At 46.1% G+C, this 288358-nt stretch overlaps 3 protein-coding genes and 3 non-coding genes across 7 annotated transcripts; 4 read left to right on the top strand and 2 right to left on the bottom strand.

Moving 5' to 3' along the window:
- Positions 1–55454: 55454 nt before the first annotated feature.
- CROT (Carnitine O-octanoyltransferase) lies at positions 55455–145580 on the bottom strand. Its single transcript, XM_037429424.2, has 16 exons — positions 145439–145580; positions 144253–144403; positions 114648–114772; positions 111635–111813; positions 96279–96403; positions 92510–92727; positions 90831–90944; positions 84983–85084; positions 80186–80266; positions 79244–79354; positions 75392–75522; positions 71965–72088; positions 66540–66618; positions 65526–65619; positions 57754–57873; positions 55455–55934 (listed from the first exon to the last, which is right to left on the bottom strand). Exons 2-16 carry the CDS (start codon positions 144398–144400, stop codon positions 55814–55816), a joined length of 1872 nt encoding a protein of 623 aa, XP_037285321.2. The 5' UTR covers positions 144401–144403; positions 145439–145580; the 3' UTR covers positions 55455–55813.
- A 395-nt stretch (positions 145581–145975) lies between these two features.
- Positions 145976–189758, top strand: LOC119178250 (GTP-binding protein 10). 2 transcript variants are annotated; one of them, XM_037429445.2, is made up of 9 exons: positions 145976–146132; positions 149762–149985; positions 151977–152068; positions 156431–156575; positions 161686–161759; positions 172682–172734; positions 174883–175068; positions 185776–185899; positions 189521–189758. In XM_037429445.2, the coding sequence occupies exons 1-9, from the start codon at positions 146094–146096 to the stop codon at positions 189718–189720; spliced, it is 1137 nt and encodes a 378-aa protein (XP_037285342.2). In that variant the 5' UTR covers positions 145976–146093; the 3' UTR covers positions 189721–189758. The 2 variants fall into 2 exon arrangements, with proteins under 2 accessions (XP_037285342.2, XP_075743409.1); XM_075887294.1 differs by lacking the exon at positions 145976–146132 and adding an exon at positions 148177–148200.
- Positions 189759–192057: 2299 nt separating this feature from the next.
- Positions 192058–192221, bottom strand: LOC119178826 (U1 spliceosomal RNA). The gene has a single exon (XR_012885965.1). It is a non-coding gene; the product is annotated as a U1 spliceosomal RNA (small nuclear RNA).
- A 44375-nt stretch (positions 192222–236596) lies between these two features.
- Positions 236597–236669, top strand: TRNAT-CGU (transfer RNA threonine (anticodon CGU)). The gene has a single exon. It is a non-coding gene; the product is annotated as a tRNA-Thr (tRNA).
- Positions 236670–237960: 1291 nt separating this feature from the next.
- Positions 237961–238033, top strand: TRNAA-CGC (transfer RNA alanine (anticodon CGC)). The gene has a single exon. It is a non-coding gene; the product is annotated as a tRNA-Ala (tRNA).
- Positions 238034–277583: 39550 nt separating this feature from the next.
- On the top strand, positions 277584–278469 carry LOC142765642 (uncharacterized). The gene has a single exon (XM_075866977.1). The coding sequence runs from the start codon at positions 277600–277602 to the stop codon at positions 278467–278469; it is 870 nt and encodes a 289-aa protein (XP_075723092.1). The 5' UTR covers positions 277584–277599.
- The last annotated feature ends 9889 nt before the right edge of the window (positions 278470–288358 follow it).

Raw genomic sequence — 288358 nt, 5'->3', positions numbered from 1 at the left:
CATTCATCGTTCATTCACGTTACGTAATACCAAATTTGGTATATGTGAAGCTAGTGAAACCACCGCGAGCATGCTATGAGTGTAGCACTTAGTCATGTTTTACATGAAGTGCACTTCATGATTATCATGCTTGGACGTGTCATTTACCATCGTCGTCCATCCACGTAACCTAATATCAAATTTGGTATATGTGAAGCTAGCGAAACTACCGCGAGCGCATCATGATCGTGGCTAGTAATCATGTTGTTACATGACACGCATGTCATTTCCATATTTGGGTCTGTCGCTTGTGTTCGCCATGCAGTCATGTCATACCATACCAGTTTTTCAACATGGCATGTGAACAAAACCACCACACAGCAGCAAAACCATGAAATGTACATCATGACATTCATGACACAAATGTCATGATTTTCATTTCATGGTTTTGCTGCTGTGCACCTCACGTACATAAACACTATCTGGCTTGGTGGGACAACCCTCCCAATCGAATGGAAGACTGCCCTGGTTGCTTTCATTCCAAAAGCCAGCAAATCCATAAACACAGATAACCCTCGCCCCATCTCTCTCACGTCTTGTGCGGGAAAGCTGATGGAGACTACGGTGCGAGATCGACTATCCGAGTTTTTGGAGAACGAACACGTATTTGCTGACACCATGCTCGGGTTCCGCCCGCCCTGGTCCGCACAGGATGTCTTGCTTCAGTTAGACCGCGAAATTCTTAATCCCATCGACTACCCCCTCAATGACAAAGCAGTACTCGCCCTCGGCTTGAAGGGAGCTTTCGACAGCGTCACACATGACATCATTCTCACGCACTTTTCCCATACCAACTGTGGACACAACACGTTTCGATATATTAGACAATTCCTCTCTGACCAACATTCATATATCCGGATAAAAAATGCAGAACACGGCCCCTACCAATTAGGAACGAGAGGTACCCCACAGGGCGCGGTCCTCTGATCCCTACTGTTAAATCTGGCTATGATGAACCTACCAGCTCAACTGGACAATGTTGAAGCCATACTACACGCACTTTATGCCGACGACGTTACCATATGGGCTAAACACGGATCGGTAGGAGACATAGAAGCCAACTTGCCGCAAATGGTGGAGATCATGTACGCCTACGCCCGCCGCTGCGGCCTTCAATGCTCCCCGACCAAATCAGAATTCGTGCTCATTCACTCCTCGCCAAAGTGAACTACCAAAATCGAACTGTCGTTGCAAAGTGAACCCATCCCAGAACACCATGAGACCAGAGTTCTGGGTCTTTTTATTCACAAACATCACCGAGTCGATACATTGACGAAACTGCGTAAGGTGGGGGACCAGGTGGGCCGTATGGTCCGCCGAGTTTCCAACAAGCGCGGGGGGTTACGTTGCAGAGACGCCTTGCGGCTGGCGCATGCATTCGTAACCAGTCGAGTCCTCTACTTGGCTCCTTACTTCCACCTGCGCAAGTTCGATGAGAACGCCCTTGAAGCGATTCTCATGAAGATGTACAAGCGTGCCCTCGATCTCCCAATAACTACGTCCAACCAGTGCCTTATGGGCCTGGGGATGGTAAACACTTTTGCAGAGCTCTGGGAGGCACACTTGACCAATCAATGCATGAGACTTTCAGACTCCGTCGGGTCGCCGTCTATTAGCCCGACTACACATCCACCATCCAACAGAGACGAAGGAGCGCGTACGCATTCCAGAAGTCTGGAGATACGCCCTGCATGTGCACCCCCTTCCGGCCAACATGACACGTGACGATCACAGTGGCAGTCGCCTCGCACGGGCGGAGGCACTAGGTCACCACTATGGGAACAAACACGGCATATTTTACGCGGATGCCTCCGGCCCTCACCATGGGGGGTGGTACACGGCTGCAGTCGTCCACCAAAATGTCGTGGTGAATGGCCTCACATTCAAAGCACAGGACATAACATATGCGGAGGAAGTCGCCATCGCACAAGCTGTCCCACACTTAGACTCGCGTGTCATCGTTACAGACTCGAGAGGGGCCTGCCGAAATATTTAACGCGGGTATGTCCCACACCTGGCGTACCGCATCTTACAAAACAGCAATTACGTCGGGGCCTCCACGTCCCGAAGGTTCATATGGGCTCCAGCTCACATGGGCCTCGAAGGCAATGAAACGGCTGACGCCGCCGCCCGCGCGCTCACTCTTCGAGTAACGCCTTCAGACCCTTCCGAAATGGATCTCGAACCCAATCCGGCCTTAACATTTCGAGAAGTCACTGAATTCCATCTATTCGACCATTCAATTTATCCTAAACCCCGTAAGGGCCTTACAAAGGCGGAGGAGCGTTTACTCCTCCACCTTTACACCGAAACACTGCTGTGTCCGGCAGTTTAAAGGCTGGTGCACACCAGCGACTAGCAGCGCTCGCGCGACCAAAAAACAACTGATGCTCACACTGGCAGAGGCTGCATGTGAGTGACTGGAAGTCGAAAAGCGGAAAGTCACGTCCGGATCTCGTTATCAGGGAGAACTCTGGAGACAGGCGCCGATTAGCTGATCGTGGCCGCCTGAGTGAACGGAGCAAACCGAGCACGCCACATTTCTTGTTTTAATTCGTTCTTGCTAGCGCAATGAAAAACAAACAGCAAAAATTGAGCATTGCTGATTTGTTCCAGCAGCTTTGCGACCGCAGTCGCGCGACTGAAAAATCAGTCAGGAAGCGACTAGCGAAACCAGTCGCTTTGCGACCGTTTGCGACCATTCGCGACTGTTTGCGATCAGTCGCAAATGGTCGTGCGACCGCTGCTAGTCGCTGGTGTGCACCAGCCTTTAGGGGCGAAGCTCCTTATATTGGCACCCGTTCGTCCCTCGTAGCCATTGTAGTGTGTAACAAGTATAACATTTTGACCTCCAAGGTGCTGCCAGTGAGAGATTGCTTCTGTGCGTTGTTGAACAATAAAAGATAGTGCTCAATGTACATGCCAATGGCTAAGGGGGAATGAGAGACAGGAACATTCGGCTTTTAGTTAACGCGCACGCTGTGATCCCCATTAGCAGCCATTGGCATGTACATTGAGCACTATCTGACAAGCAAGGGTTGCTACGTTATACTCGCTGGGTGTAACCTCCTTAGTTTTAGAAAGGTTTAGCGAGCGTTGAGCCGCAGTGCCTTGAATACAATGAACTAGTATATACCATGAACTCGGGGTGGTTAAAGGTGGGAAGTAGATACGAAGCGCGAGCCGTAAGAAAGTAAAAGCCGAATTCTCCTGTCTCTCATTTCCCATTAGCAGTCATTGGCATGTACATTGAGCACTATCTGAATGGAAAAGATTGCTACGTTATGCTCGCTGAATGTAACCTCCTTGGTTTAGCGAGCGTTGGGCCGCAGTTCTATGAATACAGTGAACTAGTATATAACATGAACTCGAGGTGGTTAAAGGTGGGAAGTAGAACTGAAGCGCAAGCCGTAAGAAAGTGTGCGTGTGCCACCTCTCGTTTAGTCCTTGGAATGTCCGCTGGATCGCGGTGCTTCTATATTGGGAATATATGATGAAAAGATGCGCGATGGTGGTTCTTGGAGTGTTGAATAGATGGACGAACGGACACACAAACAGATGCATGGATGGATGGATGGACGAACGCAGGGATGGACGCACGAACAGACGCATCACGGACGGGCGGATGGACGCATGGAGAGTCACACAGACGGACGCATGGATGGATGGAAGCAAGAACGAATGGACGTACGAATGCTTCGCCCCACTCTCCATCATTCACTCCGTGGATATGCTACAATTTTTTTTAAATATCTCGATCCAGCCTGTACAGGAAAATGCCCGCACTGTGCGGAGAAGTCCTCGGATATCTCCCGCATGGTGTGGGAATGCCAGTAAACCCCTCGCTTCACCCCAAAACCAAACTATCCCAGGATATCTGGGAGGCGGCCCTGCTCGGCTGCTCCGACCTGGTGAGCTAGGAGGCCCTGGCAGAGTGGCTAGAATCGAGATGTGTGAAAACCGACCGCTCCAAAGTTGCTCCCACTCGCGAGCTTGCAGCGGTGGTGCTGTAGTCGAAGGCGCTGCCAGCTTTCTCCTTTGAAATGAATCCGCGATGGTCGTTTCGAGTTTTTCGCCAGTACAAGAGTTTTGTCAAAGTAGATATCAAACAGCAATTTCACATAATTTGAATATACGCATCATTCGCTGAACGAACATTTGATTAGAGCGAAGTTTTTGACGGAGCATCATTTCGACAGCACCACTCTTTATATGCTTAGTGAAACCAAAACGATTTTATTTTCTATAACATTGAACTGCGTCTTAACGGAGTCAAAAAAAAGCTTGCTCTCGCGGAGCGGGGTATCTCTGACGACGTTAGTTTGCCAACATTACCTTGTGCTAACCCGCGATAGATTGTGACGTTTGCTGCTAAATCTGCCTCGACAGTGCGACTTTCCGAGTGCAGTTACGCATTGCTATTTTCTCAATGCTGGAATCGTATTTTTATTTCCTGTATATTGGTTAGCGGAAAATAAACTTCCCTTTGTTGTATTACACTTGAGGCAGTATTCTAACATGTGTAGAAACAGAGACAACACTTAATTTTATAGCTACAACAAAATTTATTAAAGTCAGTCGCTAACGGACATTTTTCTTACGTGACACAGGGCTTCAATCGCTTGACTGTTTTCTCGTTTTTCGCTTGGTTCAGACCCTTAAAAAAAAACCTCTCGTCACGCAAAATCATCTGACCACTGCTTTGTTAAACTATTTGCAATGTTCAACGCAGCCGATTTCTTGAAGCTGTCTAGAGATCGTAGAAGATTGGCTACTAAATTCGAATGCAGGCGCACTGTGCTAAACACGTGTGTCAACTTGGTTTCCATAGTCCCTACCAGGTTCCAGAGAGACACTGACTGATACAGAAGACCCCTTAGATCCCAATCTCTAGTCGCCTGCCTTGGCAGATCGTCGAGTCATTTGGGCAATCGTCCAACGTGCTAAGGTTATCGGATCATTTGTTTGTTTGTTTGTTTCCCTAGAGTAATTGCTCATACCCACTCAGGGGGATTGGCCAAGAACGTAGTCCGATGAAGCAGCATTTGGTTTTTTTTTGTTCTTTAGACAAACTCTTGGATATAAATTTGGGCAGGCTTGGAAATAAGGTGGGTACAGCATCATCTCCTAAACTAGTTTTGTCACGCTGCATTCTTCCTGTCCTTCCACAATATGCACGAATTCTCGCGCGCTGAATCTAAAAAGCCAGTGAGATGACAAAATTTTCAGGTAAATAAATGTATTTATCGAAAAGCAATGACCAAAGTTTTAAGAGTGGCACAAAGTGTTCAATATCTTCACTTGCCGATGCCTTCCACACATGCACACAAGTCTTTTCTGCCCTTAAATGAGTTGAAAACATTTATCATGCGTCGAAATGTTTTTAGCTGACGGCGGTATTTTCCTGGAGTGCTTTGTCCGCCCTTGCGATGGTGCGCTCCCTTTTTGCTAACCTGCCTTTGCATGCCAGAGCGCACAAAAAAAGAGAAAAATTTTCAGCGCACCATATGTATTCCGCGTTGCACCCAGGCAAAAAAAAAAAAAACAAGTCCGCAGCGTTTGTTTTTTTTTCTTCTTTGTAGGAGCCCTTTAGTCTTTTAAGGGCAAACACAACAAAGTCGTCGCACCTCGTGGAACACAAACAATGCCGAGAAGCACTTACCGCGAGTGACCAGCAGTCTCCCCCGGCATACACTGCGCCTGCAGCCGTCTCCGCCGTGCTAATGGCCACGCTAGCAGCGGCGCCTCCGATCGCCGCGCTAAACCACGACCTAGCGGAGCTCTCACGCACCACGGCGCCACTCGGCAAGGGAAACACGGCTCGCTTTTCACACCTCCCCATACTAGCCACCCTAGCCCTGGTAAACCGAGCCCGAGTCGCGTTGGACGCCAATGAACTTCTGCAATGAGCCCACCTAGTGTTTGTGAGGGGTAGCTCGCACCAGGCCACCTCCACATATATCCTGCATATAAATAGAATAAAGTTTTGTTCTCTTTCTCACGCCATTCGACGACGCAGCGGTTCTGAAAAGTGCTGCTCGAGTCCGGGGCCTTTTCCTTCAGCACATGCCAGAGATACGCCGGCATCGCTGCCATCCGGGGCGCTGCGAGCGCTCGATGGTGACGGACGCACTCCACATCGCCTCCGTAGATTTTCTGCTATTTCTGCGGACATCCACCTTGGTACCCCTGAAACTTGGATTTATCGTCACCGCCAAGTTCTCCGCTTCGCCTAGACAACACCTTCGTCCAGGTGGGTCCAGTTTTGACAACTTGAGGGACGTCCTTCACTCCCGGCTACAACGGCGCCTCGCTAAGGGCTCTCAGCCCGGCGATGGCGGCCGCTAACGTGGTTACGGGCTATGATCCTACCTCAAGCCAAATGCTGTCCATGGAGCTTTCATCCTCCGAAAACACTATGCCATCAGAAGATGAATACCTCGACGACATGGTGAAACTGTGGCAACGCAAGCAAGCGAAATCGAAGTATGCGTCTCAACAACAACGAGACGCCACGGCGGGCCACCATTCCCCAGCCTTGCAAGGAACGCCGGCGCGCCATCCCTCCGGCGTTGTGCCAACCTCTGCTCCGTCCTCGCAGCCAGCGAAGCAACGCAAGTGGCGTCCGCGTCAAACTCCTCGCCTCTCTCGCGACGACTACATCGTAGTGCTGAAACCTCGCGTTCCCTGCGAGCTACGCACATTTGTCCCGGCCGATCGCGCGGGCGACGCCATCCGCAGCTACCTCGGCGACCGGACTACCACGCAAATTCAAGTGTGGCCAATCTGGGAACAGAACATCTTGGTCTGTAGCACCACCATTTTGCCTATGGCACAGCGACTCCTCGGGGACTTTCAGCTGCAAGTGGGGGATCAGCAGCTGCCCGTTCGAGGCCACGCCAAGGCACCAGGGGATACATGCAAGGGCGTCATCAATGTAAACCCTGCTGAAAGCCCGGAAAAGATAAAGTCTGAACTGTATTGGCCTCAAGGTACTATCCTTGCGGTCCGCAAACTCGGAGATTCCGCGGCGGCGGTGGTAACTTTCGAGGGCACGAAGTTACCCCGCTTCCTCTTCTACCACTGCGTGGCGACGTATATCCGCGCCTATAAAAAAACGGTCCCTGTATGCACCAAGTGCGGTACCATCGGTCATCGACCACCTCAGTGCCCTCACGCCGCTCCAACCCAGTGTGCCAAATGTGGAACCCCCGCACCTGCAGGTCTAGATGCCCACGACTGCCACCCCAATGCCTCCTCTGCCATGGCGCCCATGAGACTGGGACCAGTGGCTGCACGGCAAAATACCGAAAATATCGGAAACGCAAGCAGCCCTCAACATCTCCTCGAGGGACCACCTCAAGTTCGTCACAGCCAGACAGCAGCACAAACCTGCATCATTCGGCTCCACCACTCCACGCCGACTCTCAAGCATTCCCACCAGTGGCGTAACTAGGGGGGGGCAAGGGGGTACAAGTGCCCCGGGCGCCACTAGGGAGGGGGCGCCAAGCCGAGTCCTCGGGTTGGCGCCCCCTGGAAAGGTTGTCAATGTTTTTTTCCGTAAAACCGCCTGGAAGGGGGGAGGGGCGAGGTTGTAATGTACGACTGGAAGTGGGGATGGTGGTGAAGGAAAGGGTTGCCGCAATGGCTTTTGCATCGGGAAAAGGATCCTCTATTTTCATTTTGCTGCGCTACCTCCGTGCCTTCCCATGACCCTCGGCTAAGCTTTGTTTTGTGCTCCGCAGCACTGGGTTAGATGAGTTTCAGCGAACCCCACCAGCCTCCCAAACCACTTACTGAAAGCTTCCCTGAAACCAACCACGTACGTAAACAAAATAAAATAAAAAAGTTCGAATGCACCTTTTTTGAGTAAGAACAGAAAACTCCAACGAAATAGCCGATCGTCCAACGACTAATCGTCCACGCAGCGGCGGAAGGAAGGGCGAATATAATCCGTGACCTCGGCACCAAAGGCTAAACAAAGGCGTTTATTCGCAGAGTTCTCTGGAGGAAAGACGGAGAAAGCGTGACACGACGGCGACGTTTGTTGATTCCCTGCATCGCGGGCGCCAGCAAAGCAATAGAAGGGCGGGGGTCAACGTTTCCCACATGCCATCCACCGCCATGGGCAGGTTCATCCTTTGGCCCAAAGAACACGCACCTGCGAAAAAAGCGCAGAGCGTAGTGTACCCGACAGCATGTGCCGACTGCCCCGCTTCGTACGTTGGAGAAACCAAGAACTTCCCTGAAAGAATGCGGCCGCACAAGGATGACCTCCATCAATGGAACAGCGAACGGAGCGAAACGGCAGAACACTCCGACCAGTTTAACCCCCATACCAGACCCGAGGGCGCGGTGTCTAGCTGGTTGCTTTGTTTTGTACTCACCCTGCATTCCTTGGGATGCACAAATAGCGCGAAAGCTTAGGTACGAGAAACTTGGGCCTGGGAAGCGCCCGTGCCGTCAAGATTTTTGCAGTGTGGACTGGAAGAGAACAATGACGGGTAAGGGACTTCCGGAAGTTTGAATAAAAAAAGAAAAATACTATACAAAAACGCGGGCGTAGCTCATCGAAATCAGAACTGGTGGCCCTTGGCCTCCGAAATGGCCCGCCGCGCGCCAGTAGGCAATCGCGGAAGCCTACATTAGCGCTTTTAATGGGGGGGGGGGGGCTGTAGTAATAATTATTATTAATAATAATATTATTATTATTAATAATAATAATATTATTATTAATAGGAGCTGTAGTAATAATTATTATTAATAATAATATTATTATTATTAATAATAATAATAATAATAATAATATTATTATTATTATTATTATTAATAATAATAATAATAACAAACATTATCACGGGCATAATGAGGGGCGCGGAAATATATTTGCCCTGGGCGCCGTCCTATCTAGTTACGCCACTGATTCCCACCGCTCGAAGCACCAGCGGCGGTACCTCAGGTGAGCAGTTGGGCAGGGAAAGCTGCTTCTAAGCCTCTCTCACCCCCTTCTGTCGATCCTCCTTCTCCCGAACTTGCGGCCCTTAGCCAGCAAGTTGCGGCACTTCAAAAGCAAAATTCTCTTTTAACTAAACAACTCGAACTTATAAATAAGCGACTTCAACCCCAACAACAGTGTACTGCAAAGCCATCCGGTATTGCCTCCTCTGTCCAGGCGGCTACGCCAGCTATGTCCAAGCTTAGTCCTCGCGCTAAGTCCACTCCCATTAAACCGCCGGTTCAAGCAGCCATGTGTACTCCAGCACTCGGAACCGGTACTACATCTACTCCAGAAGCTCTTGAGGCTCCTGGGGCACCTCAGGTTCTCTTGCCCGCTAACCAAACTCTCCCTAGCGAAGAGCACACCCCGCGCGTAGAGGAACGCCTCACGCGCGTCGAAGCTTCGATTAATCACCTCCTCACCAGCTTCTCGGTCCAACGCATAGTAGTAGAGGTTACCCAGGCTATTCAAGCCTGGGCAATCACCCAGTTTCAACCCAAGGCATCGCGTTCCCGCTCCTGCTCGGTGAGCAGTGAGGGTACAGCTCCACGGCGTCGTCGTAAGGTGGCTACCACCACCCCGCCGTCGGACAATCCGGCCTCCGTGCCCCTCCCTGCCTCTGAGGATTCCGAGCGGGACATGGAGGACCAAATATAAAACCTAGGGCAGTCACGATGGCTACCAATCGTACGTCCCGTTCAAACATTGCGTCTAAATTCGAGATCATACAGTGGAACCCTGGAGGCTTCGGGAACAGGCGAAAGCGTTCACATCTTTCCCTTTTCCTCAGCTCACTTGGCTCTCAGCCGGCCGTCTTGGCGCTCCAAGAATCTGGCCCTGCTCCATCTTTTTCTGGATACTGCTCCTATGTAGGCGGCACCACCACATGCCTCCTCGTGCATAAAGCTTACACGGCGATACAGATCGACCTCGATCTGGATCTTCCTTACGACTACTGCATGATATCAGTGCTGTCTCAGCGGAGGGGCCAACCATCAATACATATCTTAAACGTGTACTGTCCCCCTCGCCTTGCGAGGGCTTCGTTTGCGCATCTCTTCCATCGGGCACTGCGTATAGCGGCCCGACAACCACTGGTGATTGTCGGGGACTTTAATGCCCCCAGCCCTCACTGGGGTTACCACTACGAGAAGGCCCGGGGCAGAGAGCTCAAGGAGCTCATTTCCTCGCTGAGCCTGACGCTTCTTACCGATCCGGCACAACCCACACGTTCCGGCAACTCGGTCACGCGAGACACATGCCCCGACCTCTCCCTCACCCGTCACATCCGCGATGCTACATGGGAAAATTTAGGCGAAAACCTAGGCAGCGATCACTTTTTACTCCGCATTTCGTTCACACCGCGGCAGAAAATGCGCCAACACTGGGGCCAAGCCCGTCTCACCGATTGGACTCAGTTCAGAATGCAACCATTCCCCGCCGGCCTCTCCTCGACCGAATATGCAGCGTGGGCATCATACGCTCTTCATATGAAACAAGCGAACACTCGCACCCTTGCAACCTCTAATTTGACTCCTGCAATCGATCCACACCTCCTACATCTTTGGCACGCTCGCCGCGGGCTCATAAGGCGCTGGAAACGTAACAAACTTAATCGGAAACTTCGCGCTCGCATTGAGGCGCTCACTGCAGAGGCGGCCGCATACTCCGCACAACTTTCCGATGCTAACTGGGCAGACACCTGTTCGAAGGCTGCAAACCAGATGAGCTCTAAGAGTGCGTGGCGACTCTTTAGAAGCCTTCTCGATCCCTCCACCACCAGGGGAGAAACGCAACGCCAGCTCCACCGTGTTCTGCATGCATTTCAGGGCACTACGGATGAACTCGCGCGAGAACTTTGTGACCGCTACATCTGCCGCACAATTGATCCCGCAGGCCCAGCATATACGTATTCCGGCGCCCCTAACACCGACCTCGACGCCCCATACACGCTTTCTGATTTACGATTTGCACTCACGAAAATGCGACGGGGCACGGCCCCTGGACACGACGGAATCACAGTATCGCTCCTGGCAAATCTTCCCGACCAAGCACACCTCTCGCTACTCCAGCTTATAAATTCGATATGGGACGGTTCTCCGCTTCCAACGGAATGGACCACATCGGTCGTGACATTCATTCCCAAATCGGCAAAGTCCGTTAGTATTGAGGCACTGAGACCCATCTCACTTACGTCTTGCACAGGCAAACTCATGGAAACCATGGTTCGCGAACGCCTTTCAGCCTACTTGGAGGCCAGGAGCACCTTTGCCGACACGATGTTTGGCTTTCGCCCGCATCTGTCGGCGCAGGACGTCCTGCTCCAGCTTCAACACGATATCATAGAGCCGACTACTATGCGCCATAACGATAAAGCCGTGCTCGCTCTCGATCTCCGCGGGGCGTTCGACAACGTCAAACACAGCACTATACTCACTAACCTGTCTACCACAAACTGCGGGCAGAAGACTTTCAACTACATTCGCGCCTTTCTATCACATCGCACCGCCTTCATTCGCCTTAATTCTACCGAACACGGCCCGTACTTATTAGGCACGCGGGGTACACCTCAAGGGGCAGTTCTGTCTCCTCTGCTTTTTAACCTGGCGATGATGAACCTCCCCTCTCTTCTAAGCGAGGTCGAGGGAATACAACACGCACTATATGCGGACGATATCACAATCTGGACCAACACCGGCTCCTTAGCGCAAATCGAAGAACGCCTGCAAAAGGCTGCCCTTCTGGTGGACCCCTACGCAGGTTCATGCGGCCTGGAGTGCTCTCCAGCTAAATCGGCTCTTTTTTCAGTCTCTCCGCTACCGCCGCCTCAAATTTTTCTTCCGTCCGGGCCCATCCCGTCAGTGCAAAATATTCGGGTTCTTGGCCTTCACCTCACATCGTCCTTGGATCCAAAGGGCACAATAGCAGGCCTCAGACGCACCAGCGAACAGGTGAGCCGCATGATACGGCGAGTTTCTACCAAGCGCGGCGGCCTCCGCGGGTCTCAGTCCCTCCGATTGGCCCACGCGTTTGTGACCAGTCGCGTCCTCTACGCCTTGCCTTACCTTCGCCTGCGTCGTCGACACGAGCACCAGCTGGACGTCCTTCTTCGTTCAGTATACAAACGCGCTCTGGACCTACCTATTGCAACTTCCAACAGCCGATTCACGGCTCTGGGGGTACACAACACCTTTGCAGAGATGCGCGAAGCTCATCGCGTTAACCAAATCAATCGACTGTCGCAGACGCCTTCAGGGCGCCGTCTTCTACACAGACTTGGCCTTAACCCGATATCTGACCAAGACCCTCTGCAGCCGGTACCAGAGCTCTGGCGTCAAAAGCTATGGGTGGAACCTCTACCCCGTAATATGAACCCTGACCTCCATCCTGGCCGTAGACTAGCACGCGCCGCGGCCCTTCATACGCGACACTCCGATCGTCCTGGTGTTTTCTACGTGGACGTCTCGGGTCCCTCCCCCTCGGGTCACTTCACGGCTGCCGTGATTACAGAGGGCAAACACGTAGATGGCCTCTCCTTTCGAGCAGACACAGTAACGCACGCTGAAGAGGTTGCCATAGCTTTGGCCGCCTCTCACCCTGCCTCACGCACCATCCTGACGGACTCGCGCTCGGCCTGTTCTCAGTACCTTCAGGGTTCCATTGCTCCGCTGGCGGCTAGCCTACTACAGGCAGCCTCTTGGCGCTTTAACCCTCATCCCATTCGTATAGTGTGGACCCCAGGCCACTCTGGCCTGCCCGGCAACGAGGCGGCAAATGCCGCTGCCCGCGCTTCTCATGTCCGGGCCGTTGCCCCTCCATGTCCCGAGACGGAATCTGGCAATACCAACCTGACGCGCTTTCGCGAAATTTTGGCTTATTACCGGGCTTCGCGCCGCCTCTACCCGGACCCCGCACGCGGTTTGGAGAAAGCGGACGAACGACTGCTACGCCGCCTGCAGACGAACACCTTTATAAGTCCGGCGGTCGCCAGGCACTTTTTGCCGGAAATCAATGGCACCTGCTCGACCTGTCATGTGCTCGCCGACACATATCACGTCGTAGCATCGTGCCCAGTTAATCCCGTCCCTTTCTCATCCCCTTTTCCTATCCCAACTAGAGAGGCTTGGGAGGAGCACCTGCTCGGCTGCTCTACCTTGGCTGCACAACGCTCCTTGGTGGAGCGCGCACGGGCAGCTTCCAGCTCCACTGGCGTCCCGGAATAGGGTATTGCCACTCTAGCACGCCGATGGGTCACGTCGGCACTCTCTAGTAAACTTTTTCTGAAATAAATGTTTTTTACCACCACCACCACGCTGCCATCCATGTACACCTTGCACTCGTCCCATCAGCCCGTCGCTGTTAAACGCACTTACCCACCGCCGCGTCTGCAGCACTTTGAAGATCGCAGTGTGCATGGCAAAGCCATTTTACTGGCAGGGCATTCCGGTGACTATCGGCCTGCGTGCACATGCCCGCACCGCACGCAGGAAGCGTCGACTTCTCACCGAAATTTGAGCCTTTGTCAATCACTCGCCACTTTCGACGCCTGCCCACACGAGTCATCCCCGAACTCCACACCATCCCCACTGAGCTTTTTACTGCATGGCGGCCGCTTGTGTCGCCGATGCCAGTGGCCACAAATGCCTTGGTGGGTTGCGTCACTGCTGCCTACAACATCTGTTCAGCGTGCACCTCGCCCCATCCGTGGCTCCCAGTGTCGTCTGCTGGTACTTTTGGATGTCCAACGTTTTTCCACGATGACGACTCGGACTTCCCCACGGACCATCCACGGACTGTCGCTCAGGTACATAGATCTGTCCCTCTTTTTTTTGTGCATATGTTTTCGATGGCGCAAAGCACTGAGGGGGGAGCCTATGTAGCGCCACGGTAGATTAAGCCAGCTGGCCGCGCAAAAAAAAATTGAGCAGTGTGAGCCTCGAGGAATTAGGGAACGGCTGAGCTCCTGGCCTGGCTGGACGCTGCAGTCGCGACTCCACCTACTCCTGCGTCCCGAATAAAAGCTGTGACCTCGGCACGGGCTCGTCGCCGCCGTCTCGCCTCTCCTTCCTCAACACATATGGGAACGTGACAAACGCTAAAATAGTGTCCTAGTTTTTATGATCCGGACAGAGAGTGTTCGGTGAAAGCACTCAGTAAGGGCGTTCGTCTTTGGGTGGTACGTAGAAGCGGCTTTATGCGTCGTTCTAAAGGCCCGCAGGACTTCCTCGAGGTCGTACATGTGAAATAAATACTTTTCCCCGGTCGCTCAGAAGAACGTGAGGAGCTCCATGGTGCAAGACGATGTACTGCAAAATGTCGGTGACTTCTGTAGCCGTAGCGGACTGAAGGGACGCAGTCTCGGCGTATGTTGTCAAATGATCGAATGCAGTGACGATCCAACGGTGGCAATTACACGTCAATGGTAAGGGACCATACAAGTCAATTCGGACAAATTCAAAAGGTGTTGTCAGACAGGGAAGAGGCTGCCGAAAACCGGCAAGTAAAGACGTGGATCGCTTACGGTGCTGACATGACGCGAACGAGCCGACGTATCTGGCTACCGACGTGGACAAGCCAGGTCAGAAACAGCGGGTTCGGGTGTGATCGTAGGTCTTGCGAAAACCTAGATGACCAGCAGCAATGTCATCGTGAAATCCTTCTCAAACGCGAAGACAAAGACAGCGGGGAAGGACCAGCACCCACTTGTTACCCGTGGGATGATAAATATAGCGTTCGAACACATTGTCGTCGAGGGGAAATTGTCGAAGCTGGCGTCTGAAGTGGCTGTTGGGTGGTTTAGTGATGCCACGAATGTAGTCAATGAAAATTTGACAATAGGAATGTGCCCGCTGAAGTGAACGGAAACCGCACTGCGAAGGAGGTTGAATTTAGTCCAGTGAGGGGACCAACAGGTGTCGTGATGCAGGCGGGATGTCGGAGCTCCCAGGATGCGATGCGAAGGGCGTGTTCTTGAGAGAAAGTGAAAGTGGGCATCGGTACAGCGCGTTGGCATCATGATGACATTTGCCAGACTTATATGTGATGGTAAAGTCATACTCTTGTAAGCGAAGCACCCAGCGCGCTAGACGTCATGACATATTCTTCATTGAGGACAGCCAACACAGTGCGTGATGGTCTGTGATGATAGTGAAGTGCAGACCACAGAGGTACGGGCGGAATTTCTGTATCGACCAGACAATAGCCAGGTACTCTTGCTTCGTGATGGTGTAGTTCCTCTCCGCTGCTGACAGAGTCCGGCTGGCGTATGCCACAACCTGCTCTTTAAAGGCGGCAACACGCTGCAAAAGTACAGCTTCGATACCTTGCGCGCGTGCGTCAGTGTGGAGGATAGTAGGTGCTCTCTCGTCAAAGTGGCGAAGCACAAGTCTGGACTTCAGACGTTCTTTAATAACTTGAAATGCAAACTCGCAGTCGTCGGACCAAGCGAAAGGAGCACCACCGACTAACAGCTTATTTAGGGGAGCCGCTATTGTGGCGAAGTTGCGAATAAAGCGGCGAAAGTAGAACGCCAGGCCAAGAAAACTGCGCAACGTCTTTTGAGTGGAAAGCCGAGGAAACTGCAATTCAGCGGCTATCTTGTCGGGATCTGGCCAGACTCCGTCTTTGGAAACGACGTGACCGAGGACTTTATTACTTTTGCTGGAAAACATGCACTTTTTGCTATTTATCTGAAGGCCAGCGTTGGTAAAGGCACTGAAGTACTTCGTCTAACCGTTGAAGGTGTTGGGTAAAGGAAGATGAAAACACAATATTTTCTAAATAACAAAGACAGCTAGGTCTTCCACATTAGGTCACGAAGAACAGTATCTATCATGCGCTCACATGTTGCCAGAACGTTGCACAGGCCAAATGCTAATACGTTAAATTCGTATTGCCCATCCGGCGCAGCAAAGGCGGTTTTTCCTTTGCCAGCCTCATTCATAGAGATTTACCAATACCCTGGCCGTAGGTCAAGGCTGGTAAAATCATTCGCTCCTTGTAGTGTGTCCAAGGCGTCATCCATTTGAGGCATACGATATACATTCTTGCGTGTGATCCTATTTAACGCACGATAACAACGCAGGAACGAACGGAGCCATCTTTTTTCTTCACTAAAACCCGTGTTACACAGGCAAAGCAAGCGCGGTTACGACCAACCACGGTTGACCGCGTTGAACCACGGTTAGCCCCAACCACGGTTCGCCGATGTTGCACAGCGTGAAACCATCCTCGGTTAAGGTGGCTAACGCCATCTGGCGTAGAACAACCAACAGAGCCACTTCCTTGCGTACAAATGCTCCGAATACATTCAGCAACAACCAGGGAAAAATATCATATGGGCCCCTTAGTATATTCATATGCTTCCTGGTACTTCTTGTTCAGATTGTCTATCTTCTTCCGGACTTGCTTTGGCGTGAATCGCTCTGCGTCAGGTGGAAGTTCGGCGTTCAACTCGGCTGTAATTGCCGCGTACACATTTTCATTGCGTGACGTGCGCCACATATCACTCAAATGATTTCCCAGGTGCTTATCAGGCTTTCCGCGTGGTTCATGCCGTGCAGATCGTCCATTTTTCACGCGCGCTCACCGGCATGCACTCATCGGTGGTGAGCGCCGTCATTTTCTCGGTTATCTACCTAACCGAGGTTGCAGAGCTCAGTTTCTTATAACCGTGGTTAGCGGCATAACCGCGGTTTCGTGTGTCATGTAACATCAGTGAACCGCGGTTAACGTAACCATGGTTAGCGTAACCGTGGTTTAGGCTGCATGTGTAGCAAACGTATAAGACAACCGGAGAAGCCCAGGAACTGGAAGATGGTCGTATTATCTTGCGTGATAGCATATTGCCACGTTCCTTTCCTCAAGCTTTGTTATCGCCCCGTTACACTAAGTTCAGCGCAAACCAAGCCTATTGTGTTAGAGAAGCTTCGCGTCTGTAGCAGATCATTCTGTTAAGGTTACGCCTACTTCGTGAACATTTCAGATTATTTTGGAACTTACGTCGCCACTAGCGATAACACTAGAATGTTCGATGCCAAATATATAAGTGCCGACACGCTTCGCCGCTTGTCAGTTGATCGATGGCCGACGCCCCGTGGCCCCGTTCGCCGCTATCGGTGCCAGTGCCTTACTTTTAGGGGCGAAGCTCCTTATAGCGGCACCCGTTCGTCCCTCGTAGCCGTTATAGTGTGTAACAAGAATAACATTTTCACCTACATGGTGGTGCCAATGAAAGATTTCTTTTGTGCGTTGTTCAGCAATAAAAGATAGTGCTCCATGTGCATGCCAATGGCTTCTAAGGGGGAATGAGAGACAGGAACATTCAGCTTTTAGTTAACGCGCACGCTGCGATTCCCATTAGCAGCCATTGGCATGTACATTGAGCACTATCTGACAGGAAAAGGTTGCTATGTTGTACTCGCTGGGCGTAACCTCCTTGGTTTTAGAAAGGTTTAGCGAGCGTTGGGCCGCAGTGCTATGAATACAGTGAACTAGTATATACCATGAACTCGAGGTGGTTAAAGGTGGGAAGTCGACCCGAAGCGCAAGCCGTAAAAAGTGTGCATGTGCCACCTCTCGTTTATTTCTTGGAATGTCCGCTGGATGGCGATGCTTATATATGGGGAATATATGATGAAAAGATACGAGATGGTGGTACTTGGAGTGTTGAATAGATGGACGAACGGACACACAGACAGATGCATGGACGGAAGCATGAACAGACGCATGAACGGACGCACGCACTGACGGGCAGATGGACGCATGGACGGTCACACAGAAGGACACACGGACGGACGGAAGCAAGTACGAATGGACAGACGAATGTTTCGCCCCACTCTTCATCATTCGCTCTGTGGATATGCTGCCAATTTTTTTTTTTGCCTGGCCACAAGTTCGGCCCTAATAAACAGCTCTTCTTCGACGTGGAGTCTGCTCCCTTCGTTCACGTCACGACCCCGTAACATCTGATGGACGTGCTCGGTACATGGACGAAGCATCGTCGCTCGCAAAGAGAAGACCGCTGCGTTTCTGGAGACCCGGACGGAGCTGCCCAATGAAAATGTCACCATTTTCACGGCTGAAATGAAGCACTTTTAACCGCCGCCACGCTGATTATGAAATGTCCGAGGAGAAGAAGGTCCGTCTTTTCATGCGAGGATTCAAGCAAGAGCTCTTCGCTGCTTGATTAGGAACCCCCCAGAAAAGACGATCACCGTATTCATTTCGCAAACATCTACGGTAGAGAAGACGCTCGAGATGCGGACACGGCAATACTGTAGCGAAACTTCGGGGTTGTTTAAGCTGATAGACACATCTGATGACCATCCGGACGAAGAAGTGTAGGAGCGATTCCACACAGGCAAGCGATGACAAGTCGACATGATGATTTCGGGGAGAACTCTTTCGGGGTGCTCCCTTGAATTAAATGAACACAACCTAAATCTACACAATTTACTAAGTCACAAATACAAATCATGGAAAATGACAGCATACCCCTCGGCTTGCATGACTGGTCTCCGGTGGTGAGATGTGCTGTTGACCCCGAGTCCGCTCACCCCAAAAAGGGCCCGAGTCACTGCTTGAATAGGGTTTTTCGGCATCCACGGGTGCGCGGACCAATCAGGCAAACCGAGGATAACCAATCCCAACACGAGTTTTCATGGTCGCGTGAAGCCTGCCTCGCAACAGAACTGTAGCAGCTTTTTTAAACGGGTACATTATCTAAACCGGCCTTGACTCGCACACAAGTGCTCAAATGTCTGCCCCGACTGCCCCGGAAGACGCAAGCGGCGGCTCGCTCGTTTGGGGTGGTGGTGGTAGTGGTTAGAAGAGGAGAAAGACACCTAATTTAAGCAGCCCTGTCGGGAGCACGGCGCAGCGCCTGGTTTGGCGCGAAGCGCACAGTGACCGACCGGATGCAGCTTTTTCTGTTTATAGACTCTCATTCTTCCTCAAGGCGCCCTCCCCGAGACAAGTCGTTCAATAGCGCCGCCAACAAGGGCATCTGGCAAAGAACGAACTCCAGCTGTAGCCGAAAAAAAAAAAAAGCTCTCCGCTAGACATTGCCTTCGCGACCCCTCCCGCCTACGAAAAAGAGTGACCCACTCGTTTTATCTGCAAAACGCGAAACCGAATACACTAAAAACACAAAAAGGTTTTGCATTCAACAAGTGTTTGAGGTGCTTATTTAAAGATGCTTATACATGTGTCTAAAAGGTGAAAAGCTTAAAACAATTACATATTTAAAACCACAGATGAAAAACAAAAATAATCGCGAAACAAAAATCAATGCAAGATACTCGTCGGCACTGTAATACAACTCCGTGTCCGTGTCGTAAGCGCCGACATTTTGTTGTGCGGTGTTACCACTTGGAAATGTCTTCCAGTCCGTGTAAAATTCCGTGCCAGTGTCGGAGCCTTCGCACTGCCGTACTGGAACAGTGAACTCTGTCCCGCGCACACCATGTCGCAAATGGAGTTCTTGACCCACTCGCGAACCGCAGTCGCGCACAACTCTTGGATGCAATTCCTGTTCATCACTGCTCGCACTGCACCCGCGCACGTGAACACCTCGATGTTTTTCGCGGATATCACTCCTTGCACTGCACTCGCGCACATGACCACTTCGATCGCACACCTCCTGTTTATTACCACATTCATCGTCTGCGTCGTCGGCATCAGAAGAGGATCGAACGTGGGAGGGCTTTGGACACTTAACATTAATAACGTGACGTTTGTGCTCAGCTTGGGGTAACATCTTCCCGATGTTTTCGCCTACGTGGCGCAGTAGACGGTAAGGTCTGCTGTCGCTGCAATAAAGCGTTGCCTTTCTCTTTGTTCATGGTGGAGTCCACACGTACAGCAAGTCTCCCTGGCGATGGACATGACTGCGTCGTTTGGCTTCGTAGGCCTTCTCGTTTTAAAGTGTGAATACACTTTATAAGCGACCCCAAACCATCCACCGCCATCGGCGGCGTCCGCAGTCTTCTCTCTATCTTTAAAAGAAAGAGTACTTGGCGGGCCGCAGGGCGACGCTCTACCGAATAAGCCACGGACGCGACGCTGATATCGGTGTCAGTAACGCGCCTTATATCTTTAACGCCGCTGCGCACGTCCCCCTCCCCCTTTGCTCGCTCCTTCGCTCTCCTCGCTCGCTGCAGCTGCGCGCGCACCCCTCTCTCTCGCGCACCCACCTTCTCTCTCAGTCTCCCGTCGAGAGCGGGTCGTGCGATGGATGTCCCGGAGGAAACGCTACCATCAACAACGAATGCAGTACAACCGAATGCCAGCACTGCACCCGTCGTTGGAGGTGACGGTACCGCGGTGGTTTCGCCGACGTTGGAAGACAAGGCGGCGCTGCGAAGGGCTCGTGAGACCGAACGTAAGCGGGCGAAGCGTGCAGCGGATGCCGAACTGCGTGCTCGCGAGGCCGAGTGCAAGCGGGCGAAGCGTGCAGCGGATGCCAAACTGCGCGCTCGGGAGGCCGAGGACACTAGGAACTATGAAACCGCGCACGCAGACGCTTCAGCACACCCACACGTGCTACAAGCGCGGCCGCACCAAGTGTTGGTTCGGGATGCCCTTCATGCCCAGTGTTGAAACGAGGATCGTGGTACCGTTTCCACCTGCGCCGGAGGGAGACGATGCGGAGAGTGAGCGGGAACGCCAGCGTCTCGAGGCCCTCAAGAAGAAGTATGATGAAATGCACGAGGGCCTCGAGTCCGGCGACTTTGAGGATCTCGCCTCGTTCCTACGCGCTTTCGGCCTGCACTCCGAGAAGGAGTATATGGATGTCCTGCGCGCCGGCCTTTCGCGACCCTGCGTCCTCCATCGAAGGACCCCGGCGGAGAAGTTTGTGAATGCATTCAACGCGTGGATAGGCTGGGTCTTGGATTCGAATATGGATATGCAGATAATACTCGATCACTACGCGTGCGCTTCTTACGTGGTGGACTATGTCAATAAGTCCGACCGCGGAATGTCCAACCTCAAACGCACCGTTGCCGAGATCCTCAAAACGAATTCCAACGACGACATCGAAGCCGTGATCCGCAAGCTTCGTGTGGACATCCTTAAAGGAATTGAAATGTCGGCACAGGAGGCGGCCAGGTGATTGATGAGAGACATCATACTGACTTCGTCTATGATGACGCACTTGACCCTGCGGAAGGCACACCAGAAGGTGTTCTTCCGCATCTGTGTACAAACAGACATCTCCCAATGTCTCCCAAATAGTGCTCGATATAATAATAAACTCGATGTCATCCCAGCACATTATGGTGCCTTTATGGTGTAATGGTTCCTGGGAATCGCAATTTGATCACACGGGGGAGTTTCCGTTAACTCACTGGCGAATGCCAACGGATTTTAACTTTACTCCCCCTCATAGCATCACCCCGTGCATTCGCACTTAACCATGTTCGCCCTCGGGGAAATGCTTGGGAGTTTTTTGCTCGCTCTTTTCTTTTGCATTTATCTTTTCGGGCTTTGCTGAGCCGGTGCGGCACTGTCTCGTTCCCGCATTGAGAGTGGGGGCTCGCGTCATAGGGCAAAAGCGGTTCGCTGCCACGCAAAGAGGAAGACGGAGGGACGCCGGGTCTGGTTTTGGCGTCTGGAACTTCGGGCAGGACGCTACATAATTGCGTACATGCAGTTATTTAGCGCGCTGTATTAATGAACGATGCACGCTGTATTAATGAACGGGTTAGGGAGCATGAATTAAATTTATAGAAAGATGGCTTGGCGCATTCGCCTATGCGTTGTAAAGCCTGCGGGTGTGTACCACGTTTTAACGAGTTTAAGATTCTATGTAGAAGTAGGCATAAAACTGCGCGTGAGTTGATGGAAGCATATTACACTAAGAATAAATATGAAAGTTGTATCAGTGAACCTTCGGTGACGTTGTACTTATCGGAGAAGAGATTGTTCGATAGCTGGATAGCGTAAGGCTGGGTGAAGACTGCGTATGTCTGTATGTTGTTACTTAAGTCTGGATTTGCGCCCGGTCTTCTTTAGTTGGAAGTGCCGCTTTTGCTTGACGTTGAGTGTTTCTTTACTTTGTTTGTGTGTGTTATTTGCGGCCAAAGCAAGTCAGTAAATGATATGTGGGGTTTAACGTCCCAAAACCACCATTTGATCATGAGAGACGCCGTAGTGGAGGGCTCCAGAAATTTATACCACCTGGGGTTCTTTAACGTGAACCCAAATCTGAGCACACGGGCCTACAGCATTTCCGCCTATATCGAAGATGCAGCCACTGCAGCCGGTATTTGATCACGCGACCTGCAGGTCAGCAGCCGAGTACCTTAGCCACTAGATCACCGTGGTAGTGGGGGAAACAGGAGGTATTTTTGATGATCGACGGGACGCAGTTTTCCTTCCAAAAACTGCAATCTTTGGTTTTAAATGCGAAGCATTTCTTTGCGAACTTCGGCGGCTTTGCGCGTATCTATCTATCTATCTATCTATCTATCTATCTATCTATCTATCTATCTATCTATCTATCTATCTATCTATCTATCTATCTATCTATCTATCTATCTATCTATCTATCTATCTATCTATCTATCTATCTATCTTTAACCACCTACGGCTTTTAGCTCTCCTGGCCGTTTCGATAATGGTATCAATACCAAACTTGGTATGGCATAACATAGCTCTATAAAGAACATATTTGACTAGTCATAACATCAAAATCATGACATGTATGTCCTGAATGTCATGAATGTCATGATTTACATTTCATGGTCCTGCAGCTCTTGCGGTGATTTCGTTCGCTTGGCATGTTGCAAAACTGGTATAGTATATGACATGATTGCATGGCGAACACAAGCGACAGACCCTAACATGAAAATAATGACATGCGTGTCATGTAACAACATGACTACATGACACGCTCATGATGCACTGGCGGCTGTTTCGCTAGCTACACTTATACCAAACACGGTATTACGCTGCGCGAACGGACGACATAGGTAAATGACGCATCCAAACATGATAATAACGACATGCGTGTCATGTAACGGCATGACTACATGCCACACTAATAATGCGCTAGCTTCACATATGCCAAATTTGGTATTACGTGAAGCCAATGGATGGCGAGGGTATGTGACTGGTGCAAACATGATAATCATGAGATGCGTGTCATGACAACATGCCACAGTCAAGGCGCCAATACATTTCGAGGTGACATGGTGCGCGTGCTCGCCGGCGTTCATTTCGTCGCGTCACGCCGGCGTTGCCACGCCAGGCGCCAGTCCTGCTATATACTCGGAGGCGCACGCCGCACTGCGTTGCTTTGACATAAGCGCGTTTTAGCGCGTCTGGCGTCCCTCCGTCACGAAAAGAGGGAGAGACAGTGTTGTCTGGGTAACGCATCGGTGCGAAATGCGGCATGTCGCATTTCGCGCCGGTTGCCGTAGGGCCGCACCGACGGACGCTGGCCGCGCCTGGCGTCAGACTACAGAGTGCTCGCGTTTTGTCTAACGTAGCAGCGTCACTGCCTAGCGTGCGTGTGGTCAACGCTACATTGGAGAATATTGGGCCCTTCATGACGCACTCACGGCCGTTTTGCGAGCTCCACATATACCAAATTCGGTGTAACGGGACGTCAATGAATGACGAAATATATGACTGGTGCAAACGTGACAGTCCTGACGCGCGTGTCATGTATGAACATGACAACATACCACACTCATAGCGTGCTGGCGGCCGTTTCGCAAGCTCCACATATACTAAATTTGGTATCACGTGACGTGAATAGATGACGAAGGTAAACGACACATCCAAACATGATAATCATGACACTGAATTCATGTACGGCATCATTTACCTCCACCTCGTAACGTTGTGCTGATTTTAAAGTGACCTATATATATATTTCTTATTCGTGCTTCGCATATCATCGATTCCCACTGAACGTGGGATCTGCCAATTTTTCCGATTGCTGTTCAACAGTGCGGGAGATGGGAGGGGGAGCGGCGATGCCGAGCGTCGGTAGGGTTATGGAGAGCGTCATGGAGAGCGTCGTCTGGAGGAGCTGTAGTCCTATGTTGACACGGGGACGCTGGAGAAGACGGAGACTGGTACTGCCTGAACGGGTAGAAGTCGACCATAATAGTAGTCCTGATGTCGACGCGGGGACGCTGTAGGAGACGGAGCCCGGCACTGCGAATAAATACTACGAATAAATCGTGTTGACCACCGCAGGACGAAAGCTTCTTCCCCCAGAATGATTACCTGTTCTTTCAGATATGTTACCATCGAGTTTCTAAAGCAATGTAGCAGAAGAAACATGGCCCCCCGAGGGCGTTCCCGCAGGCAATGCACTCCCCTCGACTTTTACAATTCGAAAGCACAAATACACATTATAATCTGTTTAGAAAAGAAATGTTTGACGATTTTGAGTACTTGTTACTCAACTATGGGAGAGTAGTTAGCCGTCCCTAAACAAGAATCAATATTGATATGTCATGGGAACTAAAATTTCTCTTCAGAGCACGGTATCCCCATTCTGACCACGGTACATTTGCACGAGGTACATGTTGATTGCGACCCTCTATGTCACGCAAGTGAGGTGCCAACGTCGGTGGAAGATTACTCTTTGTTTCTCAATTAAATGCACAAGCTATTTAAAGGACTTTATCTAGTGCACATGCTTACACCACCCTGTTAAATCCAACTGATCTTTACTCTCTCTAATATAAAAAAATTGGCAGATCCCACATACAGTGGGAATCGATTATATGTGAAGCACGAATTATAGAAGTTGATATGTCGCTTTAAAATCAGCACAACATTACGAGGTGGAGGTAAGTGATGCCGTACATGACTTCCATGTCATGATCATCATGTTTGGATGTGTCGTTTACCTTCGTCATCTATTCACGTCACGTGATACCAAATTTAGTATATGTGGAGCTTGCGAAACGGCCGCGAGCATACTTTGAGCGCGGTAAATTGTCATGTTCTTACATGACACGCGTGTCAGGATTATCATGTTTGCACCAGTCATATATTTCGTCATCCATGGGCGTCACGCAACACCAAGTTTGGTATATGTGGAGCTAGCAAAACGGCCGCGAGCGCATCATGAAAGGCCCAATATACTCCAATGTAGCGTTGACGCACGCGCACGTTGAACACAGCGACGCTGCGTTAGCAAAACGCGAGCACTCTATAGTCTGACGCCAGGCACAACCGGCTCGACCAGAGTCCGTCGGCGCGGCCCGATGGCGACCGGCGCGAATTGCGACATGCTGCATTTCGCGCCGATGCATTACTCATACAACGCTGTGTCTCTCTCTTTTAGTGACGGATGGATGCCGGACGCGCTGAAACGCGCATGCGTCATAGCAACGCAGCGCGGCGCGCGCCGGCGAGTATGTGGCAGGACCGGTGCATGACGTGGCAAAGCCGGCGTGACAGGACTAAATGAACGCCGGTGAGCACGCGCATCACGTCACGTCGAAATGTAATGGCGCCTTGGCTGTTGTGTGTAGTCATGTTCTCACATGACACGCATCTCATAGTTATATCATGTTTGCACCTGTAACATACCTTCGTCATTCATTGAAATCATGTAATACCGAATCTGGCACATGTAAAGCTAGTGAAACGGCCGCGAAATGAGTGTGGCATGTAATCATGCTGTTACATGAAACGCATGCAGTGATTGTCATGTTTGAATGTGTCATTTACCTATGTCGTCTGTTCGCGTCGCGTAATACCGAGTTTGGTACATGTGAAGCCATCGAAACGGCCACGAGCGTATCATAAGCGAAGCATGTAGTCATGCTGTTACATGACACGCGTCTAATGATTATCATGTTTGCTGCAGTCACATACCTTCGTCCTTCATTCACGTCCCATAATACCAAATTTGATATAAGTGAAGCTAGCGAAACAGCCACGAGCGCATCATGAGCGTGCACATGGCATGTAGTCATATTGTGACATGACACGCATGTCATGATTTTCATGTTAGAGTCTGTCGCTTGTGTTCGCCATGCAATCATGCCATACCGCACCAGTTTTGCAACTTATCATGTGAACGAAAACACCGCACGAGCTGCAGGACCATGAAATGTAAATCATGACATTCATGACATACATGTAATAAATTTCAGGTTATAACTAGTCATATATGTTCATCATACAGCCATGTTATGCCATACCAAGTTTGGTAGTAATATCATTATCGAAACGGCCAGGAGAGCTAAATGTCGTAGACGGCTAGATAGATAGATAGATAGATAGATAGATAGATAGATAGATAGATAGATAGATAGATAGATAGATAGATAGATAGATAGATAGATAGATAGATAGATAGATAGATAGATAGATAGATAGATAGATAGATAGATAGATAGATAGATAGATAGATAGATACGCTCAAAGTCGCCGAAGTTCGCAAAGAAACGCTTCGCATTTAAAAAATGGCAGCATATCCACGGGGTGAATGATGGAGAGCGGGGCAAAGCATCCGTCTGTCTAATTCGTTCTTGCTTCCGTCCGTCCATTCGTCCGTCTGCGTGATCGTCCGTGCGTCCATCCGCCCATCCGTGCATGCGTCTGTTCGTGCGTCCGCATGTCCATCCGTGCGTCCATCACTGCGTCCATCACTGCGTCCGTCCATGCGTCCGTGCAGCCATCCGTGCGTCCGTCCTTGCATCTGTCTGTGTGTCCGTTCGTCCATCTAGTCAACACTCCAAGTACCACCATTTCGCATCTTTTCATCATATATTCCGCATATAGAAGCACCGCCATCCAGCGGACATTCCATGGACTAAACGAGAGGTGGCACACGCACACTTTCTTACGGCTGCAAACCACCTCGAGTTCATGGTATGTACTAGTTCACTGTATTCATGGTACTGCGGCCCAACGCTCGCTAAACCTTTCTAGAACCAAGGAGATCGCGCCCAGCGAGTATAACCTAGCAACCCTTTCTTTTCAGATAGTGCTCAATGCACATTCCTATGGCTGCTAATTGCGAATGAAAAACAGGTGAATTCGGCTTGTAGTTAACGCGCATGCTGCGAATTTTTCTTGTTCAACAACGCTCAGGAGAAATCTCCCACCGGCACCACCTTGCAGGTCAAAGCGTAAGATTGGTTACGCACTACGACTATGACGAGGGACGAATGGGTGCCGCTTTAAGGAACTTCGCCCCTAAAAGAAGCTCTAAACTGGAGCGAATATCATGCCAGCGTTGGTGTTAATTCTGCCGCTCGCCCTGGCGGGTAACTTTCTTCACGATTTAGCACTAAATCAGGCCATTGCTGTGTGTTGTGTGCGTGGTTAGCCTTGTCTCGCCTGCTACGCACTGCTGTAGCGTGACTAAACTACTTATTTACAACTTCGTCCTCTGCATACTACAAAATAGAGAAAGAAGAATCGTAGGAAGCCGGTATATCTGTATCTGTCCGATTAGTTCAGTACCACCGTTTGCACCTTATACGCATACTGTTTTTTTCTCTGATTCTGTTCACCATAAAATGTAGGACAGTCGATAGGTCTAGTCAGGAAAGCTTGGTGGCTAACGGCGCTTCGCGCTACACTATGTTTACCGCGTGTACGCGTGCACATGTTCTTGCACCGGTAAAAAATTTTATACAAGAGTTCAGTAGAAAGCTTTCATCTATGGATTACGTGCATGACAGTGCTACAACAATGGCCAGGTTAATGCGCGAAGCATGTTTTTTTTTTAGACGAAAAGTGACCACTGCCTTCCATCGGTCACTAACGATGCCACACAAACGCCTAAGACAATGTAAAAAAACAACATAAAATTTTCAGTGAATTTATACGACATCATGTGAAAGGCATGCCATATGAAGCAATTTTCACCGTCTGGTCTCTTTAAAGTGCCCTTAAATCTATTAGGCACACAGTTGCGCGCCGGTAACTATGTTCTTAATACAGTTTGAATGCCAATGTGTCACAACTTATGTGATAGTAATACTTCTATGTAGTGACGTACCACGGCCAGATAAACACAACTAAGGCTCCTCGTATGATTACTTGGAAGATAACAACATATATACACACAATATGGTTGGATTCAGGGCAGGGCTATCCACACAAGATGCATTGAAGCTTATCAAACACCAGGTCATTGACAATGAAACCAGAGACGTGAGAGCCATTCTGTGCCTAGATCTAGAAAAAGCGTTTGACAACATCCACCACTCATTCATACTCGAAGCAATTTCCAAGCTTGGTCTAGGGAAAGCCTTCTATGACTACGTATGGTCCTTTCTTACAGATCGGAAAGCCGTGATGAAGATTGCAGATATCGAGACCGCAGCAATCGAATTAGAAGCAAGGGGCACGCCACAAGGGGCAGTGATTTCACCAATGCTGTTCAACATTGCCATGATTGGACTGTCAAAGAAATTATCGAGCATTGAAGGATTGAACCACAGCATCTACGCAGATGACATTACCATCTGGTACACAGGTAGAAGCGAGGGGCAGATTGAGAGCGCTCTGCAAGAGGCGATTGACACCATAGAAGACTACCTTCGCCCTTCCGGGCTCAAGTGCTCCTCGAGTAAGTCAGAACTTTTGCTTTATCGGACTGCACGCCGGGGACCGAAGCCCAGGGGATGGAAGCCGTTAAACCAGATAGACATCCATCTCCGTACAAATCAAGGGGATGCCATCCAGACGGTCGACTCCATCAAACTCCTGGGAATGCTGATAGAGTCTACCGGCGCCAACAGCAAATATATAGCCAAGTTAACTCGGAAAACAGACAGTGCGGTGCACCTCATACGCAGAGTGGCCAACAAAAGAAATGGGATCAAGGAAGACAACCTCATCAGGTTGATGCATGCGTTTGTTCTAAGTCACTTCATATACGAGGCAGAAATGCACAACTGGTCAAGAGCAGAGTCCGAGACACTGAATGTGCTCCTCAGGAAAGTTATCAAGAAGGTCCTGGGCCTACCCATACATACCAGCACCGAGCATCTGCTTGAGCTTGGCATACACAACACGCTTGAAGAAATAGCAGAAGCCCAAGAGAGAGCACAGTTTGCAAGGTTATCTACTACAAGGTCGGGGAGAATGATCCTGCAGGAGCTGGGCCAACACCCAATAGCAATCAGACACAATTACAATGATATCCCTGACAACATTAGGGAGACTATCACGGTGTCTCCTATACCGAGAAACATGCATCCAGAACGCAACGCCGGAAGAAGAGTAGCGAGGGCCAGGACTATACTTCGTCAAGTCTCAAACGAGGAACGAGGGGTCGTATTTGTTGACGCGGCTTCCTACGCCAATGGGAAAGCGTTTGTGGCAGTGGTAGTCGATGGGGCTGGCCATGTCGTCAACTCAGCGACGGTCAGGACGAAAGACCCAATCATTGCGGAACAAGTGGCCATCGCCTTAGCACTCAAGATGGATAACATTGAAGTCGTCGACAGTGATTCCATGGCAGCACTACGGGCGTTCGCCAAGGGGACGGTCTGTGAACAAACGCTGAAAGTACTGCAAGGCAAGAACATAACACATCATCTTCTGAGTTGGTTCCCAGCTCACCTTGGACAAATCAACGATTCTCCTCCCAATCTCAACGAAGCAGCACACGAGGCGGCGCGAGAACTCTCCAACCGCGCCTCCCCGGGGATGCGTTCTACCGGTGAAGGGGATAACCGGGAAATTCTTACAACATATAACGAGCTCACTAAACATTTCTACCTGTCTAGAAGGATTTTCCCTCCACCTCACAAAAATCTAACCCGGCCCCAAGCACTTACATTAAGGCTTTTGCAAACGCAGATGTACCCTACTTTGAAAATGTTACACATCATGTACCCTGACCTATACTCAAGTAATCTTTGTCCACATTGTGGGGAAATAGCTTCATTAGAACACATGCTCTGGCAGTGCACCAAATTCGCTCATTTATCGCACATCACCTCTGCCAGATGGGAGGCGGCAATCCGCAGCTCGTCCTTGGCAGATCAGCTCTGGGCTGTCCACCAAGCCCGCGAGGCGGCTGAGGAGCTTGGCATCTCAGTCCCCCCGTGGGAGCTGCCCGCAACACAGTGATCTGTGTTTTGGAGGACCAAATAAAAGTTTATCCAATCCAATCCTCGTATGATTGATAAGCAACAGTGCCGTAGTTGTACATCCTACCAAGAGCGCGCAAGTGCATGGCTTAAACCCTGTTTTTTTTAAAACCAAGTCGCTATAATACGCTGCATTCACACAGCATTTAATGGTCCTCATGTTCGAGAGGATGCCAAGAGTGTTTTGTGATGTGCTTGAAATAGAAGGTGGCACCTACTCTGAAACTGTTCTGGCGAATGAATGGTACCACGACAATGAACAGAACTCTGGAATGCTGCACTCGCCGATATTATTACAAGCGAGACCAAACGCTTTCGTACATCGTGTCAGGCATACGTAGAAATAGTTACAATCGCGCTGACATGAACGGACAAACCACACTTTAAAAACGTGCATTACCTACGCGCACATATAAACGCAATGTGGCTAGCAGACGACGCAAGGAGCAATCCACACTTCATCGTTTCGGCCAGTTGCCGCTAGGTGGCGACTCTGCTCAATCTCGCGGCCAATAGAAAAGATATGGGGGCTAGTCTAGCCACCCTAGTAGAGACTATACTCTTTTTAATGCATCAATTGCAACGCTGTGAAGGCTAGTGAGACTTCTTGGAATGACTGCGTTCGCACTATGAAATAGTAGGATGATTTTAGGGGCGAAGCTCCTTAAGCCGTGGGTCATGCGTCACCGATTTATGTATTAGTAGTAGCAGTAATCATCGTCGTAGCAGGAGAAGGTAGCCACCTCTCGTTTAGTTCTTGGAATGTCCACTGGATGGCGGTGCCTATATAAAATGAATATAGGAAGTTAAGAGAGCCATAGCAAAACGTCAGGAAGCCTCTAGGGAACAGAGACATGCTAAGCAACGGGGTGAACTGACAGATGATGTTGAAAGAAAATGGGAAATCTTCCTAAGCTCTAGAAGGGAAGCATCTCTCCTGATTAATGAAAAGATTAGAAGAAAGGGTGCTCAGTGGCTGGCAGAAGTACATAAAAAGGACAGAAAGGCAGCTGAGAAATTTTGGAACCATCTAAACTCCCTAAGAAATGAAACAAACCTAGAGCAGAGGTTTATAACTACAGCTCAAGGTGCTAGGCTAGAAGGGGACGAAGCTATTGAATATATAAGAACTTAGGGTGGCAGAAAAATTTCATTAAAGAAGTGCCTTATGCACCACAATAGACAGGGATGGATCAAGTTGCACAATGGCTCCATTTTCACAACGAGAGTGGGAAAGGGCTGAGAAGAGGGTTCCTAGTAGTACATCGGCAGGCCCAGATGGAATTCCTATTATGCTGATAAAGACATTGGGTCCGAAGTCTAAACAGACTTTGAGAGAGGCAGTGAGCAAAACAATAATCGAAGGTGAAGTCCCCAATGGATGGAAACTTAGCAGGATGAGCATGATATATAATGGAAAGGGGGACAAAGCTGACATAAGCAACTACCGTCCTATAACAGTGACATCACTGGTCTACAGGCTGGCAATGCAGATTATAAAGGAAATACTGAAGGCATATATAGAGGATGAGGGGGTGCTTGGGGAACTGCAGAATGGGTTTCGAAAACACAGGAGGTTGGAAGACAATCTGTTCTCACTGACGCAGCGCATCGAATTAGCAGAAAAGGAACACAGGCTTCTGTGGCTAGCATTTTTGGATATCAAGGGAGCGTACGATAACGTGGTTGAAGACAACTTGTGGGGAATACTGGACACACTAGGTGTGGAAGATGGAGTCACTAATTTTTTAAAGGATATCTATAAAAGTAACAAGGTAGTTATAAAGTGGGAAAAACAGGTATCAAAGCCCACAGAGGTAAAACGGGGGCTTAGGCAGGGGTGTCCTCTGTCACCCTTGTTATTCATGATGTACCAACAAGGATTAGAGGCCAAATTAGAGGGAAGTGGACTTGGCTTCAACCTCTCTTTAGTCAAACAAGAAAAATCATTGATCAGGCACTACCAGCATTAATGTACGCAGATGATATAGTGCTAATGGCCGACAACATGGAAGATTTGCAGAGATTGATGGACATCTGCGGTAATGAGGGAGATAGATTAGATTTTAGATTCAGTAAGGAAAAATGAGCAGTCATGATGTTTAATGATAACGAAGGTAGTGAGTTTAGAATAGAGGAGGTCGCGCTAGGGATAACAGATAAATACAAATATCTGGACGTATGGATAAGCAATGGGACCGAGTACCTAAGGGAACACGAAATATGCGTGACGACTAAAGGTAACAGGAATGCAGCAGCGATGAAAAATAGGGCACTGTGGAATTACAATAGGTATGATGTTGTGAGAGGAATATGGAAAGGGGTCATTGTTCCTGGGCTGACGTTTGGGAATGCAGTCTTGTGCATGAGATCAGAAGTTCAAGCAAGATTAGAAATTAAGCAACGTGGAATAGGTAGGCTTGCTTTAGGAGCTCACGGGAACACACCAAATCAGGGAGTACAAGGTGATATGGGATGGACATCATTTGAGGGCAGGGATGCTAGCAGCAAGATAAAATTTGAGAAGGGATTGAGAGAAATGGGGGAGGAGCGTTGGGCTAGGAAGGTTTTCAGCTACTTGTACATGAAGAATGTCGATACAAAACGGAGGAAGCGAACCAGGAAATTGACTGGTAAATACTTAGAAAACAGCAGGTGGCCAAACCAAAGAGAACTATCGGTTAAAAAGAAAACGAAGGAAGCGGAGACTGACATGTGGACAATTGGCATGATTAAGAAGTCCGCACTAGAGATCTATCGAACATTTAAGCAGGAAATTGCCAAGGAAAGGATCTATGATAATATTCGGGGTAGTTCTCTACTGTTTGAGGCCAGGACGGGAGTATTGCGAACCAAGACATATCGGGCCAAATTTGAAGGGGTAGACACAGTATGCAGTGCGTGTGGAGAGGAAGAAGAAACTGCCGAACACTTGATAATGTTTTGTAAAGGGCTTCGGCCTATAGTTCTGGATGATAACGCAGAGTTTTTCTAAGCACTGGAGTTTGAGGACAAGGAGGGCAAAATAGACTTTAAGCGGGTAGACTTAACTAGAAGGAGGTTATCTGATGGGTGGCTAAAGTCAAGGCACGAGTGAAAATTAAACTCTTCACTACAAAGTACGAATCCTCAACCTCACTATTTGAAGGAAAAAATAAAAGATAAACCTAATGGTTAGTTCACTAAGTATTACGGCTAGGTCGCGATAGCCGCCTCCCGATCTCAAAGGTGCAGCCACATCCATCCATCCATTCATTCGAATATACGGCGAAAAGATGCGAGATGGCAGTACTTAGAGTGCTCACTCTAGAAGGATCATATATTCATGACATATAAGTACTGCCATCCAGCAGACAATCCAAGGAGTAAACGAGAGTATGTACCACATTTCTGCTGTCAGCGCTTTTTAACACCGAAAGCATGATAACAACGCCGTGCTACGTTTTTCGTAACATGTGGATACGGGGTATGTGCCCGAGGGCACGTACGTGCCACTGGTATGCGGGTATGTGCCACAGGTTACACACTACGACAATGGGGGACGCACAAGCCGCGCCATAAGGAGCTTCGCCCTGTTACGACCGGCCCCAGCATTGGGATTCTCCGAAAGTTTGCGAACCCCTCTGGGAGATCGTCGACGCATTCCCGGGATAGCCTGCACCTGAGACGGCCTTGCAGCCAAGCGAAACAAAGGTCAGCGCACTGCTTTTGCGCTAGGGAACCAAGCAAGAGGAGTTGCGGGGAGAACCGGTTCTTGACCGACTGTGTCGTCGACCCCCACCTCTCCATTCAGGCTCCTCCCTCTCGCCGGGAGAATTCCGGAGTCTGCTGTGCGTTCGTGACCATGTTTGGGCATTTTTAGGGCGCCGTGACCATATTTGGGCATCGTGTTAGGTTGTGCCACTCCATGTGTTGTGAGGTGTGTTTCCCCCTCCCTCGTGGCCGAGGTGCCGGGGCCACCGTATTGGCTGACGATGCGGACAATGCGCCCAGTGTTGGCAACGCGGGGCTATAAAATGCCGAAGAGGTTTTGTATCTCTCTCTCTCTTCTCTCTTTGGATCAGTTGATCACTTCTCAACATGTAAATAAATCTCTGTCGTTCGTTCGGGCGCTTCTTCTCGCTGAATTGTCAGACGATGGATCCTGCGACGGGGCCAGCTACGGAAAACGAGACCGGCAGGACCCGGAGTCCCAACAACTGGATGGCAGCGGCGGGATGCCGATAACCCCGAAAGCGACCACTGGACGGAGTGAGCCCGAAGTCCAACAACGGGACGACAGGAGAAGGATGACACGAGCTCATCGACTTCCAGAGGGAATCTAACGGCACTTCTGAGAGGCACGATGCCGGAGACATGAATGCGAACTGGGTGAGTGCCGGTTTTCTCTGTTAAATTTTACCAGGCATTTACTCTATGTGTTAAGTAAAAGCTGGTAGAGAGGGGCTGTCTTGGTCATTGGGTTAACAGGTAACTTGCGTCAGGCAGAAATTGTGTAATAGCTTGGTTAAGCTCTTTCTGTCAGTGGCGTCAAGGTTAACAGTGGCAGGGCAGGATTCCGTATAAGAGCTTTTTGAAGCTTTATTTGTAGACTAAGTGAACGGAAAACTTGAGGCAAGGCAGGAACCTAGAGCTGTCGTTGCCGTCAAGGTTAATCAGTTGCAGGACAGGAATCTTTGTGGAACAGAGACAGTGGTACTGGAGGCAGCCATGAATCTGAAATCCCTGCGAAAGTCCATGTTGTTGCTACTTGCAAGGGAGCTGAATCCGGAGGTGTCGGACTCTCAAAGAAAGCCAGAGCTGATAGAGGCGATTCTCGCATTGGGGGCGGAGGATGACCAGCTGTCAGAATGTGTCGAGGAGATTCAGGAGAGGCAAGCGGCAGAGGCCGAAAGAAAGGCGGCCGAGGCCGAAGGAAAGGCGGCTGAGGCCGAAAGGAAAGCGGCAGAAGCCGAGGCAGATAAGATGCGAAAGCACGAGCTTGAAATGAAGCGCCTCGAGCTAGAGATTAGCCATAATAGTAGAGCAGGAGGCGGCGAGGCATCCGGTACCGCAGAGCGGGTCAGGTTCGAAATGACGGACCTAATGAGATCGTAAAAGCTAGGGGAGGACATTGGGCTGTTCCTCGTCAACTTTGAGAGAACTTGCGAAAGGCAGGGTTTTGACCAGGAGACATGGCCCCAACGCTTGCTGTCCCTACTACCGGGGGAGGCATCTGAAGTAATCGCGCGCCTGACGAAAGAGGAGGCTGACGAGTACAGTGAGGTAAAGTCGAGCCTTCTCAAGAAATACAGGTTTTCAGCGGAAGGTTTCAGACAAAAATTTCGCAACGCCGTAAAAGAGAACAATGATTCATACCCGGAGTTTGCTTGCAAGTTAATGGCCAACATGAGGGAGTGGCTCAAAGAGGCAAAGGCGTATGGGAATCATGACAAGGTGCTCGAGTGTATCGGTCTGGAACAATTATATCAAAGGTTACCAGAAAAGGTGAGGTTCTGGGTGCAGGATAGACCAGACGTGAACACCGTAACAAAAGCCGCAGAGCTCGCTGAAGAATTCGTTACGCGCCGAGCCCTCGGGGCAAGCAGCGAGCCAAAAAGGGAAAAGTTCCTACGACCGAATAAGGCGCCATTTAGAAAACAACCGACAAGTCTCGCACAAAAGGGTGAGGAAAACAAGGCATCTAACCATGAGGCGTCGGCAGAGGCAAGCAAAAGGAAATTTGAGGCGAAAAAACCGGCGGCTTGTTTCAATTGCCACGAAACAGGGCACTTCGCGAAACATTGCCCGAAAGAAAAGGTGGCCTTTTTATCTATAAATGAAGCCGACGAGAACATGAAGTTGTTAGAGCCCTATATGTACGACCTTACCGTGAACGGCAAGCAGGGTCGGGTTCTTAGAGACTCCGCAGCCACTATGGACGTAGTTCATCCGTCCTTTGTTCAGTCCGGACAGTATTCAGGAGACTGTACCTGGATTAGACAAGCCGTAGAAGCAAACAGTCAGTGCCTTCGCGTAGCTGAAGTTGTTTAAAGGCGCATTTGGTACGTTGGAAACGGAAGCCGCGGTATCGCCATATCTACCCCCTCAGTATCCTTACTTATTTTCAAATAAGTCAGATCAAATGCTGAAGGAGAAAGGTCTAACGTTGGGAGAAGGCATAGTGCAGCCACTGACTAGATCGAAGGCACGTGCGCTGGCTGCGAGAGCAACATTCACTGAGGCAAACAAGCCTCAAATCGACAACGGGCCTGGTTGCGAGTTGGACACCACGGTAACAAATCGACTTGTGCGAGAACAGGCTGCAGAAGCCGTAGTCGCGGAGGCAACCATTCCTAAAGGCGACGACGAACCTCCTCCCGAATTGGAAGGGGTCAATTACGCCTCGTTGACCGAGCAAATAGAAAATGCCGTTGCCCCCAAGCCGATTCCTGGTAGTACAGAGGATAGCACAGAGGGTGACGCATTCCAGGTACTAGGAACTACAAAAGAGTTGTGTGTCATTCCAACTTCGAATAATTTCAGTCGGCTGCTGCAGGTGAGCCCCGCTTCATTAATAACCCAACAAAAGGGTGACCCGACGCTTAAGCAATTCCAGGACAGTTCGAAAGAGGGAATCGCCAAACGAAATGTGAGATTCCAAGAGAGGAGCGGCATACTCTATCGAAAATATCTAGATAGGCGAGGAGTAGAGTTTGACCAGGTAGTCGTACCTCAGGCGTATCGTCAGGATTTGCTTAGTTTGGTGCATGGAGAATCATGGTCAGGCCACTTAGGCGTAAAGAAGACGAAAAATCGTCTCTTACAGGAATACTACTGGCCTGGATGCTTTAAAGATGTAGAGAGGTTTGTAAAATCTTGCGATGTGTGTCAGCGAGTGGGTAAGCCGGGAGATAAGGCGAAATTTCCAATGAAGCTGGTACCCGTAATCACGGAGCCCTTTCGCGGTTGGTAATTGACACAGTAGGTCCTTTGCCCAAGACAACTTCAGGCTACCGTCACATCCTGACCTTAATCTGCCCAGCTACTAAATTTGTAGAGGCGGTCCCGCTAAAAGAACTAAGTTCCGTGGAAGTAGTGAACGCACTTTTGTCCGTGTTTGCCCGGGTAGGCTTTCCTGCCGAGATACAATCAGACCAGGGCACCATTTTCACGAGTGCCTTAACGACAACCTTTCTAGAGTGGTGTGGCGTGAAATTATTGCATAGTTCAGTCTGCCATCCGCAGTCGAACTCGATAGAGAAGCTTCACTCCGTGATGAAGCGAGTGTTAAGAGCTTTATGTTTTGAACGAAAAACTGACTGGGAAATGTGCTTGCCTGCAATGATGTTTGCACTAAGAACTGCACCACATGAGACAACAGGGTTTACGCCAGCGGAACTTGTTTACGGCCGCAGACTGCGGTCTCCTCTTCGTATGCTGAGAGAGTCGTGGGAAGGTCAGGGTGATGATCCTGTAGTAGTGGAATATGTCCTCACCTTGTTGGATCGTCTAACAAAAGCCCAAGAACTGACCGAGAGTGCGATGACCAAAGCACAGCAGAAGGCTAAGCTTTACTACGATCGAACAGCTAAAGTGCGACACTTTGCTGTAGGAGACAGGGTCATGTTGTTGAGGCCCTCCCAAAAGAATAAGCTTGAAGTGCAATGGGTCGGCCCGGCCGAGATTACTCGAAAATTGTCTGACACCAACTATGTGGTAAAATTACCAGGAAGTCGTAAGGTACACCAGGTGTATCATAGCAACTTACTCAAGCCCTATAAAGAGAGGGAAGCCATCGTGAACATGACTTTAAATGTTCCGGAAGAGGTTCCGGCAGAAATTCCTGAATTAGCTCCCGAATCGGACGAAGTCCCGATCGAGAAAAGAGTTGAGGATTTAGTATCAAAGTCACAGCTGACAATGAAGCAGAAGCAGGAATTGCGTGATCTTTTGACCGAGTTTCAGGACAGATTTGTAAGCGAGCCAGGCCGGACATCCGTCCTCACTCATGACATAGAGCTTACCTCGTCGGAACCGGTAAGATCTAAGACGTATCGGGTGTCACCTTGCCGGCTTGAGCTAATAAAAGCAGAGGTTAACAGGATGCTGGAATTGGGCGTGATTGAGCCGTGCGAAAGTGATTACATTTCCCCGTTAATTCTTGTGGAGGTACCCGGCAAAGATCCGCGTCCTTGCGTAGACTATCGTAAGTTAAACCTCATCACCAAGGATCAGACATACCCAATTCTCCACATTGAGGAACGCGTCGAGAGGGTAAGCAGCGCGGAATTTATCTCAACGCTAGACCTAGTGAGAGGTTACTGGCAGGTGCCACTCACCGTGAGGGCGAGCCGGTATGCTGCATTTATTTCACCATTGGGGACATTCCGCCCTAAAGTGTTGAGTTTCGGTCTAAAGAACGCGCCTTACTGTTTTTCAAACTTAATGGATAAGGTTTTGCGGGGTCAAGAGGACTTCGCATTGCCTTACGTGGACGGCGTCGCCGTGTTTTCCTCGTCCTGGCCAGAACACTTGGCGCATTTGAGAGCAGTACTGACACGCCCACGCGAAGCAGGTTTAACGGTAAAGGCGCCCAAGTGTCAGCTAGCACAAGCAGAGGTACTCTATCTCGGGCATGTTATCGGTCGAGGGCATCGCCGTCCCTCTGAAATGAAAGTGGCAGCTATCCGAGACTTTCCCCAGCCCCGAACGAAAACCGATATTCGGGCTTTTCATGGAATAGCTGGTTACTATCGTAAGTACATCCCTAGATATTCCGACATTGCCAGCACTCTTACTGACGCGTTGCGCAAGACCGAGCCCCAAATGGTCGACTGGGATGAGGAGAAAGAAAAGGCTTTCCGCGTTTTGAAAGCGGCCTTGTCGAGCCAACCTTTGCTTAGTTCACCGGTCTACTCGAGGCCTTTCATAGTCCAATGCGACGCTAGCGATAGAGGCATGGGGGCAGTTCTTAGTCAAAGGGATGAGGGGGATGAAGAGCATCCCGTCCTCTATGTTAGCCGAAAACTCACCCTTCGCGAGCAGGTTTACAGCGCTAGCGAAAAGGAATGTGCGTGCTTGGTTTGGGCAGTCCAGAAACTGGCTTGTTATATTGCCGGAAGCAAGTTCATTGTGGAAGTGGGCCATTGTCCTCTCACCTGGCTACAGACCATCTCCTCTAAGAACGGCCGCCTGCTGCGTTGGAGCCTCGTTTTGCAACAATATACGTTTGAAATACGCTACAAAAAGGGTGTACTCCATGGCAACGCTGATGGCTTAAGTTGATGCCCCTGACGCGAGAGGATGTCTCGAGAACTCTGGCATTTTTTTTCCTGACCTAGACAAGGGCTAGTGATTGTTTTTTTTTACTCTTTCAGGTGTACTTGTTTGAAAACGTTGAAGACATTGCTATCCAGGGTTTCGGATTCGGTGTGCCTCCAGTGTTGTTGTTTTGTGTCACCTTAACGTATGAGTAACATTTTGAATAAATTGTGTATTTCCTTTAATATCAGTTAAAGGGTAAAATTGCCTGGTGGAGTTTGGCGGAATTGTCCGGCGCTCACCGGCTGAGTAGTTGTGTTTTCATGTGCGTATATGTGATGTCTGTTGAGCCCACAATGAAGCAGGTGGTGCCCTCTACTTCATCAAAGACGGTCGTCACCAAACCGACTGCCGGCGCTGATCTCTCCGGACAGTGGCTGCAAACCTCAGCCCATCGAGATCTTTACCCCCCCCCCCCCCCCCCGCGCGAGAGACTGTTACGACTGGCCCCAGCATTGGGATTCTCCGAAAGTTTGCGAACCCCTCTGGGAGATCGTCGACGCATTCCCGGGATAGCCTGCACCTGAGACGGCCTTGCAGCCAAGCGAAAACAAAGGTCAACGCACTGGTTTTGCGCTAGGGAACCAAGCAAGAGGAGTTGCGGGGAGAACCGGTTCTTGACCGACTGTGTCGTCGACCCCCACCTTCCCATTCAGGCTCCTCCCTCTCGCCGGGAGAATTCCGGAATCTGCTGTGCGTTCGTGACCATGTTTGGGCATTTTTAGGGCGCCGTGACCATATTTGGGCATCGTGTTAGGTTGTGCCACTCCATGTGTTGTGAGGTGTGTTTCCCCCTCCCTCGTGGCCGAGGTGCCGGGGCCACCGTATTGGCTGACGATGCGGACAATGCGCCCAGTGTTGGCAACGCGGCGCTATAAAATGCCGAAGACGTTTTGTATCTCTCTCTCTTCTCTCTTTGGATCAGTTGATCACTTCTCAACATGTAAATAAATCTCTGTCGTTCGTTCGGGCGCTTCTTCTCGCTGAATTGTCGGACGATGGATCCTGCGACGGGGCCAGCTACCGAAAACGAGACCGGCAGGACCCGGAGTCCCAACAGCCCCTAAAAACGTCTTAATTTGGTGCAGAGTCTAACGGGCAGCGCAACGTTGCGGATTACATTCAACGCTGAGTGCTTTCATCCGTACCTGCGAAAACGATGTGCTGTGCAAAAGTACAGTAGCAACAAGCGTACTCCTGGTGACCCATGTCTTCCAGGTAATAAACAAGGGCAATGGTTTGAAAACAGTGCTCGCTGGTTTTTCACCCATCAATAATCCAGCCCAGTTTCCTTCTTGAGCATTCAGTGCCTACTATTCGCGTTATCAGTGAGCAGATCGCCAAGTTATTTATCACGCTACGATTCGCATGTGTGCATTGGCATACGTAGCGGTAATTTATCCGCGCATAATGCAAGAAAAAACAAACAGCGCAAGTGGAGTCTTCAACCTTTTAAAAGCATTTCTTAGCGAAATTCGGCGACTTTGGGCGTATCTATCTATCTATCTATCTATCTATCTATCTATCTATCTATCTATCTATCTATCTATCTATCTATCTATCTATCTATCTATCTATCTATCTATCTATCTATCTATCTATCTATCTATCTGCCTACGTCTTTTAGGTCTCCTGGTCGTCTCGGCAATGGTATCGGTACCAAAATCGATATGGCATAACATGACTGTATGGCAAACATAATGGACAAGTGATAACATAGAAATCATTGTATGTCATGAATGTCATGACTTACATTTCATGATCTTGCTGCTCTTGCAGTGGTTTAGTTCACATGAAATGTTGCAAAACTGATATGGTGTGACATGACTGCATGACGAACATGAATTACACACCCAAGCGTGGAAATCATGACATGCTCGCGGTCGTTTCTCTAGTTTCACATATACTAATTGCGTATTACGGTACGTCAAGAGATGATGAAAGTACATTACTGATGCAAACATGATAATCATGAGATGAGTGCCATGTAAGAACATGACTTCATGCCACGCACATGATGTGCTCACGGCCGTTTTACTAGCTTTAGATATACCAACTTTGGTATTACGTGACGTCAACAAATGCGAAAGGTACATCACTGGTGAAGACTTGATAATAATAATATGAGTGATATGCAAGAACATGACAACCTACTACGCTCGTGATGCGCTCGTGGCCCTTTCGCTAGCTTCACATATACCAAATTTGGTATTACATGACGTCAACGGACGACGAAGGTAAATCACACGTCCAAACGTAATAATCATGATATGCGTGTCACGTAAAACATGGCTACATGCTACGCTCAAAGCGCGCTCGCAGCCGTTTTGCTAGCTCCACTTATGCCGCATTTGGTATCAGGTGACGTGAATAGACGACTAAGGTAAATGGCACGTACAAACATGATAATCACGATATGCGTGTAATGTAAAACATGACTACATGCTAAGCTCATATCGTGCTCATGGCCGATTCGCTAGCTCCACATGTCACGTGATACTAAATTTGGTATCACGTGACGTAAATAGACGACGAAGGTAGATGGCACATCCAAACATGATAATCATGTCAGTATGGTAGATTGGGCGAGTTGGGGATACATAATTGTTTGAAATGAGAGTGTACTACGTCGAACCTGTTGTCCCTGTCTATCCTGTCCGCGTCTACGTAGTGCGCTCTCATTTCAAACAATTATGATAATGTTGCCATGAATTGATGTACGGCATTACAACAACTATGTTGCGAATGATCAACATTTGCAACATATATGTAAGTAGCATTGCGTACACAGCTTGTTGAGCTGCTAGATGTAATACAATTTAAAGTGACATGCACTGTGCACCGAAGCCAAGTCATGAAGGGCATTGTCATTGTACACTGCCCCTATTCCACCAAGAATAATATAAAAATTATCAGTCTGACTACTCATGAAGGCACTTTTTTTTTACAAAGCTGCTTAACTGGAAGTGAATGCAACTCGAGCCACAGAGCATGCGGTTTCTGATCTTTCAGCATAGGAGTAGATATGTGAATATAACATAATAATAGAATAAATCAGGGTGATTCCACGAGAGATAGACACGGGCCCAAAGGTTGATATTTTAGATTTCATTGAGTATGCGGTCACGTTTACTCGCGTTTGAAGCTTATTGCCGCTTTTCCGTTCCGATTTCTAGATTTCTCAACTTATCGGCGCATTCTCGAAAAGCTCTGATTTGTACCACGAATATTGTCGCTAAAAACAAAATAATGCAACATGTTTTTCTATATGACTGTATGATGGCCTTCGGTTGTCTACGAGATTATAGGAAAAATCGAAGATGGTTTTTTTTTATTATTCAAATTTCAGTGGAGTACACTTTTGCCAATATGAGAATTTTGAGGCGATATATAAAAATGTACATTTGCCCTACGGCGGCAATAATTTATGTACCAAATGAACACACTATATCCTTAAAACGTGTCAAGTTTGAAAACGCTGCTTGCATTACTTTTGGAGAAAAAAAAAAGAGGAATACGTAGCTTATTTTAAACTGTCGCAAAATTATACATTTCTAAAAGCTATTTTCCTAAGGTCTACAAACTTGCCAACTGTATGAATTCATTCTTCATTAGACATGCATTTCAGGTAAAAAAATATATTCCTTGAAACAAAAATATTCGTCTTTTTATAGCATCTGCAATTTTCGAAAAAAATGCCCCGCCACGGTGGTCTAGTGGCTAAGGTACTCGGCTGCTGACCCGCAGGTCGCGGGATCAAATCCCGGCTGAGGCGGCTGCATTTCCGATGGTGGCGGAAATGTTGTAGGCCCGTGTACTCAGATTTGGGTGCACGTTAAAGAACCCCAGGTGGTCGAAATTTCCGGAGCCCTCTACTACGGCGTCTCTCATAATCACATGGTGGTTTTGGGACGTTAAACCCCACAAATCAATCAATCAATTTTCGAAAATGACAGGTGACGAAATTGGTGCCTCCGTGTTGGTGAAGTTCGATATTTTTTTCGCGTAAGTTATGCCGTTAATCATAAAACGAAGTTGACTTTCGGGCTACCTGGTGAGAGGTGCATGAAATATAAAATACTCAATGAAATCTAAAATATCAACTTTTGGACCCGTGTCGATCTCTCGTGGAATCACCCATCAAATAATATTGCCTCAAGCCACTTTTTGGATTGAAACAACAACTTGAAAACAAGGCTGCACTTACACGAGTAGGTGGGGGGGGGGGGGTGACCTTTGGTGGGGGAAATTAAAACTGCTGATTCCCGCCCCCTTCGGTGCATCACTGACGTAGGTGACTCGGCGACAAGGACATTGGGGAATATAAGAGGTGGGTTAGGTCGGCCTCGGGGGGGGGGGGGGGGTACAATCCTTCCCCTCCCCCGTCAGTGTGCCAATGAAGCAACTACACTCTCTTCCACGCGTTGCTCGGGTCCCCTCCGCCAAACTGTCGTAGGCAGGCTGAAATCGCGAACGACGCGGGGCTGCGCAGTTCAGCTTGTAGCACTACACGTAGTAGTTCCGGGCGTTTTAAAAATCCGCCCAGACCGCGGCAGCCGCGGGTACGATTGAAGAGTACAGCTCCAAGCTGGAGAGTGGGGCACAGGAATTTTCTTGGAAGCATGCTTGTTTATTTTTGTTTTGAAGTAATATTCCTGTGCCACCTCCACGGATAGTTTCACTTACAATTGTTTTTCCTTCTAGGTTTTTGTAAGTATTACCATGGTTTTCATTTAAGCTATTAAGCCTTATGCGGAAGCAGTGACCCACATCAGTCAGCTGACTGCGTGCAATGAGTTTTTATTTTATACAAGAGCCCGTTAGTTCTGAATGAAGGTTTATTTGTGCGCCCGCTAATTTTGAAAGCGTGGTAACGTTTGTCGAGTGCAGCCGAAGTTTGTATGTTTTGTACCCTTTTCGGTGTAGCTCGACGTTGTACACTGTATTAAGAGAAGAATAAATGAGCATTTCAGGGAAGGTTTCAGAATAAATCGAAAAGCTATTTTCGAAATGCTCATGTTTGAGAATCATCTGATACAAGGTTTCGAGCACAAAACTTGCGCAAGTTTTGTTGGGTGCTCACGACGTGTGCGGCATCTAGCGTTATTTTCTTTGCGTGTTCTACTTTTTGAGCATTCGGGTTCAGACGCGTGTGTAGTTGATCTTAGTTGAGTTACAGGAAAATGGCCTATACGTAGGTGTGTGTTAGTAGCTAGTGTTCTATGAATGAGAGTATGATGTCGTGCTAGGGCGCATATATAGGCGAGTCCTATGCGTTCCTTAAAAACATAGGCTGACATGAGGCTACATTCAGCAAATGAGCGTGTTAGTACGCAAGGTTTATCCCCTCTTGTTATCTTAGTGAGAGCTTATAGGGGTCATGTGATTTCATGAGCTTAGCGTTACGCATTACTGAACGATGAGGTTAGAAATAGGTTTTAAGGTGTTAAAAGACGAAGTTCAATTTTGTGAGAGAGTTTGCGTTGGCGCCAGGGTGTCCCACAAGTAGGTATTAGCGGCTACGTTTTGAGAGTATGAAGAATGCGCACGTACACCTTATGTAGGTTCAGGCAGCATTCGTGTGAAAACCGTGAAGTTGGCTATGCTTCATGCAGCTAGCAGATGTTAGTTACAACTTAGTAGTGCGGATGACAGAAGCAAAGTAGTTTTCAATGAGATTGTTTATGGTTATCTGGGGCGAAATCGTATTTGCCTTTTGTGCTTTTCTCGCACGGTAAGTTGATCCGTCTTCAGTAAGCATCTCCACATCCATGATTGTTGTAACTTTGGCGGCGTGAAAATGTATAAAATTTTAGCGTGCAGGTTTTTCATTTGTTTGCGTTTCTTGAGAAGCGTGGAGGGCTTTAAGCGAGTCCAAGGTACTTGACTGCAGCATGGCATTGTGTTGTGCGATTCGTTTTGCTGTTGCCAGTCATTGAGGGTGGTTTGGGAGTTGGCTGCGAGTTCGCAGCTGTAGGTTCCAGGCCAGGCCATCGTTTTCGTCACCAACCATTCTCTTTGTGCCCAGCGGTTGGAGCACTGGCCAGACGAGATTTTCCGGCCGGCGGAGGAGCTGCTACGTTTCGCCTGGGAGTTTGTCTTAGCAGACGCCATTGTGCGTGAGCTGGTCTGCGAGAAGGCTTTCTCCCCAATATCGGCGCCCGGACGCTTACAGAAACACACCGTATAGATACTTGGAAGTGCCACCACAGATTCTGAATTTAACTTGGGAAGGATGCAACAGGTTCATACCCGAAAGGAAAGGTGGGGGTGGTGAAATGTTAACTGATAGCAAAGCCAAAGAGATAGAGTAAAGCAAACATGTTCAGAGCACCTCGAGTTTTGGGCACAGAAGGTGGAAAGTAAACGTGACTAGGTGCAGCTTACTTGTGGACGGGGAATAACTGCAACGAAAACAATTTGGAGATCGTGAATTGCAAACGCACCGATATCAGAGTTTGGGTAGGGGGCCTAAATAAACCAGAGAAAAGATAAAAGAAGAAAGAAAGCGCGTGTTGCAATTAGTTACCTTAACATGCTCGCCGTGCAGGATGTGGAAGTGGTTGGCATGGTACGATGCAGTGACCATAGAATGGTACGGAATCGAATTCGCCTAGACTTGAAGAAGTAACGACAGAAACTGATACGCAAGAAGCCAATCAATGAGCTAGCACTGAGAGGGAAAGTACAGGAATTCAGAGTTTCGCTTCAAAAAAGGTACTCGGCTCTTAGTGAGGAAACCAACCTCAGCGTAGATACAATGAATGACAATCTGACGAGTATTATTACGGAGTGTGCAGATGAAGTTGAAGACAAGGTAGTTAGACAGGACACTGGCAAGATTTCCCAGGAAACGAAGAATCTCATTATGAAGCGTCAACTCATGAAAGTGTCAAGTACAACAGACAAAATAGAACTGGCAGAGCTTTCGAACTTGATTAATAGGCGTAAGGTATGCGATGTAAGAAGGTATAACATGGAGAGAATTGAACACGCTCTGAAAAATGGAGGAAGCGTCAAGGCAATGAAGAGGAAACTTTGCATAGGAAAAAATCGGATGTATGCACTAAGAGACAAAGAAGGCAAAATAACTACCAATATGAATAGGATTGTTAAAATAGCGGAGGAGTTTTACAGAGATCTGTACAGTACCCGGGAAAACCACGACCTTAATACTATAATAACTAGCAGTAACCCATATGACACCCCATCTGTAATGATAGAAGAAGTCAGAAAAGCTCTGGAAAGCATGCAAAGAGGCAAAGCTGCTGGTTAGGATCAGGTAACATCAGATCCGCCGAAAGATTGAGGACAGATTGTGTTAGAAAAACTAGCCATCCTGTTTACGAGGTGTCTCCTGCCGGGAAGAGTACCAGAGTCTTGGAAGAATGCTAACATCATCTTAATACATAAGAAAGGAGATGACAAGAACTTGAAGAATTACAGGCCGATCAGCTTGCTCTCTTTAGTATACAAGCTATTTACAAAGGTAATTGCTAACACAGTAAAGAATTCTATCAATCAAAGGAACAAGCAGGATTTCGAACAGGCTACTCAACAATCGACCAGATTCATACTATCAATCAGGTAATAGAGAAACGCTCAGAATATAACCAACCACTATACATAGCCTTCATAGATTACGAGAAGGCGTTTGATTCAGGAGAAATATCAGCCGTCATGCAGACACTGCGGAATCAGGGCGTAGATGAAGTATATATAAACATTCTGGATGAAATCTACAGGGGATCAACTGCTACCATAGTACTTCATAAAGAAAGCAACAGAATACCAATCAAGAAGGGTGTAAGGCAGGGGGACACAATCTCCACAATGCTATTTACCGCGTGCTTACAGGAAGTTTTCAGAAGCCTAGAATGGGAACAGTTAGGGATAAGAGTTAATGGAGAATACCGTAGTAACCTGCGCTTCGCCGATGACATTACATTGCTGAGTAACTCAGGGGACGAATCGCAACTCATGATTACGGAGTTAGAAAAGGAGAGCAGAAAGGTGGGTCTTAAAATTAATCTGCAGAAAACGAAAGTAATGTACAACAACCTCGTAAAGGAGCAGCGCTTCGAGATAGGTAATAGTGCACTTGAAGTTGTAAAAGACTATGTCTACTTAGGGCAGGTAATAACCGCAGAGCCGAACCACGAGATTGAAGTAACTAGAAGAATAAGAATGGGGTGGAGCACATTCGGCAAGCACTCTCAAATTATGACAGGTAGATTGCCACTATCCCTCAAAAGGAAGGCATACAACAGCTGTATCTTGCCGGTACTTAGCTACGGAGCAGAAACCTGGAGACTTACAAAGAGGGTTCAGCTTAAATTGAGGACGACGCAGCGAGCAATGGAAAGAAAAATGGTAGGTGTAACCTTAAGAGACAAGAAGAGAGCAAAGTTGATTAGGGAACAAACAGGGGTCATGGATATCATGGTTGAAATCAAGAAGAGGAAATGGACATGGGCCGATCATGTAGCGCGTAGACAGGATAACCGCTGGTCATTAAGGGTAACTAACTGGACAGTGGCGTAACTAGGGGGGGGCAAGGGGGTACAAGTGCCCCGGGCGCCACTAGGGAGGGGGCGCCAAGCCGAGTCCTCGGGTTGGCGCCCCCTGGAAAGGTTGTCAATGTTTTTTTCCGTAAAACCGCCTGGAAGGGGGGAGGGGCGAGGTTGTAATGTACGACTGGAAGTGGGGATGGTGGTGAAGGAAAGGGTTGCCGCAATGGCTTTTGCATCGGGAAAAGGATCCTCTATTTTCATTTTGCTGCGCTACCTCCGTGCCTTCCCATGACCCTCGGCTAAGCTTTGTTTTGTGCTCCGCAGCACTGGGTTAGATGAGTTTCAGCGAACCCCACCAGCCTCCCAAACCACTTACTGAAAGCTTCCCTGAAACCAACCACGTACGTAAACAAAATAAAATAAAAAAGTTCGAATGCACCTTTTTTGAGTAAGAACAGAAAACTCCAACGAAATAGCCGATCGTCCAACGACTAATCGTCCACGCAGCGGCGGAAGGAAGGGCGAATATAATCCGTGACCTCGGCACCAAAGGCTAAACAAAGGCGTTTATTCGCAGAGTTCTCTGGAGGAAAGACGGAGAAAGCGTGACACGACGGCGACGTTTGTTGATTCCCTGCATCGCGGGCGCCAGCAAAGCAATAGAAGGGCGGGGGTCAACGTTTCCCACATGCCATCCACCGCCATGGGCAGGTTCATCCTTTGGCCCAAAGAACACGCACCTGCGAAAAAAGCGCAGAGCGTAGTGTACCCGACAGCATGTGCCGACTGCCCCGCTTCGTACGTTGGAGAAACCAAGAACTTCCCTGAAAGAATGCGGCCGCACAAGGATGACCTCCATCAATGGAACAGCGAACGGAGCGAAACGGCAGAACACTCCGACCAGTTTAACCCCCATACCAGACCCGAGGGCGCGGTGTCTAGCTGGTTGCTTTGTTTTGTACTCACCCTGCATTCCTTGGGATGCACAAATAGCGCGAAAGCTTAGGTACGAGAAACTTGGGCCTGGGAAGCGCCCGTGCCGTCAAGATTTTTGCAGTGTGGACTGGAAGAGAACAATGACGGGTAAGGGACTTCCGGAAGTTTGAATAAAAAAAGAAAAATACTATACAAAAACGCGGGCGTAGCTCATCGAAATCAGAACTGGTGGCCCTTGGCCTCCGAAATGGCCCGCCGCGCGCCAGTAGGCAATCGCGGAAGCCTACATTAGCGCTTTTAATGGGGGGGGGGGGGCTGTAGTAATAATTATTATTAATAATAATATTATTATTATTAATAATAATAATATTATTATTAATAGGAGCTGTAGTAATAATTATTATTAATAATAATATTATTATTATTAATAATAATAATAATAATAATAATATTATTATTATTATTAATAATAATAATAATAATAACAAACATTATCACGGGCATAATGAGGGGCGCGGAAATATATTTGCCCTGGGCGCCGTCCTATCTAGTTACGCCACTGTAACTGGATTCCCAGAGAAGGCAAGCGGGTTAGGAGGAGACAGAAGGTTAGGTGGGCAGATGACATTAAGAAGTTTACGGGTATAAATTGGCAGCAGCAAGCACAGGACCGGGTTAACTGGTGGTACATGGGAGAGGCCTTTGTCCTGCAGTGGACATAGTCAGGCTGATGATGATGATGATCTTAACATGCAGGGGGCCGAAAAAAGGCACAATGGTTAGAGATTGAGGAGCAGTTAAACAAGGAACATATACGTCCTGCAGTGGACATAGTCAGGCTAATGATGATGATGATAACCTTAACATGCAGGGTGGCCGAGCACAATGGTTAGATATTGAGGAGCAGTTAAACAAGGAACATGTACGTCTGTATGTGGTTGCAGAAACACACCTTGAAGACTTGGAAGAGCCACCACAGATTCTGAATTATACTTGGTAAGGATGCAACAAGATCATACAAGAAAGGAAAGATGGGGGTGTTGGAATACTAATTCATAACAAAGCCAAATGGGATAGAGTGAAGCAAACGTGTTCAGGGCACCTTTGGGTTTCGGGAACAGTAGGGGGAAAGAAAAGATGGCTAGGTGTTGCTTACTTGTAGATGTGGAATAACTGCAAGAAAAAGAATTTGGAGATCGTGAATCTTACACGCACCGATATCACAGAATTTGGGCACGGGGCCGAAATAATCCATCTAGGAGACATAAATGCTCATGTAGAGGACCTTGACGGATATTCAGACACCAATGGCAGATTATTGCTAGATCCCTGCGAGCAACATAGTCTTGAGATAGTTAATGCGGGGTCTAAGTGTGAGGGGCAGATTACGTGGGCAGTCGGACGCAGGCAATCGAGCATTGATTATTGTCTGATGACAGAGGGAATCCATGGCAAACTTAGAGAGATGAAAATAGACGAGGAAGGCATTGACAGCTTGTGTAGTGATCATAAATGCATAACATTACAAATGGGATATAAAACGGAAAATACAGTCGAAGTTTAGAAGCTCACATATAAATGACACGCTAATAACAAATATAGCCGCAAAAGACGAGGACAAAGTAGGAAAACAATGGGCAAGCCACTGGGAGTATAGTGAGCTGTTGAATGTAATGACGAGAGAGATGGAAAGAAAAAAAATGATTTGCTGGAAGGGAAAGCCTAAAAGATGGTGGAACAGAGAAATTGAGGAAGTAATCGAGAAGCAACGTGAGGCAAGACGGGAGCACAGGCAGGCAAAAAGGGAGAAGCGGCCACAGGGCGAAGTCAACGAAATATGGGAAATATATTCAGAGAAAAAAAAACCACTGTTCAAAAATTGGTCGAGGCAAAAATAAAGGTGAAATTGAACGCCAGATGACAGAGATTCGTGAAAAAAAGGCCACACCTGGAATATTTGGGAGCCACCTAAAAGCGCTAGATAGGAAGTCTGTCAGAATTCAACAACATATGGTAGATGAAGGAGGAAATCATTTGGAAGGGTATAAAGCACTAGGTTATATCCGAAAGGTAACAGCAGATTTGTTAAAAAGGTGACCCAGAAGACTTCCCTGGGGAGTAAAAGTAAGAAAAAGAGTGGAACCGAGGAAGAGGTAGTATTTGAGAATTTCAATTGAAAGAAAGCCAAAGTAAAAATTCCTGAGCGCACAACTTTGGGCTTAGACGGGGTTCCCGTCTGCCTTATTAACGAACAAGGACAAAGCACTAAAGAAGCACTGCTGAAATACGTATAAAAGTGCTTACAGGGGAAGGAAATACCAGACACTTGGCGAAAAAGTAGAACTTAACCTATAAAAGAAGGAGAGAAAAGGTTAACAATCGCTCGTATAAACCGCTAAACATTACATCTGTGCTATACAGGTTGATGATGCAGGTAACAAAATTAAAAATAAAAACGTGGGCAGAGCAAAAAATTTGGAAGAACTTCAGAATGGACTGCGAATTGACAGGCAGTTAGATGATAACTTGTTTATTCTTACTTAGTGTATAGAAATATTTAAAATAGCAAAGGCCTTAGATGAGCTTATCTGGATATCACTGGAGCGTATGGCAATGTTAATCAGGAAATTTTGTGGTACATATTAAAGGAAGTGGGCATAGGAGTCGACTGTATACAGCTTTTGAGAAAGATATACCGAGAAAATACAGTTTGCAGAGAATCAGAAGGAATAAGTAGCAATGACCGCATTGAAATTAACAAGGGGCCGAGACAGGGATGTCCTTTGTCCCAGCTGTTATTCATGCTGTGCATGATGAGGATAGAAAAAGCGGTAGAAAGTAGCAACATTGGGTTTAATATGTCACACAAACTGGCTGGCATGATGGTTGAGCTGATTCTTCCAGGTCTATTTTATGCCGATAATGTTGCCCTATTTGCAGACAGTCAAGACGACATTTAGTACAAGAAAATGTGGATTGATGGTATTCAATGATCAAGAAGATCAGGTGGTTTCAATACAGGGCCAAGAAACACCATGGATAAGCGAGTACAAGTACCTTGCAGTATGAATAAATAAGGGAGATAGATATATAGAGGTATAGGAAAAAACATCGGCAGCAAAGGAAAAGAGGAATGCTGAAATAATGAAGCACGGAAAGTTATGGGGATACAATAGGTATGAAGTGCTTCAAGGAAAGACAATGGTTCCAAGGCTTACATTTGGGAACTCAGTGGTGTGCATGAAGTAAGAGGTGCAATTAGAAAATATGTAAATAATAGGACTGTGGGACGCCTCAAGTTGGGCATTCACGGGAAGAAGACAAATGAGGCTGTAAAGAGGGGATGTGGGATGAACAGGCTTTGAATTAAGGGAAGCTCAGAGTAAAACGAGATTTGAAGGGAGCCTTAGGAAAAGGAAGGAGAGTCGACGGGCAGGGAAAGTGCTCAGGTATTTGTATAGGAAGAGCATGAACACCAAGTGGAAAAAAAAAAACTAGGAGGCTCACCAGTAAACATACCGCTGACAGTGTGGGCGACATGGCAACAAGGAGAATTGAGCGAAAAGTCAGAGAGGCGGAGAAGATTTATTGGATCACAGGAATAAAAAAGAAGCGAGCTCTCAGCAACTACCCGAAGGGCAAGAATGAAATAAGGCAAGAGAGGCTTTATGATAATTCACAAAGCAGCGCTCTACTGTTCGAAGCGAGGTCAGGTTGCCTTAGAATGCGCAGTAATTAAGCAAGATTCAGTAAAGAACATTGCACATGCTATGGGGGAGTTAAGGAAACGATTGAATGCGGCGATATCCACCTAGGTATTCGTGTGGGTACAAGCCTACATGAGACTTTGGGTTTTAGGGACAAACATGGAAAGCTGGACACGTCCACTCACAAGCAAGTAAAAGACGGTTAGAGTATTGGTAGCATAAAGTAGAGGTGGACAGAAATAGCGGCAAAATGAGGTCACTCTGTCTGAGAAGGCAGAGATAGAACAAATGTTTTTTTTGTTATAATAAGATCGCTTTATTCGAAGTTGATAAGACATGAGGCCAACATAAAAAGAAAGTTTTCTTTTCATTTTTTCTTGCAAGCATGGTGGCACACATGTCACTGATGTCACTGCTCCGTTATAAAAAGGGGGACGCTCATAGCATCCATTCATCCATATCAGAGCGCTTACTGGCACGGCGGATGGACGTGTTTTGCGAGGGCTCTGAATCGACCGTGCAGATAAGTGTTTTTGCATGTTTAAAGCTTGCTTCTTTGGATCAGTAAGGCAGCAGTATAAGCCTTTATTGAACCATTACATTGCGCAGTTGTTGGGGGGGGGGGGGGGGGGGTCAGTCAACTGATACTTACCAGATGCTTAAATATTACCTCGTACTTAAACTACCTAAGCACCACTCTTGAACTAACATTCCAGAGAAGCCACTTGCAGTGTTCTTGCTTCCTTTTATTACTGTATTCTAATATGATGTGTGTAATCTAACAATTAGCGTGGTAGCTCACTGAACACTGCTATCACTGCAGTTGATGTAACGATATAAGCACAGACCAGAATTCTCTCACTTAGCAGCGGGATAACTGATTGATTGATATGTGGGGTTTACCGTCCCAAAACCACCATATGACTATGAGAGACGCCGTAGTGGAGGGCTCCGAAAATTTCTACTACCTGAGGTTCTTTAACATGCACCCAAATCTGAGCACATGGGCCTACAACATTTTCGCCGCCATCGGAACTGCAGCCGCCGCAGCCGGTATTCGATCCCGCGACCTGTGGGTCAGCAGCTGAGTACCTTAGCCACTAGACCACCACAGCGGGGCAGCGGTATAACTGTCATCATACATTTACCTGGTGCTCGACACTTGCCCAGTAAAACCGGGCCTTCAATTAACACTACAAGAAAAGTACATGGGGGGATCCTTGTCGTGCGATTACAACTTGCACAAGACAGTGCGGTGTAGTATCTATCATAGACGATATGCAATATGAAAGCCGAACAGTAAGAAAAAAAAAAAAGTATTGTCGCTTTGCGTGTGCAACATTTTCTCACTACTTCAGGAAGACAATATTTTAGGTGGTGAAGAACAGTGTTCGGAAAGCCCTGCAATGATACGCAATACAATTCTCTTCTAAGCGATGAAACAAAAACCTCATGGTGAACTGCTAATTTTCGTGCTTGGCTTTGTGAACGGCAGCAATAATTTAGCAAGGACAATACAACTGGTACACAAAATTGTTAAAAAAGTAATTAAAACACGAATCTTTTCTGATGCCAATCATAGGTTCAAGCACAAGCGCACTTCGCACTTCATGTAGACAGCGACTTTGGTGTACATGCTTGTTTTCCTTTGAGTTTGCTGCTGCATGCTTCCTATTGGTAATAATATTGGTAATAATAAATATGGCTCATAGGGAGAACCAAGTAGGTCAAAAGGTTGTTCTGACACAAGTGGTGCAGTTGTTTTATTTTATTTAACTTTCCCAATTTATGCAATAGGCTTTTCATTTTCAACAGTCCACAATACACTCCTGACGTACAACAGCAACAGGAGGTTTCACAACGAGAAGTAATGTCTTTACATTTCCTGTTTTATTGAAGCCATTATAGTATCTTGCATTGGTAGACCATTGTCTTGGCAACATTAAATGCATTTGTTTGTAAACACTAACTGATCCATATAGAGTGCCCAAATTAAGACTCTTGAGCTAACTACAAATTTGGTTGAACTTCCACAATGAACCTAAGTTTTCTTCAACAGAAATACAACAGATCTGTACTGACACTCGAGCAAAGTTGAAATGTTGTATCAATAAAATTATTTACAACTCATATGTTAAGTAGAGAAAAAAAAATAACATTACTCCAACAGGAAGTATCTCATTGACATCCGAAAAATACGATATCTTCTCAAATCCCCACTCAAAACAACCAAGTGACAATTCAGACGCGAGAGTACCCCAGATGTTTATACAAAATTATCAGAAGCTTGGATCACAGAACACAAGCAAAGCATGACTTTGCGCAACATATAAAAAAAGGCAGAGAGGACAGAGCATCATGTGCATTGTCAATGCTTCAAAGTTCTTTACGTTATCTGCTTGTTGTTTGGACAGCTTTGACAAGCAAAAGCAGGCAAGTGACTTATTTGGACAGTTGAAAAATAGACAAGCATAAATTTTCAACTAGAAAAAACAACGACAGCAAATGTTTTTGGTACAGAAAAATAAAGTCTGAATAAACATTTATATTTGAATGACGGGAGTTCGATGCAAGCAGCTTCTGTATAGACTTACAACACCATAGGCATTTGAAACATTTTTAAATTAACTTAAATCAACGAAGAGCATGAAATATGAGTGGTTTACTTATTGTGAGTCTATTTATAACATGACTTCCACGTACATGGAACTTTTGCATCATACCGTGGAAAGCATAAATAACGCTTAACTAGCAGGGCTGTGAAAATACGACGTAGTTAAGGTTCCCGCTTGCAGTGAACTTATTAAAATGAACAGGTAGAGTTCGTTCAGCCTATTTGCCATGAAAAGACAGTTGAAATAAAAAAGTCAAATAAGAAGCTTGTGCTGGACATTTACTGTACACATCCTTACTTGTGAATACCTTGCGTATATAAACAGTATATCTGCGTACAATTGTCGTGCATTGTTTGTTGTTCGTAAAAAATAGGGTCTGAAAATATATATCATCATGGTAAAAAATAAAGTAATAGTACAAACAGCTACCTAATAAAATATGGCTAAATCAAAACATTCACAAAAATAAAATACGAGGTACAATCACAGTGTTAAAGAGAACGCCCTGACACAGCCCTTGGTCTTTGATTGATCTACATCGGGCCGTGCAGGCGACGTCTCCTCCCCGGCGAATAAAACGATTACGCGGAGACTCGGCCGTCCCGCGTCACAGCTTGGCCGAGAGCAGCAGACCTTGCAGATCAAACAGGGCATGCACAATGTTCTCGTACAAAGCTCGTGCATCGGTCTCGTCACTGTCCTTGAAGGCAGACATGGCAAAGATGATCCTGCGATGTAAGAAAAGAGAAGAAAATTAATTCAGCCAGTCTTAAGTTGCGATAACCATGGTGCAGCAAAGCTGTAATGATGATGAGGAGGATTGGTAAAAACATTTCAGCCATCATGACAATTTTATTTTGTTACTTTATTCAATGCCCCCTCAATTCACGTGATTTGCCTGAAACCTAATACTACTACTACCTGCTGCTGCTGCTGCTGCTGCTACTACTAACTACTACTACTAACTACTAACAACAACAACAACTACTCCTGCTACTACTACAATGAGAGTTGGCAGCAGAGTGAAAAAATTGAGGGACCGTCAAGCTTCGCCTTTAAGAGTTGAACGCGATAGTGAAATCCGGCCCCTAGTGTGCTTTTAAACCGCTAAGTGCATACTTATTAATATGTTTTGTTATATACACACATACGCACATGCCCACCGTATATTGTATTAGCGCGCACTATTATCGCCGAATGAGCTCGTTTTCATCGTGACACCTGTCGAGCAAAATGCATTAAAGGGGCCCTGAAACACTTTTTCAAGTAACCATGAAATGAATTCAGTAGAAGGGCTTATTGCTTGACGAATTCAACGCCATGAAAATTTCAAGAATTCATCCAGTGTGAGTGGAGTTACAAAGATTTGTCGCATGCTCTAATTGCATTATCTCTTCTCTCTTCCTGAAGAAAGCGCTGGAAGCTAGGTAGGAATGGGTGGCAGGCGCAAAGGAACTACCATGCCTCGTGACCTTGAGCACTTCTTTTTTTCTTTGAATGGGCAACTTTTTTAGTGTGATCATGCACGCATGCGTGGACAAGTAGTGGCCTCCTGCAGCGATCTCGGTAACTTAATTTTTTGATCACAGACGCACACATGACTTTTCGCTCACAAGCAATGAGGCTGACGCCCACAGCGGGTTTTATGCGAAATCAGCTCTTTAATGCTATCACATTAAAAGAGGCCCTCGCACCTATTAGCACTTGCACGTATTGCAATTGTATTGGCTCTATAAAAATGCTTGTTCCAACAAGATGAGGTAGATGTGGCAGAGGTGGGTGTTCAAGAGATGCTGTTTCAAACCTGATTTTGGGCAAAAAGTCAGAAAAAACTGTCGTCCTAGATTTTTTTAGCCTTCAAAATTTCAGATGTTCTTATACGCTGACGTCTACGAGGCCAACTTGGAACTCTTGTCTTGTCCGCCACATCAGTTGGGCTTCAAAAGAAGTCGAGAAAGGAGGAGAGGCTGAGGAAAGAGCCTCCTCGCCTTTCACGCGTAAAGTATTTTTGGCCACAGTTTGGTTGCACATAAATATGATTCAATCTCCGCCTTGATAAGATAACTATGAAACACCACCCCGCCAGCGCTTCATAAACTTACAAAAAAAAACATTTTTATGTTACTAGTATCTCATAAGAATATGCTTACGAATCCTCTTCCTTTGTTTTTTTCAATTTCACTTCGAAGTATTTGCAAAATACTCCAGAAATGTACGATTCAATTCATACTCTCACTTGAAATATTCGTATCCACTTTGCAACCAAAATTTTTATGTTTGCACAGCTTTAATAATTATAGAAAATTTGTGCTGTACACAAAAGCTATCAATTTATTCTGTTTAGACAGCTTTTCGTAGTAAAAAAAAAAGAAAGTGCTACTTGAAAACTGATGTCTGCATGAGAAAATTTTCGTACACTTTACCCGGTACAAACTTGATGCACTAAAGGTTTACTGAAGGTTTTGTGATTGAGTAAATGCAGATACATGGTGCTCTAATCCTAATTATTCTATAAACCTATAAAAAGTAAATGAAGTTGCTTCTCACCTGTTCTCTTCGATGCTGTAGAAAACACCATAGCCATCTTTACACATTGGTGCTACACAGCCAATCAGTGGCGTGTAGCCATTGCAGCTGGTCGACAGTATGAAGTTGCCGTTTCCACCACTGCAACAAGATATGGCATCATAGGACTGTAGCAAGAACTAAACAGTGCGCAAGCAAAACAGAATGGGTGCACTGACATATCAAATAAAAAGGGTTATTTTCAAGGAAAAGTGGTAACTACAGCCATAGTGCAAAGAGTTATATGAGCTCATAAAATAATGTGCTGGTCATCATATTAATCAATGAATCAAAAAGTGATTTAGATTTCACCAGAACAAATACAATGACATCAACTGTATGAACGCTTATATAAAACTCGCCAGAATCAATTAAGCATTCTTTGTACTGGCACACTCAGCATGACATAAAAATATATGCGCCAATCATGGGCACTGCATAGATGTCATTCAAATATAAAACAATGATATACAGCATATATATACCGTATCAATTTTTATGCCCCATTTTTCATTTTAATTCATTTTTATTCAAGTTGGGAGACCATACTGTGACGTATGACTAATCATGCATGCTTTTCTAATGCTTTTCACTCTAACTTGAGACCTGCAATACTTATAAGTTGAAGCTCTGCTTGTATGACATGCATCTATATGGCCTTACAACAATTTTCCAAGTACCGTATTTACACGATTGTAGGTCGGCCCATTTTTTCCAATTTGACGATTCAATGTAGAAGGGTCGACTTAGGATCGAAATGGAACCATGTACCGCTAGTAACGGCAAAAGAAGCGAGAAACCAGGGCTGCAACACCACGGTTACAACTTTGCACTTACGTTACCATGGTTACGGTAAAAGCAAAGCAAGTTAATTTACCATATCGCATATATTTTCAAGTCAATAAAGGTGTTGCCGACATTGAAAGAAGTTGGCCACTGTACTTGGAGCGATAACGCTCCCGTCATTGTGTCCGGAAATTTACTGAACAATGTCACAACGCGATATGATCGTAGCTCGCCGAATGGGGGATATTAGTAGCCGACAGAAGAGCTTCTCTTTGTGACAGCATTTTTAAGCAGCCATGTCCCTGTATGTTTATGTCACTTGTGCTGCTGTGTTTCGCTGAATTTACATGCTCGTAATCCCTGGTGGTTTGACGGGGCAGCCTCAGCCTGTCGAAGTTGGGGGTCAACAAGCCTTTTAAGGACCTCCTGCGCTGCAAATATAACCATTGGATATCGTTGAAAAACTGTGACCTTACGCCAAGTGGGCGCGTGAGGAAGGCCTCCCTAGCTACTGCATGCGAATGGGTGCTCTCCGCATGGGCCGCTCTACCGCGAGATGTCGTGTTACGGTCGTTTGCAAAGCGTGGACTCACACTTGATGACCACGTGCTGCTTGACCACAGCAGCTATGACGGCAGCAGCACCAGTGAGAACGACTCCAGCAACAATGAGTAGTCTTGTGAATAAACTTCCTTTGTGTGAACTGGGCTCACTTTTTTTTTTCCTTTTGGGGACACGTGATTTTGGGGGGGGTCGACGTACATTCGAATCGACCTAAAATTGTGTGAATACTGTAATAATCGAATGACCACGCAATCAGAGTTCCCTGCATTATGAATTGATTGCCGCAATACATAAGTGCGCACGATCAGTATACCACCTAATGCCTCCAAACAATAACACAGTGGTAAAAGAAAAAAAAAGCTACTCATTTGTTCTGCTGTGCAAAGCCTGCTACATCTGATAAAATCCCACATGATGCATGTACTCAAAACAGACAACCGTACCTGCCACAATCGTTCCACGACAATGGGTGCGCTTCGTTTTACAGAATACCGATTCGACCACTAAAGAGTTCAGTCTTTCCTGGCTTGAAGGTTGCATTTTTCACAACCGCAACCACGTGACAACATAGTCATGCACTAATAAAGCAGCATAGCTGTAGAACAGGAGAAGAACGTTACCAGCTGTGTTGTGTGGTCATAATCAATATGTATTAGTCCTCAATAAATCTGCCTATTTCACAAGTAATACATCCAAGACACAGATGCTCCGCTCGGTCTTTGTGAGTGAGGCATTGTTTTATTCTGCATATGTACTGAAGAAAACATTTTCGAAGAAAGTATACCGTATTTACACAACTGCAAGCCTACTTGAAATTAGATCGACTCCCCTAAAATGGCATGCAAAAATAAAAAAGAATCACTGCCATATCCATAAAGGGAGTAATGTTAGAGAAGCTTGCTCGGATGTGAATGGGACGCTTCTTGATGAGGCCATTTTTGTAGGAAGGCTTGTTCACGAGCTGGCGCATGACGTGTACGTCGAAGGCAGCGTCGCCAGGCGCGTTCTGCAGCCGGCACTGCACAGTGTTGGACACGTCGATTGGCATGTTAACCACCTTCCCCTGCATGCCATACTGGATGCTGCTGTGAGTCAAATGCCTAACTCTCACAAATGACAGACATGGAGCGATCAAGCGTTTGGGAGGATATAAGTTTGGGAGGTTTGGGAGGGGGCTTGGGAGGATATTGGTACCCGTGCGTAATACTCATCGTAGGGACTTGTCACATGCAGCCGTGCCTACGAAGTGACGAGAACGAAGTGGATGTAGACCACGAAGATAAAAGAGGAGCGCAGACTCCTCCGCTGGCCCACGCTTTTGCACGGGACACTTAGTGCAATGCACCCGCAGTGGTCTAACTCATTCCTTTGCTCGCCTCCTCCGCTCCTTTTCCTGCTTTCACACATGCTTTTTCTTCTCTCGGCACCTATCGCAACGCATAGCGCCACCTGTACAGCTGTGTTAATGAGCGCATGCACGAAATTGCAGAAATCAGCGGCGGCGGCAACAGGGAGCAGCGAGCGCGGTGCGTATCGTCTGCTAGAAAACCGTTTGCTGGACTGCCTCAGTATGCCAGCCCAATAAAACGAATATATGCATACTCATAATGAAATACGATATAAAAACATCATACCACTTTTTTTCCATGTATGCCAAACAATGTTAAAGATCTTGACACAAAGCATACGAAAAATTCTGCAGAAAAAGAACGGCAGAGCAAGACGTACGTATATTCCACGCCTGGACGCTAGAGCGGCCGTGTGTTGGCCGGACATTTTCGTCTCACACCCTTTGTTTAGCATGAATGTGCCTATTCATGCTAAAAGGGACAAGATATCTTCGTATTTGTGTGTGAAGACACGGTGCAACTGAACAGAGGGCAACAAAGTGTTTTGATCCCGGCTGCAAGTGTGGTTGTGGCAAAAAGTGGGAGAAGATTCTGCTCTTCGTGGCCCAATCTTATCCGCTGCTACAGGATCAGTGGCATCAAAAAGTACCCGTGAGAAAGTGACCCCTGAAATCGAAGGACAAAATATGTGCTCGACACTTTGAGAAGCACCTCATATTTGATAGGTGTTTCAGCGAACACAAAAAAAAGCTTCTGCTAGATGCAAAAAAAGTGCCTCGACTTCTAAAAGGCGTGATTATTTCCATCTTTGAGGAAAGGGTGGCTCAACTTAATGACGCTGAATATAAGGAATACCAGCAGACAACAGTGCCGAAGATTCAGAGGACATCATTTTGTCTACAACCGCATACAAAGTCGGCGCTTTTCTTCGCCCAGATAATGAAAATTCTCAGCGTTGCCTACGAGAGGACTCCTTCAGTTGGTTTCCTGGCAAGGATCTAAGCAAAGACAATAGCTTGAGTGCACCTTCGGAAAAACAATGTGCGGCAGAAAGCGGCGCAAGCAGGGCTACTGCTATAAGCGACAACAGAGACCCTCTGTGCCCAGATTGAAGTTCACTTTTTGCAATGTTACCTCCTGTATTGGGTTTGTGTATGTAAAATCTCGGTAGAACGAACCCCACATTAAAGAACTTTTCAGATTAACAAACTTTTAAAAAATCCCAGGCCAACTGCTAATAGTTTCAATGTAAAATTGTTTCCCTCCTTTGTACTTCAGAATACCGAACTTTTTAGAATAACGAGCACTAATTTAGTTCCGCATTATATTAACAATGCCTCAGTACAGTGAACTCATGTGAAATCCGTAGTGACCACCAGAGCGGTACGCAAGCAGAGACGATACAGTGAATAGACGCCTTGCTTCTCAAAACACGAGTGACGGTGTGTGCGGAGGGGAAAAAAAACGAAAGGACAACTTTCTTTTTGGTAAAACGCCGATGCTGCAGGTTTACAAGCGCCAAGGCGAGAGGCAAGGGCAACACGGGAGGGCAAGGTCGGCGGAACAGTGGGCGTTGCGAAGCAGGAAGCATGGGCGTGAAAAACCCGAGACTGTGAGGGAGCCGAAAATAAAACGCGAGAAATTTTCTTTTTAGCTCTTACTTTTCTTCGGAAGAGGCGATGACAGACATTTCTTCGGGTTTTTCTTATCTTTGTCACTTCTACATGTGCTCCAGGAGGCCTTGTCAGCCGTGTTCATCTCTTTTCCTTGATTACTCATCGCATCCGCAAAGCAAGTCGGCATTCGTGCTGCGGTGCTACTACAACGAGTTCATCTCTGCTTGCGACCTAAAAGCAGAAGCAGTTTTTGCTAAGTGAGAAACTGGATCGCACCACCGAATCGCACCACACGATTGTGGATGAGCTGGAGGTCTTCGCGCTGCAAAGTTTGTGCTGCATGCGTAAAAAATAAATAAATAAAAAATAACAGATTTCTCTAAGTAAACGTGCATTTAATAAAATCACTTGCACAATCGTTTTTTCTCGTGAAAAACGAGTTCAAGAACTCACTGTTTTAAAGGTATGTCGTTTTGGTTGGTGGAAAATAAGTATATTTGGTTACTTTATGGGCCCTCACTATAACGACTTTTCAAAATAAAGAATGAACTGCCACGGTCCTTTAAAGTTCGTTACACCGAGATTTCATTGTATTATGTTTATGTCGGTTGTAGTGGCTGTGTATAATTCTGTGTGGTCCCCGTTAAAGATGTCAGGCATTTGGCCTGTTTGGAATAAAAGAAAAAATACGATATATTCGGTTATTTCCTCTCGTGACATCGATCCGCAATCTGCAATAGTCACGATTTTTACCCGAAAAAGATGGGTAGCAGACGTAAGGGATGCGAGGAGCAGACGAAAAAATGAATAGGCGAGCAGACCCATGACTGGGGCCAAGCGCGTATCTGTGCCGTTGCTATAGCAATGACGAATGGAGCCCCAAACCCGCGGCTCTGCTCGAGGGCAGCACCTCCACTCTGCCGCTGGATGGATGGATGGATAGATACGGCTGTACCCTTTAGATCTGGCGGTGGCTAACGCCACCAAGCCGTAATACTTAGTAGACCAAGAGTTGGGTTTATCTTTTTTTTTTTACTTTAAATAGTGAGGCTGAGGACTGGTACTTTGCAGTGCCTGGTACTTTGTGCTTTTCTCCCTTTGTAGCGCCACATGGTGCTACAAAGGGAGAAAAGCACAAAGGGAGAAAAGCACATGGCGCTACAAGGGAGAAAAGCTCCTTGTGTCTACTCCATAACGTAGACACAGGAAGGCAAGCGCACGGGCCAACGAAAACTGACGCCTTGGGTGGCGCCGTGCCATCTAGTGAGCATTGTTGGAATCACCGGAGAGGTGGCCTTGAGTGGCGACCCGAGAACACTGGTGTACATGCTGGTGCCGCCAATCTGAGCTTTAGGAGCACGAGCACAATTCTTTAAAAACATTTATTTTGTTGACACACTGTCAAGCCAATCGTGTGCCGAAGTGGCTTCATGGCAGTGCTTGAAGGCGACGCAGAAAAGCTAGCTTTGTGAGAATAAGCGGGGATTATTTTTAGAAAGTTTACAACCGAAACTACAGGTTTTCCCGCTCACTTTAATCCAAATGCCAGCTTAAATAATATGAGCACCGAGCTGTTTATTTCATGTGCCAGACATTTCTTCCAAGTGCCAACATATTTAATCCAACCGCCAACTCAATGAGGCCGCATGCCAGTGAGTAATCCAAGTGCCACCGTGTTTAATCCAATTGCCAATGACTTTAATTCAGGTGACAGTCAGTTCAATCCATGCAACAGAAACACATAGTTTGCCACTTTATATAGTATAAATGTCAGAATAATGTTAACATGAAATCAAAGGAAGAACTTTTCTCTCGCCTACACATGCTAGCACTTATGAAATGAAGTGCACAGTGCTATTTCCCCCTGACGTTTTGGTGTCATAGCTTCAAAATTAAAAAGAAACAGTGTGTATTAATTGCATTTACGGGTACTAAATGTACTTGCTCTTGAGTCCATGTTAGTCTATGCTTCATTGCTACTGCAGTATTCCAGCTAACCATGCACGCCATCGCATATGCATAGATTCATTTTGTCTGCTGAGCAGACAGCATTTGTCAACTTATTCACTGAGGCATAAGCAGTCATCTGCCCAGCCCGTTAGAACAACGGTGAGCGACAGATAATATTCATTTGTTCTTGCAATGAGAAATAACCATTTAAAACTGAACTTGAATTTATTTGGGTTCATGTGCAATTAAGTTTTTTATAAAAGCATCAAAAAAGTTACTTTTTTTTTCATGTAAACTACACATGACGCCAGTGTTGTTGAAGTGTGTTTGCTTAAAACACGCGTTCATCGAATATACATACTTTTATTTGAATAAAAAGATAACAACTAATATAAATGAAAAATATCACTTCCGTTTCCCAAATCAGGATCATTAGTTCAAGGCTTATGTGCACTGCAGGACGAAAAGCTCTTGGAATTATCTCTAATTCGCTCTGCCCTGTGAGGGCCCCCTAATTTATTGAGCATATACCTGCTTTTAACTCATCACTGCCCATGGCCACGTTTTCCATATCTTAGTATACATTCCGACACTTCAATATTCATATCCTGTCTTTCGCATTACATGACCTGGCCCGGTCATGTAATGCTATACAAATCCAATTATGGGCTTTGGTAACAAACACAAAATATTTGTTATCATGTTCCTGCTTTTTTTTTCATTGCCATTAAAATTACTACACCCGGGCCAAACACTCATCTGCAACCTTGTACATAGCAAAGCATAATTATTCCGAACACGGCTCAAGCGAACCATGGCAGTAACTTTTTTTGTCACGAATACTAGCAGCGAATACCAATGATAATGATTTATTCTACCTTCCGACTATTGTCTTTTATATTGTAGGAACTAAATTTCAATCGCACTGCCATTTTTACGCCCCATATTCTGCTCTTTGAGCATGAATTAAACTGACTGGCACCTGAATTAAAGTCATTGGCAATTGGATTAAAACATGGTGGCACTTGGGTTAAATTCACTGGCATGCAGCCTATTTGAGTTGGCGCATGAATTAAATATGTTGGTGCTTGGATTGAATGTTTGGCACATGGGATAAATAGCTTGGCACTCAGATTATTTCAATGGTGTGGAGATTATTTAAGCTGGCATTCATATTAAAGTGAGTGGGAAAACCTGTAGTTCTCAATTCTAGGTGGACCCCCCAACTTCGGATTTCACATTAAGACAAAATGGGTCGATTTACAATCGTGTAAATACAGTATTACTGTAGCTTAGAGTTCCGACCTTTCCTGAGAACATATATTTCAACAGAGCAGAGCAATAACCAACGAAAAACAGGCAAAAACGAGAAAGACAATGATGTGGCATGTTTGCTTCTAAGTTGAAAAATGCATCTTCTCCATTTAAAATACTCATGCCTGTATTCATGAACGTACGTATAAAGTAAGAGAAAAGCAGAGAAGCTGACCTCTTGACAAATGCAGGGTCTAGGAAGAGGTCAGGCAAAGGCATGCTTTCTTCCAAGGCGGTGAGTGCAAGGCCCATCAAATGCCGGTCACAACCTGCAAGGGACAAACTAAAAAAATCAGCTCTGCAAGTGCAGCCCCATTTATTAACAAAAGTCAATTACTATGCGAGCTATGCATCCTACATCCAGAATGCATATTATGAGAGGAACACGCCCTGAAACAATCTAGCAACTACTTAAAAAATGGGATCCATTTAACCAAAGTTCAATCAGCAGAGATTGATGTATGTATCAATTCAGAACTCAAGTACAATGCAACCAAGATTATTAAAGGCAGTTCGTTCATTTATCGAGATTCAACTGTAGACACAACATATTTGTTTTCTATAAAAGTGCACAAGTACTTCTAACATGTTTGCGGTCCTTTTTTTTTTTTTTTTTTTCTAAGTTTGCATCCTGTCCTTTAACATGGCAAAAATATTCATCTTGTCCCTGACTTAGCCAGAATGTTTTTTTTAATGAAAGGGGAAGTCTTGACACAGAAGGGAGGCCTGTGTAGGCAGGTACTGTTTGATGTATGCCAGATAAATAAATATTTAGACCAAGAACGTTAGCAAAAAAGAAAAAAAAAAGACAGCAATTCTTGCTCTGCTGACATGCTCAGTGTTAAAGGGTACGTTAAGCACCCAGTCAATAGAACAGACCGTGAAAATGCTCAACTGAAACTCCCTGCTATGTTCAGCATAATACACTTGTCTGTTTTGGCCACAATGAATTGTTATGTACGGTACTATTTACAGCGGCACCAAAATGGAAATCTGCATTCGCACAGCAACCTCGCAGTTTTCACTGTTGAAGTATCGCATTTCACTAGAATACTGGGCAGTGTGGTAGGAAGTTATGACAGGAACTAAACAAGAGACATTCAATACTTCCAGCAGTTTTACGAAAAAAAAAAAAAAAACCCACACACACACTATCCCGAAGTGCTTTGATCAACAAAGTGTTACTGACCGTGGTTCTTGCAGCATTCGACCATCAGCTTTTCAAACTTCTGCACAGATTCTTTTAAGAGCGTGACGACTCTTGTAAGCTGCAAGATTGGGTACAAAGGCACTTGTAGAGACAAAACATGCACTTAAAAAAAAAGCTCGCGTTATGACCAAGCACAGCATGCTTTAGCTGACACTGCCATCAATGAGTGCAAACTTTGAACCACTACAAACACTTTCTCATTCCTCTAGAGTTCTGCAAGATGTTTATGAGACAGAATTTCGCTCATTAAAGCTGCTTGGCCAGGTTAGTGCACTAGCAAGGAATTAGATTAAACAAATAACACCAGTGGCTTGATGATGTGAGTGAGAAGATAAGGCTGCATGTAGAACCTGCACTTACTATACTGAGAGTACTTATGTCTTACTATAGTACTTGCACTTACTATAGTACTTATGTCTTGTGCCCACAGTAGTAAGTGCAAGACATACTGCCCACTGAATTTCTTTGTTATATTCCAGATACTCAGACTGTCAATACCGAACACAATCGTGAGTAATCATGCTGAGTGACAAAGAGCTATACAAGGGAGCTCCGCAGTTGTCCTAAAATCGGAGTTTCCGTGATGGAACACAGGACTGATCCACTTCTCTATCAGCCATGGCAACGTCTGCACCATCCACGGCAACGCCGGCATCAACCACAACCGTACCCAGCACCTCCACCAATTTGTCACGGGGATCACAAATACACGGAAGAGACAAGCATGTATATTTACAATACTGTTTACAAGTAGCTGTTACACGCAAAAGTAGCCAGCATCTCGCGCAGCGAGTCCGCTCCTTTTTTTCGATCCGTCTGCGACGGCAGTGTCATGCCCACTGCCGCGTAACAATATTTTCTCTCTTCTTCCTGGGGAAATATTTAGCTCAGCTTTGTGGTTGGATTGCCACAGTCACCATTGTTAACGAAAACATAGTGGATACCTTGGAGAGCCAACCCCCCATTGCCTGCTAGTAAAAATGACGTGCGCATTATTTTTGGTGATAGAGCGTTGTCTCTGCACCTTGTTCAGTTTCTTATATTTGTAGTTTACCAGGAATGTTCTAATGCAGCAATCTTTTCATGGCAAATGCAATCATGTTTCGACTAAGCTGAACTGCGTATGTGCTGCTCAACAGCATGCACAAACTGTGTACAGCTTTTGGACACATGGCTTGTAGAACAGAAAAAAAAAAACAATCTTTTTTACAAAGTAGAACTACAGTGAAGAACTAAGTAGCTTACAAATAAACTAATACAGTGTGTATGCTATTATGACAAATCTCGCCATCATATACAGATTTACAGAACAAAAATTAAGGTCCCGGATCTTTTCAATTTTTTTGCCCAAACTCAAATGCGGGAACACACACCATGATGCAAATCATGACTTTGAAACATTATTTCTTACTTTGACCTCATTACCTCAATAAGACTCCTTGAAAATTCTGTTAAATCTTAGAGCCAGATGAAATATTGAGCATTCGTCCACAGTCTGGCCATTGTACATGAAATTAAAATGTATGCCCACGGGCAAAAGTATATGGTGCGTAGAAGCGCAAGCTGAAATTTCTGTTTACGTCGTCTTGTCATTGCTCCTGTTGAAAGCATTGCAATGGGTTAGGTGTTGAGAGCATTATACTCTGACGGAATTCGACACAAGAATACACCCGACAGCAGAGGTGCACACAGCATACCGTACAAACTGGAATATAAGTTGAGATATTTTCAATAAAATAATAAGCTGAAGTTGCCCCTCGTCTTACATAGCGGTGTCTAGCTGAAAGTGCGACGCTGTCTGGCAACATGTGGTTTGCATGTGCTTGTGAAGTCGGACGCGGCTATATCCGCATCCAAATCCAATCGCAGTCTTCTTTTTTGTTTTGTTTTTCTCCATCTGTTTTCTTTGTGTTCGTGATTTGCTTCCGATCTGTTCCGAGTTTTCGCTCCGCTTGACATTGCACTGTATTTTTAGTGGCCTTTTTTTCGTTCTTTAAATATGTCTAGCGGTGCGAGGAGGCAGTACTCAGCTGCGTTTAAACTAGATGTTGTTGAGTTCGCAGAAGAGAACGGGAATATGGCTGCTCAGCGCCGCTTTGGTGTATCGGAAAAAAGCGTGCGCTATTGGAGGGCGCAGAAAGGGAAGCTGCAGATGTGCAATCCTCAAAAAATGTCGTTTCGTGGACGAAGTGCCGTTCATCCGCAGCTGGAGGATAAGCTAGCGGACTTTGTGCGGGAAGTTCATGCGCGTTCGCTGCCAATGACCTTGAATACCATTCGCAAGAAAGCCGTGGAACTCGCTCGAGAAGCTGGGCTCCCGAGAGAAGAGTTTCGTGCACCGAACTCTTGGGTGCGTCGATTTATGCGACGCAAAGGATTTTCTCTCCGGCGGCGCACATCCATCCGTCAAAAGTTGCTGGAGGAGTTCGAGGACAAGCTCATAAACTTTCAGCGCTTCATGAACCGGCTTCGGGAGCAGAACGACTACATGATGGGGCAGATTGGCAACGCCGATGAGAACCCCTTGTGGTTTGACATGCCTTCGTCGACCACGATCACGCAGCGTGGCGCCAAGGATGTGAATCTGTTGTCCACTGGCAACGAGCACTCGCGCTTCATCGTCATGCTGGCATGCACGGCAGATGGTAGAAAGCTTCCGCTTCCGCCCTTCGTCATTTTCAAATGCAAGACAATGCCAAAGGAAGTGTTCCCGCCCGATGTTGTCGTTCGTGTCAACAAAAAGGGATACATGGACGAGGCCATGATGCTCGAATGGATACGAGTGGTGTGGAACCGTCGGCCAGGTGCACTGCTGTGTCTTCGCAGCATGCTGGTGTTGGATGCGTTTCGTGGCCACTTAAGCGACGCAGTGAAACGCGCACTCGGCGACGGGAAAACGAACCTTGCCGTGATACCAGGTGGTATGACGTCCACCCTCCATCCGCTCGACGTTGTGCTAAACAATCCGTTCAAGGACCGAGTGCGGCTGGAATACCAACAGTGGATCTCCGGCGACAACCCCAAGACAACGACGGGCCGCCTACAGAGGCCTCCACTTGCGACGGCTTGTGGCTGGGTGCTTTCCCCCTGGCGCTCCTTGCCGGTTTCCATGGCGGAAAATGCTTTCAAAATACGTTGCATCAGCAACTCGCTGGATGGCACTGAAGACGACGCACTGTGGGAGGCGGCCAGCGACAAACTCTTGTCTTAGGAAGACATTGATGCTTTGTCGGACGAATAAGAGCAGTTGTGATGGTGGTTGAGGAGAGCTCTGACGATTGGGGTGCAGTGCGCCCAATTCGCAAATAAATTTGTTTCGGCAGTTTTGGGTTGTTTTCCTTTTTTTTCTTTTTCGGTAACCTGAACTTTGGGGGTCGACCTATATTCCCACTCGACCTATAGTCCGGTTTATACGGTAGGTATGCAGAGATAGTCCACATACTTTTGCTTACGGGTGTACACCATGAGAGCTGCGCCTGAGGAGATTTTCACTTCTCACTGACGTAGTGGTCACCGAACATTAGCTTGCTACTGAACTTTCACACGTATCGTTGCTGCAAGTCCAAGTACGTCATGCTTGGTTTAACACCTTCACTGTCTGGTGTTTCTGGCTGTGATGTAAACTCCCAGTGTAGAGTTGGTTTCAAGAATTTCACGTAAAACACAGAGAAACGATACAATGTGAAGTCAGTATGATGAGTAGAGATGAAAAGGGCCCACAACAACCTAGTTTCCTGCTGACAACAGCAAGCAAAGTTGTGGTTGTGGCGAGCGTGTGAAAGGCAGCAATCGAGTTGTGTTGATCTGTTGAACAGGCAATGACGCGTGTCCCTCAACTTGATGTGTCATAAGTCACACATCAATACAAATAAATAACTAAATAAACTGAAAACCTGTGAATATGGCAGAACAACAGCTGTAACAGTAATCGTATGCGCATTGCATAATCACTCAGCCAGAGAGAGTAGCAAATGCGGAGAGACACACCTCTCCAGCAGAAAAGGTTGTCATGGTCACTCCGTGCTCTTCAATAGGTACCAACACAGTAAGAAGCAAAAATAAGGGCTCCTAGATAGAATCTACAAATGGCACAACCAGCACAATCGGGCTAACTCTCACCAGCTTTGCACTATGTCGCGAATTTTCGAATGCAGATTAGAGAATGTATTGCTAGATCAGTGATGGTTAAAGGATTAATGCCAAGTGTATATCTTCAACCTTCTGTAAGAACATTGCATCACTAAGCCACCTTTTTATGATACCATAATGCATGGGCCCTTTCTCTCAACCAAAAGGTCATGAAATGCCTCTTGTTCTAAAATGCTTTTGTTCTGCCAATTAAAGTTGTCCTACCTTCAACAAACTCAACCAAAATGGCAAGGGTAAGCACAAGAAAACTAAAAAGGATGATTGCAGAAGGGTGGTATGAAATTTAACTGGCAATCGACGAAATAAAAGCAGATGGGTAAAGTAATTTCTGCAAAATGGGCTACTTACAATGTAGTCATGATGGTTAGTGCATACAAGAGACGAAGCACAAAAAAGTACACTACACAAGTGCTCTATAGTCTATCAATTGAAAGTTTGATTTTAAAAAATGTGGCACATTTAAACAGAGAGGAATGCACTGACGAATCCTTATTACCACCGACTAAGCTTCTGATCACATATGTACTAGATATGAAACCTTAGCATGAGTGAGAGCTGTTAATGGCTGGCTCACGCACTTGCATTTCGCTTTTATTCTTTCAAATGCGCACCCATTAAATCGCAGGGATGTATGAAATAGAAGGAATAAAGCCTTCTCAGTGCCTCCCTTTTCTGGTTAAAGATGCCAAGTTTTTTCCATACTACACTCTAACCTCGTTATGAAGAAGTTGCATCTTACAAAAAGCAAAGTTTGTCATACCCAAAAATTCATTATGAAAGTATATTCATCGCACTGCATCCATTGTAAGAGTACTCTTCATTTACTTTATTATAACCGATATTTCATTATATCTAATTTGTTTTTTCATGGTTTGAATACTTTCATTATATAGACAGTGTTTGTGTCGTGTACTTCCTAGTGCTTTATGTCTTGTGCACCCTGACCTTAATGGCAAATAGGTGTTCCAATTAATGAGTAAGCAAACGAATAATTGCAAGACTAGTTGCTGTAAAACTGGCTCTCAATGTCTTCTACCTCAGCTCCTTATTATCATTTGCCGTGTAGTAGTGGCGTTATTTTAGGATTCCAATGACACGAAAACCCACTCGTCTGATCGTTGACTTCTTACACCAGCGAATGCTTGCCCCTTACACAATAGTACTCGCTTATGCCCCATATTTTTTTTATGTTACTTTGCTAGCAACAAATCAGACTAATGTTTAGCTTAGTATAATGCAATAACGTAATACACACCGAAGTGGTGCCATCTGTGGCAGCCTTCACAAAATCCACCAACTCAGGCGTGCAGGCCCGACACGTCTCTGTACGGCCGTGATAGAAGGCTCGTGTTGATGCTGTCACGTACGTCGCAGCCGGTCTTCAGATGCACATGCATTGCAGGAAAGCGTGAACTTGTTAGTATACAGTGCTAACTGCACACACATGCAAGACTTGAGAACAGCTTTGAATTTTGTCATTGTATTTTAAAGGTAGCTAAACCATCTGAATGCACTTCTAAAACTGTGGATTCACACATATTTAGAACACTTAGGTGTATGAAAATATTCTAAACTTTCCAATAATGCGCTGCACACTGCCTTATTCACTTCAGTCCTGACAATGAACTATCACTAAATAACAGAAAACAGCGCTTTCTAACAGTCTTTTAATGATACCTTATGTTGACAATTGGATATGACAAAGCCTAACAACTGAAGAAAAATAGAAATAACTCACTTATACTCCTCAGAAGATGTGATGGGCTAAAGTGCACTAGATTGAAAAGAGTTAGGTAAGACACGACGGCATTTTGGCACCGCCTGTCACTCCCACTCGAGACACGCTAATGTAGAGACAGCCCACATTTCTGATTGCGTCACAATGACACACACCAAACAATTGAGCAGCAAGACAGCATAAAAATTAACAGGTGCAGCCAAGTCAGCAGCTTAGTGCATACTGATGAGGCATTTGGGCCGAATTAAAAGTCAGGTTATTGGCTTAATTTCAACTCGGCTTACAAAAGTTTTTAATGTAAATGCGGTGACGGAAGAGCCTTTTTAATTTTTGGAACATACTTTTCTTGCTCCAATGTGTTTTCGGAGCAGAAAAAATGATAGTTTTTAGAGCACCTATTGGTGTTTGAGAAGCAAATATCGGATTTGCCATACATTAATTGGGGTTTAGTACATTGTCGAAGTATCTTGCAAATATAAATGTTTGTTATAAAATATGTTTAACAGACAACAATCAATGTATATTACACGTAGCAAACAATGGCAGATTGTCAAAATTGTGCCCTGAAGTGAGCTATAATTTAAAATACTAGTATTTCTGGCAGAAATCAAATCAAACCATAAAAGCTGCGCGCCACATTTTAGAGGTAGCCAACATGCCATATAACGTTTGCAAAATAAGCTGCAGACAATCAGTATGAGATAAAGGCAGTCCTGCACATTGTCACATTTCACCACATCAGCCTGCATGTATACCGTATAAACCGGAATATAAGTCGAGATATTTTCAATAAAACAACGAGCTAAAGTCGCCCCTCGTCTTATATAGCGGTGTCTAGCCGACAGTGTACCACAGTGCAAGCCACTGTTTGGCAACATGTGGCTTGCATGTGCATGAGAAGCTGGACACTGCCATATTCGCATTCAAATCCAATAGCAGTTTTTTTTTTTTTTCTCTCTCTTGTCTGTGTTCTTGTGTTCGTGATTTGCCTCTGATCTGTTCCAAGTTCTCTTTCCACTTGACATTGTGTTTCATTTTTAACGGTCTTTCTTTCGTTCACTGAATATGAGTAGCGGTACGAGAAGGCAGTACTCAGCTGCGTTTAAACTAGAGGTTGTTGAGTTCGCAGAAGTGAATGGGAATATGGCTACCGAGTGCCGCTTTGGTGTATCAGAAAAAAGCGTGCGCTATTGGAGGGTGCAGAAAGGGAAGCTGCAGATGTGCAATCCTTGGAAAATGTCATTTCGTGGGCGAAATGCGGTTCATCCGCAGCTGGAGAATATGCTAGGGAGCTTCGTGAGGGAAGTTCATGCATGCTCGCTGCCAGTGACCGTGGATACCATTCGCAAGAAAGCTGTGGAACTCGCTCGAGAAGCTGGGCTCACGAGAGAAGAGTATCGTGCACCGAACTCTTGGGTGCGTCGATTCATGAGATGCAAAGAATTTTCTTTCCTGTGGCACACATCCATCTGTCAGAAGTTTCCAGACTCTCTCATAATCATATAGTGGTTTTGGGACGTTAAACCCCACATATCAATCATTAGAAGTTTCCAGACGAGTATGAGGACAAGCTTGTAAACTTTCAGGGCTTCGTTAACCGGTTTCGGGAGCAGAACAACTACATGATGGGGCAGATTGACAATGACGATGAGAGCCCCGTGTGGTTTGACATGCCTTCATCGACCATGATCATGCAGCCTGGCGCCAAAGATATTAAACTTGTTTACTGGCAGTGAGCACTCGCGCTTCATCGTCATGCTGGCATGCATGACAGATGGTACAAAGCTTCTGCTTTTCATCATATTCAAACGTAAAACAATACCGAAGGAAGTGTTTCCGCCCTGTGTTGTCGTTCGCATAAAAACAAGGGATACATGGACGAGGCCATGATGGTCGAATAGATACTAGTAGTCTGGAACCGTCAGCCAGGTGCACTGCTGCGTCTTTGCAGCATGCTGGTGTTAGATGCGTTTTGTGGTCACTTAACCGACGCTGTGAAGCGCGCACTGGGTGATGGAAAAACGAACCTTACCGTGATACCAGGTGGTATGTTGTCCACCCTCCAACCGATCAACGTTGCGCTAAACAAGCCATTCAAGGACCGAGTGCAGCTGGAGTATCAAAAGTGGATGTCCGGTGACAACCCAAAGACACCGACGGGTCGCCTACAGAGGCCTCCGCTTGTGACTGTTTGTGACTGGGTGCTTTCCACCTGGCGTTCCTTGCCAGATTCCATGTAGGAAAATGCTTTCAAGAAATGTTTAATCAGCAACTCACTGTATGGCATGGAAGACAACGCACTGAGGGAGACGGCCAGCAAAAAACTCTCGTCTTCAGAAGACAGTGGTGCTTTGTCTGACGAATAGAAACAGTTGCGATAGTGGTTGAGGGGAGCTCCGACTATAGGGGTGGGGTGCGCCCAATTCGCAAATAAATGTCGTTCGGCAATTTTGGGTTCTTTTCCTTTTTTTTTTTCTTTTTCAGTAACCTGAATTTGGGGGGTCGACCTATATTCCCACTCAACCTATAGTCTGGTTTACACGGTAGTAGAGTGAAAGAAAAACAACAACGAAATGAGCTATATGCATAATTTGCCACTTCCTGTCACCTAACGAATTCACAACCACTAGTCCCAGTGTGCTACACTAGTAGCACACTGGGATGACAGTAAACAAATATTTTGTTGGTCACTCGTATTCTCTCAGTGTCATTTTGCGATTACTGACAAAAATTACTCTTCGGAACGGCATGGAGCAGCAATTATCTTTTGGAACAGTTTGGAGCAATCGGAGCAGCACTTCCATCACTATAAATGGTTTTTCCTGTGTACATATTGCACCATTGAGCCAGCTCTAGCTTTTGTACTGCTATTACCAGATTCTCTAGAGGTAATAGAAGACTCTTTTGAAGATTCCAGGGGTTGTTAAGAGCATAACATTCTCACTTTCTGTGTAGCTTGTAGTAGCCTAGCTGGATTGCAACCTGCAAGAACGCCTCTGGATGGATTCGCACCGGCTTCATAAAGCCCTTGCCGTAGCCGGTGAAGACATCACATACCACATCCAGGTTGTCACACTGTTCAAGAGAAGAAGAAGAAAAAAAAAAGAAGATGCAATGCAGCCACCTGAAAACGTACCCAGAAAAGACCAGCAAATGGACGTGCACTGTGACTGAGTATATTGTACATTTTTCATTCCCCACCGTGCCTGAGGACATTTATCAACATAAAGTATTCCCCCACAGGTTAAGCCATTTGCTCAAAGGCTGCTTGAACTCATATTCTGCAATGGGTCTCGTTTTCATACAATGAACAGCAAGATAAAGCTCGCATTTGTGATTTTCCTGATGTGGCAGAACAGCACAAAAAGTTTGTGCTTTTCTAGAATGATAAATAAATTTCAGCCCCTCTGTAGACCACCTATTCAGAGAATCAAATGTTGCAAGACAACTGCTACAACAAAAAGGCTGTGTTGCCAAATGAACATTATTTATCTTAGTTAAAGTAATTAGCAAGTCTGAGGAATTGCTTTTGCTTGAATTTCCAGCCTAAGCACTTGAAAAATATATATCACCAATTGCCAAAAATTTAATGTGTGAATCACGGTGTAAGAAAAATAACTTAGGTATGGAGACTCCGCCGGACGGCGTGTCCAGATAATGTTTGCCTCTCCAGGTAATGTCTTGCCTCTTGCTCCCTCTCGGCCCTCATGTTGTAGCGCCCAGCACGCAACTGAGGCCGGCGCATCTACTATAGAAGACGAGGTGTGTGTGTGTAGCGTTCGTAACGACGTTATGCACGTGTTAAAACAACTCAGCGTTAAAACAATGTATATTTTTTTTTTACATCGTGCAGCCAATAGCAGCATTCGCCGCACATAGCACTTTTCTGTCGTGAGAAACGCAGTGTAGGTTTCCAGCTCCAGTAGCTAGCATGCACGGTTAAAAATACTGTGAATAAACGAAACAAAAAGAAAACACGCGTTCACCTCGTCGCCCTTGGTTTCTTAAGCCCCCATGTCGCAGTGCCCCCAACGAAACTGCGGCCGTTGCGTGTACCAAAGGCAAACATTTAGACGCGCTCTCAGTCGCGACGAGAGGAGTGTCCACACTTAAATTATTTTTATTACACTGTGGTTTGAATTTAAAGCTGTTAATGTCTCACTCCGACAGCAACTTAACTTGTCTTGACATCACCGAATACACGGGGAAAGCACTTGACACCCTAATGGTTAATGGTGGTGCAGGCGGCTCATAGAACTGTCTACATTGCCTACTGACAACCACCAGGATACTTACAGAGGCTACTGGCAAGTAAGCATGGGAAGAGCTGTAGACCCATGTTCAAGATGCCTTTACACTGCGAATAGTAATAGCTACTATGCTGGCACGGACATATTTGGCATTTATGCATGAACACTGAACATGTGCTTGGTACTGAAAAAGATGCAAGGTGCCCACAAACGCTTCGCGAATGATACCTGCCTGAAAAACAAGTCAACAGACACCAATCAGCGGTTTATGTCGGTAACAACAAAAAACTCCCCCATTTCCCCGAAGGGAATCGTGAGGAAATGCGAATGCATTGCGTAGCGTCCATAACGTCATTTTGCACGCGAGAACCCAGCGATAGAAGAATAATGTTTTCTTTTTTTTCACCGTGCAGCCAATAGTACTGTTTGCCGCACGTGGTGTTTTTCCGACGCGAGAAACCCGGTTTCCACCTCTAGTAGGTAGCATGCACGGTTAAAGAATACCATGAAGTGAACAAAACAAACAGCATTCTGGGATCGGCATTGGCACTTCACAGTGGCCTCAAGCACACATTTCCGGATGTATATCCTTGACAGGTGCCCAGCCAGCGAATGGTTGAGAGTGAGGCGCGAGTGGATGCCCCACGGCGGTGGTCTAGTGGCTAAGGTACTCGGCTGCTGACCCGCAGGTCGTGGGATCGAATCCCGGCTGCGGCGGCTGCATTTCCGATGGAGGTGGAAATGTCGTAGGCCCGTGTGCTCAGATTTGGGTGCACGTTAAACAACCCCAGGTGGTCGAAATTTTCGGAGCCCTCCACTACGGCGTCTCTCATAATCATATGATGGTTTTGGGACGTTAAACCCCCCAAATCAATCAATCGAGGCGCAAGCGGATGGGAAAGTGGGGCACAGGGAGGAGAAAGAGCGTACGGCAAGAGAAGGAGTGGCAAAGCACTGCACTTACCCTCTCCTACCCTCTCTCGCACCCCACGCTCATGTTGCTAGGAGCGAGGATAAGCGTGTGCCTACCGCTGTTGCTATGGGAGAGAAAGTGAGACTGGAGAGAAAACACCTGCCAGTGCGCGGAAACTGCCGCAAACAATGCCAGATGCCTGACACAGCCCGACTAAGAAATGCATTCGCATCTGATAAAAGATGCGATTTAGAATTTCTCAAGCACTTGTTTGACGCTGATGTGCAAACATATGGATGATGGAGCAAGAAATAAGAGGTGCCTATCAGCACTTTAATGTAGTGGCTCAAAATGCAGTCAAAGGGCTTTGTGTTTTTCATGATAAAAAAACTCCCAAGCATTTCCCCGAGGGTGAACTGCACGGGGTGATGCTATGAGGGGGAGTAAAGTTAAAATCCGTTGGCATTCGCCAGTGAGTTAACGTAAGCTCCCCCGTGTGATCACATTGCGATTCCCAGGAACCATTAGACCCTCTCGGGAAATCTTGGTGAGGTTACGCATATATGTGAGAGTAAATTGGCACTATAATGATGTTTACGTCCGCGGCCCGCTTCGCCCGTTTGCGCTCGGCATCACGGGCCCTTCGCCGTCCTGCCTCGTCTTCAAACGACGCGACATCTTCAACGACACGTGCAATGCTTGCATTCGATTGCGTTGTACTCGTTGTTGGAGGTATCGCAGTCGAGGTTGATGCCTGCGATGGATCCGTACCTATGACGACTTGCCGATCTCGAGCAAGTCGTGGCTGCGCGGGCACGCACAGCCACGGAGCAAAGGGCGGAGCGCACGCAATCACGTGGTGTGTGACGTCCCTGCGCCGTTGCTACAGACGCTCCTCTCTGCTCCTCGCGCCGTTGCGAGAGGAGAGGAGGAGGCGCACCGCGGACGGCGGATTCAGTGTCGCTTATAAAGTGCATTCGCACTTAATATGTCATTCAAAGTCATTCTACATTTTTTTTTTGCAGCACACACTTGTATCATTGCCAACAAGTCCAGTGGAAAACAGCCCGCTCACACTAATTACTTCTTTGGATGACTGAAATGTTTAATTTATGAATCCCAAGATCAGAATGAACAAACAATAGCAACCTAAACAAACTGAAAGGTTTGACTAGTTATTACACAATATCATTCTGTTTCTTGCCTTTGAAGTCTAAATCAAGAAAACATGGCAAAGGACACCTACAGGCCACTCAATATGGAATGACAGCATGGCATATTATAAGCTGGGACAGTTGGTTTTGTGCTGTGAAAGCCGGCTACTCACAGGTTAAAATAAAACAGCTTCATGGCTTAAGAAACAGTAGCATAGTATGCTCAATTTATTTTGTTTTCTTTCTCTAGGTAACATTTTGCACATTAAAAGGTGCTGCTAAACAGAATTCACTGAAATTGTAAACTTTGGCCCTCTTCAATTAAAAAAGTTCTACTTCTTCATCAGATTGTCCTATCCTGGAAAGACATCATAATGCATGCAAAAAAAAAATGAATCAGTGACTGGATCGTCGCATTACTGGCACATCAGAGCATACTTGAGTGAAAGTTAACCAACATGAACAGTTCATGGTCTCACCAAGGCGTAGTACTCCATCTTTACACGTTCCATCTCGGACACCAACGTTTGGTTGAGCTGAAACTGCAACTCTTCTGGCTCGGGTAGGGCAGCTCGAACAGTTCCGTCGTCCTGAAATGCGTTTCCAAGAATTATAACATTTAGCACAACCTGTCAACTTCCATTTGTGCTCGAGAGCAAGTTCTAGTTGAGGAGCTCATTATAAATAGCATGAAAATTAGTAAGCCTTCTTTCCCACCAACCACTGCACTAATTCCCATGAGCCTGTTGCACTTACAATACAAACACTCAAAACTAATGACTGCAGAAGACATTTCTTTTATGTTTGGTGTATAAAGGTTTTTTTTTTGACAAGAAATAGTTCAAGATTACCGTATTGAAACACAAAAGTTTGATAACTACGTATAAATATTAGGCAACAATATAAACTTGATGATAACTGCACTTATTATTACATCTAGCTCAAGTAAAACTGATCAATTATGCACTGCTCTAAAGTATGCTAGCAATTATTGAACATGAAATTCGCAAAACTTTTGCAAAAGTGTAACAACTTGCACATTATGTATGATACCAGTGTTTTCCTTATTCTGTAACAGAATAAGACTACAGGGCTCTGACAGCTGTTCCTGGTGTATAGCTATAGACTTGCAAACTTCTTGCCCCCATAGGTTTCAAATTTGCGAAACGTTGAAAATTTCAATCTTGGAATTTTATGTCGTGAAACAAAAGTATTCTGCCCATAGTCATCAGAACACAATATTTTTTCAAATGTAACAAATGTAAACTAAATTAGTCCAGTGGACATTTTACAATTTTTGCGTTTCAGACTCTAAGAGGAAAAACAAAAGTGCACCTAAAATGTGAGAATCATAGTTGCCCTGCAAGTGGCTTTGTTAGTCTTGGGAAAAAAAAACTATGTTGACCACAGTGAGGACTTACCGGATTAAGTTTTGTTGCCAGGTATGTCAAATGTACATAATGAGCACAGGTAACAGGAACCATTCCGTCAAATGGTGTGTGCTGTGGAGAGAAAATGAAAAGAGGAAATCGTAGGATATATAAATAATATGCCGTTACTACAAAAAGCACGGTAAATGTCATGTTTCAAATGAAACCTGCCATACAGAATGAATTCACATCACTATACAGAATAAATACTAGATATAAAAGCATAAAAATATATACCCATCATAAACTTTTTTCTTTCCGGACAGTGTAGAGACCTGACAAGCCATGCATAAGGAGGGAAGGCAAAAAAAAAAAAGTTCATGTCATATTTTATGCTAAGTGTAAAAGTATACGTAGATGCAATGATTGAGATTGAAACTGAGAAAAAGAAATTTAGCGAGTAAACAGTGGGGTAATATATAATAAAATTCTACTGTGAAAAATGAAAGAAGCTGAACAGAAAACAATTACGTAGATGCCAAAGAACCCAACAGCTACGACAAAACAGCCGAGTCAGCAAAACATAATAATTGGCTTTTGAATATAGTGTTCAATTTATTAAGTGAACACAAGTAATGAAAAAATACAAGGGCAGGATAGAATAGCTATGCAGGGAGAGGGCATTTAAGAAATGCACAAGTTCAATGATTTGTAGATGTCAAAATTTTTCCAGGTCACTTTCAGAAGCAATGAAGAAAAAAGGCTAGTGCAAGAGGAAAATGACTCTTGGATGAGTGGAACAACCAATTTTTAAACTTCCTACAGTCATAAATGAAATTACTAGTTGTACGGCTGTTGTGTCATGTAACACAACATATAAGGCCATATAATATGTTGCAAATTATTTTTTATTAAACGGGCCCCATAATTCGCCACACATGAAACGAAGCTACTCATTTAGTAATAATACTTTTTCCTATTCGCTCTTCCCACGCATAATTCGAGAATGGAACACACTGAATCCAGTCATTACACAGCAGCCAACATTAGAGAACTTTATGAAACTAGGTAATTGAAGGTACTGATCTATTCTAACCTAGTTAGCATGTGCAGTGATCACCTGTTTTTCTTCACGCAGTCCTTCCTGTTTCCAATTGTCATACCAAAGCACTTGTCTGCATATATTTATTGTTTAATATGGTTCCTTGATAACAATACCCGATCTGTGTTTTCTTCTTTCTGTGCTTCGTTTCTTCTCGACTCTTGTTTCTTTGTCGGTGTACCATTGGTGTACTTTGTACTTGGTTATCGTTCAAATAACTATGTATGATCGTTCTATGCCGTACTGCTGTGTTCAGTGATTATGTGTTCTTTATTATTCTGATTTTTCTCGTTTCAAACATCAAAAGTTGTGACAGTGATGCTCACCCCTGTAATAATCCCCATGGGGGATTGACAGTAATCTGTAAATAAATAAAAATAATGCCTGGGACCGAAGAATATATCAATCAAAAGGTCGAACTATGACAAAACCCTCGATATTGATAGTCACCTCTTTGGCACATGTACAGAGACTAATAGCGTGCCTCAACCTAACTTGACACAGCACATTACAATGTTGAAATATCATAAACGATTATGTTAAGTAATTAACCATGCCTATTGTGATGCACACTTGTTGATTGGGATCATCGAACTTAGATAATAGCACATGCAGCATATAAAAATTTGAAAAAAAAAAAAAATACAGTCAAACTCCGCTACTATGAACGCCCCTTCAACGAAATTTCTGCTTTAACGAAAAATTCACAATTCCCCGTCAGCAGTTTATAAGAGTCAATGCTTAAATATTGTCGCCACAACGAACACTTCTTCTTTGATTGTCCCGCCTTAACAAAATTTTACGAGGCGATTCCAGGCTCAAATTCTTACTGCTATGCAGTAAACCCAATCTTTAACATTTCGATGCATTTTTAGAGCCTGAAAATGCGTCAACGAAGTCTAAATCACGCGTTTGCACCAGCAGAAACCGCCGCTATACCGCCGCTGTTCAGCAAGCGTGGGCGCCGCCATTGCTCGATAGCAATGTCAATGAGACTGCCCTGGCCCTGCTTTTGCTGCTGGCTTGCTTTTGAGCCACAGACGATCCGAAGCTGAAGCTCAGTTGCTCAGTTAATGGTTTCCTTCACGTAGCTGCTGGGTGAAACCACAGAACAATGCTTTTTCCGATTCCGATGCTTATTATGTTTGCCTTTGGCCAGTGTGGTAATTAATCAGAGCAGCTGTTCATCCGCATTATCAACAAAATCAGCCAGCCGCGAGTGATGAATGATAAAAATGGCATAGAATAATGCAAAAGCTGCCACTCCACAATACCCCGCCTCCATCTCGGCGTTGTCAGATACTTTTGATGTGTTATTGCAACTGTGGTTCGTTCAGGAAGGCGGTTTTAAGGGTTGTTTCAGTGTGCTTTTCACTATGACCTCGCTATGCATGGGTGAGAATCACGTCGTGACGCTGATGGGAAAGATTAAGAAGCAGTGGACATTTTTTGAATTTTGAGAAAAAAAGTTCCTTTGTTTTGCTAGCTCAGATCAGCTATATTTCTTCAATTTCACTACAATAAAATTTTCGCTTCAACAAAATTTTTTCCGTGCCCCATCAGTTTCGTTAGAGCGGGGTTCAACTGTATTGTACGATTTCACATTTTAAATGCAACTGTTTTTAATAAGATGATCACTGGTTACATCATATGAACTCAAGCTGCATTAGCTACAACGATCATCATTGTAGAGGTTTTGCCAGAATTTCTCATCACCGGTTAGTTGCAGCACATCAATAACCCCGTAATTAGAATGTCACCACCAAATCAGTAAGTTTATTGTAGCAAGAAAAAGAACATGAACCTAATCCAAGTGAAATGGAGTATAATACCAGTATACAATCCATGTAATGCTAATAAAGTAGAGTGGAACTTCAATTACACATCCCCATGTTTCACGATGACCTATATTTTATAACGAATGTCCCAGCAAAATCTCCATAGAAATAATGTATTAAAAACCTTGGTTATATGATGCAGCTTTATGCCAATCCTGCATCTGACAACAACATTCAGAATCTGTTCAAAAAAAAAAAAAGAAAAAAGACACTTTTACTCGAATTAAACGTCGACCAAATATTCACGAGTGCAAAATTCGAACTTGCGTTCGTCTAAGTTGACGACTGGAAAAGCAGAGAGCGAGACCGATATCTTCTTGGAAAGAAAAATTTATTGTCCTTGAAGTTCATGCTTTTTTAGATACGCCTCAAATCATGTGCGTACGTATCCGGGGTCGTTACCTAGTCAAGCTATATCCACAGAGAGTAGCTTCAGCCAGACAATAAGTTGATATTTGCAAGTTTTCAATCCGTGGAAACTTTTTCTGGTTGACATAAAGCTTATCTCCTGCCTTTTTCGCATTCATAGTCACAGCCTTGCACACGCATAACGATCTGACGCAGCTGTTTTTACAGTCGCAAAATTAATTTCACTTGACGTAAAGTTCATAGTACTAAAAACGGGAGACACCTTGTTGCACTTCACAAGGCAAGAAATTATAACGTGCACAGCTCAGTCGTGCACGAAGGCAATCTACGCGAACTCGTGGTCTGTCGCCATTACATGATAGCAATGACACTGTGTCTGACTCTTATGACAGGAGGCAATTGGCAACTGCGTTTCGATTTCATTTTCCTGTGCAGGCAACTTTCGGACCCTGTTTATTTGTAGAAAAATGCACGTTAAATCCAACTTTTTTGAAGGTTGAGAATAATGATTCACTTGTACCTTCTTCAGCTAAGTAGCTGCCTTTAGCTGCCACTGGCAAGAATAACTTAATCTACCTTCCTTGCAGAGGCACAAGGATGTGCTGTGGGCTTCCCCATTTTTTGGGAAAAGTTGAATGTCACTGCCTATAACCTTAGTTTTAAAGATGATAGTGTTTCTTGGGGTACTTCGACGCAAAAATTTTGGTTAGCCTGTCTGTACATTTGTCTGTTTGTCCGCGGAAATGACGCCTAGAATGGCCAAAATCCAACCCCATCCACAGCACCCACCAATACTGCTCAAGTTTCAGCGTTCATACTTGTGCGATTGTCAATTGAACGACAATCATTGAGCATTTCTGAGGCACAATAATAACACAATATCCTGTGGTATGTCTCTTAATACGTACTACAGAAGGCATACATAAGTAATTCTAAGAACCGTAGCGTTTATCACGCTGCACTGACCATGCTACGCTATTCACAAAAAGGCAAGTGTTTCCAAAGCTTTGCTAAAAGGACATGTTGGTGGCACCTACCCGTCGCTTTGCGTTCTACACCTTATCGCCTCCGAGACAGGCGTGCACGCTATCTTTCGTTTCCGAAGATGAATGCCGAATAGCGCTCGTGTCTCACGTGCCTCGATGTGCTCGTTTGCCACTGCTGCAGGGGCCGAGGCACTCTAACGCAGATTCTCCAGAATACGATTAACTGATTTTATTGCGCAAGACATCAAGTAAACAATTTGTTTATTTAATGTCCTGCGCTCTCTTCAGATGCAAGACTATAGTCTTTTGAGGACATTTGCAGCGAAACATGCAGATATGGGGCATTTTTTTTTTTCTCGATTATACGAAGCCTGGATTTTATGAAGGTTTTGTGTGGTCCCCTGAAATTTGTATAATCGGGATTTCATTGTACAATTTATTGAACTGCACTACGCTTTTTTAGGTCACACTGCTTTTCATTGGCTTGCCATGGCTACTGGTGATAAAACCAACAGGAAAATCGACAAACTACTCAGCATTTCGAGATACTTACATCAGCTGAAGAGCCCAGGGTGAGGTTTTTGAAAACAATGACCGAGTACGACTTGTCCAACCACCGATTTGTGCAGTCCCCTTTCAAGCACTCACTCATAACCTGTGTTCACAAAGGAAAACAAAGGAACATATGAACTTGCAGTGGTATATAAAGAAGGCACACACTAAACGAGGAGGGGTAAAAAATAGTATACTATGAAATCTATACATCATAAGTGAACCTAGGTAGCCAAAAAAAAAAATGTAACAAAAAAGGTGGCACACTGATAACTGCTAAAATGAGAACAACAATATAACCACAAAACGCACTACAAGAAACACACAGTATCAGAAACACACTGAGGCGTCGTCATAACGAAGTTGAAAGGGAGCCACAATTATTTCGATATATTCATTATGCCGTTATATAGATTACAACAGTTTGTGGCAATGTATGCTCAGATGGGCGCATAAGCATGCAAAGAAGGAAACCACCTCGCGGCCCGATTTACCGCTACGCGACCACACGTGCGATGGAAAATAAACACAGTCGAATTTCATTAATTCGAAGACGCTTATTTCGAACTCACGGTGTGGTCCCGTCAAAGCTATGTGTATTCCAATGGGCGAAAACGCCCTGTAATTCGAACAAGGCACTTGCGACGGTTAACTCGAACATACCGCGTACAAAAATGCTCTCGGCACATTGCCCAATCCTGTGGCCACACCTCTCAACGCTGCGCGCGAAGAAGAAAAAGAAGGAAAGGAAAGAAAAGACTGGTGGATTGTTTGCTCTCTCTCAAACGCCGATCTGCGACGCGCCTGTGCCACACTTCTCCCTTTTTCGTTTCTGCACGTAGAGACCCTTCTCCTTTCAAGGCCACGCGCGGAGAGAGAGAAAAAAGAAAAGAAAGCCGTCGCGGAGAGTTGACTTTCTCTCTAATGCCGATCTGCTTCTCTCCGCATGGAGAAGCTCCTCCAGAGGGTAGCAGCGGAGATGCAGTTATTACTTTCTTCTTTATAGTCACAGAACACCTATAGAGTGTTGGCCCTGGACTTAGGTGCGCGCTACCATGCTTTGCAAACTGTGCACTAAATTGGTTGACTGACTCGCTGCAAGGCAATCGCGTGAAGACTTGCATCACCAATTATTCAATTAATGACGGGTGTCGTCCGATTTGTTAATAAATGTAAGTCTACTGAAGCTTCTCCATCGTGTGTTCTTAAGTGGGAGGGAAATCGCTTTGCAGTGCAGCGCCGCTTCTCGGTCATGTGACCCGCTGAGCATTTCATCAATCCTCTTCGCTGTCTGTGTGAAGAGGACGGCTCTCTAAGCCGCGCATGCCGTGGCTGTAAGGTCGGAGCAGGAGTTTTGAAAGAGCGGCGCCGAACGAGCATCAAACTCCGCAGAAAACGATATACTTAACACAAAATGGATGGTTTTTTTATAGACTATTTGATACACCAATTTAGTTTGTTATATTCATTTACCGGTCAATTTTACTTCGTTACAATGAGGTTTAAAATGCATGGTTCTTCATGGAGCTTTCAAGGGGAATTTCATTAACTTCATTATATCCATTATTTTGTTATATCCCATTTTGCTATAACGAGGTTTGAGTGTACCAATACACCTTTTTTCTACATTGTGTCAATTTTTTTTTGTTTAGCTTGACCTGACTAAATGTCACGAAGCTGGCCTTGGTGCTGTCGTTCTCCCTTGGTGCTTGGTTCTACCTTGGTGCTTGGTTGGCCTTGGTGCTGTCATTCTCTTTGCCACTTTCATAAGTGTTTCTTTTTTTGGTCTTGATTATAATTTTACCTCTCTAATTTTTTAAAGAAAGTTTGCTGCTTTTTCACACTTTACACATTGCAAACACAATGTTTGTTATTACTGCTATGCTAGTCTTGTATGCCTCTCCGTGTTTTTTCTCTTACTTGTGTTAATGCATTTGGAGGTATCCCAAGCGAAATAAATGGCACAAGATATTTGCACTGTGGCTCAGAGCATACAGCTGAGCGAGCAGAATTTTGAAGGACTGGGCTTGTTGCAAACATGCTGCAGTGCTCAGTACGTGAACACAGAAAATAGACATACCCAGTAGTACTGATAACAGCCCTCTTGTCTACACCAGCCGGTTAAATATGCTGGGATGTGCGAGCACTGCAATGACCATAATCGGACAAAACAGCATTGCCGCGCTGTCTGATGTTAGCATCTAGTGTTGAGATATGGCAGTGCACAAGCACATCCATCCATGTCTTTTTACTCGTTTGCAGTGGACTAGCTGATAACATGTACCGTCACATGCTCCCTTTAACGGGGGCACGGTTGGAGGGAGGTGCACACAGCTAGCATTTTTCGATTAAAGATGACTTCCTTTGTCTCAGTGACAAAGCATTGCCACATGCAGAAATGGCTGCTTTCACTGAATGTTCTTTTTTGGTGACAATGTACCGTGTGTCACTGAAATGTAAACAAGGGCACAAAAATAAAACAGATGTTGAGACTAGAAGCATTCTTCAGATTACTCATAAGATGAAGAAGTTCCGATGCTATACGTTATCTGTCTGATAACAAGCGGGAACACAAGCGGAGTACTCTTCACTGCCAGCATGTCTCCACAGAATTGAGTGTATGACAGATTGAAAAAAGAAAGAACCCCTACTGCATACTGCTACATGTAATCAGCTAGCTTTTTGCAAGAGAGTAAAAAGTCATGCCTGCGAATGTGAAATGATGCGCACGAGCAATGTGATATCTCGACACCAGATGCTCAACAATCACAAATTTCATGCGCAAATTTAACAAGTTGTGTTAGTGTGCTGAAACCACGACGAAAACAATGTTGAATGTTCGAGAGCAGGTTATCCAACTCAAGGTATTTGGTTAGATGATTGTCAATGATATGCTGAAGCAGTTTACCGGAATTCGAAGTAAGTCATATTGGTCTGTAGTTGGGCAGGAGTTGCTTGTTACAAGAGTTATGCAAGGGCTAGACTTTGGCTAGTTTTCAGGACTGGAAACGGAGCTTGAAAATATACATTTATCGACAAATAACCTGCACACTTGAGTGAGTATCACACCAGAAAGCTGCTTGGAATGAAATCAGGACCAGCGTTCTTTTTTGCGTCTCACTTGAGTATCATGTGCAGGATGCTGTTCTCGTTAACAAATCTTCAATCGTGAGCTCAGGATTAGGGCTTCTGAACACAGGGAGAGAACTGTTATCATGCGGGAATACAGACTGAAAGTAGACATTGAAAGCATTAACTATTTCAAGTGGATCTGAAATAGCTTTACTGTCTAGTACTATAAACGATACAGTACCAGTTTTAGTAGGTGATAACGAAGTCCAAAATTTGCGTGCGTTCAATTGAAGTAATCCTGGAAGTTCAACTTGAAAATAAAAGCCTTTAGCTCTTTGCAATTCAGCACAGAGTTGCAGCAAGATACTACAGTTAAACCTGGATATAATAAAGTTAATAAACCCCTGGGAATTCATTATAAAAAGGATTTCATTATATGAGGTTTCCATACAAATATTCGGGAAATAAATGCACAAATCAAACAAAAGGGGGACTGAAGGCAGCCATAACCCGAAACACTTATTAGCGGTAAAAACTGAATTATTTCGACAGAAATGATATGGACACTCTCAGCAGGTTTTTGCTGTCGCCGCCATGTTCAGTAACAAGTCTAAATTGATAACATGCCCTTGTGCATCGTAACTTTCTCGAGCGGGTAAAAGCACCTGAGTGCTGCTGAAGCTCACATCAAATGCGCCGGCCCATCTCTATCGCATAAAAGGCGCATAAGATAACATGAAGCTGAACGTAGTTGGGGGTCACACCATGCACACGCAGTGAAACCATGCACGCGTGCACGACATTTAAAGAGAAGAGCAAACGACACGGATACCGCGGACAACTATTTCGTAAAGTGCACTCCATATCCACCGTGACTCCACATATAAGATGATAATTAAAAGCGTGGCACTGCCAATGCAAAAGTAGCTTTTGTTTGTTTGTTTGTTCTTGGTTTGGAGGGGGAGAGCACATCCGAGTATGCGCCCACGGCGGCAAGAACAGCAGCAAAGCCGGCTCGTGGGGGGCAGACACGCCTGCCCCCCTCGCACTCACCCGCGCACAGTAACGAGCGCTCGCTCTTGCCTAGTGCTTCATGCGCGCCACTTCGCGCTTTGTCAGCAGCGGGGCACCCGTGGAAGATGCATGCTCGTGCTAAAATGATAAAATCTGAGGCAAAGTTCCTAAATTGTCCATGTGGAAAACTTGTTATATCAAGGTTGTCCTGATGTTACTTCGTTACATAGAGGTTGCTAATACACGCACTTCTATGGAGCAATGGTGGGGAATAAAAAAACTTCGTCATATCAAGGAATTGGAAAGGAAGTTCGTAATAAGCAGGTTTAACTGTTTAAAGCAGGTATAAAGCAATCTATACTGCCAGGATCTTGAATCTTTTTATGACGGCGCAAAGGACGAAGGCAACGTGATGCATGCAATAGAGTTCCGATTCATTCAAGGTACCTTGGTATTTCTTTTTTTTGTCTTGATGAGAATGAAGTATTAATGCACAGTTTAACGATGCACTGAAATCCTTCAACCAGCTTTTCACTGTTTTTGCAAATGCTAAGCGCTTGAAAAGAATCAAAATTAAATGCCAGAGTGTCCGTTATTTACGTGTCGTTAGCACAAGAAAAGTCAGGGAAACAAGTAACATTAGGCTGCAGTTTAGTAGTTGAAGAGGGAATTGAAAAGGAAACATTTGCCGCATTTGACAAAAACCTCTCCAATAATGTATGCCTGATTGTTTTGTGTGAGTTGCACAGACGAAAGAAGGGTAATTTCGTGTTAGCAGAGGTCAACTGTTGACCTGAAGGACATGGCTGTCACATATCAATGAATGAAATGCTAGCAAGTGCAATTACATTCAAGTTAAAAAACATGGTCAAATTTCTGGAGCTATCCGCTACGATGCACCTCATGACGGCATCATGGTTTAGACACGTTAATACCCCAGAAAGTAGTCAGTTGGGCTTGTAGGTGCATAATTCCGACACACTGTAGCACAAGAAACACACGAACAGAACAGCACTTGTCATTGTAGTTTGTGTTCTGTCTTTGCATTTTTAATGCGACAGTGTTCAAGAGCTCATTTTGCAGAAATTTAAATGTCAGTGCCGTCAGCAAAGTCGGAGGTGGGGTCTTTGGTTGTGATAAAAAAATCAGCGTTGGCCGTGAGCAAAAATTTGAAGCAGGTGCAAATAAGGATAAGGGCTGGAGGGAGTTTGTACTTTGGCTTTCCTTGTGGTACCGTTCATGTCTCTACCATGAAGCAACGGCACCCTACGGATCAGGAAGGCGATAGCGCATCTGTGTGAATATTACTACTGAGTACAAGATTTAAAACAAAGGTTAAGGGTGCCCACTTTTTTGCAGTGCAGCATGTCAGAAGACCTCAGAAATTAATTCTATTGATTGCTATCAGGTCAATAGTAAAGTAAATCTAACTGGAGTCGAGGTCTTTTATTATTATTATTATTATTTTTAAGCAAAGGACACAGAGAGTAAAAGACATGAAAAGACCAAAGGTACGACGTGTTCATGAAGAGGGCAATGTGTTCATATAGAAAATGCTCAGCGCTAGCACGACCATGTGTTTGTGAAGGGGATGAATATTGCTACCAGCTAGATTGATGTGAAACGCAAGCCTTTGCTGGTTGCATTTCAAGTCAATACGTAAAACTGCTCTCTGTAAGGGTGACACTGCAAAAATAGTCTGGCAAAAACAACTTGAATAGCAAATACTATAGAATAGGAAGGCTGAAAAGAGAAGTCCACACCTCTTGTCTGTTCTTTGGTGAAGCGTCATCCATGACGAGCACAAACATGGCATCCTCAATGAGGCGCAAGCAACGCTCATTATCCGGGTGTAGACTCCGGAGCAGTCTGCGATTCTGCAAGACACGCAGAAGAGGAGAACTCGCGGTCAAACAAAAAGGAAAAGTGTCTCGTCATGTTGACTGAAAACCGCATTTTTTAAATAAAGAAAATAGAATGCCCACCAAGATTACACTCATACACAGGAACTGAAAACTATTGATAGATGTATTGCGTCAGATTATTAAATTTAATAGGATAATAGAAACATGTATGATCAGTCACCTAAGACAAACCACAATTTTTTCTTTCCTAACGAAGTCCTGAATAGGTCACATAAAATCCCTGAAGGCTACTCTAGTTCACACAAGTTAACTTTACTGACACCGCCATAATAGGGAGAAGTAAAGTGAAAGGTCACTGTTCGCCGTGATGCCCTATACAGTGCTCACAAATTCTAAGATGACATCAAGTTTTCTTGGTGTAACGACTGGTACGCGCTGTTTCTCAAGAAAACAATGTGTCGTGACAAATCGGGGCTCTAAGTATGGTGTGACTAATGTATTTTATCTTCGCATTAGAGCCGAAATCACTCTGATGTAGCCCGATTTGAAGACTGTGAATAAAAAAGTACATATGTTACTTAGCCCTAAGTTGTACCGTTTCAATCTGTGGTGACACTGCGCAAAAACTGGCACAGCTTCTGCCTCATCACTAACTAGGCCGGCATAACACGGCTACCCACCAAGACACGCTTTCGATAAGGGACAGCGCTACCGCAGCGTCCCCGGAGGCTTACGTCACCGACAATGGGTATAAATCAAAGCTGCCAAGCTCGGAAGAAACCATTCCTCCTCTAGCCGTTTGAGCGCAGTGTTGGTATGCTCGCCCCACTGCTAGTGCTACGCTAATAAACAGCTGCTATGTTTCATGTTGGGATGCGTCCTTTCGTTGGCCCGGCATCCCAGATATCCATGAGTAGTCCTATACCAGTCGAAGTGCATGGAGAGGAGGTGCACTGACAGGGGAGTGGTAGGAGAGGTTTTTCACATCACTGTCTGCTCCTTCTCACTGGTTTTTTTTGTTCACTTACCGTGCACTGGCATCCTTTCACTGGCAATGAAATTGACCACACGTGCCTGGGCACTGGCGATATCATGTTTTTTGATGCGACTGCACAGTACGTGAATGTCTAGTGCACCTTAAAACTACAAATCTTATTTTTTGTGGTCGCATAGTACATTGCTGTCGCTGTGAATGCATTGTCTGTCTGTCAACATTGCTAATTTGTGATTAAATGAATTAAATTACGTAGGTGGGGATGTTAAAAACACAGTCACACGTACTACAGTGTAGATTATTCGATTTTTTATGTGGTCGCACCTACAATGCGAACAATACACGTGAAGCAATGTAAGGTTGAGCAAACATACAGTGCCCGACATAGCAAGCACACAGTGGATTTCAGAGACATTTCGTAACAGTCTTTGTGCCGAGCAGGATAACAAAAGTAAAGCCAAGGCTTTCTAAATGAAGTACACGTTGAATGCAGGCAGTCAGACTCCCTCAATGAAAAAATATATGTGCGATGAATGGCACATAAAGCAATGTATATAGCAGCACGGTCTTTATTGCACGTTACCTGTGCCCAACTGTCCCTGTCTCCGTGGGTGAGGATACCCACACCATCACCAGGACCCAAGCGCGCACATGCGTCGTCGATGTGATCGAGCTGAGCAGTGATCTCGGCCGCTGTGAGGGGCTCTCGCCGTTCATTTAGCAGATCAAAGGTGAATATGCGGCCACCCTGGAGCACCACAATGTGGGTTGGTGACTCGCCTGAGTAGCTCTCCTCGGCCTCTGCAAAGCAGAAACTGCTCGTTTGTTTCTCTTCAAGAGCAGCCCCCCAATTAGACAAATGACTTCTACAATTAATCCGTGCAGACACATCAGACAAGCTGCTGTGTTTACCCTCTTTAGTGGCACTGGCTGCGTTTTTGTGTGCAATTGTCTTATGTTTGTTGCATCGACTTGTGGCCAAGAGGGGAGCAAGGTATATTGCTCATTGGATGAATCGAGCCTTCCGCATAATCGGTATGTCTTAAAATACCCCTAAACAACCTCGGAAAGTACGAAGAATGAGCACATTATTCTCTCTCCATGTTGCCCAATTTCCCGACACAGTTTGTAACACCAGCAGTTTGTTCACGTGACATCAAAATAAAATAAATTATACATTGGTCAATACAAGACAGATATTTGGGGTGAATTGTGTCTCACCCTGCTTTGCCATGTAGTCACATGCTCGTTCAGCTTTGTCCCACATGACCATCATGTACATAAACTGATTTCACCTTGTTTTTCACGTTTGAGACTGGACAAGCGGCGGCAGCAGTGTGTAATCTAAAAGTGCGAAATCCTGACTGGCTCAACACTTAGTGTTGACATTCCACGTACTTTATGAAAAAATAAGTGGTGATAAAGAGATGGCACTTTAGGAGTGGCAGCGAAGGCAGAAAAGAAACTGCTGTCTCGCCTTAAAAGTCTGTGAGGTTTAGGGGCCATTTATTTTCAGTTGCATATAACTAGGTAAGACAACTTGAGTGGAGGCACTACGCTTTTTGGCGGGTCATTTGATGTGCCTTGTTCTAAGACCAACATCAGAACCTTTACTCTTTCCTTTCTCGAAATAAATACAACGAAAAAATAAAATAAAAATAAAATTAAGCTCACATTTGGAGCCAATGATTTCATTGTTTTTATGTCAAAATGCAACATAATAGTGCTGTATAATTAGTATTTAATTACATGCTAACAGCAACTAATTTCAAGAACTCGCATAAAACAACACATTATTTATCTTTCTTTCTTAAAATAAAATAGTTAGTGCCCCAGAATTTCACATTTGTAGAGTGTGCATCCCGATTCGTACCTGGAGGGGTTATTACAAGTGATGCAAGGGAGCTGCTTGCTAGCAGGTGGGGTTGCTCCCTGCTTGTGGTGGAGATACAAGCTGACAAATACAGTGTGGCAACAGAGAGGGCAAAACAAGCAAGCACCATATTTTAATCATCAGATGAGTGTAAGTCCAGTAACGTTTGCTGTAGACATGGGCAGAACTGTAACGCCAGATCACCACTTCGACCTCCAGCGACTCGCACTACGGCAGTTCAAGGTCAGTGCCATGCAATGAATGACCTTGGGAGATGTAAAGCAGTAGAGCTTTCACTTTAAAGAAAAACACAAGTACGGCAGAGTCAGAGTGGTATGATTGGCTAAGCTGCACAGGTTTTCCTGCATGAGGCGACAATGGCTCGATCGATTTCAAAAGTGCGGAACATTTTTGGGGTAACGAATGATTATATGCTGCATTTTGGGGAGGTCAAGGACGTGGTCCACTATATATTTCAATAACTGTTTCTACAATAACAGCCCGAACACGAGCAAATGCATAAACACCAACGGCATCAGAGACTCGCGAACTCCAGCATTAGGATGGTGGAGTGTTATATACAAACAAGAAAAGTTCAGCCTCCTGAAAGAGCATCACACTTGTACAAAAAAAATGGCCCCGGATCTGCATGTTTCACTGCAAATGTCATCAAAAGACGATAGCCTTGCATCTGGAGAGAGTGAACAAAACATTTATTTGATGTTCTGCATGAGAAAATCGATGAATGGTATTTTGGAGGCGCTGGGTTAAAATGCATTGATGGGTGCAGCAGAGGTGAACAAGCGCATCGGGAAACGTGAGACATAAGCGCTATCTGGCATTTATTTTGGAAAACAAAAAGATAGGGCATGCGCGCCCATATAGGAGGTGATAAGAGGTAGTATGCAAAACGACGAGCGGGTGCCATCACCGTGTCGTCTTAGCAAAGCGTTGGAAACACTTCCCTTTTTGTGCATAGTGTTGCATTGTCAGCACAGCGTGACAAATGCTACGGTCCTCAGAATTACTTATGCATGCCTTCTCTAGTATAAAAAGACACTGCAGAATATTGACGTTTTGTTATTGTGCCTCAGATAAGCACAACGATTGCTTTTTAATTGACCTTTGCACAAGTATGAATGCTGAAACTTAAAGTGGGCACTGCGGATGAAGTTGGATTTTGGTCGTTTCTGCAGACAAACAGACAAACCAAACTTTTTGCGATGAAGTACCCCAAAAAGACCATTGTCTTTAAAAATCGAGATTGTTTCTAATTCCACGCGTTACACTGTTCTGCTCTTCTGTATATCCTTGCTGTTCTTCTACCCAACCCAAATGTTGAGGCGACACATTGTTTCGATTTGCTTTTTCAGTAGACGCAGGCCAGTGCAGTTTGGCATGGCAACAACCACTCTATACTATTCAATGCAAGAGGGCTGATTGCATTCAATACACACTGACTGGCTGGCTTTTTCTCGCATTCTTTTCTTTTTAAAATGTGGAAAATCAGCACGACAAAACGTATTCCATATGTTTTCTTTTCTAGAATTGCGCCTTGCCTAGAAGGCAGCTGCAATGACGGCTCGTGAATAATTCTTGCAATCTCATGTATCTCCATGATAAAACAGATTCTCATCTAGGCCATTCAAAAACCTAAGCTGGAGACAGGCTGTAGCGATTAAAAACAAACAAACAAAATGCATAGGACACTCCAAAATTTCATACTGCGTGCACACAGAACCAAAACTGAAACCAGCAAACTATCATAAGCGATTACTTGGTACCTCAAAGGACTTTATGAGAGGGGGAGGTCCTCTCTCAATTTCCTTGCTTAATTCGGCCGTATGACTATTGTGGTGTCTGCTCATTATGTAGCTTCCCTCTCCCCAGAGGCCAACGCCATTTTGCCATGGCGTGCGTGACGTCATGTACTTCACGAAGTGTCGCCATTACCATCACCTATCTTTCAGCCCTTGCGATTCGTTCAGTTTTATATACCAACCAGAAGAAAGCTTAAATAGATCCACAGTATGTGCATTGACCACAATACAAGATTGTTGGCCGTAATAAGGATGCACCCAAAGCAAGCGGCTTGTTACATCCCAGCTTGCGAATGTGCTAGTGTTCTCAGACTCTCGGGCCACTCACGTCTTTATAAAAATATTCATTATAAATTAAGGACTTCACCAAATGAGCCGAAATTTCACCAGCTTGTTTTTAAACTTCTGTAGACTAACCCACGTAACACAGATTATGAGCGAAATTTGTGTGACATGGCCCTTTATAAGAAGAGAAGATAACTCATGGCTCAAGCGAAACCCCTTGCTCAAGAGATTTTTACATCTTTCAGCCTTCATCACCTCCGAAACTTTGGCCTAGTTCAGATAGAAAATTGCATGCAGCTTGCCTGCGACAATTTGTAGGTTAGTACAAAATGATATGTTTCGACTAATGTAGGCTCAAGTTGACAAGCGCTCACCAGTGAGAAACTTGCAGACAAGCTCGTCTTTTCCTTCGGCAGGTATTCTCGCAGTGTTGAAGAACCTCCTGAACTGGTGCATGGTCCACGGGATTTTTCGGAATGACTGCGGCTTCAGCCTCTCTCTGCGGGCCATACAGAAGGAGCATTGCAACAACCAGTAAACAACCCTGCTCTGAAAACATTAAAAAAGCAGCAAATTTCGTTACCATGCCATGCAAATACACTCAGATATTGCCAAGAACGCTGACTGTCTTTATTTTGATGTGATCAGGCTTCACTGACAAAAACTTACCACCACACGTGCAGGCTATTCCGCGATGTTCGAAAAAATTCTTGACAGTTTAAGACTTATCTTGTAAGACTGCGTGTGAGACATGAGTAGTCAAGTTTATTGTGGAGCCAATTCAAGCCCCCAGCAACAGTGTCGGAATGTTTCAAAACTATGCATTCTGCCGACAATCAGACTACAAAGACAGACAACGGTACTGGCGGTTATCATTGTGTGAGTGTTACTCGATTATATAATACAGTGAGAGAACTTGGTTTTACGAGCACAAATTCACCCAATAAACAGTTTTGTCTTTACAAGTGAGACTGCTGCCTTCTTTAACGTCACTACCAAATGGACCTCATGTCAAACTCAGCAAAATTGAATGCTCTATCTTGAATAGTCGTAAAGTCCCCTTGATAATAAAGTGCATATGGGGGGAGGAGAAGGATAAAAGAAGGGCAGGGCATTTAACCAAGGCTGAGCACAGCAGGGTACCTTGCAATGGGGAAAGAGAAGAAAAGTTCGAGAGGAGGAAAGAAAAGTCACTGTAGACTCTAACCTAACAAGAGTTCTGTGTGATGTCACAAATATTTAATCAGTCCGGTGTACATAAAAAATTGCAACAGTGCCTTTTTGGAAAAGCATACCACTAGGGGTAAGTGCTGTGCCCTTGCCATGAAGAAGGAGTCTATTCTTATCAACTTCTATTCTGTATTTTAGGAGTAGCTCCACCCTTTAGAAAGCGGATAAGCCAATCTTAAGCAATTTCAGTTGTGCCTCCTGATTTCAGAGTGGCCAAGTCAATCGCAAATAAACTGAGTTCTGTGGAATTTCAGTCACATTGTGTTATCATTGCGATATCAATTGAAGAGTCTCGGCTGGTTTTTTGCCGCCACCGCCGTCATTCACCGTATATGTACAGGTATCTATACACATCAAAGTCAAGAGAGAAAAAAAAACTGGCCGCGCTCAGCGCCCAGCGCGGACGCAGGGTTATCTCCAACGCGTACTTTGCCTCGCACATTGTGGGAGGGTTGAGGCTTGTGTGCGCATGCTTATCCTTTGATGGGGAGACTCGTGTGCCTTCAGCTTTCACCAGAACGATTGCGTTAGTTGCCAGACCCACAAAGGTTACTCCGCTCTGCTGCACAAGGCCCGTTTGCGAAAAGAGCGCGCTTTTCATACCCAGCGAAATATAACAAGTGGGACACTTGTTAGTTTGCACTAATCTGTGCATGTGATTATGTTTCATGCATTGTTTTTGTTTAAACAGCACGTCAAGTGCCGAGCGGTACGGTAAACATTGTTAGTTCACTCTCGTCCTGTGTATGTTGTTTTTGTGCGTCATTCGTGCATGAGCAGCGCGCTGCATGTTTCGATCTGCTTGCCGTTCTCAGCATTACATTCCAAGTAGTTGCCATCACATTAATTGCATCGCAATTGCGATAAAACTGACTTTATTAAAGCCTATTAGGCTAACAAATTCTTAAATACTTATTAATCATTTATGGCTGCGACTGCATTCACCCTCTCCAAGGGTTTATGTTATTGCATTAAAATGATATTCTTCAATTATTAATTACGCTGCTAACTGTTAAACGATATAATACATACGACTAGTAACTCGTTTGCTCTCTCACATTGTAAAAAAAAATGCAATGCCCTTCTTTACCTATTCCCTGTTGGCAATTGTGAACAATTTTAGCTTAATGAAAATTTTGGGTGCGCCTTTATAATCAGAGGCTTACGCAGCAACGATTTTGCTTTTCTTTAGTTTCACCACACTGCAGTTTTGTATTGCGGCAGAACTTGCTTACAGAGGACACAAATGCCGTGATGTAAAGCACACTAGGTATCTACAATAATTGGCACACTATAAAAGAGGTCCACTCCTATGCTTCAAAAACACAAAAGGTCTGCAAGTTTTATACACACCTTCATCTGTCCGCAATGCCTGCAGCGAAGTTTTTGAATCATGAAAAACCAACTAGCCCAATACCTCACTTTGCTCGCATCAGAGGAAGTGCTCACAAGTGAAGCAGTGAAGCAATAGAGAAAAAGATTGGCAGTGGTGAGTTTCGAATGTACGATTTCGGAAATGAAGTTTGCTAGCAACTGCACTAGCCACTCATGCTTGTCAAGCGTGTGAACTATTTGTGCCAGTGATGGCAGCGTCCTGTGGCAAGCAGGTCTGTTTATGTGGCGATGAGCATAGCTCGGTTTGCGCAGTCGTGTTGTCAGAATAGAAAGTGACAGTTTAGTCGGAAGGGTAAAATGTTGAAATAGCAATAAATTGGAATGCTATATGAAGTCAGGCTAGCAGCCGATTCCTTTAAGATGCAATCTCGCATTATGCCTGCAAGCAGTTGCTGCAGCCATGCACTTGTGGCGCGAAGACTGGAAACAGTGGAGGTAGTAACCTTACCTTCTTCCTCACGTTCACTTTGCCGTAATTCCTTACTAGAGTACTATACAAGGCTATGCTATGCTTAACCACTGCCCCTGCTCCTTTCCATCCTCCTCACCATCACTTCAATTATCCACTTCCCCAGCTATAATATACATCCTCCTATCTGTTTTGTTCTCTCTCCCTCTTCCTGCCATTCATTTTATTTCTGTGCATTTCTCTGCTAGCTTTTATTTCATTTCTTCTTTCTTGTTCTATCCATCTACAGTTGCTCTTCTCACCCAAAGGGACGCAATACATCATATGGTTACCATATATGCTTGTTCTGTTACCATGCCTGGATAGCCCAGTGGTTACTAAGCTCGCCTTCACATTATGAGTACACGGGCTCAAATACCACTTGGCAATGAAATTATATTTGGTTTCATTAATATTTCTCCTCCTCTCCACTTTGCCAAGAAGATGGTTTCCTAAACGCTCACCCTCCCCCTTCCTCCATCCCGACTTGTTGCCTTTTGTTTTACTAGGCTTTGCTCCCTCATCCCCCCAAGTTTCTAACCTCCTTTTCTATACTATCTCACTCCTGCACTTTGCCCTCTCCACTTTCTTGTCCACTTTTCTTTTTACTACTCCACGCCCATTTTTTTTTTTGGACCAATCCTTCCTATCTTATCTTCCTTAGGAATCACTAACTAGATCTGCTGTATTATACAGTGGGGCTTGCCCAATTCCTGTGGTGCATATCCACCCTAGTATTTGTTAATGCCTCGCAAGGAATTGGGAAGCTGTAAAAGACTGGCGTAAGAGAATGCGGCTGCTCTAGAAAGCTAAGCAGTCTTCTACTGCCTGTTACCTCAACAGAAAGTATGCGCTGACAGCACAGCACGTACCATGGCACGAGCAGTCTGCAGTAAGTAAGTTGCACCTACAAAAGAGAATGACGCTTGTCTGAACGGTTAGATAAGAACAAAGTATATCGAACGATTTTGTGACAAGAACCCTGAAACTTAACTTGAAAACTGCTTCTCAAAAAAAAAAAAAAGAAAATCCCCAATGATTACGATACTGCCTAATGTGAATTCGGAGCGCAGCTTTGTGTTGAAGCAACACCAGCTGTGTTTATAGTTTCGGCTATCCGCATGTTGCAATGCAGCATCAGTTACATATTGCCACAGAAACTACAATTTTTCCGTTCGAGTGCTATGCACAGCATTCTGTCCATGGCATAGTAATAATTGTTGAGGATTATGAAGTCCCCAAACCACAATATGATTATGAGAGACGCTGTAGTGGAAGGCTCCAGAAATTTCAACCACCTGGGGTTCTTTAACATGCACGTAATTCTAAGCATATGAGCCACGAGCATTTTCGCCTTCACTGAAAATGAAGCTGCACAGGCACAATTTGATTCTGTGACCTGCGGGTCAGCAATTAACAGCCGTACGCACAAGACCACCGTGGCGGATAATATCTGTGTATTGCAGGCGTCCTGGACGAAGTGAAATACCGACAGTCCTGTTACGGCAAGCAAAGCCAGCCCCAGTGCCCAAGCCAGCCTTGCATGCGCTTTCGTCCTCGTTTCCTTCCTTTCTCTCTCCTTCCTTGCTTTTCCTAATTTTTCTTTTGAAGACCATAGTCTTTCTAGAGGACTATCGACGCAGAAATTTTGGTCTGTCTGTACATTTGTCTGTTTGCCCACCCTTAACGATACTGAGTACTCTAAATGGCACCAGTCGATACCCCAAACGGCCAGCCCCATCCGCAGCGCCCACCAATGTTGCTCGAGATTGAGCGTTCATACTTGTGCGATTGTCAATTAAAAAGCAATTATTGAGCATATCTGAGGCACCAAAACAACACGTATATGTTCTGTATGTGCGTCTTTTACTAGAAAAGGCATACATAAGTAATTCTAAGGACCGTAGCGTTTATCACGCTGCGCTGACCATGCAACGCTTACACGAAAAGGCAAGTGTTTCTAACCCTTTGCTAAGACGACACAGTGGTGGCACCTACCTGTCGCCTTGCGTCCTACACCTTATCCCCTCCGAGATGGGCGCGCACACCTGCCTCAAAGCCACGCGCTTTTTTAAAGAAAACTGCCAGATGGCGCTCATGTCTCACGTGTAACGTGACTTGAAGCGTTCGTTCGCCTCCGCTGCACGCTCGAGGCACTCTAACGCAGAGCCTCCAGAATACCATTCAGCAATTTTCTTGAGCAGAACATCAAATAAACGTTTTGTTCACTCTCTACAGACGCAAGACTATCGTCTTTCGACGACATTTGCAGATTAACATGCAGATACGGGGCCAATTTTTTTATTTCTGTTTCTTCCTATCATCGCGGTTATCTCTCCTCTTTCTTACTTCTTCCTCGCCCCTCTATTATATTCACGGCTTCGCTTTCATTCGACACTGCACCTGCCGTAAACGGTGGTCAGGCTTTTAGATTTTTTTTTTTGCCAGCATGCATTCACTCGGTTAGGTCCCAGACGCCGACGGCGCACCGCTGAACGCAAAATCGGGCGCCTAATGGCCTAACCAAAAGCACCTCAGCGCGTGACTTTTTAACGCAGCGCCGCGTCCTCTGGGAAGGGAGGGCGCGCAGTTTCGCGTAGCCGCCCTCTCTCTCTCTTTATAGGTAGAGGTCACGGGGCCACGTCAAAAATTCACGCGCAGACGGGCTGCAACGCGTCCATGTGGTCAGAAGGCCTAAAGGCCTGACCCCAGGTAGCCATAGCAGCGCGTCGGTGCGGTTCTTTCTGACGCAGCGCCGAGCCCTCTCCCATATGGAGAGAGAGTGAGAGCAGCTCCGCGTAGTCACACACCCTTTCTTTTCAAGGAGAGAGGGCACGACGCCAAGTCAAAAAGTCACGCGATGACGCGCTGGGACGGATACGTGAGGTCAGGTAGGTCTGAACCACACGCACGCGTTGAAGCCCGTGAGCGCGTGGCTTTCTGACGCGACGCCGTGCCCCTGGATTGAGAGGGCGCACAGCTTGCCGTGTCTTCTCTCTCTCTCTCTCTCTCTATAGGTAGAGGTCGCGGGGCCGCGTCAAAATGTCACGCGCTGACGGGCTGCAACGTGTCCATGTGGTCAGGTCTGACCACACGTGTGCAGCGTGTCAGAGCGAGGCTTCTTGGCGCCCTCTACCTATGGAAAGAAAAAAGAGAGGGTCCTCTCTCTGCACAGACGTTCCCTCTCTCTCCTAAGACGCCTGCCCACTTTCTGCGGGGTGCTGCGTCAGGAAGCCACGCACTGACATGCTGCATCGCATGCGTGCGGTCGGACCTTAAGAGCTTCGCTTTAAACAATACCCAAGTTGTGGACAATTTGGTCAGCAAAGCATGCAATGCTCTGCATCTTCTGAGTAATGCCACCGTCCACAAAACTCTGAGTGAGGGCTTAAGTATAACCCGCAATAGATGGTGAATTTGTCTTCGCTACAAGTAAGCCTCCGCTGTACGGTTTGTTTCTGCGGTAAAGGTTCGCTGCTTGTAGAGGTCAATCAAGGTCAAACTAGCTTTCCCAAATATGGCACCCCATCAGCAGCAAAACGATCCCTTATTAAATTAAGCTTGTGGATTATCTGCCTCGTTTACGACGAAATACAATTATTCCAAAACTATTTAATTCTTAAGCGCAATGTTCTTAAACACGTTGGTCCCACAGAAGCCTGCTTAGCACCATGAAGTTCCACGAAGCCCACCTGCGTTATTTTCGGCACCTATCTTTAACAGGAGAAATGTTAAATGGGGTGGTATATGGCCTCCGAGATTAAAGTGAAATAGTTTAACCACGTGACCCGTTTTCGGAGTCAATGGCTGCAAACTGCCATCAGGATTTATAGCGCAGCTCGCCCGTTTCTGTAATGCAGTCAAACGTGTTTACTGACACTAGGGTGTGAGTAACAGTGGTTTCTTAGATCACACCTCGGGTTCGCTGTCTACGTGACTTCGCGAATTCGGAGCAGGAAAAAATTTCGGTGATTTCGGAACCCAGAGGAGGGACCTGCCGAACTTATATTGAGAAACCATGCCTTATAGCCAGCCACGCAGTCGTTAGCGAAACTCTATGCACGAAATAGCGGTACGGAGGAACATTCAAACCGCATCACTATTTTGCGCCTTTGTTTTCCTTTCAGTTGCATAGTCCTTGGATTAGTCCAGACGGAAAACAAACCACCGTATTCCCGATTCCAGGATCTCATCGTCGACAGGGCAATTCGAGGCTTCTTTTTATCGTTCGATCTCTCGTTCGTTGCTTGAAACGGCCTGCCTGAAGCCGCAAACAAGCGAACGAAAAACGCAGACGGGTTTCTCCACGGCTGAGCTAACACGGCTGTGCAAGCGGTGATCACAGACATATGCCTATGGCACTTCTGCCTGTTTGTGTGCACGACACTCCAACACGGCCGATAGGTAGGCGTGCTGTCCTGAGGTGCGCTACGGTAATAATAATAATATAAATAATAATAATAATAATAATAATAATAATAATAATAATAATAATAATAATATAATAATAATAAGCGGAAGACCCTTACACAATTCGCCTTTTGTCCCTAGTGCGTACTTCAAACACTTAGTGCATACTTTTCATTTTATAACGTTACTCGCAAGTTTTATTTGTGGATTACTAACTGTAATCGAGAAAGATAAAAGTGGCTTGTGTCCCTGAAGTTTTCGCATATGGCTGCATTCTGTGTAACGAGTAGTATGCATTCAACCACGAGCAATTATGTGCATGAAATGTTTTCAAACTTACTATGCACGCGCTATATACGTGGTCTTAAAGGATACGGGCAGTAGCACGTGTGCCTTTTGTAATAGATGGCCGGCTTTCAACCAAGAAACCGTTATGATAATCGCATGTTATGACGCCCGATGACAATGTATGCTTGCGCAATATTACTACGATACTGCATATTGTATTGTGAACTCCATATACGGGACGCGTGTGTTTGTATGAAGCATTGAAGTTATTTTCGCTGCATTTCTAAGTACCGGAAGTTATTTTACCTGCATTTCTAAACAGACGCGCGGCTGTGTGGTCTATAGAACACCTGCTTGCCACCCGAACGGCCTGGGTTCGATCCTCACTGGGACCAGAAAATATTCATTTCTTATTTTATTTGCATTTTACACGATTTGTCACTCGCGCACTAAATTATCTTTCGCTCAGTCAACGACGCCGGCACCAACGCCACCATCTCTGCAATTTCTAATAATTCGATTGACCACCTCGCTTCGCGGACACCGATAAAACATCGACGCTCGTGTCCTTCCCTTTGCCAGGCCAGCACATTTCTATGCTTTACAACTATTTCACATGCGTTGTATCAGTGCTATTTCATTGCATCTTGCTACGCTCATGATGCGCTCGCGGCCGTTTCGCTAACTTCACGAGTACCAAACTCAGTATTACGCGACGCGAACGGACGCCATAGATAAATGACACGCATCCAAACATGATAATTACGACATGCGTGTCATGTAACAATATGAAAACATGCCACATGATTATGCGCTCACCGCCGTTTCGCTAGCTTCACATATGCCAAATTTGGTATTACGTGACACCAATGAATGACGAAGATGTGTGACATGGTGCAAACATGATAATAATGAGATGCGAGTCATGTGAAAAAATGACTACATGCCACAGTCAAGGCGCCAATACATTTCGGCGTGACGCGGTGCGCGTGCTCACCGGCGTCCAGTTCGTCGCGTCACGCCAGCGTTGCCACGCCGAGCGCCGGTCCTGCGACATACTCGCAGGCACGCGCCGCGCTGCTTTGACGCCTGCGTGTTTCAGCGCGTCCAGCGTCTCTCCGGCAGAAAAAAAAAAGGGGGGGGGGGGGAGACGCAGTGTTGTCTGGGTAACGAACCAGCGCGAAATGCAGCATGTCGCACCGGTTGCCGTCGGGCCGCGCGAACGGACGCTGGTCACACCTGGCGTCAAACTACAGACTGCTCGCGTTTTGCTAACGCAGCGTCGCTGTGCCCAGCGTGCGCGCGCGTCAACGCTACATTGGAGTATATTGGGCCTTTCATGATGCGCTCGCGGCCGTTTGGCAAATTTGCTATTACGGTACGTGAATGGATGAGAAATTTCGATGATTGATTGATATGGGGTTTAACGTCCCAAAACCACCATATTATTATGAGAGACGCCGTAGTGGAGGGCTCCAAAAATTTTCACCACCTGGGGTTCTTTAAAGGGCCACTCACCAGGCCTCATACCAGATTTTAGTTAGACAGTGGAAGTTGTTGGGTGCCCGATGAGGAACGTTTTGCCACAAAAATCTTTCGAATCTGTTCATTACGAGCGGGGAAAACAGGTTTTTTGAAGCGGCACGAAACGAGGGTGAGAGGAGGCCAGCTCGAAACCCTTGCCACTCCTCCGCGTAGCCTTCGCAAGCCAAATCTCTTCTCCACCCTCTCCGACGTCCAAACAAGAGTTGACGTGCGCATGATTAATCAGAGATCACAAGGTGACGTGCACAGTATTAATCAGAAATCATCCCATAAGGTCTTCATTCCAAGTTGAAAGTAAAATAAAGTTGATAGTTATATCCCCGATGAATGAACACGATTATCCTTTAGGAACAAGTAAGAATACTTGAAACAATACTTACAGAAGAAAAAAAAAGAGCGAGATTCGCACCGAAGTCGGACACCAACGACGCTGTGCCACAAACGCCACATGGTCGGGCTGTATAACAACCGCCGCAGACAGTGACATGATTTTCTAGCAGCATTATCCTAAAAAAAAAAATTGCCCGCAGCTTCCCTCGGGGGAACACTGAGGAGGATGCGGACCATATAATTGGTTAACGGGGTGTTAAAGTGCGACTTACTTGGGTCGATGGCTAAATTGGTTAACGTGGTTGTGAAATGGGGTGTTAAATTGCGACTTACTTGGGTCGATGGCTAAATTGGTTAACGTGGTTGTAGGAGGGGGTGTTAAATGAGTGAACACGTACACACGTATGCGAAAGGGCGGCGCTGGTCGAAGGGACGTCGATCATTGTGTTTGTGGATTCGTTGGAATTCATTTCACCGCGACCTTGGACGTCGACGCACCGTACAAACCAACCGACGAGCGGCAACTGAGCGAGCGAGCGCCGACCTTGAGTATATATACAGCACGACGGCGCATGCACTGTCAGCTGTTGAATGTTCTCGAAGCGCGACGCCACATGCGCGTCCACTGGAGAATCAGGAGAATTGTAGATGTCGAACGCGGTGTGTAGAGGAGGAAGGGTGCACAGATGGTGGAGGAGTGAAGCGCGCGCGGTGTGTAGAGGAGGAAGGGATGCACAGATGGTGGAAGAGTGGGCGACGGCGCGACGGCGCATGCGCGCGCGTCAGCTGTCGAATGTTCGAGAAGCGGTGCGGACGGCGCACTACAAGGCGCGAGTATAAGATGCTCCGCATCTAAAAATGGGGGAAAGGAGAGTAAAACATTCGAAAACGGAAACTCGAACTGACGACCTGCGTCAGGACCATTGCTCCAACTGCGCGTCAAGCGCCTACGCCACCAGCACAGCCAGACGATGACGTCTAGAACGACTACAGATTCATGGCAACGGGCCCCCTTATTTTAAGTGTGAATACACTTTATAAGCGACCCCAAACCATCCACCGCCGTCGGCGGCGTCCGCAGTCTTCTGTCTATCTTTAAAAGAAAGAGGACTTGGCGGGCCGCAGCGCGACGCTCTACCGAATAAGCCACGGACGCGACGCTGACATCGGTGTCAGTAACGCGCCTTATACCCCCTCCCCCTTCGCTTGCTCCTCCGCTCTCCTCGCTCGCTGCAGCTGCGCACGCGCCCCTCTCTCTCGCGCGCCCGCCTTCTCTTTCAGTCTCCCGTCGAGAGCGGGTCGTGAGGGGGAGTAAAGTTAAAATCCGTTGGCATTCGCCAGTGAGTTAACGTAAACTCCCTCGTGTGATCAAATTGCGATTCCCAGGAACCATTACACCGTAAAGGCACCATAGTGTGATTAATAAATGTAATAGTGCGAATTAATAAATACCCCTCATAGCATCACCCCGTGTATTCGCACTTAACCATGTTCACCCTCGGGGAAATGCTTGGGAGTTTTTTACCTGTACACTACGGTGACGCCCCCCCCCCCCCCCCCGTAGTCATTGCTCTACAATGACGGGGCCGTCGCTATAGCTGCATCACTATTATGACGGGCCCGGTCACTGTTACGCTTTCATTATGCTGCCGGGCCCCCTCACTCTAACGATAGTACTGAGTTGACGGGATCCGTCACCATAGTCACTGCCATCAATATTTTGCATATCACGAGGTGTCGCAACATCAGGGAGCGGAAAATTGTCCCATCAAAATTGCGCACGAATTTAACAATGCGCAGGTATTTTGACAGTCCGAATGCAGCGTGGAGGCCTCTTATTAGGCTGGGCTACACAAAGAGCAGCAAACCAGCAACGTTTTAGCAGCATAACCGAAGTTGACGACAAGCGTTCCGGTGTTTGATAAGAACCGCACGTGAGCTCTGAAAGATGCTGACTTGGCGTCACGAAAAGAGCGCCGCCGTCTGCAGCGCGATAAGATAGGCCTGATTAACTGACAATCGAGGTTCACTTTTGAAAGCCCTGAAGCCTGGCGTTAATAGCGCTGGGGATCCGTTGGTTGTGTTTTATCTCCACCCCCCCCCCCTTTTTTCACCAAAGCAGTTTTTTTTAGATTCACGGACGGGAGAAAAAAAAATTGCCCGCAGCTTCCCTCGGGGGAACACTGAGGAGGATGCGGACCATATACTTGGTTAACGGGGTGTTAAGTGCGACTTACTTGGGTCGATGGCTAAATTGGTTAACGTGGTTGTGAAATGGGGTGTTAAATTGCGACTTACTTGGGTCGATGGCTAAATTGGTTAACGTGGTTGTAGGAGGGGGTGTTAAATGAGTGAACACGTACACACGTATGCGAAAGGGCGGCGCTGGTCGAAGGGACGTCGATCATTGTGTTTGTGGATTCGTTGGAATTCATTTCACCGCGACCTTGGACGTCGACGCGCCGTACAAACCAACCGACGAGAGGCAACTGAGCGAGCGAGCGAGCGCCGACCTTGAGTATATATACAGCACGACGGCGCATGCACTGTCAGCTGTTGAATGTTCTCGAAGCGCGACGCCACATGCGCGTCCACTGGAGAATCAGGAGAATTGTAGATGTCGAACGCGGTGTGTAGAGGAGGAAGGGTGCACAGATGGTGGAGGAGTGAAGCGCGCGCGGTGTGTAGAGGAGGAAGGGATGCACAGATGGTGGAAGAGTGGGCGACGGCGCGACGGCGCATGCGCGCGCGTCAGCTGTCGAATGTTCGAGAAGCGGTGCGGACGGCGCACTACAAGGCGCGAGTATAAGATGCTCCGCATCTAAAACTTTTGAAATATTTCTTTCTCCCGTCACAATGAGATCAGCACATAATGACCAAGCAAAAGCTATATCGTTCGAAACCACGTTGACGTTTTAGTTCGTACTGCGCTCCTCAACTTCCCTGCTGACATGCCCCCATTCGTCGCAGCGTTGCCCCTTTTTATTATGTCAATGTATGGGGCTGGCTAACGTGTACCGCGTTCTGCTACTTAACACTGGCATTTTTTTCTTTTTTTCTGTAAGACGCGGTAGGTACGATCACAGGGAGTCGATCATCTACTGGCTAGTTGCGTGCAGCGCTTCGCCCACTACACCGTGCCGTGCCGCACGTTCCGCTTCAGACCGTACACAGATCCGGCGAGAAGCCTGTTGCGTTAGGGCCGTTCCACGCACTACCCGCGCATCCGCCACACACGTGCCGGGACTGCTACCGCACGCAAGGAAGGGACAAATAAGCCAATTGGGGACGCTCTTTCACCCTCCGATTGGGTGCGGCAGGTGGGCCGGCACGTGCGTTGCGGCTGTGCGGCGAGCACGTGTAAGGGCCTTTAACGTGACGATGCGAGCTTTCTGCACGCGATGCTCTAGCGGTCCTGGCAGCGGACAGAGGCCCGTTCGAGCTGTCGCTTCATGGAGGCGCGCTGCGCTTGCTGTCTCGGTTCCCGCGATGCACAACGCTGAACTCCGCATATCAGCGAGCTGCTTTAGTTTCTGCAACGCACTGCACTCTGAGCACGGTCTCGCACAATGATTGAGGCGCCAGCGATCGGCGCCTCAGCGCTCTCCGGCACTCACATCGGAGCAAAATTATACGAGGAAGAATACAAAGAAACCGACCAACCAGAAGGACGCGATGTCGACCTCAACCTTGCCAACATGCTGTCGTGCGAACGGCACTGCACCATCGTCAAGGTGGCGCTTTTATCGGCAATATCGAACGCGGCCTTTTCGTCCACCATCGTGTAACCACAGCCTTGGATGACGCAACGGGGCGGCCCTTGTCCCAGCTTGCCATTATCACTCTCCGCCATCAAGGACGGCGCGTGAACTGCGTACGCTGGCTGTATCCTTTCCGTGAAAGGAGAACGGCCATTTAATCAAGTGCGGCCGAAAAAAGAAAAAAAAAAAAACCTTTTGTTGCACAGGTCTGTAACCTTCAACAACTGACCGCATAACCAGCCAAGGCGTCTACTGATACTTCTGCTTAGTCAATCAATAGACTGACCAATCAAAAAAAGACTTTATTCTTGGAGTCGTCTTGCATGGACGTTAAGGGAGTCCGAGAGTTTTTTCTAGTTAGCCAAATTATGCAAAAAATATCATCGTCTAACATATATGTGAAGTGGTGGGTGGTTTAGTACTTATACGATGCTCAGGTGCTGACCCGAAAGACGGGAGTTGGATCCCGGCGGCAGCGGTCGCCTTTCGATGGTGCTGGAGAGGCCCACTACACTGCGCAGCGTTAGTGCACGTCATAGAACCTCGGATGGTCGGAAGTATTCGAAACCGGAGCCCTTCACGGCGGGGTCTCATAGTATTAGTATCGTAGGAACATGAAACTCCATAAACTAATCAAGCAACCATTAATTATCGTCTAGGTTAATAATATTATTAAGCTCGTGGCAGTCGGAAAAGTGCGAAAAATCGTGGCATTTATTATGCCAAATTTCGATTACCCAGAGAGCTGTGGTATAAGCTGGAGCAAGCGTATGAGATCGAAACCGAACCGAAACCGGCCGGGCCCCTCGGGAAGACGTTGTTGACGTTAACCGTAAAAGGAAGCACGGAATGCCGTCAAACTACGCGCAGAGCATCCTGCCACCGGCGCCAAACAACGCCGTCAACAAGGATCACCGCTGTTATCTCGCAAGCAAACACAGAGGCGTCGAAACAGCCGGTCGTAACAAACAAGCTTATACAGCAACTGATGAGGTCAATTAGCCGTGTTAATCGGGAAATCGCTACCACATTTGTTGCACCTCTATACGTAGAATGGTGAAGTGCACATAAATGCGTAAAAAAAGTTATTTGCAGATGCAAGGTTGATCTCAAATTCAATGAATATTGTGAACTCACATCGAAACCTTTTACACAGACGCCATACATGGAAAGTGAAACGTGGGAACGCTATTTCGCGCTAAGCGTACACTCGTAAAACACCAGCCAAGATAAAATTAGCATGGCAAGGCGCGGAAAAAAAGGTGGGCGGATGAGGGTATCATGCTCTATGAACCACCACCCAATAGGTGCGGCAGTATGTGCGAGGGCAGCATGGCATTCGCATTAGACAAATGGACAATCGAGGGGCAGCGAGGCGTTATCTGATTTCTGATAGTGGAAGGTTGTAAACCGGCGAACATTCATCGAGTGCCATTTCCGTGTGCCTGGTAACAAACAAACGAACAAAAGCACCTGAAAGAGAAAAAGACCACAAACTCAATGACACTATGAGGGACTGCGCTTCGTAACGGCTACTGGAATTCTAGCAATCCTTCGGTCCGCTGATCAATGTGAACAGGCATGGGACGTAAAAACAGCGCAAAAAATATAGACAAGGACGAAAGAAGAGACGACACCGCGCTGACGACACAGCGCGGTGTCGTATTGAGAACAGACATAAAATGTTTACTTTGGCGAGTGATTACATGCAGGCATCACACGCACAGAAACCTAAGGAAAGGGAGAAAGCTACCAAGGTAGTTTTAGGGGTCAAGCACCTTATAAGGTTCACGCTTGTCCGTTGTGCGCTATCTGTGCTCGGGGTGACGATGACGACGAGTCTGATGACGATGGAGATTGATCAAAACGAGCGTGAACGCGCTTTCGTCCGGGAAAGGCAACGCCAACGCGCACAACAAGCTACCCAGGAGGCGAGAGCTCGGGAGAAGCAGCGCAAAACGGCAACACTGACAATAAGCTGCTACCCCGCAGTTGAAGGCACGGGAAGCGGTGGCTTAACGGCAAAAACACATATATTCTGTACACACGTAATGTGACTCATTTACATGCGCTAGTGGGCAATTACATGGTAAGAATTAGAACGATTTCGGCTTCGTCCACTCGTCATGATTCACTTTGTGAAGATGCATAGCTTTTTTACTTTATTTATTATCATCGTAAACGTTGGTTTTGGGTTCAGCTTCCAACGGCTGCTCACTATATTACATCGTGCCTTCGTTTTCTTTACAACCCTTCCTCGGATACATAACATTTTCTATTTTTTGTAATTACTCCACGCTTTTCACGTCTTCAAGCCACTCACTGCCTGAGAAGGGCCCAGAAGTCGAGGTAGTAGGTGATGTTCCTCGCCGCCCACAGGCTGCGGCCACCTTGGAACTGGAAGGCGTCCGCGAAGAGCGCGAAAGTGCCGGCCATGTGAGAGTTGGGCAGCAGGGGCTGCCGCTGGGACAGATACGCCATGTCCTCCCACCATTTCTCCAGCTGCAGTCAACATAGTCAAGATGCAGGCTGCATAAGAAGAGGTCCTGCAACCGCGGACTGAAGCTGTTTATTTAAGGTGTCCGTGGCGTCACGTGACTGTGAAGTGGGGAGAACATTGCTTTAATCGGTGAATAGCGAATGGTAAATTGCAAAACAAGCGGGTAGTACACGCCACGTCAGAAAGCCGCGAACCGACAGGCAGCAACGCGCACGTACGGTATTTTAGAGTGATCACGAGCGGGCACGTGGCGGCCTCCAGCGGAGGCCGCAGTTATGGAGCCCACGATGCCGCGGTCATTTGAGTACATCACTTGTAAAAAAAAAAAAAAGAAACGAGCTTCAGCAAGGTGACTTCTAAAATCTATCGTAATGTCAACCTGCGTGCTGCAATAACATGTTTGGCTCACGTGTTCTCAGGGGCCTCGACTACCGATCGGCAGCGTTTTCTGAGCATGTCGACGAAGTTTGCCCGGCGTTGCAAGTTTTTTTTTTTTCACGTGGGCGGTAAAAATAAAAAACGAGAGATCACAGCATGACGCATTCAACCTACGCATTGCCGCTCTACGTTAAGCATCGCGCTCGGTAAACTCAGCCAAGCTAAGTTAAATTCCAGTAGATTCTATGTGATGAGCTCCGGTAATTACGGTTAAGTACGGTAGTGCACATCGTGAAGTACACATTAATCCGCTTAGCTGTAGTCGGAGTGACAGCTTCCCGTTGCTCTCGCACACGTTGTTATACCGGAAGAGCACGCGTTATGTCTGGATAAGTGCGCCTGGCATGGTGACGACACTCAGCGTTTGCCATTGCTTGGACGATCGCGTGATGCGCGAACTACCTTTGACTTCGCATTTTAGAGCGCCAGCTGTACTCCTGCTGCTACTAACACCGAAATCGCCTCGTTGCATACTTCTGACCTTCGAGCTCTGCGAAAGTCCAACGCAGTCCAAAGGGCTCCAACGAATGCGGAGCGTTGGTGAAAATAAGCAGCTGCTTAAAGTCACCCACACCGCCAGAGGTGCTGGCTGCATCAAAGTTGGGGCGTGCGCGCAGGGAGCACCTCCACTCCCTACTAGGTCGAAGTACGGGGCAGATTAGGCGCGCACGCTTATGGGTGCAACAGGTTGGCTCCCTTGTCTCAACATGTAATGGAATCGCGTATAGATAAGCCATTACATGCACGTTCTTGCCTAAACCAGCACATGTAACAAAGTTGAATCTCTGCAAACGAATGGTCTCGTGTAAAATCCCAATTTTCTCATTTTGCCTGAGTACCGACAACTGCTTCTTTTCCCCCCCTCTCTCTCTCACGCGCAGCAGCCATCTGCCGCCATTTTCTTCCTAACTTGAAAGATGTGCAAAGCCACGTATGTCTTTGTCAAGGAGGTATTAAAATTGCTGGAGTTAAAATTATTGCCCAGAAGTGACGCCGTACCCAACAAAAGATAGCGGCTGCAGCCGCCATCGGTCACGATAAACAGGCCAACGTACGGCGATTGAAAACTAAGCGTTTCCCTCGCAAGCACAACGAGTTTAACGCGGCGACTTCTTCGGGTCAGATAGTGCTAAAGTGCGTCTTAGTGTGATTAGTTTTCCTTCTAAGTGGAGACAAAGTTTATTGGAGATTCCGTCACCAATACCCGTCTCTATGTATTATTTTGTTAGGAACAACTCGGGGATGTTCCGTGCAGGAAATTTTTCCTTTTTCGGGGAATTTTCACCTGTCATTTTGTGCCAAAAGAAAAAGGAAATCTTGATATTGAATGGACTTTCAAGAATGGTAAAATGCTTCTATGACAACAGATAATTAGCAGTCACAGTGCGCCTTTATCTGCTGTAGTCTGTTCTGGCGCATGCACTACGCAAGTATAGCCTTTGAGATTTGTTTCCGATATTTACACGGAGCGATTTCTAGTTCCCCATTGGTGTTAGAGTTGAAACCCGCAATGTGCAGTGTACTAACAGTATATGAATTAATAGAGTTGTCCTTTTGTTGTGCGCCAGTGGAGGGGCTAGTCATGACTTCAAAAGTGACAAGTGCGTCAGACACATGTAATTATAGTATGCAGTGCACATGTATTATAGTATGTGTGTGCGTGGATGCGGGAGGGGGGATTAGTACTGTTGCACAGAGAAATATGCTGGACATTTCGTCAACGTTTGCAGGAAAAAATCCCCGAAATATGGAATTCTCATGTCTCTGAATGGGAATGCTTCAGCGTGGTACGAAACATCACTGGAACAACTACCTTATCATTCTTAATTAACATAGCGTTTACGTTAACAGATCAAAGCCACTTGATCTCTAAGTAGGCGACACCAGAAAAAGCATGCTTTCAAGATATTTGGTGGGCAAAAGCTGGCTTCACTTTTCCTGGCAAACTATTGCAGGAGCTTCCACTCCAACAATTGTTTTTTAATCCTCCTTAGTCTAGGTACACTAGCCGCACCTCTTTTAGGGGACGCGACGTGCCTTTCTTATCCGGTCAGTGCCCTGTCGTTAGTGAGCGGGGGACTCGTTTCACCAAAAGCTGGCAAAGCGTTATAAAGAACATGGGTGCCGAAACGAATGTTAGCCAAGAGATTCATTGATGGCCGGCGCTCTAATGGTCTCGCACTATCACAAAACAAGCAACACTAAGATATGTTGATTAAATCACCTCTAGCCACGACAATTCATGTTACGTAAGGCTCCTGCTCTTTCTATTTTTTTCTTTGTGATTTTTTGTTGGGTCTTCGACGCACACGACGACAAAGTCATAGGAAGTGGAAACGATTAATACTAGTCCGGGCAAGCAGCCTGTGTCTAGTATAGTCGCGATGACGCCACTCACCCAGTTATTGGAGTGCTGCGCCCTCTGCAGCAGCATCCTGTGGAGCTCTGCGCCGACGCCATTTTCGAAGTCGGTGGCGGTGCTCTCAGTGAGCACATACTCTTCGTCCGAGGCAACCGCACGGACTGCATAAAGAAAAAAAAACAGCGTTTGGTGAGAGCGGAGACGAACATTACATACTACAGGGTGTCCCAAAGTCATCGGCACTTAAGATATGAGGACCACCAAGACATACAAACAAATGGCGGATCCAGCCACTATGAGGGGGGGGGGGGGTAGCTTCAAGCAAAACCGATGAGGGGGGCGGGGTACTGAACACGGCTTTTCGCAGTTTATATCATCACAGCAGAGTGGATCAGGAAAGAAACCGGGGTTAAGGATATGATAGTTGAAATCACGAAGAAGAAATGGACATGGGCGGGGCATGTATCGCGTAGGCATGATAACCGCTTGTCATTAAGGATAACTGACTGGATTCCCAGAGAAGGCAAACGGGTTAGGAGGAGACAAAGTGATGTGGGCCGATGAGATTAGGAAGTTCGCGGGTATTAGGTGGCAACAGCAAGCACAGGACTGAGTTGACTGGCGGATCATGGAAGAGGCCTTTGTCCTGCAAGGGACGTAGTCAGGCTGATGATGATGATCATGATGATCAATTGAAATTCATTACAGCATAAATATGGTTAATCTGTGCTCGCAGCTAATTTGTGCTCACAGTGGTTCCATTTGTTCATCCTAAACGGTGATAGGAAGTGGACGACAGGCACAGAAGGTAGGGGGCGCTGACTCAGGCTTTGGGAGAGGGAACGGCTTCACCCCTACTGCCAGCCCCTATTGATCAACAGTTGATGGAATGCTGGGGGACGCCCTGTTAGTGACAAGGCGCATCGGACATGCCCAGAACCTTCCCTAATATGTCAATCTGAAAACTAAACGAGCCGTGGTAACGCGCAATACACGAAACGTCAATGAGCGTTCGCGCGATCGAGTGCGTGGATATGAGCGAGCGTGTATGTGCGAAAAACCAGAGAGGTAGTGAAGTGTTGAAGAGTGTTCATCTCCAGTGCGAGATGTATTGCAACCGACTTTCAGTGGCTTGAAGAATCCGCGCGTTTTTTTGTTTGTTTTTTTGATTGGGAAGAAGGTACCCAGAGCATGGCACTCAGTAGTTTGGATACTCGTCTCTGGAATATGATACTTTGGGTAATCATCGTCTTTCAAACATTTCTTTATTTCGCTCCCCCACCCCACTGCTGCACCACGCTCTCTGTTACCGTGAAACCCAGAGCAAGCACGCCCCCCTTTTCCCCTACGACCACTTTTGTTTCAAGATGAGCAGCGCTTGTGTAAACAAAACCACAAGAATGAGTACACTGAATTCGTATCTAATAATTATGAAATGCTTTATAAGTAAAACATTGCATCAGAAACATGGATGGGCTTTTTGTTTAACTTTTAGCTGCTTTCCATGGCTACTTCGAATGAGAAAGTCAAACGCGCACCTGGTCGAAAATAAAGTTTGTTTCTCTCTCTCTTAGCTGCTTTCCCGTATCCATCTTGAATTTCGGTCCGGGACCGAACAAGCGCCCCCCTCATAAATCTGATCAGATTATCTCACCATACGGGGGGAGGGGGGGAAGATCTTCGCCCATAAAAAAGAAATAATAATGGCTCCAGTTCGCTCCGTGAAAGCGGTTGCGCAGCAAAGTACAGCAAAGATAACGCAACTCGATAGACCAATGTGACCTGTTCTTGACGAACTGGGTAATGCACTACACGAAATAACTGAGATCAAGACAAATGCACCGCAGAACCGCGTTCTAACAGCTCTTCGGGAGTTGTCTCTATGCATGCGCGGCCTTTCCGTGTAGCGTTAATCACAAGGCAAATGAAATCAGTTGCTGGGCAGACTCTCTTCCTCACATGACATACTCAGTACAGGTAGGGGGGGGGTCTCCGTGTTGAGTACAGATACACCACCATATGCTCATCTATGTCCGTGTAGCGTTAATCACAAGGCAAATGAAATCAGTTGCTGGGCAGACTCTCTTCCTCACATGACATACTCAGTACAGGTAGGGGGGGGGGGTCTCCGTGTTGAGTACAGATACACCACCATATGCTCATCTATGTCCGTGTAGCGTTAATCACAAGGCAAATGAAATCAGTTGCTGGGCAGACTCTCTTCCTCACATGACATACTCAGTACAGGTAGGGGGGGGGTCTCCGTGTTGAGTACAGATACACCACCATATGCTCATCTATGTCCGTGTAGCGTTAATCACAAGGCAAATGAAATCAGTTGCTGGGCAGACTCTCTTCCTCACATGACATACTCAGTACAGGTAGGGGGGGGGGGGGGTCTCCGTGTTGAGTACAGATACACCACCATATGCTCATCTATGTCCGTGTAGCGTTAATCACAAGGCAAATGAAATCAGTTGCTGGGCAGACTCTCTTCCTCACATGACATACTCAGTACAGGTAGGGGGGGGGGGTCTCCGTGTTGAGTACAGATACACCACCATATGCTCATCTATGTCCGTGTAGCGTTAATCACAAGGCAAATGAAATCAGTTGCTGGGCAGACTCTCTTCCTCACATGACATACTCAGTACAGGTAGGGGGGGGGGGTCTCCGTGTTGAGTACAGATACACCACCATATGCTCATCTATGTCCGTGTAGCGTTAATCACAAGGCAAATGAAATCAGTTGCTGGGCAGACTCTCTTCCTCACATGACATACTCAGTACAGGTAGGGGGGGGGGGTCTCCGTGTTGAGTACAGATACACCACCATATGCTCATCTATGTCCGTGTAGCGTTAATCACAAGGCAAATGAAATCAGTTGCTGGGCAGACTCTCTTCCTCACATGACATACTCAGTACAGGTAGGGGGGGGGGTCTCCGTGTTGAGTACAGATACACCACCATATGCTCATCTATGTCCGTGTAGCGTTAATCACAAGGCAAATGAAATCAGTTGCTGGGCAGACTCTCTTCCTCACATGACATACTCAGTACAGGTAGGGGGGGGGGTCTCCGTGTTGAGTACAGATACACCACCATATGCTCATCTATGTCCGTGTAGCGTTAATCACAAGGCAAATGAAATCAGTTGCTGGGCAGACTCTCTTCCTCACATGACATACTCAGTACAGGTAGGGGGGGGGAGGTCTCCGTGTTGAGTACAGATACACCACCATATGCTCATCTATGTCCGTGTAGCGTTAATCACAAGGCAAATGAAATCAGTTGCTGGGCAGACTCTCTTCCTCACATGACATACTCAGTACAGGTAGGGGGGGGGGTCTCCGTGTTGAGTACAGATACACCACCATATGCTCATCTATGTCCGTGTAGCGTTAATCACAAGGCAAATGAAATCAGTTGCTGGGCAGACTCTCTTCCTCACATGACATACTCAGTACAGGTAGGGGGGGGGGGTCTCCGTGTTGAGTACAGATACACCACCATATGCTCATCTATGTCCGTGTAGCGTTAATCACAAGGCAAATGAAATCAGTTGCTGGGCAGACTCTCTTCCTCACATGACATACTCAGTACAGGTAGGGGGGGGGGGTCTCCGTGTTGAGTACAGATACACCACCATATGCTCATCTATGTCCGTGTAGCGTTAATCACAAGGCAAATGAAATCAGTTGCTGGGCAGACTCTCTTCCTCACATGACATACTCAGTACAGGTAGGGGGGGGGGGTCTCCGTGTTGAGTACAGATACACCACCATATGCTCATCTATGTCCGTGTAGCGTTAATCACAAGGCAAATGAAATCAGTTGCTGGGCAGACTCTCTTCCTCACATGACATACTCAGTACAGGTAGGGGGGGGGGTCTCCGTGTTGAGTACAGATACACCACCATATGCTCATCTATGTCCGTGTAGCGTTAATCACAAGGCAAATGAAATCAGTTGCTGGGCAGACTCTCTTCCTCACATGACATACTCAGTACAGGTAGGGGGGGGGGGGGTCTCCGTGTTGAGTACAGATACACCACCATATGCTCATCTATGTCCGTGTAGCGTTAATCACAAGGCAAATGAAATCAGTTGCTGGGCAGACTCTCTTCCTCACATGACATACTCAGTACAGGTAGGGGGGGGGGGGGTCCATATGCTCATCTATGTCCGTGTAGCGTTAATCACAAGGCAAATGAAATCAGTTGCTGGGCAGACTCTCTTCCTCACATGACATACTCAGTACAGGTAGGGGGGGGGGGTCTCCGTGTTGAGTACAGATACACCACCATATGCTCATCTATGTCCGTGTAGCGTTAATCACAAGGCAAATGAAATCAGTTGCTGGGCAGACTCTCTTCCTCACATGACATACTCAGTACAGGTAGGGGGGGGGGTCTCCGTGTTGAGTACAGATACACCACCATATGCTCATCTATGTCCGTGTAGCGTTAATCACAAGGCAAATGAAATCAGTTGCTGGGCAGACTCTCTTCCTCACATGACATACTCAGTACAGGTAGGGGGGGGGGGTTGGTCTCCGTGACACACCACCATATGCTCATCTATGTATCGCAACTTATAGGATGACGTCTAGAATGCGGTGGCTGAATTTTTCGGAGACAACGTTCACACCACCAAGGTTAAGTAAACGCATTCGTCTGTAATATGCGGCTTTTTATTTTGTTATTAACGAAACACCAAGAATAACTGAGGCAAACCACGGGATCCTAACTATAAACTGTAAGAAATGCTGACTCAAAACCAGGCCACATTTACGTACGATCACACTGCCAAACCAACACTCACTTGCTCGCGATCTTTAACGAGAGTTTTTGCTTCCAACATTGCGGACGTATATACTCGTAAAACGGATGCATCTTCAGATGCTCTTTTCGATGGCGTCCCCAAAGTCAACTGTGGTCGCCAAAGTTATTGAATCCCACGAGTCGCGAGGGGCTCCACGCATCAGAAATGCGGTCAGGCCATTGGCCCAAATCACGGAAATCTGCCAATTGTGGCGCCATATATGGGCGAGAGAACAAGATAATAAATAAATGATGTAAAAGCACCGTCGAGGCAACGCGCCGAAAGTTGAACGTCCACGCCGACGCCGTCAACTCCACGTCACGCCGAGGCTACGCGGGCGCCGAGTCCGGTCATTGGACTCTTCGATGCGGCCAGCGCATCTGCGACCTTGACAATTCGTTTCAGTTTACGCGCCAAGCACATGCGCTAGAATTCCAGAAGCCGTGCGCAAACTACGTCGGTCGGCTCATCGCTGATCCTTGTTCGCCTCGCAATGTCCGCTAAGCCTATAATGACACTCTTCCACGTTACGGTGGACGGGGTGACACATTGACGATGCAAAGAGTTTTTACGATTGCGGCTAACGCTTTTCAAGATGCATGATACTACCGTAATGTCGGGAGTCACCCCATCGCTTCTTTGGCGTGCTTACAAGCGCCATCTCGAACGCCAGACACAAACAGCGCACAGCCCCGGAGATGCCCTACGGTTGCTATGCGCCAGATGGTTTGTGGAAAGAGCGACACTCGGGTTTCAGGTGGCACCGGGCTTTGGGGGTTTCGAGTATCTAGGAGGCGCGTGATCTACTCGGGGGCATTGGACGCTAACTCGCATCGCGGTATACGACGCTTATAGGGCGTTGCCCAGTCATCTGCGTTAAGCTCTAAATAAATCAGTCTTATCATTCAACTCTACAGCGCATATCTATAGAACAACTACGCGTCCACATAAGTTCTCAAGCTTTACTTAAAGCACTTCTTTATAATTATTCATGCGACGAATCCCTTAATAACAGCGAAGAAATAACCATTGCGATGCGGTGCGTTTTCAGAAATGTCATCGCCCTAATGTGGCACGTCGGTTCGCAGTCCTTCGCTAGTTCGTCCACGGGCATATTGGAGTTTCGGAACGAAGTTTCGAAGGTGATCACACCATGCATGTGGGAGCGGTGATGAATCCACCCAGGCGTGAGAAACACAAACAGAAGACAGTGCGAACATTCAACGATGCCACATGTCTCTGACATACACACACGACATACGCGGCGCCCTCGTTGCACAGTACAACATTATCGCCGATGCTGGCCTGCAGGGTCAGTATCAGCACTGATAAGCCGTTCCTTTCGTTCATCACGCGAAGTCCTCAACTATCTAATAAATATGTTCACAGATGAACTCACTCGTATTCAAAGGTGTGAAATTTAGCTTTAGGCGCATGATATACACATGATATGGAGTGGCCATACACTGAAAAAATTTACACCCTATGCAATTTGATACATCCGAGCGGCACATTCCTCTTTCACTGCGACTCCAACCTAAGCAATACTGTCTTCTCATTTACAGCCGGACAGTGTTCTTCAGAGCACTGATAGTTTTTTTGACGATTCGCAATAAAATTTATTTACGTAGACATTCCATCGCAATTACATTACAACTGACTTTGGACCGACCTGGCTCTTTCCCAGTTAGTAGCTTTGCATTCGTGTTGCATTTTTTGAATTCAACAACCGGGGACGTTCCAGTCAACGATTAATATTACTTAAAGGTAGCGTGCGTTCATATGCGACAAGCGAGTGGGTCGACATCAGATCAACATCAAAGAAGCGAACGCCGCCAAGGCACGGCTGTTTGCCACAGAACCTGTTTCTTGATTTCCATATACGTCGTGGTCAACGGTAACAACTAAACTTCCCTCGGACAGGCGCTGGAAAGCAAGTCGTCAGTTCTTTCTGCTTTTTATAGCGGCCTCTTGGGGCTTCCACGAATTCTCTCCAAGACAACGACGAAAAAGATTTGAATACCGGCTGTCATTGCATTGCAGCCATTGTTTCGACAGGAGTCTTCGAGGAAATGACTGATACCTCGAAAAGAATTGCTTTTGAATGTCTTCGAGCTTCCGTCTACTACGGCTTTATTTGGTTCTCGACATACATATGCAGCCAGTGTACTACGAACAGCTGAGCTATATGCCATCGCAAGTGCCTCCGGCAGCTATCGGAGAACTATGCCTGCTCGATCACTCCAGAATAACCGACTAGCAGAAGGGAAAGACCACGCTCCTGCGTCGTCTGCTATCCACATAGACTAGCACGTGCGCGTATGTCATGTTCAAAGGGCGGTTTGTCCCACTCTGTTAGCGCAAGAGTAACTGCTTGTATGTTTGCCTAGCACTGTCTACAGAAGCATTTGGCCTTGCACGGCTGTGTATGTACCGCAATAAGATTGGGTCGAGCACTTGGCGAAAGTGATGTCTATCGTCGTCGTAGCCTCTCTTCGCCAGGACCACGTATGTCGGTGTAGGCGTCGCTCCGTAAAGCCCATCATAAAGTGCACTTGGCGTCACCCCAAACATGAATATTAAATATTGTGGGAATGCAGCGTTTTAGCGACTCGGGGATAAACGGAAGTTTTACATTGTTGTTAGGTGTCTACTTCGAAAAAAACTGTGGCGTTCTTGCTTATCGGTTAATTATGCGACGAGCTCTAATTGTTTTTGAGATAACCTTGTTTTGTACGCTCATAGTCCCATGGCACTGCTGTATAGTAAATTCTAACACTTCGGTACTTCAATTGAATGACACGGAGCTGATAAAACTTCAGTCACCGTACGCAATTTCAGCATTAGGCATTATTTATATAGACACATCCGTGTTCTTATCAAAGCTGAAAATTTGGCAGAAGTCTGCCTGGCTGGGATAGGAGTGAGGCCTTTAGGAAACGCCAACCAAAAATTGTATTAAGAAAACCGTCGTCTCGAAGCCAGACTAGGCGCTATAGTACAATTTTTGTCGGAGTTTCCTCATTACCTTACCCGTGCTTCTAGATTTCGGTTCACTTAAAAGAGGCCAGATTGTCAAAATTAATCCAGATGGCGTGCCTCACATAGGTCGCATAATTTCAAGGAGAACACCATCTTTTTTTTTTCACATTATCTTGAGCGCTTTTGTGGCGTTGTGCTAGACTGGCAGAAGAAGTGGACACACACTCGCTTGATGCAGATAATCAATATAATAAACTGCGGGTTGAACTATTACCTTTTTATGCTGTTAAAAGAGTAAGAACAAGCACGCTTAAGCGCTGGAAGTCACGTAGCTTTCCTCAATAAAATTACCGACAGTCCTGCGTTTATTCCATAAAAAAATTAAGACAAAAATGCGGATGAGTAATCGCTGTATTTTTGGGTTCATCGCACAAACTTGATGTCAAATTCTTTCCTTTTTTTAGGGGGGGGGGCATGAGGGGGTTGGTATTCATGACCAGCGTGCATGAAGAATCAATTCAGTCATGCTACAGCAGCGCATAGTAGACGGGACGTAAGATCAACACATAAAATAAATATACAAGAAACGTGACACACTGCAGTGCGAACGCACAGACAGTCACCAAGCGCGAACATCCCCGAACTTGTGACAGACTGCGTTTCTGTCACAAGCAGTAGTAACGTTCGGTGAGCTTCGTGCATTTGTTAAGCAATGAATGACGTATATATTGCGAGTGGGCAGCAGTCAACGCATTTTATTCGCCGATAATCGGCTCACAGCGCTCAGAAAACGCGCCGCTACGTGCATTGGCGTACATCTCGGGGCGAATACCTGTAGGCCAGAAAAAATGCTCGGCACCGATATGGGTCATCGCTAGTGACGATAGCGCCACCGCGTACAGCCTGCGTCAGAATTTGAAGCGGCTCCAAACACATCCGGCCAGCGAAATCTTGTTCTTTGTGGCATTTACGCAAAAGACTCATTTTCGTTGAACTGATTCTGTTTCACGTCTTATATTTATATATGACCATATAGTTCTAGCTATCAAGAAGGGTCTGCGGAGGATTCAACCGCCTTACCATCTTAAAACTTTTGAATTCATACACGTATATGTTGTTATGCAACGGATAATGGCATCTTGATTATGCCCTGAAGACGCGGCAGCGAAACAACCACTCTGAAGGTACACATAACAGTCAAGAAGAGTTCCCATAACAGACGACGAAGGAGAAAAACCACACAATGATGAACATGTATGGATAACGAACGCGTGTCTAACAAAGGCCCACAATGTACAGGCATCACCCACAAACGCCTACGCGCATACTCGACTACATACGGCTTACATGGCATATGATTGAGGAGACAAGGTCGGGGCTAGTTGGCCGAACATCGGCAGCGCGCTACTCCGACACACGTGCACAAGTGCGATAATTCACTGAGCATATGTTACCGTATTTGCTCTTATAATAGGTGCGCTTTTTTTTTTAATCCGGAGCCAGTCCGGTCCTCATGCAACACCTCAAGGCTGTCCAGAAGGCCCACGATGCGGCAGTGAGGCTGGGTCTCCCAGTCCCTATACGTGGGAGCGGCCCACGATCCAACCCCTATAAAACGGGGGTGGAATCCTTCAGGTCCCCAATAAAAGTTTTTCATCAATCCATTCAATCCGGAGCCGAGTACGGGGTGCGCCTATTACGCGGGGTGAAAATTCCGATATCCTCACTACAGCCGAAACAACCTTTTCATTGCTAATGAGTTCTGCGGGAACCCGCAAGCTGGCGAAAGATTTAAGAAAGGGGAAGAAGACAACTTCCCGTTTGCAGCACGAAGCCACAAGGAAGTCCGTATACGGATTTCTCAAAAAATAAAAACCTTGTAGTCACCGAAAAATTCGTCCTGGTACGGGATTCGAACTCGAGACCCGGGCGGTTGTCTTCTTTCCCTTTCTTAACCCTTCCGCCACCTTGCGGGTTTCCGCGGAACACATTTGCAATAATTGCGCCCATGTGCGTCGAGTTGTCGATGAATTCGCCCTCGCGCTGTCAATTGCTACCTTCCTATAGTTACCTCAACTTGCAAAGCAACCACCACGGAAAGGCGTTGGTCCCGGGTTAGAACCTCAGACGAAGACGAATTTTGCGGAGACTATGAGTCTTTTTTTTTTCTGAGAAATCCGTATGAATTTCCTCGTGGCTTAGCGCTAAAAACGGGCGCTTGTCGTCTTACCTTTCCTTAACCTTCTTCATAGGCTATATCAGCGCAACACGTGTTGAGCATGCAGTCTCGCATGCCCGAGAATTGAGGCATGCGAAGCGGTGTGCAAGCTTAGAAGCTATCAAATTTTCAAAAATTTAAGATAAGAAGCGCAAAAAGAAGGAAACTACGAAAAGAAAGCGCCATCGCTGAAATTTGCCGATTACGTTTTAGGCCACATAGATTATGTGCATTATCACGACCCAAAATCTGTGAGCTGAACGGCAAAGAATCTTCTTTTCACGGCCTCGCACACCATAACCACAGACATTGCAATCAAATCTCGAACCACCATTCGAGTGGTATACAAGCACCACCCATACCCTCTTTCTTTCAATTAGAGCTACCGAAAAGAGGGAACGTTGATTCCCGTACAAAAGCGCAACTTTGATCGTCCGCGACCGCTACCAAAACGCAACAAATGCTGGGATGAACGACGATTTGGCATGATGTCGCGGGAAGTTTGTACGAGACAACGCGAAGATCGGACGTCGAAAAGATCGTGCTCAAGCACAGATCCAAGACAGCCCGCGTGATGCGGTGTTTAGGTTCGCGGCCGAGAAATCGACAGCGCCTAAAGTCCGCCGAGCGTGTGCAAGCCCGCATAGCGGCAGCAAAGGCGAAAGCTCGTTTCGGAAAGCCGAAAAGCTTTTAAATTTCCGGAAGAGGTAGGAAACGCGATAACGACGACGTTTTGTTTTTTTTCGACCGGAAACGTCGAATGCACTTGATGAAGGCGCGATCGCACGTTCCAAGCGGAGCGCGCGCGGCCGGAGTCGCGCCGCGGTGCAAAGCTTAATCGGACGTCCATGCAAACGCCCTTCTTCCTAAACTCGGCGAGCCAGCGTAGCGCTGCCGCGGTTGATTTGCAACCGTGCAAATACGGTGCAGAACTACTAATCATGACGAAGTTCGGGGTGCGCCTATTACGCGCGAAAATAATAAAAAAACGCAATTTCTCCAAACCAAACTGGAGGTGCGCCTATTATGCCAGCAAATACGGTCTCTACGAAGTCGTCAAATAAACAGTTCTTAGTATGCGCTGGTCCTGTTTACTAGTCCTTCCTCTTACGTCGTTTTCGTGTGTGAATAGGGCGAAGAAAATTTCAGCTGTCAAGCCTACAGTGCGGATCTGCAAGACCCTATTTCTGTAATATATTCGATGCATGTCATAAAATTATTATTATCATTATTAATAGTTGTGCGCGCAAATCATTACGCGCGGATAGAAAAAGACAGCGATGGGCGCTCGTGAAGACCCAATAATACATCACCTCCCCGAAAGAGGCGAGCAAGTCTGCTCGGGACCAAACCGTACATACACAGCTTCGGGTGTCCTCTATCTAAGGCCGCCACGCACCGGAAGCTGCGAGTGCCAACTCGCCAGCGCGTGCACCCCCACAGAGCCCTCAATCGAGAATACGGGGCGATCAAAAGACGGAGCGGCCGCGCCCATCCGTATCCCGCCGCTGGCCCGGTCACGAAACAGCGAGAGCGCGCGCGGTGTACAGACTTCGCTTTTATCACGGCTTCGCTTCGCAGCCTCTTGCGTTCCGTGGCATGTAGTGCCACCATCCGTGGCATGTAGTGTCAACATATAGATAGTTTGCACGTGACGTCGCGGAAGCAGTTCCTGAAAGGAATTCGGTGCTCCACGCTGGCCGCTTCGATGACAAACAAGTTGTTTCTATGCGAGACCGGAACGTCGCTGTGCGTGAATCACGAAGAAACCTGCATGTGATGTGTTGGTAATATTAGGGTGACATCGGAATCATCGCGTCCCCACATGCTGGTGCTCCAACACGGCGCTTTCAGTGACGTGATGCTCTTGTTTGATATTTTGAAGTTTATAAATACTGCAGTATATGTATAGTATAGCACCAAATAAAGATGGCATAAGTTAGAGAAGCAGAGACGTAAAAAGCGACAGGTTAGTTATCTTATTTATCCTACATCTAATTAACCAGCTAAGTACTATGCAGTAATTGCACTTAAGAAAGTTACAACGTCGCGAAAAACGACACGAGAACGAAGTGAACAGGACGGTCGAAGACTAACAACTGGTTAATTGGAAAAGTACACCACCCAGTTAGTTGTTAGTCTGCGATCGCCCTGTTCACTTCATTCTCGTGTCTCGTTTTTAGCAAAGTTATAATTCCTCTAAATGTCTTACCAATTACCCCCCCCCCCCCACATTATACGCTTCTCGAGTAATTGTCGGTTTACTAACACCGTATACGTGCACGTATCGTAGTCATACATTATATATCTGAATGTTTATATTTTTCTATAATATTGGCTAAGACATATGCTGGAACGCCCTATAGATATACACCCTGCACGCCTAGCCGCCAGCGTGGTGTTTACGAATGAAGACGATAAACTTGTTCCTACTGTCGTATCCGCTGCGATGCGATCGAAAGACACACGCCACTCCGATGTCACTGCCTCAAAAGAACCCCGTGTTTATTCAACAGCCGCTTTTTATCACTTTACACCAGTGACGTCTGAGGCCAGCACAGTGCTTGACCCGAACAAAGATAACGATAACACTACAGCTAGTACTGCCAGTCGTTCAAATTGTAGCACAATTCCGGCGCCGCGAAGCGCAAGACAGGGCGCGCAATTATTCACAATGTTTACAAAACAGCCGTGCAGCAAGAGAGAGCAACATGCGCTGCTGACAAAAACGGCTCCAACAATGCCCATACCTGCAACAAGGAGTGTTTCCTGCGCATGGTTAAATGTGGTTGAGAAGTACACCGTCGATAAAAGAAAGCAGAACGTTTCTCGGTGAAACTAGAAAGCTATAGACGTCCACCCGAAACTTCTCGATCCGTATCTATCAGACTTCAGACCAAACTAAAAAAGTAAAAAGAAAATTAAAAAAAATTGGCAGCATATCCACGGAGTGAATGATGGAGAGTGGGGCGAAGCATTCGTCCACCCATTCGTTCTTGCTTTCGTCCGTCTATGCGTCCGTCTGTGAGACCGTCCGTGCGTACGTATGTTCGTGCGTTCGTCCCTGCGTTCGTCCATACATCCGCCGCTGCGTCCGTTCATGCGTTCATCCATGCATCTGTCTGTGTGTCCGTTCGTACATCTATTCAACACTCCATAAGTACCACGTCATATCGCATCTTTTCATCATATATTCCCCATATAGAAGCACCGCCATCCAGCGGACATTCCAAGGACTAAACGAGAGGTAGCACACGCACACTTTCTTACGGTTGCGCATCGGGCCTACTTCCCACCTTTAACCACCTCGACTTCATGGTATATACTAGTTCACTGTATTCGTGGCACTGCGGCCCGACGCTCGCTAAACTTTTCTAAAACCGAGGATGTTACGCCCAGCGAGTACAACGTAGCAACCTTTTCCTGTCAGTGCTCAATGTACATGCCAATGGCTGCTAATGGGGATCGCAGCGTGCGCGTTAACTAAAAGCCGAATGCTGCAGTCTCTCATTCCCCATTAGCAGCCATTGTCATGTACATCGAGCACGATCTTTTATTGTTCAACAACGCACAGAAGAAATCTCTCACCGGCACCACCTTGGAGGTCAAAATGTTATACTTGTTACACACTACAACGGCTACGAGGGACGAACGGGTGCCGCTAAAAGGAGCTTCGCCCCTAAAAGAAACTCGGCCCGCTCCGCTTAGCGCACACTGATGAAACAGCGAAGCTAGTGGCACACAGTGAGGTTTGATTGATTGATATGTGGGGTTTAACGTCCCAAAACCACCATATGATTATGAGAGACGCCGTAGTGGAGGGCTCCGGAAATTTAGACCACCTGGGGTTCTTTAACGTGCACCCAAATCTGAGCACACGGGCCTACAACATTTCCGCCTCCATCGGAAATGCAGCCGCCGCAGCCGGGATTCGAACCCGCGACCTGCGGGTCAGCAGCCGAGTACCTTAGCCACTAGACCACCGCGGCGGGGCACACAGTGAGGTTGAATGAAGGAGTAATTAAATGGGAATAAAGTGGGAAGTTAATGATAATGAAGGCGGAAGTAAATAGGAAATAAATGAGAATGAAGGCGGAACTAAACGGGAATAAAGCGGAAATTCAATGAGAATGAAGTGGGAATCAAATGGGTATGAGAGGGGTGAGCTAAGTGGCAGGAGCAGTATAGTGGGCGTACAGTGGTAAGTAGTGGAAGTGGCGAGCGGACTGGCACACAGTCATCGTGGGGTTAACTGTCTGCATGGGTGTCCATCTCACTACGCTCTACAATGGTCGCCGGACGCGAAAACCTCGACCAAGAATAGCTTCGCCGAAGAATAATCCATTACGCTTTCAGCATCCCCCCCCCCCCCCCCGTTTAGCATTTGAGGCACGGCCGCGTAAACACGGTGGCTCGATTTTGCGTCTCTGGTTACGCGGGTCACTCCACATCGAGGCACTGAACAGCAGCGCACACTTGAGCAACGCCGAAAGCGGAATATGATGATCTTTCGAAACCAGTCGATGACAACTCTATTATCGATACGCTGTCATCTAGTTTTGAAGATTTTTTTCCTAGCAGTGAACACAGTGATGTAAATGTACTCCTTGGTCATTTTCATGGTATTGTGCAGGAGTGCATATCAAAGTTTGTGCCTCAAAAGTGCAATAAACGCAATCCAAAACATCTGTGGTACACACGCGAAATCATTCAACTAACTCGCCGTGTAAAGCGACTTCGCAAAGGTCGCGCTCTTTTGTCCGCTGCGCGATCACCACTGCTTAATTCTTTGAAGCGTACTTTGAAGGCGAAAATGCAGGAAGCGAAAAATTTCTATTTGAACAATACATTGTCACGGTTTATGGTAGAAAACCCGACCAAATTCTGGAAGTCTATTAACCCGAAGTCATCTGTTCAGTCTTGCTTCCTTATAAATGACCAATCATGCTCCGATTCCAACACTATTTCAGAAAGCTTCAACAACTATTTCAAGTCCGTTTTCTCTCGTGATGATGGTACTATCCGAGATTATGCTTGCAACTTTGTTCAGTCTACAATTCCAGACATCACAATCTCTTGTTCAGGTGTTCACAATTTGATACTAAAATTAGATGTGACTAAAAGTTCTGGTCCTGATGGCATTCCTAATACGTTCTTGAGGCGGTACTCCGAATGGTGCGCTCGTTACTTGACTGTCATTTTTAATAAATCGTTTGCATCGGCCACTCTTCCCATACTTTGGAAGACAGCTAATGTTGTCCCGTTATTTAAATCTGGAAATAAGCAGCTCATTCCAAATTATAGGCCAATTTCCCTAATTTCAACAAGCTGTAAACTACTGGAGCATATCATTCATAAACATATTGTTGAGTATTTGGACGCAAACAACCTTCTGTCCCGGTGTCAGCATGGCTTCCGAGCTGGATTTTCTACAACAACGCAGCTCCTAGAATTCACCCATGACATTGCCACATCACTTAACAAAAGGGGTCAGACAGATGCAATTTTCATAGACTACTCGAAAGCTTTCGACAACGTATGCCATAAAAAACTTCTAAAACTTAGTTCCTTTCTTAAAGATTCTAAATTACTCGGTTGGATTGCGGATTATTTGCGTTCTCGATCTCAGTTCGTTACTTTCAACGAGGTGCAGTCATCCCCTGTTGAAATCACATCCGGTGTGCCGCAAGGCTCTGTGATAGGGCCTCTCTTGTTTATTATATTTATTAATGATGTTGTTAATGTCATCTATGGAACCCCTGTAAACATACGTCTGTATGCCGATGATTGTGTACTGTATAACTGCATTACTACCTTTCAAGACCAGTCAGTCCTTAACAACGTATTCTCCTTATTCTGCGATTGGAGCTCAACGTGGCAAATGCCCATAAATTACAAGAAAACTGTAGCTATGACTTTCTCAAATAAAAAAACAGCCTCTCAGTTTCAGTTATAACTACAATGGGTCCACCCTAGCACGTGTGAGTGAATTCAAACATGTAGGCATCACCTTTACACATGACCTCAAATGGGGCAAACATGTTGATCAGATAACTTGTCAAGCTCTAAGGAAACTTGGTTACTTAAAGCGAAAATGGAAAAACTCGACAAAAGATTGTAAGTTAACTGCCTACAAGACACTAGTGAGACCGATGCTCGAGTACGCCTCTGTGGTTTGGTCGCCTCATCTTGAGCAAGATAAAAACAGGTTAGAATCTGTGCAGAATAAGGCTATACGGTTCGTTTTTAACCGTTATGATCGGGACTTCTCCCCGTCTTCACATGCTCATTTGTTGTCACTTCATTCACTGGAACACCGCCGTACAAGTGAGAGTATTATCTTGTTGCACAAGATTGTACACAAAATGACCCGCGTTCACGCGCCCTTATCTTTCGCTGATATACCAGCGCGTACAACACGTAGTACAGACGCTTTGAACCTTGTACCCTTCAGGTCTCGTTTGGATTGTTTCAAATTCTCTTTTTTCCGCGTGTGGTGGAAGTTTGGAACAAGCTTGATGGTGCATTGCGTAGAATGAACACTGTAGAGTTCGGGAAAAATTTTATGTGTTAGTCACATAAATTTGTGCGCACTATTGTTTGTTTCTGTGCTTTCGTTGATTTTTCTGTACCCGCTCCTGCAATGTCCCAGGCATGGGACAGCAGTATTTGTAAATAAATAAATAAATAAATAAATAAATAAATAAATAAATAAATAAATAAATAACTGCCGGATCGGCGCTGACGTCTAGCTGCAATGCAATACATAGGACTCGGATTCGATTTCAAATCAAGTTGAGCCTTCATCCTCACTGTGCATCACAGTTCACAACCGCATCTTCACTGTTGAACAGAAACTCAAAAGCGCAACTGCATAACAAGCCTCAAGATCATTTCCACATAATACCTTCAGCATCTGATCGAAAAGTGTATTTGCCGCAAAGCGAATCAAGTGCGGAACGAAGCTGGGAACAAAAGTTTGAAGGTGCTGTACACACACAAACAGGCTGTCACTGGCATAGTCCGGACTTCCCTCACTTCCCCCAGAAAATGTTTTCATATTTGCGAGTGTATGCATACAATCGAGAGGCCGTGGTTTAACAATGGCATCTCACCACTTTTCGCACCAAGAATGCTACGCCACGCGGATAGCGCGACCGCCGTTCATGACCACGAAGTGCCGGGACCACGGTGACACCGCAAGGAAAGTACGCGCAGTAAATTACAAGTATAAGTCGTTCCTATTTGAGTCTCGCTTCATTCCCATTTAAATCTCACTTTAATGCCAATTAATTCCTTCTATGTGGAAGAAATATTCCCCAAACGCTCATGCTCCATTTTCTCGAACAGACCGTGAAATGTTTGTGTGCAACCAGCTACGTATAAATATTTATTTATTTATTATATGCATCGCCATCAGCTGGCGTTACAGCAGAGGGCATACGCGTTAAGCTAACGCCCATTTATATTCAGCACACAAAACACTGTAGAAATCGTCATTACACTGCGAGTGGAAGGGCATTCCACTCGCTCGCGGCCACTCAAAACAATAAGTTGACAACTGTGACCTTTAAAAGAAAATTCGCGAACTTTCAAGCAATGGTTCATTTTGCGCGAAGTATATAATGACAGTGTTATGTATTTGTTCCTGTCTATGCCTGCTTTCCAATAATAAACGATGTGAAAAAAAAATTGAGTCTTCAAGTAAGCGATTTCCTTCATGTAAAATGGTGTGCATCCTAAACTAAAATATAAAACTGCATATGAAACAAGCCCTTCAATAATTAAGTAATAAAAAAAAGTAACGCAGCAAGTCATATATGAGAAACGGGAAGACGGAATAGGTAAATTTCTGCAATATTTTCCTGCCTTGTACAACAACGCTGCGAAATCCTCGACTACATCTCAAGATTTATGACGCCGCACCGAAAGATTATCCGCACCACGGAGCACGTTCGAGCGAGCAGCCGGCAAAAACATCGTTTGATCTTTGGCAACTTGTATCTTTTTCCTGTTCTGCAATGAATCACTCTTGCTGCTGCCAGCTGAATACACGGCCGGAGCGAGGGACAGCCAGACAGAGTATAGCGTGCCCTGCTCGCATTAAATATGCACGTCCAGGTACGGGTATATCTATACTCTGTGCGCAACTGCATGCACACGTGTCACGAAAACCTGTCCATCGCGAAGCTCTGTCCATTAACCTCAGAATAACTTATACTTCGAGTCCATCTTCAGTGCATGCGTCCGCGACCACAGCTACGTGTTCCAGTTAAACAAGAAAAAAATCGCATTAGCTTACGACTGGCGATCGTCTATCACACTATACACCTTTTCACAGGAAGGAAAAAAACACCGCCATGATGGGCTGTGCGCGGGAGTACAAAGGCTAAGGGCGCAGCGTTTCCAGTGCATTTTCGAGGGGACGCGCCAATTTGCACAGCCCAAGGAGGGCTATGGCGGCGCCCAGGGAGGCGTTTATGAAAAGGCGAATAGCTTAAGGCCGCGGCGGCGGCACTGTAAGCTAAAAAAAAATCACATCATGTCAACGGAGCGAATGATGATGATTGGGGCGAAGCGTGAATAAGTCCGTCCATGCGACTGTCCATCCGTTCTTCCGTGCATCTAGTGAACACTCCAAGTACCGCCATTTCCCATCTTTTCATCACATATTCAGCATTAGAGTTTGTATACGCTACCTTTAGGTAGCGTATAAATGTAGCGTATACAGTAACTCTACTCATCATATACAAGTACCACCTTCCAGCGGACATTCCAAGGACTAACCAAAAGTGGCTAACTACTACTACTACTACTACTACTACTACTACTACTACTACTACTACTACTACTACTACTACTGCTACATACATCGGGGACGTACGGCCCACGGCTTATAAGGAGCTTCGCCCCTAAAAGAAAGCTGCGAGTGTACGGAAAGGAGGCCCTCGTAGCTGCACTGTTACACGCGTATTAGTGTGCGCCGTTTCCCAGCGAATGAGGCTTCTGCGACCCTGGGCTTGTCGGCAATCAGCCGTCTCTGATATACTTCACGCAGCCTCGTTTTATTATTGCCGTAATGTAAACGCACGACCGTCGCTGTTGGCTGCAGTAACTCGATAACTGCGCTGCTCGCGAAGCAGCGAACGCTAACGCTTACATTGGCAGCAACGAACACACTGGCTTTGATTGATATGTGGAGTTTAATGTTCCAAAACCACGATATGATTATGAGAGACGCCGTAATGGAGGGCTTCGGACATTTCGACAACCTGAGGTTCTTTAACGTCCACCCAAATCTGAGCACACGGGCCTACAGCGTTTGGCGCTGCAGCGTTCGTCACGGCGTAGCGCAAGAGGGAAACCCGGAGAGGCGCAAAACACGCAGTGGTGGACTGTTGTTTCCTATACTGGGACATGTCAATCGCTGTTTGTGGAAAATCAGAGACAGAAGACGCCGATTGGACACCGAGACCCGCAGTCCACTTTTCGTTAATGCGCGTGCACGCTGCGAATTTTTATCGTTGAACAAACGCAAAGGAGAAAGAAAATTCTCATCGGCAGTATACGTTGGAGGTTAAGATCCAGTACCCAGTGATCGATTGTGCAGCGCAAGCAGACGCTGCCTGCGTCGGTGTTCCGAGGCGAGAGAAGGGAGCGCGTAGTATAGAGGAGAGAGGGTGAGCGGACGCGCATGCGCAGTAAGCGTGGTCACGCCGCACCGATTGAGCTCGACCCTCAGCTGCTTCGAATCTGAAAGATATATAGTAAATAATGCACACACACGCCAAGCTTTACTACCGCATATTTTCTCGGTAGGGAACCGGGACTCCAGAATTCGTTTTAAGAAATATCACGTTTAGTGACGCGGACACCGTTAGCGCACTTAGAACCGAGCGGCTGGGTACCGTACTAGTAACATTTACCTTGCCCACCCTTTTCCGACCGACAGCAGGAGCTCCAGTGTATTGAGCGATAGCGATGCTATACTGATAAGATGTAAGTGCACCGGCGCAGCCCAGCGTAAACGAAACTTTTGGATCATACGCGTGCTTTTCGACGGTTCCTCTAAAGCGTTCTCATAACAGCGTAGCTGTCTAAGCCGAGCTCTGAGTGTTGCGTGACGCGAGAAGTGATCCTCATCTTGAACTGGCACGCGTTTTCTTCCGTCTTCTCCAGCTTCGCTCCCAAAAACACGTGCACCGATCTGCCCACGCAGCTGCGTGACTCCGATGAGAAATAGCTGTAGAACGAGTAGGACGAGTGAAAAAGATGTCACCTGAAACAAACGTCTCTTCCAAGGATCATAGGGACCACTCCTGAAAAAGGTTCGTTCACAGGCATAGGTGTGCACAGGGCTCCTCATGGACTCAGCTTAGCGTCTCCCTTGGGCAACTATGGGAGGACGGCCCCACAGTCCCTTAATAACATTGCGCGTATATGTACCTATGAGAAATTGAAAAAAATTTAGACGGCACGTTCTTGAACGAATATCTTGCGTGGCAGCGTTTTTTTTTTTTTTGTGTGTGTGGGGGGGGGGGGGGGGCGATGCTGCTGCTGTTGGTAGTGCGCCCGCGACGTATGTAGTATTAGGTAGCCACCTTAAGTCCTTGGAATGTCCGCTGGACGGCGGTACTTGTATATGATGAATAAATGATGAAAAGATGCGAGATGGACGGACCGACATACAGACAGACGAACGAACAGACGATTCCCGGTTTGCCGATAAAACCCACCCAAGCTTTGCCACACTGACTATCTTCACTTTGTGGATATTCTGCTTTTTTTCTTTTGCAGAACGAAGAAGCACCAGCTCTCGAATGCCAAAGCACGTGCTGAACGTTGAAATCCCAGCGTATATGTTGTCTCTTTACTGCAGCACGGGGAGGTGTGGCAAAGCATGTCGCACTGTTTGCCTTCCTCGATGTCTCGCGTGCAGTGTTCAACACCGGCCGCGCAGTCGATCATCCCAGACGCACGCGCTCGACGACGTGGGCACAACAGGATGACTTCGGCAGTTCGGCGCGAACTTCCTCAACCGGGACTGCGCTGTGTATACGAGTGCGAGTCAGCCGAGTGCTCTCGGAGTAGCGCCCCGTTTTCTCGGCGATTGCCGCACTGCATGTCTTTATGTCCAAAAGATCGGCCGCGGAAGTCTGCGTCATTTCCTTATCGAAGGCTGATGTACACATGCCAGCACCAATAGGCGCACAGTCCGGAATGACGTCATGAGCAACACGGCCAGTGACCCAGCATTCGGAGAGCATGGACGAGTGCCGCAAATGAAGCCTATACTGCTACACTTCGGTCATCTCGCCGGGGCCTCTCCGGCAAGCTATCTGTCGCGGGACTGTGCATACTGTGTGAATCTAGAAATACGCTGCCAACGTAAGCTCGTTATGTCACCGACAACCATGCACGATTAAGTCGCCCACAACCGGGGTTAAGTCCCCGATAACCACGCCAGTCTTCGTCAGCATGTCCACATGATCTGAGCATACACGCCATTCTTTTCCAACGGAACCTACACAGCCACACGCAGATAAACCACGATAAACTGAAACAAAAATAAACTTCATGCGTAGCTCGGTCCGGAGGCATATCCAAACTCAAGTGGGTGGTGAACACGGCGCGAAGACATCGCCGTTGCTTGATCCAAAGTTCGAGGCGGCAATCGTCGGCGCTTCAAATAGCGGGGTTCGATCGGCAGAGCGGAGGTTCACGTGTTTTCTTATGCCGACAAACTTCCCATTTGCCGGGAATCGTATGCAACTGCCCCGACGCGCCAAACAAGCACCAAACGACAACACGATTCAACGCGTGCAGAGTAAACAACTCGAGCATTCTTCACTTGAAGCATGCCTCCTTATGTTCCTTTGTTCAAGAATTATGGCTATTGGTTCACGCTACAGTATATTTCGGTCATTCTCCAAATATCGCGGACATAGGCGGCTTTGCTAAAACAAACAAATAAATAATGTAAGAGAAAAAAAGAACGACACCATCCTTAGATGGAGCTCACTGAAGAAAATAGATATGTCCCCTGATTTTTTCACATGATGTCATCCACGCTTCTAAAATACATAAAACGTACTGATTCCTTTTAAACAAAATGTGTTAAAACTAAAGCCCATTTGTTTTTGCGAAAACAGAGCAGCGGCTGCCTGTATTTAGTGTTTCCCGAATAGCGTTTCATCACTCGTGTCACGTTGGTCACAGCTGTGCACTTTGAGCGACAGTGTAAGATAAAACGGGGCATCTCTGCAGTGAGGCGATAAACTGCTTGTATTCTCCTCGCGAAGATAAAATGCGCGTGCGTTTGTTCACCCCTGTGTGTTGGCAGCGAATAAGGGATAGTGCAAAAAGCTAGAAATAAACACAAGGCAACGACGCGAAGCACGCGCCAGATAACATGCAACATCTTTTGGCAACAGAAAAAGCGAGAGATTAAAGGCTGGTTCACACCGGCGACTAGCAGCGGTCGCGCGACCATCCGCGAATGGCGACCAAAAAGCGACCGATGTTCACACCGGCAGAGGCTGCATGCGAGCGACCGGAAGTCGCAATACCGGAGAGTCACGCCCGGATCTCGTTATCAGCGAGAACTCTGGAGACCGGCGGCAGTCAGCTGATCGCCGCCAGCTTAGCGAGGGGGGCAAACCGAGCGCGCCGCATTTCTTTTAGATGCGGAGCATCTTATACTCGCGCCTTGTAGTGCGCCGTCCGCGCCGTCCGCACCGCTTCTCGAACATTCGACAGCTGACGCGCGCGCATGCGCCGTCGCGTCGTCGCCCACTCTTCCACCATCTGTGCATCCCTTCCTCCTCTACACACCGCGCGCGCTTCACTCCTCCACCATCTGTGCACCCTTCCTCCTCTACACACCGCGTTCGACATCTACAATTCTCCTGATTCTCCAGTGGACGCGCATGTGGCGTCGCGCTTCGAGAACATTCAACAGCTGACAGTGCATGCGCCGTCGTGCTGTATATATACTCAAGGTCGGCGCTCGCTCGCTCAGTTGCCGCTCGTCGGTTGGTTTGTACGGCGCGTCGACGTCCAAGGTCGCGGTGAAATGAATTCCAACGAATCCACAAACACAATGATCGACGTCCCTTCGACCAGTGCCGCCCTTTCGCATACGTGTGTACGTGTTCACTCATTTAACACCCCCTCCTACAACCACGTTAACCAATTTAGCCATCGACCCAAGTAAGTCGCAATTTAACACCCCATTTCACAACCACGTTAACCAATTTAGCCATCGACCCAAGTAAGTCGCACTTTAACACCCCGTTAACCAATTATATGGTCCGCATCCTCCTCAGTGTTGCCCGAGGGAAGCTGCGGGCAATTTTTTTTATCCGTTCTCGCCAGCGCAATGAAAAAACAAACAACAAAAATTGAGCATCGCTGATTGGTACCAGAAGCTTTGCGACTGCAGTCGCGCGACTGAAAAATCGGTCAGGAAGCGACTAGCCAAAGCAGTCGCTTTGCGACCATTTGCGACAAAATTATCGCGCGACCGCTGCTAGTCCCCGGTGTGCACCAGCTTTAACAGTTTGCCTGCGCTGTTTTATTCGCATCTTTCACAAAGGATGTGACACTTTGCTGCACCGGCGTTGTCATTTTGTGCATTCAATATGCGAACGCGTATATATAGTTGCCCAAAAATCAGCTGAGTTACAGATCACTAAAAGCAGCATATTGAACACGATCAAACCAAGAGGAAAAAGAAATTAAATATAAACCAGCGATCGGTTTCACTACACAGCTGTCTTAGCACGTGGTATATACGTTATGACGGTACATTCCTAAATCTAACTGCTCATACGTCAACGAACTATTTTACTGCAAGGATAATTATTTTTTTCACCGTTGCTAATAAAAGACATAGTTGTGCAAAAAAAAAAAGAATTAGCAAATCATATTGCCTTATGATAAGAAGGCGCAATATTTTTGATAACTATTCAAGAAGCTACACTGAACCCTTCCACTGTCTGTGAGCGTCACACTGAGGAATATCGAATCCCGGCTGGGGCGGCTGCATTTTCGATGGAGGCGAAAATGTAAGACAGTGCATGCTCCAATTTGAGCGCACGTTGAAGAGCCCCAGTTGGTCGAAATTAGCGAAAACCTCCACTACGGCGTCTCTCACAACCGTATGGCGGTTTCGCGACGTTAAACCCCACCTATCAATCAAAGACTGTGCTTCCGTCGTCCAGAGTTCGACCGCCACTTGTCTGACTGACGTGTCCACTTTTGAGACGCCAACTAGACGAATGGCTTCAGAGCTCGTTGCGCAGAAATTCCGGCGTTTATGGCGTTAGTTGTGAGCGCCAAATCACCTTGCCCGTGACCGAGATATCGGGGTGTTCAAATAAAATGAATACTAAAGATTTCCGGGTCCGAGCGAGGATCATCTGCGTGACAAGCAGCTAATGTTCTACCACACAGCCACGAAATTTGTCGAAACTGCTTTGCAAAGTAAACACTACGTGAATGTCATATAGCGGGAAGAATCTCCTTGGCGTATCATATATCGTAGCGTGGCAGAAGCGTACAATCGCTCTAGGCGTCAAGATGTATGAATTGAGCAACGAGTAACTAACTGCTTTAAAGGCACACCCAACACAAAACACTCGGACGTATACTTAAATCATCGTCAGAATCCAAAGTGAACAGCTTCATAGGTTCGCGTGTTACCTTACGGACGCACAGTGGGCCCTTCGCTAATTAGCGAAATGCGTAATTATGGCGTAGTGGGCACTTGACAACTGTGTTTGCAATAGGCAATGTTACTTCAAAACGGGCAATGTTACGCGCACAGTCGTTCGTTTCCGTACGGCACAGCTGAGGCATGCGTTGACAACCGAAGCTGGTAAGGAGTTCAGGAGGGGGTGCGGTGCGCTAAAGCCACGATTACGCTATCGCAATATACTCCGAACGGCGAAGCACAAGCGTCCTTCTGTTCTTGTTGTTTTTTTAAAGACGATAGTCTTTCTTGGGGACCTTCGACGGAAAAATTTTGGTCTGTCTGTACACTTGTCTGTTTGTCCGCCCTAACTATACCTCAAACGGCAATAAACGGCCAACCCCATCCGCAGCACTCACCAATATTGCTCAAGGTTTAGCGTTCATAGTTGTGCGATTTTCTATTGAAAAAGCAAATAGTGCGCACATCTGAGGCACCATAACAACATGCCTATGTTTTGCATGTCTGCCTTTATACTAGAAGAGGTACACACAAGTAACTCTAAGGACTGTAGCGTTTATCGCGATGCGCTGACAGTGCAACGCGGTGCTCAAGAAAGTGTTACCAACGTTTGCTATGACGACACAGTGGTGGCACCTGCCCGTCGCTTTGCATTCCACACCTTATCACCTCCGAGACTGGCGCGCGCCTTCTCCGCGGTCGCGCAAGCCCTCGTTTCAGAAGATAACTGCCAGATGGCACTTGTGTCTAACGTGCCTAGATGCGCTTGTTCGCCTCCGCTACACGCTCTAGGCACCCTAACGCAGCGCCTTCAGAATATTACACACCGATTTTCTTGCGCAGAACATAACATAAACCTTTTGTTCACTCTCTCGAGACGCAAGACTATCGTCTTTCGACATTTACAGTGTAACATGTCGATTCGGGTCATTTTTGTTTTTCTACCTACTAAGCTTTCTCTTACGAACACTTTCAAACGCCGTGGAATACGTTCAGGCAGGTGCAGCATCTGAATATTTCACAACACGAACAACCTTATCAAAATTGCCTACGATCAAGCTTGCTCTTTTTTTTTTGTCGGAATGGAATGCAAAACTTTATTACAAATAGCTTTTTTCCGGTGAAGGTGGAGCCCTCAGTCCAGGGCCCCTGTGGCCTTTGCCATCTTGCAAGCTCTGTCGATCAGCTCGAGCTGTTCTTCAGGCTTAGAGCAGGACAGCGCAGCCTCCCACTGCTCCGGTGTTGGAGTACAGTTTCTTGGCACTACCTGTGTGTGTTGGCAGGCCCATGTCACGTGGTAAAGTGTGGGGTATTCTCTGCATAGCGGGCATTTGTTGGTGTATATTCCCGCATAGATTTTACTCAGAAGACTGAGATTGGGGTACGTATTAGTCTGCAGCTGTCTCCAGGCAACCGACTGCTCTCTGTTGAGGTCTTTGTGGGGAGGGGGTATATCCTCCTCAGGGCTCTCTGGTGTTCTAAAATTGCTCCATAGCGTCTTGTAACTGTGGCTGGTTCCTCGTCGTTGTGCGCCCCCCGGTCGGCGTATTCTCGGGCAATGGCGTCGGCACGCTGGTTCCCTGTCACAGTTTCATGGCCTGGTGTCCACGTAATGGAGCAGCTCGAGAAGTTGATTTTTCTTCCCTTGAGTGTGCGGATGGCAGCACTGGATATGCTTTTTTTTTTATCGGAAATATCAAGCGCACACATATATTTGTACCGTGTGATAGCTGCAGTCTGCCGTTCTGAGAAAAGAAAAACGAGGGGGGGGGGGGGGGGGGGCAGAGCGTAGGGTCCGCGGGCCTATCGTGTGCAGTCATCGTTTGCAGTTGCATCGTGGCGTAACGCAGGCAGATCCACCAATAGCATAGACTCTTTTAGCCTTATTATTGCGCGCGCGCTTGCGCCAAGAAGAAGTGTTCGTATTGTCATTCTTCGAGCGCCTTGATGATGACCAAGTGCCCATCACTGTATACGGGCACGGGCTAATGCGTGCTGCGGTCACTTGGCGTAACGTATAGAAATACAAAAAGTGGGGAAGCTAGCTCGAAATGGAAAGAGAAAAAAAAGAAAAAAAAAAGAGTATGACCGAATAGAAAGAGAGAGAATAAAGAAAGAAAACGGAAAAGGAAAAAAAAACGAAAGAGAGAAAAAAAGAAATACAATGAGATATCAAAGAAGGCTGTCCAGCTTCGCACCTCCTCTTCAGGCTTGACCCCCCCCCCCCCCCCCTAACGCGAAAGCTGCCGTAATTTTGTTTTTCTTTAGTCAACTTCTGATGGAGACTGGAAATTGCCGTGCATGCAGATGAAACGACGGATGAAATGCAGGAAATACTATTGCGCTTATTTCGAAGCAGGAAAACACCCGCCCGTTATGCAATAGCACTTCCCCTATTGTACAGATGCTTTCTTTTCCCAGAAGCGCGCTGTGAGGCAACGCACGTAATTTTCATGCGTCCACCACGAAAGGCCTTCATTGAGTGGCCGCGACAAGACGCACTCCCCATCAGAGCGAACTACGATACACTTGCTGCAACTACAAACGAAGCAGGCGAGAGAACGTGAAAAAAAAAAAAAAAGTCAACTGTAGCCGTGCGCGTGTTATTGAAGGACAGCGTTACGTGGCGGGTCAAAATACAAAAAAAAAACAATAACGAAAGAAAAGTGCACCACAGAGGCCTGGAAAGACGCCAGGCTCCTCTGATTGGAAGTACAGAAGGGAGACATTAAGGTGAGGGCAAAATAAACAAAAAGTGCTACGACGTGTGGCATTTTCACGCTGCAATGTCGTTTCGGCGAAATTTACTCATAGCACTGAACAGTGCAGCGTCCTTGGGTATGCAACACAGAATAGTGCCCCAGTATACGATATGCATCACGCTGCCGATACAAATAAGACTCAAGTTGAGCGGAAGAAGGAGGCTTTGAAGAGGTGAAGTGTAGAATGTGACAACGAATATCACTGGGAACGACGCTTAGACAAAGGCACTTGAATAGCCCGACTTCCCATTGTACTGCTCTAAAAGGACACCAAAGAGAAAGGCGATTTCTCACACATCAGCAAATTAGTCTTTCACTATGGGAAAATCATCTCTTGCTGCGAGAAGACCTGCAAAAAGAAAATGCAATAGCGACGCCATGCAACTTCGAGTTCCCACCACAGTCGCGGCGACGCCAGATATTGACGGCGCATGCTACGGTCTACGTCTTCAATCGGTCAAAATGAAGTACGTGGTCTTCTCAGGGAGCCAGAGACATAACATATACAAAAAAAATTAAAGATATATCGTTCAACCAATACGCTCGATTGCGAAAGAACACTGACTTTGGTCCCGCGACGTCCCAAAATGATACTTCGGCGGGAATTCAAAAGCGATAGTTTCGACATTCATGTCCTGGTCAAACATACGGTTGTGAAATTGACGATACTACGGTTTTCGGTGAATAATTCATCAGACTAAGCAAAATATGGCATCTGTTTGGTGTGCATTTAAAGACATTGATGCCCTTGGTTGTGGGAATGACGATACTACGGTTTTCGGGGTACACTTTATCAGAATAACCAACATGTGGCTTCTTGTTGGTGTGCATTTAAACAGTCTCTGCCGGGGACGGCTGACGGGAATCGTATCGACCGCCGTCTGCCCGCTCTCCATATTATAGGACGGCTTTCGGCACATCAGCGACCGTTTTTCGCAAATTGTTCGCCACCGTGGTGTAGCGGTCCTGCTGACCCCGAAGGCCGCAGGATCCATGCTGGCCGAGGCCTGCCTATTTCAATAGAGTTAGCGCTAAATGGCTGAGTCCCGCGCGGTGCGCTTTAAGGAACACCAGGTGGTCAAAATTTCCGGAGTCCACTACATAATCTTACGTGATCAAATCGCGGTTTGGGGACGTAAAACCCTAAAATGTTATTTATTTATAATATACTTCAATGAGACCACTGAAGCTGGCCTTCTTCACCGTGCGGACATATAGGGTGTCGAACTCGCGGCCTCGCTGAAACGGAAACCCTGAAAGTGGTCATGTGACACACGCTGACGCTCGTACGAGGAAAGCATTTCATTGCCTTTGTCTAAAGAACTGTCCTGCTGCTCTGCGTTTCTTTTGTTGTCAACGTTTTCAGAGATGCAACCGTCGCAGCAGTTTTCGCACCCTTCTTTTTCCTTGCAGTTCGTTCCTGCAAATCGCAGGGTGGGAGAAGTCTAGGAGGTAAAGGGGCAAATGGAAGAAAGAAAACCGCTACAAGCCTTTGTTGCAGGCTGTGAAAGAAACGAAACGTGCTCCGCGCGCGCTAAGTAGCACAACGGCAATAATCGTCGAGTGGTCACGACGAAAACGCCCGCATGTTTCACGGTGGCACTCAAGAGCAGCCCGACAGCCCTCTCCTCGTGAATTAAAGAGCACAACAAGGCCATGCGCATGCCAGTGTTTCTCGCAACCAACCGCAAGAAACAAAAAAGAAAAGATTGGCTCACGAATGGCAAACAACGGGTGAAATTAAACCATAATACATTACCAATAACTGCGAACTTTAGAACTCGTAAGAAGAAACAAGGCGCCAACACCAAGCAGAGATGGTTCCTCAACCGAACTTTTGAATGAACGATAGTTATAGCGCGAGAACAAAACGACGACACAGAGACAAGAAGGATACGAAAGTCTTTCGTGTCCTTCTATGACTATGGCATGACTATCGTCATGCCATACCAACTAGCCCAAGCTGACACACTTTTGAATGAAGGCAGAGCGACACTCTTCAGTAACTAATAAACCGCCCCAAGTTGAGCGCATTTAATTGCGTGGGCGTGAAACGGAGGCGCAATCGCTTCAACGCAGACACCCGTGTCTCGCGTCAAATTCAAGCCAAATGTAAAAACAGAGACTGAAGCGCTCACCGGAGTCGAGGTACTTGTCGATGGTCTGCCTGAGAGGCGGCACCGGCAGCGGCGGCAGCACTTCGTCGTGAGCGAAAGTCGCTTCCGCCTCGCTCACGTACAGCCGGTCGCGCTCTCGGCGAGCTTCCTCGGCCTCCGCTCGGTCCATTTCCTGCGTGCACGATAGAACCGAGAGATGCTATATACATATCTGTTTACGAACGGCGCCGCACCACTGACACCCTGCAACCCCTCTCTCGGCGGGACGTTACGAAAGCGGAAAAGAAATGTGTGACCCAAATAATGGAACAGCGCGGGGCAGCCCGTGCCGGAATATAGCAGGTAAAAAAATTTACACAACGCACTGACCTGCTACATCGGTGTAAAAGGCTACGTGAGAGCGCGGAATGTCAGCCGGAGACGAGCCCGGTTAATTAAAAACGCTTGTCCAAAGAGCACGCTCACTAGAAGTCGCTTCTCACCCAGGCAAGCGGGTCGACAAAGTCGTCTGCTCTGGCTAACAGTTGTCAATGCCGTACCACGGCCGCTGGATGAAAAAGCGCACCGTTCAGTTTTTCATCGAGCGGCCGTGGCCGTACAAACAGTAGACAGATATCACACTTTCTAGTGCGCACAGCCGGCTTCACAGCTGCTGCTTTCTGCAGAAATATGCACAGGCCAACGCCGTAATGATACCAAACACGTTCATGCCGCGTGCTAGGCCATCGTGCTTCAATTCAAGCCCGAACAGAAGCTTGTAGCTAACATGAGGTAGAAGTCGCGGCCAACAACAGTGTCGACATCCACACGCTTCACTGATCTAGACAAGTGTGATTCTATCCATACAAATACTCCGAAAGGGCTACGCGAGCCCGGTTACTCGAACTAAATCTGTCACAAAGCCATCGCAACACATCTCCCCTCGAAACGATATAACCGAGGAGGATACACGAACGACGCTAGGTTCGAGGAACGGCTAAGCATTCGCGATGAAAGAGCGCAATGGGAACAAAAACAAAAGTTAACGCGCGTCATGATATGCAGCTTTTGCCAACGCGACTACGCCCCAAGGTTGAATGGACGGCGCTAAAGTGCAATCACCTAAAGCGAGCGCGCAGCAAAGCGCGGCTCAAATGTACCGGGCTACGATGCGTAGCTGAGTCGGCGAAGCGCAAGCCGATCGGAACAACACAAAGAGCGCAGTCACCTGAACTCTTTCGGAGGAGCCGAGTGTGAGACCTCCAACAACTGGGAGCAGCCGGAGGCTAGAAGTTGCTCGACATAAGTACCCGGTCTATCCGATGGTCACACACGGGTCGTTCGAGGTTGCGAAACTTCATCAAGGTTTTGGCACGGAGCTATGCTCTGCCCATGACGACCTAAAGCCGCCGACGTAGTCCTGCCTGCCAAGCGCAGAGATCTTGTTTTCAAATCAACAGATGGCTCGGTAACTTTGACCGTACTTGTATTGACTTGGCCGGAAACGGTGTCGTGCAGCTTCACCATGGCTTGTTTACCCTTATTAGTGAAATGTTGTATAACTGTTGATAACCAACTATAAATTTAAAAAAAACATACCAAAATTGTTTTTGTTGACGGGTAATTACGCAGCGACAGGCGCTGAATAAAACCTCTGTGCTGTTGTTGTACATCTCAGAGTCCATATTTTTATACCCTGCATGCATACTGCCAGCTGATGTACGTCATGATCGCGTTGATAAAAAAAACAATCAATGGCTGGTTTCGATTCGAGCCAAGTCGTGCCGAAGCGCACAGTAAACGCGAGTGTGCGTAGTGCGCGTGTGGTTTGTTGTGCGTTTGCGTGCTGAAGTGATGAAGTAAATCCTGTTCACGCTGAAAGGATGGTCGTGCTTACAACTTTCTGCTTGTACGCTGCAAAGGTGCGGCAAGAGCATCTTTTCTTTCACTGTCTTTTCACGCAAATGTATGCCGTTGTAGTTTCGCCAGCAGCCTAGGCGTGCACATATCGAGAACTGGACTGATCTTTCCGTATGAGTTGCGTTAGAGTCAGGTTAAGGTTGTCTCATGGATCGTGTTATCGTGTGGTGTTATAGAAAATTATGACACAAATATCATCTGTCTACTTGCGAAGCTATCTGTGCTGCTGCGCTCCAGCAATAAGAAAACGCAGTTTTCTTTGAGAGTCAAATTGGGTCCAGCATGCACAAACTTCTTCTTTGAGACTAAACATTGATTGGAAGGTCTATATCAGGTAACCGCCGGTGAAGTTTAATAGTCGTCAGTAATCTAATCGCTATTACATTTTGGTATTGGTGCTCGTAGAGTACTCTGTCCACATCCCTTGAAAACTGTTAGAGTAGCATGAGTATGACAAACTCAAGAAAGGGTCGTAATAAACACTGATCTTCTATTTCTTGTTCGGTGTATAGTGTAGACACAACAGTTATTGAATTAGGTTCTTTTTGTTTAGCTTTAACTGGATCCCGCGCAATCAAAAGTCAATTATTTTCCCCAGAAAGGAACAGGTTGTAGGGAGATTGCTCAGTGACTAAAATCTGTTTGTTACAGCTTGGTGCAGTCGTTGAACCCTCTACGGGTATCTTGGGTTAATTACAGAGGCACTGTTAACTATAAGCGTAGTACACAATAACGTAAACATAACATATTGCCACGTCGCTCCAGGGGTGTCGACAAGGTTATTGACGTCTGAGCAACAGGGCTCTAACCAAGCTCGTCAGTTGGGCTTGTTTGCCAGAGCGGGGCCCACGCGCACTTCCTTTTTTTTGTGGTGTGAGCCTTCGCCTTGGCATACGACCCACTACTAGAAGTAGGTGGCAATGTTCCTCCTCAACAAAAAAAGAAAGAGCATCGTCCCGATGCTGTAAAGTTATTGCAAAAAAGAAAAACAAAACAGAGTAGCTTAAACATTGAAAAATGGCACCAATAATCAAACGTTGCACGCGATAAGTTCACCAATGATGAGGCAATTGTCGGAGCACAAATGAAAAAAAAAAAAACACAGGAAAAGTGGTCTTTAAGGAACGCGCAAAATAAGGCTTCATGCGCACCACGTGAACTATGTCAGAGGTCGGTTGTCTTCGTTGTACCCATCGTGACGACGTAGCATCCGGAACCACTTCGTAGTTTACGTCACTCACGCGGCGTAATACTTTATACGAACCGAAGTATCTGCTGAGCAACTTTTCGGAGAAGCCACAGCGACGAACAGAGGTCCAAACTCAAGCTTGGTCTCCCGGACTGTAAGATACGTCATTGTGACGCATATTGTAACGTCGTGCATCGACCTGTTGCTGCTGACCAATGTGTAGCCGGGCGAGCTGGCGAGTTTCCTCGGCACGCTCTGCGAATTCTTCTACGTCAGTTGTTAATTGATCAGCGTCTTCACACAGAAGCATTGCATCCAGCATCGTCTGAACTTCGCGGCCGTAGAGAAGGCGAAACGGTGTAAATCGGGTTGTTTTTTGAATGGCGGTGTTATAAGCAAACGTCACATAAGGCAAAATGCGATCCCATGTTTTGTGTTGGACGTCGATGTACATGGAGATCGTGTTTGTGACTGTCTTATTTAGTCGCTCGGTTAAGCCGTTGCTCCCAATAGTCATGAGAACTTGAGCAGTGGACGTGTTCACTTGCCGCTCATACAGGATGGATCGATGCTGAAGCATCTTTTCTATCGTGACGGCTTCGGACAAAACTCGGCGACCGTGTTCGGAGGGCTACGTACAAGGCCAGCAAAAAGCTGCTCCTTAACTCCCCGCATCAGGTGACGCAACTTCATTTCCTCTGTCATACTCGGATCAGCCCGTCGGAACAGGCGCGTCATATCTTCCACATAGGTCATGACAGTTTCATTGGGCATCTGGATGCGGGCCTGGATTGCTCGCATATTTACTTATGTAAGTATCCAACAGCCGGTGGCGGAATTCGGGCCACGATGTCATCTGTTCCTCATGATTCATGTACCAGGTATGTGCTCCATCCTCCAAATAGAAGTACACATGACGTAGTTTGGCCGCGTCGTTCCATTCGTTCAAAGCAGCCACGCGCTCGAAGTCGACCAACCAGTCCTCGACGTCTTCGAGCACGGTACCATGAAACGGTGTCAGAACCTGTGGACTTTCGAGGGTGTACAGTCACAGTGGGGTTTTCCGTACCTGTTAAAGTGGTTTGAACGGACGTGCCCATTATACTGGTGTGAACTGTAAAGTCAGCTTCGGGTAACAATCCCCTGATCCTGCGGCTTGTCCCATGAACGGGAGTGTTGACTCGCACTGGGCTTGTGGTGCCGCTTCCAGAAGTGGTCTGAAACATCCGTGAGGGGCTACCCAGCGCCTCCACCAATCGTCACGTCGCTCCAGGGGTGTCGACAAGGTTTATTGACGTCTGAGCAACAGGGCTCTAACCAGGCTTGTTTGCCAGAGCGGGGCCCACGCGCACTTCCTTCTTTTTTGCGGTGTGAGCCTTCGCCTTGGCATACAACCCACTACTAGAAGTAGGTGGCAATACACATATATAAACGAATTCATCATCTAAAAGTTGTATTAAACTCTCGTTTAGCTGTTTTACGGGTGCCGAACTGCTTGGACTCGTAAATAAAGTGTACGCAGTTTTTGGAGATAGTTTGTTGCTAGTAACGCATTACTCCCGTCTTGTTACCTTTTGTTGTAACGATGGCTTAGCGATGCGCTTATGGCAGGTTAACACTATAAAGTACAATCGGGACACTACTTAACTGGATGGGTGCAAAGACTTTTCGATAACTTTCAAGTGTAACTTGAGCCATAATTCTTCAGTTTGGCAGCTGTAGCATTGTTACTTTGTACATTGTGATGGCATTATTTTGTTATAGTTACTAAAATGCATGTGCTTGTAAGTAATGGCATTTCTGAAATGAAAAAGAAAAAAAAACAATTTTTTCAGACCAATTTTCACATTGCCGTCAGCATTGTACACCATCGTCCTTTAATGCAAGGGAACATGCGAGGGAACACACCTACAGCACTGTAAAGTGGCAGCTAACAAAAATACATATGCTGTTGGAGTTATCTATTGGAAAACACAATAATGAGTGACGGCAAGTGGACAAGTGCTGCTAGTTTACGCTCCTGCCCTGGCCTTGCTGGGCGCTGCTGCCAAAAGTGAACACACTTTCTTTAGCTGTTGGCTGATGGTAATGTAGGCAAGTGTCATGGAGAGCAGGCCACACGCGCGCGTTTCCTTTCATACTGGATGGCAGTATACCTTGTGTTATGTTCTCAACACAAGTATCTGGACCCGTCTACGCAACTATTTAGCTGTGCCGCCAAATGAAATATATTGTTTGTGTTTGTGAGATTTTATTTAGGGTTATTAGTATAATAGAAAATGTGATGCTGACTCACTGTCGTAACTGCATTTCAACATGTTGAAAGTATGATATGTTAGGGTTATCGCTCTAAAGCTGCATCACTTACTATAGATATGCTTGTGACAACATACTGTGGTGGGGATTGTCTGTGTTCTATATATGCCCATATTTGTGTTTCAGGAGACAGCCAAGGGGCCACGGTTGCGAGATGTGGGGCGCTTCATGGATCGCCTGCGCCTGAACATCCACGGTGGCACAGGCGGCACGGGCTACCCCCGCTACGGTGGAATCGGAGGCAGCGGAGGCAACGTCTACTTGAAAGCCATTGAAAAAATGGAGCTGAAGGACGTCGTCAAAAGTTATCCCGACAAGCGTATCAAAGCAGGTCATGGACAGAACAGCAAGTTAGTTGGGCGCTTAGTTGTCCTTTTGACCATTCCGTTATCCTACTATTCATGCCTTACTATTCCTTACATGTCAGAACGTATTGATCACCATCATAGGGTTGCTATTAAACTTAGTGACACCCAGTCTATTTATCTATTTTTGTTGGGTTGTATGTCATTAGGTCAGAACAGCCTTTAACAGGACATTGTAACTCTTACTGAAAGCTGGTCTTTTCAATAAACTTGTGTATTGGTGAAACTATGTAAAAAACTTACAATTCTACATTCACGTATCTTATTTCATTTTATGGCTGTACCCATCTAAAATTGCGTAATTGGAAATCTTTATTTGTACATTTTATTTCTTTGCTGCATCTGTTTTCTTTTGCCTTTTCTTCTTCTTAACCACTCCCCTCTATAATGCCATACGGCCCCGCGAGCAACATAGAATAAGTGAATTAATTAGCATTTATGGTGTACAAGAAAGCTGGTTTGTTTTAAATGAGCTGATTCACATAAAAAACTGATGCACATATATTTTAGTATGCAGTAAATAAGTCATGGTGATGAAATTCAATTAGGTGTTCTCCACCACAAGTGCACCTCGTGATCATAGTGGTCTTTTGGTTAGCACCAGAATGTAGTTTGTTTACTAGTTTAGTTTAATGTGAGAAGAACAAAATAGTACTTCAGGAAGGGGAGTGCCTACATACTGGCACCGAAATGTAATGAATCTTCAGGGGTTGTTTCCAGGGAGGCAGCAGCATGCATAAAACGTGTATGCTTGTTCTGATGTGGTTTGCAAAAGTGTCTATAACTACCACTACTACTTGTAGGCAAGTGAACAAAATGCAATTTCCAGGAATTTGCAAAACTGTTGCAAATAGTTCTGTAAATCCATAGAAAAAACATAATGGCAAAAATTTTATTTTCAGAGGTTACAAATTGGTCTCCTTAAATAGTGACATTAATTGAGAAGATGGGAAAAACACATAGTGGGAAAGAAGAGGGGAAAGACAAAAGCACTCTATAGTTCTTTACAGTATGACAAATGATGCTGATATTGTTTTCAATAGATTGGGACAACTTGTTTCTGACTATCGCTATAACTGCAAACATTTCTCGTTGACAGGTCAATACAAAACACAAATGTGCATTCTGGCTTTCAGTCCTTTGATTTATGTTATGAAGGGTTGCAAAAAGGTGACTAGAAGATTCCTAAATGCCTATAATTTAACTATTGTGAACACTACCATGCGTGAATGCAAAATGTTAGTTGCGAAACTTGAAGTAGATAGGCCCTAATCTGCTTCGCAATGCATGTGCTCCTCACTATCCTTTTCTTTCGTGTGCACACCAGTTGCTAAAGTTTGCCTTAGTTTCTAACTCTTGAGGTATGCATAAAGGGCACTCTAGGCAATGAAGGTGCTCATTTTCACAGACTCTGAGCAGTTTTCTGTTGTGTAGCTTGCTTAAAAAGTCATCTCCACAAGCTTGGAAGCACTGAGTAAAGGTGATAAACTATTAGTAAACTGTGCATGACGGAAAAAACAAGAAGCCTATTGTAAGTAAATTATTATTTGTGGTGCAACTCAGACAAGCTAATAAAAAGGAGAAGAAGGGATAGGGTGTCATTATCAGAGAGAGAAATGCTGTTCTTGAAGACAAAGTGAGAAAGAAATGCTGTTCAGAGAAAGATCAGAGAAAGAAATGCTGTTCCTGAATTCGTCATTGCACTTAAATTGTCACGTGGCCAAGCATGCATACATATATGAAACGTGGATTCTCAATAAAAATTAGTTGCTAGACTGGCGCCCTATTCAGTCTCCTTCTTTTTATTTTCTTTTCTGGGTCACACCACAAATATATTAAACTATGAATTTCCAACTCGCCCAAAAAACAGCACTCTATAGTTCCTTACAGTGAGACAAATGATGCTGATATTGTTTTCAATGGATTGGTACTTGTTTTCGCTTATCGCTATAACTGCACACATTTCTTGTTGACAGGTCAACACAAATCCTCGGCAGTCCAGGAACTGACATCACCGTCAAAGTTCCCGTAGGCGTGTCGGTCTACAATGGCCAGAATCACTTGATTGGTACGTCTCTCTACAGTATGCTGCGTCAAGTTGTCTTTGCGAAAAGCCTGGCGCATTTTTTAATTTATCCTTCATACATGTTCCAAATGGCCCTGCCGCAGTGGTCTAGTGGCTAAGTTACTTGGCTACTGACCCGCAGGTCGCGGGATCAAATCCCGTCTGCGGCAGCTGCATTTTCGATGGAGGCCGAAATGTTGTAGGCCCGTGTGCTCAGATTTGGGTGCACATTAAAGAACCCCCAATGGTCGAAATTTCCGGAGCCCTCCTCTATGGCATCTCTCATAATCATATGGTGGTTTTGGGACGTTAAACCCCACATATAAATCGTGTTCTAATCAGGACTGTCTGTCCTGACACCTATTCTTGAGTATTGTACTACTGGCGAAACATCATTTTTAGCCTCATCAACAACTTCTCTCACTAAACATCATTGAAATATCATTTTCGGCCTGCTCTCTTTGTTACAATTATGAATAATTGACAATTCATTGTAAATTGTAATTCCGGTCATGGTGGTCGCATTTTGGAGGAGTTGGAATGTTTGAGGCCAGTGTACTGCGTGATGTCTGTACACATTAAAAGAACATCAGATCATCAAACTTACCTGAGCCTTCCCCTACAGTGTCCCTCATCATTATAAAATGGTTTGGGGACATAAAATTAAGGCATTAATATTATATTGTCTTTGTAAGTTGGGTTCCAACAATTTGGCTATCGTTTTTACTGTTGAAAATTTTGTAGAAGACGAGGAGTGGTGGGTGATATTATTATTAAGATCACAGCAGTGTTCGGAACAAAGAAGAGGTCAACGGGTGGGCTTCACCATGAGCACAACGGCTCGTCCTTTCTTCAACGTTTTGGTGCCGAAACCCAGGAGGAAGGACCTTCGGAGGTGAGACAGAGGGTCCTTCACGAATTTCGACCGCAGGAAAAATTTGACCGAAGCTGAATTTTGACTGCAGTCGATGACGAACGCAAGGTTTGACATCGCCAACACCTTGCAGTTGGCCAGCGGAAAACATGCCAGCAAGCCGCCCATCTATCTTTGCCTGGTTGTATTGCTACCGCGTAAGTTTCACCTTCGACGTGTGTGATTCATCTTGGGCCCCCTGGGAGGATGTTGCAAAATAATAACGGAGCAACTTGGAGCGTGCCCCACTCTATGGAAGACGAGGAGTCAGAGAGCGAATCGTGGCACGCGCACGTGCTCGAGGCAGTTCACCGCTAGAATTGGCAGTAAATGGACGTCTCTCTTTCACGTCTGGGCGACAAGTCATTTCGCTACATTTACAATGCAACCTGAGTGGTCAGAACATCGAAGCCTTGTACAGTTAGGAGGAGCAAAATGTCAAAAGGCAAAACAAAATTCACATGCTGAGTTGTAGATTCTTCAAAATAAATATTTCTCAAATTTACGAGAATGCAAGCGATGCATCTATGAGTTGTAGTGAAGTTGTGTCAACAACTTCTCACACTGTTGGAGTATACTAGGTGGCTGTTTTAGAACTGCCCGAAATATCTCAGACTTTTGCAAACATGTCAAAATAATTCACGAAATTTATTTTTTAAAACATAACATCTTTTACATGAAGCATTATAATTCCTTAGTACTCATATATGTAATTTACATTATATGTATACAAGATGTGTTTCTGTAATCTGTCCCAACCTTACCTTTTTGGCAGACCACACCATTGATTACTTTTTCATCATAGCTATACACCACCAGCATTCCGCCGAGAAATATGCACACATTAGAACCCCAGGTCATCAAAATTAATCCACAGTTTCTTACTATGGTGTTGTCTCGTAATCTTACTTTGGCTTCGACATATGAGACACCGTGATTTTCGCGCAGCATAGCTTCAGCAACAGTCATTTACACAGCTTGCTGCTGCTGCTGCTGTTGTTGCTTAAAGGGACATTAAATTTACACAGTGAATCGGAACAGATTGATAAGTTGTGCTGTGACAAGTGTAATGTAATCAACTTCACCATCATACGATTATTATTAGAGGAGAAAGTTGAGGCAGAAGTGTCGTTTTCAAATTTCACTGAGGATTCTCCCATGCAACGTTACTGATTTAGAAGTGTATTTTTCGTATTTTGGTAGCATTGCCTCCATGAAATTTTCCAAAACTAACTATGTGAAGTCAGTGGCCTCCTCAAATTACAATGTACTTTATTTTTAATCATCGGGAAATATCTATCACCTAGTCGACACTGTGAAAACCATTTATGTTGTGGTGTTTTGTTGCGGGAATTTCACGGTGCCTTCGCTTGCCCAATTTTTTTTTCGTGTATTTTCTTCCTTTCTGCGTGTATTTTTTGTGGTATGGGTGGCGTTTTTAGTACTATGAACTGGCAAATTACTCCTACGCAGTAATTTTTTTCTGACTTCAGTATGTTCACTTTAATGTATGTATAATCTCTTTTGCTTTAATATACCTGAGTAGCGAAAACACTGCAGGACAGAAGACAGCTACTATGCACGTACAGCAACAACACTGCAAGGGTTAACTTGCATGTGTGATTGTAGGATATCTGAGAAGATTGTAACAAATGGGGAGCAGCTGCTCCTGCATTTCACGTGGTTGACAACAAGTATGTTTGGAGACCCAACCACGCAACTCGCTGTAGGCTGTGCTTTCTTGTTGTGATCTTCCTTTCCTCTCAACTTCATTTTCATCCTCAACACAAGCTATGATGTGCATTCAAGTTAGGCATACAATTGTTATCTTGAAGGGACACCAAAGTGAAGCAGGGACTTGACTTAGGTTGATAACTGCACTAACTAACTCTAACACTCTAACGTCTCAAGTTTCACTATCATGAGTTCATTATTTGCCGAGAAAATCAATGCTGAAGTTTAATTTTTTACAAAATTTCATGCCGAAGTCTATACACATGATATCACAAATTTCAATACGTATTTGTTGTATTTCCGTGATATAGGCTCTGTGAAGTTTTCTGAAACTTGGTGTATATATGTTAAGTCTACAGGACCCACAGATAGCAATGTGCTTCATTTTTACCAACTAGAAACTATTAGGACCACAGTAGACACCTTCGAAATCTGTGACGTCATAGTGTTTGGTGCGGGAATCTCAAGCTGTCATTTCCACCCGCATTTTCTTTTCGCACGTTTGTTCGACCACTGTGTGTCCTCTCGCAGTAAAAGGAGTGTTTTCGCAATTGGGAAATTGTACTTCACTAATACACTAAAAATCTTTCTGATCTTAAGTGTCCCTCTAGTAGGACAGTGGTACCTCTCGGATATTTTTTTCACGGAACCAGAAAAAAAAAAATTATGCTGTAGCCAGGCAACTTACATGCGCATGCTGTCAAAATCCAAAGAAACTGTGATTGACTATTAAAACAGACACATTGCACACAACTATACTTCAGAAGAATTTGTTCATCAGTTTAAGCCTCGAAAAAATTCTTTGGTGGAAACCTGCCACTTCTTTTATGCTGCTTCCAGAAGGAGACTCTTTTTTGGGCACTTGGTTAACCTGGTGGCAGTCCACCGTGTCAAAGTAACTGACACACCTTTTCAGTACATCCACTGCACTAAAAGTATGCAGTGTGCCGGGAAGGAAGATTTTGGGAATGTTGAAAAAGGAATTGCAGTATACATAGGAATCTGTAGGTTGTCTGCTTGAGCAAAATGCTGGCAATGTTATATGCAGAAAGGCGAAGTAGTGAGATATATATAAGGCAACTCTTGACTGCCGTGCAAGGTTACTGCATCTGACTAGCCCGATGTTTGCATTTTTTGTGTTATTGCTTGGCTTTTGTGAATATTTGAGCACTTGGAATATTTGAACTGCAGTTGAGCGGTGTTACACTGTAAATACACCAATCGTGGCAAAATCTTCAAAGTTAAATAAACATAGTATCGTCACATTGATTCTTCAGTTTTTAAGTTGAAATGCTTGTTACACTAGCTTTTATGCTAGAAGCATAGTAAATTTTAAAATGTAATGTATTTTACAGGCTATAGCTTGCATTGTACAGAAAGTCAAATTCTGCTACTGTTCACAGTTTCTTCCATTTTCATTTCAACCATAAATAATGACATTCCCACGTGTCTTGTTTCACTTTAAATATTGTGCAGTTTACTTGGGTCATGACAAATAGGCTCATTTTTATTTATTATATGTGATATATAGTACTTGAATTGGATTGAAAATTATTCCACCAGGTCATCGATTACTTTGAATTCGCTTCGAACCTAAAATTTGCTATTCGTACAAGCCTAGTATTGTTATTGGTAAAGTTTAACATGCACTTTTTTTTTCTCTGTGTGCATGTGCCCTTTCCAATATGTTTACATCATCAAACTGCCATCACATGCAGGGGACCTCATCAAACCTAATGACAAGATCTTGGTGGTTCGAGGGGGCCAGGGAGGCAACCCCAGGAACCAGTACCATGGACAGAAGGGCGAGGTCGACAACATCACCCTCAACCTAAAGCTCATTGCAGATGTGGGCTTTGTGGGGTGAGGAGACTTGCCGTCGCAGCTCGGCATTCAAAGTTCACTGAACATTAGTGTGTAATACTCATGTTGTACCCAAGCACCCAATATTCCGTTCAATTGATTTGCTCTACATGTTTTCTTATTCATCTGGGTCATTCCATGCCGAACATCCCAGCCATTTTGGCAACCATCTCAAATGCATTCAAAGAGAATCGCGCTGATTTACTGCATTGAGAACAGTAAACTGCTAGAATATTTCGGAAAGAAAAAATTTTTAGGAGGGAAGCTCCTCAAGGTGTGGGTAGGTCGTCACCGATATATGAAGTACGTAGTCACCTCGTTTCAGGATTCGCCGCTAGGTGATAGTTGTTGGTGGAATAAACCAATACAGATGTTATAAAACAGATGGTGTGCATGTAGTTTTATGATGAACAAGCAAAAGAAAATGTTATACTAACGCTAGAGGGTGCTTTCATTTGAAGTTCCTTATGCCGTGGGTCGTGCGTCGGTGATTTATGAAGTAGTAGTAGTAGTAGTAGTAGTAGTAGTAGGTAGCCACCTCTAGTTTAGTTTTTGGAATGTCCGCTGGATAGTGGTACGTCTATATGATGAATGTATGATGAAAAGATTCGAGATAGCGGTACTTGGAGTGTTCACTAGATGTACGGACGGGCAGACAGGAACATGGATAAACGCGCAGACCGACGGACGGACAGACAGATGCACCGATGAACGCACGCAGGGGCGGACGCACAGACGAACTAAGGGGCAGACGTACAGACGCACGGAAGCGCGGACAGACTGACGGACGCTTCGCCCCACTCATCATCATTCAGTTCGTGGATATGCTGTGATTTTTTCGGTCACGGGGCTGCCTTCTGAACTTGCTGGAGTGTCATTTTGGGTGCTGTTTGTGGAAAAGTTTATTTTGGAAGTACCGTTTCTTTCTATACCAAATTTGGTCTACATGTTAAGTAAAGGTGCTTTTGTAAGGTGTTTGAAGCTCAGTAATATTTGTGCAATTTTACTGGCAGATCAAGGATTTAGCCAAAATATGTTATATTTGCATTCTTTTCTATTGCAATACTGCACTTTGTACGAATATCTGCGAATACCTGAATAGTGAATACTTCCCCCCATAGAAGGTATATTTAGAGAACAAAATATTTTTAGACCTTTCAAGCTGCTAAACTTTATGAGAAAAAAAAATCACAAATTTCGCAATATTGTCATTTTTGTTCGTATTGAGACATAATTTGCACCATGCGGGGCTCCAATTAAAAATCACCTTTATACCTAAATCAAAACCAAATAAGCAGTTCTTTCCATATGGCAAATCTTATCATTACATTTTTTGTTTAAGAAAGATAATAATTTTTGAACTTTCCCATTGGCGCCTATCTTCCGATTTGGTCGTACAACAGCTGCCGCCTTGAAATTCTTCATTGCCGTCAATGCGAAAGCTCAAGCCATTCATCTCTGTCCTTGGTTGATCAAGATCATCAGGCGCATGGTCTCGGCGCTGAAGACGCCCACAACAACCAGCCCACCGAACAGGCGTTGTCTCTTTGTTCTCATTATTATAAAGGGGCAGTTGATGAAAACGAAATTCTACGTCTTCGATTCCTCGTCAACGGTACCCACCAACGTGAAGCCGCGGTAAGTGCCACTTGAGGATGGCGTCCAGGCCTTGTTGGTACCTGATCACCTGCTACCACTGCTACCACCATTCGGGGATAGCGTCTAGGCCTGCTCAGCGGCTCCTGACTGCTGCACCCATACCTGTCTACGGCATGGGACACCGTCCATGCTTCTTCGGCAATGGATCCCACCATTCTGAGTTTCGGGACGGCTGCGTACTCCGCTTTCAGGATCGAGGACATTGCTGCCGCACTAATTGCTGCGATGACGACATATACCGCTGCCGTCGCCAAGAGCTGCTCGGGCGGTTCACTCAGCGAGGCAGCACAGATCATGCGCGCTGCCACACACCTGTCACAACAACTGGCCAGCTTGGCGTCGCCTTCGTGCATGTCCTGTGACACCCCGGTGAGTACCGGGGCCCCCACAGGTATGTTCAGGAATACCGTCCAGGGCTTATCGAAAGCCTCATCTGCTAATGACGTGAAGCACATGTGTGCACTCAAGCAACTATCGCAGCAGCTTGACCGCTTGGTATCGTCGAACTTCGGGTGCTCGCCTGCCGCTGTGCTTCTGTCAGCTGTTTGGGCAGTGATGATGTTCTGAGGCTTTCAGGACGTCTTCGAGTGGTTGTCAACCATCAACTCACTTGGCATCTATCATGGCTGGCCGGAGCATGGGAAATGGCTGGTGGCTATCGACCACCTTTGCGGTGCCGCTAAGGCATGGCATGCTTAAGAAGGCATCCGGTAGCAATTGTGATCGGGGTGGTGCGCTAAGTTAACTAGCCTTTTCCGCCCAATTTTTTATGCTTGCGAACCCTTTTCTACTGAACAAGTCTCTACCACCCAGGAGAGCTGCGAGACGCACAAATACGATCGCGCAGCTCGGGCTTCTATCATCGTGCCCTCTCACGAAGACTGAGATCGTGAGGGGCACCATCCTGATGCGGCAGCTGTACCCTGTACCAACGTGCCCCCTCTCAGACATCAAGCTCCACTGGTGCACCAGCTCGATGGGCCATCGGAGTCCTCGAGCCCCACAACAAAATGCTTCCCCGGCTGCCTTAAAGTCGACGTCGAACGCTGAACCTGTACTCCCCCTCTTTGCCGGTATTCGACGTCATAACATCATCGCAAGAGGCCGAGGTCGTTCTTCAGACAGTGAAGTTTGACAAGCCGGCTTTGGATTTACCTTTGCTGAGGCATGTGCAGATGCCAGATCCCCCATGCTTGACAGCCCTTCAGTGAAGGTGCTGGTAGAGCCCAAAGCACCGAGCCCTCCCACGGTGGTCTAGGGGCTAAGGTACTCGGCTGCTGATCTGCAGGTCGGGGAATCGTATCCTGGCTGCATTTTCGTTAGAGGCGAAAATGCTGTAGGCTCGTGTGCTCAGATTTGGGTGCACATTAAAAAACACCAGGTGGTCGAAATTTCCGGAGCCCTTCACTATGGCGTCTCTTATAATCATATGATGGTTTTGGGACATTGAAATTCACATATTAATCAAGCCCAAAGCACCGATGCATAGGCTTGCTGACTTAAATCATGAGGGACATGACCTCGGCGCTGAAGATAGAGACAGTAGCCGCTACAACGAAAGTTTCATTGAATCTCTTGAGCCACGCAAGACCACCCACAAGCCCCAGCCAGAAAAAAACAATCTCTGTCATTCATAGCCTCTGGCGTGTGAGCTCGTTCCCCAGAACCACCACTTCATTCAGACAGCTACTGTATTGCCTTCAGGCTGCGTGGACAACATTGAACGTTCTTGCACAGCATCCGTCACTGATCGACTGGGCATTGACAAGTTAAGAGGGAGAAGCACCACAACCGAGGTAGCTTTGGGTACCTGTGTTAAATTTGGCGGGATGTGCAGAAAAGTCCAAGCTCGTTAGCGTCCTTCCTCCAGTCAGTATGTACTGACTCCTGGTGTAAACGTGAAAGAAAACCACAAACTAGATCATACGTGCGACCACAAACTGCATGCGGACAGGTCAACCGTGCGACCACAACGATGCAGTCAGTGCCACAAACCAGAAACATCGCCGTTGGTAGCATTCCAAGCCAGTTCATAGCACGTCCGAGACCTGCGAGCACTACGAAATAGCCAGTGCTGCCCACCAGACACATTTATGATAAATCCGCGAGCCAAGTCGCAGCATGGCCAAGACAGACCACTGGGATGCAGCCAGCCCCACCGACCAGAACTTGATGTACTTGCAGTCATGGCCAAGTATAACGACAAAGATCGACATCGAGGTTCTGGCGTGCAGAAGTTTGCTCGAAGCAGAAGAGAAAGACAAAGGGCAATAAGAACAGCTGGCCCAGCATACCGCCGTTGTATCTTACTTCTTGTTATCACAATATGAAGGTAAAAGCAAGCGAGCAAGCTTCTCCCACCATCCGGCTGCTTTCGGCATTGACGCCCACAAAGCAATGTCTGGGACAACCTGTGGTGGAGGTTTCGGTGAAGTGCATTAGAACCGTACTTTTTGCTACTGTCACTCGTGTCATCATCGACTGACACCAAAGAATGAAACGCCAGTCAAACGCTGGTCAAAATGCTGTGTGTAGTTCAGCCTCTGTGATGTCATCGCATGTGGTATTTTTGTGTTGTACGAACACCTGCGGAACAGCTCTAATGGGATGCTAGTTGCACTGAAGCAAGGCGGGCTCGCATACGTGCCCATACACCGAAAGAACAGAGGAGGAACGCTGCAGCTCAACACACATTCGACCTTGTTCAGTACATTTCGTATGGTTCCTAAATATCCTAGCCTTACTTCGTATAAGACTGTGATTTATTGCCATCGCATTCATTGCTTCGGCCTTGTGCCGAAACTGTGACTATTTTGGTTCATGAAAGACATCTGGAAACAAAAGGGCCCCCAGTGAGTTGACAATCGAGTGCAGCTTTTAGTTCTGACCTTGGTGTTGAATTTGGATTTATAATCACAGTGTCAGGACCTTGATAATAAGTGTATTGTTCAAACTTGTGTGCTGACAATCTTGTAGACGCTCTGTAAAGGAAAAATGTCTTTCAGCCCGTCGTTTCAATCAAATCTTCATGTTCTATGAAGTGTCGCTTACTGGTCTTGTTACTAAAAAACCTCGCTTGTAACCGTCCTCATCAGTTCAGTGCCGCACTTAACCTTATGAACATGCTACACCAACAAGGCCCGTAATATACGTTAACGTGTAACTTGCCGTGCAGATAGATACAGATGAAATCGATAACATTATGTACCTGCGCCGTACACAAGCTTCCTATGGTTTCAAGCTACTTACGGCATGTGAAAATATCTAAACAATAGAGGCACAATGACTGCTAAACTAGGAAGGCAGTGTGTCCAAATATTTGGTCAAATGAGGGGGATTTCCGCATTGTAGTTGTATGCAAATAGCCTTATTTTTTGGCTTACCAACCCGTTAGTGTTTACATAGACTGTACAATTGAAGTGTGTTCACTCTTACCGTCATATTTTTGCAGTTTCCCTAATGCCGGCAAATCAACACTGCTGAGGGCACTGTCGAGAGCAGCACCCAAGGTTGCCAGCTACCCTTGTAAGTATATCGGCTGTGACTCCTGTCGCACATGTTCTAAATAGCGATATGCCCAAGATGACCTTTAGAAAACTATAAATAAAACTCATGAATGTAACTATTAAAGGCCAACTTCGGCGATTTTTCGAGATCATTGGACCTCAATGAATTTCAGGGTTTGCATTCATTTTTGCATTTACCTCGTTTATGCCAAATTGCAGGCTAGAGAATTTAGCAGGTTGTTTTGAAATAATTCTATAGATTAGCCCCAAAACGCTCACTTGACTTGCCAGAATTATTGGCAACATTGTGTGTGTAATGTCAAGCTCTGCAAGGCAACAAAAGTGACGGAACTTAGGTGCCACTGTAGCGTCTGCTGTGGATCGGGTCTTTGGCCGGCACATCCTTGTTTGATCGTGTGATTTCTTTTTCCATGTGGGTGGGTGTGTGATCGGTGGCGAGTGGTTTGTGTTGTGGGTCACATACGATAACAGCCCCTAAACACTCACAACTGATGACTGCACTTCGTCTCGATAGTGGGGTGTGTTAGCTAGCGCTGCCAGGATACCGCACGGAAAGTGCTGTTAATATCATGCCTGTTAAAGAGTGCACATGCTTGAGCTTCAACATACTGAAACACTTTTTGTTACGAATGCCGGATCTACTATGACAGCATCTTTCGGTATATGGTAAGCTGCACATCGTGAGAAAGGTACTTGCTCGGCTCATGTTAATAATCAATCTCAAATAAGTCATACTGCGCTCCTCAAACTTATGCTCTCTTTCGATGATAATATTAGTGGTCTCAGATTGACGATGAACTTTTTGACGTGAGCCGCAGGTACATAGCCGCAGTCACAAACTTGGACAGCCTGGAAAGTGGTGCCATCTGTTGGCGTTACGTGCAACCAGGCAAGCAGATGCAAAAATCTGTTCCGCTTTATCGAAGAAGAATGGCAGTGCTCATGGACCTCCAAATTTGACCTAATTGTAGCTGTCATTGTCTAACAGCTCCATGAAGCTTGTGCATCTGGAACAATCTATCACAGCTGGGTGTCTGGGCTCCCCAGCTTTCGCAGTTTTCGTACTCGGCACTGGCGCAACCGGCATGCCTTGCACGATATCCCGTCCTTACCAAGCAGTGCGTCATACGTAGACAGTGCACTCGGTTTGGTTAGGTTTCAATATTACGGCTTTTTGCTTATTTAAAATAATTTTCGAGGTGAGCATTTCAGCTATAAGGCACGGGACAAGAATGTCTCAGGAAGGCAGGAACACAATTACTCTGACATGGTAAAAAAATTGCCGGAGTTGGCTTTTCACAGTCTTACTTATAGAGGATAGTATTTGAGACAAATCAGAACACAAATTAAAGATACTATGAATGAAAATACCTGCCATCTTCACACAAATTTTACATTGAGGAGGAAGTACTTTACTGCACGTAAAGTTCCAATGGAAATATTAATGAATATGCATTAATTATAGCTTTTTAAATATTTGTATGAGGACAGTTTTAGATACAGAAAAGTTGTAGGACATGACAATTTGTCACATATCTCTTTTTGGTTAATCCCAAAAAATGCATGAATTTCGGAATATGAGTAATCGAAATGGAAGGCCCTGATCCAAGATATATCAAAACTGAGTGCACGGGTTGCTCAGAAAATGCAGCAGCTGGGTTTCAACAAACTGCAAGTTCACATGGCGAATTTTGAAAAGAGGCATTGCGGAGCAGAATCTGGTCAGGGAAACTTAAAATTGTCTGTAATGAACAAGGGGACTACTTATTCTTTGTGTTTATTGGGTAGGGCTTTTCCGTTTCTTTCTTAAGCTCGAAATACGCATGAAGAACTTTTTTACTTGTCTGTGAGAAGAAGAGCGACAGTGGCAGTCTCTTTTACACTGACAGCAAAAAAAAAAAAAAAAAAGGTTGAAGTTAAGCTTCATTTGGTTCAGAGTTTGATAAGCACAGAGCCTCACCCGGAATAAATAAGTAGTGCGATTGTGTTTGAGACAACTGGTCATTTTTCTGGCCACGTTAAGCTGCAGTGCACAAATTTTTTTTTTTTTTTTTTCAAAGTTAGTCCCGTGATGGTTCATGCTGACGTTACTCAGCAGGGGCATTTTCTGGGCACCCGGTGCGCTCATCTTTGATATTGCCTAAATCAGAGCCTTCAGTTTCTATGCATAATACCTGTATTTAAGTGTGTTCTTGGGCATTTCTAGAAAGTGAATATGGCATGAATTCTCATGTCCTATAACTTTTTTCATACCGTGATGATGGAACGCGTTTATTTACGCAATAGAATCATTGTGAGAGGTAGAGCTATGCTCATAGCCAGACAGGAGACCGAGCTGCTCGTGAGCCAGTCCCGCTTCGACCTTGTCTTCTTCATGCGCCCATCGAGATGTGTCATTTCCCTGTTCGCAGACGATGCCCACTTGGTGAGTTAGTAGGAAGGTTGACGACGTTACGGCTTGAGGCGTGTGAGGTGTATCAATATAAACAGCTGCCCTCACACTTTATGTGCAGCAAAGTATTTTCACATTGACATAGACCTGGTGTGGGAAGGTCGCGGGTTCCTGACTGGCATAACATTTGTGTAAAAGATCTGTATTGTCAAAAAAAAAAAAAAAGAACGCCTCATATATCATGCTCCTTCATCTACAAAGCACCTTCATGGAACCAGCTTTGTGCTTAGAAATGGTTTATACTAGAGCTGTGCGAATAGCAAAATTATGGGCATGAAGCGAATTCAAATATTGAAGTGTAAATGCAACTAAATTGGGTATTTTTTGGATATTTCTTAATATTTAACTAATACTTTGATGCGAAATTTCAGAAAAATGGCGGAGAGGATACCTAAGCATATTCTTATGAGATAACAACTTGAAAGTGTTTTTCTTGGCTAGGTTGACGAAATCCTGTTGGGAGTGGTGTTTCATAGTTGCCTTCTGAAAAACGAGGCAGTGCAGAGGCTGAATTGTCTTTATGTGCATCGTTTGGGGCAACCGAAGTGTTGCCTGAATTTCAGGTCCCAAACACCAATAATTGAGCCTCCACCTCTGTCGTATCTTTCATCTCCGCGTTGGAACCAGCGTTTTCTCGCGTCAATACATTTGCGACTCTAGCAAAGCTTGAAAAGCAGCTTTGACGTAATACGCAAGTGTGATGGGGTGAAACATATTGAAAATTTGAAGGAATTACCATGGTCCCTCAATACTTTTTACTGGTCATGAAACTCCCGCGAAAGTTTCATATAGGGACAAAAGTGGCCACCAGAGGCGCCACCGTATACAGGAGGGCATTGATCTGCCGTGCTTGGTAGGGCAGGTGCGCGTTCGCAGAAGCGTTTGCCGTCAAATACACTTCTTCAGATATTTTCCTTCTCCGTGTTCTCGCTAACAAATCATAGCAGTGATTAGTATTGTCAATATTGTACATAATGCGCGTTGTCGAATTGCCCACGTCATTGATTGCTGGCAATGTTTTGACTGAGAGTATCTGTCAAGTGATGGATGTGTTCGTGACATTTTTTACATTTCTCGATTTCTGTATAGTCGCTTTCGGGCTTAAACCGAACACTTTCTTTTTTTTGTCCACTTAGATATCTCTTTCAATTTTTTTCAGCTTTTTATGTGCGAAATATTTCTGCCTAACGGAGATAAATTGGTGTGCCACTTACCTAGCAGTGGGTAACATTTTGAACTATGCAACAACGCTGCGCCTTGCAAGGAAATGTGGGTGAAATTCTCGGCATATTTTTTTGCTGCAATTACTGGCAATTGTCAAGAATTCCAAACTGCCATGAGCTCAGGTACATAGAGTTTATTTAAATCTGCGTGGATGAAACTGTGGATGAAAAGTTGGGAGATAGAGTGAATGACACAAAAAAGATCACTGAAAAAAAAAATTTATGCCCCTGGTTTTCTCCCTCCTCTGGCCGGACAGGATGGGCGACCACCAGCACGAAGCAGTTTGTTTTGTTCACGCGTAAAAAAGTGCAGACGGCACTTACCGTATTTACTCGATTCTACCGCGCCCTCGATTGTAACGCGCACCCGATTTCCACCGCAAAAAAAAAAAAAAACGTAAGACATCAATTGCAACGCGCACCCATTTTTCTCACTGGCCCGCACGATCACACCACTCGAAAAAACGACTCCTTTCGGGAGCGTCTTCCATTTAAATATGAGGTACGGGCGAAGCTTGTGCCCATCTGACGTGTAACGGAGCATTGCCGTCACTGTAGTTTTACCGTGGACCGATGCCAGCACGCGAACTTGCTTCGCCCCCTTCTCGACGGTTGGGGTGCCAGGCATGTCGAAGTAAAGAGGCGTCTGATCGGCATTCCCGATTTGCCCAAGCAGGTAGCCGTTGTTGCGCCGCAAGTTTAGGACGAACCTCTTAAAAACTGTGAAGCTTTTCATCGTACTCTTCCGCAAAACTTTTCGCATATGCATGTTCCCCTTCGGAAGGAAAAGCCTTTCCTCTTCATGAAGTTAGTTAGCCAGCACCTGCTCGCTTTAAACTGGCTCCGCATTAGACCTTTTTCTAAGACTAATTGCATAGCCCGCACTTGGAGCGGTTCTGTCGTCACGGGCCGCTCTGCCGCTCGCTCCTCAAGCACATACTCGCCGAGCAGCTCTTTAATTTGCGGAAACCGACCCTTCTGTGGTCCACTGAAGCCTTTGCGTGAAGCTTTGCTGTCGACAACCTTCTGCTTTTGTTTCCGCCGATCCCGCACACACGTTTCTGGAACTCCGAACGACCGCGATGCGGCCCGATTTCCGTCCGCTTCTGCACACGCGATGAGTTTTCTTTTAAAAGCGGAATCGTGGTGCACTCAAGTTTTTGGAGTCGGCCCTTCCACGCCGTCAATGCTAATGCACTACTAGATGACGAACTCCTCAGCACATACGAAGTGCCGCACATGGGAAACACATAGGCAGAAATGGCTGACGCGCCATGCCGACGCACGTAGGGGGCGGCCATTTTGGATTTGCCGATGGCAATAGATTGACCGTATTTCTTTTGTTCGTACTCGATTCTAACGCGCATGCGATTTATGAACTCGCTTAACGGGAAAAAAGGTGCGCGTTAGATTCGAGTAATTACGGTATTAAAAAAGTGCGCAACTTCTGCCGTGGTGCTCACAAAATGTGTTCCACAGCCAACACTGGTCGAGGAAGTGCGGTCGTCCAGCAAGATGTTTTCAACAATGTTCATGTAGACATTGGCACAGGCTATATTTTCTATGGTGCGCATTTCAACATGTTCCTCCACAATTTGCAAGAGGCGCAATATTTGCTCCGATGGCACTTGCAAAAATCCTCTCGTCTTAATTGCAGTCAATGCAGTTGGCTCTCGGGAGTTGCTTCTAAGTGTTTGGAGGCAGTCCTTGCAGCTTATTTTAGCAAACTTCTTTGCAACATAGCCGCCAAGGTAATCCAAAATGCAGTCCCTCGTTGACTCCGGATGAATCATATCTTGCATGCATTCAGCAGGCTCCAGCAGCATATCATCAAAAAGACACGCCAAGGTATCAATCTGAAACGTAAATATTTTTTCATAACACAACGGCAAGAGTGAGAAATTTGAAAAGTGAAAAAGCAGAATGGAAGCTCTTATATCATACGACCAGACGTGCATGTCATTAGCATCAAAGGGATAGACAACATTCAGCACATTTTTATACGATGGAGAGACACCCTACGAGCAGCGTTGGTGTGCTATTAAAATGTTTACCTGATTAACAGTAGGTTCTTTATGTTGAAAGAGATCCTGCATTTTTAAAAGGAGACGTGGACCATCCCCTTCAACTGAGGCTCGCTGTGGCGGACGGATCAAGTTCTCCGCCGAGAGCAACCGGTAAATGAACAAAAATTGCTGAACCGTTGGCTCTCCCCCTGCTCCAGCAACATGCCGTGCTATGCCAAAAAACCTCTGAAAGAGAGAAAAGTGCAAAGAAAATGTCTTCAACTAGCGAAAACGTTTAAATTTACCTCGAGGTGGTCTTGTCCAAAGTTTCCAACTAAAACATAGCGAAAGCCACATTTCAACAGCTTTTCGACAAGCGTCACTGTGCTGTGCAAAGTTATTCTCAGAGCATTGCAAGTTGGCTTGCTCAGAAAGAAGAGTTGCTTTTGCTTTGGTAAACTCTGGTTGTAAGTGAGCCACCTGTCAAGCCACTCGATGTTCTCCTTCAGTGTCTGAAAAACAATCTGATTTAATTGGAATTTCAAAGGAAGCGACGATAGCTTTGAAATATTTGGGCTTACAGCAATGTGTTCTGCTTCATTATACTGCACATCTTGTGGCCTCTTGGAATTTAAGCAGTCGAATAGAATATCTGTTCGTCTCGCAAAATCCGAGGTTGCTTTGGAGCCACGTAGTTTCACACATTCTTCTCTACTGGGATAGAAGTCCATTGCTGAAGCGGTGCTTTCACTGAAGAGCTGAAAGATTTTAGAGAAGTTATATGGCAGAGTGCTGTATTTTCATGAAGGAACAGCACTTTTTGATACATACTAATAATTAATGACACATGCTAGAGCAGACTTGCCTGGACAGCAAGTTTCACTCTCAGTTTTTGGAAAGCGTTGGGCCTGATGTGTGCTTTCGTAAGCTTTGGCACAGCCCGAAGTCCAGCTTGCTGCTCCTCATAGTCTAGCAGAGCTTCAAAGTGGAAATGCTGTACTTCTTTGTCACCAGGCAACTGTTACATTAAGAAAAAGCCTGTGAGACAAAACAGCCAGAGCACTGTGATGACTTATCTTAAACTGTGTTTTACCCACCAGGAATTTGCCAGCCTTCAGAAGGTTATTCCTGATGCACTTGAAGATGTGAGGTGGGTCAATTATGACCTGAATGACTTCGGAGGAGTCACATGGATGCTCAAATGACGTTGATACTCTGGCGATATCGCCGCTGACACCTAAAAGGAACACATTTCTATTATTAAGATCACGTACTACATACCATGAGGATAAATAATGTCTATAAATATTTACCCAAAGAGTACAATGCTGATTGGTTCGAAGTAGAATTATTGCAAGTGACTGCATCCACGACACCGGCATTCGACAGGAGTACAATGCAATGCAGGAGCAGTTTAGCAATAGCAGAGCCTGGTGCAGCCCCTGACGTGCAAAACGCTCCGACAGTCTGCGACCATTCACCGAGGAATGGTCGGAAAAGGAACACTAACACATGGTCACCATCTTTCACTTGGTCAGTAGGCTTCGTGTGCTCTGCTAAGTCGACCTTTCCAAACAGTGTCATATCCGATTCCCTAACATGAAGGCTCCTTCTCACGCTCATCTCGTCAAACATCAGGACCCCTAAAGAAAAAAAGTATTATTTCAGCTGTTTACCTAAAGTCCAGAAAAATCAAATGCAAAAAATTAAAAATTGATACCTCGGCGTTCTCTCTCTGGAATATTTCCCACTTTGTCTTTGAGGATGGCAAATAAATTTTCATCAAATCCAAAGCCGGCCTTCAGCTTTTTAGGGAGGAGTAGAGTGTGTGAGGGTCTGGTAGAGGCAGAAAATTATTCTCGTGAAGAAATGTATAAACTGCTGTCGATTTGATTTTCAGCAGTAAACAGTCGTAAAGCCATTCTTTTTTGTACCTGCAATAAATAAAATGCAGATTTTTGTGTTCACGATTCAGTGACAGCACCAGCAAACAGCACTATCAAAGTAAAACAAAGTATTGCATTTTGGTCCACAGCATCACTTTTCAGTTTCTATCATTATCCAGAAAGAAAACGCGCACACTCCGAAAACCGCACTTCACATAAAACTCCAAACACACTTCACAAACGGGATCTTACCGTGCTGCTTTCGTACACTTCATATTTGCCTTCATAATGCACTGGTCTATAATGAGCTTCTCGCGGTCTGACAGCTTGTGAATATCTCCGTACATTCCATCTTTTTTATTCGCGTGCACCTCTGCTTTTGCGAGTTTCCGCTGGCATGATTGAAGCTGTTGCTTCACGCTGCGAAGTTGCCCCTTCACTCTCTGCAGCTCCGATGCTGAACAAACTGGGACCTCTGTTTGACACTCTGCATCAGCGAAGCCTGGGTGATTCTCAGTTCTTACAACATCTGCAAAGACTGACAAAGAGCGAATTTCATAAGGGAAGGAGCCAATTTTGTTAGCGTATAGTGAGCAAAATTTGTTAGCGTAGTGAGTGGTTAGGATACTTGCAAGCTTTGTGCCAGACTTACCGTCGATTTCTTCGTCGGCTGCACTGGAGACGTCCTCATTTGCAACTGTCGCATCACAGTCTGGAGAAAGCTCTCGCGGCCTTTTTACAAGTGGGCGCTTTGTTAGTCCACGCGAACGCTGTTTTGGTTTGGAGAGGTAAGCAGGCAAACCTTCGAAAATTCTTGATGCGGCGCCTTCCACCAGTCTTGGCCGATCTCGATGTTCCCATTCACTGTACACACGTCCGCACGTACGATGTCACTTGGATCGAAATGTTTTTCGCACACGTGAACATACTTCGAGTCGAACGAAAATCCGACAGTCTCCTGTCGTGGGGTGGCACGTTTCCACCTGTCGCGTTGTTCCGCGTCGGCTGGTAAACAGAACAGGGAGACTTTTTCGACGTTGCCCTTGTATCTCGAGCGACAGCCCAGCACACAGCAGGTGTTGGGCATCGTGGTCACGACGAAGTGACCGCGAAAAGAGAAAAAAAAGGTGCAAGCAGCAGAAACAACACCACTCCGCGCTCACACTCGGCTAATGGCGGCCAGCAGCAGGCGGCTTCCTCGTCCCCCTTGTAGCTGCGCCAGCGCCGCGGCGCGGAAAGTGCGGGCGGTATATGAAGCTCTCCCATTGAGTTACTCGGGAGTTTCATGACCAGTAAAAGTATTGAGGGACCATGGAATTACTGTCGATAGGACATTGACAGTATTTGTATTTGATATCGTCTAGATCAGTGTTCGAATAGTTTGAAATGTAAAATTCCAGTGTGAAACAAATTGCATAGCCAACACTGTACGAAAAATATTGGAAATCTCGAACATTCATGCACCTCTGCTTAGGCCTTGCCTAGCTTCTTTATACGGCTGGTTATGTGGTCAGTGTTTGTGCACTCTTGTGGCTTCAACACATGGGACACTGCCTTGCACAAGCAGTCGGTCATATTCAATGTTGTTGTACTGGCTAAATGTTCTAAGCAAATCAGGATTTGTCTGCAAGCTATTTAGGGTGGAAGCCAATAGTGTCCCTTAGTCTTTTGAAAGTCGTCGACTGCTCCCTATCTGTTGAAACATACCGCTTAGGCCACTGTCAACACAGAGTATGTAATTAAGATGCACTGCATGGACTACCAGCCAGCAGGGTTGGTGAGCCAGCTAAATGTCTATACAGCCGAACCCCGCTACAATGAAAAATTCTCGGTTCCCCGTCAGCACTCCATAGGCGTCAATGCATAAATATTCTTGCCACAGTGAACACTCTTTCTTCTACTGTTCCGATTGAACATTTTGATGCATTTTTAGGACATTAAAATATGTCTAAGAAGTCTAAAACGTGTGTTGGCACCACCGGAAACTGCCACCGTTTACTAAACATGGAGGCTGCCAGTGCTCGATAGCCATGTCAGTGAGACAGACCTCCCTGCTTTTGCCTCTGGCTTGCTTCTGAGCCACAGACAATCTGAAGATGAAGCCTAGTTTCCTACATGCTGCTGCTAGGTGCAATCGCAGAATGGCGCCTTTTCGATGCCAGTGCTGTCAATTATTTTTGCACTTAGCCACTCTGGTCACAGTGGCTGTTCGTCTGCATTATCAACAAGATAAGCTAGCCACTACTAGTAGATGATAAAAATATCATATGATAAGGCATAAGTCACCGCTCCACATACCACGCCAGCCTCTCGGCGTTGTTGGATACCTTTCGATGGCGCACAGCTGCTTGTGTTAGTGTGTTAGTGCAACTGCTAGGTTCACTCAGGGAAGCTGTTGTGGCCGTTATTTTAGTGTGCTTTTCAACGTGGTGTCACTATGCGTGTGTGATAATTGCATTTAGACACTGCTCTGGATGTGAGAGCAACGCGTCTAGACGCTGTGAAAAAAAAAAGGGTAATAGCCGACATTTTTCGAATGTTGGCAATAAAAGTCCTTCATTTTGCTAGCTCAAGTCAGCTTTTTTTTTTTTTATTTCACTATTACGGAAATTTTTCTCACGCCCCATCAATTTTGTTGTAGCGGGGATCGACCTTATAACAATGTCAATAAAATTGGAAATGTACTTCATATTATGAAAACCTGCTTGTTCCAAGATATTATTTTAACTGAAGTATATATATGGATTCTTATTAAAACAAGAGGAGCTGCAGGATTGTAGTAATGATGGGGCTGTACATAAAAAAAACTTCAATAATGGGCATAACTATACAAAACTTTTCGATCAATCTAATCCTTGGGGCCGCCTAGGCCCAGGCTGCAAATTTGCCGGAGCTTTTAATAAAGTTACCACCACCACTTAGATCTAACAGCCACATATTAATGCAGTAAGGGGTTTGCAACAATAACTTCCTTATAAAAGATTTACGTTAACTAGGCTGAGCCTTTATTGTGACACTCAATTTCATATATTTGCTACACTGCTAGACATTATCTCAGGCTGCAATTTGGACATGGAAAATTAAATTTTATTTTTGTGTGTGCACTTTCCAGGCACCAGTGTAGAGAGGTTGCTTTTTTTCATTCATTCCTAATTTATTCACATGAATACTAGATATTGCAGGAAAGAAATTTTTGTATATTGACGCTTGTAAACCATTAGCTGTAAAAAGAAGGTTTATTATGCTACCGATGGCAGTCTTACTCAGTGTGAAGCAGTGGAAATAATATACTTTATCAGTGCAAATGACAATTGAATGCAAATGACTAAAGTGTTGTCTTCTCATTTTTTTAGTCACTACCATCAGCCCAAACATTGGAGTTATGGAATATGCTGACCATCGGCAGGTAAGTTACTGTCAGGTCATCTGTTGCCGTGCATTTGAGTACGTAGATCTTATAGATTTATTTATTTATTATATCTGATCATTTATTTACATAAGGGGTAAAGAGATAACCCAGTCATACAACATTTTTCTGCTTAGCTTAAAGTCATGTGTTAAGTTGTGGATGCAGTGGCTGTGTTTCAATACAGTCTAAATCAGAACTTGACCCTATTTTGTGCATTTGACACATGCTGGAGTCTCCCATCACAGTTTGCCTCATAATGAAATCGTGTTTTTTGCGCACACACCACACAAAATGTCATCTACATCTTTCATCACATTTTTTGTATATGCTTGCTCTGACAAAATTGACTTTTCCAAGCAAAGCATGAAAATCAAGCATTTCAGTGAAACGCTGGCGTATTTGAGCATGGAGGTATTTTCAATTCATACTGTTAAAAATATTATCGAGTCAGAATACAGTTAGGTAATTTTTTTTTTTCAGTGTGCACATTGAACACTCTTTGTGTGGCCTGCAATTTGAACTTGGAGCCGCTTTTATAAACTGTTGTTTTGCATTTTTGCAAGTAAAGGAAATAAAAAAAAACCTTAGGCCATCTTTTCGGTTTAGAAGCCCGTGCTTTTGACCAGTTCACTACTTCTTTACTTTGTGTATATGTCGTCCTCTTTCAGACGGTGTAAAATTGATGGCTGTAGTGTTTGTTTCTTCAGTTGAAATATATTTGCCAGGTTATTGCTTTTACTTGTGAATACTTCCATTGAAAAATGTCTTTTCATGAAAGCTTGTGGGAACATAACTATTTTGGTTAAAAGGTTAATCGATATAAATGGTTTCAATAAACATTGAATTTCCGAAATTCTCTAGAATTCTTGATGCTGCAGGCAAGGCATTGGATTTAAAAAACAAACAAGAAACTATTAACAATAAAATATTTCTTGTGTGGTATCCAGTTTGTTTTTTTTTTCAGTAGGATCTTATTCATTTATCTTTAAGCAAAAAGGTATGCGTGTTCGTATATTTTGAAACTTTAATATTTTCCAAATGGTGTTTGCAATTAGATTTGTTTCACTTTGAAATTTTCAAACTATTCAAACTTGCTGAAAAATAGTCGTCAGATTGGCAGGTGCCCCTTCAGACTAACAATATGCTTCATCCCATGACTCTGTTTTTTGCTGCGGCAAAGCTGCCTTTCAAGCACTGCTATGGTCGCAAGTGTATTGCATCAAGAAAATCCTGGTTCCAACATGGAGATGATAGGTTTGGCTTTGGTGGGGGCTCAGTCATAGGTGTTTTGGACCAGAAATTTAGGCAAGAAGTCCAAAAAATTGAATGCCGAAGATTTTTAGCATCCGAAATTTTAGATGTTTGTATATATGTAACGATGTCTTCGGGGAAGATTTGAGCTCCGGATTAGAAGGGTGCACGCCCTTGTCTATGACATCAATTAGCCTACTGTACAAAGAGAAGTAGAGGCTGAGAAAATGGCACTTTTTGCCATTCAAGGGTAATGCGTTGTTGGCAACACTTTAGTTGTGCCAAGTCATGTACGTAAATATAATTCGCTCTTTGCATTTGCTCATTCTTGTTAAGATAGCTATGGAACGCCAACTTGCCAGCACTTCATCAACCTAGCCAAAAGAAATACGTTCATGCTACTATCTCAAGAATATGCTAAAAATCTTCTCCAATTTTTGAAATGAAAGGAAATGAAACGTGGCAATATCAATGTCTCTTATTAAGAGGCTCGACTGTATCTGGGATCCACTGTACATACACAAGGCACGGCAACATAATTATATATTTCCTTTTGAAATTGCGCTTGCAGAACATTAAACTCGAGTGAAATATAGATGAGCGAACAGAAAGAGCTTGGACATTTAAAAGTAATAATAAAGCAGAGAGCTTATTTTGGCAGCATGTTATAAACAACATATTTCAGTGACCAGACTGTGAAAAAAAAGCAGTAAAGGGACCTAGCTAATGAGCAGGATATTATTTGCAAGCTATTTGGGGAGCAGTAAATTTTATTAACGATAATGGTGAGATTGACACAGTTGGAGGTAGCCACTGGGGTCACAGCCCATAACGAACGGTTGTTTTACATGTAAAAACACATGTGTTTAGACATATACCTCGACTCTATGGCAGATCTCCCTTGCTGACCTGCCAGGGCTGATTGAAGGTGCTCACCGCAACTTTGGTTTGGGCCACAAGTTCCTCAAGCATGTTGAGCGTACCAGCATGCTGCTTTTCATTGTCGACATCAATGGTTTTCGTCTCAACAGTGCATCGTTGCACCGGAGTGCCTACGAAACGGTTATGTCTTTGAACAAGGTCAGAAGCTTTCCTGTTTTGCTGCAGTTTCTAATGTTCCCGTTTCTTTCTCATTCATGTTCCTGATTCATTTTTTTTTTTCTCATTGAAGTATATAGTTCCCCATATACTTGTCAGCGGCACTCGAGTTCGCACAGCTGAATTCTCCGGCAGCGTCTCATTCTCCAGCAGCGCCTCCTTCTCCGGTGGCGTCTCCGTGCTTGCTCGGGAAGCGCTGCACTGCGTTAACGTGGACTCCGAGCCCTGAGCGCGTCCACTCGACGCGGTTGCCCATCGGTTCAACGAACATTCAAAAAACAAAAAAGTGAGCCTTCGAGCGAGACCGCATAGCAACGCATTGCCAGAGAGGGAGAACGAGCCGAGATTCGAGCCGGGACCGCAGAGCAACGCACCGCAGAGCGAGCCGAGACGCGAGTGGCGTCGGACGTATCTTATCGAGCTCCTGCACCGAGTCCAGTTTCCTTATACTTGTAACCACTGCCGATTCACCTGTAACATAGCACAATACAGTTTTTCTTAAAATTTGAACCTTGCCTTGACTACATTCATTCGGACATCGCTGACATGGCGCAGCCGACAGGATGTGAATCGACCGACCTGCATGCGGAGGAGGAAACGACGCCACGAGAAGGAGCGACGCCACGCCGTACATCGTCTCGGGACTCCGAAACGACCATCGTCGAAAGTGTGTTCACGACCCTCGACCACAGCAGGATGGCCAATGTAACGAAAAAGCAACTCGTCGACGAGCTGAGAGCACGAGGTCTACGGTGCTCCGGACGAAAGGACGAGCTCATCACAAGAATCATCCGCGACAACATCACTCGCCAAGCCCTAGAGCCGACGGACTCGTCAACGAAGGACCAAGCTGCCTACGACGACGACAGGCAGGCGCACCTGGAGACGCTGTCTGCCGACAACGCGAGGCTTTGCGCTGAACTGAGCAGCCAGCGAGCCCAGCTTAACCGTGCGACCACGAGTGAACGTGAGACATTGCACGAAGCCCATCAGAACGCTTCACTGCCAACGGAACGGGTGACGACTCCAACCCTCGGGCTGCACCATTCCGCCCCTGCTGACATAACGATGTCCTCGCGTTCGGCGCGGCCACCGTCACTGAACGACGGCACCAACCAAGACGCGGCACGCCCCGCCCCGCCGACCGTTTCAACGCACGAGGGAGAACCTTCCATAGCCCAGATCCTCGCCGCGCTCGTGAACACACAAGCCCTGCTCGCCAACACGCTGTCGAGAGGTCCACCGACGATGAGCCCGATCCAGATTCATTCCACAAGCGACACGTCATCCTCAATCCCCTTGTTCGATGAGACGCCGCAACAAAGTACTCATGAATGGATTACGCAAGTGGAGAGAATCGCAGCGCTCGCCCACTGGACGCCATCGCTGACGTTGGTGACAGCAGCAAGCCGCTTGATGGGATCTGCCAAGGATTGGCACAGTGCCTACGGCTCACAGTATGACACCTGGGAGCAATGGAAGGAAGCGCTCATTCTCCGATTCAAACGAAAGCTGACAATGCAGGAGTTCCTCGAACTGCAGACGAAGCGACGCCTTCAGAGCCACAAGACCATCGTCGAGTACATGTACTCGAAGAACGCCATTCTGAACAAGGCGCCGTACCGTTTAGCAGAGAAAGAACGTATTTGCCTCATTCTCTGCGGCATCGAGGACGACACATGGGCCAACCCACTCGCAGCGCAGCTGTGTGGCACAGTAACCGAACTCATTGACAGAGCGGCTTTGCTCGACGTGAGGCGTCGCACGGCCGTGTGTGCCGAGAACGACAAGAAACCATCATCGTCTACAGCAAGCCGTGGTCAGGGTTCGAACCAGCGGGTGCCAGCCAGCAGCTCTGCCAACTTGCCGAAGGCCAACTCTCGCAGTGATTTCTCGGCAGCTCCACACCCGCGGCCCATCTCTGCTCGTTCGTGCTTCAACTGCGGCGACATCGGTCACCTGTCCCGTGATTGCAGAAAGCCGAAAACGCCAGCAACGATCAGAGCGGACGAGAAACGAGCGAAGAGAGCCAATAGCAGCCACGAAACAGGGACTACGTCACCTAGGCAAGCGAACTGTTTTTTGCATTCGACGGGCGGCACATTACCAATAGTGTCCGGTACTGCTAACAACCGACCCGTCCGCGTGTGCATTGACAGTGGCGCCAACTTATCCATCATGAGTGCCAATGCCTTGACGGACGACATTCCCACGCATGCATGGGTATCTCACGAGAACATTGAAGTTCTCAACCGCAGCATATGCCCAACTCTCGCTGCAACGCTTGATGTGACACTGGGCACCACGAATGTGCGACTCGAGGACGTCGTGGTAACGGAATTGCCCAGCGGCATCGACCTGATTCTGGGATCAGACTGGCGACGAGTCACGAACGTCGACGTAACGTTTCACACGTCAAACGATGTGACTATCGTTCCAGTCGAGCCCTCCGGAAAATTTTCATCGTCCGAAGTGCCACCCCCGAAACAAGGCACACCACACCGCACCGGGGAAACGCTTATTGCGACGTTCTGCCGGCAATCGGACGAGAGTGTTTCCAAAGACGAAGGGTACGTGCGCCTCAACACGAAATGTCCCGCACCCGACGAAGACTTCACGAGCCTAGTCGAAGACGTTACACGGAAGATAACGAAGGATGCCACCGAGGCAGAGAGGGAACAACTTCACGCAATTCTGTTAATGCATCACCAAGCGTTCACTTCCAAAGGCGACACTTTGGGCGTGTGTCCTCACACCGAGCACAGCATCGAACTCAGAGACATTATACCAGTGTCATCGAGGCCGTACAGGTGCTCACCGGCTGATCCCAAGTTCATCCGAGAACAGGTGAATGACTACCTCTCCAAGGGCATCATAAGGCCGAGCGAAAGCGAGTACGGTGCTCCAACGATAGTCGTCGACCAACCGCACCACCCGACGACTCCACGAAGAATGGTACACGACTATCGCAAGCTCAACGAGAAAACCATCAACCCTTCTTATCCAATGCCCGTCATGGAAGACGTTATTGACGATGTCATGCGTGACGGATCGGCTTACTTCACTGTGTTGGACGTGAAGACGGCATTTCTGACTATACGAATGAAGCCGGACTACGTACACAAGACCGCATTCGTCACTCCAGACGGAAAGTACGAATACCTTCGAATAGCCTTTGGGTTTTGCAAGGCCCCTCAGACCATGCAAAGAGTCATGCGTCGCACGTTCGATGGCTTACCTAGGACAGCTACGTACATGGACGATGTCGGGCAGGGAGCCACAACAGTGAGGGAGGCTTTGGATTTGCTGAACGAAGCACTCAGGAGAGTCGTGATCAACGGCTTGAAGATGGATCTCCGGAAATGCCAGTTGATTCAAGACAAAGTATCTTTCCTGGGTTACGTGATCTCCGCCAAAGGACGAACACTGGACGAATCCAGAGTTGCCGCTGTCGAGAAGTTCGAGCCGCATCGCAACGCAAAGAAGCTGTACTCCTTCTTGCAGTTCGCTAACCACTATCGAAAGTTCATACCGGAGTTTGCAAAGGTCACGCACAAGCTACGGCGCCTTCTGGCGAAGGACGTTCCTTTCGTATGGACTGATGATGCTCATGAAGCAACCGTCAACGCCATAAAACACGCCTTGAAGAACCCACCGATTTTGGCGAGCTTCCGCCCAGACTGCCCGACTAACGTTCACGTCGACGCTTCGCAAACCGGGCTGGGTGCGGTGCTTTCTCAAACTCAAGACGGAAAGGAGCGAATCATAGAGTACGCAAGCAGATCACTAAACGAGCACGATCGTGGTCTACACTCTAATATGCTTGAGTGCATGGCGCTCCACTGGGCGATCACTGAGAAGTTTTCGGTCTACCTGAGAGGAGGCCCTCGTTTTACAGTGTTCACGGACGACTTCAGCTTGTCATACCTCGTCCAGAAGGGAGCCAGCAACCGCAGATTTGCGAGGTGGACGCTCGACTTAGCAGAGTACACCTTCGACGTCAAGCACAAGCCAGGACGCCAGAACTCCGCTGCTGACGCACTCTCGAGGCAGTCGGAATCTGCAGAGGCTTTCGACCAGGGCGTTTCGACCCGAGACCTCCACTGCTACGCAGTAGTGGTCGGCAAACACAGTCGCCTACGCGAGTTTCAGGAGAGGGATACTGACTGCAAAAGATTTCGGGAGGAGGCCAAGCACAAATCTTCAGACTACGAGATCGAAAACGACATACTGGTGAAGAAATCTCTCGAGAGAGGACGGGTCCGTCGGAGGGTGATCATTCCCGCTGCCCTCCGAAGCAGTGTGATGATCGTTTTCCACGACAACAACGGCCACCTAGGCGTCGAGAAGACAAGAGACCTGATCCAGCGAAAGTACTGATGGCCATCGATGAGAAGGGACATACGCGAGTATGTTGACTCCTGCCACACGTGCCAGACTATCAACGCCCGCACGACACGGAATGAAGGTTGCCTCACCCCTCGCGATATTCCTACTGAGCCAAATGCGGTGATATCCCTGGATCACATGGGTCCCCTAAACGAGAAGGGAGACCACATCCTCGTGTGTATCGACCACGCCACGAGATACATGGACGCCGTGACCGTACCGAGCACTTCGTCGACGCACTACCTTGACTTCATGACAAACCGGTGGATTCCGCGATTTGGAGTTCCCAGCGTCATTATTACGAACCAAGCCAAGGGATTCGTGAACAAGAAAACCAACCAATTCCATCGCAGACTGGGAATTGCTCATCAGAACTCCCCACCGTGCTGGCCACAATCAAACGGACTGATCGAGCGAATGGTAGGAACATTGAAACAGGTGCTACGCAAAATGCTAAACAACAAGGACAAATGGCAGAAGGAACTACCCCGAGCAACGCTAGCAATCAACGCCACGAAGCATCGTCACAGTGGCCACAGCCCATTTCGACTCATGCACGGCTACGACCCAAAACTGCCAGGAGAGCTCAACCTCGCCTCAGTCAAGGGAGACATCGACGAGTCTCATAGACTACACGACTTGGCAACGGGACGTGCGGAGACAAGAGAGAGGCTACTGCAGAGTCAGCGCAAAACAACGGTCCGATACGACAAGAAGCGGCGAACTCCGAGGTTCATAACGGGGGACCTAGTCCTGCTTGAGTTGAGCGCTCGAGGCACATTAGACCTTCGCTATGAAGGTCCGTTCGAGATAACCGCCCTCGTCGGAGGAAACAGGGCCGAGATCCAAAGAGTACCCCACACACCGGGCATGATCAACCCAAAAATCGTCAACGTGGAGCAGCTTTGTAGATATAAGGAGCCGCTCCTAGAAGTTACGGAACCATCGCCATCTAACGACACGCATGCCTGAGGACAGGCGCAATTTTTGGGAGGGCCGTGTCAGCGGCACTCGAGTTCGCACAGTTGAATTATCCGGCAGCGTCTCGTTCTCCGGCAGCGCCTCCTTCTCCGGTAGCGTCTCCGCGCTTGCTCGGGAAACGCTGCATTGCGTTAACGTGGACTCCGAGCCCTGAGCGCGTCCACTCGACGCGGTTGCCCATCGGTTCAAGGAACATTCAAAAAACAAAAAAGTGAGCCTTCGAGCGAGACCGCATAGCAACGCATCGCCAGAGAGGGAGAACGAGCCGAGATTCGAGCCGGGACCACAGAGCAACGCACCGCAGAGCGAGCCGAGACGCGAGTGGCGTCGGACGTATCCGATCGAGCTCCTGCACCGAGTCCAGTTTCCTTATACATGTAACCACTGCCGATTCACCTGTAACATAGCACAATACAGTTTTTCTTAAAATTTTAGAATTTGAACCTTGCCTTGACTACATTCATTCGGACATCGCTGACATGCTCAGTTTTCATACAGGATATTCGGATCAGTGTTTTTGTTCCTACTGTTACTATGTATACTAATTAACAAAGTAAGCTAAAAAGGCTCAATTTCAATAATATTGGGGCATTTTTAAACAGGCTGGCTTGCATTTCCTCCCGCTCAGCCCCACCAACCTAGCAGGATTTATGCAGTGCTGAAGGTGGGGTATCACTCTATTTCTGCAATGGAGAAAGTTGCAAGTGGTTAGTGAAGTGAAGGATTGCGTTGTTCAGGTCTTTCTCAAATACTAAATTAACTTTGGTAACAAATTTATAGAGAGCACATGTTCATTACAAAGAGTTTTTCTGAGTTCAAACAAACGTGGCTCAGTGCCTTCAAGTTTGTTCACCATACTTTTTTTCTTGCTTTTTTTGTGTGCAACCTTGTTCTCTTTTATGCAAAAATGATATTGTAGCGATGCTGACGCCGACAGGTTAAAAAAACAAGCGTCTTTATTAGGGCGAACTTGTGCCCACGATTCTAAAAACTATGGTCGTCAAGTTCGAGTAGCCGAGTGGCACAGATCTGACTATCTTCCTCTTCCTCGTTGTTGGAACGTACGAATGCGTGGCGCATGCCAGCCGAGCCGGGTCTTGCTGGTGCTGGTGCCACGATGATTGTGGCGGGCTACTTGAATGTGGCGAACCTGTCGCAGCATTGCCCCCCTCCTCAGACGCATCGTCCCGATGCTTAAGACAGTGAAAAGATACACGCGCACTCTCACTCGTTTTTCGACGATCTGTCATGATAGGGCTTCATGCGGACTACGTGGACCACTTCCGTGGGATTTCGGCGTCTTGAACTCACGTGTACAGCAGATCTAACTTCATAAGTGACGTTGCTGATACGGTTGAGTACTTCATAAGGGCCGAAATATCGGCAAAGAAGCTTTTCAGAGAGTCCGCGGCGGCGCACTGGTATCCATATCTACACTTTGTCACCGGGATGATAAAGTGTGTCACTGCGTCGCTTGTTGTAGCGACTAGAATCGACGTGCTGTTGGTGGCGTATTCGGTATCTTGCCATTTGCCGTGCTTCTTCGGCTCTTTGCAAGAAGTCATCTAAGTCAGGTGGATAGCTGCTTTCGTCCTGTAGTGGCAACATGGCATCCAGCGGGGTGGTCACTCTTCGGCCGAATACTAGTTCGAAAGGGGCAACGTGGGTTGTTTCTTGAACGGCTGTATTATATGCGAATGTTACGTAGGGTAATATTTCATCCCACTGTTTATGTTCAACATCAACATACATTGATAGCATGTCGGTCAGAGTTCTGTTGAGGCGTTCGGTTAAGCCATTTGACTGAGGGTGATACGCCGTTGTTCTTCTGTGATCGGTATTTGTCATGCACATCAGGCATTGCATTAGGTCTGCAGTAAATGCGGTGCCCCGATCCGTAATAACGACGATGGGCGCACCATGTCTGAGCACTATGTTTTTCACAAAAAACTTGGCCACTTCGGCAGCTGTCGCACTGTATAGAGAGTCAGTTTCAGCATAACGGGTGAGATAGTCTGCGGCTACGACTATCCATTTCTTGCCTGCACACGATGTCGGCAAAGGTCCTGGGAAGTCCATGCCGACTTGTTGGAATGGGGCATCTGGAGGGTCTATTGGCTGGAGAAGGCCGGCTGGTTTTACGGGTGGAGTTTTGCGCCGTTGACATTGACGACAAGTTTTCACGTAGCGCTGCACTGATGCGAGCAACTTAGGCCAATAGTATTTCAGGCGAATCCTGGCGAATGTTCGGCTCACACCCATGTGTCCAGATGTTGGCTCGTCGTGGCATGCGTGCAGAATTTCCTCTCGCATGGCTGTAGGCATGACTAGTAAAAACGTTTCACCATTAGGTTTGAAGTTCCTCCTGTAAAGGACACTTCCTCGAAGGCAGAACGCGGAGAGCCCTCTGGAGAATATGCGAGGGACTTGAACGTCGAGACCCTGCAGGTGTTGTATAAGTGCCAGCAAATCCGGGTCATCTCGGTGTAGTTGAGCGATTTTGGATGTGTCGACAACGCCTAGAAAGGGGAAGTCTTCCTCTTCAGGTACACTTGGATCGACGGGAGAGCGTGACAGGCAGTCGGCATCGCTGTGTTTCCTTCCAGATTTGTACACGACCGTAATATCATACTCCTGCAGCCTAAGGCTCCATCTTGCTAGTTGACCTGATGGGTCCTTGAGATTTGCCAGCCAGCATAGAGCATGGTGGTCACTGATAGCTCTGAACGGTCTACCATAAAGGTAGGGTCGAAACTTGTTTATGGCCCAGATGACTGCGAGGCACTCTTTTTCAGTTGCAGAGTAGTTTGCCTCAGCTTTTGATAGTTTGCGGCTGCCATAGGCTAACACTTTCTCTTGACCATTTTGCCACTGGACAAGGATGGCGCCGAGGCCGACATTGCTGGCATCGGTATGGACTTCAGTGTCGGCTGTCTCATCAAAATGGGCAAGTATTGGTGAACCATGTAGTCGTTTCCTTAATTCGTCAAAAGCTTTCTGTTGTTCGCTTTCCCACGTGAAGGGCACGTCGTCTTTTGTCAGTTTTGTAAGAGGTTCCGCAATCTTTGAGAAGTTTTCCACAAATCATCTATAATAGGCACATAAACCCAAAAATCGACGCACTGACTTTTTGTCTCTGGGTGTAGGGAACCTCTGAACAGCGGCTGTCTTTTCGGGATCGGGACGAACACCATCGGAACTAATGACATGTCCAAGGAATCGCAGCTCTTCGAAGCCGAAGTGGCATTTTTCGGGTTTGATTGTCAATTTCGCTGACCGGATGGCTTCCAATACTGTGCGTAGTCGCTCTAGATGTTTGTCGAACGTTGCAGAGAATACCACTACGTCATCCAAATACACTAGGCATGACTGCCATTTCAATCCGGCAAGGACAGTGTCCATCATTCGCTGGAACGTCTCTGGTGCGGAACAGAGGCCGAATGGAAGCGCTTTGAATTCGTAGAGGCCATCTGGTGCCGTTTTTTCACGGTCCCGCTCGTCGACCTCTATTTGCCAATATCCGCTTTTCAGATCTAAGGAGGAGAAAAACTTTGCGGATCGCAACCGATCTAGTGTATCGTCGATACGTGGCAAGGGGTAGACATCTCGTTTAGTTACACTGTTCAGTTTTCTGTAGTCGACGCAGAATCTAAGTGTGTTGTCTTTCTTCTTAACGAGCACTACGGGAGACGCCCATGGACTATTCGAAGGCTGGATGACATCATCAGAAAGCATCTCCTCCACTTGCTTCTTGATAATTTCCCGTTCTTTCTGTGACACCCGATATGGATGCTGGCATATAGGCCTCGTGTCGTCTTGCGTTATAATTCTGTGTTTCCTGATTGACGTGCGCTGGACCTTCGAGGTACTTGAAAAGCAATCAGAGAATTCTTTTACCAAGGCGTAAATCTGTTTCTTCTGACTGTCCGGAAGGCTCTGATTGACGGTCACGGATGTGTCGATGTTGCAGGCCACTGGTCGAGTGGTTGACGTCGTTAAGCTGCATAGTTCAGTCGCCATACAGAAGTCGTGTAAATAGGCGATAGCCGTGCCTTGAGCGATGTGTTGAAGCTCATTGGAGAAATTTGTGAGTAGGACATCTGCACGGCCATTCGTCAAGTGAACAAGACCCCTAGCTACGCAGACACCTTTGTTCAAAAACAGTCCTACATTTGTATCCGCTATGCTTTCGCGGTTGTACAATGCATCATTTTCTACGAGCACCATTATACTGCAGCGTGGCGGCACAGTTACGTCATCATGAACAACGCGTAGAGCAGTTAGGCGTCGTTCCTCAGATTCCTCCACAGGTATAGCTCGTTCAGTCGAAAACGACACGCTGGACCTACGCAGGTTAATTACGGCGCCATTAGCTCGCCAAAAATCCATTTCTATAATGAGTTCTCTTGAACATTCTGGCAGCACAATGAAATCGGCCACGTAAATAAAGCCCCGTATTTCAAGTCTTGCAGTGCATCTGCCAAGGGGCGTAATAATGTGACCGCCTGCCGTGCGTATCTGCGATCCGCTCCACTGTGTCACAACTTTGTTTAGCTTTTTCACCATCTTGTGACTTATCACTGAATAATCAGCACCGGTGTCGACTAAGGCATTCAGCTCCCATCCTTCCATTCTCAACCGCAAATCTGAAGTAACGTTTTCGTTGCTGCACCCATCTACCGGAAATACACCGTCATCACTCTCAAACCAAACTGGAGGATCTTCGTAACTGACGTTATCAGCGGCCTCACCTCCACAGGTCGCTTGCTTCAGTTTTCCGGGTGTGGACTTGGAGAGCGATGACCAGGCTGCCTTGAAGGTGTACGTGGGCTGGATGACCGGTAGCGCATAGGCGATGGTGACCGTGACCGGTGTTGGCGTAGAGTTGGCGAGTTCTGGCGCGACCCCGCACCTCCACCAGAAATGTAGCGATGCTGACGCCGACAGGTTAAAAAAACAAGCGTCTTTATTAGGGCGAACTTGTGCCCACGATTCTAAAAACTATGGTCGTCAAGTTCGAGTAGCCGAGTGGCACAGATCCGACTATCTTCCTCTTCCTCGTTGTTGGAACGTACGAACGCGTGGCGCATGCCAGCCGAGCCGGGTCTTGCTGGTGCTGGTGCCACGATGATTGTGGCGGGCTACTTGAATGTGGGGAACCTGTCGCAGCAATATCTTGGGCTTTTGCACCGTCTCAGGGTACAGTTTTCTTAACACTGTGCTGTGGAAGTCACGCTTATTTTGGGTAGTCTCGCGTAGTTGAGACGTGTGCACGAAGTTCTTCCGTCTTTTCCGCACCACAGTTTTTTATGCTTTCAGGAATTGGAACTGTACAAAGAAGACCTCCTCTCTAAGCCGGCGATTTTGGCTGTGAACAAGATGGACACCGAGGGGGCTAAGGAGAAGTATGAAGAACTTTTGGAGCAGCTCGAGAAGCAGGACAGTGAGTTATTTGTTTATTTACAAATACCTCTTTTAGTGGAGAGTGGTAATTTTTCATTAGTTTTCACCACTGCCTGCTGTCAGGCTTTCTCATTTAGTGGAAAGGCTTCTTGCTTTTTTGTAGCCGAATTGCAAGACACATTTTTCATTAAAAGTGCCCTGTAGCACTTTTAATAGTAGCCATGGAATGGATTCACTTAAGAATCTTATTGCCTCACGAATTCACCGCCGCAAAAAATTTTAGAGTCCATCTGGTACTAGCGGAGTTGCTAAGATTTGTTGCACAGTGCAATCGCATTCTCTTTTTCTCTCGTCCCGACGAAAGCGCTTGATGCTAAGCAGGAAGGGATGGATGGCTTGGGGTAAAAATTACATCATGCACATCATGTAACCACGAGCACTTTATCTCCTTTTTTTTTCTTCAAATGCACAGCTTTTCAGTATGATTGTGCTCGCATGCACACAGACAAGTCGCGGCCTCTCACGGCAGCCCCAGTAACGACTGAATGCACCAAACTCAAGTCAGCCAATGGCTGATATTTGGCCTGGAGCGTAGTGATTTAGAGCCTGTAGAATTTTCTCTCCAGAGAAGAGAGGGTGATTTTCAGCTGCTTCGAGAATTTATTGTGGGCCGCGTGCTGCACTACAATATCTGGCTCACATATTTTCGGGCGTCTCGAATACCGATCGGCAGATTTTTCTGAACTTGCTCAAAAAGTGTTGCCTGGCCTGTTTAACTCTTTCATTACTACGCCTATTCAAATCGATCACCGATGATCGACGCTTTTGGATCGTCTATTTTAGCATGTTAAAATTGTTTCCCGTGCACCCAACACTTTCTAATAGTTAGTCCAGCTACTCAACTTTCAGAATCAATTTGAATTTGCCCGTTTTGGCAACATAGTGAATTTTGACAGACTTTTGCACGAACCAATGGGCATGTATTGTTGGAAAAGTGCACTAGGCTGGCGAACTTGACCGCAGTGCGTGCCTCTCATGATTATGCTACAGTAACATCAAAGTTCTGTAATTAAAAGAACTTTTGCAAGCCAAGTATGGAATTGAAGTGTTAGCTTTGCAATTTGACTATGTTGAGCAGTAATAATTGCCAGCTATTGAATAGACAGCTCTTCCAAGGAGTCAGAGGAAATTTGGTCTACAAAAATATTTCCGAATGTCTACCGCATGTTTAAAGTGTTGAAGTGGCCTTCTCTGACAGTTTCCAACAGCCTTAGTTTTGCTTGCTTCGTTATATCAGACACTGGGCCTCATCTCGTGTCACTAGTCACTCCTATGATGTCGTCGTCACGCGCGCAATGGTGCGCACCAGGGCTGCAAAACACATGTGCTGCTCGAACTGTCTTGGTATCCCATCTGAATTGAGTGAGGACGAGCTTAGAGTTCAATGATGACAGCATCTCAGCTTCAAGTCTTATGGCGCCGATGTTTTGCGTCATCCTGGGACATCCGCAGCCGTTCATGGGTTTGTTTTGTTTGCATCCTCAAGTCGTCTTCTCCGCTGCGAGTGCGTGCAGCTACTGACATTTGTGCACAATCTTATAGCTACTGTCGTTACGTGAGAGATCCACACGTCGCTGGGGCGCAGTGTGGTGGCGCCAGCTGCAGAGCTTTTCGTCACGACAAGAAGGTCACAAGAACACATATTGGCCCTAACTACAGAGACGCGAAACGATTTTAAGACCGTGCGGGATATTGTTCTGTTCTTATTTATAATGTGCAAAAATGCAAAGAAATATGTTCGAATGGACATATTGGAATGCCAACCTACACGGAGTGAGGTGGCTCATGAAAAGAGGTGACGCTATGCCAAATGGCGAAGCTCATTGGACATCTCATTTATAGAAATATTGGAATACCTGAAGACTGTTATCGCAAGACAGTAAAATTTTACTGAGAAAAGTGTACGAGTGCACTTGAGTCTCACGAAAAACCATGCAATGCTTCACTGCATGGCACGAGCAATGAAGAAGCACCTCGTTTCTGATTTTCTTCGTCTATGGGAAGAAAAACATCTAGTACAAAATTAATTATTTTTATACTGTTCCTGGGTCAATTATCTACAAAATGTATATTCCGAATTTCCTTTGTTTAGAATATGTATGCATATATAGTGTTTCTTTATTAGACTGTTTGCCAGCTGGCAAGAAACAATTGCACACCTTTCACATCTTTATTCAATCTAAAATAATTTTGTTGCTCTGTAACATAAATTTTTTTTAAATAGCATTTCATTGTGCAAAGTTTGGTATGCTGCAATGTTTGCTGAAGTACTTTTGAAACTGGCGAAAGGGGCTTTCTCGAGACTTATGAAAAAGAAGCTTTTTCGTGCGGTAACAAAAAAGTTGAGGAGATGCATGTCTTTCAAAACCAACTTTCTTGTTTTTGGTTGGATCTTGCTTAAAACGGGCACAGACACTAAAAATGGCCTCCTAGTGCTTCTATAAAATTTCAAGCTGATACCACAAAAATTTGATGAGAGACAAATGATTTCTTCACTGAACCTCTGGAGAGACTGCAGAATTTATAAAATGAAGTAACAAGTTGGTAGATGCTGTATGCGCAGCCGAATTCATCCTGAATGAAAAAGGCAGTGTTTTCTAAATTGTTCTTTTGCGACACTAAAACTTGTAGTTCACGCTTTTCACAGCGACACTACAATGAGCACACTTGCAGTATTAACAAGAAACCCCACAAAAAATTAAAAGTGAAGGAAAAAGTAAAAAGTAAAATGGAAAAGTAGGAACATAGCCCCCGAGGCTTAAAGGAGCATTACAGTATGAACAGAACAAAAATCTGGGAAGCGTTTGCCGAGATATTCGCTCCATGAGCTGAGCATGATGGCAAAAAGCAGCATTGAGTAAACACATTTAAGCGCCAGCTCGTTCTTTGCGATGTGTTTGCTATTATACATTGAAGCTTTGTGAAATATAAAGTTTAAAAGCAGTGAAGCGTACTAGGCCATGTCTCTCTGAGGCCTGAGCTCAACGTTGTAATGTTTTTATTGGCAAGATTTGGTTTGCATTTTTTATCAAAATGGTTCAAAAAATACTCGGCCTCCAAAGGGTACATAGGTTGACAAAAATATACAACTTTGCATCCATTGTTACACCACTATCACATCAATGTGCTGTGCAGTCTTGCTGCCATTGTCATGAGACCATTGTCATCTCTTTTGTTGTGACACACTAATTCCATTTACCAAGACCGTCTGACAATGATTTCTGTCACAATCATCAGATATGATCATCAACATCAGCGGTACATTTCAGAGCTACTTTTGCTGGTTTTTTCCTTGAATTTCTGCAGTTTACATTTAATATCGTGTAATGACCTGTCGTGCTTGTGACCCGAGGCAGAGAAGTGTTATCCAGCATGTGTCAAGCTTTTAAGTTCTCTGACTGCCATAATAAGTCTTATCTAGCGCACACTTTTTTTTTTCATAAAGTTAGTCTAAATGTTGCAACACTGTGGATCACTGCAGCACAAGACAGTGCATTTTATCAAGAGTGCCCTGTTATCATCAAATTTTTTCACTGGCATGCTTTTTAATGCTGCATGATTATGAGCATATCTAACTTATTGGTTTTCCTATGGATTTCAGCGTCTTCACTGGATGAAGACATCAGGCCATCAGTCTTCATGAGCTTTGACGAAATTATTCCCATTATTGCACGAGATGCCAAGAACACGCTCCAAGTGAAACAGAAGATTCGCACGTTCATCGACCTTTATGTTGAGCAACAGAGGAGAGCTGAAGAGGTTTCATTTGAACGGAAAACAGAAGGCCAAGTTTTAATTTAGTGTAGATGTAAAAATAAAACTTTCATTTGTATGGTTTAGCATTGCTGATCATGGATTGTGTCGTGCAGGTGGTTTTAATTATTATCTCAACAGGGGCATGGGAACGCTTGGCTTCGTGTACCGTCTCTGTGTTCTGACGGCCAAGCACTATGAATGCGATCCAGTTTATGCGAACCTTCCTCAAGCGAATGCGAACCTTCCTCAAGGACAATAATAGAAGAAATTCTCAGAAACATGTACAAAAAAAGAAGAAAAAAAAAGGGAGTGGGAGATAAAAATAGATTTTCCTGATCCACAAGTGCGCTTCCCTCCATTGCATATTTGTTCTATGATGGCGGTGCTGGTCATGCTTCAAGACAAGACGACATTCCATGTGCACGTGCTCAGACTTGTTTATTATGCGTGTTTATGTTAAGGGAGCATAGTATCCATTTCTCACGTTACAGCGCTAGCAAACTGCACTTGAACATGCTGTTTGCAGTAAACGCCTAGTCACTATTACGAGGGCAAACTGCATAGGAGGAAAGCTAGCCTTACAAGGATGAAGTTTTATTGCGGTAATAATGCTTCTAAATTTCTGACAGCACCTCTCCTACCTCAAATGAAACCACAATGCAGTTTCGTATACTAACCTCCAGTGACATCTTTGAGCTCTTCTAATAGTTTAAGGAAACCAGACAGATACCTTTTCTCAGGAAAATTGGATGCCCTAGCACCCAATTTTTGATTATAATCAGTAGTATGTGAGCTCATCCTTGTAATTTATAAATTAAATGGTAAAATTTTAGCACATCTGGTTGAGTGCTTAATTAATAATAAAATATCTTTATATGCATGCAAGCAGAACATAGTTCTAGATACTGTATATTCAAGGACATAAGCCAACACCTGTTGTGTTCGAGAATGAGGTCACATTGTAATGTAAAATGGTTTGAGGGGTTAGTAATTGTGCAGTAAACAAAAGAATCATCTGCAAATTATCAGACATGAGAAAAAGTATCAGGAAATAGGTGGTTATTGTATATTAAGAACAGGAGAGCGCCATCTTGCGGTACACCTGAAAGCACGGGTATGGCGATTAAGAGATGAGTTGGCATATGCAGATTGCTGACATTTGGTTAAAAATTCTTTAAACCAGTTTTTAACAGGAGTGAATGTCAAGACGAGATAACAAGACAACCATGGGGAACATTATTGGATGTTTTCACCAAAACCTAAAAACATTGTGTCACTCGGAATGTTCCAATCTAGGCTATGTGTAAGTAATGCAGGGAAAGAGGAAGTTCAGTGTCACAGGAGTAAGTTGTGTGGAAACCATGCTGGATGTGGCTGAAAAAAATTTTGCAGATGTTAGATATGTTTCGTTAATTTAGTGCAGGTGATTGTTATAAAAATCGGACAGCATTTCTGGCGATGCTAGGCTTTCTTTCTTAAAAACTGGGATGACCTAGGTCACCTGCTGGTTATGTGGAATTGAACCACTGTGGAGCAATTCCTCAGATATGAGTGATTAAAACAGACCACACATTCAGTATTTTTTAGCACTTTAGCATTAATGTGATCTGCTGCCAAGGATGACAAATTATTTGATGACTTTGACAGTGCCAAATGCAATAAATGTTATGTTTCACATGAGCAAATACATTTGGAAAAGGGTAGACTGGGCAAACTGTAAGTTGGTTCGTTTGTGAAAACAGACCCGAATACTGTGTCAAGACAATCGACATATTCGTACTGAAGGATCGGAAGTTTAGAACCATTATTAAGTGAAATCTTATAACACTGTAAAATTTAATTGTTTTTCAAGATCGTTTAAGGTTAGTTTGTATCATAGCTTGTAGGGTATTAGAAAAAAAAATTGGGCTTAGTTTCAATGGTTAGCATGTAATATTCTTTCTCGACTGCATGCATAATACTTTCTTCCATGTGGCAGCACAATTAGAAAATTTTTTAATCATTTGAGGGATGCATGAGCATTGCAAAGTAATTCTTTTTGTTGTACATAATTTGTTTATACGTACAGAGAAATGCATTTCTGTTTTGAAAAGCAACCACTTCGAAAATTTGGTGGAAAGCGAGATATGAAGGGGTCAAAATATTCTGTCAATTCCCAGTTTTTGCACACATTGTTTTTCTTATCATAAAGATTTAGTATTTTTAATCATTTTATGATTATTTTTAATCTTTTACAACAAAGCTCTTTTGAAGGAACAATGATAATAGTGTAAGGTAGAGGCCTGATGATATCTCCCTGCAGTTTGTAACAACCACGCACTTGATCACCAATGCCTCTAAGTACAGATGTGAGTCGTCAAGTCTGCCTTTGGATTGCATATTGGGGGGAGAGCGCGAACGCAGTCCCCCACTACCAAAAATTGCATGCCCCATCTGCCCCAGTTTGGGGGAGTGGCAGGGGTCAGCACGAGCGCAGTGCAATGCCCGCGCCTCACCCTGGGGGCACCGCCATTCTGATCACGGTAGCCCCGACACCAGGTAAGTATGCCCTTCAAGCGTTCGGCACTGATTGCGCACCGATCGCGACATCTTATGTCGCGCAAGTGGGGTGCCGAAGTCGGTGGAAGGTTTTTCTTTGTTTCTCTTGATATACGAAAGCCCTTTCAAGGAACGCGCCGAGTTTATCGATTAACTGAGGTCTGTTTAATTAAATTGCACTTATCTGTCACAAACGGCAAGAAATAATCAAAGTTTGAGCACATATTGATGCAGATTTTACATAACGAGCGAGATTGATACGCCGCTAGAGGCGCCAGCGCTGTCGTCCTTTGCCGCTTCATCAAATGGAGGACGCACGTTTTTTTCTGACGCTATGTCCTAAGAATCAAGAAAAAATAAATATGGGAAGGTGATTGCGAAGAATAAAAAAAAAACATTTCGAGAGCATCAATTCATAAAAAAGACAGAAGTTAAAGAGTAAAAAAAAAAAAACCTGCGTCGGCCGGGAATCGAAACCAGGTTACCCGCGTGGCAGGCGAGTACTCTACCACTGAACCACCGAAGCTACCGTTTACTATTACTGCCTTGCATATCAAGACTGTTCACGTTTTACATATTACCATATTGGTCAAAATACAAGTGTGTCACAAAATACACCCACAGAATATATTGAGGATCCGTCAGCTCTTAGCTGACTATTGATCAATACTTGGGCAATTGCTCAATGCGCCCAACCCAGTCTGGTACATCCTCTTGGCCTTTCAGCGCTTCAAGAAAATGGCACACAGATTCGCAAAAATATTGGCGCACAGCTAGCACTTCTACATCCGCGTTTTCAAAGGCACATCGGGTTTTCCATATACTGTGCGAGCCCAGAAGCATGATGAGATCATAAGGTACACCTGCCCCGTTTTTAACCTAAAGAAAACGGATGCCATGTGGACTTAAAGGTAATTCTTTTTTCAAGGTTCTTTGCAGTATGTCCCAGAAAAAAACCCCGCTCCAGCAATCTATAAACACGTGTTCAATTGTTTCCGGTTGATCACACAAGTGCCAATGTGTGCTCCATGGCCCGAATATTCCCCTATCCTGCTACCACGTTTTAACTGGTAAGGTACCAGTATGTAATTTAAAGAAGAAAGTTTTGACCCCTCGTGCTACAAGCATTCTTTAAACACGTTTCAGAACATCCTGTCCTAGGCCTGCACAATATAGCTGATGGTACAATGGTACAGGCAGTAAAACATCGACAAGGTCTTTGTACAATTTTTTACGTGGTTCTTCAGCCAGGTACTCGAACGAAAATCTCGCTGACAAAAAGTGGTAAGACAAAACAACTTCCTTTAAATACCCTTGTATTGGTCCTTGTCCATTTGATGACAATGCGAGAAATCCCGGCAGCACTCTAGAGAACCTTAGTTGTATAACACTTCTCAAAAAAGGGTCATCTACATGACGCGGAAAAAAGAAACGATTGACAAGCTGTCTTATGTTCAAATGAACTAATCCGAGCCCGCCATCTCTAACTTTTCTGAAGAGGTTTGTGCGGCTTGATCTGACAGAGCTCCAAATAAAAATTGCAAATACTCTGTGTATTTTCTGAACACTTATTCTACTGCAGTGCAAAACCTGCATTACGTACCACAGCTTGCTCACCAGAAACAAGTTCCACGTCGTAGCCCGTGCGAACATCGAAATACCCCAGCCTTTCCATTTTTCTACATCATTGCGCAATGCCTGTGTTTCTTTTTTTTTTCAATACGATTCACTGTCGTGATAGAACTCCAGCGGCACTACTAAATACTTCAATGGTGTTTCCTGCCATTTATGTTTGGAAATATTCTTGGCGTGACGTCCCATTCCCCATGCCAGAAGCCAAGGCACTTATCCCAGTTCACGGCACTACCACTCGCCTGGCAAAAAGTTTTCACGGCATTTACAGCATACATTATACTCTCATAATTTGTACAGAAAACTGCAATGTCGTCTGCGTATGCAAGGAAGCTGATCTCAGCTTCATGCAATTTAAAGCCGCTTATTGCAGTGTTATTTATTACACCTAAACAAAAAGGTTCAATAAAAATAGCAAAAAGCAGGGGCGATAGTGGGCACCTCTGTCTCGCTGACCGCAGCACAGGTATACGCTCACCAGCAGTTTTATTTATTACCAGACTCGTCGTGCATCCCGTGTAAGCCATGCGCACTCCGTCGCTACTCAAACTCTTTAAGTTAATGTGCTCAAGTAATGAAAGAAGCAAGTCGTACGGCACGCGATCGAATGCCTTTTCGAGGTCAATTTGAAGCATGGCAACATTGAGATGCATAGCGTCACAACTTTCTAGGGTTGATCGTGCTATGTTTATGTTGGTCATTATTATTCTTCCCTTTATGCCACAAGTTTGGTGGGACCCAACCAGTCTTGTCATAACTGTATGGAGTGTTCTGGCCAATATTTTCATCAATATTTTATAGTCAACATTAGTTACGCTAATTGGTCTATATGCAGTAAAACTTCTTAACTTCGCGGGATCTTCTGTTTTAGGTATTAAGACCGTGTGGGCTGACAAGAACGATGGTGGAAGTTGTTTACCTTTAAAATCCTCGTTAAATACCTCCTTCAATATAGGTGAAATTACGTGTTTGAATTCCTTGTATACTGCAGCACTCAGGCCACCAGGTCCTGGAGACTTACCATTGTTTAACTTATCAATTGCTTTTTCAACTTCTCGCTCTGTTATAGGTAATTCTAAAATTTCCTTCCTTTCGTCATCAAGTCTTGGCATTAATGAAATGAAATCGCTATTAAAACGATCTGCGTGCACACTGGTTGATGTGAATAACTCTTTGTAACATTCGAAAAACGCACCGGCTATTGCTTCTTTCGTATGGTACCTTGTTCCTTTATATTCTATTTCTCTTATTTCACTTTCACAGGCATGTCTCTTCTCAGCTCCAAGAGCTCGTTTTTTTTTTTTGGCATTTCTCGCGCTACCAAGTTTTCTGCTCGAGCTCGAATCAATGCTCCGCGATAACGTTCTTGGTCTATCAACTATAGCTTCGATCTGTTTAGTTCTGTTTATCTCCTCTGAAAATGTACCGGCCTGAGTACATTTTTCCACTACTAATTGTTGCAAGTTTTCACGCAAGCGCACTTCAAGTTCTTTTTCACCATGTCTCAGGATATTGGCTCTCTCAAGTGCTTTCAGTTTAATGGACTGTTCAAATAGTAACCACTTATGTCCCCAGGATTCAAGTGTTCTATTTGCTAAGTCTTCTATGCCCTCTAAAAAAATGCGATTAAACTCTTCATCCTTTATTAGCTTTACATTAAATTTCCAGAGCTTAAGGGACCGCCAGGAGGCGCCAAGCTGTGAAGACATGTTCACACTGCGCTCCGCTTTCCCGAAGCTTTTCTAAGAGCAATTTCGCGCAAACTCAACTAACAATCTTATAGTCTGCTTTGTGAAGTTCTCCTGATTCCACGGATACCCAAAGCTTGGGCCAGGATCAACTTTACGAGAAGAAACCATCGCAGGCAGATTGGATGACCTTGTTGAGACGCTCACCTTAACGACCACGGCCGGCGTCGCGCGTCCCGGAAGGTACTTCGACGTGCGGAACACGACGGTGTTGTGTGTTTGTGGGAGCACGGACTAGCAGATAGCGAACTTTGGACACTTGCTTTGCTGCCACGGGACAGAGATCGAAGGTGAGCGATGTTTACCTCACTTTCTTGACCTGTTTTGTGACACGACAAAATGCCGGCGGGAAAGCTCTGTCAGCCTAAGCGCTCCGACTAACTTCGCAGGAGCGGCGGTCACTTTTCCTTTGTTCTGCCAAGCATGGCTGGCCGGGGCTGATCGCCTTTTCTCGCCATATGGAAGTTGACGAAGCTTATCCCGGCCCTTCTCGGGCACCGGAATCACTCACCGCTGACACGGACGCGAGTGGCGTCTCGTCTCGGCAGGCAAAGGATGACGAACCAGCGTCTGTTGACGCGACTCTCGGAAACGAGACTGGCGACGCGACTTGTTCGGAACGCCATGGATGGACTGAGGATGCCTGGCATACCGTTTTATCGCGCAGGCAAAAGAAAAACCAGTTAAAAAAGCAGCGATCACAGATGGAGAAGGCTGTGAAAGCGAACGAGAAATTTGAAAGCGATCCGCCCGCCGAAAAACAAAAACATGAAGCCACGCAGGGTTTCAGACGGAGAAAGCGACGCGGCCCACCTCCACTACCGAAAGAGGACATCAAGATTATTCTGAGGCCGCATAAGGGTCTCTGGGTAAAAAACATATTGGGACTGGAACTCTCCAGGGCTGTGATAGATGCCTGCCAACGAAGTTTCAATGGCAATGACTTTCTGTTGCGGGTTCACCCAGGATCGAACATTGTAATCCTATCTACGCCAAGCATGGAGGTAGCGAGTAGGCTGCGAGGTATCAGTCAACTAAAGATCAGGGGACAAATCCACGCTTTCAATGCATACGTGGCCGACCCCGAAGGCGTCTTGCGGGGAATTGTACATGGAATACCGGCCGGGACTTCGCAAGATGAACTCATGGAGAACCTACGTGTTCGGACTCAAGGGGTGAATATTGAGAGAGCAAGAATGTTGGGCTCGTCTAAAACGGCGATTATCACATTCACGGGCAATGTGCTACCGAGGAGCGTATACATAATGGGTGCCGAGTTAATATGCTACCCATACAAGCCAACAGTACAGGTGTGCAAGATATGCCTCCAAACCGGACATCGTACGGACGTCTGTCCAACTCCAAATGTCAATGTATGCCTCAAGTGCGGGGCAGGGGAACCAATGCAAGGACACGACTGCATCCCCAAGTGTGTCATCTGTGACGGTGAACACCCCACAGGAGATAGTCTGTGCAAGAAAAAACTTAAGAACGTCGCTCCTCCCAAGAAATTGAGGACAGATCAGCCAAAAGACTGGGTTAGCCAACCTGAATATACCGGCGATGCCAAGTCGTCAGAAGAATTCCCTCCACTAAGGATGAACATGCCTCGATGGTTCAGCTCGGACCGGATGGAACAGCGCCAGTCAAGGTCACGTTCACGATCCCGATCAAGATCCCAGTCAAGGTCGCGATCGAGATCTCGTTCAAGGAGGGACAGACGTCACACTAACACGGCACCACCGGCCCCTGGGAAACCCAGCTTAAAGAACCAACGAAAGCATCGCGGACCTCCGGCCGAGATGGGTTCCTGCGAGGAATCACAAGACGCCCTAGCCGCCGGCCGGACAAACATAAATCAGGTGAGCTTTGCGGGGTCAGTGTCTTCCAATGCTCCTGTAACAGAAAGTCCACAATACAAGAAAATATTGAAAGAAAATAAGAGATTGACTCAAGAGGTCAAACAGCTAAAAAAACAAATGGCCGAAAAGCGAAATAACTTACAGGCAGCAATATCTTCATTAGAGAGACGGCTAGAGGCTAAACTACGACCACAAAACCCGACAGGAATAGCTGGAGGATGTAGTCAGAAAACGACATATCAACCGTCAATAAAACCCACCCTTTCGGGGGCAGCGCGGCGTCGGCTGAAGTTGAGGAAGGTATGGCGTACGCAGGTACAACCACCCCTACCCCAAGCACGACAGTAAAAAACCACGACCAAATAACGCAGCAAATACAGGCACAGTTAGACAAAAACAGGGAAGGTATAGCTAACGTTAATAAACTGCTAGTCGATTTCATGAATGAGATAAAATCTTTCGTCTGCGAGGAATTAAAAACTCAAAGGCAGTACGTGAATGACGCTGTTAGCAGCTTGCAAAGGGCGATAAACAAGCGCTCTCGCTCGACCTCCGCTAGAAATAGCAAACAATCTAAGGGGAATCGCGACGACGCGGAAGCACCCATGCATCATGGCCAAAAATAACCTGAGAAGTGTGGAACGACTAGAGATCTGGCAGTGGAATTGCCGCACTTTTCACAAACGCGCCGCAGCACTCCAGAGTTATATCAATGCGGCACCAATTAAACCCGACGTTATATGCTTGCAAGAAATTGGTGCCAAAATAGTGAAGCTTCAGGGTTATTATATTTTTCAGAACCCAAACTATCCCCGCGTAGCGACGCTGGTGAGCAAGATGATTGCGGCAACAGATGAGTACATAGGAACGCTACAGATCAATCACCAAATTATCAGTTTATTGCCCCAAAAGAGAGGCAAAGCGAAGACTATAATAGTCAACCTATACAGTCCTCCAAAAGACAAAGGCGAAGACTTCAATGAGCTCCTTGCTGAGACGGTTAAAATCGCAGGCAACAAGGACCGCCTATTGGTTTTGGGTGATTTTAACGCACCCAGCACCACATGGGGTTACCCAAAAGACTCGCCGAAGGGAACGCGTCTCGAACATGCTGCGTCCAGGCTGGGCCTGAGTTTAATAACTCTCCCAATTGCGCCCACGAGAGTGGGCAACAGCGTATGTAGAGACACGTTCCCGGACCTCACTTTCACCTTCAACCTCAAAGACGCATCCTGGACAAACCTGGAGGAAAATCTAGGAAGCGACCATTACATTATAAGCGTCTCCATATCGACACCCAAAATGCGTAGATTGATAGGCGACGTGGCGATCACAGATTGGACTGAGTTTAGGAAACGAGATCCTCCACCAGACTCTGTACCGAACTCAATAGAGGCATGGTCGGAGTACATAAAGTCGGTACACGCCATCACTACGAAGAAAATAGCCAGAACCGTAGAGACGCCAGCAGTAGACAGCCGTCTGCTACACCTATGGGAGAGCAGGCGCAGCCTACTAAAGCGTTGGAAACGTCAACGCCTGAATAGGACACTACTGCGTAGGATCGCTGCTCTTGCAGAGGAAGCAAACGACTATGCCAGCAAATTGGCTACCGAGGGATGGGTCAAGTTCTGCAGTTCGCTTCAGAACACACTGAGCACCGCGAAAACTTGGTCCATCCTAAGAAATATTCTTGATCCAGACAAGTCCAAATCCACGACAAGCAGAACACTGCAGAAAATCGCAGAAACATTTCCGGGCACGGACGACGATCTCGTGAAAGCCCTTAAGGAGAGATATATTGGCGATAGTCCACCAAGTAACTCGGCTAATCACATGAGTTACAGTGGAGCTAGAAATGAGAAACTAGACGAGCCGATAACAAAGGAGGAGGTCTTTGCGGCAGCTCAGGCAGCCAAGAGGAACACAGCCCCCGGTGAAGACCAAATTACGAATGCTATGATAAGAAACCTTAGCGACAAAGCCATCGAAGGCATGACAAAACAATTCAATGAACACTATTGGCTCAAAGGAAAGGTCCCTGCAGAATGGAAAATGGCCAAAATTATAACCATTCCGAAACCCGGAAAAAAGCCCTCCCTGCAGGCGCTCAGACCTATATCACTTACGTCATGTATGGGGAAGCTTTTCGAACGGGTCGTTCAGACCAGACTTCAGAATTTCATAGAGGACAGGGGGCTGTTTCCGGCCACCATGCTGGGCTTCCGCAGTGGTCTCTCAACACAGGACGCTTTCCTCCTGATACAAGAAGAGGTACTCAAGGGTGTTCCCAAAGGTGGAGAGCATTTGCTGCTTGCTCTAGACTTAAAGGGAGCTTTTGACAATATCTCTCATGAAGCTATACTCTCAGAGCTAAATATAATTGGTTGCGGGGAAAAGATATATAACTATATAAAAGATTTTCTCACCGATCGGGAGGCGACAATTGGTATCTCAAGCGTTAGGTCTGAGCCATTCCGAATGCCAAACAAGGGAACGCCTCAAGGAGCCATAATATCTCCTCTGTTGTTTAATATCGCCATGCGTCGACTCGCTCGGGCCTTGGATTGTGTACCACAGCTAGGTTATACCCTCTACGCGGACGACATTACTCTGTGGGCCACAAGGGGGTCCCTGGCCAGCAAAGAGCAGACTCTGCAAGAGGCGGCACTGGCTGTCGAAAACTTTGCCAGAACCAGTGGTCTCAGCTGCGCACCCGAAAAATCGGAGGTGATCAGAATACACAGCAAACGCTACAAAAGTAACGGAAGAATAGAAATTGAAATCGAAAAGCAGAAAATTAAAGAAGTCACCATCGCCCGGATTCTGGGTTTCTGGGTTCAAAGCAACGGTAGGGCAAATCACACTATCGGTCTTCTTAAATCAGCAACTAAACAAGTGGCTAGAATGATTCAGAGGATCACCTTCCACAAAAAAGGCATGAAAGAAAGTGATACTGTCCGATTAGTGCAGGCGCTCGTAATGAGCAAATTGACATACAGCTTGCCTTTCCACACGCTGAACAAGAGCGAGGAAGAGCAAGTAGATTCTATCATCAGAGGGGCTTACAAGGCAGCATTAGGCTTACCGATAAGCACTCCGACACAGAGGCTTCTCGAGATCGGCCTGCATAACACGTACGCTGAACTGAAAGCAGCAACATTGATCTCTCAGCGCAACCGCCTCAGCCAGACGAAGTCGGGAAGAGAGATACTGATGAGGGCGGGTATAACACCCCAACCCCAAAACTTGGACGAGGAGCTGGTGGACGTACCAGACCCAGTCCGACGACATATTTCGATCGCCCCTATCCCCAGGAACATGACCAAGGAGCGGCATCACGAAAGGCGAGAGGAGCGTGTAAAATGGATCAGAAAATTAGAGGCAATGAGAACGTGCTATACGTTGACGCTTCCAGGTATAACTGGAAGCGCTGCGTCGTCACAATGGTAAGCAGTGACACGAGAAGCATGGCGTCCAGCGCATCACTGTACACTACATCGATCACCAAGGCCGAGTGTTTCGCCATCGCATTGGCGATTAAAAGTCGAGAGCGCAGCGACGGCCAGACGTACATCACCATACTCTCAGATTCGCAAGAGGCGTGCCGGCTATTCACGAAAGGCCGCCTCCCATTAAACATTTGCAAATTTTTAGGCGGAGAATTGAGCAACACTTATAGGTTGGTCTGGTGCCCTGGACATGCAGGCCTAGAGGGTAACGAGAGGGCGGACGCTCTAGCTCGAGCGCTCACGAACCGAGCGGAGCAGCAGCCTTTCTCGCTGTTGCCACCACCCAGCAACGACGGCTTTCGCGAGGAGGAGGAAAACGACCCGGCTCGGATGGCTCCGCGAGAGCTTCTTGCTCACCAGCGATACACGCGGCAGAAATATGGCGCCCCCCACAAATCTCTTAAAGGGGAAGACGCCATAGACCTCCGTAAAATTCAAACGGGAGTTTATCCAAATTTATTACGACTGCACAAAATTCATCCAACTTTGTATGGGCGCGATTGTCCGTGGTGTCGCGACTCGCCACCGACCCTTTACCATATCTCGTGGAGTTGTGCTAAACGGCCAAATGAACTTGATCGCTTACAGCGTATGTATAGAATGGAAAACTCTTGGGAGCAATGGGAGGCACTCCTCGCTAGCTCGGACCCGGAGGTGCAACTAGCACTCCTGGACCACGTCCGGCAGGCGGCGCAAGCCAGTGGAGCCTTGGACATGGGGCCCCACCCATCTAGCTCCTAAACCCCTTCTTTTTCAACCCAATAAAGTTATTTCTCTCTCTCTCTCTCCAGAGCTTAAAAGAGAAGTGTTTGTTATTATTCCTTTTATGTTTATCCACTGAGAATGAAACCAAACAATGATCACCAAACGTAACTGGTGCAACTCTGTAATCATGACACGAAGGAATGATTTAAGAAGACACGTGTACTCTGTCAAGTCTAGCATGGCTTGAACGCTGAAAGTGGGTAAACGTAACCCCTTTTCCAAACATCGAGCCACGTCCTCTAGCTGAGTCTTCGCCCCCATATTGATTAGAACGGCAGTGCTTGAAGCTCTGTATGGCCTGAAACTTGATTTATTTATACTTGAACAAACGCAGCTGAAATCCCTGGCCAAAATTAGTTTACGTTCACATTTCAAATACACCTCAAGTTTTTGAAAAAAAAAAGAAAAACTCCTTTCAATCTTGAATCACAGTGTACACACAGATCACTCTCTATTTTTCTCTTGGTAAGGATAAATCACATATAATAAAACGACCCGCCTCGCAGGTAGTTACGGACTCCACTTACGCATTAAGGCTCTGCCGAATTCACAAGAGGCACCCTGCAGACGTACCCACCGCGTGTCAAACGCTCACATCAAACAGTCTCGTGAAAGGCTGCACCATTGGCTCAGTGTGCTCTTCACTCTCTACTTTAGTTTCCTGTACAGCGACGATGTCTATAGATCTTGTTCTATAATCAGGCGGTAAAGCTGGGTTTGCCGCCGTTTGGCAGAAAGCCCACGTACATTTAGTGTCGCTAATCTAATTGTTGCCATCGTGATGAGAAAAAGCTGAGCGGACGACGCCTACCTTACCACCACCTAACCTACTGTCCGGCCGACGCTCAAGGCATAGCTCAAGGCGTCGTCCCATCGCCGCCGTGTGAAAGCAACACCACCTAGTCTAGGTGGTGTTGCCCTGAATCCGCCGTCCGCGGTGCACCTCCTCCTCTCCCCTAGTAACGGTGCGAGGAGCGGATAGGAGCAACAGACGCTCCTATCAACGCCGACTAAATTTCAAGGCCGAAAGGCTGCCGCAGTGACGTCAGAGGTTGGGGGCCCAGTTGCCCAACTGAGCATGCTCAGTAAGACTTTTTTTTCCACATCTTTTATTCGGCCCAATCAAGCCGCAGAAGCTGCGAGAGCGGGAGCGTTGGTTCTCCTAAAACGTGAACGAAACACAGGCTTTCCGCCACGTTCGCGGCGTAACTGGGCCCCCACCCTCTGACGTCACTGCGGCAGCCTTTCGGCCTTGAAATTTAGTCGGCGTTGATAGGAGCATCTGTAGCAACGGCGCAGCGACGTCACACACCACGTGATTGCGCGAGCTCCGCCCTCCGCTCCGTGCTTCGCGCAGCCACGACTTGCTCGAGATCGGCAAGTCGTCATAGGTATAAATCCATCGCAGGCATCAACCTCGACTGTGATACCTCCAACAACGAGTACAACGCAATCGAATGCGAGCATTGCACGCGTCGTTGAAGATGTCGCGCCGGTTGAAGACAAGGCAGCGCGGCGAAGGGCCCGTGATGCCGAGCGCAAGCGGGCATCACGAGTCCTTCGCAAGCGAGCGAAGCGGGCCGCGCACATAAACATCACTATAGTGCGAATTCACTCTCACATATACGCGTAAACTCACCAAGATTTCCCGAGAGGGTCTGATGGTTTCTGGGAATCACAATGTGATCACACGGCGGAGTTTGCGTTAACTCATTGGCGAATGCCAATGGATTTTAACTTTACTCCCCCTGATAGCATCACCCCGTGCATTCGCACTGAACCATGTTCACCCTCGGGGGAATGCTTGGGAGTTTTTTTGGAACCAGCCACTCGCCGCTGCCCTTGATCTTCTGGGGTCGGACGCTGCTGGGACACCGCGTCTCCCTCATTCGGGCGTCCTTTTGCTGGAGTAGTTTCGACTGTATCCATGTCCGAAGTAGCGTCGGGGCTGATGGCTGGTTCAGGCTTGTGTTCGGTTTCTGTCGTCTGAGTCGAACGCCGTTGCATTGGAATAGCCATAAGCGTATTTTCATCTGTATTTTGCTTAGGTGTCTCCATCTCTTTCTCGCTCGTCACCACTGCATGAAACGCCTCCACCGCTACCTCCAACGCCGCGGCCCTCTCTGCTTCCTCTTCATCCATCAGCAATCCAGTGTGGTCGACATTTGTTGCTCGACTTGCTGCACTGGCGAAGGAACGAGTACGGTTCACCTGCTCATGCGCAAAAGTGCGACAACTAGCCCACCTGGGCACCCTACAGTCGCGACGAATGTGTCCAGTGTTCCGGCAACGCAGGCACAGCGGCGCTCTTCCTGGCACGACCACCAGTGCCGTGCCGCTCCCGAGACGCATCTGGTGGGGTATGCGATCCGTAGTAGCGCCTTCCTTTAGTAATAGCCGAACTAATCTTTTGGTTGACTCAACTCCTTCGAAATCTTCGTCTCTCCACTTGTCGCTGATGACTTCTTTAACTTCACCGTACTCCCGGAAAGCACGCCGTATAGTCTCTGCGTCGAATGCAACTCGAGACGAACCTTTTGACTCCCTGGGCCGACGACGACGAAGGGCCGGTCTTTCACGGAGAGTAGGCCAGCGTCCAGAACTGTCTTCTTGGCCTCATCTGTCTTCATGTTAAGAAGCCAGACGTGTGTCATCTGATACGTTCCTATATGACGCTCACCTCTTGAATGATGCCTAGTTCCTTGAGCGGCTTTCGGAAGCCATTAATCCCGTATTGACGCGCTGCGATGTCGCAGTGCAGAACCAACGCGCGTCTGAGTCCTTCTCCTGAGGGCAGTGGTGGCAGAATTAAACGGTAGTCCTTGGGAAGTTATGTGCACGAGAAACCACGACCAACGTCGGCCGCTTACACAGCTCTTGACGAGAGTGCCATCCTGCGTCCGTGCGCGTCGCTGACCAAAAGCAGAGTGACCACTGGACCATTGACGCCGCACGGCCAAAAGGTAGAGCGTCTGCGCACTCTTCAGTCACACACGCCATTAGGTTCCTTGAGAGCTGTCAAGGATTTCACCCTCAATAACCGCCCAGAAATGGATTTCTGTGTTTTCTGAAGTTCCACAAATTTCGACATGCGCTCGCGGAAGCACATTCCTACGTGTCGTGCATCTGAATCACAGTGAAGTCCTGCCATATAGGCCCGCCATAAACAGTGGAGGCCTGTGAGCATTATTAGGTGAAATGAAAAACCATCCTCATTATCTATCGGGAGAAATCTAATAGCGTATGAGCCCAGCGGGAATTCCTATCCAATGTCCTCTGCAATACATTAAAAAATGAGCTCCCTCCCAGCAGGAAAACGTGGTCAATACTTTCTGGCTTATTAGCAATGAGACAATGTCACCCTCAAGGTAGAAAGACCTTTCCGCCTTTCCTGAAATATCGACGTGCAAAGTGTCAGTGTGAAGCTTAAAAAGGAGGTCTTTGTAGCAGGAGCCACTTGCATTCGTCTAGCCCTTTTTACCTTGTCCTGCCCTTGACTTCCACTGTGTATAGCCCTGTAGTATTGAACAGGTAAAATTGCATCGCACACATCTTTGTACAAATTCTTGCGTGTAACTAAAACTAGTAGTCATTAGAAAATCTGACGGACCATTCATATGGTCTGTACCAAATGCATATCCAGGTAAAGCTCTCATCAGCCTCACGTTGCTGATCGTACGATGGAAAGGATCACTCACGTTACGAAAAAAATCACAGCATATCCACGGAGTGAATGATTATGAGTGGGGCGACGTGTCCGTCCATCCGTCCGAGCGTCCATCTGTGCATCTGTCCGTGCGTCTGTACGTTCGTTCGCGGTGCGTCTGTCTGTCTGTCCGTCTGTTCGTCTGAACTTCAATGCGTCTGTCTGACTGTCCGTTCGCCTGTCCGTCCGTACGTCTGGTCGTGTGTTTGTCTGTCCGTGCATCCGTTTGTAAGCCCATTCATCCGTCTGTGCATTTCGTCAACACTCAAAGTATTGCAATCTCGCATCTTTTCATCGCACATTCATCACATAAAAGTACCGCCATACAGTGGACATTCTAAGGACTAAACGAGAGGTGTCTGCTACTACGACGATTACACGGGGCATACGACACACAGCGTTAGGAGCTTCGCCTCTTAAAGAAAAACCTGTTTATGATTTGCCCAATGAATAGGTGTGGCAGTCCTAAACCACCTTTCTTCGCACGCCTAAATAAATTACTCCGACTGCGTTTTCCTAAGTTGAGGCCCACTTGAACACCGCGAAGACACGATGACATTTCTGTATATTTGCCCATGAAAAATGCAAGACCTGCATCGCGTACCGCAGCTTTGAGACAAAATACAAATTGGAAACCGTAACTCTCCAGGACGCTAGTTGATTATTACCCTTTGACCTACTCGCCTTCAACTAAGTTTCTCTTGCCTGTTCTTGCAATAGTTATCATTGTCTTTATAGTGTTCTAGAGGTACCCCTAGATATTTTACAGGTGTCGTCCACCACATAACATGGCCAAAAAGTTCCGGTTCGGATGACCACTCTCGGCGCCAGAAACCCAAGCTTTTTTCCATGTTCACCCGACCACCAGTGGCCTCACTTACACTCTTCACTGCAGTGATAGCCTCCTCCACACTTTCTTTGTCTGTGCAACAAAGTGCGACATAATCCGCATTAGCCAGAATTGTAACTTCTGAAGCCCGTAACATAAAACCATGAATGCTGCTGTTTTCACCTATTGCTAAGCATAACATTTTCATATAGATGCTGAACAAAAGAGGGCTAACCGGACATCTCTGACGGACGGAACGCCCATGTTAAGGGGGCGATATGCAGTTGCGATATGCAAAGCCACGTTATCTTTGAGAACCGCATCAACATTCACATGGTCGAGTACGGCAAGCAGCAGGACATGAGGGACACGGTCAAATGCCTTTTCGAGATCGAGATGCAGAATCACCACACGACCTTCAGTGGCATCGCAGCACTTGAGAACGTATCGTAGTTTTTGTATATTGGTCACAATTAAGCGTCCTATAATGCCGGAAGTTTGGTGAGACACAACCAATTCATTGATAACTCCCTAAGTCGTCGCGCCGATACTTTCATCAAGATTTTGTAGAAACTAGTTAACGATATAGGCATATGAGACGAAACTAATTTCAACTTCTCAGTCTCTTCGGTATTTGTTATCACAATTGTATGAGCCTCACTAAAAGATCAAGGCAGACTATTTAGTTTATAAGATTTGTGAAAAAACTCTGCAAGCAGTCCGGATAATTCACTTTTAAATAAAATATCTTGTAAGACACAGAACTGAGGCCGTCAGGCCCCGGTTACTTACCAGGATTGAGCTTATATATCGCCTTTTCTACTTCTCTTTGTGATACCAGCAGTTTTAACGCTTCTTTTGTGTGATCAGACAACCACTGCATTCTTCTGAGAAACGACCTTTTATACACTTCTGGAACAACTGGTCTTGTAGCGAATAGTGGCCCCTGGTGTCTTAAAAAACAAAACAAAAAATTACATCCAATGCTATTCTTGTCTGCAATCTCTACACCAATCCATTCGATAGTTTCTTTATAATTCTGCCGGTGTGGTTTGTGTGGTCATGTAAGCGCGAGTGTAACTGATTTTATCTATGCCTAAAACGACGTACGAAAGCATTTGGTCTTACTCGGATGCTTATGCATTGTAATAAGATAAGCGAGTGCAACTTTCCAGAGTGCTGTTTATTGTTGTCGTAACCTCATTCACAAGATTAATTGCAGAGTGGGTGCCACTTTCTATTTCAAGCATATCGCAAAATGTTCTTGGCATCCTCCCAAACATGAGGACCATTAATTGGTGTGTGAATGGAGCGTTTTATAGTAAATCGGTTGTGAAAAAAAAAGGGGGGGGGGGGCTCTAGGCCATACATTTGTGCGCTGTCGGTAGGTGTACAACTACGGCACTGTAGTTTATTGACCGTGCGAAGAGCCTTAAATGCGTTTATCTGGCCGTGGTACCACTACATAAAAATATTACTATCACATAAACTGTGACACATCGGTACTTAAGCTGTACTTAAAACAAAGTTACTGTGCGCAATCGTGTGCTTAGATTTAAGAACGCTTTAAAGAGCCCTGACGTTGGAAATTATCTTATACAGCATGCTTCTTATGTAATGTCATATAATTTCACTGAAAATTTCATTTTTTACATTGTCTTCAGCGTGCGTGTGGCATTGTTAGTGACCGACGGAAGGTAGTGGTTCTTTTTTGTTTCATAAAACAAGCAATCATGCTTCTCTCATTAGGCCTTTGTTGTAGCACGCAATCCATCGATGAAAGCTTTCTGCTGAACTCTTATAGTGTAATATTTCCACAAATTTACTGGTGGAAGAACATGTGCGTACATGTGGTAAACGCAGTGTAGCGCAAAGCATCATCCGCCACAGAGGATTCCCGACTGGACCGATCGACTGTCCCACATTTCATGAGGAACAGAATGTAAAAAAAAAACGCGTATAAGGGGTTAACGGTGATACTGAACTAATCACACAGATATGCGGGCTTCCTGCGATTCCTGGAAGAACTCCCAAGACTTACCAGAACAACAAAGATGTGATACGCAATCAGTTCAAGGCGATCTACAAGTTTCCACACCAAGCATGTGTAATGCATGGACTTTCTCGTGAAGAAGCGACGCTGTTGTACCGCATAAGAACCGGCTCCGCATACACCCCGGCCTGGTCATTCAAGACTGGGAGATACGCTTCCCCGTTATGTGCCTTCTGTGGTGACATCGGGGATATTGAACATTTCATTTGGCTTTGCCCACAGTTTGATGTGCAAAGGGCAGCGATGATCCGCACCTTGCGAAAAGGCTGTCATAGGCACCGGACAGTTGATGACGTCATCTTTCCTGAAGGACCCGCGGTAACTAGGATGAACGTGCAACGAATTTTGTTAGTCTTCCTGCGAGACACTGGGCTGTCTGACACGTGGTGACATTTTCCAAATTCAGGAGATGCTCAGGCGGAACAATTGCCGGCCATGCAGGCCAGGCTAACCCCGCCTGCTGCAACAATCCAGGTGCAATTTAGGTGCCATTCATATTAATCCAAGTGCAACTGAAATTAATCCATCTGCCAGCTGATTTAATCCAGAAGCCAGTGAATTTAACCCTGATGACATTGTGTTTACAAAACGACCCAGAATTTTCAGGAATGCGTGGAGTGAATAGCTTTGAAGTGAATTCAAGAGGGAAAAACCATGAAATGAGTCACTAGCGACACAATATGACTCGCGCGACTTCATCGCGCCTATCACCCGCGTAAGCACTATTAACACCTTCGACATGCATATCAAACATCGCCAACATCGCCAACATCGCCTCATCATCTGCCTTTCAAGACCGTATTATTGATCATCTTCAATGCTAAAACAACTCTTACTGCTTATTGTTAACCTAAATAAAACCCCACCCCTTATGTAATGCCCCTCCTAGAAAGGGGGGCCTTTAAGGTAATAAACTGAACTGAACTGAACTGAAAGGAAACGCCGTCCACACAGTAATAACTTAATACCTATTAACCAGGCCAATGATCTTATCACGAGTGACTCAGGTGACGTCCTCACGCACACTACCCACGCACGCACTGTCTTAACCTTCCATCATGCATATCAAATGAAACGTCTTTGAAAGGGCAGGAGCATGATAAAAATTGGCCAAGCCACCGGATCACAAGTGACTCAGGGAACGTCATCACCTATATCACCCGCGCACGTAATTTACTCACCTACCAACATGCATACAAAACGAAACGTCTTTGAGAGAGCAATAACGTTTTACCTATGACTCGGCCAACTGACTTGATCACTAATGACTCAGGTGACGTCATCACGCCTATCACCCATGCACGCAATGTCTAACCTGCCATCATGTATACCAAACGCAACATCTTTGAGAGGGTAATAACTTGAACGCTGTCAATCGGCCTAGTAACAGGATCACTAGGGACTCGTGTCACATCAACGCGCCTGACACCCACGCACGCAGTGCCTAACTTGACTTCATATATATCAAACGAAACGTCTTTGAGAGAGTAATAACTTGAACGCTATCACTAGGCCTAGTGACGTTATCACTAGTGACCAGCGTGACGTCATTTCGTTTAAGACTCACGCAAGCACTTTCTAATGTGTCTTCATGCATATCAAACAAAACGTCTTTGAGAGGGTGATAATTTGAATGCCGTCACTATGCCAAGTGACGTCATCACTAGTGACTCACGTGACGTCATCGCGCCTATCACACACGCACACGATGTCCTAACCTGTCTTCATGCATATCAAACGAAAACTCTTTGAGAGAGTAATAACTCGAGCGCTGTCACTCGGCCTAGTGACGTGATCGCTAGTGACTCGCGTAACGTCATCACGCCTGACACACGCGCAAGCACTCTGTAACCTGCCTTCATGCATACCAAACAAAACGTCTTTGAGAGGGTAATAACTTCAAAGCTGTCACTCGGCCTAGTGACGTGATCACTAGTGACTCGCGTGACGTCATCACGCCTCACACCCACGCAAGCACTCTGTAACCTGCCCTCATGCATATCAAACGAAATGTCTTTGAGTCAGTAATAAATCGAATGCTCTTTCGGCCTAGTGACGTGATCACTAGTGACTCGCGTGACGTCATCACGCCTGACACACGCGCAAGCACTCTGTAACCTGCCTTCATACATATCAAACGAAACGTCTTTGAGAGAGTAATAACTCGAATGCTTTCACAAGGCCTAGCGACGTGATAACCAGTGGCTCATGTGACATCATAACGCCTATCACACACGCACGCGCTGTCCTAACCTGTCTTCATGCATATCAAACGAAACGTCTGCGAGAGAGCAATAAAGTCATACTTATGACTCGGCCAACCGACTTGATCCCTAGTGACTTACGCGACGTCATCACGACTAACACTCACGCAAGCACTCTCTAACGTACTTTCATGAATATCAAACGAAACGTCATTGACAGAAAATTAACTTGAAGGCCATTGCAGGCAGCGTCTGCTAGTAAAAAACTGACTGCTTGCGCTGCACAGCCGTTCACCGGCTCACCGGTATATGTAGACACCAGATTGCGCGTTTCAAATTCATTCAAAGACGTCTTTACATGGCTTTGGTTTCACTTGACGCTTTTCTTGACTCGAGTAGATGCGATGAAAGCAACAGTACCTTCAAGCAGCAGTGGGGTACAACCCATTATCGGCGTCCCACCACTCGTTGAGGGCAACGCTTCTCCTTCATTCAATAAATAGGAATAGTAAAGGCGAAATGACAAACATTTCCAAGCCATACTCAATTACGCAACATTCAACCGATACCCTGACCACTCTGCGACGCAGTTACTCCAGCTCGTCATGTGGGAAGATGTAGGCGGCTTTTTTGTTGCTTCTCGTGTTTCGAAGTATGCCTTGAAAATACGTGCAGCCAGGCCGCACTACTGTGAACAGACAGGCGTTCTACACCAAACAGGCACGCTTATTGCAAGCACACTAACCTATAAGAAACGGCGTGGCGTAAAATGTAAAAAGAAATGCACGAGTCAGGCACAGCATTCAATGACGCATCAGCAAATAGTGACTTGAAAATAGCAATAGTATGTATCTCAAGTATGGGGACTGCCCTTTATCACAACGGATTTGTTTCACAGTATAACCAGATGAAATATTAGTTGAGCCGAAGAGGTGGTAGACAAATCTTTTTGTATCAAGTTTTGGAGCAGGCAGACCGTGCGTCTTATGCTTGATTACGGATATACAGTGTTATGACTAGAGGCCGTATTATATGCAAATGCCTTTTTCGTTTCTTGCGTTACTATTTTGTCTTTTTGACACATGAGCACAAATCAGAAGGCAAGGAGAGCTTTTAGAGTGCTTTTATAGTGCCTATATATGCCTATTTCGGACGTTGCTGCCTCAATTCGTATAAGTGCCTGTAAAGGCCTGTTCTCTAAATCGATGCCTATATAAACGCTATTTAACCGCAAATTTTGCTTTCATGTACCGCTGGAGCCCGGTATTCATGTTACCCGGCAAAAGTTAGATTTCGGGACACTGTGGGGTGCAAACTACACTTTATTTCACAAGTTGCATTTAGAACCGTCAAGCCTAGAAAGCATTTTAGCCAAAAGGAAGGTCCATTAGCCTCTACACATGTATACCATCCATGTCGCGTCGTCTGCTCAGCCTCTCTCTTGCGTCCGCTCGGATGCGAAGGGAGCAGGAAGTGCTTCTGTGCAGCGGCAGGAACACGAAGAATGAATGCGAAACTGTGGAGAGTCATCAGGGGAGGTAAAGTGCAGATAAAAAAAAGCAATATCTATGTAGTGTTTGTTTTATTTGTCATTTACATGTGGTGCTTCACTAGGTCACCTGAAAATTTTTACTTGGACAGTGGAAAATGTTGCGTGCCCAATGAAAAGCTTTGTATCACTAGAATTTTTTAATTTGATCATTAGAAGCTGCGAAGCATGATCTGAGGAGGTGAGCTTGAAACCTTCGCCACTCACTCTATGTAGACTTCGCAAGTCCAATTCCTTCCCCGCTATTGGTATCAGAGTCACTCGGAGCTGGAGCATCACACGACGCGCATGAGCACGTCATGCGCGCGTAAACTACACTCGCATGAGATGCCCATGACAACCCGTGTGCGCAAGCGGTGTTCTGCCGTCTCGATGTTTTTTTTTTATTGTACTGCGAGTTTTTGTGGGATGGATCCCTATCTGCACGCACGTTTGGAGAGGCTGGCTTGGATAACGTATCCTTACCCCGATACACAGCGTCACACCGCTTCAACTTTTGTAAAAGACGGTGCACCAAAACCACGCCCAGCGTTGAGAATGCTGGCACCGACACGATGCAAGAACTGTGAAAACACCAACGCAAACGAAATGGAGGCACCTTAGTCTTGCATCTCTCTGGATATGAAATTAAATAAATAGGGCGAATAGATTTCGTCTGCGTGTTCTAACGTTTTTGTTAACCTTCATGCTCCTATTTAGGCAAGCGTTTGCACAAATTACGCACGTTGTCTCAAATAGTTCTCGCAGTGTCACGTACTACTTTGACATATGCAGGACCATTCTATTACTTTCACCATGTTGGGGCGCACGCCCATGAGATGAAGGTGAAGCCATGTTCAGTTTGGCATATCACCTCTTTATGACGTGCGTAGTACTGCAAATCTTGGTAAATTAGATCTTGAGCGCCCAGTGCATGCATTCTTTTTCGCTTCTCAAAACTCTTAAATTTGCGTAACGAACCTTCAAGGTGTTTGTTCACAGAAGAGCAATGGAGCCTGTTAATATGCTGCACGTTATATGCTGCAAACAACGTTAATATGCTGCAAAAAAAAAAATCATTCTGGCGCTTTGCGCTCTGGCTATTTGTGCATGTGTAGCCCTTCTCAGCTATGCCCCACAAAAAGAGACCCAGAAGCATGTTTATTGAACGGTGCACACTTAACTGACCATGCTGAACTAGAAATGGGGAGACCGTGTTCTGCGAACCCCGCGGAAAAACGCATGTCTATGCTAAACCATTACGCGCTTGTACCATTATAAACCAAAGCATTTTTGCTTGCTTTCATGTCGTAGAGACAGATCCCGCACCTGTTTATTAGAAAATTTGAGTTTTGTCAAATTTTATTGTGCCTATATTCACAATTTTGGGAGCCTAAAACAGTGTTTTGGCCGCCTATTTTTAGCGCCCAAATCCCGGTTTTTCAGTGCCTATAGAGCCGGTGTCTATAGTTACGACCTACCTGACATGTTTTCACAACGCCGAAGCAAAGATGATGCCCGGTTAAAACATCCACCGTACCTCAAAAAAAAAAATTGTTGTTCCAAAAACGTCGAGCTTGTTAAATCGCTTATGAAATGGGTGATGAAAGAGAACCGGGGCAAGTTCGTGAAAAACAAAATTTATTATTATACAGTCAAAGCAGTTTTCATGAACACGCACCCGTAGTTGTGCTGCTGAGCATATCAAGGCAGTCGAGGGCAGCTTGTAAAAAAGTGTAATTGTGTTTATCATAAGCGGCACAGTCCACACGCTGAATGTGCTGCATAGAGCGGCCCGCGGCCTCAACCAGCAGAGCATGGCGACGTTCTTTCTTGGAGATCTCTCCCGGTGTCGGGAGGAGATCATCCCTCCACTCGCTTAGGAAGCCCTTTACACCTGCCTTGAACTGTGAGAAGAGCTCCTCAATCGGATTGAACAATGGGCTGTATGGCGGTAGCCACTTGACTGTGTGGTCGCTTGCCGCGAGGACAGCCTGTCCGGCGCGGCGGTGCGCTGGTGCGTTGTCAAACAGGAACACTGCCTGTATTCCTGGTTCCTGCTGAAAATTTACTCGACACTTCTGCGAGAAAGTCGTTGAAGACAGCCCAGTGGACCTTGTCCGCAATTGTCCAATGGAGAATGCCATTCGCTGACCTGCAGGCCATAACATTTACATTCGTCCCCTTCGCACTAGTTGACAAACGGCATGCTGGAGCACCTCGTTTCGCCCTACCGAAACTGCGCGAGCACCATACGTTGAAGTTGGTCTCGTCGATGTAGTATCGTGTTAGCGTAGTTCCCTCGCTCTGAAGCCACTGGGCATATCGGCACCGCAGCTGTTTCACGTCGGCGCGGTTTCTATCTACTGGGCTCGAGGTCAGCAGCTTCACCGAATAACCATGGCCATCGAGAAGCCGATCAATTGTCGACGTGCTCACTCCAATGTTAGGCATCTCATCTTTGAGAGCCCATTTATTTGTTCCAGCGTGAAGGATGGATTTTCTTGTAGGATTCGGTGCAGGGCGTCCACCACGTCCGGTCCAAATTTCCTCGACGAAATCCCACGTGTTTAGCTGTGTCACGGTCACTAGCGCCAATAGAACGCACGGTCTATATATTGATTTTTAGTGTTTCGAAGAGCACTTTTAAATCACCTCCGTGCCTGTGAACATCTATTATCCGGCAACGATCTACAGGGGAAACGCGAGCGTACTTTTTTTCGGTTCATCAGGTGCCTTCCGTGGCCTTGCGGGGCGCCGAGAGTCTCGGTCTTCCATAGCACCAGTGGTCGAAGCGCAAACATTCACTTATTCCCAGGCCTGAAAAAACGCTCACCTAAAGATGACACGGGCCGAAACTTAAAACTACGCCGGCTTGTCGCTCGCGTCGCACCACGTCGTCCCATCATCTGCGTGAAACAGACTCGCCGAAAACAGCTGCGACACACTGTCGTCTGCATCAGTTTTACTTCAAGCAATTGCTTCGAATCATAAATGACCAGCATTGGGGTGTTCTAGCACGAATTATAACGTATCTTTATTTCTTCAATTCATTATTTCATGGGATTGTCGTCTGCATTGTAGAACGCATGCCCCTCGTCTGCATGACAGTGAATCACTGCAAACCGACGCAAATGTATATATATATATATATATATATATATATATATATATATATATATATATATATATATATATATATATTTGTGACGTATGAAGGCATGGTAGAAGCCGATGAAGAAGTGCTTGAGAATAAACATGGCGTATGAGCCAGGCCACGTCTCCCACACGTAGCGTCACACGAGTCGACAGGATGGAGACCTGCCTGCTACTTCATCAGTCACTCATCATCGACGCTGTTCCCCTGAAGATGCCCTGACCGTACATTGACTACCGAATCATCGCCTAGGAGGACAACGACTAGCACCATGACAGAACCATCGGTTCACCTCGACATCCCCAAGTACGCCGGATCAGCGGACGACGGACCCGTACAGGACTGGTTCAGCCTGTTCGAACTCCACGCTACCGCTGCATCATGGTCGGAACGGGAGATGATCATAAACTTCACTGACTACATCTCAGGTGAGGCATTCAAGTTTTACCTCACCCACATCTTCGAGAACGATGAGTCTTGGAAAAAGATCACAGAAGAAATGATCAGTCGTTTGAAGGAATACGATAAAGACCTGTCCATACTTCATCAGCGGAAAGCTTTTCAACTCGCCCATCAGAGTTACGCGAAATCTTCCCGCAGTAAGCCTATTTCCCAAACGAGACCCCAGAAGAAATATACCACCATTGTACCATCATATGACTCTTCCGAAAAAAACGTTGCGCATTCGAACACCGACTGGTAACTTGCACGTCGCAACAGACAAGGTAAAGCCTCCGTATACCGAAAGGAATTTAGACCATTTCGGCAAAAGACTAAACCTAAAGCCGGCTTTCCCAAGAACAATGAAATCGGCATTTTCAACGTGTTCACTGCACCACAACACTTCACATTTTACTGAACCACCTGAATCCCTTGGTGCTTCGTGTCACACACAAGGCCCAGACGGTTTCGAGCGTGCGACGGAATTCACGCGTGACGAGCTAGTGAATCCTCACAATACCAGCCCCTACCCTGACGTTCCGGACCAAGGTCATTCGACAGACATTGTCAGCCTAACTACGCTGCAAACAGAAAAACATACGCCATCAGAACCACCTGAAGCCATGTCTGTTGTGCTCTCATCGTCAAGTGATAACACACATGTGAGTCAAAGCACTGCGGGAATTTCGAATCCACCAACGCCGGTGCATTGTCAACTGACAGAAGCATTTACAATCAAGGATGACTCACAACCATCTTGGGAGCTTTCTCATCAGCCTGTCACGCTGCTTTCATCACAAGACAAGCCTAGCAGTACAGTGTCGACTACCGACAATCTACTGATCACATCACCATCTAAAAAAAAGCAGACACATGTTCCTGAAAGAAGCCCATCTGACGAACTTTCACAGGAAGACGAGCAATTTCAACAAAGGCAACTCCACGAACTCCAAGAACTGCAACGGCTACACGAACAAGAACAACGATCAAGTGAAACCTCCTCACGAGTACACTTGTGGCTGAAAGGTCATCAGAGACCACATCAATTAAAGAAGCAAAGACAAAGTCAATGCCTAAGCCATCTTCGCAGAAAGCAACGTCGACAAAATTTTCTGCACCAGTTCTCAAAGCCATGTCTGTGATCCAACAAACTGAGAGAACGCCACAGAAAGTTACGAAAGAGACATGTAGCTACTACGTATACAACGGAGAAAAAAAGACATCGTCCCATCATTCTCGGTTCTCATGCGCACCGACTAGAAGCAAAGCATCTATTGCCGCAACGGCACTGGATCCGATGCCAAAGACATCCGTCAATCCAATGCTACACAGATTTCAAGCCTTGTTCATTCTTCACAAGACCTCAAGTCGTGTCATCATCAGTGGAGATGTGCAGGGCAGGGTTATGCTATCCAGGGCACATCAGCCAGCCTCGTCCACCATAGCTACCCTAGATATGACCGGACTGCTGCCCTATACTGTGAAGCTTTTGTGCGAGTTAAGCAACTCCCACGTGAAATCAAACTACCTCGCATTTTGACATTCTTCACTTTATGCTTCTTGTTGTTCTGTTGATTGTAACTCGCGCATTGTTTCGGGGGGAGGGGGAATCATGTGACGTATGAAGGCATGGTAGAAGCCGATGAAGAAGAAGTGCTTGAGAATAAACATGGCGTATGAGCCAGGCCACGTCTCCCACACGTAGCGTCACACACACACACACACACATATATATATATATATATATATATATATATATATATATATATATATATATATATATATATATATATATAGTCCAGTAGATCCTCCGTGAGCGGTCACAACGTGGTTTATTTCGACGTTTCGGCCTAGAGTCTGGCCTACATCTACTGGACTATATGCAACGCTACGGCCACTCAACCACCATGCCTGCCTATATATATATATATATATATATATAAGGGAAAGAAGTGTATACCTAAGGGCTCGTTTTTCCGTGTTTTAACACAATATTAATGAGATATAACAGACAGTAATGCGAAGGAATGTACAGGGGAAGTTATTAAAACCAATGGAATGTAAATAAGAAGAAAGAAAAGTGGATGAAAAAATTACCAACTGTGAGCAGGAATCGAACCTACGACCTTCGAATTACGCGTTCGATGCACTAACCACTGAGCTATCACAGCGGCCCTCCCTCCATCCACTTTTTTGGGTTTATCTGTGAATTTAGAAGTAGGAGCGACAGTCAGTGCCATCTATAAGCCAAACAACGAGTGTGAAAACACTCTTATGCGGATGTTTGGCGTCACGTAGCACGTGAACTTATTATGAGCGGGCAGCTGATTAATTGTCCCTCTTATACAACCTAAACACACCAAGTCTGCCAGTACGAGACCATCGAACGCGTAATTCGAAGGTCGTAGGTTCGATTCCTGCTCACAGTTGGTAATTTTTTCATCCACTTTTCTTTCTTCTTATTTACATTCCATTGGTTTTAATAACTTCCCCTGTACATTCCTTCGCATTACTGTCTGTTATATCTCATTATATATATATATATATCTATATATATATATATATATATATATATATATATATATATATATATATATATATATATATATATATATATATATATATATATATATATATATATATATATAATGCAACGAGCAAGGTTGCGTAAAAACACAGGTTATTATTCCAGAAACGTTAGCCGCAACAAGCTGGTACAGGCAGGAACCCGGCAAGCACGAGCCACACACGGACGTCAACGTCTTCTTTCACGCTGGCACAGAGCTGGCGCCACTATGCTTCGGTACAATTACTCCTCGCGCAGAAAGGAGCCAACCTGGTGACCTAGGGAAAGGACACGACAAGGGGGTCATAGCATTCAAGGCGGTCATTGTACCGACAAGGCGGTCTTTGTACCGAAGCATAGTGGCGCCAGCTCTTGCCTCAGGAACTGCGGCTGTTAGTTTTCCTCCTGGGCGTGGTTGGAACGGCGAAGCATGGGGGAAGGAGACCGAAGACGGGGTGAAGGAGATCGACGTCGGCTGAAGTCTGGTCGCCGTGAGCGAGGGTCTTGTGAATCAGGTGTCACATGCGAATCTGATTGCCGAGGTATGTTGCCGGAATGCTGCACGTCATTAAAATAGAATCCACGGCGACGACAGTAGCGCGCGACATGTCCTGGAATACCACAGTTGTAGCAGACGGGCCGGTTATCGGGAGTACGCCAAGAGTTTACAGGTGCTCGAGGTGGTGGAAAGGGCCGATTTACCGGATAAGCTGAAACTGGTGACCTGTAGTAGTTGGTAGCTGGACTGTATGAAGGGAGCGGCGGTTGGGCAGGAGGTCGGCGGACGGCTTCTGCATAAGTCAGCGGTGCAGCCACTGATATTGGGGATGCGGGCGAAGGGAGAGCTTCGGCAGCTTGCGTCTAAATAGCACGGCGAAGTGAGTGGTCCAGTGTCGTGGGGGTATCGTTGATGGTGGCGACAAGAGAGAGCTGTCGAGCAACTTCTTCCCGGATGTACTGTTGAATTTGAGGCATTAACACGCTGTAGTCGGGGCCACTGCTCTTGCACTCCAAGGCCGAAATATCAGCTGTTTGCGTATTAGCGCGACGTGTAGAAACTCTTTCCTTCTCAGCTCATCGAAACTTTGACATAACTGAATCACGGCCGTGACAGTCTGTGGTTCTTTGGCCACAAGCATATGAAAAGCGTCGTCATCAATGCCTTTCATTATATTCATAATTCTGTCAGCCTCCGTCATCCTCGCATCAACTCGCCTACAGAGGCTGATCACATCTTCAATGTAGCTCGTGAAGCTCTCACCATTTCGCTGAAATCGTCCCCGCAGTCCCAGTTCAGCACGAAGCTTACGCATGGTTGGACGACCGAAAAACGAGGTGACGGCCTCTTTGAAAACCGACCAGGTGGGGATGTCGGCTTGGTGGTTGGTGAACCATAGGTTGGCCAAATCCGTCAAGTAGAAGATGACGTGAGTCAGCTTCGCAGGGTCATCCCACTTGTTAATCGCGCTGGCATGCTCGTACTCTGCCAGCCAGTCCTCGACATCTTGATCTTCAGTGCCGTTGTATACTGGTGGGTCACGCAGACGAAATACACCAGAACACATGACAGGTGGCAGCGTGGAAGAACCTTGTGGGGGATCGACGCGCTCGGTCATCGCGGACTGAGATGGTAGCTTACGGCTGCGGAGCTCCAGGACGTTACCCAGCACCTCCACCAAACGCAACGAGCAATGTTGCGTAAAAACACAGGTTATTATTCCAGAAACGTTAGCCGCAACAAGCTGGTACAGGCAGGAACCCGGCAAGCACGAGCCACACACGGACGTCAACGTCTTCTTTCACGCTGGCCCAGAGCTGGCGCCCCTATGCTTCGGTACAATATATATATATATATATATAGTCCAGTAGAGCCTCCGTGAGCGGTAACGACGTGGTTTATTTCGACGTTTCGGCCTAGAGTCTGGCCTTCATCAGGATTAAAGGTACAGTTTGTCGGTGCTCAGCTTTAAACACTCTCAAATCAGAGGGCAAGGAAAGAGGAAAAAAAGACAGAAAAGAGAAAAAAGGAAAGAAAAAGAAGAGAAAGAGAAAAATAATATATGGTGGACGCCCCTCGGGTGCCCCCCCTTCCACTCTTCCTTCCACTTCCCCCTCCACTCTTCCCTCTCCCCCTTCTCCCCTTAACCTTTCTGATGTCAGCGGTTTGTGTATGTTTCCGTTCACTAACGCATTCCTCCCGATCAGACGGCCCCTCCTGGCTCTGGCGGTTTGGTGTGGGGCAAAAAAGAGCTTTTCAGGTTTCCTTGCCCTCTGATTTGAGATTGTATAAAGCTGAGCACCGACAAACTGTATCTTTAATCCTGATGAAGGTCAGACTCTAGGCCGAAACGTCGAAATAAACCACGTTGTGACCGCTCACGGAGGATCTACTGGACTATATATATATATATATATATATATATATTCTCTAACCACTGCTCTAACGATGCTCTAACCACTGAGCATCGTAGCCTAGTGGTTAGAGCATCGAGCGCGTTATTCGAAGGTCGTAGGTTCGATTCCTGCTCACGGCTGGGTATTTTTTCATCCACTTTTCTTTCTTCTTATATACATTCTATTGGTTCTAATAACTTACCCTGTAAATTACTTGCCATTACTGTCTGCTAGATCTCATCAATATTGTGTTAGAACACGGAAAACGAGCCCTTAGGTACACACTTCTTTCCCTTATTTCATTAAACGAGGGTCTCGTACTGGCAGACTTGGTGTCATTAGGTTTTATACGAGGGACTGTTAATCAGCTGCCCGCTCGTAATAAGTTCACGGGCTACGTGACGCCAAACATGCGCATAAAAGAGTGTTTCACACTTGTCGCTTGGATGGCGCGGACTGTCATTCCTACTTCTAAATTCACATATAAAACCCCCCAAAAAAAGTGGATGGAGGGAAGGCCACTGTGGTAGCTCAGTGGTTAGAGCATCGAACGCGTTATTCGAAGGTCGTAGGTTCGATTCCTGCTCATGGTTGGTTATTTTTTCATCCACTTTTCTTTCTTCTTATATACATTCCATTGGTTCTAATAACTTCCCCTGTACATTCCTTGGCAATACTGTCTGTTAGATGTCATTATTATTGTGTAAAAACACAGAAAAACGAGTCCATAGGTACACACTTCTTTCCCTTATTTCATTAAACGAGGGTCTCGTATTGGCAGAGTTGGTGTCATTAGGTTTTATACGAGGGACTATTAATCAGCTACCCGCTCATAATAAGTTCACGTGCTACGTGACGCCAAACATGCGCTTAAAAGAGTGTTTTCACACTTGTCGCTTGGATGGCGCGGACTGTCACTCCTACTTCTAAATTCACATATAAAACCCCCAAAAAAAGTGGATGGAGGGAAGGCCACTGTGGTAGCTCAGTGGTTAGAGCATAGAACGCGTTATTCGAAGGTCGTAGGTTCGATTCCTGCTCATGGCTGGTTATTTTTTCATCCACTTTTCTTTCTTCTTATATATATTCCATTGGTTGTAATAACTTCCCCTGTACATCCCTTGGCAATACTGTCTGTTAGATGTCATTAATATTGTGTAAAAACACAGAAAAACGAGTCCATAGGTACACACTTCTTTCCCTTATTTCATTAAACGGGGGTCTCGTGCTGGCAGACTTGGTGTCATTAGGTTTTATACGAGGGACTATTAATCAGCTGTCCGCTCGTAATAAGTTCACGGGCTACGTGGCGCCAAACATGCGCTTAAAAGAGTGTTTTCACACTTGTCGCTTGGATGGCGCGTACTGTCACTCCTACTTCTAAATTCACATATAAACCACCCCCCCCCAAAAGTGGGTGGAGGGAAGGCCACTGTGGTAGCTCAGTGGTTAGAGCATCGAACGCGTTATTCGAAGGTCGTAGGTTCGATTCCTGCTCATGGCTGGTTATTTTTTCATCCACCTTTCTTTCTTCTTATGTACATTCCATTGGTTCTAATAACTTCCCCTGTACATTCCTTGGCAATACTGTCTGTTAGATGTCATTAATATTGTGTAAAAACACGGAAAAACGATTGCTTAGGTACACACTTCTTTCCCTTATTGCATTAAACGAGGGTCTCGTACTGGCAGACTTGGTGTCATTAGGTTTTATACGAGGAACTATTAATCAGCTGTCCGCTCGTAATAAGTTCACGGGCTACGTGGCGCCAAACATGCGCATAAAAGAGTGTTTTCACACTTGTCGCTTGGATGGCGCGGACTGTCACTCCTACTTCTATATTCAAATAAAACCCCCCAAAAAGTGGATGGAGGGAAGGCCATTGTGGTAGCTCAGTAGTTAGAGCATAGAACGCGTTATTCGAAGGTCGTAGGTTCGATTCCTGCTCATGACTGGTTATTTTTTCATCCACTTTTCTTTCTTCATATATACATTCCATAGGTTCTAATAACTTCTGTACATTCCTTGGCAATACTGTCTGTTAGATGTCAATAATATTGTGTAAAAACACAGAAAAACGAGTGCTTAGGTACACACTTCTTTCCCTTATTTCATTAAACGAGGGTCTCGTTCTGGCAGACTTGGTGTCATTAGGTTTTATACGAGGGACTATTATTCAGCTACCCGCTCATAATAATTTCACGTGCTACGTGGCGCCAAACATGCGCATAAAAGAGTGTTTTCCCACTTGTCGCTTGGATGGTGCGGACTGTCACTCCTACTTCTAAATTCACATATAAAACCCCCCCCAAAAAAAAGTGGATGGAGGGAAGGCCGCTGTGGTAGCTCAGTGGTTAGAGCATCGAACGCGTTATTCGAAGGTCGTAGGTTCTATTCCTGCTCATGGCAGGTTATTTATTCATCTACTTCTCTTTCTTCTTATATACATTCCATTAGTTCTAATAACTTCCCCTGTACGTTCCTTGGCATTACTGTCTGTTAGATCTCATTAATATTGTGTTAAAACACAGAAAAACGAGCCCTTAGGTACACACTTCTTTTCCTTATTTCATTAAACGAGGGTCTCGTACTGGCAGAGTTGGTGTCATTAGGTTTTATACGAGGGACTATTAATCAGCTACCCACTCATAATAAGTTCACGTGCTACGTGACGCCAAACATGCGTTTAAAGTGTGTTTTCACACTTTTCGCTTGGATGGCGCGCACTGTCACTCCTACTTCTGAATTCACATATAACCCCCCCCCCCAAAAAGTGGGTGGAGGGAAGGCCACTGTGGTAGCTCAGTGGTTAGAGCATCGAACGCGTTATTCGAAGGTCGTAGGTTCGATTCCTGCTCATGGCTGGTTATTTTTTCATCCACCTTTCTTTCTTCTTATGTACATTCCATTGGTTCTAATAACTTCCCCTGTACATTCCTTGGCAATACTGTCTGTTAGATGTCATTAATATTGTGTAAAAACACGGAAAAACGAGTGCTTAGGTACACACTTCTTTCCCTTATTGCATTAAACGAGGGTCTCGTACTGGCAGACTTGGTGTCATTAGGTTTTATACGAGGGACTATTAATCAGCTGTCCGCTCGTAATAAGTTCACGGGCTACGTGGCGCCAAACATGCGCATAAAAGAGTGTTTTCACACTTGTCGCTTGGATGGCGCGGACTGTCACTCCTACTTCTAAATTCAAATAACACCCCCCAAAAAAGTGGATGGAGGGAAGGCCATTGTGGTAGCTCAGTAGTTAGAGCATCGAACGCGTTATTCGAAGGTCGTAGGTTCGATTCCTGCTCATGACTGGTTATTTTTTCATCCACTTTTCTTTCTTCATATATACATTCCATAGGTTCTAATAACTTCTGTACATTCCTTGGCAATACTGTCTGTTAGATGTCAATAATATTGTGTAAAAACACAGAAAAACGAGTGCTTAGGTACACACTTCTTTCCCTTATTTCATTAAACGAGGGTCTCGTTCTGGCAGACTTGGTGTCATTAGGTTTTATACGAGGGACTATTATTCAGCTACCCGCTCATAATAAGTTCACGTGCTACGTGGCGCCAAACATGCGCATAAAAGAGTGTTTTCCCACTTGTCGCTTGGATGGTGCGGACTGTCACTCCTACTTCTAAATACACATATAAAACCCCCCAGAAAAAGTGGATAGAGGGAAGGCCACTGTGGTAGCTCAGTGGTTAGAGCATCGAACGCGTTATTCGAAGATCGTAGGTTCGATTCCTGCTCATGGCTGGTTATTTTTTCATCCACTTTTCTTTCTTGTTATATACATTCCATTGGTTCTAATAACTTCTCCTGTACATTCCTTGGCAATACTGTCTGTAGATGTCATTATTACTGTGTAAAAACACAGAAACACGAGTCCTTAGGTACACACTTCTTTCCCTTATTTCATTAAACGAGGGTCTCGTACTGGCAGACTTGGTGTCATTAGGTTTTATACGAGGGACTATTAATCAGCTGCCCGCTCGTAATAAGTTCACGTGCTACGTGACGCCAAACATGCGCTTAAAAGAGTGTTTTCACACTTGTCACTTGGATGGCGCGGACTGTCCCTCCTACTTTTAAATTCACATATAAAACCCCCCAAAAAAAGTGGATGGAGGGAAGGGCACTGTGGTAGCTCAGTAGTTAGGACAACGAACGCGTTATTCGAAGGTCGTAGGTTCGATTCCTGCTCATGGCTGGTTATTTTTTCATCCACTTTTCTTTCTTCTTATATACATTCCATAGGTTCTAATAACTTTTCCTGTACATTTCTTGGCAATACTGTCTGTTAGATGTCATTAATATTGTGTAAAAACACAGAAAAACGAGTGCTTAGGTACACACTTCTTTCCCTTATTTCATTAAACGAGGGTCTAGTGCAGGCAGACTTGGTGTCATTAGGTTTTATACGAGGGACTATTATTCAGCTACCCGCTCATAATAAGTTCACGTGCTACGTGGCGCCAAACATGCGCATAAAAGAGTGTTTTCCCACTTGTCGCTTGGATGGTGCGGACTGTCACTCCTACTTCTAAATCCACATATAAAACCCCCCCAAAAAAGTGGATGGAGGAAAGGCCGCTGTGGTAGCTCAGTGGTTAGAGCATCGAACGCGTTATTCGAAGGTCGTAGGTTCGATTCCTGCTCACGGCAGGTTATTTTTTCATCCACTTTTCTTTCTTCTTATATACATTCTATTGGTTCTAATAACTTCCCCTGTAAATTACTTGCCATTACTGTCTGCTAGATCTCATCAATATTGTGTAAAAACACGGAAAAACGAGTGCTTAGGTACACACTTCTTTCCCTTATTTCATTAAACGAGGGTCTCGTACTGGCAGACTTGGTGTCATTAGGTTTTATACGAGGGACTATTAATCAGCTACCCGCTCATAATAAGTTCACGTGCTACGTGACGCCAAACATGCGTTTAAAGTGTGTTTTCACACTTTTCGCTTGGATGGCGCGCACTGTCACTCCTACTTCTGAATACACATATAAAACCCCCCAGAAAAAGTGGATAGAGGGAAGGCCACTGTGGTAGCTCAGTGGTTAGAGCATCGAACGCGTTATTCGAAGATCGTAGGTTCGATTCCTGCTCATGGCTGGTTATTTTTTCATCCACTTTTCTTTCTTGTTATATACATTCCATAGGTTCTAATAACTTCTGTACATTCCTTGGCAATACTGTCTGTTAGATCTCATTAATATTGTGTAAAAACACAGAAAAACGAGTGCTTAGGTACACACTTCTTTCCCTTATTTCATTAAACGAGGGTCTCGTTCTGGCAGACTTGGTGTCATTAGGTTTTATACGAGGGACTATTATTCAGCTACCCGCTCATAATAAGTTCACGTGCTACGTGGCGCCAAACATGCGCATAAAAGAGTGTTTTCCCACTTGTCGCTTGGATGGTGCGGACTGTCACTCCTACTTCTAAATTCACATATAAAACCCCCCCCCCCAAAAAAAGTGGATGGAGGGAAGGCCGCTGTGGTAGCTCAGTGGTTAGAGCATCGAACGCGTTATTCGAAGGTCGTAGGTTCTATTCCTGCTCATGGCAGGTTATTTATTCATCTACTTCTCTTTCTTCTTATATACATTCCATTGGTTCTAATAACTTCCCCTGTACGTTCCTTGGCATTACTGTCTGTTAGATCTCATTAATATTGTGTTAAAACACAGAAAAACGAGCCCTTAGGTACACACTTCTTTTCCTTATTTCATTAAACGAGGGTCTCGTACTGGCAGAGTTGGTGTCATTAGGTTTTATACGAGGGACTATTAATCAGCTACCCGCTCATAATAAGTTCACGTGCTACGTGACGCCAAACATGCGTTTAAAGTGTGTTTTCACACTTTTCGCTTGGATGGCGTGCACTGTCACTCCTACTTCTGAATACACATATAAAACCCCCCAGAAAAAGTGGATAGAGGGAAGGCCACTGTGGTAGCTCAGTGGTTAGAGCATCGAACGCGTTATTCGAAGATCGTAGGTTCGATTCCTGCTCATGGCTGGTTATTTTTTCATCCACTTTTCTTTCTTGTTATATACATTCCATTGGTTCTAATAACTTCTCCTGTACATTCCTTGGCAATACTGTCTGTAGATGTCATTATTACAGTGTAAAAACACAGAAACACGAGTCCTTAGGTACACACTTCTTTCCCTTATTTCATTAAACGAGGGTCTCGTACTGGCAGACTTGGTGTCATTAGGTTTTATACGAGGAACTATTAATCAGCTGCCCGCTCGTAATAAGTTCACGTGCTACGTGACGCCAAACATGCGCTTAAAAGAGTGTTTTCACACTTGTCACTTGGATGGCGCGGACTGTCCCTCCTACTTTTAAATTCACATATAAAACCCCCCAAAAAAAGTGGATGGAGGGAACGCCACTGTGGTAGCTCAGTAGTTAGAGCATCGAACGCGTTATTCGAAGGTCGTAGGTTCGATTCCTGCTCGAGGCTGGTTATTTTTTCATCCACTTTTCTTTCTTCTTATATACATTCCATAGGTTCTAAAAACTTTTCCTGTACATTTCTTGGCAATACTGTCTGTTAGATGTCATTAATATTGTGTAAAAACACAGAAAAACGAGTGCTTAGGTACACACTTCTTTCCCTTATTTCATTAAACGAGGGTCTAGTGCAGGCAGACTTGGTGTCATTAGGTTTTATACGAGGGACTATTATTCAGCTACCCGCTCATAATAAGTTCACGTGCTACGTGGCGCCAAACATGCGCATAAAAGAGTGTTTTCCCACTTGTCGCTTGGATGGTGCGGACTGTCACTCCTACTTCTAAATCCACATATAAAACCCCCCCAAAAAAGTGGATGGAGGAAAGGCCGCTGTGGTAGCTCAGTGGTTAGAGCATCGAACGCGTTATTCGAAGGTCGTAGGTTCGATTCCTGCTCACGGCAGGTTATTTTTTCATCCACTTTTCTTTCTTCTTATATACATTCTATTGGTTCTAATAACTTCCCCTGTAAATTACTTGCCATTACTGTCTGCTAGATCTCATCAATATTGTGTAAAAACACGGAAAAACGAGTGCTTAGGTACACACTTCTTTCCCTTATTTCATTAAACGAGGGTCTCGTACTGGCAGACTTGGTGTCATTAGGTTTTATACGAGGGACTATTAATCAGCTACCCGCTCATAATAAGTTCACGTGCTACGTGACGCCAAACATGCGCTTAAAAGAGTGTTTTCACACTTGTCACTTGGATGGCGCGGACTGTCCCTCCTACTTTTAAATTCACATATAAAACCCCCCAAAAAAAGTGGATGGAGGGAAGGCCACTGTGGTAGCTCAGTAGTTAGAGCATCGAACGCGTTATTCGAAGGTCGTAGGTTCGATTCCTGCTCATGGCTGGTTATTTTTTCATCCACTTTTCTTTCTTCTTATATACATTCCATAGGTTCTAATAACTTTTCCTGTACATTTCTTGGCAATACTGTCTGTTAGATGTCATTAATATTGTGTAAAAACACAGAAAAACGAGTGCTTAGGTACACACTTCTTTCCCTTATTTCATTAAACGAGGGTCTCGTTCTGGCAGACTTGGTGTCATTAGGTTTTATACGAGGGACTATTATTCAGCTACCCGCTCATAATAAGTTCACGTGCTACGTGGCGCCAAACATGCGCATAAAAGAGTGTTTTCCTACTTGTCGCTTGGATGGTGCGGACTGTCACTCCTACTTCTAAATTCACATATAAAACCCCCCCCCCAAAAAAGTGGATGGAGGGAAGGCCGCTGTGGTAGCTCAGTGGTTAGAGCATCGAACGCGTTATTCGAAGGTCGTAGGTTCTATTCCTGCTCATGGCAGGTTATTTATTCATCTACTTCTCTTTCTTCTTATATACATTCCATTGGTTCTAATAACTTCCCCTGTACGTTCCTTGGCATTACTGTCTGTTAGATCTCATTAATATTGTGTTAAAACACAGAAAAACGAGCCCTTAGGTACACACTTCTTTTCCTTATTTCATTAAACGAGGGTCTCGTACTGGCAGAGTTGGTGTCATTAGGTTTTATACGAGGGACTATTAATCAGCTACCCGCTCATAATAAGTTCACGTGCTACGTGACGCCAAACATGCGTTTAAAGTGTGTTTTCACACTTTTCGCTTGGATGGCGCGCACTGTCACTCCTACTTCTGAATACACATATAAAACCCCCCAGAAAAAGTGGATAGAGGGAAGGCCACTGTGGTAGCTCAGTGGTTAGAGCATCGAACGCGTTATTCGAAGATCGTAGGTTCGATTCCTGCTCATGGCTGGTTATTTTTTCATCCACTTTTCTTTCTTGTTATATACATTCCATTGGTTCTAATAACTTCCCCTGTACGTTCCTTGGCATTACTGTCTGTTAGATCTCATTAATATTGTGTTAAAACACAGAAAAACGAGCCCTTAGGTACACACTTCTTTTCCTTATTTCATTAAACGAGGGTCTCGTTCTGGCAGACTTGGTGTCATTAGGTTTTATACGAGGGACTATTATTCAGCTACCCGCTCATAATAAGTTCACGTGCTACGTGGCGCCAAACATGCGCATAAAAGAGTGTTTTCCCACTTGTCGCTTGGATGGTGCGGACTGTCACTCGTACTTCTAAATTCACATATAAAACCACCCCCAAAAAAGTGGATAGAGGGAAGGCCGCTGTGGTAGCTCAGTGGTTAGAGCATCGAACGCGTTATTCGAAGGTCGTAGGTTCTATTCCTGCTCATGGCAGGTTATTTATTCATCTACTTCTCTTTCTTCTTATATACATTCCATTGGTTCTAATAACTTCCCCTGTACGTTCCTTGGCATTACTGTCTGTTAGATCTCATTAATATTGTGTTAAAACACAGAAAAACGAGCCCTTAGGTACACACTTCTTTTCCTTATTTCATTAAACGAGGGTCTCGTACTGGCAGAGTTGGTGTCATTAGGTTTTTTATACGAGGGACTATTAATCAGCTACCCGCTCATAATAAGTTCACGTGCTACGTGACGCCAAACATGCGTTTAAAGTGTGTTTTCACACTTTTCGCTTGGATGGCGCGCACTGTCACTCCTACTTCTGAATACACATATAAAACCCCCAGAAAAAGTGGATAGAGGGAAGGCCACTGTGGTAGCTCAGTGGTTAGAGCATCGAACGCGTTATTCGAAGATCGTAGGTTCGATTCCTGCTCATGGCTGGTTATTTTTTCATCCACTTTTCTTTCTTGTTATATACATTCCATTGGTTCTAATAACTTCTCCTGTACATTCCTTGGCAATACTGTCTGTAGATGTCATTATTACTGTGTAAAAACACAGAAACACGAGTCCTTAGGTACACACTTCTTTCCCTTATTTCATTAAACGAGGGTCTCGTACTGGCAGACTTGGTGTCATTAGGTTTTATACGAGGGACTATTAATCAGCTGCCCGCTCGTAATAAGTTCACGTGCTACGTGACGCCAAACATGCGCTTAAAAGAGTGTTTTCACACTTGTCACTTGGATGGCGCGGACTGTCCCTCCTACTTTTAAATTCACATATAAAACCCCCCAAAAAAAGTGGATGGAGGGAAGGCCACTGTGGTAGCTCAGTAGTTAGAGCATCGAACGCGTTATTCGAAGGTCGTAGGTTCGATTCCTGCTCATGGCTGGTTATTTTTTCATCCACATTTCTTTCTTCTTATATACATTCCATAGGTTCTAATAACTTTTCCTGTACATTTCTTGGCAATACTGTCTGTTAGATGTCATTAATATTGTGTAAAAACACAGAAAAACGAGTGCTTAGGTACACACTTCTTTCCCTTATTTCATTAAACGAGGGTCTAGTGCAGGCAGACTTGGTGTCATTAGGTTTTATACGAGGGACTATTATTCAGCTACCCGCTCATAATAAGTTCACGTGCTACGTGGCGCCAAACATGCGCATAAAAGAGTGTTTTCCCACTTGTCGCTTGGATGGTGCGGACTGTCACTCCTACTTCTAAATCCACATATAAAACCCCCCCAAAAAGTGGATGGAGGAAAGGCCGCTGTGGTAGCTCAGTGGTTAGAGCATCGAACGCGTTATTCGAAGGTCGTTGGTTCGATTCCTGCTCACGGCAGGTTATTTTTTCATCCACTTTTCTTTCTTCTTATATATATTCCATTGGTTGTAATAACTTCCCCTGTACATCCCTTGGCAATACTGTCTGTTAGATGTCATTAATATTGTGTAAAAACACAGAAAAACGAGTCCATAGGTACACACTTCTTTCCCTTATTTCATTAAACGGGGGTCTCGTGCTGGCAGACTTGGTGTCATTAGGTTTTATACGAGGGACTATTAATCAGCTGTCCGCTCGTAATAAGTTCACGTGCTACGTGACGCCAAACATGCGCTAAAAAGAGTGTTTTCACACTTGTCACTTGGATGGCGCGGACTGTCACTCCTACTTTTAAATTCACATATAAAACCCCCCAAAAAAGTGGATGGAGGGAAGGCCACTGTGGTAGCTCAGTAGTTAGAGCATCGAACGCGTTATTCGAAGGTCGTAGGTTCGATTCCTGCTCATGGCTGGTTATTTTTTCATCCACTTTTCTTTCTTCTTATATACATTCCATAGGTTCTAATAACTTTTCCTGTACATTTCTTGGCAATACTGTCTGTTAGATGTCATTAATATTGTGTAAAAACACAGAAAAACGAGTGCTTAGGTACACACTTCTTTCCCTTATTTCATTAAACGAGGGTCTAGTGCAGGCAGACTTGGTGTCATTAGGTTTTATACGAGGGACTATTATTCAGCTACCCACTCATAATAAGTTCACGTGCTACGTGGCGCCAAACATGCGCATAAAAGAGTGTTTTCCCACTTGTCGTTTGGATGGTGCGGACTGTCACTCCTACTTCTAAATTCACATATAAAACTCCCCCAAAAAAGTGGATGGAGGAAAGGCCGCTGTGGTAGCTCAGTGGTTAGAGCATCGAACGCGTTATTTGAAGGTCGTAGGTTCGATTCCTGCTCACAGCAGGTTATTTTTTCATCCACTTTTCTTTCTTCTTATATACATTCTATTGGTTCTAATAACTTCCCCTGTAAATTACTTGCCATTACTGTCTGCTAGATCTCATCAATATTGTGTAAAAACACGGAAAACGAGTGCTTAGGTACACACTTCTTTCCCTTATTTCATTAAACGAGGGTCTCGTACTGGCAGACTTGGTGTCATTAGGTTTTATACGAGGGACTAATAATCAGCTGCCCGCTCGTAATAAGTTCACGTGCTACGTGACGCCAAACATGCGCTTAAAAGAGTGTTTTCACACTTGTCACTTGGATGGCGCGGACTGTCACTCCTACTTCTAAATTCACATAAAACCCCCCAAAAAAGTGGATGGAGGGAAGGCCACTGTGGTAGCTCAGTAGTTAGAGCATCGAACGCGTTATTCGAAGGTCGTAGGTTCGATTCCTGCTCATGACTGGTTATTTTTTCATCCACTTTTCTTTCTTCTTATATACATTCCATAGGTTCTAATAACTTCCCCTGTACATTCCTTGCCAATACTGTCTGTTAGATGTCATTAATATTGTGTAAAAACACAGAAAAACGAGTGCTTAGGTACACACTTCTTTCCCTTATTTCATTAAACGAGGGTCTCGTACTGGCAGACTTGGTGTCATTAGGTTTTATACGAGGGACTATTAATCAGCTGCCCGCTCGTAATAAGTTCACGGGCTACGTGACGCCAAACATGCGCATAAAAGAGTGTTTCACACTTGTCGCTTGGATGGCGCGGACTGTCATTCCTACTTCTAAATTCACATATAAAACCCCCCAAAAAAGTGGATGGAGGGAAGGCCACTGTGGTAGCTCAGTGGTTAGAGCATCGAACGCGTTATTCGAAGGTCGTAGGTTCGATTCCTGCTCATGGTTGGTTATTTTTTCATCCACTTTTCTTTCTTCTTATATACATTCCATTGGTTCTAATAACTTCCCCTGTACATTCCTTGGCAATACTGTCTGTTAGATGTCATTATTATTGTGTAAAAACACAGAAAAACGAGTCCATAGGTACACACTTCTTTCCCTTATTTCATTAAACGAGGGTCTCGTATTGGCAGAGTTGGTGTCATTAGGTTTTATACGAGGGACTATTAATCAGCTACCCGCTCATAATAAGTTCACGTGCTACGTGACGCCAAACATGCGCTTAAAAGAGTGTTTTCACACTTGTCGCTTGGATGGCGCGGACTGTCACTCCTACTTCTAAATTCACATATAAAACCCCCAAAAAAGTGGATGGAGGGAAGGCCACTGTGGTAGCTCAGTGGTTAGAGCATAGAACGCGTTATTCGAAGGTCATAGGTTCGATTCCTGCTCATGGCTGGTTATTTTTTCATCCACTTTTCTTTCTTCTTATATATATTCCATTGGTTGTAATAACTTCCCCTGTACATTCCTTGGCAATACTGTCTGTTAGATGTCATTAATATTGTGTAAAAACACAGAAAAACGAGTGCTTAGGTACACACTTCTTTCCCTTATTTCATTAAACGAGGGTCTCGTACTGGCAGACTTGGTGTCATTAGGTTTTATACGAGGGACTATTAATCAGCTGCCCGCTCGTAATAAGTTCACGGGCTACGTGACGCCAAACATGCGCATAAAAGAGTGTTTTCACACTTGTCGCTTGGATGGCGCGGACTGTCACTCCTACTTCTAAATTCACATATAAAACCCCCCCAAAAAAGTGGATGGAGGGAAGCCCGCTGTGGTAGCTGAGTGGTTAGAGCATAGAACGCGTTATTCGAAGGTCGTAGGTTCGATTCCTGCTCATGGCTGGTTATTTTTTCATCCACTTTTCTTTCTTCTTATATACATTCCATAGGTTCTAATAACTTTTCCTGTACATTTCTTGGCAATACTGTCTGTTAGATGTCATTAATATTGTGTAAAAACACAGAAAAACGAGTGCTTAGGTACACACTTCTTTCCCTTATTTCATTAAACGAGGGTCTCGTACTGGCAGACTTGGTGTCATTAGGTTTTATACGAGGGACTATTAATCATCTACCCGCTCATAATAAGTTCACGTGCTACGTGAGGCCAAACATGCGCATAAAAGAGTGTTTTCACACTTGTCGCTTGGATGGTGCGGACTGTCACTCCTACTTCTAAATTCACATATAACCCCCCCCCCCCCCCCAAAAAGTGGATGGAGGGAAGGCCGCGTGGTAGCTGAGTGGTTAGAGCATAGAACGCGTTGTTCGAAGGTCGTAGGTTCGATTCCTGCTCATGGCTGGTTATTTTTTCATCCACTTTTCTTTCTTCTTATATATATTCCATTGGTTCTAATAACTTCCCCTCTACATTCCTTGGCAATACTTTCTGTTAGATGTCATTAATATTGTGTAAAAACACAGAAAAACGAGTCCTTAGGTACACACTTCTTTCCCTTATTTCATTAAACGAGGGTCTCGTACTGGCAGACTTGGTGTCATTAGGTTTTATACGAGGGACTATTAATCATCTACCCGCTCATAATAGGTTCACGTGCTACGTGAGGCCAAACATGCGCATAAAAGAGTGTTTTCACACTTGTCGCTTGGATGGCGCGGACTGTCACTCCTACTTCTAAATTCACATATAAAACCCCCCCAAAAAAGTGGATGGAGGGAAGGCCGCTGTGGTAGCTGAGTGGTTAGAGCATAGAACGCGTTATTCGAAGGTCGTAGGTTCGATTCCTGCTCATGGCTGGTTATTTTTTCATCCACTTTTCTTTCTTCTTATATATATTCCATTGGTTCTAATAACTTCCCCTGTACATTCCTTGGCAATACTTTCTGTTAGATGTCATTAATATTGTGTAAAAACACAGAAAAACGAGTCCTTAGGTACACACTTCTTTCCCTTATTTCATTAAATGAGGGTCTCGTGCTGGCAGACTTGGTGTCATTAGGTTTTATACGAGGGACTATTAATCATCTACCCGCTCATAATAAGTTCACGTGCTACGTGAGGCCAAACATGCGCATAAAAGAGTATTTTCACACTTGTCGCTTGGATGGCGCGGACTGTCACTCCTACTTCTAAATTCACATATAAAACCCCCCCAAAAAAGTGGATGGAGGGAAGGCCGCTGTGGTAGCTGAGTGGTTAGAGCATAGAACGCGTTATTCGAAGGTCGTAGGTTCGATTCCTGCTCATGGCTGGTTATTTTTTCATCCACTTTTCTTTCTTCTTATATATATTCCATTGGTTCTAATAACTTCCCCTCTACATTCCTTGGCAATACTTTCTGTTAGATGTCATTAATATTGTGTAAAAACACAGAAAAACGAGTGCTTAGGTACACACTTCTTTCCCTTATTTCATTAAACGAGGGTCTCGTACTGGCAGACTTGGTGTCATTAGGTTTTATACGAGGGACTATTAATCATCTACCCGCTCATAATAAGTTCACGTGCTACGTGAGGCCAAACATGCGCATAAAAGAGTGTTTTCACACTTGTCGCTTGGATGGTGCGGACTGTCACTCCTACTTCTAAATTCACATATAACCCCCCCCCCCCCCAAAAAGTGGATGGAGGGAAGGCCGCGTGGTAGCTGAGTGGTTAGAGCATAGAACGCGTTGTTCGAAGGTCGTAGGTTCGATTCCTGCTCATGGCTGGTTATTTTTTCATCCACTTTTCTTTCTTCTTATATATATTCCATTGGTTCTAATAACTTCCCCTCTACATTCCTTGGCAATACTTTCTGTTAGATGTCATTAATATTGTGTAAAAACACAGAAAAACGAGTCCTTAGGTACACACTTCTTTCCCTTATTTCATTAAACGAGGGTCTCGTACTGGCAGACTTGGTGTCATTAGGTTTTATACGAGGGACTATTAATCATCTACCCGCTCATAATAGGTTCACGTGCTACGTGAGGCCAAACATGCGCATAAAAGAGTGTTTTCACACTTGTCGCTTGGATGGCGCGGACTGTCACTCCTACTTCTAAATTCACATATAAAACCCCCCCAAAAAAGTGGATGGAGGGAAGGCCGCTGTGGTAGCTGAGTGGTTAGAGCATAGAACGCGTTATTCGAAGGTCGTAGGTTCGATTCCTGCTCATGGCTGGTTATTTTTTCATCCACTTTTCTTTCTTCTTATATATATTCCATTGGTTCTAATAACTTCCCCTGTACATTCCTTGGCAATACTTTCTGTTAGATGTCATTAATATTGTGTAAAAACACAGAAAAACGAGTCCTTAGGTACACACTTCTTTCCCTTATTTCATTAAATGAGGGTCTCGTGCTGGCAGACTTGGTGTCATTAGGTTTTATACGAGGGACTATTAATCATCTACCCGCTCATAATAAGTTCACGTGCTACGTGAGGCCAAACATGCGCATAAAAGAGTATTTTCACACTTGTCGCTTGGATGGCGCGGACTGTCACTCCTACTTCTAAATTCACATATAAAACCCCCCCAAAAAAGTGGATGGAGGGAAGGCCGCTGTGGTAGCTGAGTGGTTAGAGCATAGAACGCGTTATTCGAAGGTCGTAGGTTCGATTCCTGCTCATGGCTGGTTATTTTTTCATCCACTTTTCTTTCTTCTTATATATATTCCATTGGTTCTAATAACTTCCCCTCTACATTCCTTGGCAATACTTTCTGTTAGATGTCATTAATATTGTGTAAAAACACAGAAAAACGAGTCCTTAGGTACACACTTCTTTCCCTTATTTCATTAAACGAGGGTCTAGTGCTGGCAGACTTGGTGTCATTAGGTTTTATACGAGGGACTATTATTCAGCTACCCACTCATAATAAGTTCACGTGGTACGTGGCGCCACACATGCGCATAAAAGAGTGTTTTCACACTTGTCGCTTGGATGGTGCGGACTGTCACTCCTACTTCTAAATTCACATATAAACCCCCCCCCCCCCCCAAAAAAGTGGATAGAGGAAAGGCCGCTGTGGTAGCTCAGTGGTTAGAGCATCGAACTCGTTATTCGAAGGTCGTAGGTTCGATTCCTGCTCACGGCAGGTTATTTTTTCATCCACTTTTCTTTCTTCTTATATACATTCCATTGGTTCTAATAACTTCCCCTGTACGTTCCTTGGCATTACTGTCTGTAAGATCTCATTAATATTGTGTTAAAACACAGAAAAACGAGCCTTTAGGTACACACTTCTTTTCCTTATTTCATTAAACGAGGGTTTCGTACTGGCAGAGTTGGTGTCATTAAGTTTTATACGAGGGACTATTAATCAGCTACCCGCTCATAATAAGTTCACGTGCTACGGTGACGCCAAACATGTGCTTAGAAGAGTGTTTTCACACTTGTCGCTTGGATGGCGCGGACTGTCACTCCTACTTCTAAATTCACATATAAAACCCCCCCAAAAAGTGGATGGAGGGAAGACCACTGGGGTAGCTCAGTGGTTGGAGCATGGAACGCGTTATTCGAAGGTCGTAGGTTCGATTCCTGCTCATGACTGGTTATTTTTTCATCCACTTTTCTTTCTTCTTATATACGTTCCATTGGTTCTAATAACTTCCCCTGAACATTCCTTGGCAATACTGTCTGTTAGATGTCATTAATATTGTGTAAAAACACAGAAAAACGAGTCCTTAGGTACACACTTCTTTCCCTTATTTCATTAAACGAGGGTCTAGTGCTGGCAGACTTGGTGTCATTAGGTTTTATACGAGGGACTATTAATAAGCTACCCGCTCATAATAAGTTCACGTGCTACGTGACGCCAAACATGCGCATAAAAGAGTGTTTTCACACTTGTCGCTTGGATGCGCGGACTGTCACTCCTACTTCTAAATTCACATAAAAAAACCCCCAAAAAAAGTAGATGGAGGGAAGGCCGCTGTGGTAGCTCAGTGGTTAGAGCATCGAACGCGTTATTCGAAGGTCGTAGGTTCGATTCCTGCTCACGGCAGGTTATTTTTTCATCCAGTTTTCTTTCTTCTTATATACATTTTATTGGTTCTAATAACTTCCCCTGTACGTTCCTTGGCATTACTGTCTGTTAGATCTCATTAATATTGTGTTAAAACACGGAAAAACGAGCCTTTAGGTACACAGTTCTTTCTCTTATTTCAATAAACGAGGGTCTCGTACTGGCAGAGTTGGTGTCTTTAGGTTTTATACGAGGGACTATTAATCAGCTACCCGCTCATAATAAGTTCACGTGCTACGTGACGCCAAACATGCGCTTAAAAGAGTGTTTTCACACTTGTCGCTTGGATGGCGCGGACTGTCACTCCTACTTCTAAATTCACATATAAAACCCCCAAAAAAAAGTGGATGGAGGGAAGGCCGCTGTGGTAGCTCAGTGGTTAGAGCATCGAACGCGCTATTCGAAGGTCGTAGGTTCAATTCCTGCTCACGGCTGGTTATTTTTTCATCCACTTTTCTTTCTTATATATATTCCATTGGTTCTAATAACTTCCCCTGTACATTCCTTGGCAATACTGTCTGTTAGATGTCATTAATATTGTGTAAAAACACGGAAAAACGAGTGCTTAGGTACACACTTCTTTCCCTTATTTCATTAAACGAGGGTCTAGTACTGGCAGACTTGGTGTCATTAGGTTTTATATGAGGGACTATTAATCAGCTGCCCACTTATAATAAGTTCACGTGCTACGTGACGCCAAACATGCGCATAAAAGAGTGTTTTCACACTTGTCGCTTGGCTTATAGATGGCGCTGACTGTCACTCCTACTTCTAAATTCACATATAAAACCCCCCAAAAAAGTGGATGGAGGGAAGGCCACTGTAGTAGCTCAGGGGTTAGAGCATCGAACACGTTATTCGAAGGTGGTAGGTTCGATTCCTGCTCACGACAGGTTATTTTTTCATCCACTTTTTTTTCTTCTTATATACATTCCATTGGTTCTAATAACTTCCCCTGTACATTCCTTGGCAATACTGTCTGTTAGATGTCATTAATATTGTGTAAAAACACAGAAAAACGAGCCCTTAGGTACACACTTCTTTCCCTTATTTCATTAAACGAGGGTCTCATGCTGGCAGACTTGGTGTCATTAGGTTTTATACGAGGGACTATTAATCAGCTACCCGCTCATAATAAGTTCACGTGCTACGTGACGCCAAAAATGCGCATAAAAGAGTGTTTTCACACTTGTCGCTTGGATGCGCGGACTGTCACTCCTACTTCTAAATTCACATATAAACCCCCCCCCCCCAAAAAAAAAGTGGATGGAGGAAAGGCCGCTGTGGTAGCTCGGATTCCTTCGTCGGCACTCACGCGCGCCGGACGCAAGGATCATGTGCTCCGTAGGAGCGGCGTTTGCGGCAGATACTAGCCGCTGAAACAGGTCTTTTGATGACGATAAGGAATATCAAGTTGTGTTGCCAACTCTTCCTACAGGACGAATTGTTTTAAATACGGTTTTTCTGCACGCTGACGTACGAGCCCGACCTTATCGAGTTGAAAATTTCCGTGACACCTTGGCCAGCCTGCGACTGCTCCCCGAAGTTGTTGCTTTGGGGGCATATAGAATGAGCCACGTGTGCGCGGTAACGTTCAAGAACATCGACGCTGTCAAGACGATTTTATCGCAAGGCGATATCAAGGTAAAAAATTGTCGCTGTCTTGTCATTGATCCGGCAAACCAGGATGTGCGTATGAAAGTGCACTGGCTGCTGCACAATGTTCTCGATGAGGATGTGCGACGTGCTTTTGAGCCGTACGGCCAAGTGGTTGACGTTAACAGAGAGCGGTGGCGTGTAAACGGCATCAGCGAAAAAGGCTCCACTACCCGTATTGTGACACTTCGGTTGAAAGTGGGCGTCAAAATTGAAGACCTGCCTCACCAAGTGAACGTAAGCGGTGAGCAAGCTTTGGTGGTTGTTCCGGGCAGAGAGCCAGTGTGCTTACGCTGTCGAGCAAAGGGGCACATACGGCGAGATTGCCGTGTGCCACGCTGTGGTGCCTGCCGAAGATTTGGCCACGAGGAGAACGACTGCACGTTGTCTTATGCCAGCGTCACCGGACCTCCGAGTGGCAACGACCACGCAGAGCTGTTAATGGATGAGCATGAAGCTGAATGGGCAGCGAGCGCGACCGCGAGGAAGGAAGAGGTGACCCCAGAATTGGTGAAACTGAGCAGGCCTAGTAGGATGGACAACGAAAAGGTCGAGAACAAGGCATCCGAACCAGAGCCAGAAAAACCGATAACGACAGACAAGCCAGAACAGCACCTGCCGACTGTGAAGGCTCCCAGCGACGCAGACACACTGCAAGACGACATGGAAATCAGCGACAACGCAGGCAGTGGACTAGCTGGAAAGCGACCAAGAGACATTGTTGGGGAAGACTTCACTACCTCCGGAGACGTTGGTCGAGAAGAACCACCAGCAAAAACCATAGGAATGAGGCGACCAACGTTGAAGCCATGGCCGAACTTGCAGACTAATCCACGGGTGGAGGCCAGACAGCCTTCGCAAAAGCTTCCTGGGACTTGAGTTTTTTGTTCTTCTTTTCCGGATGGAAAGTAACCCGTAAGTGAGCGGAGTTTACACACACCATGCCTCTGTAAAACCTGGACCGATTGCCGCAAAATTTTCAGTAAATCTAAAGCCGTTTTTTAGAAACGTTCACCTAAAGTAAACACTGTGTTTTGTACTCCCTTCCCTAAACAAAAATCATGGCTTTCAATATAGAGTCAGCCTTACGCGTCGCAACTTTTAACGTTAGAGGTTTACGCTCGAAGAGGCGACAGTATCAGTTACGTCGGTTGTTTCTTGAAAATGACGTTGATATCGCCGCTGTGCAGGAAACGAAAATTGAATCTGAAGAGCAGATGGACACCATATTTTTGAACTTCTGCTCCAGATACAATATATGTGTGAGTCATTCTGTAGGTACTTCAGGCGGATGTCTTCTCTTTATAAGGAACACAATTGGCATTGTCGAAAAAAGTGTACACAGTGATAATGAAGGGCGAATAATTGCATGTGATTTTATTCTTTCCGGCATTAGTTGGCGCGTTGTGTGCGTATATGCGCCAAATAGACAACACGATAGGAAAATATTCTTCGAAAGTCTTGATACGTATCTATCATGCGAGAAGGCAGTTATACTTCTAGGCGATTTCAACTGTGTGTGTAATGCCGAAGACAGGGCATGTAAAAACTTTGTACGTGACTCTAGTGCCTTGGTATTGGATTAAATGACGCGTGAGCGGAACTTGGATAACGTGGGATATGTACTGGCGCAGGGTACCCACTATACGCATTACCAGCTCAACAGTAAAGCTAGACTTGACAGAGCATACGTGTCTACGTCCCTGCTTCCTATGTGCCAGGGATACGCAGTGAAGAATGTTTCATTTAGTGACCATAGTCTAGTAATGTTCACCATTAATAAAAAAGAAAAGCCCAAATTCACTTGGGGACTCTGGAAGTTAAATAAAAAGCTACTCGAGGATGAGAAGTTTGTAGAAAATGCTGAAAAGGAGTTAAAAGAAGTGGCGAAAGGTGACGCAAGTAGTTCAATTTACACATGGGAGTGCTTCAAGGAAAAAGTAAAAATAGAAGCAATTGGAAGATCAGTATCAATAAAACGCACTAACCTGAAAAAAGAAAGACAACTGCAATGTGAGCTTGATTTTTTGCTATGTCAAGAATGCGCGCAACCAGGAGAGCGCAGTAAAGAAATAAGAAGAGTGAAACAAGAATTAGAAGCCGTAGATACGGAAAGGTACAGAGGAGCGGTGGTACGCGCACGCGCAGAAAGATTATGGTGTGGCGAGGTTCCCACAAAACGTGCCGTCACGGATGAAAAGAGCTACGCGACAAGAAACGAGATAAGGGCGATAGAACACACAAATGAAGTCACCACAGATAAAACCGAGATTGAGCACGCGTTTGTGGAATATTTCCAAGAACTGTTGGGAGGCGCCAGAGCGGACACGAGTACGTATAGTCGGCGTTTCTTGTCACTTATGCCGAAGCTTGAGGATGACGTAAAAGCGAGATTAGAAGCACCCATCTCGGTCAGAGAAATCTAAATCACCATTGAAAAAATGAAAAACGGTAAAACACCCGGTCCAGATGGACTAGGTGTAGCATTCTATAAGAAATTTAAAAATCTTGTGGCAGAAGCTTTGTGGAATGTGTTAGATGAGGCATACGCGAGGAAAGAGTTACCAATATCTTTTCGGAGAACACACATCGTGTTAATCCCAAAAACTGAAGATCCCAGGAAACAGCTGTCCGTCACATCCTACAGACCCATAACCCTAGCGAATGTTGACTACAAAATATTCATGGGTGTTTTGGCCAGGCAAATTCAAACAGTGATTACAAAAATAGTCGGACCACATCAGACTTGTGGCATAAAAGGCAGAACAATTATGACGAACATTCATATAGCCCGAAATATGTTAGAATGCTGCGATGAGTTTGACGGTAAAGTAGCTATGCTACAAATCGATCTCGAGAAGGCATTTGACCGCGTGAACCATGACATACTTTTCAGCATTCTCGATTATGTCAATATAGGTTCTGTGGTGTTGGAAGGGGTCGGAATGGCGTACGCGGGATGCAGTACAAAAATTGTAATAAACAAACAGCTTAGTGATAATATACAAGTCTTATCGAGTGTAAAACAAGGATGCCCTGCATCGGCACTGCTTTCTGCTATCTATTTAGAACCTCTATGCCAGAAAGTGATACAGAATGATCAGGTGCGGGGGTTTCATTTGATGTCTACAGAGGTCAAAATACTTAGTTACGCCGACGATATTGCTGTGTTCTGCGAAGATCGGGAGAGTATTAGAGAAGCACTAAACGATGTGAAATTCTTCTGTGATTGCACTGATAGTAGAGTCAACTGGAGTAAATGTCTTGGAATATGGCACGGAAATTGGCAGAACACAACATCAATATTTGAAAGCATTACATGGAAGGTTATACCTGACAAGTACTTAGGGGTACCTCTCGAACACTACAGAGACACAACAGAATATTGGAAACAAGAGACAGAGCAACTAAGAGACAAGACAAAAACGTGGGGTGGGCGCGATTTCTCAATGTTTACGAGGTCAACAGTGAGCAAAATATTTCTTATTTCACGAGTATGGTATGTTTTACAAGTGCTATTCATGTCACGTGTTGCTGTACAAAAGCTACACAGAGTGATCGCAGTGTTTAACTGGGCTTCCACGTGGGAAAGGACAAGCCGAACAAATCTGTTCCGTTCCGTGAAAAGTGGGGGGCTTGGTCTTGTACACTTGTTCCTGAGACAGATAGTATCTAGGTTAGTTTTTTTACGAGATCAAGATGATCGTTTTTTGAGAACGTTGATACATGTGCGGCTGTCCCATTTTTTGCCTGATTTCATTATAACCACTGTCAATGGGGTGACAAAAAGACCTAAAGGGTACATGAAAGAAGTGATTGCTGCTATGGAAATATTGAGAGTGCGATTTTCGATGGAGTATCTCGCTAGGGTTTCGCGAAAGAGACTGTACAAGGACCTTGTAGAAACCATGTTGCCAGAGCCTCTGTATAGAACATTGTACTCTAATGGGCCCGGGGATGACGTCTTGAAAAGAGTGAAGAAGATGCCAATTAGACCATCAATGAAGACATTCTTTTTCAAACTTCACAGTGGCACACTCCCTACCAATCCATGGCTCCGAGAAAAAGGAATATTCGTCCCGTCAGTTGATTGCACTATCTGCAGAAAACTTGAGACAGTTGACCACATCTTTCTAGACTGTACTGATGCAGTCTTTCTCTGGGACATCCTTCAAAGGAACCTGAAGAAAGACCTGCCAGTTACACAGTATGGCATCCGTTTTTTGCCAGTCATAAATGTAGGCGGTGTGCCCTACGATATGTTCATGGTATTGGTTCTTCACAGTGTGTGGCGAACACGGATGGCAGTGCGAAACGTAGACGTGAATCCCCGGCCCGCTCGAGAGTACTTCATAGAAAGTGTACAGTATTTGATGACTGCATACGAGGCCCAAGATAAGCCAGAGTGGTTGCCATGTTTAGATAAACTGGTGGGCATAAAGCGTCTGCCTTTTTAACCCCCATGTGCTGGAAGATGTGACAGCACTTTTACACGTGACACTGCACTGTATTCTTATATTGATTTGTACTGTTTGCGAAGCAGGCAATAAAGAAAAAAAAAGCCGCTGTGGTAGCTCAGTGGTTAGAGCATCGAACGCGTTATTCGAAGGTCGTAGGTTCGATTCCTGCTCACGGCAGGTTATTTTTTCATCCACTTTTCTTTCTTCTTATATACATTCCATTGGTTCTAATAACTTCCCCTGTACGTTCCTTGGCATTACTGTCTGTTAGATCTCATTAATATTGTGTTAAAACACGGAAAAACGAGCCCTTGGGTACACACTTCTTTCCCTTATTTCATTAAAGGAGGGTCTCGTACTGGCAGAGTTGGTGTCATTAGGTTTTATACGAGGGACTATTAATCAGCTACCCGCTCATAATAAGTTCACGTGCTACGTGACGCCAAACATGCGCTTAAAAGAGTGTTTTCACACTTGTCGCTTGGATGGCGCTGACTGTCACTCCTACTTCTAAATTCACATATAAAACCCCCCAAAAAAGTGGATGGAGGGAAGGCCGCTGTGGTAGCTCAGTGGTTAGAGCATCGAACGCGTTATTCGAAGGTCGTAGGTTCGATTCCTGCTCATGGCTGGTTATTTTTTCATCCACTTTTCTTTCTTCTTGTATACATTCCATTGGTTCTAATAACTTCCCCTGTACGTTCCTTGGCATTACTGTCTGTTAGATCTCATAATTATTGTGTTAAAACACGGAAAAACGAGCCCTTAGGTACACACTTCTTTCCCTTATGTATATATATTTATATAAACATTTGCGTCGGTTTTCAGTGATATATATATATATATATATATATATATATATATATATATATATATATATAGAGAGAGAGAGAGAGAGAGAGAGAGAAGCGTTGCCCTCAATGAGTGGTGGGACGCTGATTTTGGGTTGTACCCCACTGCTGCTTGAAGGTACTGGTAATGTTCTCTCAATGACGTTTCGTTTGATATTCATGAAGGTACGTTAGAGAGTGCTTGCGTGAGTGTTAGTCGTGATAACGTCACGTAAGTCACAAGTGATCAAGTCGGTGGGCCGAATCATAAGTATGACGTTATTGTTCTCTCACAGACGTTTCGTTTGATATGCATGAAGGCAGGTTAGGACAGCGCGTGCGTGTGTGATAGGCGTGATGACGTAACATGAGTCACCAGTAATCACTTCGCTAGGCCTAGTGAGAGCATTCGTGTTATTACTCTCTCAAAGACTTTTCGTTTGACATGCATGAGGGCAGGTTACAGAGTGCTTGTGGGGGTGTCCGGCGTGATGACGTCACGCGAGTCACTAGTGATCACGTCACTTGACCGATTGACAGCGTTCAAGATATTACCCTCTCAAAGACGTTTTGTTTGATATGCATGAATGCAGGTTAGACATTGCGTGCGTGGTTGATAGGCGTGGTGACGTCACCAGAGTCTCTAGTGATCAAGTCAGTTGACCGAGTCATAGGTAACAGGTTATTGCTCTCTCAAAGACGTTTCGTTTGGTATGCATGTTGGCAGGTTTGTAAATTACGTGCGCGGGTGGCATGGGTGATGACGTCCACTGAGTCACTGGTGATCCGGTGGCTTGGCCGAGTATTAGCTATCAAGCTCCTGCCCTTTCAGAGACGTTTCGTTTGATATGCATGACGGAAGGTTAAGACAGTGCGTGCGTGGGTGGTATGCGTGAGGACGTCACCTGAGTCACTCGTGATGAGATCATTGGCCTGGTTAATAGGTATTAAGTTATTACTGTGTGGACGGCGTTTCCTTTGATATGCATGTCGAAGGTGTTAATAGTGCTTACGCGGGTGATAGGCATGATGAAGTCGCGCGAGTCACATTGTGTCGCTAGTGACTCATTTCATGGTTTTTTTCCTCTTGAATTCACTCCAAAGCTATTCACTCCACGCATTCCCGAAAATTCTGGGTCGTTTTGTAGTGACAATGTCATCAGGATTAAATTCGCTGGCTTCTGGTTTAAATCAGCTGGCGGATGGATTAATTTCAGTGGCACTTGGATTAATATGAATGGCACCTGGATTGATTTGAGTGGCAGCTGGATTCAATTGACTGGCGCATAGATTAATTTGGCTGGCGCTTGGATTAAATTGAGCGGGAAAAGCTGTAGTCCTGATATGAGCAGCGCGGTCTGCCAACGCTCCCGAAGGTCCTCATTGAAGGCCGCGTCTCTCGTTTTGCCAATTAGTGCTAGATCACAAAATGATTATGCATTTTATTTGGGACGGCTTTTGAGCTTTCCCATAGTAGAGTACCAAATACTCTAAATCGTTAACCACTTTTCCTCAACACAGATACTCCTATAGAATATGCGCTAGTGTGGCCCTATTATGGAAACACTAGATAGATTTAGTTGCGCATCGGCAGCAGCTATAATGGATACCAGGCTGCGTTCGCACGGCTGCTGCGTACGCACAACTAAATCTGTGTACTCTTTCAGCTTCTTTATCTGCGATGAAACTTACACAAGACCCAACCCACTTTCCGTGTCTTTGCGTTTCAAACAGACGTTCACTCGAGTAAACGCTACACCAAGTTTTACATCAAACCGTTAATTCTTCCAGCACCCGTGTCGACGCCCATCGGAACCGGGTCAACGGTGTGCGCACCGATGCTGCATCGCATCCTATCAGGGCTCTCTTGGGGGTGATAATCCATATTTTTTTAGTGTTCTACGACTTATGCACACTAGCATACTTTTTCTAGGCTTGCATTACTGAAGAGCAAACAAGGATACAAAGAGGTTGTACTTGTCTGCATACCACACAACTTATTCACAAGCAGTTGATATTGAGCTAATGTGGCACACTACTTTGGCCATTCTATGCCAAATAGGTTAAAACGCACCTATTTCACGCTGCATATTGTGTCGATTTCTGTACTCCCTGTTCTCTTCCACACAGCACTTTTCTCTCACTGAAAGGTGTCCCTCGTCATTTCCAGTTGTCGACAAAGCAAAGATTTCACGAAACATACATGACAGAAACCACACAAGGCTGGAGATGGTAAATAAAGAAAAAGAGGGGAAAAGCGACTGAGAAGCTGTATTTCTTATTATTTTAAACGCCGGATAAAATCGTGTTTTGAGACGGCTTTTCTTTTGATGACGATTGCCTGAAACAAGCTATCTTCAAGCTCTGCCAGTGTGCTCGATAATATATGCCATAAAGTAGCTCACACTACTAGGAAGTGTCGGTACTGGTACGTCATGCATCTAATATTACAGCAAAAGCTGTTTGCTACGAGATCATAATTAGGGCTGTTTTTTGCACCGTAGTTGTCCACCGATGTCCGTAACCACCTTCTCACAAAATAAGAAAACAAAAAGAACAAAACAGGCAACAACATCCTGGATGCAATGATCCACATTCGAACCTAGGCCCTCTCCGCAGAACCCAGCGGTCTACCTCAAAGTCATGCCGCTGCAATAAAATCCTTCACAAAACGACCATATGATGGCGTCATGTCGATCAAGGAACGAACGCCATTAACATATATATGGTAAAACTGCACCGCCGCGGTGGCCTAGTGGCTAAGGTACTCGGCTGCTGACCCGCAGGTCGCGGCATCCAATCCCGGCTGCGGCGGCGGCATTTTCGATGGAGGCGAAAGCGCTGTATGTCCGTGTGCTCAGATTTGGGTGCACGTTAAAGGGCCACTCACCAGGCTTGATAATTTTGAGCTGACAAGCGAAATGCGTAGACGAGGCGTTCATGATCACGTCTGCCAAAATTTACAACGCTACGCGCCGCGGAAATGGGTCAAATTTCAAGATGAAAGCTGTTTCTTCTCCTCTCTGCCAGCGCACGCGTAAAGAATGAAGGCATGACGTAGGCGTAAGAATGGCCCTACGTACACGGCAATGTAGTGACGTTGGCCCTCTACGTTGGTGACTCTGCTCTGACGTTGTCAACAGTATACCGCGTGACATGGCAAAAATTATTTAACACAACATGCGTAGTTTATATATTTGTTGGTTTAATAGATGAATAAAACTTGAAGTAGATAATGGAGCTTGGCATCTCAGTCCCCACCTGGGAGCTGCCCGCAACACAGTGATCTGTGTTTTGGAGGACCAAATAAAAGTTTATTCAATCCAATCCAATAATGAGACGCAATAAAAAATTGTGCGCGTTTTTCTTATATTTTTTTTCCCGTGAAATGCTACGAGATGCAGGGCTAATGTGCCAGCGTTTTGCATGCGTTCGGGTCCCCACGGTCAGCGCATTGAGCAGATGACCGCCGTGGAACGCTCCTACACGTTCACGCACTCGTTGTGCTCATGTACTCTACTGCATCTAAGCCAGCGTTTCCAAACAATCCCGCAGAAACAGGCAGAAGACCACCAAATAACGCTGGTCAACAAAGCAACGCCGCTCGCGTACACGGGGGCTGGACTTGTTCGGGCACGTCATGCGCACGTCACCTCTTGGTCGTATGCCGGAGAGTGTGGAGAAGAGATTTGGCTTGCGAAGACTACGCGGAGGAGCGGCAAGGGTTTAGAGATCGCCTCTCCTCTCCCTCGTTTCGCGCCGTTTCAGAAAACCTGTTTTCTTCCCTCGTAATGAAACGATACGCAAAATTTTTGTGGCAAAACGTTCATCATCGGACACCCAACAACTTACACTGTCTATCTAGAATTCGGTATGGGGCCTGGTGAGTGGCCCTTTAAAGAACCACAGGTGGTCCGAATTTCCGGAGCTCTCCACTACGGCGTCTCTCATAATCTTATGGTGGTTTCGGGACGTTAAACCCCGCAAATCAATCAATCAATAGCATGGTAAAACTTGGAGAAGGAAAATAACCAGCCGCCACACAATGTGAATAGTTTAACAAATTGTCACATTATACATATTGCTTAACAAGTTGGTCGTTGAATGCGTCAAACCTATTGCATGGAGCTCAGTCATAACTGTTCATCTTCATCAGCCACAGCACCAACATAGTGCACATAACGCCTTCCAAGTGCGAAGCGGGTGCCTCGCTTGTCGGCAGATTGACGAATAATGGTGTGGTGGTAGCTTCCCGACTTGACGAAATTCATGATTTATTGTTTGGTTGGTACCCTATAAGAGTACTTCTATTACGAGCCCCACGGGATAGTTCACAACGGGCTCCACAATCGCTCCTCTTCCAGCTTTCGGTGTCACTGGGCTGCACTTTCCGCGCAGGCCTGACGTTTTTTTCCCCAATTTTTTAGCGTAAGCGTTATTTTATAGTAATGTAAATGTTAGAGCATGCAAAAAGCCCCAAACGTCAAGGCGTGCATTGAGGGAGACGCCAAATGTTTTATAACAATCTTGACATGAAGGACAAAGGTAGCATTTAATAGAGTCGTGCCACACCAAACGTCCGAGACATTGCCCTCGACCCCATCATGTTCTGTTTTGTGTGTGTGCACTTCGTGTTATCCATTTAGTAACAGTACTCCTGCCCCATCGTATTAAGCGAAGCTTACGCTTCGACTTCAAAAAGCGCTTTGTAGCCTATCAGATGTTACCGTATATTATCACGTGGTCGTGACGTGAACAAAGGCAGTAGTCGGCGTGTTCCAGATGAAACTATTTATTTGGCTGAACGTGTGCCTAGGGAACGGATTGTCTGGCTACAGTGAAACACACTGTAGAGTGATACCGGCGAACAGGGCGTCGACCGTCGATAAACTGGTCTTTGACAAGGAGCGTAGGCATTTATACATGCAGAGTCGACCATTAGAAGTTTATCAGTCGTGGCAGGGTTCGTAAAAATTAAACTTCTTTATAATTTAGTTTTATTTCCATCACTCGGAAGCGATCATGCGTAGTAGAAGTCGCATGTTGTTTCCAGCTGCGCAATTATTTTTTATATATATATGTGTTTTAGGTGCAAAGCTCCTTAAGTCGTGGAAAATGCGTCTTCTATAAGTAGTAGCCACCCCTCATTTTACTAGTCCTTGGTATGGCCGCTGGATGGCGGTACTTGTATATCATGAATATATGATGAAAGGTGCAAGATGATGGTATTTAGTGTGTTCACTAGATGGGCGGGTGGACGGACAGACATACAGACAGATGGACATGCCGACAAATGGACGGGAGGATGGACAGACAGAAGAACGGATGTACAGATGGACATGCGGATGGAGGGCCGGTCAGACGGACAGACAGAGATACAGACGGACGTACAGACGGACGAACGGACAGACAGACAGAGAGACAGATGGACGAACGAACGGAGGGACGCGGCCAGTGGATGGTTCACGATTTGACAATAAACCCATCGAAGCTTCACCCACTCATCATCATTCACACCGTAGATAGGCTGGATATACACCGATTATTCACTCAGTGGATATGCTCGAAATGGGAGCTCAGTCAGCGCTTGTCTGTCTGAGCTCCCATTTAGTGCATTCATCTTTTCCCCTAATGCTGTGTAAATATTTCTTGACTATAGACGACCAACTCACCCAAACGCTCCCGTTAATTTAAGGGTCCTGAACTTTGCCGGGTTGGCTCTGGTACGACGCTAAACAGTTATAGAAATCTCTACGTCATATACTGACCTCGTTGGTCATGCGGTCGGGCAGTGGGTCTGGCGCGTCCCATCCCGGAGGACGTTGGGTATCTTTGGCTTCGGCTGCCCGCTGCCAGTGCTCTGCCGGCGACACTCGCGCTTTACCATTGATGCAGACGTTACCCATGTCTTGAGGCACGTCTTCCTGGAGCGGATTTCCAAGAATACGATCAGAACCACACAATGCACTCGGCAGACGCGTGCATTCCCATGTAGTCACGATAATCAATAAGCCCTTTCTACGCGGGCGCTCTTAGGCCTACAGAGTGGTGGGTGTCCTCAACCAATGCGTGTGAAGGCATCAAGATGAAGAACCTGGATGATACAAAGGCAGTCACGCTGGAAACAAAACCAACACTGTTGTTCCGTGTGTATGCCGGGCTTGACACAAAACCTGGCGATTTTCCCCCGGCTCATATTTTTTTCTTTTGGGTTCTTGCGCACGCACGACCTAGATATGTATATTTCTGTTGCCATTACAACTCTGTTCATTTGTGCGTCATTTTTCCGGTCCGCGCCAGTGTCCATAGGCAAATATGCCAAATAAATTATGAAAGGGTCAGGTTGCATAACGATCTTCGCTCGATAAATTAGGTGTGCGTATCTTGGCTTTCGAGGCGGTACATACGTGACACTGATACCAAAAAAAGATATCACATGTGCCTATACGGCTACTCAATAGGACCGGTCATCTACCACGGGTATTTGCACAAACAAATATACCCAATGACTTGGATACAGTGGTGCCACCGGTCGCGATCGTATATGAAAATTCCTCTGGCACAACCGTTCGTTGTTTTCGTTGCTGAATCGCGGTACGACCACCATGAAGAGTATACGTTCATCTAGAGAAATGACGTGGGCGCGTATGATGAGACGCACTGGCCTCTGAGTTGTAGCTATACCTTTTTTTTGTCTCCTCGTTCGTCGAAATCGCGAGATCTATATGTCGCGTGTACGTTCGAATCAATTCGCTAGACAATTATCTCAGTTGCATGCATAATCACTTAGCCTGGCCACTCGAATCCGAGTCAATATTGAAGGATGAGACTTGGACGAAGCTGAAAGGGTAGGGTGAAGGGGGCAGCGCAAGCATGCAGAGGGATGATGCAAAGAAATACTGACAGCGCAGCTTATGATTCCTCGCGCACACCAGCTCTATAGACCTGGCTGTGGGTATAGATTTAAGGTAGAGCTGTGTGATCGCTATCTAGCGCAGAATGGTTATGTGTTCTATTCAGTCAATGTTCTGTACATAATGATTGCAATATACAGGGTATTTTTTAGACCAGAGGTTATCTATATAAATGCTACGACTGTCGGAGCTCTCTTGTCTTCGCAAACAAAATGTACGCCGAGGCGGAAAAGTTTACCGCCCCTATAGCAACATTGAAACGAGCAATCGACAAGTAATTCATGATGAACTTTTTTTCCTATAGCTCCTTTGTTTTATAGAAAATTTGTAGAACGTGAAAACTTCTGACATAGCCGTTTTTAAAAGTCTAAAAAGACACACTTATTTGACATATAAATTATTGAAATAGAGGGCCCCGATCCGGCTGATAGCGAAACTAACTGATCTGGGAGCGCAGGAAACTCAGACTGGAAAGGTCGCGTGACGGACTTTTTCTTTGCGTTTAGTGCCTTGTGCTTATCTGTTTCAGTACTTTGTTTTTTCGTGCTGTACCCTGGAAAGCGGTAGCTTACGCCTTTTTTTAGCTCTACAGCATAAAACTATGCGGCAGCCATTGCGGTACTCCTCTCAGACAAACATAAAAGTTCTCTGCATTTAATTGGAGTTTAACGAAAAAACACCGAGTATAATAAAGCCTCCAAATACGGATATCGGAATCACAGTCACTAGAACAGGAGTGTTCGTTGTGGGCCACAAGGTTAGTTTTCAACGGCGTGGCAGCACTACTTGCGCGTTTACTCACCTGCGTGGGCTCGCCCTCGTCTAAAGAGCTTGTACTTATGTCAACATTCATATGTCGGAAGCCTACAATATTTGCACACAAAGCAATGTTTGTGGACAGCTGCGGTGGCCGGGAATTTTGACGTTCTGTGACAGTCGTGCCTCGAGTATGGCACGAACCCACAGCGGGAAATTACCCCAGTGCAAGTGATGGTAATAAGCAAACTGGTAATACAAGAATGCATGTAAATTTTATTGTAGACAGCAAGAAATAATGCAAAATTGTGCAGGATTGCCAGCAAGGAGGGCATTATTTATGACAAGTTAAAGACAGTACGAGAGATGTTTGATCAAGTGCAGAAATAATTCTGAAAAATGTAGATAGCAGTCGCGAAAATTCTCGTATGCATGACTGATCAATGGTGACTGACAGTGTTCAGCGTACAGAGCCGAGTGTTTTTCTTTCTGTCTTGTTTTTACAGTAATAATAATAATAATAGTTGAGAGTTAGCCCTTCAAAACCACGATAAGATTACGGGGCTGCCTTAGTGCAGTGCTCCGGAAATTTTCACCACCTGGAGTTTTTTTTTTTACTGATTTGCGTTTTTGAAGCGACTAAGCACCTTAACAGGACTTACTAAATCATTTATCAAGGGTAAATACTTTTGATCGCACATTGGGTCTGAACCACGGTGGTCTGAACTGCGGCCGTTGAGAAGATTTGAGAAGGAGCCAGAACTCAAACTAAAATAAGCCGAAGTAGCCATGCCGTCTAATTTTAGCCTCCGATTTTGTAACCACACAAAAAAAGTGATATTTAGAATCCAGTTGCTAGTACTCTAAAATAAACAACATGATTTCGATGGAGCGAAAACGGAATATAATCTTCACAATATTTTCCCTTTTGCTTGCTCTCCAAGCCTTCGGTAAATTAGAAATAAAATAGTACATCATTATAACTTCAGTATGCCTGCGTACAGTTTTTCTACGGTACACGTTCTTGCAAAAGTAACTTGAGGTCAACAACTCATCAGGAACGTTAAATGTTTGAGATGCATTTTATTGAAGGCACAGACCAAAATCGGTATACTAAGTCACAATAATACCAGTCGAGCTGCAAGTGGCGTTATGTACAGCTTCGTACAGCTTCGTTTCGTTCCAGATATCTCTTTGACGCACTGTTTCAGCATTACAATCTGGCGTCAGCCGTGTGCTACATATATCCACGTGTTTCCTTACATGTGCGCGTCTGTTAATTTTCTCAGTAGCAGGGAGGCTCGTTGGTGGCCTCGATGTGCACTAGCCTGCTAGAGGGGCGAAAACATGTGCATGCTTAGGCCAACAGAACATTAAAACTTGCAAATAATGTTTAATTTTAGACTAGCTTTTTATTTTAGCTTTAAATATTACGGATAAATTGCCAGTAAACGGCAAATTAGAAGTTCGAGGTAAACAGAAAGCAGACAAGGTGCCAACCTAAAACTTTTGTCGCCAGACAGCGTTGAAAAGTAGTCAATTTGGTGCAAAACAGCCACCAACAGCTACACTGTACAGCAATGAAATTAAATATAACTCTGCCATCACTGTAATAGGGAATGTAAACGAAAGGTGTTTTTCATGAGCCATGAATGTTAATAGTAAAGCTGAGAAGGCATTAAACCTAAGTTTGGTGCCTTCTCAGCTTCATAACCATTGAACTTTTGAAGGATGCCCTAAACAAACAGGACGTTTAAAACAGATGATAGGCATCCTTTAAGGAGAAAAAAGCTTTCGACACTCTTCACTAAAGTAAAGAGTGTCGAAAGCTATACGGTGTAGTCAAACGAAAGCCCACGGGATGAGTTGCTGATCAACGCCATCACTACACGCGAGCCTTGTTGGGGTCATCTGCTGCGGCCGCACCCCAGAAAACTACTTGTTTATTTAGCAGGCGCATGGTTAATACAAATGCTATTGCTCCTAATATGCTAGCCTAGCTACGTAAATCATTCGAGTATGTTGGTATTGCATTTATTGCTTCGCCCTTTTGGCCAAACTGTGATTTTTAGGGGCAAAGCTTCTTAAGCAATTGGTCGTGCGTCCCCGATATATGTCTCAGTAATAGTAGTAGTAGTAGTAGTAGTAGTAGTAGTAGTAGTAGTAGTAGTAGTAGTAGTAGTAGTAGTAGTAGTAGTAGTAGTAGTTATATGTAGCAACCTCTCGTTTAGTCCCTGGAATGTCCGTCGGATTGCGGTACTGTTATATGATGAATCTATGATCGAAAATCGTGAGATGACGGTACTTGGAGTGTTCACTAGATCGATGAACGAACGGATGGATGGACGGGCAGATGTACAGTCAGATGGAGAGGCGGACGGACAGACAGACAGACAGACAGACAGACAGACAGACAGACAGACAGACAGACAGACAGACAGACAGACAGACAGACAGATGGATGGATGGATGAACAGACAGGCAGACAGATGAACGGACGTTTCACCCCACTCATCATCATCACTCCGAGGATATGCTGTGATTTTTTTCTTAACATACACACACAAAAAATAGAGGAGGCCCGAATGAACAGCGAAACATTTCACTCGACGGAGGCTCGCACCCCCCTTACAAGGCATACAGCATGACAGTAGATGTGGTACAAAAAAAAAAACATATATATGCTCGCTCAAAACGCGTGCGTGAGCATGTAAAAGCAATTACGACTGTATTCTCAGAGAAAAGTCATATGCAGCGGTAAAAAAACACTAGACATGTTTTGGTGAAAATGAAATCAAACAATAGATAAAGGCACTCTGTTCCAAAAATCCACAAATGGGACTTATACAGTTCAGATGGATATGTACAGTGGGATGGTGAAGGAGTTCCTGACAGCTCCGTATTTAATGAAAAAACATTTGCTTACGTTCTTTCTCTTCTCCTACTATAAATCATTTACCACTATTTCATAGATAAACATGTAAAGTCACTTTCATAGGCCACTGCGGCTGATTTTAGGGAGCCTACATAACCGCGGTCATGAAGAAGCTCCCTTCTTATTCATAGAGCAATATAAAAGGTTAAGAGAGGACACTTCCATAGGTCCTTGCGGCTGATTTTAGGAACCCTTCATGGGTGAGCTGCCTCCGTGGTTTAGGGGGGGGGGGGGACAACTTCGACAACTGGCTAAGACGGTCACCATACTTGATGGGGGCCCATAAGTTGGTTCTCAGTGATCGCTCATTTACATTGAAGGTGGCGTGTGTTTCAACAATAAGGGGTTGGTTTTTTATATAGCACGTTTTGAAAACTGAAGGGCTGTTTTTTGAAGTTAGCCGCCTTTTGCAGAACAGGAAAAACTTGTTCTTGACTCGTGTTTTTATAAAATACAGTTAAAATAGTTCATTTCTCTCACCTAGTAGACCTAATGCTTTGGCGGAGTTAGGATACGAGAAGGAGAACCTCAATGTCACTTTGAACGGACTTCAGTGCCTGCGCGGCATTCCTGAAGCAAATTCACCTTATCACTGCAGACACCTCAAAGGCCTTCTAGTGCAAGACACGAGACCATGCTGTATTACATGACGGTACCCATAATGACAGGGAAGGCAGATCGAACAACCTGGTAGATCGCGATGTTCTCTGTAAAGCGCATAACTCCGCCAGCCCGTTTCTCATAGCCTAAATATTGCTTTTTTGTAATATAATTTTCTGCAGCAACTTTAGCTCCTGCGAATGAATCTCTACAATAGACTGCTTAAAAACCTAAGAAGCTGTAAGCAGTGCCAGAAAATCGTAGAGAACTCAATCATGTTTCACCCACCCTTCCCCTCGCCCCACAAGACTGTATATTAGGCTAGAATAAAAGCAAAGGCGTGCAACAAGGAACAAACCAAGTTTTTCCAGGTAAGATTTTATTGCAAACAGCATCCAAACAGCATATGACCTTATATTCTTCAAACCGTCCTGCCTCCTTTGCTGGAAGCTTGTGTCCTCGCAGTGGGCCTACAATAAAGCAATAAGGCGAAGAGTCATACACGGCACCGACCACATATATGGAGTGCATACACATTTTTTTCTACAAGCACTAAGTAAAAACTCAGTTCACGATATCAAATCACCTTTGTGGCTGGTTATGAAACAAAAGAACGACAAAAATAACGGCGCAGCACCAATCTGCCATAGGGCCTACTTGAGTTATGGGCAGACAACCGACTCGGTTAGTGGGCATTTACTGCACCGTTCAGGACCGACAGACAGACAGAAGGATGGACGGACACCTGTCGCATTCTATATTATTAAAGCGAAATCCTTTTTTTGCCATTGTTGAGCGAGTTTTGGCGTGGTTCCGCGTGTTATCGAAGGGAAGAACGAATACCCCATGGCAAGCCGCACAAAATTTAGCCGCGTTGCAACTGTGCGAGACTACAAAAGTCTGCAGGCTACGCGTTCGTTGGCTCGTCTCTCTACCTCTCCAAATGCCCTTCCTCTGAGGCGAAAGTGCAGAAACGCGAAAATCTGCCACCAAAGGAAGAGGTGAACGCGAGCGTCTGTTGGTGGTTTACGGGCCTGGCTTTTCCCGCGACAAACGCGGTGACGGCTTCGGAAACTGATAAAACGCAGATAATAAATGCCTGTTGGGCCACGCGTTCTACTCGCTCGCTGGATTTCGTGCCGACTGGATGTGACATCGCGATCTCCGACGTCAGCGAAGCTCGGGCAGGCTAGGCCGGCCCTACGCTACTCCTGACGCCGATATTTGACGACAGCGTAGCTATGGCCTACTGGACTTGCCCTACGGCATCTCCTGACGTCGACAAGCGCTCTTGCCAGTGGTGCCCCCTCCTCGGACACCCGCAAGTGTGTCCATCTTTCCTGTCTTCTCCTTACTTCCGTCGTTCGCTGTTCCTGCGCCTCGCTCTCTCCTTGCTCTCTCTCTATCTCTTTACCTTTTAATCCTATCCTTTTAATCTCTTCTCTACACCCCTCCCTCGTGAAGTACTGTTGAGGTGTCCTCCCCTCCCCCTGAGAGACAGTTACGGGGCTCACTTTTCTCTTCTTTTCATTTAAGATCACTCCCCCCCCACCCCCACACGTTTGACTAGTCATATCATTCGATTGATGAACTGCGCTTGGACTACAAAGATAAACAAGCATACTGAAGTTAACCAGCTTTCGCTCGCGCAGCCGTACGAAGCCTAATTCACTGTTTCATTGTTTTACTGTGCAAGTTGTGTTTACTTTGCTCAAACTCCTTTTTCTCGCATGACTAAGTCAGCCATTTCATGAAATATGTGGCAAAATACTCATTCCACTCGCAATGCAATGGGTACTGACCTCACAAACATGGGAAGTATTTGGCACCAAGCAATCTCACTTCTCTTATGTAATCCAGCGTTACTGTCGGCTAAAGCAAGTCAGGACGCGGGACAGTCTCCAGATGGTTTCGCATTGCGGCACGCAGCACCATGGCATTTACACTGCAAAGTTCGTGCAGGTGCGCTTCGCGCGAGGATGGTGTCGTAGCGGAAGCTAGGTATACGGTGTAGTCAAACGAAGCTCATACTGCAGCTTGCACACCCGCACCAAAACGCAGCTGGTGCAGTGTGGCGAAGCGAGAACGCCTGGCCGCGAGAGCCAACATGGCGCTTGTGGCCATAAAAACTAGGACTGGCAACACTGTGTTTTAGCGGGCGGTGGCAAGTGGAGACGTGCGCACACGGAGAATCACGCACATGAAGGCTGCCTGCACAGCAAACGGGTGTGGGGCAACTTTGCAGCCTCAGAAATGAGAGACTGCAGAAAAAAAAAAAAAAACGTCTCTAAGGTCATTTTACAGTGACTAGGAATATTATACAGCCTCCGAGACCACCTCTACTTGTGTGCTCGTCTCTGTGGCCATACTTTAATTTCTTTTTTTGGTGCTTCGTTTGCATGCATCGATGAGCTTGATTGAATGATTTGTGAGGTTCAACGTCCCAAAACCACCATATGATGGTGCCGTATGATGATGAGAGATGCTCATCATCATATGATGATGAGAGATGCCGTAGTCGAGGGCTTCGGAAATTTCGACCTCCTGGGGTTCTTAAACGTGTACCCAAGTGCATACAACACGGCACTGCAACATTTTCATCTCCATCGAAAATGCAGCTGCCACAGCTGGGACTTGATCCCGCGACCTGCGGGTCAGCAGCCGAGTAACTTAGCCACTTGACCACCATGGCGGGGCATCGACGAGCTTCGTGTAAGCGGCACCACTAGGGCGGAGAGCACATGATTCCAATCTGAATCTATGCACACACTTCAATTAAAAATGAGAAATACTGGAGGGGCGAAAAATTTATTTTCAAGGAATATTTTTGGTAAGCACACGCCTACTTTGTTAATGTTTGATAAACACAGGCCCAAAGAGAGGTTCATTGCACCGAGAGACGCGAAAATACAGCTGCGTTATCATGATTATAAATTCAACACAAAAATAAACACGTAGGCAACAATAGAAGAAGACTGGTAAAGAGAAAGACTGCGATAAATGCACACAACTACACATCTACACTTACAGTGAACAACGCGACGCGGCTGTAGTTGCCTCAGCACTTGACCCCGGCATGCGCCGAAAAAAAAAAATGTTGGCTGCGTTTTCTGTTTCATCTTTGCGCTAATTTTCTCCAACACACTTTACATCATCCTTTCGCGAAAATCAGCCACAAGCAGTTGCCGCAGCAAGAACGAATGAATTTTGGGTGTCATGGAAGCCGTTATAGAGGCAGAAATGTTTACTTAAAGGATACATCGTAGTTTTACGTAGCAAACATTTCTGTAGAATCCCCACTTCTCTCTTCTTTTGCTCATTGGTGCTTCAAGTGATTTGCGAACGGCACAAATACGGTACTGAGCATAGCTGCACTTATCACAAAAGCTCACTGATAGAGTGTATTCGAACACATCTAGCGGCACAAAGTATACCTCACAATGCGAGCAGCTACTCACCTTCTAGCCAAGAAACGATTTTCTCGCATATGTGATTTACAGCGCTCTGAACAGTTTTTTTTTCATGTGAAGCAGTCAACAAAAATAATACGCGAAGTGAAGGGTACAAAGAGCTCTCTGTGCCGAACAGCGCAATGTGAGTAATGTTAGCTCAAGGCTGATCAAGAATAAAATCCGCACTTAACTAAGTATCGATAACGTTCGTGCCTAGCAGCAGCCAGGCTGAGAGGCAGACGAAATTGACAAGCGAAGACCCCGACGCACGCCGGGCACGTTATTGCACATAATTTATGGTATCTCCATGATGCCGCCCGTCCTTCGTCATTGCCGTAAATGCCCATGAACACAGAGCGTGACAACGTTACCGTCGCGTCGATGCGACGCCATGTTGCACTTTTCTCGCATCCTATTCATGCCTGATTCCAGCCTGACGATATCGCACCGTACAATCGCAGATGATAAAGACGGATTCAGGCCACTATCATATACGAAAAACACGTACACGTATATTACACTAGAAAATGTACTGTAGTAAATAAATAGTACGCGTGTTTCCTTGAAGCACCACTTTTATCTCACTTAAAATCCCACGACAAACTTCCCAAAGTGGCACAACCAAAACACGAGATTATCACCAACACGCTGCGCGAACCAATCAAAATAAAGCAAATCAAGCCGTTGCCAGGCAGCTACGCGCCGCCGCCAGACGGTGCCATATGTAGACATCGCGATGTCAACACTCTAATATTGTCGACTTCATCACTGCCAGCTCTTCGTTTCTCAGCCCCTGCGTGAGTCGTGGCCTTGGAGCTTGGTGAACACGTCAAAATATTATCGATGTCTCATGTCCGGTAACGTGGCGGTGAGCTTTTCGACTCTCTTTGCGCTCGAAATAGAATAGCTTTACGTATTGGACGTCATTCACACTTCGCTACACATCTAATGCATACTAAGCGATCGAATGAACACCACATATAGAGTCTGAAATTCGGTGTCACGGCTCTTTTAAAATTGGTCTTTCTTATGGTTCTTATTATTACGCTCATCCCACCTACCTCGCCTACGTGTGTTTCGCATTCCGCCCAGCTTCAATTCGGTTTAAATACACCAACCATCCCCTAATGCCCATCCCTGGTGATCTTACCACTTCCTTTTGTTATAAATGTAGTTCCCCTTACAAAAATGGGTTTGACCTTTCTGTCACCCACGAGTCTCCCATCAGTCACCGCAGTCACCTTCCTGTAGACTCGACCTTTTCGTAGAATTCGCCTGCAGACTTTCTGCAGACGCCGAGCAGACTGCAAGCAGACTTTTCGGATAATTTGCGCCCAGAGTGCGTGCGCTTAGATGTATATAACATAAATTTTTGTATCTATATATTCTGTACAATGACACATTTGATAACAATCATTAAATGGGTTTCATCATTAAGTAACCCACCGCAGTCACCACCGTACAGCCCTAGTCTGCAAATTTTCTGAAGACGCCAAGCAGACTTGCTTTTAATACAGGCTCTGTGAGTGCCTGGGTGAATGCATATATTATATGCGTATATATCTATACATTCTGGGTTATGACCTATTTCACAACAATTACTGAATGGGCTTCACCTTTCATTCACCCATCAGTCACCCTACCGGTCACGTAGTGCGCAGATTTTCTGAATAAAGGCTACAGGCTTTCTGCAGTCCCATGCAACTGTTTGTACGCTTGTAATTTAGTGCGAATAACTAAAAATAAGCTTTGCACATTTGGTAAGTGTTCAATTAAAGGTCTGTGTATTTTATGGCTACCTCATGGCCACCACAATTTTCCACGCAGTCCGTATACGTGCCAACGTAAAATTTTGATTTGTAAGCATGGGAATTTTCTACCGCCATTTATTGGCTGCTCTAGATAACATGGCTATCTATACCGGGCGGTCGGTGTTAGGTGGTGAAGTGCAAGTGGACGATGTGTTTGGTATTTAGGGAGCTGCTGTTGCGTGTATGTGTAAGGCACGTGTCTGGTGGGTGTACGGGTGGTATTAACATTCGATGCTGTATGTTGCTCGAATGTTTTTGCTACCGCAAACAGTACCTATTACTTTTCTTCATCCGCGACAAAATGCTGCGGATATTCGGCACACATGCTGCGGAACTTCTGTATATTTTGAGCAGATGTTCCGCTGATATTCTGCAGGAATGCTGCATCTTGTGCGGCTACAAATGCTCTGCTGACATTCTGCAGAACGGGTGTACCAATTGTCTACTCGGAGATAGGATGGACGATGACGAAGTGATTGCTTAGCAGTTATATAATTTTTTTTCAGCCCAAAATTACGTTGTCTTTGAAAAACCATAAGCCTTTTACTTAAGATCCTGCCGCCCGGTTTTTGGCCGATCCCCCTTTGTGGGTGTGTGCCAGAGTATCAAGGATCATCATCATCATCATCAGATTGCTGTTTCAGTAGGTGTTCTCTTTTTTCACCTAATTATAAGTGAACTTTGCGAATATCACATCCGTGTTCGTCGGAGATGGACGTGGACCTCCACGAACGTCCGCCAGATACGGCTGCGTCGGCAGTGGCCGCATCCAGATAGCGTACGGGACTCTACAGCGACTACGACAGCGAGGGCACTCTTGTTCACTCAATGAGCAGCGAAGAGCCTTCCGACGATGGCGATTTTAAGCTGGTGCTGAGCCGTAAAGCGAAGAGGCGGAACGTCAGAACATCTTCGTCATCGAGTACGTTGAACGACAGAGTGCCAAGGAGACCCGTGACAATCACTATCCTTTTTGTCCCTGAAATCATCATCATCATCATCATCATCATCATCATCATCATCATCACCATCATCATCATCATCAGCCTGACTACGTCCACTGCAGGACAAAGGCCTCTCCCATGTTCCGCCAGTTAACCTGGTCCTGTGCTTGCTGCTGCCAATTTATACCCGCAAACTTCTTAATCTCGTCTGCCCACCTAACCTTCTGTCTCCCCCTAACCCGCTTCCCTTCTCTGGGAATCCAGTTAGTTACCCTTAATGACCAGCGGTTATCCTGTCTAGGCGCTACATGATCGGCCCATGTCCATTTCCTCTTCTTGATTTCAACTATGATATCCATGACCCCCGTTTGTTCCCTAATCCACTTTGCTCTCTTCTTGTCTCTTAAGGTTACACCTACCATTTTTCTTTCCATTGCTCACTGCGTCGTCCTCAAATTAAGCTGAACCCCCTTTGTAAGTCCCCAGGTTTCTGCTCCGTAGCTAAGTACCGGCAAGATACAGCTGTTATATACCTTCCTCTTGACGGATAGTGGCAATATACCTGTCATAATTTGAGAGTGCTTGCCAAATGTGCTCCACCCCATTCTTATTCTTCTAGTTACTTCAATCTCGTGGTTCAGCTCTGCGGTTATTACCTGCCCTAAGTAGACATAGTCTTTTACAACTTGAAGTGCACTATTACCTATCTCGAAGCGCTGCTCTCTTCCGAGGTTGTTGAACATTACTTTCCTTTTGTGCCGATTAATTTTAGGACCCACCTTTCTGTTCTCCTTGTCTAACTCCGTAATCATGAGTTGGAATTCGTCCCCTGAGTTACTCAGCATTGCAATGTCATCGGCGATGCGCAGGTTACTAAGGTATTCTCCATTAACTCTTATCCCTAACTGTTCCCATTTTAGTCTTCTGAAAACCTCCTGTAAACACGCGGTAAATAGCATTGGGGAGATTGTGTCCCCCTGCCTTACACCCTTCTTGATTGGTATTCTGTTGCTTTCTTTATGAAGCACTATGGTAGCAGTTGATCCCCTGTAGATTTCTTCCAGAATGTTTATATATACTTCATCTACGCCCTTATTCTGCAGTGTCTGCATGACGGCTGATATTTCTACTGAATCAAACGCCTTCTCGTAATCTATGAAGGCTATGTATAGTGGTTGGTTATACTCTGAGCACTTCTCTATTACCTGATTGATAGTACGAATGTGGTCAATTGTTGAGTAGCCTGTTCGAAATCCTGCTTGTTCCCTTGGTTGATTGAATTCTAATGTTTTCTTTACTCTGTTAGCAATTGCCTTTGTAAATAGCTTGTATACTACAGAGAGCAAGCCGATCGGCCTGTAATTCTTCAAGTCCTAGTCATCTCCTTTCTTATGTATTAAGATGATGTTAGCGTTCTTCCAAGACTCTGGTACCCTTCCCGTGAGGAGACACCTCGTAAACAGGGTGGCTAGTTTTTCTAACACAATCTGTCCTCCATCTTTCAGCAGACCTGATGCTACCTGATCCTCACCAGCAGCTTTGCCTCTTTGCATGCTCTCCAAAGCTTTTCTGACTTCTTCTATCATTACTGGTGGGGTGTCATCTGGGTTACTGCTAGTTCTTATAGTATTAATGTCGTGGTCGTGGTCCCTGAGGTACCTGACGGTAACATGAAGCGCCTCAACAGGCAATCTGTTACGGCGATGCTGGAAGGACTCGTGCCAAACGAGAACACAGACATCAGAGTGAACACGCGTAAAAACGTATTGGCCATTGACATTTAAAATGCTGCGGCACTTAATATACTGCGCAATGTCAACGAGCTGGGGGGAATGAAAGTTCGCTCCTACATTTCTGTGAGCTATAACGTTGTCACTGGAGTCATCTACGATCTGGATACTGCCATTCCCAGCTCCGACCTTGATGTTCTGGTCAAACCGGCAAATGAAGCCAGCGTCATCGCAAAAGTTGTCCGTTTGGGAAACTCACGCTGCTTGAAGATTATGTTCAAGGGCGACTCTCTTCCTTCACACGTAAAGGTGGGCCATTTTCGGCATTCTGTGCGACCTTTTGTACCAAAGCCCTTACAGTGTCATAAGTGCGTGGAGCTGGGGTGCGTCCTCGTTGCGCGGAAGCTCATTCTGTGGATGACTGCGAAGCAACTACCCTCAAATGCTCGAATTGTCATGGGTCGCATGCAGCTTCGTCAAAAGAATGCCCCAAAATCCAAAGAGAAATAGCGGTATTGAAACAAATGGTCAGAGGCAATTCGTCGCATCTAGAGGCTGCCAGGACCGTCCGAAACAGGTGTCATCGTCGCCGCAGTTCATCAAAGAATGCCGCAGATGCTGCATCGACAGCGCCACTCCACCACCCTTCTCTTCCACCGCACTTGCCTCCCAGACTGAAGGCGGCCATCGCGGTCAACAAACCAACGAACAGCAATGTTGCAGATGAATCAATTTGGTTTTCATTGCCGAAATCACAGCCACCCGCAAATTCCAAGCGCACATCGACAATCACATCCCTCCAGCCAGCCGCTGACAAGCTGCCTTAGGAGGAGACAGAAGTCATCAGAATGTTCCGAACACTGCTGGATGCCATGCGAAAGCTGTGCTGCAGTCTGAAGTCTCCACTCGCTCAGAGCGCACTACAGGTACTGGATGCTCTAAGTCCAGTATTTGCAAGTCTTCAGTAGCAACCATGGCTCGACCAATTCTCTCCTTCCGGAACGAGGTCCGACAAGCGTCGATACTGCAGTGAAACGCGAGAGGCCTGAGATCCCACATCTCTTCATTCCGTCAGTATATATTAGGTGGGAATACACTTTATAAGCGACCCCAAACCATCCACCGCCGTCGGTGGCGTCCGCAGTCTTCTCTCTATCTTTAAAAGAAAGAGGGCTTGGCGGGCCGCAGCGCGACGCTCTACCGAATAAGCCACGGACGCGACGCTGATATCGCCTTATACCCCCTCCCCCTTCGCTCGCTCCTCCGCTCTCCTCGCTTGCTGCAGCTGCGCGCGCACCCCTCTCTCGCGCGTGCCCGTTTTCTCTCTCAGTCTCCTGTCGAGAGCGGGTCGTGAGGGGGAGTAAAGTTAAAATCCGTTGGCATTCGCCAGTGAGTTAACGTAAACTCCCCCGTGTGATCAAATTGCGATTCCCAGGAACCATTACACCATAAAGGCACCATAGTGTGATTATTAAATATAATAGTGCGAATTAATAAATACCCTTCATAGCATCACCCCGTGTATTCGCACTTAACCATGTTCACCCTCGGGGAAATGCTTGGGAGTTTTGAAGAATCGTATTCCTGTAATAGTTATATGGGAACCAAACGTGCAACAACCTCCTAAACTATCAGGGTATGAACCTTTCGTTTCCTCAACGTGCGAGGAACGCAGCAAGGTGGTTGTTTACATTCGCACAGATTTCACATATGTGCATCACGCAGTTCAACCGCATGATGACAATCAATATCTCTTGCTTACGTGTTCAAAAGAAAAAAAGTGTCATTCACGCTCATTTGTGTCTACATATCACCATCCGGACGGTTTGAACAAGACCGACTACGAGACATACTGACAACAACTATGGGGCCATGGGTTATAACTGGAGACTTCAACGCACATCACTTAATCTGGGGTAGTTCGACAATCAACGCTAAAGGAAGGAACCTCGTGTCATTCGCCTCCAAGCACGACCTATGTTTCTTAAATTATGGCAGTCCTACATACCTGTGGGGCCTTACGTACAGCAGTTGCCTCGATTTGACTCTGGTATCCAGAAACTTCTGTTCGCAAGTGCACTGGTTTTCAGACATCAAAACACATGGGAGTGACCACATTCCAACTTATATGCGAATAAGGGGTCTTACTAACTCCTTTCCTAGGACCACAACACGAAGAATTGATTGGTTCAAATTTCAGCGACTCATGGAAAATAGATGCCGTGAAGACCCTGACTAGAACTTGGAGGATGTCATCAAAGAGGCAATGAGGGAAGCTTCCTGTCTCCTCCCGTTCACCGGCAAGCATTCATATTTCGACGTTGAACTGGAAAAACTGTGTACGCTTCGCCGAAGGGCGGAAAGGAGATACAGACGGACGAAAGCAACATGCGACTTGAGACTGGCACGACACATACAGAAAAAAGTCCAACGACGTTTAGACAAACTTGAACAGGAACGCTGGAAATCATTCTGCGAATCATTGGATCCCCGAAAGCCGTTGTCACGCATCTGGAGCACTATTCGTGGCATGAGCTCGACTCCCCAACAAACATCCTTTCATGGCTTTAGCCCTACATTTAGGCCGCACCCAAGTTGAAGTGGCAAATGACTTTTGTACACGAATCGCTGGTGTGTCCGCCTCGTGCGCTGGCACCATCAAGTGTGTTATCCCTGAACCCCGCATCTCCGAAATGAACAATCTTTTCACTATAAAAGGACTTGATGCATCCTTGGCGGCTTCCCGACGATCATCTTCACCAGGACCCGATGGCATCACCTACGCCGCTCTAGCCAACCTTAAACAGGAGGCCAGGGGACAGTTCTTATGCTATTACAACCACTCATGGCAGGCGGGCATTGTTCCCCAGGATTGGAAGATAAGTCGACTCGTGCCACTACTCAAACCAAGAAAGTCACCATTTGATTTAACATCATTTCGCTCTATCGCCCTCGCAAGTTGCGTAGGAAAAGTCATGGAAAGGATGATACTTACACGCCTAGAATGGTAACTCGAGCGCTACAACGTATACCCAAACTGCATGACGGGTTTTCAGCGAGGTAGGTCATCTCTTGACAACGTGATTGATCTAACAACATTTATCCAACAACAGAAGAGCCTCAAGCGCATACCACTGGTACTCTTCCTCGACGTCAGAGGGGCGTATGATAACGTAACACATGAAGCCATCCTAGACTCCTTGGAAGCTGTCGGAATCGGTGGTCATATGTTCCAATGGATACAGGATTATTTGACGAGAAGGTCCTTTTTGTACAAACCGCAGATGGACCTACCACCAATTACTATACCTCCCATGGCGTCCCTCAGGGCGCCACCTAATTTAACCTCGTGATGGTAGGTCTTCGTGAAAGTTTGCCCAGTACTATCCTCATATCCATATATGCTGACGATATCTGTCTATGGACTTCGGCCGTAACTCGACTACAAGTACGTGCAAGAGTCCAGCAGGCTGCCACCCTGACATTCTCATATCTCCGCAAGCAAGGTCTTTCCCTCTCAACGGAGAAATGTGCATTGGTTGCGTTTACTCGCAGAGCCATGACACATTACCCCGTTACCATCAATGGGCTAAATATTCCATACCAGAAGAACCATCGCTTCTTGGGTGTGATTATTGACAGGCACCTTTCGTGGAGTTCCCACTGCAATTACCTGAAGAGAAGGCTAACTTCCATCGACAATATAATGCGGTTCCTCTGCAGAAAATCTTGGGGCACATCGATAAGGTCAATGATGCAGCTATACAGGGCACTGTTTCTGGAATTTTTGCGCTACAGCCTGCCGTTACTGGCAAGTACGTACAAGATAAACATCCGCACCCTCGAAAGTCTGCAAGGACAAGCCTTACGTGTGTGCTTAGGATTGCCGCGATGCACCTCAACCTACGGGGCAATTACGATCGCAAGAGAGCATTCAATCCAAACTTACATCACCACTGACAATTTGAGAGCCCACATAAGACACCTCTGCCGAGTTTTTGGTCACCATGTTGCAGTGTTGCCACTTCAAAGACCGCAAGCGATGTTTTCAAAGATAATTTCTGCTCATAGAGAATGTCTTCCTTTTTGCTTCACTCCAGCAACAAGACCAGCGTCACCTCCATGGTGCCTACAACAACCACAAGTGGGCCTAAATATTCCGGGAATAACGAACAAGAGCCGTCATTCAACAGTGGTCCTACGACAGGTGACATTGTCGCTACTCAATGAAAAATACGGCCAGAGGACCCCCATTTACACTGATGGATCGGTCTCAGCTGACAGCTCCGCTGGTGCTGTTGTCATTCCGACGTACCAGGTCACTGTATAGTTCAAACTGTCACATACGACAACATCCACAGCAGTGGAGCTTGCCGCCTTACGTGCTGCTATACTTTTGTGGGCAACGGTTGGCACAGGCTAGCCAGATGAGGACAGAGGACGTTCTGGGACATCGAGAGACTTTTATATACACGAAGATGGACAAAGGGATACACACAACATAAACTCACACATATATACACGCGTTCACGGTCCTACGCGAAAGGGAGTTAATGTTCTTGTTCGTCCACTCACATTCTACTCTTGGGGCGTGAACGTTGCGCTTGATTTTGAGCTCTCTGGTAGTCAAAAGGCGGTGTGCCTTGTGCTTGCGGAGTTCGTACCGAGGCGGGGCCCGGTCTAGAAGATAACCGCCAGGGGCATCCCAGTACGGTGGTCAGCGCCTGGGCTTGCCTGTACACCACCGAGAAGAGCGTACTGCTGACTGCCGCGAACAGACCTGGGACAGCGTCTCGCTCCGAGAGCAGAACAGCAGCTGGCCGTGATGATCGTTGCTTCAGACCAACGTGGGGGTGAGGTGGGGCGACGCCCAGTCCAGGACGCACCCGAGGACTTCAACGCCGATACGAGGCCCGGACACGGAGGGTCAGAACAAGCAGCCGGGGCGTGGCCCGAACTTGTCCTTGCTCTCTGCTCTCTGGGGTTAGCCGAGCTGTCCCCGTGGCTCGGGAGCTTTTCACGTGGTACGCGCACGAGCACGTGCATAGGCGAGCTCATAGTTTTACCGCTATCACCATCATGATGATTCCCGCGCACCCTGAAATACTAAATCGGCCCCGCACACCGATTTTCTACGTCAAAGCATGACGCACACTCCCCAGGGCAGCGTTTTTTTACCACATCTTCCCGCCAGTTCAAGAACAGCGAAGCGGTGGGATAAGAAGGGTAGGCATGTTCATAGAGTAGACAACGTATTACCCGCGTCATGAGTTCTTTGTGTGTCTATACGAGTAATCGGACAGCCTAGTCAGTAGTAAGAGATGTGCGGCTAAGATAGTCGGCACTGACATTATCTGAGCCCTGAATGTATTCTACGTGGAAGTCGTAGTCCATCAAGAGTAGACTCCAGCGTAGCACTCGTGTCTTGATTTGGCGGGCAGAGTTGATGTATTTCAGTGTCTGGTGGTCTGATTGCAAAACGAATGGCCTGCCATAGAGGTACACATGAAATTTCTGGACACCCCACACGATGGCGAGGCATTCTCTCTCAATTGTAGAATATGCCACTTCACGCGGTAGCAGCTTTCTACTGGCGTAGGACACTGGATGCAAGGGACCATTGTGTTCTTGTAGGAGGACAGCTCCCAAACTCCGTGATGACGCGTCAGTGCGCAATACGAAAGGCCTTTCGAGGTTAGGTGCATTCAGTATGGGTCGCCTTGACATCATTGCCTTGAGCTTTCGAAATGCATCCTGATGCTTGTCATGCCAGTCCAGCTTATCAGGACTTCCTTTCTTCGTGAGCTCCGTAAGTGGATGTGAAAGCTCGGGTTGGTTGGGCACAAACTCTCGGTAGTAGCTGGTAAGTCAGAGAAAGGCTCGAAGCTCTTTCTTACTTTCCGACTGTTTCGCTGACACAATTTTGTCTGATGTGTCCTTCTGAGGTTGTAGCAGCCCTTGTCCCACAATGTGACCAAGGAAGCTAGTCGTCGGGGAACCTACCTCGCTTTTCTTCGCCTTGATAGTTAAACGCGCCTCGCGCACACGTTGAAATACATGGCGTAAGGTGACCATGTGTTCGTCCCATGTTGCGCTCGCAATAAGAACGTCATCAGAGTAGTAATAGACATTGGGAATGTCGCCGACGACTTCTCGCATCAATCGGTTGAACACGGCAGGTGCAGTCTTTATGCCAAAAAGCTTAACCCGGAATTGGTACGGGCCCGAGTCACAGGAAAATGCTGTAGCTTCTTTTGACGTACTGGCCATGGGTACCTGCCAATATCCTTTTGTGAAGTCAAACTCCGAAAAGTATTGATGCCCAGTAAGTCGTACAAACATTATGTTAGCGCGGGGAATCAGTTCCGCATCCGAACGACCACATTGTTAAGTTGACGAAAATCAATGCAGAGGCGCATCGTGCCATCTGTCTTCTTGACAACCACAATAGGCGCTTGATAAGCAGATGTAGACTTCTCGATTATGCCCAGCCGTAACATTTTCTGGACCTTTTCTCAATAGCTTCCTTAACAGTGAAACGTGTGGGGTATTGTCGGACATGTATGGGCTGAGCGGTGGTCAATTTCAGCTGGCACTCTACAACATCAGTCTTTGCCGCTAAATAAAAAATATGTCGTGGTAGGTGGAAAGGAGCTCGTTGACTTGGTTTCTTTGTTCTCTACTAAGGCTAGGTGCTACAGCCACATCCTTCCAATTCTGCGTTTGTGCAAGTGGGGCATGTAATAAATTTTCTGTGCCTTCGATTTACACTTGATGGATTGACGTTACAGCAGCAGCTGTCGTCGTTGACGTGTCCGAGGCATTCCGCAGCTCGTACTTTTTGAGCATGTTGATGTGGAAGACAGTTGTTCTGTGACCGAGGTCCACAGCATAATCCAATGGGCTTTTCTTGTCTGTCACAGTAAAGGGGCCCTTCTATGTCAGTATCAGTTTGTTGTGATCGGCGGGTAACAGCACGAGAACTTTGTCACCCACGCTTAAGTCCCGCTTCTTCGCCTTGCGATCATAGTAAGTCTTCTGACGAACATGTGCCTTCGCAAGGTCCTGAGGTGCTATTTCACAGGTTCGTTGCAGACATTCCCTCAATTCTACGATGTATTCGTAGGTTGACTTGGTCGCGTCATCCAACTTTGGGTTAGTCCACAAGTCTCTCAAAATTGTCATTGGGCCGCGAACGTATTGGCCATAAAGCAACTCGAACGGCGAGTATCCGGTACTCTTTTGTGGCATCTCCCGATATGCGAAAAGGAGGGGGCCGAGGTAGTGGTCCTAATTTTTTAGGCTTTCCCGACTCATTCGGCGGAGCATTTGCTTCAACGTGCCGTTGAATCGTTCTACTAACCCGTTTGTCATCGGATGGTAAGGGGTTGTCGGTAATTGCCTGATAGATAGTAGCCGGCTGAACTCCTTCATAACCGACGACATGAAGCTTGTCCCGCGGTCGCTTACAATTTCCTGTGGTAGACCAACTCGCGACAGCATTTCCATTAGTCCCTCTGCCACGACCTTGCTTTCACTCGAAGGAAGTGCGATGGCGTCTGGATATCTCGTTGCAAAATCCACCATAGTTAGAATGTACCTGTTGCCCTTGGAAGATGTCGGTGACAAAGGACCGATGATGTCGATGCCCACACGTGAAAACGGGGTCTCAATGCTTGGCATGGTACCTAGCGGAGCCCGACCAACCAAATGGCGTGGGACAGTCCGCTGACAGATATCGCAGGAGTTCACAAACCTCTTGGTTTCTGATTGAACACCTGGCCAGAAGAATTCGGCAAGAATATGGTCAGTTGTTCGGGATATCCGTTGGTGTCCGGCGAGGATACCTTCATGGGCTAGTTTGAGCACGGTCTCTCGCAGTTGTCTCGGTACGACCAGTTGTTCGAGTTCCTTCTCCGAGAGTAGCTTGTGTTTCCGATACAAGATACCATCTACAAGAAAGAAGCAGGTTTCGCGATTTTTAACTATTACCTTTTTACCAAGACTCTCATAACAATGCCGCAATGATGGGTCATTTCTTTGGCATTCCTCAAGCGTCACTTTATCTATGATTGTGGCAGTGGCTTTCAGAACAGGTAGCCTGGTTGTGGCGCGTGTTTCTTTCACTGCTGCAGCACTATCACCTAGTGGTACTTGATCTGCGGGTCTATGAGGTGTGCAAGTTGTCTCTACTGTCATTGGTAAGTAGCCTGAATCGTTTCCGACATCACTTTGCGTGTCGTTCGCGATGATGGGCACGGACGAGTTAGCGAGTTTTCGGGCTACCTTCCCTCCGCTGTAATCACGATGCCTCTCACGATGATGTTGAGGCTTGTGCGAATATTCTAGCTCTGTAGATCGGGCACCTTCCATGTTGCCTAGCACGACATCGTATAGAGGGTTCTTCATGCATTTAACTCGCACGACACCGGTGAAGAACGGTGTATCAATAGAAACGATTGCCTCCGGCAAGTTGTGCACTGTTCTGTCGAGCAGAAAAACCGGACTTGTAGTGCCCGTAAACTTCTCTTCCGGGACAAGCCTTTCTCGTACCACTACCGTGTTGCATCCCGTATCTCGAAGTACAAATACAGTTTTGCCCTCAAGCAATCCTCTCACTACAGGCAGAGTTCCGACATCAGCCACAGTTGGGGTATGCGTCGACGTCATATTCACGACCGGGATAGTCTCCCCAGTCTGGAGTACGACGTACCCTTCATCCGGTTTCTCTGGTGTGTCAGCGTTGTCTCCGTCTTTGGGTGACAGCGTGCACGACGCCAACTGCTTTTCCTGGGTTCGAGTTGTCTCCACAGACGAACCGTTTCTGCCACTCGACCAGCCTGTTGCTGACTGGTTATTTCTTGTCCGAGACCAACATTCAGACGCACGGTGCCCTGTCTTATTGCACAAGAAACAGAGACTTTGGCTCTTAAACTGGCGCTTAGCAGTTTCTGCTTTACGAGCATCTGCTGAGCTCTCCTTATACAGCTTGTCCTTGCCCAAATTGAACAAATCTTGGGCTTCCAGAAAGCAGTCTGCGTTCTGCGCTAAAGAGTGCAATTTCTTACAGTTCCTCTCCTTCAGAAATACCCTCAGGGTGGGTGAGCATCCCTTCATGAACTGTTCTGAAATCATTACGTCGCGAAGATCGTCATATGTTTTCTCGACATTTGCCAGCTCCATCCAACGGTCGAAATGACCTGCTATGCGAGAAGCATATTGGAGCCCCGTCTCCTTGTCCTCTGGTCTCGTCTTGCGAAATTTCTCGCGGTATCCTTCAGCCGTATACCGGAATCGTAACAGCAAGGTTGCCTTCATCTGATCATAGTTGGTGGCGGAAGCAGAGTCAAGTCGACTAATCACGTATAACGCCTCTCCCGTCAGGCACAAGCTGAGCGAAAAGGCCCATTTGCTCCGAGGCCACTCCTGAGACACCGCGACGTGCTCAAAACGCTGCAGATATGCGTCGAGGTCATCTCGCATCTCGTTGAACGGTGGCAATAGCTTGTGCGGGGCCCAGCTATCCATTACAGCTGGGGACGCTGCGTCATCGCTTACCGGTCTCCCTATCTCTCCCGCGTTCGAACCAGTCTTCTGCTCTTGCAACTTCAGCTTCAACAACAAAACGCGCTCCTCGGCTTGCAGCCGTCTTTCCTCCAGCGCTATCTTTTCTCGCTGCTCGTCGCGAACTTGCGCACGAAGGTCCCTTTCGATAACGCGCTCCACGGCAACCCATTCCTGCAGTGCCGATTCTGTTAGACACATGTCCGTTCCGATCGCGTGCAACTTCTCTAAATCCATCGGTTCGTCCCGCCCGTCTGGCTCTCGGCAAGAAGGTAAGGCCGATCTATCCTGGCAGGCTCGCCAAAAATTTGTGGGCAACTGTGGGCACAGGTTAGCCAGATGAGGACAGAGGACGTTCTAGGACAACGAGAGACTTTTATATACACGAAGACGGACAAAGGGATACACACAACATAAACTCACACATATGTACACGCGTTTACGGTCCTACGCGAAAGGGAGTTAATGTTCTTGTTCGTCCACTCACATTCTACTCTTGGGGCGTGAACGTTGCGCTTGACCTTGAGCTCTCTGGTAGTCAGGAGGCGGTGTGCCTTGTGCTTGCGGAGTTCGTACCGAGGCGGGGCCCGGTCTAGAAGATAACCGCCAGGGGCATCCCAGTATGGTGGTCAACGCCTGCGCTTGCCTGTACACCACCGAGAATAGCGTACCGCCGACTGCCGCGAACAGACCTGGGACAGCGTCTCGCTCCGAGACCAGAACAGCAGCTGGCCGTGATGAACGTTGCTTCAGACCAACGTCGGGGTGAGGTGGGGCGATGCCCAGTCCAGGACGCACCCGAGGACTTCAACGCCGAGACGAGGCCCGGACACGGAGGGTCAGAACAAGCAGCCGGGGCGTGGCCCAAACTTGTCCTTGCTCTCTGCTCTCTGGGGTTAGCCGAGCTGTCCCCATGGCTCGGGAGCTTTTCACGTGGTACGTGCACGAGCACGTGCATAGGCGAGCTCGTGGTTTTACCGCTATCACCATCATGATGATTCCCGCGCACCCTGAAATACTAAATCGGCCCCGCACACCGATTTTCTACGTCAAAGCATGACGCACACTCTCCAGGGCAGCGTTTTTTTACCACAACTTTATATCGCGGAAGCCCGACCTCAAAAATGGGCTGTTTTCTGCGACTCCAAGGCATCCCGTCAGAGCTTGCAATCAGCTTTCCGACAAAGGGTGCATCAACAACTAGTGAAGGAAATAAGAGAAGTGCTTCACGAAGTTTCATCGAAAGGACATGACGTGGTGTTCCAGTGGTTACCGGGACATTGTGGTATTGTCGGTAACGACCTTGCTGATAATGCTGCCCGATCCGCCCACGCGGACGCCCAGGCAACCCCGATTCCGTTGTCGAGAACCGACGCTGCAAGGGGCCTTCACTCGTTCGCTAACACTATGTCGGAAACTTGGCTGAGTGACCCCAGTGTCGGGAGCCGCCGCCTACACAAATTGTACCCATCAAGAAAGCTTCAAGTTCTATCGGACCTCTCCCGCCAGGATGCAACTTTATTGTGCCGCCTGTGGTTAGGAGTAGCTTTTACGAAGGCGTACTTCTTTCGAATAGGAATGGCGGATAGCTCCCGATGTGAATCGTGCGACATGGACGAGACAATAGAACATCTACTGTGTTCATGTGAATGTTTTGCCAGCGAACTCAATTTGCTACGCGAAACGTTAGAGACACTACACAGTAGACCTTTTTCCGAAGAGAAGATCCTTGGTTCATGGCTCTACGCGTCACAGGCCAGCAAAGCGACGTGGGCATTGCTAAGTTTTCTAAAGACGACCGGACTACACGACCGCTTATAAGCGTGCAATGGACAAGGTCACATCTACACACACGTTGCCCGTCACTTCTCTCTCTCTTCTCCTGTATTCCCCTCACCCCTACCCCCAGTGCAGGCTAGCAAACCGAACGTGCGTCTGGTTGACCTCCCTGCATTTCGCTTCTCCCTTTCCTCCTCCTCCTCCTCCTCCTCCTACTCGTAGATTACAAGGGATGAAAGTAAGTGTGTCACTTGCTTAAATATATTCCGAATTGGTATAGTCGGTATAGGGTGACTAATAGTCTGTAGAAGCCCCGCTGCGGTGGCCTAGTGGCTAAGGTAGTCGGCTGCTGACCCGCAGGTCACGGGTTCGAATCCCGGCTGTGGCGGCTGCATTTCCGATGGAGGCGGAAATGTTGTAGGCCCGTGTGCTCAGATTTGGGTGCACGTTAAAGAACCCCAGGTGGTCGAAATTTCCGGAGCCCTCCACTACAGCGTCTCTCATAATCAAATGGTGGTTTTGGGACGTTAAATCCCCTATATTAATCAATAGTCTATATACGCTGGAAGTTGTTTAGAGGTGAAGCTGCTTACGCCGTGAGTTGTGTGTCAGGTGTCGTCGTCGTATTAATAGTAGCCACCTCTTGTTTAGGCTATAGAATGTCCGCTTGTTGGCAGTATACTTGTATATAATGAATATGCGATGAAAAGATTCGAGATGATCGTACTTGAAGTGTTCAGTAGATAGACAGACGGATGGACAGGAAGGCAGACAGACGGACGGACGTACGCACAGACAGACGGATGGATGCATGGACAGACGTACGGACGAACGGTTTGCCCCTATAATCATTCACATTCACCCCGTAAATATACTAAGAATTTTTAACGGTCTAGCCCCCCCCCCTTCCTATTAAACGCGAAGCATTTCATAGCGAACTTCGGCGGCTTTGCGCGTATCTATCTATCTATCTATCTATCTATCTATCTATCTATCTATCTATCTATCTATCTATCTATCTATCTATCTATCTATCTATCTATCTATCTATCTATCTATCTATCTATCTATCTATCTATCTATCTATCTATCTATCTATCTATCTATCTATCTATCTATCTATCTATCTATCTATCTATCTATCTATCTATCTATCTATCTATCTATCTATCTATCTATCTATCTATCTATCTATCTATCTAGCCACCCACAACTTTAGCTCTCCAGGCCGTTTCGATAATGATATCATTACCAAACTTGGTATGGCATAACATGAGTGTATGAAGAGCATATCTGACTAGTCATAACATGACAATCATGACATATATATCATGAGTGTCATGATATACATTTCATGGTACTACAGCTCTTGCGGTGGTTTCGCTCACATTACATGTTGCAAAACTGGTATGGTATGACATGATTGCATGGCGAACACAAGCGACAGACCCTAACAAGAAAATCATGACGTGCTTGTCATGTAACAACATGACTACATGCTACGCTCATGATGCGCTCGCAGCTGTTTCGATAGCTTCACATGTACTAAACTCGGTATTACGCGACGCGAATGGACGACATAGGTAAATGGCACATAAAACATGATAATCACGACATGCGTGTCATGTAACAACATGACTACATGCCACACTCATGATGCGCTCGTGGCCGTTTCGCCAGCATTACATATTCCAAATTTGGCATTACGTGACGTCAACAGATGACGCAGGTATCTGACTGGTGCAAACATGATAATCATGAGATGCGTGTCATGTGAGAACATGACTACATGCCACAGTCAAGGCGCCAATGCATTTCGACGTGACGCAGTGCGCGTCCGCACCGGCGTTTATTTCGTCGGGTCAGGCCGGTGTTGCCACGCAAGGCACCGGTCCTGCCATATACTCGCCGGCGCGCGCCGCGCTGCGTTGCTTTGACGCATGCGCCTTTCAGCACGTCCGGCGTCCCTCCGTCACTAAAAGAGGAAGATGCAGTGTTGTCTGGGTAAACCATCGGCGCGAAATGCAGCATGTCGCATTTCACGCAGGCTGACGTCGGGCCGCGCCGACGGACGCTGGTCGCGTCGGTCGCGCCTAGCCTCAGAATATAGAGTGCTCGCGTTTTGCTAACGTAGCGTTAAGAGCAAACCTCATAAGCGCGAAAATGCACGCGACAGTGACGAGCGATGCTATGAGCGACGAAACATGGCGTTCGCGCGACGTGTCGCGTGCTCGTTTTCGCGCGATCGCTCGGTTCTCCAGATTTGGAAACCGTCGCTCATCGCCCGGAAGTGCTGGGCTCAAGCAGCCAATAGCGAAAAACCGGAAAAGACAAAGACTACATAGGTGCACGTGACCCGGCCCTAGTCACGTATGCGCTACAAGAAATAACGCAATGTTTACGCATGTGCATATAAAAAAGTGCTGAAAGTCATTCAAAACACTTTCCGTTCCATTACACAACAATATATCTTATTTTTAAATTGCATACCACTCGCTACGCGGCTTTCTTGGTGCGAGTAGACGGCCTCATCATTCTGCTTCTGGACGCCGGTTGGTGCAGACGCAGGATGGAAAGCTCATCCCGAGCAGCGACAGCGGCCGACGCCGGCCGCGGTACAGCGTCTCCCCTCGTTCCAAAGGACTACAGGATTATTCTGCCTTCGTTGCCATCAGGTGAAGCGATGCGTCGAGCAGTAGCTCTACACTGCGACGTCAGCGGCCGACCGTACCGCATCGACGACTTCAGGAAACCTCTCAAAGATTTAGGCGTCATACAGCAAGTAAGTGGCATCGGAGCATATCAGATGTCGCACGTGTGGCTATTGAACATGAAGACCGTGGAAGCAAAGAAAGCGCTGACAGACGCAGGCGTTATCAAAGTTAAAGACCGGGTATGTCTCGTCATTGACCCGACGCGGCAAGAAGTTAAAATGAAATTGCACTGGCTAGCGTTCGATGTTACAAAAGACGCTATTCGACGTGCCTTCTATGAATACCGCGACGTCAAGGAGGTGACCGATGACCGATGGAGAGTCGAGGATTTTGAAGGAGCTGAATCGACCACTCGTGTAATACGCATGCAACTACGAGATGGCGTTTCTGTGGATCAACTGCCCCATCAGGTGCGTATTGGCAGCAGTACGGCACTGGTCGTGGTGCCGGGAAGACCGCCTTTGTGCTTGCGGTGCCGAAGCACGGGGCATATGCGACGCGATTGTAAGGTCCCAAGGTGCAGCGAATGCCACTCTTTCGGTCATGAGCAGGATGAGTGTAACCGTTCATACGCACGGGCTGCAGGGCGACGACCAGAGACTCAACAGAGTGAACTTCTCATGGATGAGGAGGAATCTGAACAAGCGTCTTTGCCTGCGACACCACAGAAGCAGACGACATCGGATGACACGCCGGTGCTGGGGAAAAGCAAGCAAGTTTCTTAAGCCCCGGACACGAACGCCGAACGGAAGATGGGAAGTCAAGCGGCCCCAACGACTAGCGAAGAGACGCGTCCTGCGCCTGCGATGCACGCTGCGTCGCAGCTGCAAGCAACGCGCCCTGAAACGCCGGCGTCCCAGGCCAACGCTGCTTCGACTCCTCTAAACTCGGCTTCACGGCACTCTTTGGCGAACAAAACACACGAAAATGAGGATTTGCCTAGTGATCTGGATACCTTAAACATGGAATTAGAATCGGCGTCTGCAAAACGCCGTCGCGATTCAGACGACGGTGCTCAAGTAGACGAAACGCAAGTAAAGTCGGAAGTGCAGTGGAAGGTGGTCAGTGGAGGCAAGAAACGAAACGCTGCCCGACAACGGTCGTCGTCGCTCAAACGCGACGATGGCCGCTCAAACTAAAGGTGAACAACATGGATCCGCCCTGGACGACGAGAGCCCAATAAGTGAATGTGCCGGGCTCTCAGTTCGGACCCGCTCACCGATCACGTCGCTGAGCGGGTTCGTGAAAGCAGCGACGCTCAATGTACGAAGACTGGCTTCTAGGAAGAAACAGACTCAGCTCTACAGACTAGCCATGGACCAAGACCTGGACATTATTGCAGTTCAGGAAACCAAAGTGGAGAGCGTGGACGCCACCGAGAGCCTACTGCAACGTTTCACCGGACGCTACACCACCAGCGTCAGTCATGCAGTTGGTAGGTCGGCAGGGTGTGTGATCTTTGTGCGGAATAGTTTAGGTGCCAGTGTTCAAAACGTCACGTCTGACTCAACTGGAAGGTTTGTTGTATGTGATTTGACCTACTTTTCTCTTAATTGGCGAGTGATTTGTTTATATGCACCTCTTAAAGTTGATGAACGGTGTGTAACATTCGACGAAATTCGTACTTATTGTCAATGCGATCGCATAGTCATCCTTATGGGAGATTTTAATTGTGTGATCAGTGCCGATGATAAAACAAGTACATCCAATTTCAATGATTCAAGCACAGTCGCGTTAACGAATCTAATTTCTGACTTAGACCTTGAGGATGTTGCAGAGTGTATTAGTAAAGGACCAACAGTGTATACGCATTTCCAAGGCTCCAGTCATGCGCGCCTAGATAGGGCCTACGTAGCACTGGATTTAATTCCGATTATCAGTGAGTACAATGTCCTCCCTATTTCATTTAGTGATCATTGCTTAGTATCATTTGTAATAGGCAAAAGGAATAGACGTAGACCAGTATTTACCTGGGACACGTGGAAGCTGAATTCTAATCTCTTGGAAGATGAAAAATTTATGGACAGTGTTCGAGAGGCGTTGGTAAACATAGATAGTGGAGACCAAAAATACGGAGTGAAGTGGGAACAATTTAAACAGAATATAAAGTTGATAGCTATAGAACGCTCATGTGTAATAAAACACGGAAAGAGTGAAGAAGAAAGAACCCTACGTTTAAATCTCAAAGAACTGCTAGCAGAGGACAGCAAAACGCCAGGCTTATTCACAAATGATAAAAGGTCAGTAAAGTCCAAATTGGAACAAATTGATGAGGAGAAGTATCGTGGCGCACAAATAAGGGCAAGGGCCGAGAAAATGACCGTAGGAGAGAAACCGACCAAAAGAATGCTTGGTCTCGAAAAACGAAACGCACAGCGGAATGTTATACATCAGATTGAGATTGAATACATGGGTAATGTTACAAGTGAACAAAGATATATAGAGAATGCTTTCAACGAGTACTACACCACTTTATTTGATAAATGTGAAGTAATTGTAGATAAATTCAAGAATGAATTTTTAAAATTAATGCCAAAGGTTGAGGACTGCAGGAAAGACAGCTTAGAATGTCCTACTTCCGAACCGGAAGTGACAAAAGCAATCATTGCCCTCCATATGAGAAAGTCCCCAGGACCTGATGGGTTAACAGCCGCATTTTATAAGGAATTCAAACACGAACTAGCACCGATCCTGGCAGCGGTTTTTAACAAAGCCTTAGACATAAAGACTTTGCCACCTTCTTTTCTGCTATCTCATAGTATTCTAATTCCAAAAACTGAGGACGCAGTTAAATTACGTGAAGTGAAATCGTACAGGCCAATCAGTCTCTCAAATATCGACTACAAGATTTTGATGAAAGTGCTAGCAAGGAGACTGCAGACAGTGATTAATAACATTGTAGGCGACCACCAGACATGTGGGATCAAAAGGCGCACTATATTCACAAACATTCACAAGGCACGAAGTGTATTGGAGTGCTGCGATGCCACAAATGATCACATCGCGATGATCCAGATAGATTTAGAAAAAGCATTTGATCGAGTACCGCACCAAATTCTTTTTCTTTTGTTAGACTATGTCAATGTTGGCAAAGTAATTCGAGATACAGTTCGAATGGCATATACTGGATGTAAAACTCGGCTAATCATCAACAAAGTTCTTGGGAAACGAATTAATGTCAGACGTTCTGTACGACAAGGCTGCCCTTTGTCTTCCCTCCTATTTTCAATTTTTATAGAGTCATTTTGCCAAAAAGTCATGAAAAGCAATAACATAGTGGGGTACAAACTACAAGAAGCTGAAGTACGGGTACTGGCATACGCAGATGATATAGCTGTGTTTTGTAAAGATTATGATAGTATCGCTGAAACTATAAAAATTGTGAACCTTTATTGTAATGCAAGTGGTAGTTTGGTAAACTGGAGCAAGTGCCTGGGTTACTGGCACGGCGAATGGCCTGTGACTCCACAATTTGTGGCTGGTATTTCATGGACTACTACTCCGGTACGATATTTAGGTGTGCCATTAGAATATTATTGCGACAGTGAACCGTACTGGCGGCGTCAGGCCGCGGAGCTACGAGAAAAAGCTGAACAACTCAATGGTTTCCAGCTATCAATTTTCGCCAGAGCGACATTTTGTAACGTATTTTTAGTCAGTAAGCTCTGGTATGTCCTTCAGGTAATGCATTGTTCACGTGTGAATCTACAGAAGCTTCATCGAATATTTGCTGTTTTCTTGTGGGGTTCTTCTTGGGAGCGAACAAGTAGAACTAACTTATTCAGACGGGTTCGCTCTGGAGGACTTGGTCTGTGTCATTTGTACCTTCGTCAGTTAGTTAATCGGTTTATGTTTTTCCGAAATAATTGAGACCCATTCATACGTACTGTTATACAGCTTAGGCTTGGAAGACGGTTGCCAGAATTTGTGGTAGCATCTGTTCACATGAAGGCAAGTATTAAAGGTTTCTTAAAAGAAGTTGTTGATTCATGTCTCTTTCTAAAAACGCGTTTTTCATTGGAATACCTCAGTACGGTTTCGCGTAAAAAGTTATACAAAGATTTAGTAGAAACAGTTCTTCCTGTTCCCCTATATAGAACATTATACCGTGTAGGCCCAGGCCAAAATGTCTTAAGCCGTGTTAAAAAAATGGAGGTAACACCTGGAGCGAAATCCTTTTTCTTTAAGTTGCACACTGGGACCTTGCCCGTGAAAACATGGATGCAAGAAAAAGGCTTATTCGTTCCTTGGGGTGTTGATTGCCTTCTCTGCAAAAAGCCGGAAACAATTGAACATGTTTTCCTGGACTGCTGGGATGCAGTCTTTTTCTGGGATGTTCTCCAAAGGACTTTGAAAAAGGATCTGCCTCTCGATGCCTATGGCATCAGATTTCTACCAGTATCAAATGAAGAAGGAATACCTTTCGACCTAGTTATGTTACTGGGCCTGCAGGGTATATGGCAATCTAGAATGGCGGTGCGCCATGCTGATATTAATGCACGTCCGGTCAGGCAATATTTCTTTCAATCTGTCTGTTCGTTCGTGGAAGCACAAAAGATTCAACAAGAGGTGCCCGAATGGCTTCATCAAGTAGAAAGCCTTCTACAGATGAAGGAATTTTAAAAAGCCTGTTAAATATGATGCTTTTTACCTCTTTTTTTGTTTCATGTTTCTACTTTGTTTGATGTATATATGTTTGTGAATGTTGTATGTAAACAGGCAATAAAGAAAGAAAAAAAGAGTAGACGGCCTCATGCCAGCAACAGTGGAATTCGCTCACCGAAGACGTCGCGTGAATGAGGTTTGCCTGCGCTAGCGACTGATCGCGCGAAGACGATCTACGTCGCATTGCTCGTCGCTGTCGCGTGCATTTTCGCGTTTATAAGGTTTGGCTCTCACTGTGCTTAGCGTGTGCGTGTGTCAATGCTATATTGAATTCTCTCCCATAGTAGAGTACTAAGTACTCTAAATCGTTAACCACTTTTTCTAAACACATTGAAGTGTATTGGGCCCTTCATGAGGCGCTCGCGGCTGTTTTGCTAGCTCCACATATACCGAACTTGGTGTTACGTGACGTCAATGGATGACAAAAGTGTATGACTCATGCAAACATGATAATCCTGACACGCGTCTCATTTAGGAACACGACAACATAACACGCTCATAGGGTGCTCGCGGTCGTTTCGCTAGCTCCACATATACTAAATTTGGTATCACGTGACTTAAATAGATGACGAAGGTAAACGACACATCCAAACATGATAGTCTTGACACAGAAGTCATGTACGGCATCACTTATCTTCGCACCTCGTAACATTGTGCTGATTTTAAAGTGACATATCAACATCTTTCATTCGTGCTTCGCATATCAACGATTCTCACTGTACATGGGATCTGCCCATTTTTTCTTAACGCTTTTGCGTTGTCTTTCTGTATATTGTCGCGGGCTATAAAAAAAAGAGGGTTTATTTTAAAACAAAGACAGTGGAACTCGTAGAGACGCTCTCAAAGGAAGACCGCTAAGATTATCGTCTTCTTATCTCGCCTGCGCTGCGCCTTTCGCGCGAATCCGTGATCTTCGTTATCATCGCTATCTCGCCGCTAGACACAGCTATGCACGCGGCATTACCCTCCCGCCAGAGTGAGCGTCGTCTGGACGCTTACCAGGTAGAGATGCGGCTAGCATGTGTTTTCATTACTCATAATGGTAAGGTTTCATGCGGACCACGTGCACTGTCTCAGACAGACGCTGGCGACGTTTCGAAATGGAAAAGGTGTCGGGCACGACTATTTACGTCACGTCACTAAGACGGCACAAAGCCTTGTAGGTAGGGCTCAAAGTATCGGCGTAGGGGTTTTTCCGAGGGGCCTCACCGTCGTACAGGAAACCAAACCAGACTCTTTATCACGGGTGATAGGCGATGTATCGATGATGAAGGTTGTACAGTTGGGCGTCAAGATGCTGCATGCTGGTTGATTATTCTGATGCGGGCAAGCTTCCTTGCTTCCTTAGCGCGCTCAGTGAAGTCTGGGGCGTCTGTCTTTGAATCATTGCAACCATGAGGCAGCATGGCGTCAAGCATTGTAGTAACTTCTCTGCCATAAATTAGTGCGAACGTCATTTTCGTTCTTTCCTGAGCACGGTATTATACGCGAAAGTGATGTACGGCAAGATTCAATCCCAATTCTTGTGTTCCACGTCGAAGTACATGCAAAGCATGTCAACGATCGTCTTGTTACGTCGTTCTGTAAGCCCATTCGTTTGTGGGCGGTAAGCTGTTGTCTTTCTAAGCGCTGGGCAACTAAGCGTAAGCACAGAGTGAAAAAGCTCAGCTTTAAACGTGGTACCTTTGTCTGTTATGACTAGAGCTAGAGCTTCATGTCTCAGTACAATGTTCTCAATGAAGAATCGGGCCGCTTCAGCGGCAGTACCACTCGCGATTGCCTTGGTCTCCGCGTATCGAGTGAGGTAGTCCGTCGCCACAATAACCCATTTGTTGCCGCTGTCCGATGTTGGGAATGGACCCAGCAGATCCATTCTGATTTGAGAAAACAGAGTTTCTGGCACTGGCACAGGATGCAATAGCCCAGTGGGTTTGACAGGTGGTAACTTGCACCGCTGACAGTCAATGCATGTTTGAACGTGATGGTGCCGCTGCGCTGCGATTCTTCGTCAGTAGTAATTTTCTTTGAGGTGTGTCAGTGTTCTTGTGAAACCGAGGCGGCCCGCAGTTGCTTCGTCATGGTAAGCTTGTAAAATTTCGCTGTGGAGAGTTTCAGGAACTACCAGCCGATAGCATCTGCCTCTTTATGAGAAATTCCTTTTGTAGAAAATTCTGTCCAGTTAACAGAATGATGATACGTTCTTTGAAAACACTCTTGGTGCATTGGCGGCTCGTTCGTTCAAGAGTTCTATAAGCGAGTTTAGCTCCCGATCATATAGCCGCATCAACAACTCCTACAAAAGCCTCTGAATTTGTCACCTTTCCTACCCGAAGATTCAATTGGTGACCTTGATACACAGTCGGCGTCCAAGTGTTGTCTTCCGGACTTGTAAACTACGGTCATGTCGTACTCTTGGAGCCGTAAGCTCTAACGTGCGAAACGTCCATATGGGTTTTTCATGTTGGTCAACCAACAAAGAGAGTGGTGGTCGCTTACGACTTGGAAAGAGCAGCCATATAAGAACGGGCGGAACTTCGCAACTGCCCAAACGACAGCCAGACACTCCTTCTACGTTGTTGAGTAGTTGGACTCAGCGCATGTCGACGTTCTCCTAGCGTAGGCAATTATTCTCTCACATCATCTTGGCACTGGACAAGAACAGCACCTAGGCCCACATTGCTGGCGTCTGTGTGGATGGCTGTTGGTGCATCCTTGTCAAAGTGAGCGAGGACGGGTGGGGTTTGTTGACGCCGCCGTAGCTCGTTGAACGAAGCTTCTTGCTCTCCAGCCCATACAAACGCAACGTCTTCTCTTGTAAGGCGGGTGAGTGGAGAGGCGATGTGTGCAATGTCTGCTATAAATTGCCGGTAGTATGCGCCGAGACCCGGGAAACGCCTGACCGCTTTCTTATCAAGAGGCCTTGCGAACTTTGTGAAGGCTGCAGTTTTTTCTGGGTCAGGCCTCACACCATCGCGACTGACCACGTGTCCCAGGAACTGAAGTTCTTTAAAGCCAAAGTGGCATTTTTCGTGTTTTAGTGTGAGTCCAGTGGACCGTATAGCTTGACCGACTCACAGTGGCCGCTTTAGATGATTTTCAAACGTGGCCAAAAAAACTATCACGGCGTTGAAGTACACAAGGCACGTTTTCAATTTTAGACCGGAGAGAATAATATTCATGAGTCTCGGAAATGTGGCTGAGGCTGAGCATAGACCAAAAGGGAGGACTTTGAATTCATTAAGTCCGTCTGGCGTCATGGAGGCAATCCTTTCTCAGTCACGCTCATCTACTTCTATTCGCCATTACCCACTTTTAAGTTCCATTGACCAGGAGTAGCGCGCATGCCGTAGCCTGTCCAATGAGTCATCAATCCGTGGTAAGGAATAAACGTCTTTTTTCGTGACGTGGTTCAGCTTACCGTAATCGATGCAGAAATGCTAACTAGCTGCGACCTTTCTTCTTCACGAGTACCACTGGCGATGCACAAGGACGCTTTTATGGTTGGATTAAATCATCCTCTAGCATCTTCTTGACTTGCTGCTGGATTACCTCACGTTCTTTCTGCGATCAGTCCTTTCTGAGCGAGCGATGGGTTCTGTCGCATCAGTCTTGCTGTGTCTTCCGTAATGATACGATGTTTAGTCAGAGGCGTTCGACCCACTAATAACGTCGATGAGAAGCAGTCCTTGAACTGGCTGAGCAGCTCCACAAGACACAAGACGACATCTTTCAGTCGGTGTTAGGCTTGGACCAATGTCGACTGGTTGTGTATGCGGAGCTGATCGGGCTGTGGCTTCCCCTTGCATAATAAGACAGTCGTGAAAGTAGTAGAGCTTCTCGAGGTATGCCACAACCATGCCTTTATCGATGTGCCTGCGCTCATTCGTGCAGTTGGTCAGAAGCACTTCTGCACGCCCATCCACTAAGCTGACGATGCCGTGAGCGATGGCAATGTCTTGGCGAAAAAGAACGGCAGTCATGCCCTTCTTTTTGCATGGCGTCTTCATTACAGCGCACGCCGCAACACACGGAAACAAGACTACATGACAGTGGTGGCACGCAGACGTCGTCGCCAGCCGCACGTAACACCCTGGGCTATTTGTCTTGACCATGGGTCACAGGCTTGTCAGCGGCGAATATAATCACACCATCATGTATGTTCACCACAGCACCGTACTCTCTTAAAAAGTCCATTCCAGTATCAGAGCGTCGCAGCTCTCCGGTAGGATCAGAAATGTGGCTACGAAAACCACTATCTCAATCGTGTGTCTTGCTGTACATTTTCCCGTGGGTGTCATTGTCTGGCCTCTATCACTTTGAATATAAGGGCCCGTCCATTACGTCGTGATTTTCTTGAGTTCGTCTGCCAATCGTTCACTCATTAGAGAAAAGACTGCACCCGTGTCGACTAAGGCCGTTATCTTAACGCCATCAATCGTCACAGCAAAGTCAGCACAGTTTTGTCGGCGGAGTTTTCATTTTCATCTCTTACGTGTTTCGGCAGCAGTGGGAAATTTTCGGCAATTCGATGGCTTGCAACCGCCCCCCCCCCCCCCCCGAGGTCGCTGCATTTAGTTTACACACCGTGGGCTGGGAGACCGACCTCTAACAGCGTCAGCAAAACTACGGTGGCTTGGTGAAGCAAAACAAGCCAGAGATGCTGAGCGTGTCCGGAAGGCAGCAGAGCCTTCCCACCGGCCAGTCAGGTCGTCGGGAACAAACAGCTGCTCTTTGACACCACTCATGAGATGGCTTAGCTTTTGAGCCTCGGGAATGTTGTGGTACCCGCAGTGGCCCAAACGAACCATATTCTCAGCAAACACGGTGACGCTCTCATGCAGCTGTTGGGTGCATTCCTCAAAACTGCATTGTTGGTTTTACGCGCTGGTTCACGTTACCAAAGGTGTCAAGAAACCGACGACAAAATTCCTCCCATGTCGTCAATGTTGCCTCGCGGTTTATAAACCACGTCTTCGCGCCGACTTCAAGGGCGAAGTATGCATGGAAGAGCTTCTCATCTAGACTCCAGTAGTTCGAATTAGCTACCCTTTCAAACTGTTCAAGTCAGTCTTGCGAATCTTCATTCGGCCGGCCGTGAAATGATTCAGGAATGCGCATATTCTGGACCGTCAACTGTGCAGGACTCCTTGAAAAGGCCATTTATTTAGCAGGGGTGGCTGTCGGAAGTGTTGCTCCTTCTGAAAGGCCAAATTCTGGTCCAATACCTTGAAGGCGACAGCTTGAGCGGTGCACAGGCGTCTCCACGCATGACTGTCTCGTAGGGCTGAACTCGGGGCTTCTCACAGGGGTGCCGATCATGAGGTGATAGTACCCAGCACCTCCACCAGTGTCGCGGGTTATAAAATGCAGGGGGTTTGTTTAGGAACACGGAGATGAGAACTCGTAGAAACGCTCTCAAAAGAGGGCCGCTAAGATTGCCGTCTTCTTCACTCACCTGCGTTGCGCCTCTCGAGCAAATCTACTATCTTCATTGTCGCCGCTATCTCGCAGCGAGACGCAGCTTTGCACGCGGCAATATGTACCAGGATTGGCATACACTAGAACCTGAATCACCATGTACACGAATATCTCTCAGAGTTTCCTGCGTGACGGCAATGTTCCTTTGCTAAACACACACATCAAAGCGTCGGATTTCGTAAGCGGTCGAAAAAAAATCTAGTGTATAATTCCTTGTGATCTAATGCAGGGGCGTAGCCAATAATTTTTTTCTGGTTGGGGAAGGGGTTCAAGTTCAAGCATACTTATGTATGTTCATGCGTGCTTCTGTATGTGTGCGAAATAAGCGCAAGCAAAGCTGAAAAAATTCGGGAGAAATTCGAATCCCCCATTCCTCACGTCCCGGCTACAACCATGACCTCTTGCTATTCACGACACACTTACTGATAGTTCATCCGTGCCTTCAGCAGAAAACTTTTCACAATATCTCTT

The sequence above is a fragment of the Rhipicephalus microplus genome, chromosome 1 (assembly GCF_043290135.1).
Source record: "Rhipicephalus microplus isolate Deutch F79 chromosome 1, USDA_Rmic, whole genome shotgun sequence".
NCBI lineage: Eukaryota > Metazoa > Arthropoda > Arachnida > Ixodida > Ixodidae > Rhipicephalus > Rhipicephalus microplus.
Note: the sequence above shows the minus strand (reverse complement) of the source record. Positions and strands in the feature narration are given on the sequence as shown.

What these genes read in the sequence shown, in the direction of transcription:
- CROT (XM_037429424.2), bottom strand. Translation starts at nt 144,400, where the DNA reads ATGGACCGAGCGGAGGCCGAGGAAGCTCGCCGAGAGCGCGACCGGCTG. An exon ending in TTCTGGGCCCTTCTCAGGCA is followed by an intron (nt 96,404 to 111,634) that starts GTGAGTGGCTTG and finishes TATGGCCCGCAG; the next exon opens with AGAGAGGCTGAAGCCGCAGT. An exon ending in TACTACAAGCTACACAGAAA is followed by an intron (nt 72,089 to 75,391) that starts GTGAGAATGTTA and finishes GTGCATCTGAAG; the next exon opens with ACCGGCTGCGACGTACGTGA.
- LOC119178250 (XM_037429445.2), top strand. Translation starts at nt 146,094, where the DNA reads ATGGTCGTGCTTACAACTTTCTGCTTGTACGCTGCAAAG. An exon ending in AATATGCTGACCATCGGCAG is followed by an intron (nt 172,735 to 174,882) that starts GTAAGTTACTGT and finishes ACTCTATGGCAG; the next exon opens with ATCTCCCTTGCTGACCTGCC. An exon ending in GCAGCTCGAGAAGCAGGACA is followed by an intron (nt 185,900 to 189,520) that starts GTGAGTTATTTG and finishes TATGGATTTCAG; the next exon opens with CGTCTTCACTGGATGAAGAC.
- LOC142765642 (XM_075866977.1), top strand. Translation starts at nt 277,600, where the DNA reads ATGGAAAGCTCATCCCGAGCAGCGACAGCGGCCGACGCCGGCCGCGGT.